Source organism: Schistocerca americana, chromosome 7, assembly GCF_021461395.2.
Source record: "Schistocerca americana isolate TAMUIC-IGC-003095 chromosome 7, iqSchAmer2.1, whole genome shotgun sequence".
Lineage (NCBI taxonomy): Eukaryota > Metazoa > Arthropoda > Insecta > Orthoptera > Acrididae > Schistocerca > Schistocerca americana.
The window spans coordinates 277,322,425-277,610,782 of record NC_060125.1 but is presented as its reverse complement, the minus strand read 5'-3'; the positions used below and the strand labels follow the sequence as shown (position 1 = coordinate 277,610,782).

Below are 288,358 nucleotides of genomic sequence, written 5' to 3'. Positions count from 1 at the left end.
TTTAATCTTCATCTACACCCTCTTCCCTTTCCATAATATTGTTCTCAAGTACATCGCCCTTGTATAGACACTCTATATACTCCTTCCACCTTTCTGCTTTCCCTTCTTTGCTTAGAACTGGGTTTCCATCTGAGCTCTTAATATTCATACAAGTGGTTCTCTTTTCTCCAAAGGTCTCTTTAATTTTCCTGTAGGCAGTATCTATCTTACCCCTAGTGAGATAAGCCTCTACATCTTTACATTTATCCTCTAGCCATCCCTGCTTAGCCTTTTGCACTTCCTGTCGATCTAATTTTTGAGACGTTTGTATTCCTTTTTGCCTGCTTCATTTTCTGCATTTTTATATTTCCGCCCTTCATCAACTAAATTCAATATTTCTTCCGTTTCCCAAAGATTTCTACTAGGCCTCATCTTTTTACCTACTTGATCCTCTGCTGCCTTCACTACTTCATCCCTCAAAGCTACCCATTCTTCTTCTACTGTATTTCTTCCCCCCATTCCTGCAATTTGTTCCCTTACGCTCTCCCTGAAACTCTGTACAACCTCTGGTTTAGTCAGTTTATCCAGGTTCCATCTCCTTAAATTCCCACCTTTTTGCAGTTTCTTCAATTTTAATCTACAGTTCATAACCAATAGATTGTGGTCAGAGTCCACATCTGCCCCTGGAAATGTCTTACAATTTAAAACTGGTTCCTAAATCTCTGTCTTACCATTACATAATCTATCTGAAATCTGTCAGTATCTCCAGGCTTCTTCCATGTATACAACTTTCTCTTATGATTCTTGAACCAAGTGTTAGCTATGATTAAGTTGTGCTCTGCGCAAAATTCTACCAGGCGGCTTCCTCTTTCATTTCTTAGCCTCAATCCGTATTCACCTACTACGTTTCCTTCTATCCCTTTTCCTACTACCGAATTCCAGTTTCACATGACTATTAAATTTTCGTCTCCCTTCACAGTCTGAATAATTTCTTTTATTTCGTCATACATTTCTTCAATTTCTTCGTCATCTGCAGAGCTAGTTGGCATATAAACTTGTACTACTGTAGTAGGCGTGGGCTTCGTGTCTATCTTGGCCACAATAATGCGTTCACTGTGCTGTTGGTAGTAGCTTACCCGCATTCCTATCTTTTTATTCATTATTAAACCTACTGCTGCATTACCCCTGTTTGACTCTGTATTTATGACCCTGTATTCACCTGACCAAAAGTCTTGTTCCTCCTGCCACCGAACTTCACTATATCTAACTTTAACCTATCCATTTCCCTTTTTAAATTTTCTAACCTACCTGCCCGATTAAGGGATCTGACATTCCACGCTCCGATCCGTAGAACGCCAGTTTTCTTCTTTAGAGGAATACAAAGAGATAATGACGATGAGCTTGGGTTAGGAAGAGGGTGGTAATGAGCAAGTGGAAGTGTATGGGTATGAGCGATTTACTGCGATGATGAGTGGAGCGAGTTACTGTTAGGGAAACTTGTGAGAGTGAGAGCTAACCTGCATGTTAAAGAGTGCAAGGACATGCTGGTGTAGAACTGCGCCAATGGATTGCTGGCTAGCAACCACAACAATGGCCTGTCGCGCCTGAGGAACCGGGTGTGCCAACATGATTGCCGACGTAGACACGCCTTGGTCTTATCGAATGCCATCGGCGTCTCTGGTGTCCACTGGAAAGGCCGTTTGCTAACTGAGTCCATGCTGGCTAGTGCTGACTTCAAAGGTGCTGGATGGCCACCGCATTAGGCAGATGGTGTCTGTGGAAATTAACTGCTCCGATGAACCGGCGTAGTTGATGATAAACGTCGGGGCGAGACATCTCATTGACAATGGCAAGTTTCTCTTGCAGTGGGCTGATGGCGGCTGCTGTCACTGAGTACCCCAAGAATGGCACCTGATGTCGTCGAAATAAACACTTTGATTCATTAACCGAAATTCAATATGCAACAGTGCATTGGTAAACAGTGTTTAGAAGCAGTTCGCGCAATTTCTCTGATGCCGAAAAGACCAGGATATCAATGAGATACGCGAAGCAGCACGGTAAACCTCTTAGTGCTTCATCAGCAAAGCGTTGCCACGATTGTGCCGCATTTTTCAAAGCAAACGGCATACAGAGGTATTCGAATAAGCCGAATGATATCGTCACTGCCTTCTTACGTACATCAGCAGGCGCTGCTGGTGTCTGGTGACATGCTTTCCGCTAATCAATGACACTAAAAATGGTCGCGCCTGCCAGCACATGCGTAAAATCCCTAATATTTGGTGTCCGATAGCGATCGGTGATAGTACGGGTATTGAATGCCCGGTAGTCTTCACATGGTCTCCAGGTCCCGTCTTTCTTCTTTAGTAGATGAAGTGGTGATGACCACGGGCTGTCGGATCTACGGACGACTCCGGAGCACAGTAGTCCTTCGAATGCTCCCTTCGCAGCGGCGAGACGATCAGGAGCTAACCAGCGCGGGAGCTGAGACTGGTTGACCGGGTGTAGTCCAGATGTGATGGACCGTGTTGTGCTCAACTGTCTGCGCACACTGCACGGATTCGCAGTTTGCTGTGTGTGGCGTCACTCCGTGTCTGTCATCAACCGTAGGCAGAGAACCTCGTCCTAGGGTGTCTTTAATGCACTGTTTACGCTGATGGATGCTTCACGAGCCAGTATCTACTTCACGTGCACAATGAAACAAGAAATCCGCACCCAATATTGCGTCTGACACATCAGCAATCACGCAAGTCCAAGGTAAACTATCTTTGAAACCAAGGTCAACGTCTACCTGGCATTTTCCATAAGTCATTATTGAAGTCTGGTTTGCTGCTGTGAGCTTTGATGGAGATGGAGCAAGCTTCACATCACAACTTCTAACAGGCAATGCATTGACGTCCTAGCCTGAGTCGAGCAGATAAGCGAGGCCGGATTTAACGTCTGTGACGAAAAGTCGGTGCGATGATGAAGGCAAAGTAGAGAGGCTACTCACCAGTCGTTGTCCATCATCGCTCACATCCAGCAGTGGTAGGCGCTGGTGCTCGAACTCGCGACCGGTAACGCCTATCGTCGGCCGCTGTGGCCATTTGGGTGAGTGCACGCTGATGTCCGTCGCCGCAAGTCATCAATGTGATCTCGTCTAGTTGTTGAGTAACATCCGTTTGTTGGCGCCACTGTATCGCTGCAGCTTCCTGAACGTCTGTACTGCTCCGTTCAAACGCCACAGACGACTTATGCCGTGCATCTAACGAGGCATAGACCTTGTCGGCTAGTGGGAGCAACTATGAAATATCGTGTTCGTCGAAAAGCGCCACAGCCGTTCTAACTGCCTCTGGCAACTGTACGCGTCATACATGTTGCAGTGTCGTATCTGGCAACTCGGTATAGTCGAGTAAGCTTCGCAGCTGCCATCATAATTCGGAAGTCGAGTTATCTCCTCCCTTTTCACCATGTAGTGCTTGTTGGATACGTTCTTCCAGTGGCCGACGTACGAATAGTCGCTCAAGCAGTAACTGTTTAAAACGCGTATACTTCTTCGTGGCTGGCGGGCGGAGTATTACATCTGCTGTGTTCGTTGCTGTTTTACTGTCGAGCGCACTAACAGCGATCATCAATTTGGCATCTTCGTTTACAATGCCGTGGTGCAAAGTCAGATCGAGCATTGCAAGCCATAATTCAGGTTCATCAGGAATTAACTTCGTTAGGCGTACCTTCGTCTTGTTAGTGTTATCCGCCGAATGGCCGTTCCTTGATGCAATAGAAAAGTTCAACGCAGCATTTTCCTTGTTCTCAACATCGCATCGTAAATCTTCGATGTGCTTCAACAAAGCGTCTCGCCGATCCGTAGCCGGACGCGCCGGCTCAGGGGTAGACGATACCGAAAGTTGCTGCGTCTGCTCGTCTAAAATGGAATTCAGTCACGTCGGGGTCACCACTTTAACCAACTACAGTTTATCTCCGTCTGCTAAAGACATACTACGAAGTAGTCAGACAATAACTTTTTATTTCATTAAGCTCGAACACCAACCAGCTGAAAAATCTAAGTCAATACAAAAACACAAATAAAGATCAAAGAGTAAAGCAGAATAATACTGCGTTTCACTGTGCATTCACAGATGTTCTTCTGGCGACTCCCACAGCTCTAAGGAGTATATCCTGTGCCTCAAGTATGAAAGCGATACAGAAAAGAAAGAGTAGTATCTCAGACATTAAATTCATTAGTGATTGGACTTCGATTACTTTTACCTTGCAAATTTTGTGTGTTGTTTTACTTATACTTTTTTCATTGTTCCAGTCCACTATTGTAAGTGATTATGATGTCATGATAGACAATAGTTCAGGTGAAAAATCCAGAAATTATTTATAGTTAAAACCTGACAACAGTCCTCAAAGTTCAAAATTTTATTTTCCCACAGTCCTCCAAATTGCATTTCGATCGCTATTACCGTGTACACAGATTTGCCCACACACCACGTCGAAGTGTCCCTGGTGCTATTGCAGCTTAATTAGATAGCTTCCTCTCTCCACCAGCCGTCATTAATGTTGTTCTTCGTCGACGTCTGAACTTATTCTCATTGCACTTCGTGCTCTTTTTGAGCAGTTCTCAGTGATCACCAAACGCAAATGCTTTGCTCTTAGTGTTTCCGGCAAACTTAAAGTAATAGAACAGTTGAATAAAGGTGCTACAGGATCAAGTTTAGCTCGGTAAATGAAACCTTATCGGACATTAAAAAGAACGGTGATACGATTATAATATCCGCGAGTGTAGATGCAAACTTGAGCACAAAAGCGATGAACCTTCAAAAAACTTGGCATTAGATGCTGCAGTTCACACATGGTTCATGCATATATGACCCTTTGATTTGTGAAAAGACCCTTGAAATCAACCAGAATCAATTATTCATGGATGGCGAAATGTTTGCCAGTGGTGCCGATTACTAAGACCCTTGCGACGATGAGAAAGAGGTTAACGACAACGACCGTGCTGAAGACGAATATCCAGTGAAATACCTTCTCGCTGTCTTCAGACGGTTGTGGAGTGGTTAGAACAAAATGAAGTCTGTGCTTAAAACAGTTACGATACTTCGCTGGAAAAAATCTCAGCTTTGAACCAAAAACAAATCTCTATTGCATAAAAGGCAATGTCCTGACTAACTGACTGACACATCATCACACAGCACAAACCGCTAAGAATGGAAAATTTTGGAAATTTGTGGTAAGTTCCTATGAGAACAAACTGATGAGGTCATCGGTCCCTAGGCTTACGCTCTACTTAATCTAACTAACTTACGCTAAGAACACCACTCACACCCATGTCCGGCGGGAGCGGCCGCGCAATCGGTGACATGGCGGCTCTAACAGCGCGGCCACTCCGTGCGGCTAAGAACGGAAACTTGAAGTTTGGAGAAGGTGTGGATCTCATACTGTAGGCATCATTTAAGAAAGAATTGTCCGAAATTCCACACCTAAATTGGTGAAATAGGGGATTAAAGTTATTTTTGTAAGTGTCGCTATTGAGGGAATTTCTAAGCTAGATCTACGAAAACTAGTATTTGGTTTCTCACTCAGAAAACAAAAATTACATGTTTCAGCATTTTTGGAAATTCAACAAGTAACGGGGTAAAACAGAGGGTGAGAGGATTTTTTTTCGAATAAATAATTACTAAAGAACTACCACAGGATTTATAAGGTTACATCTGTGACAACTGGTATTTGACTTCTCGTATAGGAATTTTAAAAAATGTGTTTCAGTGTTTCTAGAAATTCAGTCCCTAAGCGAGTGCAGGAGGGAATGAAAAATTTTAAGAAAATATTTCGTTACGTTAAAAAAATTAAAGCTAAATTTATAAACATTACTATTTCACTTCTCGGTTAAATATGAAGAAAATGGTTCAAATGGCTCTGAGCACTATGGCACTTAACATCTATGGTCATCAGTCCCCTAGAACTTAGAACTACTTAAACCTAACTAACCTAAGGACAGCACACAACATCCAGTCATCACGAGGCAGAAAAAATCCCTGACCCCGCCAGGAATCGAACCCGGGAACCCGGGCGCAAGAAGCGAGAACGCTACCGCACGACCACGAGCTGCTAACAAATTTGAAGAAATATTTGGTAGGTGACGAAAGTTGCTATGGTAATACAGTATGTGAGCAAAAGTATCCGGATACCTGGCTGAAAATAACTTACAAGTTCGTGGAGCCCTCCATCGGTAATGCTGGAATTCAATATGGTGTTGGCCCACCAATAGCCTTGATGACAGCTTCCACTCTAGCAGGCGCACGTTCAGTCAGGTGCTGGAAGGTGTCTTGGGGAATGGCACCTCATTCTTCACGGAGTGCTGCACTGAGGAGAGGTATCCAAGTCGGTCGGTGAGGCCTGACACGAAGTTGGCGTTCCAAAACATCAAAAAGGTATTCTATAGGATGCAGGTCAGTGCTCTGTGCAGGCCGGTCGATTACACGGATGTTGTTGTCATGTATCCAATCCACCACAGGCCGTGCATAATGAACCGGTGCTCGATCGTGTTAAAAGATATAATCGCGATCCCCGAATTGCTCTTCAACAATGGGAAGCAAGAAGGTGCTTAAAACATCAATGTAGGCCTATGCTGTGACAGTGCCACGCAAAACAACAAGAGGTGCAAGCCCTCTCCATGAAAAACACAATCACACCATAACACCACCGCCTCTAAATTTTACTGTTTACACTACACACGCTGGCAGATGACGTTCACCAGGCATTCGCCATTCCCACATCCTGCCATCGGATCGCCACTTTATGTACCGTGATTCGTCACTCCACACAACGTCTGCCCACTGTTCAATCGTCCAATGTTTACGCTCTTTACACCAAGCGAAGCGTCGTTTGGCATTTAATGGCGCGATGTGTGAGTCATTAACAGCCGCTCGACCATGAAAGTCAAGTTTTCTCGCCTGCCGCCTGTCATAGTACTTGCAGTGGACCCTGAGGCACTTTAGAATTCCTGTGTGATGGTCTGGATAGATGTCTGCTTATTACACATTACGACTCTTCTAACATTCTGCGTGGTGTCTGTTTGTTCTATATCGTGTCTCCCTACCACTTTCGCGCAACGACGCTCTGAGCGTGGTTTTTAGGGAATTGACTAGTTTGAACCTGGGACCTGTTGCTGATAAGATGACGCCAGACCACACATGACATGTAGAGTTCAGAAGAGTTCAGTGAGACTAGCGATGATATAACCAAATACTTAATGATTTCAGCGTCAGCTCCACTGCACTCTCTGTAAAAGAATCTTAACACTAACTAAATTTAGTGGAAAGGGTTCAAGGCTTTCCTATTTTTAGTTTGCTGGTAAAATAACGTCGAAAAAGCAGTTAAGTTTACCATTGGAAATTTTATTCTACTCACAAAACATTGTTTATAAATTGCACTATTGATAAAAGGAAATATTTTAATACAGGATGATAAAAACCAACTGCGTTCAGCAAAAATGTGAACGAATATTCCCTGAGTGGGCTTCCAAGTTCTACAATGGATCGAAGGAAGGAAGGAAGGTTTAAATTAAGTTTCACAAAAGAGAAAACTATCAAAATGGTCTACAGTGACCCTCAATTATCTTTAATTACTTATCTAACTTGTCGTAAATTACAGTGGCTGATGTGGCTTCTCAGTAATTATATAACAGAAAAATCATCGCATTTCAGATTTTAACTTATGTAGCAAACGTGAATACCATGAGCTTTAATTGACGATCGACACTAGTATTATGCAAAAAGGGAGTGTAACAGATGAGACTTCTGCAGTTCTGAGCGAAGCTTTATGTGCTGTCATGCGGCATCGCGTGCGTTCATTACCTTGTCGGTGTTCGTCAGGGGGCGGCGGGGAGCACAGTTCCACTCACCTCGCCGTCTCGGAAGCAACTCTCTCCTAACTTCTCCTTACTACAATTTACCGAAGTTGGTTTCAAAAAACTATCTGGCTGTGTTTTCATCTGACCAATCAGAGTCTCAATGTTAACCTTAAGCTCCGCCTACAAAAATTATGTCTATCCAATAAGAAACGTTATACTTTTCCTGGTGGGGCAATGTTTTTAAAGTTTGCAACGTAACAGAGACGCGAAAAAGTCTCACGCTAAAACTTGCAGCTAGTGTGGTCCTTTTAGTGTTATCGTAAGATCTATACTGTTCTTCTGGAGGGCTCTATCATTTAACAGGGGCTGGGGGGTGGTCCTGATGTAACAGAGACGCGAAAAAGTCTCACGCTAAAAACTTGCGGGTGGTGTGGCCCTTTTTGTGTTATCGTAAGATCTATAATGTTCTTCTGGAGGGCTCTAGCATTTAACATGGGCTGGGGGGGGGGGGGGGGGTCCTAGCGGTTAGCTGGCGACGTGGGTGTCCGTCCCTTATCGTAGGGCCTTCCTGCTTAACACAGTTCTGCTCTCAGCTTCTGTTCTCGTTTCTCCCCTCAGAACTGCGTCTGTCTCACAGTTGGAAGGTATGACATGCATTTAGGCATTCTTGTGTTAGTCTGTGGTATTCCATTTGCTCACTCGTTACTCGTATTACTTTGGGTAATTTAATGTCACGATTTATTCGGAGCTATGTGACATACTACTGGATTTGTTTATCATGTCAGGGTTTTCATGGAAGGTGATAGATTTGAATGACACCTTACATATCACCACCCTTCGAACTTAATTTTTGCACTGATGTTAGGCAATGATTGAATCGTTGTCTAAGTCAGTCAAAAATTATTCCGTTATCTAAATTTTGTTGCCTACTGTTCAGCCACATTATTCTGTTCTATGCTAGTTTGTATTACTAATTTATATTTTTATATTCTTCCACATTATTATCAAAAATATGTTTATATTGACAAGGGAAGAATATTTTTATTCTATTATAATTATTATTTTTAATTATTTTCTTTCTTTATTTAATTGTGAAGTTTGTTTTTTAAGAAGTTTGTTATCGAAAGTGAGGAGTCTTTCACATCGATTTTCTTAGAAATATTGTTTTTATAAATGTGGTAATTAAGTAAAATCTATTCCTAACACATTTTCTAAATATCATGTACAGGGAAAATGTTACACTAACAAATAAGAATTATTTCCAAGAATTGCTTTGACAAAGAAATATACATACACAAGTATTGAGATATTATCCTAACAAATGGTAAAAATGTAAAAAAAAAAGGGAAAACATCCAACAAGATAATTTTTATTCTTTGATTTTATATGGAGAAAATAAGTAAAATATGGTTATTCTTTTATTTTTATGAGGAGAAAATTAGTGGCATATAGTTTTAGTGTTTATTATGCCTTACTTTTGTTCTTTATATACTGTCCATTTCAGAACTAATGACTTATTTTTATCGATAGTCTATTTTTTACTTAAGTCCATAGCCAATGACTGTTATTTTGTAGTTTATTAGCTGTCTGGTGTGCTTAACTTATTTAGTTTTTCACACGTTTCTTTGGCACAATTCCTACATCACATAATTTGATTTCACACATTCACACAATCCTGTGAATGTTTAAGCATGAGGTTGGCGAATGTTTTTTGCACGAAGGTGATGGACTAGAGCGAGATGGATGTGGGCAAGTATTTGATGTACAGCTTCGTTCGTCGTTCCTTGTTGGCTTTGCAAGTGTGTGTTGCTGTTGTGGAGGTCCCATAATGGAATGGAGCTGTGAGTACAGAATCTCGTGGCTTACTGGCTTTGTATGTGTGAAAGTCATCGTTATGTGTCGCTGAAAGCGGTCGTTTTTCGTTGTAATACTTCGCAGACGACTAGTTTACAATAGGATAGGGATTTGGGAAGGTATGTCGTCTATTCTTCACCCATCTTTTTTCGGGTCTCAATCTTGCGAATCTTCAACTTCTGTTCTTCCTGCTTTTTCTCTGCTTCTTACTTGCTTCTTGGTTCTTCTCTGGGCAGGATATGGAAATATTTATTGATAACTAGTCGCTTTGAAGTTCTCCTCTTAGTAACAGTTTTATAAATGGTTTGGGCGTGTCATTTTTACTTTGTGGACGTTTTCATCAGTTTCGTGCATCAGCGTGCTGTTTAATAGCAGTAGTGTGACTTTTACACATATTTTTTTGCCAGTGGTGGCTTGCCCAAGCGGTCTTCTCGTCGGGCCGTTTTTTATTTCCTCCGCTGAGTCGGGGCGTTCGGAGACCCTTCTGGCGTTCGGTGTCCTGTCGTGTCTCTGGAGGGTTCCACCACTGTGTGGTTCCGTGTTCTGTCCCAGCAGGGTTCCGCCACCCTGTGGTTCAGCTTAGCAGCAGATTTATTTACTGCCCACTTTGGCTACAAGGGCCTTCTGTTGGTCTCGCAGTCCTTTCCCTTCTCTCGACACTCCTGCCTTGTAGGAATCGTGTCTTGCTAATTACGTCCTTTCCTTTCTTGATACTTCTCACGTTGAAACTTGTGGGTCATTGCATCTCGTCCTTGCTGGAGTTTTTACAATGGTTCTTACAAAAGTTTTACTTATAATCATCTAACATATGTCTAGTACCTACGTTGTTTTACGCCTTCTTAAAAGCTTTACAAATTTCGGCGCCCTTTCCATGTTACAATTCTAAGATATTTTGAGTCATAATGTCTACAAGAATTCTCAAATTCGTTTTTTATTTTTGTGTAGTGTCGTGGTGTATAGCATTTTAGTATTTCATGCTGTTAGACTATCTACGCTTTATCCCTTCACCTTAATCTATGGTACTATTGGTGTTATTTTTGTTTTTGTTTTTATTGAAACTACTTTCTTTTTCCCACCTTCCTCTCTCTTCATTCTTCTTTCTCCTCATGATCTTATCAGCAACATAATCTTGAAATATTGTGCTGATTATTTATCAGTAATAAAATTAACCCCCCCATGAACCATGGACCTTGCCGTTGGTGGGCAGGCTTGCGTGCCTCAGCGATACAGATGGCCGTACCGTAGGTGCAACCACAACGGAGGGGCATCTGTTGAGAGGCCAGACAAACATGTGGTTCCTGAAGAGGGGCAGCAGCCTTCTCAGTAGTTGCAGGGGCAACAGTCTGGATGATTGACTGATCTGGCCTTGTAACATTACCCAAAATGGTTTTGCTGTGCTGGTACTGCGAACGACAGAAAGCAAGGGGAAACTACAGCCGTAATTTTTCCCAAGGACATGCAGCTTTACTGTATGAATAAATGATGATGGTGTCCTCTTGGATAAAATATTCTGGAGGTAAAATAGTCCCCCATTCGGATCTCCGGGTGGGGACTACTCAAGAGAATGTCATTATCAGGAGAAAGAAAACTGGCATTCTACGGATCAGAGCATGGAATGTCAGATCCCTTAATCGGGCAGGTAGGTTAGAAAATTTAAAAAGGGTAATGGATAGGTTAAAGTTAGATATAGTGGGAATTAGTGAAGTTCGGTGGCAGGAGGAACAAGACTTTTGGTCAGGTGATTACAGGCTTATAAATACAAAATCAAATAAGGCTAATGCAGGAGTAGGTTTAATAATGAATAAAAAATAGGAGTGCAGGTTAGCTACTACAAACAGCATAGTGAACGCATTATTGTGGCCAAGATACACACAAAGCCCATGCCTACTACAGTAGTACAAGTTTATATGCCAACTAGCTCTGCAGATGATGAAGAAATAGATGAAATGTATGACGAGATAAAAGAAATTATTCAGGTAGTGAAGGGAGACGAAAATTTAATAGTCATGGGTGACTGGAATTCGTCAGTAGGAAAAGGGAGAGAAGAAAACATAGTAGGTGAATATGGATTGGGGGGAAGGAATGAGAGAGGAAGCCGCCTTGTAGAATTTTGCACAGAGCATAACTTAATCATAGCTAACACTTGGTTCAAGAATCATAAAAGAAGGTTGTATACCTGGAAGAATCCTGGAGATACTAAAAGGTATCAGATAGATTATATAATGGTAAGACAGAGATTTAGGAATCAGGTTTTAAACTGTAAGACATTTCCTGGGGCAGATGTGGATTCTGACCACAGTCTATTGGTTATGAACTGCCGATTGAAACTGAAGAAACTGCAAGAAGGTGGGAATTTAAGGAGATGGGACCTGGATAAACTGAAAGAACCAGAGGTTGTAGAGAGTTTCAGGGAGAGCATAAGGGAACAATTGACATGAATGGGGGAAAGAAATACAGTAGAAGAAGAATGGGTAGCTCTGAGGGATGAAGTAGTGAAGGCAGCAGACGATCAAGTAGGTAAAAAGACAAGGGCTAATAGAAATCCTTGGGTAACAGAAGAAATATTGAATTTAATTGATGAAAGGAGAAAATATAAAAATGCAGTAAATGAAGCAGTCAAAAAGGAATACAAACGTCTCAAAACTGATATCGACAGAGGGTGCAAAATGGCTAAGCAGGGATGGCTAGAGGACAAATGTAAGGATGTAGAGACTTGTCTCACTAGGGGTAAGATAGATACCGCCTACAGGAAAATTAAAGAGACCTTTGGAGAGAAGAGAACCACTTGTATGAATATCAAGAGCTCAGATGGCAACCCAGTTCTAAGCAAAGAAGGAAAGGCAGAAAGGTGGAAGGAGTATATAGTGGGTTTATACAAGAGCTATGTACTTGAGGACAATATTATGGAAATGGAAGAGGATGTAGATGAAGACGAAATGGGAGATAATATACTGCGTGAAGAGTTTGACAGAACACTGAAAGACCTGAGTCGAAACAAGGCCCCGGGAGTGGACAACATTCCATTAGAACTACTGATGGCCTCGGGAGAGCCAGTCATGACAAAACTCTACCATCTGGTGAGCAAGATGTATGAGACAGGCGAAATACCCTCAGACTTCAAGAAGAATATAATAATACCAATCCCAAAGAAAGCAGGTGTTGACAGATGTGAAAATTACCGAACTATCAGTTTAATAAGTCACGGCTGCAAAGTACTAACGCCAATTCTTTACAGACGAATGGAAAAACTGGTAGAAGCCGACCTCGGGGAAGATCAGTTTGGATTCCGTAGAAATGTTGGAACACATGAGGCAATGCTGACCTTACGACTTATCTTAGAAGGAAGATTAAGAAAAGGCAAACCTACGTTTCTAGCATTTGTAGACTTAGAGAAAGCTTTTGACAATGTTAACTGGAATACTCTCTTTCAAATTCTGAAGGTGGCAGGGGTAAAATACAGGGAGCGAAAGGCTATTTACAATTTGTACAGAAACCAGATGGCAGTTACAAGAGTCGAGGGACATGAAAGGGAAGCAGTGGTTGGGAACGGAGTGAGACAGGGTTGTAGCCTTTCCCCGATGTTATTCAATCTGTATATTGAGCAAAGTAAAGGAAACAAAAGAAAAATTCGGAGTAGGTAATGAAATTCATGGAGAAGAAGTAAAAACTTTGAGGTTCGCCGATGACATTGTAATTCTGTCTGAGACAGCAAAGGACTTGGAAGAGCAGTTGAACGGAATGGACAGTGTCTTGAAAGGAGGATATAAGATGAACATCAACAAAAGCAAAACGAGGATAATGGAATGTAGTCAAATTAAGTCGGGTGATGCTGAGGAAATTAGATTAGGAAATGAGACACTGAAAGTAGTAAAGGAGTTTTGCTATTTAGGGAGTACGATGATGGTCGAAGTAGAGAGGATATAAAATGTAGACTGGCAATGGCAAGGAAAGCGTTTCTGAAGAAGAGAAATTTGTTAACATCGAGTATAGATTTAAGTGTCAGGAAGTCGTTTCTGAAAGTATTTGTATGGGGTGTAGCCATGTATGGAAGTGAATCATGGACGATAACTAGTTTGGACAAGAAGAGAATAGAAGCTTTCGAAATGTGGTGCTACAGAAGAATTCTGAAGATAAGGTGGGTAGATCACGTAACTAATGAGGAGGTATTGAATTGGATTGGGGAGAAGAGAAGTTTGTGGCACAACTTGACTAGAAGAAGGGATCGGTTGGTAGGACATGTTTTGAGGCATCGAGGGATCATAAATTTAGCACTGGAGGGCACCGTGTAGGGTAAAAATCGTAGAGGGAGACCAAGAGATGAATACACTAAGCAGATTCAGAAGGATGTACGTTGCAGGAGGTACTGGGAGATGAAGAAGCTTGCACAGGATAGAGTAGCATGGAGAGCTGCATCAAACCAGTCTCAGGACTGAAGACCACAACAACAACAACAATAAAATTAATCTTCAAACTTTTTGATATGGCTCACATGGTGAAGTCCTAAGGTTTTGCCTGTTTTTGGGTTCATTAGTTCCACAACATTATCATGAGCAATTCGGCAGGTCCTTTGTATGAAGGGGTAAAACTTATGTATTTTGTGTTTCTGTTTGCTGGAGAGATGTTGTGTTTTTACAAATACTTTCTGGCCTACTGAGAATGTTCTTTTAATTGCTGTTCTATCTCCTCTTTCTTTTCTTTTAATGGCTGCCTTTCTGATGTTGGAGAGTGCTGTTGCTATGACTTGTTTGTGCTTTCTACATGGTACAATAGGAAATCTAACATTTTCTGTGGTTATGTTTCGGGGTTCAACATTTTTAAGTACAGTAACTGGAGGTAGTAGTGTAGTGCTATGTGGCATTTCATTTATTACTTCTTGAAAATCTTTAAGGTATATATCCCAAGTGTTGTGTCTTTTGCCTGCATATAATCGGCATAAAGTGCCTATGTCCTTCATAGATCGTTCTGCTGGACTTACGCTAGGTTTGTACTTAGATATGTAGATGGGTTTTATCTTGTGTTGTTTTAACGTGTTCTGCCATTGCACTGATTTGTATTGTGGGCCATTATCCGAAATTATTCGTTCCACTCGACCTACTTGTCTGAGAAAATCTTGTCTAAATGCTTTACTTATAGTAAGACCTGTTGCCCGTTTTAATGGTGTCAAGGTAACATATTTAGAAGTAAGTTCCAAAACGACAAATATGAAAATATATCCATTTTTTGTGCGTGGGAGGGGCCCCATCAAATCTGTTGCAGCTATTTGTTTTAATCTTTTAGGGATAATTGGAAACATAGGTGGCTTGGTTTGGAAAGTGACGTGTTTAGCCCTCATACATTTTTTGCATTTGACTGATACTGTTCTAATTCGTCTTTCCATATTAGGAAAATGGCTTGTTTGTTTTATTTTTAAAAAGCATTTCTTTGGTCCAAAGTGGCCATTACTTAAATGTGTATACCATATGTACTTATTAAATAGTTCATCTGGGATATAAATTAACCATTCATTCGTTGCAACATTTCGTCTAAAAAATAAAACATTGTTTTTTACGAGATAGTGCTGTCGAATGTCTGGAAAATCCTTACTTCTCCACTTGTGTTTGATTCCTAGTATTTCGGGATCCTTGTCCTGTTCTTTGCGTATGTTTTTCAATGCTGTCGTAATGTAGTTTTCGAAAGGTACTTGTTTCATATAGTACATTGTAATCCGGTCTTCTTCTGCTTCCAAAACTATGTTATTGGATGCACCCTGTGGACATCGTGATAAAGCATCTGCTAATACATTCGCTGGTCCTGGTATGTGTGTAATAGTGAAGTCAAATTCTTGTAGTATTAACATCCATCTGGCTAACCTCCCATTAGTTAGTTTGGAGGATAACAGAAATTCTAATGCTTTGTGGTCAGTGTATACTTTTGTTTTTCTTCCGAATAGGAAGTCTCGAAAACATTGGAAGCCCCATACAATGGCCAATGCTTCCAGCTCCGTGACTGAATAGTTTTTCTCGCTTTTTGTGAGTACCCGACTGGCAAATGCAATTGTTCTATATGATCTTAGCCCTGCCTGTTCGTATTCTTGGATAAAACCACTCCTTAACCTGTTTTCGCGCTATCAGTGGCCATACAAAATTTTTGTGTTAGATCAGGATGTGCTAAAATCGGTGCTGTTGTTAGTGCGTTTTTCACTTTTAAAAATTCTTCATTGGCTTGTTGATCCCATACCCATGGCGTGTTTTTTCCAGTCATTGCACATAGGCGTGGTGTTGCGAGAGAGTCCATCCAAATAAATTTTTTACAGAATACGGTGAGACCTAGAAATCCTCTGAGAGTTTTCTTATTACATGGAGTACTGCCCCCCCATGAACCATGGACCTTGCCGTTGGTGGGGAGGCTTGCGTGCCTCAGCGATACAGATAGCCGTATCGTAGGTGCAACCACAACGGAGGGGTATCTGTTGAGAGGCCAGACAAACGTGTGGTTCCTGAAGAGGGGCAGCAGCCTTCTCAGTAGTTGCAAGGGCAACAGTCTGGATGATTGACTGATCTGGCCTTGTAACAATAACCAAAACGGCCTTGCTGTGCTGGTACTGCGAACGGCTGAAAGCAAGGGGAAACTACAGCCGTAATTTTTCCCGAGGGCATGCAGCTTTACTGTATGATTACATGATGATGGCGTCCTCTTGGGTAAAATATTCCGGAGGTAAAGTAGTACCCCATTCGGATCTCCGGGCGGGGACTACTCAAGAGGATGTCGTTATCAGGAGAAAGAAAACTGGCGTTCTACGGATCGGAGCGTGGAATGTCAGATCCCTTAATCGGGCAGGTAGGTTAGAAAATTTAAAAAGGGAAATGGATAGGTTGAAGTTAGATATAGTGGGAATTAGTGAAGTTCGGTGGCAGGAGGAACAAGACTTCTGGTCAGGTGACTACAGGGTTATAAACACAAAATCAAATAGGGGTAATGCAGGAGTAGGTTTAATAATGAATAGGAACATAGGAATGCGGGTAAGCTACTACAAACAGCATAGTGAACGCATTATTGTGGCCAAGATAGATACGAAGCCCACACCTACTACAGTAGTACAAGTTTATATACCAACTAGCTCTGCAGATGACGAAGAAATTGAAGAAATGTATGATGAAATAAAAGAAATTATTCAGATTGTGAAGGGAGACGAAAATTTAATAGTCATGGGTGACTGGAATGCGAGTGTAGGAAAAGGGAGAGAAGGAAACATAGTAGGTGAATATGGATTGGGGGACAGAAATGAAAGAGGAAGCCGCCTTGTAGAATTTTGCACAGAGCACAACATAATCATAACTAACACTTGGTTCAAGAATCATGAAAGAAGGTTGTATAAATGGAAGAACCCTGGAGATACTAAAAGGTATCAGATAGATTATATAATGGTAAGACAGAGATTTAGGAATCAGGTTTTAAATTGTAAGACTTTTCCAGGGGCAGATGTGGACTCTGACCACAATCTATTGGTTATGACCTGTAGATTAAAACTGAAGAAACTGCAAAAAGGTGGGAATTTAAGGAGATGGGACCTGGATAAACTAAAAGAACCAGAGGTTGTACAGAGATTCAGGGAGAGCATAAGGGAGCAATTGACAGGAATGGGGGAAATAAATACAGTAGAAGAAGAAGGGGTAGCTTTGAGGGATGAAGTAGTAAAGGCAGCAGAGGATCAACTAGGTAAAAAGACGAGGGCTAGTAGAAATCCTTGGGAAACAGAAGAAATACTGAATTTAATTGATGAAAGGAGAAAATATAAAAATGCAGTAAGTGAAACAGGCAAAAAGGAATACAAACGTCTCAAAAATGAGATCGACAGTAAGTGTAAAATGGCTAAGCAGGGATGGCTAGAGTACAAATGTAAGGATGTAGAGGCCTGTCTCACTAGGGGTAAGATAGATACCGCCTACAGGAAAATTAAAGAGACCTTTGGAGATAAGAGAACGACTTGTATGAATATCAAGAGCTCAGATGGAAACCCAGTTTTAAGCAAAGAAGGGAAAGCAGAAAGGTGGAAGGAGTATATAGAGGGTCTATACAAGGGCGATGTACTTGAGGACAATATTATGGAAATGGAAGAGGATGTAGATGAAGATGAAATGGGAGATATGATACTGCGTGAAGAGTTTGACAGAGCACTGAAAGACCTGAGTCGAAACAAGGCCCCCGGAGTAGACAATATTCCATTGGAACTACTGACGGCCTTGGGAGAGCCAGTCCTGACAAAACTCTACCATCTGGTGAGCAAGATGTATGAAACAGGCGAAATAGCCTCAGACTTCAAGAAGAATATAATAATTCCAATCCCAAAGAAAGCAGGTGTTGACAGATGTGAAAATTACCGAACTATCAGCTTAATAAGTCACAGCTGCAAAATACTAACACGAATGCTTTACAGACGAATGGAAAAACTAGTAGAAGCCAACCTCGGGGAAGATCAGTTTGGATTCCGTAGAAACACTGGAACACGTGAGGCAATACTGACCTTACGACTTATCTTAGAAGGAAGATTAAGAAAAGGCAAACCTACGTTTCTAGCATTTGTAGACTTAGAGAAAGCTTTTGACAATGTTGACTGGAATACTCTCTTTCAAATTCTAAAGGTGGCAGGGGTAAAATACAGGGAGCGAAAGGCTATTTACAATTTGTACAGAAACCAGATGGCAGTTATAAGAGTCGAGGGACATGAAAGGGAAGCAGTGGTTGGGAAGGGAGTAAGACAGGGTTGTAGCCTCTTCCCGATGTTGTTCAATCTGTATATTGAGCAAGCAGTGAAGGAAACAAAAGAAAAATTCGGAGTAGGAATTAAAATTCATGGAGAAGAAATAAAAACTCTGAGGTTCGCCGATGACATTGTAATTCTGTCAGAGACAGCAAAGGACTTGGAAGAGCAGTTGAATGGAATGGATAGTGTCTTGAAAGGAGGATATAAGATGAACATCAACAAAAGCAAAACAAGGATAATGGAGTGTAATCTAATTAAGTCGGGTGATGCTGAAGGAATTAGATTAGGAAATGAGGCACTTAAAGTAGTAAAGGAGTTTAGCTATTTGGGGAGCAAAATAACTGATGATGGTCGAAGTAGAGAGGATATAAAATGTAGGCTGGCAATGGCAAGGAAAGCGTTTCTGAAGAAGAGAAATTTGTTAACATCCAGTATTGATTTAAGTGTCAGGAAGTCATTTCTGAAAGTATTCGTATGGAGTGTAGCCATGTATGGAAGTGAAACATGGACGATAAATAGTTTGGACAAGAAGAGAATAGAAGCTTTCGAAATGTGGTGCTACAGAAGAATGCTGAAGATTAGATGGGTAGATCACATAACTAATGAGGAAGTATTGAATAGGATTGGGGAGAAGAGAAGTTTGTGGCACAATTTGACCAGAAGAAGGGATCGGTTGGTAGGACATGTTCTGAGGCATCAAGGGATCACCAATTTAGTATTGGAGGGCAGCGTGGAGGGTAAAAATCGTAGAGGGAGACCAAGAGATGAATACACTAAGCAGATTCAGAAGGATGTAGGTTGCAGTAGGTACTGGGAGATGAAAAAGCTTGCACAGGATAGAGTAGCATGGAGAGCTGCATCAAACCAGTCTCAGGACTGAAGACCACAACAACAACAACAACAACAAATGGAGTACAGAATTATTTGATTGCCGTTAGTTTCTCTGGATCGGGCATTACCCCTTTCTCGGAAATTATGTGTCCTAGAAATTTGACCTCTCACCTTCGAATTTGGATTTTGTTATATTTACTGTGACCCCATGCTCTTTCATGATCTGTAAAAACTGATTTAATGTGTCGTTGTGATGTTCCCAAGAGGGTTCTGCTATAATCACATCATCAACATAACAAGTAATTTTTTGTTAAATTTCAGGACTGAGTATAGTATTAAATCCCCTAATAAACGCTGCTGATGATATGTTTAAACCAAATGGCAATCGTTTAAACTGGTAACATCTACCGAATACGATAAATGCTGTAAATTTTCAACATTCTGGGGCCAATTCAATTTGCCAGAAACTACTCCGTAAATCAATTGATGAAAATATCTTAGCACCGTGGAAGTTTTGTATCAATTCCTCTAATTTTTCTGGGCGATCTGTCCCAGTGATTATGATTGTGTTGAACTGTCTGGAATCAAGCACTAACCTGATGCTCCCATCTCGTTTTTGTACAATATGGAGCGGGCTCTTATATGTGGAGGTAGCTGGTACAATAATATCGTCATCTAACATTTTAGATATCTCCTGGAATACTTTATTCCTGTAGCTTAATGGGATTGTATAGGGTGGCACTCTAAATGGTTTGTGCTGTTTTACTTCAAACTTGTACTGAAAGTGTTTACTACTGCCAGCCTTAGGTAAAAATACCCCTGCTTTATCTCGTAAAATACCCTCTAATTCTATTTTACTGTGTTCCGAAATACCTTGAACTTCTTACAATATTTCGTCGATTTCTTTATGGACTTCTAACATGAGTTGAGGCGATTCCCCCTTTTGTGCATACCATTTTAATTCTTCATCCTCTTTATCTTGCATCATTCTTAATTGTTTGTTTTTAACTGGTATTTCTTCTAATTTTAGCTTTTGCTCAAAGAGAAGTGTGACTTTCCCGAATGTTACGCTACCTTTCCCCATATCTATTATCGCTCGTCTCTCATTTAAAAAATCTGCACCTATAATCAAATCTACAGTTAGTTTAGGTATAATCACGAAGTTGACTTCGATCTTTTGACCTGGACGCGAAAGAGTTAACCTTGTTTGTCTCGTAACTTCCGAAGCATTGTTTCTAATAGGACCTCTTACTTTAATCTTACGTGTTTTCAGAATTGGCAATTCCTCATTGGCATTACACTGCATGAATAAATTTTCTGAGATCGCAGTCAGTTCACTTCCGCTATCAATTACAATATTGACTGGGATATGCTTTACCATGGACTTCACAATTGGTTGAATTTGAAAGGGTTGGTTCTGTTCTTCTTCTTCTTGCATCAACGAATCCTCCACTGAATCATACATGAGTGTTTTCAGGAATTTCCCTTGTGAATTCGAACTTTCTGTAGGATAAGCTTCGACTGCTATTTTTCTCTCTTTTATTTCCTCTTCTCTATTTCTTCAACATGCACTACTTTTTCCTCATCCTCGTCTATCTTCTCCTTCTTCGTCGCTACTTCCACATAATCGTGTCTAAATGCTCTAATTATCGCTTCATAACTTCCTTCATTATATACGTTGGGTTGTGTGCCCACTAGTAACTTATTTTCAACTTCTGCCGACTGTGCATTATCCTCATTGAATTCACTTTCCCTGGTTTCCATCTCAAATAGCTCTGCAATACTCATTACTTCGTCCTTCCCTCCTACATTCGTTGTGCATGCCTCTGGTAATACATCTTCCTCGTCAGTATTCTCCCAATTAATTTCGTCCCAACACGATATTATTATTTTCCTGTCTTCGTTTTCATCTGGTCCCTGCGGATTTGTTTCTTCCTTCTTCTCTTCTCGTGATAAGGTATTTTCTTCTCTGTTTAAGGTTCTGCAATTGTCCTGGGTCGGTGCGTCATTCCCTTTGGCATGGTTGCTTAGCTGTCAATTCGAACGTTTATCGGGGTCTGGTGGTCTTACCCTCACCTCTTCTATCTGTATTCTCTTTTCTTGTTCAGCTTGTTGATAGTGGTTTCTTTGTTGATAATTTGTCGGTCTATTGGCGCTCCAATACCCGTTCCGGTTGTTGTTATTCCCTCTGTAATAGTTGTTTCCGTTCCTGGGTGAATTATAGTTATTGCCATATTCTCTTCTAAATCCATAACCGGTTCTTTGTTGAAATCTGTTGTCGTTTCTTGGTGCGAAGTTATCACGTGGTTCGTAATTATTGTTTCTTCGTACTGTGTCTTGTGGATTCCACTGCTTTTTGCTTTCGTTTTCACGTGCGCTTCGTCTTTTTCTTTCGTCATCTTCCGAAAATATGAACTCTAGTTCCCTTAGAATACCTTTAAATGCTTCGACGTCATTGCCTCGGCGAACTACTGATGATTGCTGGTATTTCAATGGTAGCTTCATCGCGCATAATTTAATCAACTCTCCGTCACTGTATGGTACATCTAAGCATTGATTTTTCTTTGCCATTAATTCGAAAAATTTCACGGGACTCTTCTCTCCTGAAATTTCAAAATATTAGTTCTGTAGTAATTCGTACTTCACTCTGTTCTGTGCTTCGCTGGACCAAGATCCTGAGAGAAACTTCTCTCTGAAATCTTCGTACGATCGGCATGTCGCTGCAACATTCTGCATGGTTTCTGCGACTGTTCCTGACATGTGTGCACATATAAAGTCTAATTTGTGGGCTAGCGTTCAGTGTTCTGGTAATCCTAACCGGAATTGATCAATAAAAGTTCGTGGATGTAATGAGTTTCCTTCTCGAAAGTGTTGAAATTTTCTGACTGTGAGGAAATGATCGTTGTCGTACTTCGTCATAGTTCCATATGAAATTCGCGATTCTTCGCCACTTTTGTTTCTGATCATTTCTCCCGTCGTCCTTTCCGGTTGTGGTAGATCCATTGGAAATTGTCCACTGTAACTTTCGCGTACCCGCGGTGCAGGCTGTCTGATTTCACGTATGTTATTTTCCGCCTGTGATTGGAATCGCAAATGCATATCTTCGTTAATTGCTTGTTTTTCCGGTGCTGTTACAGATACGGATGTAGTTGCAGACTCAGTGCTTGTTCGATCCTGTTCACTACGCTCTTCAATGGTTTGCAACAACTCTGTTCGCAATTTCTGAAATTGTCGCTTCGTTTGCGCTTCTATTTTGACTATGCGGTTATCATACCTTTTCGGCGCCGCTTCTGTGATACGTTTGTGTAGCACACTGTTTTCAACAATTTTACGCGCTGTACCTGCTGCTTGTCTAGTAATTACGTTTATCTGTTTCTCTAGTTTCTTGACTTCTCCCTGGGTGTTGTTACGTAATGTTTTGATCTCGTCCTGAATGTCATTACGCAATGTTTGTACGTCCACTTGTACCTTGTCAATGTCTGTTTTCAATTGATTGTGACCCGTTATTAAGTTTCCTATCACTTCTCGAGATTCTTTTGCCTCGTCTTCAATACGACTTTGTTTTGCCTTGTCATGGTTTCCGTAATTTGTTGTAAAAATTCTGCCAGATTGGTGGGTCCTATTGCGTTTTCTTCCGACGTCCTACGCTCTGTGTTTTCGCCCAAGTGTTGGTTCGCAACCGATTCCATTGAACTGTGCTGTGACACGTTTCTGCTCGTATTCCTTGTACTCTGTGGTGAGGGAGCTCTGATTACTTGTACTATGGGTTCTACGTATTCAAGACACAAGTTAGAATCCTGATCGACTGTCTCTCTACTTTCCTGCTCCTCTGTCGTATGCTGACTTACGTTTTCTATGGCTTGACGTACATTATCCTCGTTATGGTACGTTATATGTCCTATTTCTCGTGATACTGCATCGTCTGTTGTACTGTCCTCTATTCTCTGTCCATTTTCATGCTGGGTCTCTACCTCAATTCGGTCAAGGTCTCGATCTGCCATTGCTAATCTTTTCGAATCCCTTATTTTCTGTTTTAAAAGCAATTCACGCGCCCTACTTTGCGTCAACATGCGCTCATACGATCTCACGCGCTTCATAAACTTTTTACACACACGACTTGACAATCCATTCATTTACTTGTTGGGTCAGAACCAACTTGTCAACGATGTATCCGCCCCCTGTGCGCTTGCATTGAGGAGAAAATTTAATTCTAACAATTTTTAAAATTCATACCTTAATTATGCTATTGTCTCTGCTAGAATGTTCACTATGTATCGCTGCAGCTACTGTTTCCAACTATTTATGCCTTTCAAAAAAAATTTTTTTTTATTACGAAAATTTTTTAACAGGTTATTTTTCTGACCTGGTTAGGCATCTGGTCGACCTTCAATCATGATATATTACCATCCTGGCAGGGTCGCCATTTTCTAACATTCTGCATGGTGTCTGTTTGTTCTATATCGTGTCTCCCTACCACTTTCGCACAACGACGCTCTGAGTGTGGTTTTTAGGGAATTGACTAGTTTGAACCTGGGACCTGTTGCTGGTAAGAAGACGCCAGACCACACATGACATGTAGAGTTCAGAAGTGTTCAGTGAGACTAGCGATGATATAACCAAATACTTAATGATTTCAGTGTCAGCTCCACTGCATTCCCTGTAAATGAATCTTAATACTAACTAAACTTAGTGGAAGGGGTTCAAGGATTTCCTATTTTTAGTTAGCTGGTAAAATAACGTCGAAAAAGCAGTTAAGTTTACCATTGGAAATTTTATTTTACTCACAAAACATTGTTTATGAATTGCACTATTGATAAAAGGAAATGTTTGAATACAGGATGGTAAAAACCAACTGCGTTCAACAAAAATGTGAACGAATATTCCCTGAATGGGTTTCCAAGTTCTACAATGGATCGAAGGATGACCTATGCCATATCAAATCTATAATCTAGGTTTAAATTAAGTTTCACAAAAGCGAAAACTATCAAAATGGTCTACAGTGACCCTCAATATCTTTAATTACTTATCTAACTTGTCGTAAATTACAGTGGCTGATGTGGCTTCTCAATAACTATATAACAGAAAAATCATCGCTTTTCAGATTTTTACTTCAAGTGGCAAAAGTGAACACCATGAGCTTTAATTGACGATCGACACTAGTATTACGCAAAAAGGGGGTGTAACAGATGAGACTTCTGCAGTTCTGAGTGAAGATTAATGCGCTGTTATGCGACATTGCGTGCGTTCATTACCTTGTCGGTGTTCGTCAGAGGGCAGCGGGAAGCACAGCTCCACTCACCTCGCCCTCTCGGAAGCAACTATCTCCTAACTTCTCCTTACTACAATTTACCGAAGTTGGTTTCAAAAAACTATCTGGCTGTGTTTTCATCTGACCAATTAGAGTCTCAATGTTAAACTTAAGCTCCGCCTACAAAAATTCTGTCTATCCAATGAGAAACGTTATACTTTTCGTGGTGGGGCAATGTTTTTAAAGTTTGCAACGTAACAGAGACGCGAAAAAGTCTCACGCTAAAATTTGCAGCTGGTGTGGTCCTTTTAGTGTTATCGTAAGATCTATACTGTTCTTCTGGAGGGCTCTATCTTTTAACATGGGCTGGGGGGTGGTCCTGACGTAACAGAGACGCGAAAAAGTCTCACGCTAAAAACTTGCGGGTGGTGTGGCCCTTTTTGTGTTATCGTAAGATCTATACTGTTCTTCTGGAGGGCTCTAGCTTTTAACATGGTCTGTGGGTGGTCCTAGCGGTTAGCTGGCGACGTGGGTGTGCGTCCCTTATCGTAGGGCCTTCCAGCTTAACACGGTTCTGCTCTCGGCGTCTGTTCTCGTTTCTCCCCTCGGAACTGCGTCTGTCTCACGGTGGGAAGGTATGACATGCATTTAGGCATTCTTGTGCTAGTCTGTGGTATTCCATTTGCTCACTCGTTGCTCGTATTACTTTGGTTAATTTAATATCACTATTCATTCGGAGCTATGTGACATACTGCTGTATTTGCTTATCATATCAGGGTTTTCATGGAAGGTGTTGGATTTTCCTGACACCTTACACCCTCTTCAACTGTCGGCGGTCTCTTTCAGGCAACTGACGAGGTCGGTCTGTACCCTTTTGTGCTGTATGTGTCCCTTCACGTTTCCACTTCACTATCACATCGGAAACAGTGGACCTAGGGATATTTAGGAGTGTGGAAATCTCGCATACAGACGTATGGCACAAGTGACACCCAATCACCTGACCACGTTCGAAATCCCTGAGTTCCGCAGAGCACCCCATTCTGCCCTCTCGCGAGTCTAATGATTACTGAAGTATCTAATATGGAGTACCTGCCAGTAGGTGGCAGCATAAAGCACCTAATATGAATGTTTTTGGGGGTGTCCGGATACTTTTGACCATATAGTATATTTAGCGGTCGCCCGACGCGACGACGTCGGGATCAAAATATTACTACTCATATGAAACTTAAAGAGGCAACACATATTATTTATTTTTACTTTTACAAGTTCTTTGTATCTTTTTCTTAATTTTATTTTAAGTTTTATTTCATGCTTTTTAAACTTTATATTTTACTACTAGACAGTACGATCGACACTCTATCCTCATACTGACGCAAGTACTTTCCGAGACGAAACACGAAATTGCGGTGCGAGATCTTGCCTCGGCGCAGGCTACGGATTCTGACAATGTATGTATTTTCATAAGTATCATTACGGTTGCAAGATTTTGGCAATGGAATATCACACGTGCGATTTTGAGTTTCAACCTGAAATTATTATTTCCATTTTTTCTTTTTTTTTATATTTGTTCCCCTTTACAATTTACGTGTTTCTGATTTTGACTTATACATTTATTCATTGACTGTGTTGTAATGTGTATTTAGCTAATTTAGGTAACATAAGCAATGGCGATAATTCTAAATCAGGTCGGAAGAATGTGTGCTGCCGTTTCGCTCTCTTGCAATAGGCTGCCTAAACTATTAGGGCAAAATCATTTAATCTAGTACTGAATTTTAGACTTCAGAAAGAACTACAAAAGATTCTGCGGGAGCATATGTTTCTCTTTTACAGTTGAGTCACCGTCACCGTTTGTAGCTGCGAAACTGGCGACTTCAAAACAAGAAAAATCGTCATTGTTGGTCAACCGTAAGACGTAAACAGATTATCTTGAGGGCTTTTATCTGGATCTTTTTGAGCTGTACAATCTCATACTACGTATATTTAGTTTTAATGTTTTACGTAGCCTATATCATAAGAGCTAGTTGGCGGGAAGCATTTGTGATTAATTTGGCAGAGGAAATTTAAATGCCTGAACAGACTTTCGTGGGACATAGCTAAGAAGCGTCCCAATTAAACCAGCTTTCAAATTTTAAAAAAAGCATTAAAATCGGACCTTTTGTTTGTCATCTACGATGTCACAGACATATACTCAGATACACACGTTAAACTTAACACACACCCTCTGTTTGCGCGGGGGAGGGGGGTGAAACACCATTGTCATTCAAAGGTCATGTGTACACATGGATTGGTGATTTACACATCCACACGTAAATTAATCCGCATATGTAATTAATGAACTTCTCATACACAAATGAATAATAGATTCAACTTTCTAATATGTAATAAGTCTGCGTTGCTCATTGACTCACAGTACTAAATACACATTTACTGGTTGCCGTAACTCTTAACTCCGTCCGCCTAGCTCGCCAATACACAATCTGACTGGCTGCCGGCAACACTGGAAACCTCTTGACAGCCAGCGAGAAATTCACCCGTGGGGCATCATTCTTGATAACACGACAATACACAAGGCGATTCTAAGTATTTATTAATTTTCTTATGTTTCAAGTAGAACTGTCAGATTATTTTCGGTAGTCTCTCATCAGTGTAATCACTATGAAGTGATAATGACTACACTGATTAGAGACCATTTCCACGTATTCAGATTCCCATTTCGCGGCTTATTTACCAAATGAAAAGTAATGAAGTTATAAACTTGGCACTGTTGCAGCAGCCCAGTAGCCAATAAGTGTCTAGCATCACTGCGTCTCTGCCAAGTCAGTTAAATGAAGGCGACCACCAAACTTTGGGACCACGTGCAAAACGACACATATATCTTTCCTTGGTCGTATTCAGCAGTCTATTCTTACTAATGACGTCAGTTGCACCGTGCAGTACGTAGGATGCTCTGATTGGCAATTCAGTACGAGGGCGTGGCGAAAAGTAATCCCTTCCAATCTTTTATATGAAAACTCTTAAAGCTAAAAAAAAAAGTTGTTAGCATTCTATAGCTTTATTATTCAAGACTTCATATGTCCAGTCCTATGCCGCTGTGAGGACTCCGAATTGCAGCGTGTAATATGGCGGTGGGTAACGTAACTATGTGAATGCGCAAGACACGGGGTGCTGTAACCGGTTTCGAATTCGGTTTCATCCACACATGGAGCATCCTGTCCTTCAGCAGGACAATGCCAGAACACACACGAGTGCTGAAACATCTGCAGCAATATACTCCTTGGGTTTATTGACATCGATCATCCTCCATGTAGTCCCGACTGTTTCCAAAACTTAAGGAACACCTTCGACAACTTCACTTTGACAGTGACGAAGCAGTGCAAGGGGAGTTGAGATTGTGGCTCCATCAGCAAAGTCAAACATTCTGCAGTGACAGTATCAACAAACTGGCCTCTCGTCGGGAAAAAAAGTGTTCGTCGCCATGATGGCTATGTTGCGAAATAAATACGAAGACACCAAGAATAAAAGTGTAGAATATTTATAAAGTGTGTTTCACTTAAAAAGCTTCAAGAGTTTGCACATAAAAGATAAGCAGGCTATACTTTTCAGCACACAGTCGTATTCATGGCTCTAAATGTCACAAATGTTACGCCGGTCACTACCAATTGTTTCCGATATTCGATGCTCTTCTGTATTCGGTTTAGGATTATCTTCCATCAGTACTCGTATGACGGAGAAATATAGGTCGTCCAGGGAAAAGATGGAGCGACAACATCGAAGTAGATTGAAGGATAACGAGGGAAATAGGCCTTAGCTTAGGAATAGAGGAAGAAGAGGTATGATTAACGATGTTTCCGTAAACATTGTCAACAATCGGTGACCCCTTAAAGCTCACCATCCTATTTGTTTTACGCTGTTATGTCTGTGGCATGCCGCTCACATTCAGCATTCACGACGAGATTAAATTCTGTGACTCATGAAACGTGATCAAACAATTTTCATTTCGACGAGAGGAAAGGTATGGTTATGAAGTGCAGATGAAGAGCAGAAAAAAATTTGGAGTGGATTTGGGGAGGGGGTAGAACCAGGGAGGGGGGTGGGAGGGAGGGGGTGGAGAATTGCAGTAACTGCTGTACGGTCGGGACCCCGAACAGAAATGGAAACTGACGCACAGCACTCCGGTGGACGGCGCAAACGAATATTTGGAGTGCGGCAAAGCCGAGCTGGTGGAGCAGCGTGCAAAACTGGATTTAATAACGGGACGAGTGGTCAGCTCTCGGTTCCACAGGAGGGCTCGACTCAGCGCAACCTGCCACGGGGGGAACGCCATTGCAACTTTCCCTTTTTTTTTCATTTTTTGGCGGCACAGTTTTTATCTTTCTGAAGCACTCCTGTGTAGTGCGGGCGAGCGTGCCCGAAGAGTCACAAAGAGCGCGAGTGCGCGGAAAAGCGGGGACACACGCGATGCTGGAGGTGGGCGCTGGAGGTAGCGTCCGTAATGAGTGCCACTCTCCCAACTCTCCGCAGGCACGCGGGGCGGGGCTGCTGAGTAGACCGTCCTTGTAAGCGAACTAGCGTAGGCGGCAGCGACGGGAGACAAATCCCACTGCTTGTCAGAGCAGCAGACAGAACTCGTGCCATTGTTGTTCGAGTTAGTTGGGGGAGTGGGGGGGGGATGGTGGAAGGGGGGGGGCGTTCAGAAGCTTTCGGCACTGTAAGAAGGAAATAGTAGCTATGGTACTTTTATTGAAACTTATTGGCGAATTATAAGGGTCTTACCCAAAGTAATGCCTACTATTTTTGTTCATGGAAACTACAAGAGATATATAAATCACAACAGCTCAGATAAATAGAGTAATAATTCGGCTACAGACTGTCATTTTCACACATAGTCACCACCATTCGTTATGCACTTTTGTCAACGATGAACCAGAGCCTCCTTGCCGCGCTTGCAGAGATCGGAACCAGCTGAGGCTAACCACTTCCTTACAGCTTTGACAACAGGATCCGAGTCTTGAAAATGTTCGCCATGTAGTCCTTCTTTTAGAGGCCCAAAGAGATGGAAGTCTGAAGGCGCTAAATCGGGATGTACGGTGGATATGGTAAGACAATCCAGCCGAATTTTACAATGAGTTGTGTGGTTGCAAAACTGGTGTGAGGCCTGGTGTTCTCAGGATGCAAGTGAAAGTTGCTCTTCTTCTCTGGTCTTCTTCTCTGGTCTTCTTCTCGGGTCTTACGCTGGAAATTCGGGCGTTCAGCTTAGTCATTGCCGTCTTGTAGCGTGCTGTATTGACCGTTTCTCCAGGACATCCAACCGAACCCTACCCGGACTATTACGGAAGACTGGGCACATCACTTTACCTCCGGACGGTTGTGTCTTCTTTGGTGGAGAAAAAGAACGTTACCTTTCCATGGGCCGTCTTTGGATCCCGTAGTGGTGACGCAACGTTTTATCTCCGGTGACGATGCTATTCAGAAAATTGTCACCTTCAGCCAGTGTCGGATACATATGGGGCGGGGGGGGGGGGGGGTCGCAGAGACCCCCACCCCCCTTGCGGGGCCACCCGCATTGCCACCCGTTCTTTGTGGTTAAAAATAGACTAATGGGAGAGATTCTTCAATACAAGCTAACGAGCATAAATGCCCTTAATGATCGTGATTCTGTTACGCAAGTGTTGTCTGTTTGTCGTAGATCTGACTATCCTAATTTGCACACGCTGTACAAAATATATGCTTGCCTACCAGCATCTATTGCTACAGTAGAAAGAAGTTTTTCAACATTGCAGCGTACAAAGATATAGCTGAGGTCGACAATGAATGAGGATCGACATAATGACTTATCTCTGTTGAACATTCACCCTGACATTGACTGTCCTATTGACGATGTAATTAACCAAATTGACGGGAAGAATAGGCGCATAGAATTCATCATTTAAGGAAGTGAACCACAGTTGCAACTTTTTTTATATTATAAGATGGCATTGTCATATGTATGTGTATAATCAGTTCAAATAAAACTTTCTTAAACTTTGTATGTGACCTGATTATTTTTTATCACGATAAAAGTAAAGGTAGCTCAAGATATCTTCAGCGCCCCCTCCTTGAGGTTTTTCTGTATCCACCACTGCCTTCAACTCCATATTGGTCCAGCAGGTCCCGACAAATTCCCATTCGACGAGTTTTTGTTCTTCTCGAAGCATCTGTGGGGACCCTTCTCACACAGACTTTGCGATAACCAGTACGTTCCAACATTGTTTCCATGGCAGTACTGCCGACATTCAGGTTCGCACACAATTCTCTGGTCGTTATCCGACAATCAGCACGGATGAATTGATCAAGACGCTCTTAATTGTGAGGGATGACAGCTGTACAGGATCGACCGGTCCGTGGCTTGTTGTGCACACCCTTTTCACCACCTTGAAAATGCCATACCCATCAGCTCACGTTCCTCACGTCTATTCTATAGTCTCCATGCACCTTAGCAAACGTCGATGGATTTCAATCGCAGCAATTCCTTCAGCAGAGAGGAATTCAATCGCACATCGCTGCTTTATACGCGCCTCCATATAAGACTATTTTGGAACACTCCTCCGCTGGCTCGAAATGCCGCAGAGAAACGGAACCACCTGCAAATGAAAAAGGAAGGTTCAAGCATTAGCACTACTTCAACGGCATCTGGCGCGGATATACAATGTCATCACAGAAAGATAGGAGGCATTACTTTCGGAACAACCCTCGTAAAACTGTGTGCAAGACCGGGATTCCAACCCGAGACAGTTGCCTTTCGCGGGCAAGTGCCCTACCGAGCTACCCGATAATGACTTAACAGCGCACCCACACAGCTGCACTTCCGCCAGTACCACATTTCCTACGTTTGAAACTTCACAGAAGTTCTTCTGACTAACGTGCAGGACAAGCACTCCCGGAAGAAAGGATACTACAGGGTCCCGTTCTGACATACAGTTTTAATCTTCCTAGAAGTTTCATATCAGCGCATACTACGCTACAGACTGAATATTTCATTCTGGAAAAAATCCCGCAGTCTGTGGCTAAGCCATGTCTCTGCAACATTCCCTCTTCCAGGAGTGGTAGTACTGCAAGTTAGGCAGGAAAGCTTCTGTGAAATGTGGAAGGTAGGAGGGGTGGCGCTGGTGGAATTAAAGCTCTGCAGACGGTTTGTGAGTCGTGTTCGGTTAGGTCACTTGGTAGAGAACTTGCCCACGAAAGGCAAAGGTCCACTTTGGAGTCACGGTCTAGTACATAGTTTTAATCTGCTAAGAAGTTTCATTTCAGCGCACGCTCCCCTGCAGAGTGAAAATTTTACTTCGGAGTAGCTTTACTCTTCCGCTGATCGCTTTTACAAGGGTTTCCGACATGCCATGCTGTTACATATTAAAGACCAATAACATAACACATACGCTATTGTTCGTTAAAATTGTAACACCAAGAAGCAGAGCAAAGAACTAAATTTTACTTATTGGCTGTATTCATCATAGTGGGGCATAATTAAATCTGTAGATTATATGGCGGAATACGAGGTGCCAAATATATTGCACGTTGTCTCAAACTCAGCAGAGCATCGAACTAACTGACCTTGAATGACGGATCCATGCTGTTTCGACTCTACGCTACAGTTCATTACTCCTACGGGTACTCACACAGAAACTGGCTGCCAGAAGAAACTTAAGGCTTTGGTAGTTTTCATTGACCTGCCAGCAAGTTATGACACGGCGGGGCTCAAGGGCCTAATGTTGAAATTTCTGAAAACAGCGCATTGCAAAACTCGAGGTAACGTAGTCAGCAACGTGTTGAGCAATCGGCAGTTCAAGGTACACCAAAGCGAAAAGAGGAGCACTTACTGATGGGGTGCCTCGATGCTCTGTTGTTCCTCCTGCGTAATTCAGTTTTTGCACTGCACACTTGGCGAACTTGACCCCCGGAAATTCCAGCATCCATATGACATTGCAATTTCATACCATAGCGAAGATCTTTCTAAATCCGAAGAACCCCTAACAAACAGACTCATTAAACTCTGTGAATACTTTAAGACATGTCAATTTAAACTTTTTCTAAAATAGAAATACGTCTTTTCCACCGCTCTGATAGCATAGCGTCGGGACGATCATCCGCCAGTTCGGCCCTCTTCGCACAGTCAAATACAACTAAACCAGAATACCTTGGTATCACATTAGCCAGAATGCTGACATGCCGTAAACACCTTTCAATCACAGCTGAGGAGGTGCAAACAGGAGTGAACCTGGTGTGCTAGCTGACGGGTAGCACATGGGGTGGACATCATATACATCAGTTCTCCAGAAGCATCCCTTGGGTTTATAAACTGTGCTGCAGAATATTTCGGATTTGTTTGCCTTTGCAGCGCTCGTATGAGGAACGTTGTTGTTTATTTGAATGCAGCTGTGAGAACTGTTGTGACTGACAATTCGCAATTCTTCACAAACACAACTTTTATTGATGTAAGTTCACAAGGTAGATGACTGAATAACAAACAAAAGGTAACAATAACGATGCCATTAAAATTCTCCTAATTGAGGCAAACAAAAGTTCACTTCTAATTTTCCACAAAGATTCGTGGTAACACACACACTAGTAATAATCCAATTCAGAGACGAAGACGTAATCTTCACCGGTCGAAGTACACGGGGTCGGCATCCAGAGTGAACTAAACTTCAGGGCTGGTTCTAGCCTCTAAATAGCTGTCTTCAGCCAATCAGGTTTTGGCATAGTGATACTTCCTGCAGGTCGTGAATCGAGCTTCCCCTGCAGGAAGTAGTGCTCGGAATGTCTGTTTCCATTATCTTGTACGTAAATAGCTAGTGTTTACCATGGTTCTTTTGGTACGCCTTGGAAATAGACATCCTCGTCCTCTGTGGTGTAATATGGGTTGCCGGCCCTCAGGGACTACTTTGGTTCCTGCATAACAAGAACCAAGAGTGTCACAGTCGGATACATAAGTACATGCTGGCTATCCATACAATACAAAAATCTGTGCAGCCCATTTTCGTCGAGGTCAGCACCCTACACCAGCTAGTTTCTTCAAGTAAATTTGCTATCGCTGCCTTGGAAACTCATCAAATCCCAAAGACCAGCATGTGAAGAAGCAGTCCAATTGCTCTGCACTGGCTTCGGGCGGGACACTAAATGGAATCGCGAGTGCCAACCCATGAAAATCTGGAACCACGAAATCACTGACAAAACTTTTTGCACTAAGAATACGTTTCACTGCTGTGATACTCAGACAATGAGCGACATTGCTAATGAGTATTCTAAGATGTTTTTCTCTGGGAGGATCAACAGTCTACATGAATCATCCGTCGAGATGCTCCACTAGATTGAGCCTTCAGACATTCGTGTATAGTCTGGATCGTTTATACACTGTCCAGTCAGTTATTGTGACCACCTGTTAGAATCCTGAATAACGAAATTTTGGAGAGGGACAGCTGCGAGACGTACAGGCAGAGAGACAGTGAGGTTGTGGAACGTACCGAAAAAGTTTTGAAGCCATTCCGACACCAGCGCCATGGTCAGTTGCGCTAGATTTCTCGGTTGAGGATCAGTGGCGCAAACGGCCCGATAGAGGTGTTGCCACAGATTCTCCTCTACTTACTGAACAGTCACTGCCCATCCGATCTCTTCTCCTCCCTCTCATTCCGGTTGATCAATGTCATCCCCCGTTTAACTGATCTCACAGCTGGTCCTACTTAGTAGTTTTGTGAACAGTGCACCACTGTGTCCTCTTCGATGCCGAATTTCCCGTGTATCATCTGTGTCATTTACAGGTTCCGTCTGAAATCTCTACAAATGAATGATCAACAATGCGCAACCACACCACCCAGTCTTCGCTCACGGAGGCAAAATTTTCCTTTCTTGCGGTGGCTAGCATGTAACCTAGAAAATTCCGCATCACACTGGCTCCTTCTCGTAGCACCTCCCATCGTCGGCTGCTCGCTCCCTAGTGGACTGTACACCACTAGAAATTGCTTCAAGTGTTCGTATGCATTTTTGAGACTTCAAGGAGGTGGCAATTCAACAATAAACCTGCTTGTTTGTAACAGGAATGCCTGGGCTTCATTCAAGTGCCCTCAGACCTTTGGGACTCGGCATCACCCCTCTTGCCGTCAATGAGTCTTTAAATGATGCTCCATTTGCGAGTGAAGCAAACATTTCACTTGAACTGTACCTACCTGGTTTTTGGGTAAGTTTCAGATGCACCTGCAGCCTAAGTGGATCCCTCTTGAGCTGAATGCCTGGTGGCGAACTGCAGTGATAAATTGTGGTTTGAGTCCATATCTGATCCTGCGTACATCTTAGAATCCAAATTTCTGATTTCACAATCTCTATCAGACAATGGTGTGATCGAGCTGGAATCTTTCCACGTCTCCAGGTCTTCCCCTAGTACACTCCTTCCTTTTTAGATTTTTGAAATATTTATTCGTTATTATTATCTGAAATTTATTGCAGAATGCCATTAGTCTTCCTAGTACAAAGCCCATACAGCCCCATAATTCTGCGTTCTGTTTATTTCCCTGCCACTGCCTACCAATCTCCTATGGTTATCTTTTCTTCCCCTTTTACGTACTGAGTCACTCAGTGAATGTCCTTTGCTGCCTTTGACATCGGCAATTACAACTGAACTCTTGTTCTTTGGCATGGTTTGCTTTTGGTTATGACAAACTGGATCCTGTAACTCAGATGTTCACTGTAATACGCTTTCTGCTCTGCCTTCCTATTTGTATCAAATCCTACTCCCGTAATACCATTTCCGCTGATGCTGACATTACACTATATTCATTTGACCAAAAATCCGTATCTTCTTTTCATTTCTTTTCACTGACCACCAATATATTGCGCCTCTGCTTTTCCTTTTTAGATTCTCTAGGTTTCATAAGATATCCTGGAGCTAAATATAATGCGTGTGATGGAATCAAAGAGTATAATGAAAGTACAGGGGGAGTTCTCAGAAACATTTGAGGTAAAAATAGGGATGAGACAGGGAGATATTATATCATCAACGCCATTCAATTTGGCACTCAACAACATACTGAGGAGAGTAACACAATAATCTGCAGCAGTCACCATTGGGATTAAGATAAATATCCTGACTTTTGCGGATGATACTGCGGTGATAGGAATGAGCATGGAAGACCTCGAGAAAATGAGAACTGTACTCGTGGAAGAAGCTAAGAAAATAGATATAAGTATAAATGAAAATAAAACAAAGTTCATGGTAATTGGAAGAAAATCTCATTCAGGGCCAAATCATCTAACAATCAGGAAGCTAACAATACAGTAGACAGACAGAGTCACCAACAAAACCTTATAGAACGCGAGAATTCAAGCGGGGGGATGACGTCTAGGAGCTGTACATAACACAAAATCTAAGTTACTATCCAGGCAGACAAAAATAAGAATGTATCAGACCATTATCAAACGGACCCTGACCAAAAAAAACTCATGACTTCTGGAAATAAAGTACTGAGAAAAATTTATGGGCCAGCGAAAGAAAATGAACAGTGGAGAATAAGGAAAAACAGAGGACTCAGACAATTATATACACTACCGGAAAGTGTAACGTGTGTGAAAACTAAAAGACTCAGGTGGTACGGATATGTAAGGCGGAGAGGGAAGAACACTGTACTAAAGGCAGTGATGGATGGAGAAGCCGAAGGAACGAGACTACTAGGAGCGCCGAGAACGAGGTGGAAGCATAACACCGTGGGAGACATGCAGATACTGTATCTGGAAATTGATGAGTCAGCTGACAAGAAGGTGTGGAAGGCTAGAATGAGTGAGGCCAAGGACCGGCTGTGGTTTGTGTGGTCAGTGTAAGTAAGTAAGGTTTCATAACATATTTAGAATTCTGGCACTCCAAGCTCCGACTCGAAGAATTTTCCCATTCCGTTAATTACTCAATCTTTTTCTCAGGTTCACATCTTTATCTGCTATCCTATAGACTTAAATGTGCGGCTAAGTCTAAATATAGCCAACCGATAAATCATTATGACACTTTTTCAGTTACAATCCACATGTCATGTGAATAATTGCTGAATCTTCGGCCGTTAGGGGCAGTTTCCGTCCCCAGGGTCAAAGAGGTTGCCCCCAAACATCTGTCCACTAAAAAAAAAATGGTTGAAATGGCTCTGAGCACTATGCGTCTTAACATCTGAGGTCATCAGTCCCCTAGAACTTAGAACTACTTAAACCTAACTAACCTAAGGACATCACACACATCCATGCCCGAGACAGGATTCGAATCTGCGACCGTAGCGGTCGCGCGGTTCCAGACTGAAGGGCCTAGAACCGCTCGGCCACACCGGCCGGCAATCTGTCCACTCCTCCACCTTTTTTGACAAGGCCATTGACAGATCAAAGGTGAATTTTTATTAAAAATTTAAGCAGTGACTGCCATCGAACTCACGACATTTCGAGTTGTAGTCAAAGTCGCTATATAGTTACGGTTCGAGAAATTGTGTTTTTCAGCAGTTTTTACTCCAAAAATGGAAACCATTTGGCCTAGAAAGCTCATTGTTCAATCATTTCGTGGCAAATTTCGTTGCCTTGACATGTGCTAATCCAGTTTTTAGTAGAACTAATAGATTCAGTGTTTGTTAAAATTCTTATGTCAAGTCTTGAGGAGGATACCTCACAGGGTTTGACGAGCTGTGCGCAGTTGTATACAATCATTCGCTCACAGAAAGATCCGTACCTGAAGACTGTAAAATTGCTCAAGTCACACCATTACCCAAAATCCGCTTAATTACAGGCCTATATCACTAACGTCAATTTGCAGTAGGGCTTTGGAACATATACTGTATTCGAACATTATGAAGTACCTCGATGAAAACTATTTATTGGCGCAGAGTCAGCACGGATTCATAAAATATCGTTCTTGCGAAACACAACTAGCTCTTTATACTCATGAAATAATAAGGGCTATCGACAGGGGATGTCAAAGATTCATGATTTCCTGTTAGGAAGGACACAGTTCGTAGTAATAGACGGAAAGTCATCGAGTAAAACGGAAGTAATACCTGGTGCTCCCCAAGGAAGTGTTATAGTCCCTCTATTGTTTCTGATCTATATTAACGACATAGGGGACAATCTGAGTAGCCATCTTAGATTGTTTGCAGATGATGCTGTCATTTACCGTCTTGTAAAGTCATCAGATGATCAGAAAGACTTGCAAACTGATTTAGATAAGATATCTGTATGATGCGAAAAGTGGCAATTGTCCCTGAATAAAGAAAAGTGTGAAGTTATTCACATGCGTACTAAAAGAAATCAGCTACATTTCGATTACGCGATAAGTCACACAAATCTGAAGGCTGTAAATTCAGCTAAATACTTAGGGATTACAACTACAAATAACCTAAACTGGAACGATCACATAGATAATATTGTGGGTAAAAACTGCGATTCATTTGCAGAACACTTAGAAGGTGCAACACGTCTACTAAAGAGACTGCTTGCACCACGCTTGTCCGCCCTATTCTGGAGTATTGCTGTGCGGTGTGGGATCCGCATCAGGTGGTACTGACGGATGACATCGAAGAAGTACAAAGAAGGGCAGCTCGTTTTGTATTATTGTGTATTATTGCGTAATAGGGGAGATAGTGTCACGGACGTGATACGTGAATTGGAGTGGCAATCATTAGAACAAAGGCGTTTTTCGTTGCGACGGGATCTTCTCATGAATTTTCAATCACCAGTTTTCTCCTCCGATTGCGAAAACGTTCTGTTCTCACCCACCTACATTGGGAGAAATGATCATCACGATAAAATAAGAAGAATCAGGGCTCGTACAGAAAAATTTAAGTGCTCGTATTTCCCGGTTACTGTTCAAGAGTGCAACGGTAGAGAGACAGCCTCTGCCAGGCACTTTATTGTGATTGGCAGAGTAATCACGTAGATGTAGATAATACTACAGACTGAAGAGTGAGGAAAACAGTAGTTCAACACAACCATTTGATGACAATAAATAAAATACTTCACAAGTTGACTAGGGCAACCTTTCTACATTGTTGCCAACCGCAACAAGAAAAAATGTGATATGCAGTGATATCAAGTTCGTACGTAATTTGACATCATGTGTTCAGTAGTAAAACTTGTATAACAACACATCTTTAGATGGTCATAGCAGCACAATTGATTCATATTTTTGATATATGTCTATCTCTGTTTTGAACGGTACCTAATGTATCATTTTCATTTGAATGTTTTATTGTAGTATAACACTGTTTGCAGTAAAAAGTTTATATCCAAAGAAAACATCCAAAGTGGTAAATACCCAACTAACGTAGCAGTCCAAATGTATTGTTAGATGGCGCTAGCTTGCACTAAACAAAAGAACAATCCGGTCCACTATTTCTTTGTTGGGATCTTCAGTATAGAGACTCCTTTGGATTCATCTTTCCCCGTTAGTCTGTCTGGTGCACGCCTCTTATCTCTGTAAGACAGCTGCAAACTATATCCATTGTAAGATGTCAGGCAAATCCAACACCTTCCATGAAAACCCTGAAATGTTAAGCAAATCCAGTAGTATGTCACATAGCTCCGAATAAATCGTGACATTAAATTAACCAAAGTAAAACGAGTAACGAGTGAGCAAATGGAATACCACAGACTAACACAAGAATGCCTAAATGCATGTCATACCTTCCCACCGTCAGACAGACGCAGTTCCGAGGGGAGAAACGAGAACAGAAGCCAAGAGCAGAACCGTGTTAAGCTAGAAGGCCCTACGATAAGGGACGGACACCCACGTCGCCAGCTAACCACCAGTACCACCCCCCAGCCCATGTTAAAAGATAGAGCCCTCCAGAAGAACAGTATACATCTTACGGTAACAGTAAAAGGGCCACACCAGCTGCAAGTTTTAGCTTGAGAGTTTTTCGCGTCTCTGTTACGTTGCAAACTTTAAAAACATTGCCCCACCATGAAAAGTATAACGTTTCTCATTGGATAGACAGAATTTTTGTAGGCGGAGCTTAAGGTTAACATTGAGACCCTGATTGGTCAGATGAAAACACAGCCAGATAGTTTTTTTTAAACCAACTTCGGTAAATTGTAGTAAGGAGAAGTTAGGAGAGAGTTGCTTCCGAGACGGCGAGCTGAATGGAGCTGCCCCCTGACGAACACCGACAAGGTAAAGAACGCACGTGATGCCGCATTTTTGAGCGCATAAGGCTTCACTCAGAACTGCAGAAGTCTCATCTGTTACGTCCCCTTTTTACGTAATACTAGTGTTGATCGTCAATTGAAGCTCATGGTATTCACATTTGCTACATAAGTTAAAATCTGAAATGCGATGATTTTTCTGTTATATAATTACTGAGAAGCCACATCAGCCACTGTAATTTACGACAAGTTAGATAAGTAATTAAAGATAATTGAGGGTCACTGTAGACCATTTTGATAGTTTTCTCTTTTGTGAAACTTAATTTAAACCTAGATTATAGATGTGATATGGCATAGGTCATCCTTCAGCCCATTGTAGAACTTGGAAACCCACTCAGGGAATATTCGTTCACATTTTTGTTGAACGCAGTTGGGTTTTATCATCCTGTATTAAAATATTTCCTTTTATCAATAGTGCAATTTATAAACTATGGTGTCACCGCCAGACACCACACTTGCTAGGTGGTAGCTTTAAATCGGCCGCGGTCCATTAGTACATGTCGGACCCGCGTGTCTCCACTGTCAGTGATCGCAGACCGAGCGCCACCACACGGCAGGTCTCGAGAGACTTACTAGCACTCGCCCCAGTTGTACGGACGACTTAGCTAACGATGCAACACTGACGAAGCCTCTCTCATTTGCCGTAGTTCGCATAGCCTTCAGCTAAGTCAATGGCTACGACCTAGCAAGGCGCCATCACCAAGTTATATTGAGATGATAATACTGTATGAACAAGACCAATGTTCACCAATTGTGGATTAAAGTTAAGTATTCCAGCAGCTACGTACTTTTCTTTATAGCATTCATTATGTATCCTGTTTCAGACCTCACGCCAGCCTGCGTGAGCTTATAGCGTGCATTTCGGCTTCCTCAAACAACACGGTGTTCGCACTTTTGCCGACACTTCATAAACAATGTTTTGTGAGTAGAATAAAATTTCCAATGGTAAACTTAACTGCTTTTTTGACGTTATTTTACCAGCTAACTAAAAATAGGAAAGCCTTGAACCCCTTCCACCAAATTTAGTTAGTATTAAGATTCTTTTACAGGGAGTGCAGTGGAGCTGACGCTGAAATCATTAAGTATCTGGTTATATCATCGCTAGTCTCACTGAACTCTTCTGAACTCTACATGTCATGTGTGGTCTGGCGTCTCCTTACCAGCAACAGGTCCCAGGTTCAAACTAGTCAATTGCCTAAAAACCACGATCAGAGCGTCGTTGCGCGAAAGTGGTAGGGAGACACGACATAGAACAACAGACACCACGCAGAATGTTAGATCATTTTAACTGCTTATTGTAGTTAAGCCTTGGTCTCCCTCTACGATGTTTAACTCCCACACTGCCTTCCATTGCCAAACTGCTGATTTGTTGATGCCTCGGGTTATATCCTATCAACCAAACCCTTCCTTCAGTCAGTTTGTGTCTAATTCCTTTCCTACTCAGTTCGATTCAGTACATTTTCATGAGTTATACGATATACCCACCTTAGCTTCAGTAATATCCTGTAGTACCACATTTCCAACACTTTAGTTCTCGTGTTGACTGAACTGTTGCATTCCACGTTACACTTTAGTACAAAATACTCTCATTAAAGACTACCGAACATTTAGTTTCATATTCGACGTCAACAAATGTATATTTTTCAGAAACGCTTTTCATGCTATTTGCAGCATGCATTTTATATTCTCTTTATTTCTTCTGCCTTCTCAACTCCTACTTCTTCCCTTTCAAATCATTTAACTATTGTAACTGGAATTGAATTATACCAGCTGTCTTCAGAATTCAAGAGTATATTCTTGTCAAGATTTTTAAAAGATTTTAGAACTATCTTTCCACACAATCTGTTAACAGTGAAGAATACAAATAGAAATACATTAAATGATGAGCCGTTTTGGCTGCTCATACAACCATCTTCACACCTGAAATAATAAACATAATATAAAATTCCTTTAAAATAGCAATGACATAACGGACTTTAGGAAAATACACATAATCATGTAAATAAATCACTGACATATCAACTATAAAATCGAGCGCCGTCTCAGCTGGTAAAATGAGGCTACGACACAGTGCCTGTAAATCGGGGTACATTCTTATATAACAGTCGGTCTCAATAAACAGTAGTGAAACAAAGCGCTAAGTATTCAAGACCTAAGAAAATGAAACAAAGAGATGCGTTAATATATAAGAGAAATATAAGGAGAGACAATCCTTTCTTTAAACGTCCATCGTTAGTATACAACTTTTGCATAGAATATAGTTACACAAGTAACTTGTCAACCATAAAAATACAGGTTGGAAGTAGGTTATTTGGGAATTTTTTTAACTTTTTGAAAATAATTAGATCGCTTGCTCCATCTCCTGATTATGTCAGAAACTAATATCAGTCAAGACTGTCGAAAGTTTTCACTAAATCTACAAAAGCTATAATCATAGGTTCACCTCTCTTCAGTCTGTCTGCTAAAGTCGGAGGATCGCTTGTACAGTTCTCCTATATATTCAATTCACCTTCCAGCCATCTTTGCTGCCTTCTAGATTGCTATCTTATCTCTTGAAATTCTTACAGCTGCTTTTGCACCTCCACAGATTATTTCCTTTTTATTTTAGTTTCCCTATATGCAGTACCGTTCTTATGCATGTATGTTTCTACAGCCATTCATACTTTCCCATTTTGTACTTTCTGCCACCCTCAGTTTTAGACGGCAGTGTTCCGTCTTGGCATCTCCATCTGATGCATTTTTATATTTCCCCATTTGTCAATTAAATTTAGTTCCTCGTGTGTTATCCAAGTGTTTATACCGTCACACTTTGATACTTTGCTGCCTTTACTATTTCATCTCTCAGAGCTACCCATTGGTCTTGGAGTTTACACCTTTCCCCTGTTTCAGGCAGTCGTTGTCTATCGCTCCCTTTGATATTCTCCGTTATCTCTACTTCTTCTAACTTAACCATGTGTCACTGTATTAATTTTCTAAATTTTTGCAGTTTTATCAGTTTTAATCTGAATTTCACCACCAATAAAGTACGATCAGTCCACAGCTGACACTTGAAAAATTTTTGGTATTTAAAATCCGGGTTCAAAAACTCTATCGTACCATTACGTAATGCATCTGAAACCTTCCAGTGTGTCCATGTACTCAGTATTCTTTCATGATTCTTAAACCAGGAGTTAGAAGTGAATAAAAATCCGGTTTGTGCGAAATACAAAAGATGACTTCCTCCTTTATTCCTTTTCCCCAGTTCATGCTCATTATTATTTCCCTTATCCTCCTTTTCCTACTACTGAACTCCAATACCCATAACAAATCAGTTGTTGATTCCCTTAAGGATCAATATAAATTCTTTTATCCAATCAAACTTTCTTTCAATCTCTTCATCATCTTTGTGCTCTCAGCCTCGTGAGGCCAACTGAGGAGCTACTCGATTGATTAGTAGTGTTTCCAAGGTCAGGAAACCCGACAAACCACATGCCGCTCCCTATCGCATCCGATGACGCCATCGGCAGTCGGTCGGCTGCGATTGTACCATCCAGGGCAAGAACGGTGAGCTTTAGCTACTTTAGCTTAATTGCAGTATAAGAGTTATTCTTCTCCGAATGATCAATTTTCTAAATATTGTTGTCCGCGTAACGACATAGAGCACAATCATAAACGGGTAATTCATCGAGTCTGTTAGCGGTAAAACAAGAAAACACGGATAATGAGCCGGCCGGAGTGGCCGTGCGGTTCTAGGCGCTACAGTCTGGAGCCGAGCGACCGCTACGGTCGCAGGTTCGAATCCTGCCTCGGGCATGGATGTGTGTGATGTCCTCAGGTTAGTTAGGTTTAATCAGTTCTAAGTTCTAGGCGACTGATGACCTCAGAAGTTAAGTCGCATAGTGCTCCGAGCCATTTAAACGAATAATGAAATACGTGAAAGAATACATCAAAAAGAGATTAAAAGTTGGTATGTTTTCACCCAACTTCGTCTTTCTCTCGTACAGTTTGATGGTATAGTTAATAATATCCACTATCGTACTTACAGCAGTCTAATATTCCTCGGACGACATGGAGGAGTTTAGAGTTACCGGAACTGCATACTCTAAATTCACAATTCCGTGCCGTACTGGTGTGTTCACCACTGTTCGGGGTGCCAGTTCTTAAGTGCGTTTCATTGATTTCCCATTGATTACTCTCCCCCGTCTGTTATTGGTTACCGCTGGCTGCTGCCGCTTGGGATGGGGACACTTAATTTCGCGTCAGCCTTGACTCCACGTGAACAATTGCCGCTGTTTCTGCCAGGTACCACCATGGAGTGATAAAGTGTGTGCATCGCAGCCGCCGCTGCTGCTGAGACTTCGCACAACGCCATAGAAGTCTCGGCGACGAACGTAGGAGACTGTTCACAAACTAATCCTAATGGAAGCTGTTACTGTTACTGTTTTTCTCCATATCACAGGAATATAAACGAAAGTAGCAAGACTTATTCATATCTGTAACATCGGCCTATCCCCACGAGCAGCGCCAAGGATGGAAAGAACAGAACGGTTAAAACAGATACTCTCAATAATCGGTGTTTTCGGTATTTCTTGGGTCTCGATTATAACAGTTCTTTTTTTACTAATAATTAGTTGAAAACCGGTACATCAGTTGCTCATAGTAGTGGAGATAAACTTCTTGGTTGCTAAATGCAACTTTTTTAAAAACAAGTATTATTTATTTGAAAATTTTCCATTGCATTGAAATATTGGGTAATTGCAGAAAACAGAAAAAGCAGTCAACACTATTTCAATAACAACACATACAAATACAAGACATAAGAACCATTACAGTATTGATGAGACAATAACGTACCTGTTGTTCTTTTCAGAACAGAAGCAGTGATCCTTTCGTTTCTTGGGATCAGAGTGGAATGTGTATGCCAGGCTTCTCATTTGTTGCCAGAAAATATATATCTTTGCTAGGAAGTTCTGTGGCTTCTGAAGGACTGGTATCATCTTTGAACGATCTTACTTCTAATGAAAGGAGTGGAGTTGCAGATTCCCATATTATGAAAAGATTGGACAGTAAATATTTCCCAAAGGATTAATTCATCACTGAGATTTTAAGTGTTGTCAAGCAATTGTTCATGCTAAATATTCTATTTTACCTAATACCCAAATTATTCATTTGAATTTTTTGCAGGAGCATTTCCAGTTTTTTCATCAAAAAGACAGTTGCACTCAATTTCGTGCTAAAAGTAAATAAATGAATAAGTTCGACACAAAAATGTGTTTCCATTCAAAATAATTAAAGACAAAAACCGCTAAAAATTTTACACAAAAGCTTATAATTTGTCTGTCATTTCTATGAAATAATGAAAGAGAAAGGAAATTAAGGTACAGTAATAAATTGCTTATAAAGGAAATAGAAGGCAACGTATCTGCTGAATGTGTCTCCTTAGTACACAATTATCTGTCTGTAGCCCTTGGAAATAAAACGACATAACACGGAAAATATTGTTCTCCAATCGCAGTTTTCACCCATTACGTAGACTAATCGTAATGCCCAACAGTTGTACGATCCTCGTTTACAACACGTTTTTTAAGCAGAATTTCAAAACATTTGACATCAAAAGAAGAATACTCGCAATTTTGTGTAGTATTCAATACCTCATAACTTTTCGAGAAAAACAGCGAATAGTACACCGACTGTCTTTTATTTACTTATTTTGTCCGATATTTTGACTCTAGGCATCTATTTTTCAATCTTTGTTCCATGTCTGCAGAAATAATAGCAACAAAAAATCGAAAATCTTTTTTTTTTTTTTTTCAGAAACCGCTTTTAACAGCGAGACTGTTGTAACGATAACCACCATCTGTCTGCAGTGCCCCGACAAGTGATTGGGCTAGGCATGGCGGTTATCGTTGAAACGAAGACTTTTCGGTTATATCGGTTTTCTTTCCGCGCAAGTTCGAACTGGCTGCTTAAACCGTCCTACGTAACTGGTTACTCAATTAATCGATTTTCGATTTTCGTTCCTGTTATTTCCTGTTATAAACGTAGAAATCAAACAAAGAGTGAGAAATTTTGACTTCCTCAGTTTCAACATACATACGAGGGGCGTTCAGAAAGTAAGCTCCGATCGGTCGCGAAATGGAAACGACTATGAAAATCCGATAAAGCTTTGCACAGATGTGTTGGGTAGTGTCTCTAGTATAACCCCAGTTAGCATGACGTCGCTCTTCTCATTTCTGAGCTCGCAGTGAGTGCGTAAAGATGTCTAGAAAATAGTGTCTGCCGCCAAGTACGAGGGCCTGGTGAGAAATTTCGCCTGAAGCTATGCAGCTAACATTACATAACTGTCGTGCTGTTTCTTCTTCAAGACAATTCTCAGCCGCATTCTGCAGGGGCAATGAAGATGCTCTTGCATCGTTTTCAAATGGAAATGTGAGATTACCCACAATACAGTCCGCAATTGTCTCCCCCTGAGTTTCATCTCTGGTCACATGAACCGCTGTCTTTGAAGACAACATTTTGACACAGACAACGAGGTGTAGGCCAGCGTGGAGAATTGGCGGAAAGCACTGGCGGTTGCCTTCTATGATGAGGCTATTGAAAAGTTGGTACAACGCTATGACAAAAGTCTAAGTCAGAACGGCGACTACGTAGAGAAGTAGCTGAAAGGTGTAGCTAATTGTTACAAGTAAAACATTTCTGATGTTCACTGTGGTTTCAATTTGGCAAACAATCGGAGCTTACTTTCTGAATAGGCCTCGTAGAATCAGAATATTAAATTAAATAGGCAAATGAAAGAAAACTTAGTGCGTTCACTAGTCGCTGCTTTTTTCGCAAAGTTATAAGAAGACGAATACTACAAAAACCACCCGTATACTTCTACTGATCGTAATTTTTTAAACTTTGTTCAAAAATCATGTTGTAATCGGGGATCGTACCACTATTTAGGCATTATGAGTAGTCAGTACTACAGGGTGAAAAGTGAGGTTGAAGAACTCTGTTTTTCGTGTTAATTTGTCCATTTTCAAGGGCACAAGACGATAAATGCATATTGTGTAGGGACAGGCAACAGATCAGTTATTTTCTGTTTTCATTGTATACTACGAACTGTATACTATGAACTGTTGTTTCTTTTGTTATTTCAAAGAAATGGCAGACAAATCATTAATCTTTTAAAATAATTGTACTTCATTGCTATTGTACTTTGTTGCTACCTCACTTCGTGAAAATATTTTCAGACGAGTGTTGGTGGTAACCTGCAGTACAACAGGAGCCTGGCCACGACAGCAAGAAACTGCACTATAGACGTGCGTGTCTCGCACATTAGTCCTACAGGCATACCTTAAGCCGCGGCACACGGCAACAGGAACACCGTTGTCTCAGCAATGCTGTACAAGTTCTTTCGCCACGTGTCGTTTATTGCTCGTTTCTGTCGGTGTCGTCATTAAAATAGCACTGATTCCTTGTTCCAGTCTGTATAACAACGGAATATTTCAAACAAATGCAGATTTTAGGACTTCTCTTCTAAAATATTTTCATTTAAGAACGAAAAATTTTAGCACTGCTGCTGTGGCTAATCGATGTTTCGGGGTTTTACTCAGTTATTAGTAAAAAATAACAATACCTTTTATAACCGAGAGCAAACAAATACCGAAAAATAGCGCTTATTCAGAGCTAAAATTACAGTATCGGTTTTAACCGGTCGTGTTTTCCCATCCCTAGTTCGGCTGCCAGCGGAGATGGTCGGGTGGCTTCGGCAGCTGCCGTCGCTCTTCGGCCGGTGACGTGACTGCTGGCGCTGCACTCGGCGTTGTGCATCCGCCTCCGCCTGCAGGCGTATCACAAGACGGGTGGCTTCCGCGCCATTTGTCGCTGGCCTCGTGCGCCGCGCCTTGTTGGCTGGCCGGATCTGTTTATTTAGCAATTCCAAGGAGCCCCCGGAGATGTATGGAGTCGGTCCGCTCGGACGTCTTCCCTTCCACTCTTCGCCGCGCTTCCTCCGACTGTAATTTAATTTGGCTGTAAGATACGGCTGCGCGGCGCCCGGCCCGGATGGCCAACGTTCCGTGCAGCTCGTAAATAGGGAGTCCGTGGGCCGCCCGCCGGAGTGGATTGTTGGCGCTGCTGGCCAGCCAGCCAGCGCATTAAAATGAAGTGCTCAGTTTATCTCAGAATTACGCAAAACAACGCGACCGCCCCGTGAAAAACAGCCACAAAAAATTTTATTTTCGGCATCTGGGACTGAGCTCCCTGAAACACCTCCAAGACATTAGTTCAGCACGTGCTTTGTATTTTTCGTGCATCCATTGTTGTGGTGCAATATAACTTTGCATCTGCAGAGAAACAGGAAGTCGTGCTGTTACCCCCCCCCCCCCCCCCCTAGTACTGCAATGGTCCGTGCAATGTACCGTAAAATCTACTGTGGCGCTGTTGCGGTAAGCATTAAGGAAATGAAATGCTGCAAACAAACTGACTATTCTCATTGTCAACTTTTGTTTCTGTTCTTCTTCTCAGACGAACCACTCGTATGATCAACATACGTCGTGCTACAGTGCCGAGCAATGATCTATGCTTATACAACAGAGAAAGAAGCCAACAGTGTTCGGACCTATGGAAAGGCTGATCTCGAAGTCAAATAAAAGCCCCTGTCCCCCTGACACCAGAAACTGGCACTAATGTCCATAACAGTGAACAGAATAGGCACACAGAAGTAAACACAATATATCACGTACGATCTGTAATGAAAACATAAGGTTTCAGCAACTTATGACACTAATAGTAAGTTGCTTTTTTTATGCGGCCCATCACGAATTCCTCTCCATCACAGAGTAGCACTTGCAACTTACGTCCTCAATTATTTGCTGAATGTATTCCAATATCTGTTTTCCTCTACAGTTTTTGCCCTCTACGGCTCCCTCTAGTATCATGGAAGTCATTCCCTGATGTCTTAACAGACGCCCTATCATTCTGTCCCTTCTCATTATCAGTGTTTTCCACATATTCCTTTCCTCTCCGATTCTGCACAGAACCTTCTCATTCCTTACCTTATCAGCCCACCTAATTTTTCAACATTCGTCTAGCACCACATCTCAAATGGTTCGATCCTCTTCTGTTCCGGTTTTCCCGCAGTCTATGTTTCACTACCATACAACTCTGTGCTCCAGACATGCATTCTCAGAAATTTATTCCTCATATTAATTTCTCCAGGTCAAAAAATCCTCTGAATATGTCTTGATTTTTCTTTAGTCTTGCTTCAGTTATCAACCGCAACTTGAGAATTGCCTCTTTGGTGCCTTTACCTTTCCTAAAGCCAAGCTGATCGTCATCTAATACATCGTCCATTTTCTTTACCATTCTTCTGTATATTATTCTTGTAAGCAACTTGGATGCATGAGTTGTTAAGCTGACTGTACGATAATTCTCGCACTTATCAGCTCTTGCACGTCCGATAGAAATTATCCAGACAGGCAGATGTAGTCCGCAATTGACACTGGAGGCCGACCCACTAGTACAGAGGAAGGAGGGGACTGTTAGAAGAGCAAGAGCAAGAACAAAAGGGGTCTCTCAGGAGAGCTCAATGACTTCCAACACGGACTAGTTATCGATGTAAGGTGAATACGAAAGTCATCAGGGACAATTCAACCCCTCTAAAACTATTCAAATCTATTGTAGGTGCTGTCAGTGAGATGTGGAAACAGGAAGAAATAACCACAGTTAGACCAAGAGGAGGCACACCTCATGTACTGACATCGTCGGGCAATGCAGAGAGTGACTGTGAAAAACTGCTACCAGCAGACCAGTAAACACAATGACTGTGCGTAGGGAGTTACAAAAGAAGGAGGTACAATAGTCGAGTAACTCTTCATACGCCACAAATTTCTGAAGTCACTGCAAACCGAGACTCTCATGAATAACTCCACTGGACGGTGGATGACTGGTAATGAGAGATTTGGAGTGATGAAGCGCGTTGTACCCCATGGGAATCCTATGGAAGGTTTCGCGTTTGGCGGATACCTCGAGAACGTTACCTGCTATAACGTGTAGTGCCAGCACTGAAGTACGGAGGTGGTGGTGTGACGGTATGGGGTTTTCTCGAATATATAACTCTGCCTTCAGGATTTATTATAAAAGATGTAAAATTATTGAAAATATGGCTGTGAAGACATCAGACCAACCAAAACCGAGTAATAACGAAATTTCAATACTGTCAGTTTGTAATTAAGATTTTAGAGCTATTACAAATAGAAGGCCTAGAAATAGCAGGTGATGAATTTTGTTGTATCACTGAATCATATAACCATTTACTAACGTAAAAAAGAAAGGATATATCACTAAGGGTAAGACAGATACTGCCTACAGGAAATTTAAGGAGGCCTTTCTTGAAAAGAGAACCACTTGTAAGATGTAAAACCAGTTCTAAGCAAAGGAGGGAAACCAGAAAGGTGGAAGGAGATATGAAGAATTTTACAGAGCGCTGAAAGACCTAAGTCGAAACAAGGCCCCGGAGTAGACAACATTCCATTAGAATCACTTATAGCGTTGGAAAAGCCAGCCCTGACAAAACTCTACCATCTAGTGACCAAGATGAATGAGACAGGCGAAATACTCTCAGACTTCAAGAAGAATATAATAATTCATATCCCAGAGAAAGCAGGTGTGTGTGTGTGAATTCTTAAGGGACCAAACTTCTGAGGTCATCGGTCCCTAGACTTACACACTACTTAAACTAACTTATGCTAAGAACACCCCAAACACCCATGCCCGAGGGAGGACTCGAACCTCCGGCGGGAGGGGCCGCGCAGTCCGTGACATGGCGCTTCTAACCGTGCGGCGGAAATCAAGCGTTGACACGTGTGAAAATTAGCAAACCATCAGTTTATAAGTCACGGCTGCAACATACTAACACGAATTCTTTGCAGACGAATGGAAAAACTGATAGAATCCGACCTTGGCGAAGATCAGTTTGGATTGCTTAGAAATGTTGGAACATGTGAGGCAATAGTGACCCTACGACTAACATTGAAAGATAGATTAAGGAAAGACAAACCTACGTTTCTAGCATTTCTAGACTTTCAGAAAGCTTTTCGCAATGCTGACTGGAATACTTTCTTTGCCGGCCGGAGTGGCCGTGCGGTTCTAGGCGCTACAGTCTGGAACCGAGCGACCGCTACGGTCGCAGGTTCGAATCCTGCCTCGGGCATGGATGTGTGTGATGTCCTTAGGTTAGTTAGGTTTAATTAGTTCTAAGTTATAGGTGACTGATGACCTCAGCAGTTAAGTCGCATAGTGCTCAGAGCTATTTGAACCAATACTTTCTTTCAAATTCTGAATGTGGCAGGGGTCAAATACAGGGAGCGAAAGGCTATTTACGATTTGTACAGAAACCAGATCGCAATTGTAAGAGTCGAGGGCCATGAATGGGAAGCAGTGGTTTGGAAGAGAGTGAGACAGGGTTGTACCTTATCCCTGATGTTATTCAATCTATATATATTGATCAAGCAGTAAAGGAAACATAAGAAAAATTTGGAGTAGGAATTAGAATACGTGAGAAGAAATAAAAAATTTGAGATATGCTGAAGACATTGTGATTTTGTCAGAGACAGCACAGGACCTGTAAGAGCAGTTGAACGGAATGGAAGTGTCTTGAAAAGAGAATATAAGATGAACATTAACAAAAGCAAAACGAGGTTAATAGAATGTAGTGTAATTAAATCAGGTGATGCGGAGGGAATTAGATTAGGAAAAGAGGCACTTAAAGTAGTAGATGAGTTTTGCTATTTAGGGAGCAAAATAACTGATGATGGTTGAAGTAGAGAGGATATAAAAGGTAGACTGGCAATGGCAAGGAAAGCGTTTCTGAAGAAGAGAAATTTGTTAACATCTATTACAGATTTAAGTGTCAGGAAGTATTTGTATGGAGTGTAGCCATGTATGGATGTTAAACATGGACAATAAATAGTTTAGACAAGAAGAAAACAGAAGCTTGCGAAACGTGGTGATACAGAAGAATGCTGCAGATTAGATGGATAGATCACGTAACTAATGAGGAGGCACTGAATACAACTGTGGAGAAGAGGAATTTGTGGCGCAACTTGACTAGAAGAAAAGATCGGTTGGTACGACATGCTCTGAGGTATCAGGGGATTGGAGGGCAGCGTGGAGGGTAAAAATCGTAGAGGGAGACTAAAAGATTAATACACTAAGCACATTCAGAAGGATGTAGGGTGTACTAGTTACTTGGAGATGAAGACGCTTTCACAGGATAGAGTAGAATGGAAAGCTGCATCAAACCAGTCCCCGGACTGAAGACCACAATAACAATAAGTACAATAGTCATTCACTCCATCATACATCAACATTAAAATGCTATTCATGGAATAATCAATATAGACATATGTTCTTCCTTAGGTAGAATCGAAGACGCTTTAAAAGAATAACTTCATTGATAAAACGAAACCCAATTATAATGTCATCGGATGAATATCCACCCAACAGAAATGTCTTCCTCATGATGCTGTCTGTGATGTGTTTTCACAACGTGATAGAAGGCGGCGTGAAGACCTGGGACATTACCGGCCTGATGCTCCCGACGTGTGATGGCCAGGACGAAATCGTCTGGCAGCATGAAGCGTTTACATGAAACTGCTGGTACTGCTGGGACTGAACTGTTGATGAGGCCGGATGGCACTTCTGGAACTGACGACTTGAGGCGTAGGGTGTAACTGACTTCGCAAGGTCCGCCAGTGGATTGAAAACTGCGTGACACTGCGTGACCTGGCGTAGGACAGTAGTTTCCTGACAACAGCGCTCTCTTCTAAGACAGTACACTACCTGTCGGCGAGTTTTGCGTCCCCATACGTTATAGAGGCGATGCGTAACTCCGTGGTAAACGGTCGAGGCCATATCTCCGTGTTTATGAGCGCCATTTACACAGGCCCCCCTGGTGGGGCGGCTGCCCGCACCGCGAGCCTGTTATGCGGAGAAGTCAACTACCGGGCGGATATAAGAAATGTAATAGCAGATAATGGAGTGCAATGACTAAACTGAACATGAGGCTCGATCAGTAAGTAATGCCCCACATTTCTTTTTTCTCAGCACATATTTATTGTTAAGAGTCAGATCTGACTAACGTGCATACAAGTGTCGTTCAATATGTAATGCCCTACTTTTTTTCTCTGCACAATTTTACTGTTAAGTGGCAGAATTTGCTGACGATATACATCAACATGTATTGTCCATGTCCTATTTTTCTACTTAGTCTCCATCACTTTCTATGGGCGTAAGCCAACGTTGTGGAAAAGCATGTATTCCCTGCTGGTAAAACCTCTTGTCCTGTAGGAGTAGCCTTGTTTTCACTGCGTGACTGATGCTCTCGGCATCTTCAAAGTGTGTTCCCCGTAGAGAATCTTTAAGCGCCCCATAGATAATGGAAGTCCGAGTGTGCCAGGTCTGGACTGTGGGGTGGGTGAGGCAATGATGTCCAGCCCAATTAGTCGATGTGTTCCTGGGTTCTCAGTCTTGTATCGTGTTGCAGCAAGATATCTGCTGGATTCTTGTCCGATCGAACACGTCACAAACGGTTCTTAAGTTTATTCAGAGTCTTCACGTATGTGTCTGAATTGATGGTTGACCCTCTTGGCAACACATCCACGAGAATGCCACCGTCACAGTCCCAGGAGACTGTCACCATGCATTTTCCGGCAGCGGGGGTTGTCTGGAATTCCTTCTTTTGGGATGAATGGGGATGATACCACTCCATGGACTGATTTTTTGTTTCAGGCGCAATGTGGTGTATCCAACTTACATCCCCTATAATGATCCGTGACAGAAAAGCCCCTCTATCGGTCTCAGAACGCTCCAAAAATTCAGATGAAATGGCCTTTCTTTTAATCTTGTGATCCTCAGTGAGCATTCCAAGAACCCGTCGTGAGCACCTCTTTGAATATCCGAGAGTTTAGTGGCAAATAAGTAATTTACACATCCTTCCTCATTCCTTTATTGCCATGGTACATTAGTTATCCCACAGTGTCACACTTCTTCCTGTAGTATCTCCATATATAACCACACTATAAATATTCCTCCATGTCTATTCCATGGATCATCACAGAATGCTCACGGTTGTACACAGAACACATACCATTAACACATAGAACAGATAACCACGTACTACTTCTCTCAAAGTTGTTACGATAAAGAAAGTCTCTCACTAGCTGCTGCAGCCATCGTACAAGAACGATAAACACTTCCTTTCCTTTTTTTTCTTAGAGTCTTCGGTCTTCTGACTAGTTTGATAAGGCCCGCCGCGAATTTCTCTCCTGTGCAAATCTTATAGGTTTTACAGTCTACAGCTCCCATTAATACCATGGAAGTTATTCCCTGTCATCCTGTCTCTTCTTCTTGTCAGTATTTTCCACATACCTCCTCATTCTTTACCTTAACAGCACACTGAATTTTCAATATTTTTCTGTAGAAGCACATCTCGAACCCTTCGATTCTCTTTTGTTCCAGTTTTCCCACAATCCTTTTTTCATTACCACACAATGCTGCATTCAAAAAGAATATCCTCAGAAATTTATTCCTCAAATTAAGATCTATGTCTGATACTAGTAGATTTCTCTTTTCCAGGAAAGCTCTTTTTTACAGTGCTAGTTTGCTTTTTCTGTCCTCCTTGCAGCGTCCGCCATGGGTTACATTGCTTCCTAGGTAGCAGTATTCCTTAACTTCATCTACTTCATGATCCCCAATTCCAATGTGAAGTTCCTCTCTGTTCTCATTTCAGTTACTTCTCATTGCTTTCGGTTTTCTTCAATTTTCTCCCAGTCCATATTCTGTACTCATTAGACTAGACTGTTCATTACATTCAATACATCGTGTAATTCTTTTTCTCTTTCAATGAGGATAGCAATGTCATCAGAGAATCCATTGATATCCTTTCGCTCTGAATTTTAATCCCACTCTTGAACCTCTCCTTTATTTCCGTCTTTGCTTCTTCTACGTATAGACTGAACCCTAGGGGTGAAATACTACATCCCTGTCCTACACCCTTTTTAATACGAGCACTTCGTTCTTGCTCTCCCAGTATTCATTTTCTCTTTTGGTTCTCATAAATGTAGTGGATTATCCGTCTTTCCCTGTAGCTTACCCTAGTATTCTCAGAATTTCGAACATCTTGCACCATCTTACTTTGTAGAACGCTTTTATCATGTCGACAGATCCTTGATTTTTCTTATGCCTTGCTTCTATTAACGACTGCAACGTCAGAAGTGCCTCTCTGGTGCCTTTACCGTTCCTAAGGCCAAACTGATAGGTATGTAACAGATCTTCAACTTTCTTTCCCATTATTTTGTTTATTACTCTCGCCAAAAGCTTGGATGCATGAGCTGTTAAGCTGACTGTGCGATAATTTTCGCTCTGGCCGATTATTGCTGTCTTCGGAACTGTTTGGACGATGTTTTTCCAAACTATGATCATACATCGCCGGTCAGTGTACTGTTCCCATCTATCCACTGTCTCCTCTGCATTTAATAGTGGAATGTTCATTGCACTGTTGATGTCACCGTACTTGTTTTTAATTTCACCGAAGGCTGTTTCGACTTGTCTGTATGCAAAGTCGGTCTTTCCGACAATCATTTCTTTTTCGATATTTTCGCATTTTTCTTGTAGCCATTTGGACTTAGCTTCATGACACTTGCTATTTATTTCCTTCCTTATTGACTTGTATTCCTGAATTTCAGTGCAAATTTTTGTCTTCTTTCGTTTGTTAGCTGGTGCGTCTCTTTTGTTTCCCATGGTTCTTAGCAGTTACTTTCCTTCCATATTTTCCTTTCCAACTCCTTATTGTCCTTTTTTTAAGATGTCCATTCCTCTTCAACTGAAATGCCTAGTAAGCTGTTCATTGTCACACTATCTATAGCTCATGCCTTTGATCACTGATAATTCTTCCGCTTTTAAGGGGCAGTTTCCCATCCCAGCGGCAAGAGAGTACTCTGAGCTCTGTTCGCTCCTTGGCTCTTTTTTGACTAGGCTGTAGGTTGAATGAGGATCACTTATACTATAAATCTTCCCGGTCACTATCTCTGAGATTTTCTGAAAATGTAAATAATCACGAGGTTCGAAATCGGGACTCAGGGATATTTGATTACTAGTCAAAGACCGTACACCATGGGTGCATACTATTAGTAATTCATTACACAATTCATATTATTCTCAAATACTGAAGTTTTCAGACAGAAATGACAATATTTGTGCAAACAATTCCTTACACTAACATCAGACTGCGTTACTGGTTACATCTTCAGAATAGTGGCGCATACTTTGAAACGTTGCAGGGATTATTATGAACAGAAATTAATAAACTCACAAATAAAATTTATGTTTCAGAAGAGAGCGACTTTACGTTCATTTTACTCTCTTGATATAAATATGTTATTATAAACAATTCAGAGACGATATTTGTATTAGCATGACAATGCACACTTCCCTTAAGCAGCATCAGTGAGGCAATAGTTTGTTGACAGTTACATTCCTGAAAAGGACTGGTCTATCCAGAACCCTAACCTGAAACCAGTGGAACGTCTTTGGGATGAGTCAAAATGTTGAGTTTGCTCCAGACCCAAGACTCCAATATCATTGTGTTCCCCAGTTTCGGCTCTTGAAAAAGAGTGGGCTGCCATTCCTCCCCAGACTTCATTGAAAGTGTCCCCAGCAGAGTCATAAAGGCGAAGAATGGACACACCCCATATTACTGTCTAATAATTGGTATCCAGATGCTTGTGATAAGGAGTGGCTCAAGTAATGAAATATATATGAAATACATGTACCTAAAGGAAGAAGTTAATAACTTAATGGAACAATACTTTTCAAGGATCTTTTCCTGCTCGGAAGTACTAAATTACTTGGAACCTTGAAGCCCCTTTCTCCGTGCATTAGCTGTAGGGAGATTCCTTCCACACTAACGGTGACACGGCAGCTCGTCGCATGGGGAGTCCCAGCGCCTCAAAATTCATGTAAACTGAGTACATGGGATGCGGACTGGGTGGTGCACTTGTGAATTCGTCTTCTTTCACTAAATCTGATGAGTGTTTATTTCAGGAAGTTTTCCATGAGCTTCTTATTTCTCGTGGACTAAGAGATTGATGAACTTCAAGATAAGGCCTTGTGTTTAGTTATAATTTGTATCATCATACAATAGCACAGGGAATTTTCGTGAGTCATATTTACCTGTACATTATCCACCAGAATCGTAGCACTGTTCATGCAGACATAGAATGCATCCCATTATCGCTTTCTACACTCCTGGAAATGGAAAAAAGAACACATTGACACCGGTGTGTCAGACCCACCATACTTGCTCCGGACACTGCGAGAGGGCTGTACAAGCAATGATCACACGCACGGCACAGCGGACACACCAGGAACCGCGGTGTTGGCCGTCGAATGGCGCTAGCTGCGCAGCATTTGTGCACCGCCGCCGTCAGTGTCAGCCAGTTTGCCGTGGCATACGGAGCTCCATCGCAGTCTTTAACACTGGTAGCATGCCGCGGCAGCGTGTACGTGAACCGTATGTGCAGTTGACGGACTTTGAGCGAGGGCGTATAGTGGGCATGCGGGAGGCCGGGTGGACGTACCGCCGAATTGCTCAACACGTGGGGCGTGAGGTCTCCACAGTACATCGATGTTGTTGCCAGTGGTCGGCGGAAGGTGCACGTGCCCGTCGACCTGGGACCGGACCGCAGCGACGCACGGATGCCCGCCAAGACCGTAGGATCCTACGCAGTGCCGTAGGGGACCGCACCGCCACTTCCCAGCAAATTAGGGACACTGTTGCTCCTGGGGTATCGGCGAGGACCATTCGCAACCGTCTCCATGAAGCTGGGCTACGGTCCCGCACACCGTTAGGCCGTCTTCCGCTCACGCCCCAACATCGCGCAGCCCGCCTCCAGTGATGTCGCGACAGGCGTGAATGGAGGGACGAATGGAGACGTGTCGTCTTCAGCGATGAGAGTCGCTTCTGCCTTGGTGCCAATGATGGTCGTATGCGTGTTTGGCGCCGTGCAGGTGAGCGCCACAATCAGGACTGCATACGACCGAGGCACACAGGGCCAACACCCGGCATCATGGTGTGGGGAGCGATCTCCTACACTGGCCGTACACCACTGGTGATCGTCGAGGGGACACTGAATAGTGCACGGTACATCCAAACCGTCATCGAACCCATCGTTCTACCATTCCTAGACCGGCAAGGGAACTTGCTGTTCCAACAGGACAATGCACGTCCGCATGTATCCCGTGCCACCCAACGTGCTCTAGAAGGTGTAAGTCAATTACCCTGGCCAGCAAGATCTCCGGATCTGTCCCCCATTGAGCATGTTTGGGACTGGATGAAGCGTGGTCTCACGCGGTCTGCACGTCCAGCACGAACGCTTGTCCAACTGAGGCGCCAGGTGGAAATGGCATGGCAAGCCGTTCCACAGGACTACATCCAGCATCTCTACGATCGTCTCCATGGGAGAATAGCAGCCTGCATTGCTGCGAAAGGTGGATATACACTGTACTAGTGCCGACATTGTGCATGCTCTGTTGCCTGTGTCTATGTGCCTGTGGTTCTGTCAGTGTGATCATGTGATGTATCTGACCCCAGGAATGTGTCAATAAAGTTTCCCCTTCCTGGGACAATGAATTCACGGTGTTCTTATTTCAATTTCCAGGAGTGTATTTAAACAAGGCATTTTGTGCTGACGAAAAGTTTAAAAATATACAAAATATAATTAATCCTGTACGCATAGATAGTTTTGTTCCACTAATTTTAATACTTTGTCTTATATTAGAAAGAAGGCGTTCTGCGTTTTAAAAAGAAAAACTTATAAATTCATAAAAATAAGTCAACCTGATACGATACTGTTGGTATTGAAGCTTTTATTCCGATGTATCGAAATGGTTTTAGGTAATAGTATCCACATTAGACATTGTATCGAATTTGGTGCTGGAGTGTCCCAAGGTGAACCTAAAATGGAGGCTTCACTTAAATCTGAAACACTGTCTCCAGTGTAGTTTCTAGTTACTTTTGGACTGCTGATGTTGCCAAAGTTTTGCAAACGCAGAGCCCTAACTACCGTTAGGCCTGACGCTATAGGAATTATTGATCACGCATGGATGCCACTCACCAGGTAGCGCCTTAGCATGGAGCCAGTGACCGTTAATCTTGGAACACAGGAATTTCATGTTCTTTTAGTAGTTTTTTACTTGCTATTTTGTTAATTCAATATGGAGTCGTCAATTAAGCAAACTGTATGTCGTCTGGTTACCTACCAACATTAGAACCAGAGACATTGAAGCGAAACCTTCGTCACTGCTGACATTCGTAAAGCAAAACAGAGTACAGTAATGAGACCGGAAATGACACTTACAGATCTACTTGTTTCAGTTTCCAATAGACGCATTTTCTAGACATGAGCCGAAGTGAATTAAAGTAACAATGGATGAAGAGGCCGGCCGGAGTGGCCGAGCGCTTCTAGGCGCTACAATCTGGAGCCGCGCGACAACTACGGTCGTAGGTTCGAATCCTGCCTCGGGCATGGATATGTGTGATGTCCTTAGGTTAGTTAAGTTTAAGTAGTTCTAAGTTCTAGGGGACTGATGACCTCAGCAGTTAAGTCCCATAGTGCTCGGAGCCATTTGAACCATTTGGATGAAGAGATACACCAGTTCATACCCACCACAATGTCCATTTATATTCGTTCTTCACTCGGATCTTCGACCCTTTCTTCTTTTTTTCCAACGGTACAGTTACTTGTGGACTCTCAAAATAATGTACGGACCCTTGAAGACGAGACGATCGATTAGATAGTTGTTTGTGACTTTAATTTAGTCATATTATAAGTGTAACATACATTTAATAACAAATTTTATTGCCGTACTACACGTGCTACTATTTAAGAAAATAGTCGTCCATAGAATACGAATCAGAGAAAAGAGATGATTTACAAATATTAAAAGTTCGCTTTTCCAAGCGTCAGACACTTTATCTCATCAAAGATGTTTTCTATTGCAAATGGAACTCATTTTGAGTTTTAGTAATGACTCATGAAGATCCTTTTTTCCTGTAGTTGTTGTACTGTGGACATTACTAACTTCTCGAATTATAATGGATTATTAACGACAAATTTCACTTGCAAGTATGTACATTGTAAGTGTGATTTTAGGACGCGTATGTCTCTGACGAAGAGTCTTCAAGATGACTGTATATGAAAACAATATATTATTCTCACAGTTGTATTTTTCTGTATGATGTGTTATCCCAAATATTCAAGCAATAAGATAACAATGCACTGAAATATCTGCAATATGATGTTATTTTTCTCTTAACTATCAGCTACAAGAAGAGCAAATGTTGCTGAACATAGATATTTGAGGTTCTCCGCTCAAATATTCGTCAATATGTGCACCTAAAGTTTAGGATCATTTGACCCTAGGCACTGACTCCTGTTAATGTGCTACATTAAGGGTTTTGTCATTCTAAGTGTTGCACATAAGCGAGTGTACTGTGTGTCTCTCAAATTAAGTGAGAACACGTTTGCAAAGAAGCACTTCTAAATTGCATGAAAAACATTATTAGTAGTTACTAACGCTATCCTGTACGTCGTTAAACGTTTTCCTTTCCTGAACGTATGGAAGCAGACGATTACAAAACTACCACAATTTTTTCCGCCAATTGTTACGTGGACGCCAGGAATGAACACATTTGCAAAAGGTAACGAAAAGTATCGACAGAAGTGCTGGCAACAAGATCAATGAACTGAAGATATAGTTTGGACAGAACTTAAGGCAAGCGCATATTATACTCAAAAGAATCTTTTACAGCTAGTTCTAACACAAACTTTGTGATAAAATTACTTTAGTTTTTGTATGGCTATTGTATTAGTAATATGGTGTCCTCTTCCCCTTTGTTTGCCGTGTAAAAGGTGGCTACGTTATGTTTCGGAGGTAACGGACTTTTGTTAAGCGATGACCCTAGTAATTATTATCAAATCGTTAGTTGTGTCTTATTGTCAGTTTCCTTTTACAGTTCATACCTAAAATTGTAAAGCAGACGGTGTGACTTTCGCTGTGTTGCTAATTAACTATTACGTTCTTGTTTAATGTGAACACAAGCATTTAAAACAGGAGCATCCATGGAGCAGAGAAATGCTTAATGCGCTGAAAGAAAATTATTTGCAGTTAACAGTTTACGTCTGTTGCTGTAGTTTCCTCTAAAATTATAGTCACATTGTAGGATACAGTATAAAAGAAAGGTATGAAAAGATCATTGAGGTCCTGTTGTAAAAACTAAGTAGCCTCTTTTTTTATTTTTGTGTAAATTTAGCAAATAAATCTCCTCAGTTCTCCAAAAATAACTGGCAAATCATTTGTTTGTTCTTCTCTCCACCGTATAATATTCTATTCTAAATCACTTACATAATGAAAAAAAAAGAAAGAAAGAACGCTGAAAGACATTTACCTCTCACTCCTTTAGCAACACTTGCAAAAAACAGTCACACACTGCCATCAAACAATCCCTCTAGTACACAATGTTTAAGTATTATCAACACACAAAACAAACTTATTCACTTTCCTTGCAAGTTATCTTACAGGGTTCAGTAAGCTCCACCTCACTTAATTATCCTACTATTTCATTTTCTAGTTTATTCATTTAAAGAAAGTGTACTATATCTGTCTAATTATTTTCATTACTTCATTTTCAGTGGTATGGCATATACAGTTCACTCTATGCAAATGTTCATCACTATAAAACACACAAATGTTAGAAGCAGCCCGTTACTGAAACTAAATAATAATATTCTGCATCTAAGTTCCTTCTTCAGCTTTACAGTGGTATGCGTCTCTTTCTGTTTTATGGAAAGACATCTGCCCATTCTCTTTGCTATTCAGTTTTACCTTTCCTTATCAAATACACAAATTTATTCCATTTTTTGCTAACTAATCCATTCCCAATACAATTTCCACACTCATGTTAGAAACAACTAACGCTGATTGCACAATCCACACAACTTAATCGAAAATTCCATCAGTGCTTCCTTCTTTGTCTTAATTTTGTTTCGTCCTTCTCCCATTATTCAAAGGACTCCTTTGCTTGCAATTCGCAATCTGTTCTGGAAAAAATCTACTACCCCAGAAAAAGTTTTCAATTGTTTTCTCATATATCGAGGTGAGGGCTTTTCAATGGCTGTCACCTTCCTATGGTTCCTCCTATGGCTTAGTTCCTATTAATAATTCAGTTCCATATAAAATTATTCTTTCTAGAATCTTCATCCCAAGTACTTGGTCCAGAGCTCATGGAAACTCTGAGACTGGCACGTCTAAGCCAAAAGTCAGCACGCTAAACTTATAATTTTACTCTTCAAATAAAAAGGCAGCATATTTTCTGGATTCAGCAATTAATGACGTCTACCTGTAATCTGCAGTAATGTCCATAGTACTGAAGTACCTCACCCCAGAAAATGTTGCTAATAGCTCCTCAGTATTCCGTGGTCGATCTCCTTCTACTTCAAAATGTTGATTTAAGTTCCCCACATGTAACACCAATTGAATATCACTATTTGCTTTCCTGACTGGTGTAATAAAGCGGTTGTCTGACCTCAACAATCCCCACGTCAACGTTTTATCGATTCCTGCTAGTACTTGTTGTGTAATGCCCAAATGTATAGAACACGGAATTTTGTAAAACATTTTGTGCTGTTTTCATTACCTTTCATTTTTAAACTTTCATTTGTATTCTGCGACAAATCCAGGCCATTCCAAAAACCTGCTGCTTTTGTTTTAACGCTTTTATTAATTACTGTCACTGTACTGGTTTTAACTTTCCACTTTCCTCAAGCTTTGTTGACCATTTTTCACTGCAGTTACATCATTTACAGCCAGTTCCTCTGTCTTGTTAACTAAATCGCCAACGGCCTTGCCGCAGTGGTAACACAGGTTCCCGTCAGACAACCGAAAGTTAAGCGCTGTCGGGCTGGGCTAGCACTTGGATGGGTGACCATCCGGTCTGCCGAGTGCTGTTGCCAAGTGGGGTGCACTCAACCCTTGTGAGGCTAACCGAGGAGCTACTTGATTGAGAAGTAGCGGCTCTGGTCTTGTAAACTGATATACGGCTGGGAGAGCGGTGTGCTGATCATATGCCCCTCCATATCCGCATCCAGTGACGCCTGTGTTCTGAGGACGACACGGCGGCCGGTCGGTATCGTTGCACCTTCCAAGGCCTGTTCGGACGGAGTTTAGTTTAGTTTTATTTAGTAAATTATTATGCTGGCCAGGTGCTGCTACAGTCACCTGCCATACATCCTTCTCTGAAATCTTCTCCTCCAACGCTATTCATCATACAAAATTTTTACTTCCTCTCTATTTCTCTTATAAGATAAACTTATTTTCTAATCCCAATAAAGAAATTGACTTTTTCTCGAACCAAGTTCATTCCCAGAAAAATTTCCACTCCAAATCCCACTACTACATACACTGTTTGATGGAAGTCTATTCGCTCAATACAACATTTAATTACATGACGTTTTGAAGTTTTCCACGTCGGTTGTTTTTCATAACTGTTCAGTTTATTATACCTTGCACGATTAGCCAATTTCAGCTTTACGGGCCATTTTCAAGTAGAGTGGCTGTCGATATGTTGCATAATTAACCTGTCTGAAAGCGAGCACATAATGTGAAAGCGTCAGAGAGCTTACTGCGTGCAGTAATACTCGTATTTTCATCTTTACATCTAATGCCACGTTATAGTACACTATATGTACTCGTATTCGTTGTTGAACAGCAACTGTGACTTCTATCGACGTGTTCAACAACGAAAGCAAGCACATATAGTGCAACTGCACGCATCACCTATGCCGTACACACATTGCTTCATAATAGTACACACACTACACGTACTATCAGCTGATGTCAGGACCATTCTATACACCACAGCCCCATTTGCTAGCCTGAAAAACTGAATCAGCATTCCTCTATAATGAGTGAGATGTTGAGTTCATAAAAAAAAAAAAAAAAAATGTTGTGTGACTAGGGTCTCCAGTCGGGTAGACCGTTCGCAGGGCGCGAGTCTTTCGATTCGACGCCACTTCGGCGACTTGCGCGTCGATGGGGATGAAATGATGATGGTTAGGGCAACACAACACCCAGTCCCTGAGCGGAGAAAATCTCCGATCCAGTCGGGAATCTAACCCGAGTCCTTAGGGTTGACATTCTCCTTAGGGTTGACATTCTGTCGCGCTGAGCACTCAGCAAGTTGAGTTCATAAAGAGGATAAAGTGTTAGTATTAAGCACTGCATAGATTTGCAAGTAAGTTTTTCCAGAAAAGGATAGAAAACGGAAAAAGTATAGTGTGAAAGTGTGATGTGGAATATTAGAAGTCTTATTATCCTTATTATTACTTGTGTTACGTTTTGTGCCTTAAGTACATAGAATATCTGGGCTTTTAGCTGCCTTTTTAAATGAGTATGTTTTAACAATTTCTTTAATCTCCTTTGCTAATTTATTGTAGAGTTTTAGTCCTTGGTAGAAAATGCTGTTTTGAGTTTTATGTTCATACTTTCTTGGTGAATGTAAGTTCAGTATAGGCCTTGTTCCATGGTCATGGACAGAGCTGTTTGGGTATTAATTAGAAATGTAATTTTTGATGCGCACGACTGTTTGGTAAATGTCTTGTCGATGGACTATGACATAGCTGCTAAACATGACTTCAGTGACATAACAATGAGCTTGCTTTGCTTAAAACAAGGCGGGGGGGGGGGGGGGGGGGAGGGGAGCGTGAGTGCAACTTTGGCAGGTTCTGTCACGGATGTAAAAGCACCACAGTATAGCACATCATCTATACAAATCAAAGTCGAAAGGTCGAAGAAGTGTATAGAGGTTCTGCGACCTTTCAACTTTTCTTCGTACAGATTTTCCATCTGAGTTCTTGATATTCCTACAGCTGTTTCTCTTTCCTCCAAAGGTCACTTTAATTTTTCTATGTGTGGAATACACGACTCTAGAGCCATGCATTTCACCTTTGCCATTCCTGCGTATCCATTTTTCACTTACTATCAGTTTCATTCTTGTACTCCCTATTCACTTTCACCTTCGTTTACTGCATTTTTATATTTTCTTCTTTTATAAATACAAATCATATATAAATTAATTCCTGCTATGTGATCTTAAACTGGAAACCTTGATTTCACAGAAGAAATTATAAAGGAAAACACAGTTAATATTAAATTTATTGGGATTCATCTATTAAAATCCAACTAAATAGGAAACACATAATGTTTTCAAAATCCGCAAGTGAGCTCATATTTCCTCTTTGTTTTTTTTTTTTTAAACCAGACAATTAGAGTAAGTTATCCATTGTCTTATTTCAGCCAAAGTCAGTCAAGGTAGGAGGGGTGTGGTTGGCAGCAAAAGTTCTTCGGAAAAGGCTGTATTTGAATCAGTTTGTGACACAATATTTGTAGACCATCATTATGTCATTGAACAATAGCTGATAGACAAAAAACTGCAAGGTGTTGAAATATTTGTAGCGGCTTAATTTAACGCAATGTTTAGGTCAGAATTCTTTGCCTGTAGATCGCTGTCAATACATAAGTTAACTAATCTGTATATTTAAAAAATTGTGTAACTAACTCGTTTGAATCTTTGTTTTAATGACATAATCCGAAAAAAATTCGAGATTCTTCCCTCACCGGATATCTGAAATTGTTTCTCTGCTGCCTTCGCCATTCAATTGGACAATGACTGCGAAGGGAAGAGACTGTAGACTTGTTATATAAATCCCGACAGTAGCCTATGTAGTGACGGCCGAACAGGCGCTCGAACCCTGTGCCTCGAGACTAAGCGCCCAGTATCACGCACAAGGCTCCTCTTCGTTCGATGAGAAACAGAGGAACAAGTTTCTTTAGTGCTGCGCTGTTCTTCTGGCATAGAGGCACTGAGCGCCCTGAACATGGAACGGTGAATGACTAGTTGTACTCCGTCAGAACAGCTCTGTCTGGCGAGTCTTATCTTACGAAGTGGCGCCAGAAAGCGAAAAATGCAGCGCGCTTCGTAGTTGGTGAGAACGCCACCGAATGGCTCCTCCTGATAGCGCTTATCAGCGGTCCGGTATGACGAGGGCTCAGTTTTGTAAGGAGGCAGAGCACGCCGCACAGAGCGAGCGCACTTGGTCCGCTCCGTGCGATAACCTCACCGACACAGCGGGCGACCTGAATACACAATCGTCCGCCATCCTGAAGACGATACTCAGGTACGCGATCTAACAGCATCGCTGCCGTATCTACGAACGCTTCTTCGTTCATTGGTCCCTCTTTTATTTTTAATTAAATTTCCCTACAAACTTGTGAGCCTACTTTTAAGCACAACTGTGTATTGCATTTCTCAGACTAAGTGGATACAATGTGGTGTGGATTTCCTCGGTGACCCCAAATTCTCTAAAACAAAAATGAGCAAGATGTAATTCAATATATGAGACTGTTTTCTCCTCGCCACAAATATACTTTTGTTCTCAATCACATTTCAATCTGATACAATCAACAAGTTATACGTATGGTTCACTTCATGCTTAATTGACAGGAAGCGATCTGTTATCGTAAATAGTTGATCTGATTTTCATCACAAATGTTCTTCTGACAGGGGACAAATTGTTGGTGGTGTTTCCCAGAGTTCGATATTGCGACATCTCCTGTTCTTGCTATACGTGGTATGAAGGCTGTCCAGTTTATGGTTGGCCACCCCAAATATTTTTTTGTGCAAAAGCAAAATAAAAAATGTATCAAGCAAATGTTGTTTAGTTGTCAAGGGTAACATTAACAAGACTGACTGCCTTTTCTTAACTTTGATCGTTAAGAAGCATTGCAACAAGTGGGCGAGTTACGTTATCACTAGCACCTGCGCAGTGTGCAGTACAGGAAAGTCAAAGCCAGTATTGTGTTACGTTTTTAACAACATCATAAGTACTAGAATGTTACATTGTGATAAGTTTATGAACAATTCATGACGAGAAGAATTGTATTACGTAATAAATAATACACTTATCACCCAGAACATTATGGGAATCTACCTAATAACCGGCATGATCACCTTTGGCACGGATAACAGCGGCCACGTTTCGTGGCATGGAAGAAGTGAGGCCTTGGTAGTTCGCTGGAGGGAAAAAAATGCTCAAATGTGTGTGAAATCTTATGGAACTTGACTGTTAAGGTCATCAGTCCCTAAGCTTACACACTACTTAACCTAAATTATCCTAAGGACAAACACACACACCCATGCCCGAGGGAGGACTCGAAACCCCCGCCGGGGTCAGCCACACAGTCCATGACTGCAGCCCCTAAGACCGCTCGGCTAATCCCGCGCGGCCGCTGGAAGGAGTCGGCACTACATCTGCACACGAAAGTCTACTGATTCCCGTAAATTCTGGGAAGGGGAACGATGAGTTTGACGCCACGTTCAATCACATCCCGGGAGTGTTCGATCAGGTTCTGATATGGCGATTGTTCGATCAGGTTCTGATTTGGCGAGTTGGGGGGGGGGGAGGGGGGGGGTCAGCACATCAATTGGAAGCCGCCACTGTGTTCCTCTAACCAGTCCATCACACTTCTGTCCTTGTGGCATGGCGCATTATCTTGCTTAAAAATGCCAGTGCCGTCGGGAAACATGATCGTTATGAAGTGGTTCACGTGCTCTGGAATCAGCGTACGATACTCCTTGGCCGTCATGGTGCCTTGCTGGACCCGGGAATAGTTGTTCCCTAGTGATCAATTGAACCGCCGCCAGCCTGATTCCGTTCCGCAGTACAGGTATCAAAGAGCTGTTCCTATGGAAGATGGATTCGCGCTCTCCTATCGGCATGATATCGGTATTCATCAGACCACGCAACGCTCTGCCACTGCGCTAACATTCAGTGCCAATGGTCACGTCCTAATTTTTGTACTAGTTACCGATGCCATCGTGTTAACATTGGCACATGCATGCGGCGTCGGCTGCGGAAGCACATCATGAGGAGTGTTCGGAGCACTGTGTGTTCGGACACACTTGTACTCTGCCCAGCATTAAAGTCCGATGTTAGTTCCGCCACAGTTGGCCGCTTGTCCTGTTTTACCAGTCTGCTCAGCCTACGACGACCTACATCTGTAGTGAGAGGTGGCCGCTGAACATCACGACGTCTGAACGTGTGTTCACCTTGGTTTCGCTACGTCATGAAGACACTCACTACAGTAATCCTCGACCGTAGCGGTCGCGCGGTTCCAGACTGAAGCGCCTAGAATCACTCGGCCACATCGGCCGACTGTGGCAAGCCTCCAGCCCATTATAATCTGCCACCGGTCAAACCCAGATAGATGGCCCGCCTTCCCCATTCCACAAACAGCACTCTCGCTAATACGACATGCACCGTGCATGTGTCTGACTAGCTATCATTCCTCGCCAGGTGACTACACTATCGTTTGGACGGGTCTATATTGATGGTAGGTCGGTGTTCATAATGTTCTAGGGGATCAGTGTATTAACGAACAAAAAGGCTGATCAGTATATTAAAGAAAAAAAAGGCTATCAGGCTGGTTAATATGCCCCTGATAGCTAAAAACACTTGCTACATACATTTTTTTCTGTTTCTGAACAAAAAGTAATTTGGAATGGTCGAAGAGACACTCTAGACACCCTATATGCAGGGTATTTGAAGAAAAAAAGGCTCCAATATTTACAGGGGATGTAAAAAATGGCTCAAATGGCTCTGAGCACTATAGGACTTAACTTCTGAGGTCATCAGTCCCCTAGAACTTAGAACTACTTAAACCTAACTAACCTAAGGACATCACACACATCCATGCCCGAGGTAGGATTCGAACCTGCGACCGTATCGGTCGCGCGGTTCCAGACTGTAGCGCCTAGAACCGCTCGGCCACCCCGGCCGGCTACAGGGGATGTAGTAAGCAACAAAGGGAGAAAAAATGTTCCTACAAACATTGGTCATAGATCTCATATCTTCAGAGTTATGGTCTAGTAATACTACAGTGACTGATCCCATGTCTCTGCCCTACTTTCCACAACTGCCGCCTATTGCAATTCATCCTTGGATCCTACGTTTCATGGAATCACGCATTCGTTAGAAGACCCCTAGCTGTTGCCGGATCGCGTCACAAGTACGTACACGCGTTTTCGCAGTGTATCCACATCATTTATTGGAACATCATACACCAAGGACTTCACATGTCCCCAAAGGCAAGACTCCACGAGGTTAAGCTCAGGGGAACGGGCAGGCCGAGGTATTGACCCTCCCCGACTAATCAGTCGCTCTTGAATGAGTCGTGTCACGTGTCGCCTCACCCGAAGTTGAATTGGGCCGATGCCTCACCATGTATGACCAAGTTTTCAGTCGTTCATATACATTCTCCAGCAACACATGTCATTCGTTCCGAAGAAAGTAACGATGACTAGCACCTTCAATGTGTCGTGTAGTACGTAGGGACCCAGCAATCTTTCACCGTGGACGCTTGTCCAAACGTTGATACTAAATATGTGTTTGTGTCGTCTGTCTGTAAGTGCGTGCGAGTTGGCATCGGCCTATTAGTGCGTACTATGGTAATTTACGATACCGTCTCTCGCCAAGCCCGCTTCACCAGTGAACAACTTAAAAAAACCTTCCCAGTGAACTGCATATCATCAGCGCACATCTGGAGAAACATCTGGCAGGCCGGTCGTGTGGCAGCAGAGCTAGTACTCGCTCCAGACGTTGGAGACAGAGCAACTGTTCAAGGTGGACCGTCCAGTCGACAGATCTGCCAATACCTTCCGCTGTAGCTATTCTTCGGACACTGGTTCCAGGGTTGTCCTCCACATGTTCTGATATCCGTTGCTCCATATCAGGTCTCCCATGATTCCGTGTTAGTGGTGCAAAGGATCCTCTCTCTGAAAGTCGCTGGAACAATAAGCTTAACATCTTTACAGACGGTGTACCGCGTCGAGGATATTTGGCAACGTATGGGTTACATGTCCATAGGCTGCTTTCATTTGCTTACCCGTAGCAGAAGACTGTGTCTGCCATCTCCTGTGTTGAGTAGTAGGTCTCCACAGCGAGCTGTACGTCCGGTGACGGACCCGGAGGAAATTACGATAATGTACTGCTGTGCCACAACAAACAGTGCTCCATATGAACACCATGGGTGCTCCAGGTGCAAATGACGTTAACCGACCGATACACAACGCAATTTAGTATTCTGTGGAATAGGTACGTGTTCCTGTGTTTGGTGCTTGCTTGGCACCAACACAAACACGTTTTGTTGCACTAACGTCTAGCATGTATGCTGTTTCCTCATTTATCTCGTGCCAAACTGATCGTTGTGCAAGATATGCTCCTCGTAGACACGTAAGACATGACTCCGAAGATATGAGATTTACGACCAATGTTTATAGGCACATTCTTTCTTCCCTAGTTGCATACTAATTCCTCTGTAAATATTGGAACCTTTTTTCGGACACCCTGTATAGTGCTCTAAGGCGAAGACACGAGTACCATAATCAATAGAGGGACGACAACACAAGCAACAATAAATTAACTTTTCAGAAAAATTATTCACTGCTTCTCTGCAGATTTATTATCTTTAGAAAGAAAAGACCAAAATCCGTTCCTTAAAGTGCCTTTAGCACAGGAGATATCATCAACAACAACAGAGCAATGAGTTACGGAAATGTGTACAACTGAAAATTCAAAATTACTGGATGTCCGCATTGATTAGTACTTGAAATAGAAATCACATATCGAAGATGGTTTTAAACTCTTGTGTTCATCATTTTCTCCAAGCGTAACCGCTATTTTTTTGTGATGAAAGCATCAGAAAGTTACCTTACTTTACATAATCCCTTTACTGATTTACATATGGAGTACTTCTCTCGTACAGTTCGACATGTAGACGCGAAGACTTCATTGTATGAAAACATCCTGTAGTGACAATGACTGGTGCTAATTCTGGAGCCTCATGTAGAGAAATGTTGGAAAAACTAAGCATATGAGCAACAACCTCACAATATACTCTCTGATGAAGTTTGCTGTGAAAAATCAGGAGCAATCTGAGAATAACTGTAGCGTAACACTAGAAGGAAACAGCCTCTCTCTTTCACGGAATAGGAGCGCATTACAAAGTCTTAAAAATATTTAACCACTTCCCTTTACAGGTGCTGGCAGGTAAGGAAAACAATTTCAAAAAGAAAATGAAATCATTTCGGCATCACAGCACTTTCTACACCACAGACAAACTCTTGGGCAGATAATATCTTCTTTTTTTTTTTGTATTTTCCGTCGTTCCTGAGTTGCTTTTATGTTCTTGGAAATGTGGTTCGCCTAAAGCATTTAATTATATTAGACGAACCAAATCTCCAAAAAGAAGATGATATCCATATGCGGTTAAGATACCTTTATTATATTTTATTACAGACTGAAATTAAAGTAAAAATCCAATTACGGCGTGATCAAAACGTAAGACTCTGTAAACGTTGAGAATATATCTGTAATACCAAATCGTATTTATCGTACCATAACGAGTTATGACAGATATGACTCACGACTTATGCAAAACAAATTAACTAACTTCCATATTGTATGTTAGGTGCCAGAACTATTCGCTAACAGTGTTATTAAATAATTGCCTGACAAACCTGGCACTGCCTTCGAATCCGTTTTGCCTATTTTCTACTGTAAACGGAAACGAAAACGAGCTGTCTCTGCAGCTTAAAAGATGCAAAATTTCATTTCAATGTATTCGTGAAAACACCTTTGAAATTATGAAAACGACGTACAAAGAAATGTGCATAATGTACAGTCGTGGACAAAACGAGCGAGACCCCTCGCCTTTTCGTTATGCTGATCAGCACAGCTTTAAAGTCTGCTACACAGCATAACAGGCAAGGTGACCAAGTGCTACCAACGTACTATGCACAGGTGTGAAATTGAAAAACCATCCGAAATTTGTCAGATTGTTTTCAATCATGTGTAAGACTATATTAATGCTGATTAGTGCGTTAACCACAACACCTAAATATAAGATGTAAATGAAAGAAGAAACATTAATTAGTATGGACTGTACTAATAAAAGTGAATTTCAGCTTATCGAGATAACATAACTGTTTTAGTAAGGCAAAGTGCCCCAGATGGTTACGAACTAGCAAAATATTATGCGCATTCGGCCGCGAAACCTTCTCTGTCAAGGTTCAGACCTGTCATACTGGATTACCGCTGTTGACCTACCATGAAAGTGTGCAAATTCAGTAATGCGTGAAGATTCATAACGGAAGTCAGTTAAAAATCATTCATTACCACACTTAAGTCAACTCAATTATTGACTGAAGCGGAAAAAATAGGCAGTAACAAGTATGAAATTCTACAACAGTTTCATATCGACACCCACAGGGCGCCGGTACAGAATAAAGGTAGCAATAAAACCTATTGGGGGCGAGAGAATTTCTTAAAATTCCTTTTCTGATAGTCTATCTGCCTCCATCGAGATTAGAAGCGAAAACAAACCAGACCTCCCTTGCAGTAGCAAACACCTTTCACTATGCTACCAGACAACCCAGGCAAACAGCTCTCTATTACTACACCAGGCATGAATAAGCCGCCAATTTCGCAATGAAAATATCAAAATGATCTGCAATTTCTGTTGCATAGAGCTTTCTGGACTCAAAAACATGAATTGTCTACCTTTATGTCACCGCTTATGTGACAATCCTTCGGGATGTTTATCGAAATAAGAAAATACTGTTATCAGCGAGTAAATTTAGTAGGATAATTCTGCACCATCCCAGGAAATAAACGCGACGTAGCTGCCAAACGTATTCTACAATGTTTCGAATTCTCCATTAGACGTGCCCCAGCCAGAAAACGTTCATTAACCGAAGTGTTCCTTAAGGTAGCTAGCAATGGGAATGCTCGCACATCTAAAACGCGGTGGCATTAATAGTGGGATCTGAATTACCACGTGTACAGGCAAATGGATTTTATTTGCATTCCTGTAAACGTGATTTAGATCGAAAGCGTAGCTACGATTAATATACTGATGTATCGACTGCAACTCGGACATTTCGAATAAAGAGTGGGGGAAATTCTTACGGGGCCCTCATCTTCAGTAACTGTGGTAGCTATTTCCGTTGTTAGGATTTCGTCACGTAAATCCGTAAAAATGGAACCGTACTAGTCTCACTTTCTTGACCGTCTATCTGTCTACCCAACCCTTAAAAATTTTTTACCTCGGGTACGAGTGGACATAATAAGCGGAAATGTATCGCACTTCCTGAGGTATACGGTCCCTTGGTGGTGTAAAAAAGTGAGCTATGTCAACGAAATCTAAAGATACGGCCGTTTATGTAAAGAAAATTTATGCGAAAGGTCAAAAAATGGCTCTAAGAACTATGCCACCATACTGCTTACGTCATCAGTCTCCTAGACCTAGAACTACTGAAACCTACCTAACCTAACACACATCCATGCCCGGGGAAGGATTCGAACTGACGGCGCAAGGAGCCGCGCGGTCCAAGATATGACGACGTTGAGCGTCGGCTAACCCGCGCCGGCAAGCTGTTAATATCATCTGGTGTTACTAAAAAGTTATTCACTTCTGGTGAATGATTGTCTGCGCAGTTCATTTAAGATAGAATAACTAAAATATATTTGATGTTACGGAAGAGGAAGGACGCCTAATTCATTTCCCCTTGTCTTTATTCATGATAGATTCGCAATCTGAGCATTCGTACTATCCATAACCACATTTTAAATCCAAGTCATAGTCACAGATATGTGAATACAACGCATCGGCTTATACTTGAGGTATTTCGTTTCCCACGAAGTGGTGGCAGACGATGCTGTGGCGTCTTCGAAGCACGAGTTTCTCCGGTGCTAGCTATCTCAGCACATCAGCTGAGCGAACTTGCATAGTATGTTGGTAGCACTTCGACACCTTGCCTGTTACACTGTGTAGCGGACTTTAAAACTGTGCAGATCAGCATAATGAAAAGGCGAGGGGTCGCGCTCGTTTTGTCCACGACTGTACAAATATGTAACTACAGTATCCAAATTCTCTGTAATGTTTATATAGCTCAGAACTTGATTACAAACAATATTTGTAGTTACATGTCCAGAAGCTGCAACCCGATTTTCTAAACGTCTTTATTGTAAAGCCTCCTCATAGCTCTATAGGCGGCTAATTTTTCGCCTACAGCCGTTTACACTTCGCAGTTTAAAGGCGTTAAAAGAGCTGCCAGGTGTTAGGGATTTCCTTAGGTTGATTCGAGTATACGGGAGTCTCAGTAGTAAAGAATAAATGTATTAAAACTTTATACATGACGCGACATTTTTTTCAAGCTCGTCAGTGTTTATGACGTCATATGTCTTGAACTATTTGTCGTACAATGACATATTTGCGTAGGTACATTCATAGGCATATGTGGATACTGTCTGTTAAATGTGTTGGGAATAGAGTTAGTAGCAAAAAGCTAATCTGTCCTTAACTATGATAGGCAGGTGGTTTTCACCCCCAAAGCAATCGTTGCCCCACAGTAAAGGATATGTGTTCCTAGTTTGCTTGAAATCGTTCCAGGGGTTAGGAAGAGATATGGAACACACACACACACACACACACACACACACAGACACACACACACACACACACACACGCACACACACACACACACACATACACACATAAAAATATACATACACATATTTTGGAATATGGTACCATTAAAGTAACTCGAATCTGTTGATCCTTTCTCATGGTTCAAATGGCTCTGAGCACTATGGAACTAAACAGCTGAGGTCATCAGTCCCCTAGAACTTAGAACTACTTAAACCTAACCAACCTAAGGACATCACACATACCCATGCCCGAAGCAGGATTCGAACCTGCGACCGTAGCAGTCGCGCGGTTCCGGACTGAAGCGCCTAGAACCGCTCGGCCACCGCGGCCGGCGATCCTTTCTGAACTGTATTCTCTCATGCTGTTGCAGCATTCTGTGATCCACGTCTGTAGTGTTCTGTAATGTCTGAAATGAAAATAAAAAACTAACGCCGTCCAAACAGGCCTTAAAAGGCGCAACGGTACCGACCGCCCACCGTGTCATCCTTGAACCCACAGGCGTCACTGGATGCTGATATGGAGGGCATGTGGTCAGCACACCGCACTCGCGGTCGTATGTCAGTTTAAGAGACCGGATCTGCTACTTATTAATCAAGTAGCTCCTCAGTTTTCCTCCCAAGAGCTGATTGCACACCGCTTGCCAACAGCGCTCGGCAGATGGTCGCCCATCCAAGTGCTGGCCCAGCCCGATAGCGCTTAACTTGGGTGATCTGACGGGAACCGATGTTACCACTGCGGCAAGGCCGTTGGCCTGAAATGAAAATAGACTCATGTTAAAGGATGGTGAATTTGAAATTCCAGTTTGAATATTCTCGTTCAGGTTATCTAAAGTTTCACTCCAGGCGAATGCCACTCCAGTCCATCTCCAGTGAATTAGATATCGGCAACGCCTAAAATATTAGTGCCTCTCCCTCTTGAATTCTTGTTTCTCGAGTGTAATGCTGCGTTGTGGTTTTTCTGTTGTCCGTGTAATTGCAAGTGAAAGGAAAGAAGAATGGCCACCACATCCAACGATATTAGCAGCCTCATCCAGTGAACGTATCACTTTCAGCGGTGTCATGTACATTTATGCCATGACACAATGTGTAGAGAGGTTTAGGATTTTGAACTGTTTACGAAAACAGCAATTCATTCGAAGTTGTCGTATGTTTAATGATGCTACTCTTTCAATTTTCTACAGTTAAAAAGTGTGCAGCTGAACTTAATTGTGGATAACTTCTCTTGGAGATAACAGTAACGAAGAACCTCGCAAAGCTTGCAACCAAAGTCGAAAACACCCGGAAAGTATTCAACATGATGCTCCTAAATCAAAGCTTATAGGCCTACGGTGCAGCCGATGGCATAGGCATACCTGAATTAAGACTGCCGTACACTATACATGAAGAACCAACCACCAGACAACCTGCAAACTGGGAACGGTATATGTTGTATCCTTAACAGTCTCATATACAGAGAAAAGTGTTTCTGAGCTACTTTTTAACCTTATCAAGGATAATCCAGCTCATGGTTTGCGCTCGCCGGTTTGTTGGTGCGAACGAGATAAGGAGTGGATTTATAACTTGCTGAAAACACAACGTCAACAAAAGCAATCTGTAGAAACCAGTAGTCCTGTAGCAAAATGTGACAAAGTCGATTTCATTAACCATAAAGGTAGTGACCAGTGTTTTCTCTCCTTGATGCAATAATTTATCAATATCCGTATGATTTGTAGAAGTTTATTTTACTTTATGAACTTCTATGTGCTACCAGTTTCGGAATTACATTGGTGCCATCTTCAGGTCCCACTCGTAATAGTCGTAAAATCGCTATATACGGAAGGAGGCATATAACTGGATCCGTGAATCAATCGTCCTGCAACAGCTCTTGGTGGCCAGGCGACACAGACTGAGCAGTCTGTTAGTTTAAGTAGTGTGTAAGTCTAGAGACCGAAGACCTCTGCAGTTTGGTCCCTTAAGAACTCACACAGATTTGAACATTTGAACATAAATTTTAGGACCTTGATCAACGAATTAAAAGTTGCGAATGTATTCACTTTTTTCATCAGATTTGCCGTCTTCCGACTTCCGCTTATTCACACACCTAAAGAAGTTCGTGGGTGGTTCAAAATGTTTCAAATGGCTCTAAGCGCTATGGGACAATGCCTGAGGTCATCAGTCCCCTAGACTAAGAACTACTTAAACCTAAATAACCTAAGGACATCACACACATCCATGCCCGAGGCAGGATTCGAACCTGCGACCGTAGCAGCAGCGCGGTTCCGGACTGAAGTGCCTAGAATCGCTCGGAAACAGCGGCCGGCTTCCCGCGTGGAAACTGTTATGAGTCCACTGAAGACCCCATGGGAATCGTTAATGTGTTTTTGGTAAAAGATACAGAATAGCAGCTCACAGATGAAATGTATTTACTCAGAAACATTTTACAAAGAATACTGACATAAAATTGAACTATATCAATGTGTATATAGTATTAAAAAGTCGTCTTTCTATGCCAGGTTGATAATTATTCTCTTTCTTCATGCATACTATGTCCCACCACGTCTTCTCCCCATTGTGAACAAACGCTGGCTGCTATTATTTCTTAAACAACCGGAATTAGAATAGTGTGATCGCGATCTGTTATCACGCCTATGACATTACTAAATTTAACGAGCGCGTTCTTCGTTCCAATACAGATGATTGATACATAGGTACCGTCGAAGAGACAGAATACTGCAATACCCTTTCAACTGTTATTTAACGCCTACGTATGAAGAAACGTGGCCCATTGCGTTATGAAGTGGAAAGAGGAATGGCCACAGATAAGGAGCGTATCAGCCACAACTAGATACGTGGAATACGCCAAGAGGTTTGCAGATAAGATTCTGAACCACGTGTACCTGCTAAGATAAATGATGCTTCATTCACACGTAGTCTCAGCACCAGTACGGTAAACAGTTTCAGTGAAAGCTCTTTTCCGTTTATCACTTTCAAGAGGTGGATCAAGTTTACGACCGTTCCTAACTCCAGCTTCTGTAAAAGGTACGGTAGTAATATAAAATGGATACTGCGGCAGATCGTCACTCATTAGCTCACTTATTCTGATAAGTGCCCGGAAATCAACCAGTATGACGTCTAATAGATATATCAATACAGAAGTTAATAACGCAGACCCAATGAGAAGTCTGAGATATTGTTCCTACCTATTAGACTATTATCGCAAAACAGCTCTAAACACTTGGTCAAGTGGTTCAAATGGCTCTGAGCACTATGGGACGTATCATCTGTGGGCATCAGTCCCCTAGAATTTAGAACTGCTTAAACTTAACTAACCTAAGGACATCACCCACATCCACGCCCGAGGCAGGATTCGAACCTGCGACCGTAGCAGCTGCGCGGTTCCAGACTGAAGCGCCTAGAACCGCTCGGCCACAATAGCCGGCTTAAACACTTGTCCTTTGCCATAAAATATGCAGCATATGTTGACTAAATGGCTGCATAACCATATAATTTAGTTAGTAGTGATTAAGACAGTAACAGATATAAAAATTTCCGCTCTTCTTCTCTTTATATCACCATGTACACTACTGGCCATAAATTGCTACACCACCAAGATGACGTGCTACAAACGCGAAATTTAACCGACAGAAAGAAGATGCTGTGATTTGCTAATTATTAGCTTTTCAGAGCATTCACACCAGGTTGGCGCCGGTGGCGACACCTACAACGTGCTGACATGCGGAAAGTTTCCAACCGAATTCTCATACACAAACAGCAGTTGACCGGCATTTCCTGGTGAAACGTTGTTATGATGCCTCGTGTAAGGAGGAAAAATACGTACCATCACGTTTCCGACTTCGGATTGTAGCCTATCGCGATTGCGGTTTATCGAATCGCGACATTGCTGCTCGCTTTGGTCGGGATCCAGTAACTGTTAGCAGAATATGGAATCGGTGGGTTCAGCAGGGTAATACGGAACGCCGTGCTGGATCCCAACGGCCTCGTATCACTAGCAGTCGAGATTACAGGCATCTTATCCGCATGGCTGTAACGGATCGTGCAGCCACTTCTCGATCCCTGAGTCAACAGATGGGGACGTTTGCAAGACACCAACCATCTGCACGAACAGTTCGACGACGTTTGCAGCAGAATGGACTATAAGCTCGGAGACCATGGCTGCGGTTACCCTTGACGCTGCAACACTGACAGGAGCGCCTGCGATGGTGTACTCAACGACGACCCTGGGTGCACGAATGGCAAAACGTCATTTTTCGGATTAATCCAGGTTCTGTTTACAGCAGCATGATGGTCACATCCGTGGTTGGCGACATCGCGGTGAACTCACATTGGAAGCGTGTATTCGTCATCGCCATACTGGCGTATCACCCGGCGTGATGGTATGGGGTGCCATTGGTTGAAAGTCTCGGTCACCTCTTGTTCTCATTGACGGCACTTCGAACAGTGGACGTTACATTTCAGATGTGTTACGACCCGTCGCTCTACCCTTCATTCGATCCCTGCGAAACTCAACATTTCAGCAGGATAATGCACTACCGCATGTTGCAGGTCCTGTACGGGCCTTTCTGGACTCAATGCCCAGGCTGTCATGGCCGTTATTACGGCCAGAGGTGGTTGTTCTGGGTACTGATTTCTCAGGATCTATGCACCCAAATTGCGTGAAAATATAATCACATGTCAGTTCTAGTATAATATATTTGTCCAATTAATACCCTTTTATCATCTGCATTTCTTCTTGGTGAGCCCGGTAGTGTAATATCATTGGAAAATTAGAACAAGCAGTTTATACAGCTCGAAACACTAAGAAGATTACGGATAACACGGGCCTTATAATCAAGACCAAAGCCGCTTCTACAGCCTATAGCGCTCGAATCGAAAGTATCCGGTTCGAATACTGGTTGTTGTTGTTGTTGTTGTTGTGGTCTTCAGTCCTGAGACTGGTTAGATGCAGCTCTCCATGCTACTCTACCCTGTGCAAGCTTCTTTACCTCCCAGTACCTACTGCAACATACATCCTTCAGAATCTGTTTAGTGTATTCATCTCTTGGTCTCCCTCTACGATTTTTACCCTCCACGCTGCCCTCCAATACTAAATTGGTGATCCCTTGATGCCTGAGAACATGTCCTACCAACCGATCCCTTCTTCTAGTCAAGTTGTGCCACAAACTCCTCTTATCCCCAATTCTCTTCAATACTTCCTCATTTGTTATGTATTCTACCCATCTAATATTCAGCATTCTTCTGTGGCCCCACATTTCGAAAGCTTCTATTCTCTTCTTGTCTAAGCTATTTATCGTCCATGTTTCACTTCCATACATGGCTACACTTCATACAAATACTTTCAGAAACGACTTCCTGACACTTAAATCTATACTCGATGTTAACAAATTTCTCTTCTTCAGAAACGCTTTCCTTGCCATTGCCAGTCTACATTTTACATCCTCTCTACTTCGACCATCATCAGTTATTTTGCTCCCCAAATTTTGTCATTTGGAGATAATGAGTGGAGCCGTGGATGCTAGAAGCTGGAGTGCCAAGTGGAGAAATCGGGATATTTCCGACATAGTCTCCTTTACTACTTCAAGTGTCTTTTTCCTAATCTAATTCCCTCAGTATCACCCGACTTAATTCGACTACGTTCCATTATCCTCGTTTTCCTTTTGTTGGTGTTCAACTTATATCCTCCTTTCAAGACACTGTCCATCCCGTTCAGCTGCTCTTCCAAGTCCTTTGCTGTCTCTGACAGAGTTACAATGTCATCAGCGAACCTCAAATTTTTTATTTCTTCTCCATGGATTTTAATACCTATCCCGAATTTTTCTTTTGTTTCCTTTACTGCTTGCTCAACATACAGATTGAACAACTTCTTGGAGAGGCTAGAACCCTGTTTCGCTCCCTTCGCAACCACTGCGTCCCTTTCATGTCCCTCGACTCTTATAACTGCCATCTGGTTTCTGTACAAATTGCAAATACCCTTTCGCTCCCTGTATTTTACCCCTGCCACCTTCAGAATTTGAAAGAGAGTATTCCAGTCAACATTGTCAAAAGCTTTCTCCAAGTCCACAAATGCTAGAAACGTAGGTTTGCCTTTCCTTAATCTATCTTCTATGATAAGTCGTAGGATCAGTATTGCCTCACGTGTTCCAATATTTCTACGGAATCCAAACTGATCTTCCCCGTGGTCGGCTTCTGCCAGTTTTCCCATTCGTCTGTAAAGAATTCGTTTTACTATTTTCCAGCCGTGAATTATTAAACTGATAGTTCGGTAATTTTCACATGTGTCAACATCTGCTTTCTTTAGGATTGAAATTTTTATATTCTCCCGAATACTGGTAGTGGAGGAAATCTTCACCTCTAGTTTTCTGAAGGCAGGAAAGGTGATTGCGTTAACTCCCTGACCACTGGATATTGAGTTAATGTCCCGGACTGAATTCAGAACGTCACTGCAAACGTCTCATAATGTGAGGACATACGACACTGTTGATGGTGATCCGAGCGTCGGAGTGGTGTTATTGAGAGAAATGTGTGCCGGGAACGGTTTTCTCCTTCTCCCCCCAGTTTCATCGTCGTCAGTGATACAAACACACCACTACATTTCACACACACTTCAGAAATCACCAGTAATAAACGCAAACATATTGGACATACCTGTTCTCAAAGGAAAAGGTGCGCAAAATGGGCGAAGACTCCGATTTGAATAAATGTGCGAAGATATTCCGATTTTAGCGACTGAACCTCCAGGAGATATCACAGCCATCAATGACGAAAAATAGCGAAAATTTAGTTATAACAATCCTGTATATCACTAAATACGGAGTGTTTCAAAAAGAATTGCCTGATTCTGGACGGTAATAAGACCCGTCTGGACCTAAAAATATTCGTCGTTGGTATCCGCAATTTGAAGATACAAAGTGCTTGTGCAAAGGTGAGAGTCCAGGTCGGCCTCGCACGTCTGATGACGTGGTGGAAAGAATTGGGCACACGTTTGAGCGGAGTCCCCGAATATCTACTCACAGCACAGAGAACTGGGAATGCCTCATACGACTGTCTGCGTCGTTTGGTCGATAAACCATAGAAACTGCACTTAGCGCAAGCTCTTCGGGTTTTTGATAAAGGAAACTGGATTGCTTCAGCAACTCTCTGCTGGGGAACATGGAAGAAAATACTTATTTACAACGGTTAATTTTCAGTGACGAAGCAACATTTTATGTTAGCGGTAAAGTAAACTGATATAACGTGCGCATATAGTGACTCCACAACCCTCAAGATATTACTGAGAACGAGAGAGAATCAACTAAAGTGAACGCCTTTTGTTCCACTTCCCGCGAAAAAGAGAAAACACTGTGACTGGAATGAGCTATCTTCATATGTTGAAGAATTGACTTTTTCCACAACTTCAGGAGTCCAGTGACTTCATTTCCAAAACAATGGAACTCCACAACTTCAGGAGGAGTCCAATGACTTAATTTCCAAAACAATGGAACTCCATCTTACTGGTACTACAACGTACGTCAGTCCCTCAATGACCCTCTGCCTCAACGCTGGATAGGGCGCACGGAAGACACTGCCCTGCATTTTTGGCCTCCAAGATCGCCACACATGACTCTACGCAATTTTTTTCTTGTAGGGATATGTGAAGGAAAGGGCGTTCATCTTCCCTTTAGTTTGTGACGTAGAAGAAGTAATTTCCATAAAAGCAGATATACTGTGAAAAGTTTATGGCGAACTTAGCTATCGTCTAAATGCTCGTGCTGCTGTAATAGCATAGCACTTGTAAGAGCGTAGCTAATACTTTAACATTTTGTATTTTGCGGCTTATCTCGTGTTTGTAGTTGTTTTTATCAATAAATATGGAGTTTTGAAATCAGCTCACTCTTTTTGTAACATTCAGTATACTAACCAAAGTAACTGACGCGGAGAACTACGAGGAGAATCACACAAACAGCATCGATGTAAATGACCTCACGCCGCACTAAGCCGTTAGACAGGTAACGGGAAACTGATTTTTGTTGAACCTGTTCTGTAGTTGCACGGCTGTTCCGGGAAAATCCACTTCCTCCGCTAAGAGTTTACCGCCAAATAGGCCGCCTAGTCTAGAGAGCCAACTTGCTGCGCGTGTTGCTCGCTCCTCTCATTCTATTTGAAACATTCAGTATACTAACCAGAGTAACCCACGCTGGGAACTACTGGTAGAATCACACAAACAGCATCGATGTAAATGACCTCACGCCGCACTAAGCCGCTAGACAGGTAACGGGAAACTGATTTTTGTGGAACCTGTACTGTAGTTGCAGGGCCGTTCCGGGAAAATCCACTTCCTCCGCTAAGAGTTTACCGCCATACTATAACAAGCCGCCTAGTCTAGAGAGCCAACTTGCTGCACGTTGTTGCTGGCTCCTGGCAGAAGGTCTTTCTAGGGCAGCTCCGTCGGCTCGCCACGTGAGCCGCTGGCGGAAGGGTGGGGTCGACAGACGGGGTGGGGCTGGACTGCTAGATCTAGTTTAGGCGCCGAAACAAGAGAGAACCGCAGCCGCGAGGGATGCGCCTCGAAATGGAGAAAAAGTTGCCCGGCGCGCGGTGTTGGGTGTCGCTCCGGCGCGCCTCGCCATGCTGTGTTTCTCCTTGTCCTCCTTCCCGCTTCTTTCGGCGCGTTCTTTTTGCTGCGCTCCGGAAACTTAAGCCTAAACTTGTGCCCGGCAGCGGTATCATGTAACGACAGCCGGGAGAAGCACTGCTCTTGTTTGTTATTTTCTGATACCCTAATTATCTGTGAGAAGCGTACACTTCGCAATTTTCTGTCGATGCAGGTTTCGTGAGCTCCCTTTTACGCTCGTAGTTAATCAGCGCGTGGGTGATCGACTTTCCCGGGAAGAACGAAGACGTTCTGTGTGAGTTACCTATTGATACTTTGTACTCCGTCGTGCATAAATTTTCTACTTTATTTCACACGTCTTATTTTCTGTCTCTTGCGACATTTGGAGGTGTTCTAAGGTTTGTAAGAATTTTTAAGGTAGTGTATGTCTATACATCTTTGACAAGGGAATTTGTATGACGTTTTTGATAACCCGAAGAAAAACTAAAATCCGTGAATTGGTATCAATTCAACCAACATATCGCACTGTGTAAGGGTTTTACGTTACTATAGAGGATGATTCAGTTGCCTCTGCGGATTCGTTTAAGCAACCTGTACTACATCTGTATCAAGAACAGTATCCAGATAGGCGACAGCAACGTAAAAGGTATAAGAGATCAGAGGGTGCCAAATTGTCTTAGGCACCCGTGCCGAACCCTGAGACAATGAGGTTATAGCAGTTAGATTGTAGGTATTTAAAAGTATTTTCGGGTTCGTGGGTTTTATTTCTACGAGGGTTTTACTGTGGAGAAATACACTGTTTAAAGTGGGTTGTTTAGTTTTGTTTCTTGCGGTTAGGTGTTCGTGTTTATCACACAGTGGGGTAATAGAGAACATAGTATTTCAGGCCTGGTGTATTTGGTTATTTAAGGGTACGTAGTTAACAAGGGTTTTGAGACGAAGACCTTATCAGTTCTTGGAGATAGATTGTCACATAATTGTGTAGTTCATGTACAGTTGCAATGGGTCTGTGATTAGCCTCTACCAGATTGGCTTCACATTTACCTTTAGGTTCTTACATCACGTTTATGCCTTTGGCATACTTTAAACATCAATGAACATTTTTAGTTGGATCATGTCTGATATTTGGGACCAGTTGTCAAATTTATACCGTTGTACATTGTATTGATTTAATGGTTTGGTTTAAAAGAAGCGAAACTGTCTTTCTAAATGTCCATTGTGTTTACATATGATGACAGTCATCTGTTTTGTGACTGTGATTCGGGTTTATTCCGTGTTTATGTTTCATACTCTTATATATTTCTGGACTAGAGAAAAAAAAAGAGGTTTTGACATATGTGCTCTATTGGTACTGCGTGAAATATTACCTTAATGTTGCTTTAACTAATACATTAGAATAACACAATTTAATTTGTTCGTTGTTTTATAGTTGTCTAGTTTTCATATATTGGCATTTGTAATTGTTCTTTGGTAAACAGGGTCTGAGGATGGCGGTAATGTGTCGCCGACATTAGTCGTGTGCTAGAATAAAGACATTCTCAAAATACAGCTGTGTTGGTACATTTTGTTATTTATATTAGCTGGAGTTCCTTATCCCTGTAATAAGATGGGCATCCATAAATTGATACTAGTTCCATGTCATAGATGTAGGCGACTGCTAGAAAACGGAATCATATTGTAAAAACCTCAAGTGAGGACTGGGCATGAGTTACAACTTATTTTTGTACCTAGATGTACCTTACTTCTGCCACACTTATCCAAGTGTCTCCAATCGTTCTTTGTGTAATTAGTGGTCTAGTCAAACAGGTTTTGGATTTCCCTGTAAGTCTATTCCGTTTATAGTACTTAATTTTCCGTATATAGTACAGAGATTATATACCTGAAAGTTGTTACTACGACGCTCACCATTTTGATATCTCCTGTCAATTTAGTTGTTTCCAATGCTGAACACGCTTTATAAGGGAACGTTTCTGAATTATTTACGAAGGATTAATTACTATAAACGTAATAAACTTACAGAGACACTCAAAACCTGTAGTGACTGCGCCGCTAATTACACAAAGAACGATTGAAGGCACTTGGATATGAATGGCAGAAGTAAGATATGTCTCGGTCCAAAAATATCGTCTAACTCATGACCAATCCCCACTTGAATTTGTTAGTATGATTCCGTTTGTTAAGTCTTCCAAAGCTCTGAGAGGGAACTTATATCGACTACGTGACTGTCGCCTGTTGGATACCGTTTCTAATACGGACATAGTGCGGGCTGCATAAAACGAACAAGTATGGGCAGCTGAATTGTCACGTATATTTTCTATGCATCTTTGATATTGAATTTCCGCGAAGCATTTCATAATGTGAAGAGAAATAAAATTACCGTGCCTCGAAAGAACCATGAACTGTATCAATTCGACCAACATACCACACAATGTGAGGGGAAGCTTCACAGGGTGGTTATAATTATTAAACATTCGCTACTTGAGAGGGTACCCATGGTAAAAGAGTGATGATAAGGCAACGAAACTTTGTGGAAACATTTGCAAGAGCAGTCGGAAGTGAAATAACGAATAAACCATTGAAAGAATTAAGTTTTAATTTCCACATTAGAGAGTAACATTTGTTTGTTACATATCACGTTGAAGTTCCACCGGCCGCTGTGGCCGAGTGGTTCAAGGCGCTTCAGTCTGGAACCGCGCTGCTGCTACGGTCGCAGGTTCGAATCCAGCCTCGGTCATGGATGTGTATGATGTGCTTAGGTTAGTTAGGTTTAAGCAGTTCTAAGTTCTAGGGGACTGCTGACCTCAGATGTTAAGTCCCACAGTGCTTAGAGCCATTTGAACCTTTTTTTTTTTTAGTTCCTAATTTCGTAAGTGACGACCAACTGCATCCGCTACAGCCTGTAACCGCACTAGAGATTGCTCTACTGCTGCTCGAAACATGTCACGTGGTATGATCCCTGTCTCCATTGTTATGCTTATCTTCAAACTCGATCGTGTGTTAGTATTCCTATGATAAATCCTGTCCTTTAGATAAACTCACAGCCAGATACCAAACGGGTTTAGACATGGTGATCTTGCTGGCCACGCAATTTGCAACGATCGGCCAATGATTCTGTTTTCTCCTACAGTGTTACGGAGGAACAGAGTAACCTCATGAGCATTGTGTGATGGAGCTTAATAGTGCATCAAAATGTCAAAATAGTTGAGTTCTACGCACCTCCATGCTGTACAGCAGGAATCACGTGTTGGCGAAGCAGATCACAGTAACGTGTGCCATTCAGGATGTATTCCCTTGGTATCAGCGTTCCTCAAGGAAAAATGGACCAGTCATGAACTGTGCCGTGAAGCCATACCATACAGGGACTCGTTCACTATGCAGGGGATCCTCATGAACGTTCGCTTACGGTGACGATCGCCAAAAGCGACAACTGTTTGTCTTAACTGTCCCAGTGAGCGTAAAATGTACTTCACCAATCCACAAAATGTTCCAAGATAACATGTCGTCAACTTCAACCCCTTCAAGAAACTGAGAGCAAAGTCTACTCAAAAGTTTACGTCAAGTTTGTATGAATGCCATTTCACAATTGTTCGCAGCACTTGTCGAACGTTGAACTACCATGACACAGCTCGTGCACTGCTTGGAGATCGCGTCCAGCATTCACGGCCGTTGCAACTTCTTCAACAATTTGTAGAGTAACTAGTCGTCGGCTTCTTCCAAGAGCAATTCCCAAATCGCTAGTTCATTCGAACTTCCGAATCATGCACCTCAACCCGGTGCGGAAAGAGAACCTCTTCGTATTCCCTTGCCGGCCGTTGTGGCCGAGCGGTTCTAGTCGCTTCAGTCCGGAACCGCACTGCTGCTACGGTCGGAGGTTCGAATCCTGCCTCGGGCATGGACGTGTGTGATGTCCTTAGGTCAGTTAAGTTTAAGTAGTTCTAAGTCAAGGGGACTGCTGACCTCATATTTTAAGTTCCAGCCGGCCGAAGTGGCCGTGCGGTTAAAGGCGCTGCAGTCTGGAACCGCAAGGCCGCTACGGTCGCAGGTTCGAATCCTGCCTCGGGCATGGATGTTTGTGTTGTCCTTAGGTTAGTTAGGTTTAACTAGTTCTAAGTTCTAGGGGACTAATGACCTCAGCAGTTGAGTCCCATAGTGCTCAGAGCCATTTGAACCATTTTTTAAGTTCCATCGTGCTCAGAGCCATTTGAATCATATTCCATTAACGTGTTGATACTCACAAAGAGCAGCAGCGCTATTGCTGTTGTTTTGATAAAACAGCTTTACAAGTAAAGCCCTGCTCACCTTGTCCAGACCCGTGCTGACTGTCTGCAAATGTAATGCAGAATGATGCTCGTGTTGCGACCGTACGTCCCTATACCAGTACCGGTGCCTAATGGCAAATCATGACATTAACTCTACTAACAAAGAACGTCCTGCAGCGCACAGTCTGAGTATCACTCCTATGAAGCTGACAAATCATATGGTTATAAGTTTTCTGCCTACACTGGCTCAAGTAAAGAAAGTTTAATTACAAGCACCATGTATATTACTCACAAATTGATACTCATTTCTCAGAGTCCTTGATTATAGAAAATTTTAGCTTCCAAAGAAAAGACATCACGCATTCATATAACCTAATAGTGAGTTTGTTTAGCTGGTTTACGTATTCGTTTACTACTGGGAGAGAAAAAGCAACGATTATAACACTGAATTGAGATTCGATTAAGAAGCGGCCCTTTAATGTTTAAGTCTTTAAGGATATCCCTAATAAACTTAAAATGAATATCTGAATAGGTCTGAACGATATCACATTCTTATTTGCATCACTGTTATTTATAACGTTAAGTCTCTAATGACTCCAGTGATGGAAAAAGCGAACAACTATTTACCTTTGTCGCCTAACTGTTACTTAGCGACAGTAAAATGTAAATAAAATATTACCTAATGATGGAAGCAGACGAAATGAATTAAAACTTGTGTTGCGGCAGGGACTCAAACCAGAGTCTTTTTGCTTGCTAGGCAGATATGCTAACGGTTAAACTATCGCAGTACGATGGTCAACATTGCTGCACGAAGTACCTAAGATGAATGTCCTCCCAAACACAAACTAGCGAGCCAGTGGGTGTGTTGGACCTTCCATCGAGCTACAGACCCCCTTGAAGATGTCTCCCGCAGACAGGGACGAAACGTTGGGAAACAACACAGAATTCATCAACCGACCACGGCATAACAGCCCGGACAACTATATGGAAATAGGGTTCCAACTCGTTTCACATCCCCCCTATTCTCCAGACTTGGCTCCCTCCGACTACTATTTGTTCCCCAATTTGAAGAAATTGCTGGCGGTACAAAGATTTTATTCAAACAAGGGCCCGCATCTCGTGGTCGTGCGGTTGCGTTCTCGCTTCCCACGCCCGGGTTCCCGGGTTCGATTCCCGGCGGGGTCAGGGATTTTCTCTGCCTCGTGATGGCTGGGTGTTGTGTGATGTCCTTAGGTTAGTTAGGTTTAAGTAGTTCTAAGTTCTAGGGGACTGGTGACCATAGATGTTAAGTCCCATAGTGCTCAGAGCCATTTGAACCATTTCTTTTTTCAAACAAGGAGGTGATTGCAGCAACTAGTAGCTATTTTGCAGACTTGGACAATTCCTATTATTCGTAAGGGATCAACAAACTAGAACAGAGTTGGACGAAGTGTATAAGTGTAAAAGGAGATTGATGTCGAAAAATAAAAAAAGGTTTACCCCAAAAACGTAAGTAGTTTTTACAATGAAATGAACACCCTTAGCTGCTTACAGGCGTTGACATACGTCAACGGGGACAGATGAAAATCTGTGCCCCGACCGGGACTTGAACCCGGGATCTCCTGCTTACAGGGCAGACGCTTTATCCATCCTTTTTTTTTTTTTTTTTTTTTTTTTTTTTTTTTTTTTTTTTTTTTTTTTTTTTGCATTTTGTTCAGTGTTGATCGTTGTGTTCGGTCGTTGCGGACGTCGCAAGACATCCTGTTCAAGTTCGGTGGTTGATCCTTCCACTCAGTTTTTTATTACAGAGGCCAACCGGCTCTCTGGCCGAACACGCTGAGCTACCGTGCCGGCGTCCGAGCCACCGAGGACACAGAGGATAACGCGACTGCAGGTATTTATCTCTGTCACGCCTCCCGCGAAACCCACATTCTCAACGTATTGTCCCGCACTACATTCGTAGTGCCCCGCCCATTATACTTATTACTCGCGGCGCGTTGTCGATTCCCGTAAGAGTTCGGGCACTGTTTGTGCATTCGCACAGAAGAAGAAGAGGATGGTCAAGTGGCCGGTGAGCCTTAACTACATATATACTAAGATGGTATCTGTTCTTTCGGACATGACCGAAAGAAGAGATACCAGCTTAGTATATATATTAGTATATATAAGAAGTTTTTATTTTTGCTTAGACTTTTCAAACGCCCTTGTAGGTCGATATTTCTGCGATTGACATACCGACGTTGTTTCGATATACCGAAAACCGGTAACGACATTAATTAAATATCGATTTATCGGATCCCCAATATTTTTAAAAATACCAGCGGTCCTACTGCCTGGGTTATCGCTAGGTGCTGAGCGGCGCTCGTTCCCGACTGCGATGGAGGTGCTGAACGCGAGTGCGGCGGCGGCGGCGCCGTGCGCCACGTATGGCGTGCACGCGGTGGTGTACTCGGCTCTGCTGTCGGCGCTGGTGCAGATGACGGCGGCTCCGGACGAGGCGGCGCGCCGCAGCTACCCGGTGGACGCGTGGGCGGCGGGCCGGCTGCAGGAGGAGTACGACTGGCTGGTGGTGGGCGGCGGCGCCGCGGGCAGCGCCCTCGCCGCCAGGCTGGCCGACCACAGCCCCGCCTGGAGCGTGCTGCTGCTGGACGCGGGCGGCGACCCGCAGCCCGAGGCCGACGTGCCGAGGCTCTTCCCCAGGCTGCACGCCACGCAGGTAGTATTTTACTTGGAGGATTCTTTTCTTTTTTGTTTTTTGTTTTTTGAGACATCGGTCTTTTGACTGGTATGAAGCGGCACGCCACACATTTCTCTCCTATACCAACCTCTTCAGCTCAGAGCAGCACTTGCAACCTACGACCTCAATTACTTGCTGGACGTATTCCAATCTCTGTCTTCGATTTTGCCCCCTACAGTTCCCACTGGTACCATGCAAGTTATTCCCTGACGTCTTAAGGGGGGTAGGACGTCAAACGGGCCGACTTGGAGCAGGAGAGGCATCTTAGGACATTTTGATTTCCAGTGTCTATACTTTTACAAATAGATTCATAAAACTCTGTCAGCATCACCACGAAGGATTCAGGATTCACACCCATTGGAGTGGAAGTTCGAAAACATAACAAAATAAATTTTTTTACGTGCGAAATTTCATCATTTTTTTCACTTACTAATGGCTGCATTTGTTGCTGTAGGTGCACTTTTCCTCATAAGTTAGAGAGATTCTTCGATTAAATTTGCGCTGCATACATACCATACTCACAGATGTATGTGTTGTGTACATAGTTCCGCGTAGTCAGCGCTTACACATATTTCCCACTAGAGCACAACCCGCTAAGCACAACAGCGCAGGCGCAGTGCTCGTCCGTCTCCGCACTACGAGATGGTGCTGCCTTTGAGACGGATCAAATTGTGCTTCCGCCGATCCGCGTATTAATATGTAACGCAGCCAATGAGATTGCTGCTAACGTAGAACCTTTTCTCCTTGCGGATCATACTCGCGCAGTGATACCTGAACGCGCGAGGTATTATAACGAGTGTACAGACCTCCGATTATTCAGTCTGCATTAGTCTGTACCAGTCTGCATTTGTCTGTACCAGTCTATAGTCAAGTCTCAGTCTGCGCCTAATAATATTATCATATTCCTGTACATAGCCATGAAGAGAAATGTATAGACACTTTGTCAAGTATCAGAGATATGTGAGAATAAGATTAACGTACCAAGACCAAAGGAACTTCAGATTGTCAGTTGTAAACAGCACCCAGAATCAAGTTACGTAATGTCTGTGCTTTTTATTATTTTAATAAATGTGTGTAAAAATTAATCAAGTTCTGTTTAAAGTTGGTCACCGTCAATCTGCTACTCTAAGCGTGCAAGTGGCATTTCTATCGTCTGACCTAACGACAGAAGATAAACACGCCACGATAAGACCACGAGACATATTGCTGACACTCGCCTACTCGTTAGAGACAAGTCAAATAATCTGATGGTGTGTGTACTGAAGGTCTTACAGTACGCACACCACAGTATGTAACTCTAGAATTTATTTAATTTATGAAAAGACGAATGAACTGTTATATTTTAAACTTCACGTTTAGAAAAAACACGAATTTTATAGTTAATTACCTCAATTTTTACCACAGTTTTTAATAGATTTGGAAAATTCTAGAGTTTCGTACACCTTTAAGTATGGTTTGTATGCTGTGCAAAATTCATCGAAGAATCTCTCTTACTTATGAAGAAAAGTGTACCTATAGCAACAAATGCTGCCATTAGTAAGTGAAAAAAATGATGAAATTTCACACGTAAAACAACTACTTCGTTATGTTTTAGAACTTCCACTGCTATGAGTCTGAATTCTAAATCCTTCCTGGTCATGCTGACAAAGTTTTATGAATTTATTTGTAAAAGTACAGACTCTGGAAATTGAAATGTCCTGTAATGCCTCTCCTGCTCCAAGTCGGCCCGTTTGACGTCCTACCCCCCTTAAAAGATGTCATGTCATCCTGTCCTTCCTCTTTGTCTGTGTTTTCCATACATTCCTTTCCTGTCCGATTCTGCGCAGAAGCTTCTCATTCTTTACCTCATCAGTCCACCTAATTTTCAACATTCGTCTGTAGCACCCCATCTCAGATGCTTCGATTCTCTTCTCTTCCACTTTTCCCCCAGTCCATGTTTCACTGCCATACACAGAGGTTCTTGCAGACAGGATGTCGTCAGCATGTTATGCCCTTAGAGTCCTATCATCAGTGTGTAACATGCAGAGTCTTTTAGTTACATACTATTCACATGTACACTCAGTTCTTAGCCATCGCATTCTTTTTTGGGTACAAATGCACAAAATATGAACACAATTTCCAAACTCTATAAAAGAGCCATAACAATAATAACCAAAAATAGTAGTCGAACTCATTGTAAAGATCTGTTCAAAACACTGGGGATTTTAACTGCTCCGTGTGAATGCATTTACCAGTCAGTTGTACACATAAAAAAATTCGTAATTTCTACACAAACAGCTCTGTCCATGACCATGGAACAAGAGCTAGACTCAACTTACATTTACCAAGAAAACATAAACATAAAACTCAAAACAGCATTTTCTACCGAGGAATGAAACTGTACAATAAATTACAAAAACAGATTAAAGAAATTGCAAAAATACACTTATTCAAAATGGCAGCTAAAAGGTACCTGTTATGTAATACATTTTGTATATTGAAGAATTACTTAGACAAAACAGAGTAGGGGTTTGGTTAAAAAAAGTTATACAAATAAATAATAATAATGATTGTAAAACATCCAACATTTCACATAAAAACCTTCGCACTATGTTTCTTTCTTTCTTTTTTCCTTTTCTAGAAAAACTTACCCCCAAGCTATGCATAGCACAATACTAACATCTCTTCCTCTTTCTGAGCTCAACATCTCACTCATTATAGAGGGATGCTAACTCAGTTTTTCAAGGTAGCAAATCAGTACAAAAAATGGTCCAGAGATCGCCAGTGTGTGTGTGTGCGTGTGTGTGTGTGTGTGTGTGCGCGCGCGCAGTGAGTGAAGTGCTATGAAACAATGTGTGTATAGTGTGTCCAGTGATTGGCAGTGAGAAATGAGTGAGTAGTGTGGCATTACATTATGTAATAAGTTATTTGTAAAATAAGTATTGTATGACAGGAGTATTTCTAATGATTGTCTCTAACTAGGACTCCGTAAGTGTATGTGTATATAAATTAGTTTATTTTAAATTGTTTTAAACTTGTAAATACTTTGGCATGTCCTATATCTTTGTAAAAAGAGATCTATGGATGAATGAAGCTACTACTACTACTACGACTACAACTATAATGCTGTGGTCCAAACGCGCATTCTCAGAAATTTCGTCCTCAAATTAAGGCCTATGTTTGATACTAGTACACTTCTCTTGTCAGTGCTAGTCTGCTTTTGATGTCCTCCTTGCTCCGTCCGTCATTGGTTATTTTGCTGCCTAGTCAGCAGAATTCTTTAATTTCGTCTGCTTCGTGGCCATCAATCCTGATGTTAAATTTCTCGCTGTTCTAATTTCTACTATTTCTCATTATTCTCGTCTTTCTTCAATTTACTCTCACTCCATATTCTGTGTTCATTAGATTATTTATTCCTTTCAGGAAATCATGTAATTCTCCTTCAGCTGCTCTGAGGATACCTACGCCAACATCGAATCTGATCATTCACATCCTTTCACCATGAATTTTAATTCCACTCTTGGCCCTCCCTTTTATTTCCATCATTGCTTCTAGCAGTTCAGAGGCGGACTGCTATGTTACTGACGGGTTCAAACAACACGCATGTATTACGGAAATGCTTCGGGAACTCATATGGGAATCCCTGGAGGAACGTTAGAGAAAACCAGCGAATGATGGACGGATTTTGTTTAATTTTATTTGCCTATTTAATTTAATTTTTTGATTGTATGTATCTTGAAACTGATAGAGTCAATTTTTTCAAGCTTTGTTCGATTTCTACGATTATTATAGGATATAATAGAAATTTAAAAAACCAATATCGGTTATTTCATAAACAAAAAAAGTACAACCGGTAACCGGTTGTTTCGGTCATAATAGCCATCCCTACTTGGAGGTGTGGTGATACTGGTAAATTATCTGCGAAACATTAAAATTTGGCTCGACCTCATGAAACTCATGATAAGGTCACCAGACACACGATGCGTTTACGAGATCTGCTCTCATTACAAGTTGTTTCTTCTCTTTTTTTATGTTTCCTATTCAGGCCTAACATCCACGGTAGTAGAAAATTGAATTCCTACATGGGTGAATAAAGTGGGTGATAGTTTTCTCGCAAGTGTTTTCAAATTATACACCAGCTTGACAGGGTGGCACTAGAACAGTAATGTGGCAACACAATAAGAAATAACCAGTAACATTTATTAAGAGTGAGAGCTGGTTTATCAGGATGGGGAAGGATAAGGGTACGATTGTGGACGGGACCGTAATCAGTCACTCTCGGTTGCACGACAAATACGTAAACTTTATTTAATAAAATTAAAATTTTAAAACAATCTCTTAAAAAACACAATTGACTGAATGACGGCTGAAGGCCATATCACAATAAAAATTCCACAATTTTAGGGCCAAAGGTCACCAACAATAACTTCAAACAACAAAAGGCTGGGATCCTGAATTAGAAGTCAGAAGAACAATTCCAAATGGCACATATTAAGATAAATATTTCGTTTTAAAAGAAACTGTAACATGGCTGACTACGGGTGCAGGTTCGAATCCTGCCTCGGGCATGGATGTGTGTGATGTTCTTAGGTTAGTTAGGTTTAAGTAGTTCTATGTTCTAGGGGACTGATGACCTCAGAAGTTCAGTCCCATAGCGCTCAAAGCCATTGTAACACAGCTGAAGGCCTTATTATAAAAGAATTGAAACCATTACTCGGCTGAAGGCCACACCATCAGTAATTATAAAATTACAAATATCTTTAAAACAAACATGTGAACATGTGAAGTGAGACATGGGTAATGCACAAAAGCGACAAAAGTAGAATACAAGCTAGTGAAATGAAGTTCCAGAGGAGCAGGTTGAGTGTAACAAGACGAGACAGATTGCGAAATGTGTATGTGAGGGAAAGACTAAAGGAGGAACCAGTACAGGACCGGATAGAAAAATCAAGACTGCAGTGGTATGGACACATGAAGAGAATGGATGAGGGAAGAATTCCAAAGAGGATGTTTGATCTGCGACTGGAGGGGAAGAGGCCCAGGGGAATACCAAGAGATAGATGGGTGAAGGGAGTGAAGGAATGTGTGACGAGAAGAGGAGAGAACTGGACGAAGGTGGAAGAGGTGGAATGGTGGAAAGACAGAACACGATGGAGAGGCTTGTGTCCCCGACAGACCCAGCCAGTGGCTGTAAACTGTCCAAGATGATGATGATGATGATTTAAAACAAACATTGCAATCTAATGAATCAGGACAAGCGGTTCCCAGCATTCCAAGGGTCGGTCTGGGAAGGTAACTCAGACATAACGTAAGGTGAGACAGGCAGCCAAGAGTTGTACTCACGTAACAGGATGGCAACTCAAACTAGGGGCAGCTTAAGAGTCGACCGACCGACTAACCAATCTGCCTAACGTCCGATCACCAGTACAACGATGGAATATTTTCAGGCAAGGTGAAGAGACAGACAGCACTACACCCAAGGCCGAAGGAAACACTAGAACCAAGGCAAACCTCCCAAAAATACGCACAGTACAATACAAGAGGCTGTCGAACTACACGCTGTGTCAGACAGCATCAACACGACGAGGAAAGGTACACTGCTGGAAAAGTACACTAAGCCCCAGGGCAGTTAACTGGGGCGTTATTGGCCACAAGGCAGAAAATACCGCTGGTTGCACTTCACTGATAAGAATAATACTAAATTCAGTGATGAATAACAAATAGGGAAAGACAGCTGCAATATTTCACTGCCTCAAAACACCTTCACTCGTTGCGGCCAGGCTCAGGGGCCCTGGGAGCAAAATCCCGCTGACCAAAGGCGAAATCTCAGAATAGTCTAGGTTGCATTAGCAGTTAACTCTTCACTCAAACGTCCATGGTTCGGTGTGCAACGAAGTCGTCGCTCTCGCAGATACCCCTCCTCGACCCGGCAGTGGTAGCACGCCGCCAGCGGGCCCGGCTTGCCCTCACGCTGCACGGACCTGCTCGCTGCTGCGCCCCCAACCGACCATGTCTGTTTGCAACTCCTCACTCCATATCCAGTACGCAGACGGCATTAAAATAACTGCTGATTCGAAACCACAAGATACACACGGATTCGGGAAAACAATTCCACCAACAACTCACAATACTAAAACTAGTCACTGTGAAACAACACGGATGAATTATAAGTCAGCACAAACACAGAGAAGCCAGAAGCGATCGGAAGACCAAATGCACGTCGTCCGCTGCGACGACCGAACGAACGACCAACCAACGGTCGTCCCCACTCAATATCCCAGTACAAATCGTCGACCGACAACTTATTGCCATGAGGTCACTTCCACGGGCAGACACACACACACACACACACACACACACACACACACACACACACACAGACGGCTAAGTCAGAATGTGGTCTTCAAAGCGGAACTCGGATGAACTGTGCTCTGCAGGGTAACTGCATAGAGTGTACTGACGAGAGGAACGCGCCTATTCGTCATCACCGATTTCTCCCAAATTTAAGCTACATAGAGAAATTTATGCTATATGCAGGACTTGGCCAGAAATCAAAGCGACAGAACTAGGAGCTCCAGACGTCCGAGTGTTTCGAAAAAAATTGCATTTTTGGCGTGGGTCGGGCGACGCATGAGCCATTTATGTTTACGTAATTTCCTGCCAGCAGCTGGTGAGGTGGAAACAACACATAGCAGTGTAAACGAGGGGCGACGGGTGGAGTCTCCATACGACAACATTTTTATTTTCAATTTTTACGTTACTTACACTGCAAATAAACAGAAATAATGCTTAATAAACTGTTTGAATTAATATTTTCACAAAATGAAATGAAATGATCGTATGGCATTGTTGGCAGGGAGGCCCCATGCGGGGAAGTTCGGCCGCCGTATTGCAAGTCCTTTTTAGTTGACGCCACTTCTGCGACTTGCGAGTCAATGATGATGAAGAACACACGACACCCAGTCATCACGAGGCAGAGAAACTCCCTGACCCCGTACACGGGAAGCGAGAACGCTACCGCAAGACCACGAGCTGCGGAAATATTTTCACAAAAAGCATAGAAATGGAATGCAAAGGAAAACCTGAGATTGCAAATAAATTTTCATGAAGGGATTGTTGAGCCTATAAAAAACTTCAGATATAAAATTAGATACTTATATTATTTTTCAGTTAATGATTCACACGTCCTTGAGTGATATTCTTCATAAAAACAGGACAAGCAGTAATTTTTTCGGCATCTGGCACATGCTAGAACTGTCACTAAAATTTCTGTAGGAAAACAAATGTCGTTTACGTTCATAAAAGGTTCTTTCTAAATGGACAGTTTGGGAACAAACAACGCACAACGCAATCCCAACGTTTGAATAAAAATTCTCCTTGGAAACATAATTTCAATATCTAATTTTCCAGTGCCTTTCCCTTTCACGCCATATATACGTACATTGTTGGGTTTGTGTAGAGAAGGGAGAGGGCGAAACCTGGTCCCAACACATAGCCTACTCCTCTTGACAAGTGTAACTCAGGACGTTGGCGAGAGGTCTGTGACCAGGAACTTTACGCTATCACCACTCCTGCCCTTTGCAGCACAATACTGACACTGAAAATTTCATACATCACCAGAATTCGAATCAGCTTACCTCCACGCCGAACGCCCCTGCACAGTCATGTGTTAGCTACATCAGCAACGGAAACGTGTCAGATACAATATACTGAGCACTATTTCGGTTTATATGCAGCATAAGTAGCGTAAAATCTGAAAATAATGAAATGAAAAAAGTGTTGTCACATAGTAATTCGACGTCCACAACACTCCGATTACCGTTCTATAGCCCGCCCCGGTAGCTGAGTGGTCAGCGTGACAGACTGTCAATCCTAAGGGCCCGGGTTCGATTCCCGGCTGGGGCGGAGATTTTCTCCGCTCAGGGACTGGGTGTTGTGTTGTCCTAATCATCATCATTTCATCCCCATCGACGCGCAGGTCGCCGAAGTGGCGTCAAATCGAAAGACCTGCACCAGGCGAACGGTCTACCCGACGGGAGGCCCTAGCCACACGACATTTCCATTTTATACCGTTCTATACAGTTTCCACAGTATCAACTGCTGCCGGGAAGCTGCGCTAGTATGAATGGCTCACCTCTGGTTCGATTCGCGCCATCATGATATTTTTTCGAAACTCTTGGCCATCTGGCGCTCCCATTTCTGTCATTTTCGTTTCTGGTCAACCCGTGCACGTAACGTGAACTCCGAGGAAATTGATGATGACGAGTAGGCGTGGTGCCCTAGTGAGCTGCCCATAGGCGCTTAACTGAATTAAGTGTCCGCCCTGCCTCATCTTTTCCGCCTGTTGGTGGAAGGATCTCCATCTCCACCAATACTAGACGGAAACAAAATAGTCCCCAGTTGACAGCGCTCTCCTTGGCGGCTGGTGAAATGCTGATGGCGTAGAAGCAGGAAGAGGGACCTATTAGCGAGCGCCATCTGGAGGCTGCTGCTTGGAACTCTGAGGCACCAGGGGAGTCGTCGTGCGTGTGTGGTGGAGGCCTGTCACTATATAACTGTTTAGCTCTTGACCCATGTTCACAGTAGTTAATTGCACTACCGGCCATTAAAATTACCACGAAGATGGCGTGCTACACACGCGAAATTTAACCGACAGGAAGAAGATGCTGTGATAAGCAAATGATTAGCTTTTCAGAGCATTCACACAAGGTTGGCGCCGGTGGCGACACCTACAACGTACTGACATGAGGAAAGTTTCCAACCGATTTCTCATACACAAACAGCAGTTGACCGGCGTTGGCTGGTGAAACGTTGTTGTGATACCTCGTGTAAGGAGGAGAAATGCGTATCATCACGTTTCCGACTTTGACACAGGTCGGATTGTAGCCTATCGCGTTTACGGTATGGCGACATTGCTGCTGGCGATGGTCGAGATCCAATGTCTGTTAGCAGAATATGGAATCGGTGGGTTCAGGAGGGTAATACGGAACGCCGTGCTGGATCCCAACGACATCGTATCACTAGCAGTCGAGATGACAGGCACCTTATCCGCACGTCTATAACGGATCGTGCAGCCACGTCTCGATCCTTGAGTCAACAGATGGGGACGTTTGCAAGACAACCATCTGCACGAACAGTTCGACGACGTTTGCAGCAGCATGGACTATCAGCTCGGAGACCATGGCTGTGGTTACCCGTGACGCTGCATCACAGACAGGAGCGCTTGCGAAGATGTACTCAACGACGAACCTGGGTGCATGAATGGCAAAACGTCGTTTTTTTCGGATAAATCCAGGTTCTGTTTACAGCATCATGATGGTCGCATCCGTGTTTGGCGACATCGCGGTGAACGCACAATGGAAGCGTGTATTCGTCATCGTCATACTGGCGTATCACCCGGCGTGATGGTATGGGGTGCCATTGGTTACACGTCTCGGTCACCTCTTATTCGCATTGACGGTACTTTGAACAGTGGACGTTACGTTTCAGATGTGTTACGACCCGTGGTTCTACCCTTCATTCGATCCCTGCCAAACCCTACATTTCAGCAAGATAATGCACGACTGCATGTTGCAGGTCCTGTACGGGCCTTTCTGGATACAGAAAATGTTCAACTGCTGCCCTGGCCAGCACATACTCCAGATCTCTCACCAAATGAAAACGTCTGGTCAATGGTGGCCGAGCAACTGGCTCATCACAATACGCCAGTCACTACTGTTCATGAACTGCGGTATCGTGTTGAAGCTGCATGGGCAGCTGTACCTGTACACGCCATCGAAGCTGTGTTTGACTCAATGCCCAGGCGTATCAAGGCCGTTATTACGGCCAGAAGTGGTTGTTCTGGGTACTGATTTCTCAGGATCTGTGCACCCAAATTGCGTGAAAATGTAATCACATGTCAGTTCTAGTATAATATATTTGTCCAATGAATACCCGTTCATCATCTGCATTTCTTCTTGGTGTAGCAATTTCAATGGTCAGTAGTGTATTAAAACTGTTGTACACACCGCCTGGGGAGAGCCTACCCTCGAAATGCGTAGTGTGATTGTTTCAGTTCAACGTTGTCCAGTGCTCCATCTGATATTCTCAGCAACCTATTGCTGCTTCAGTTTATCAAGGTTCATCCTTCTTAATTTTCTACGTTTTGTAGCAATAGTCTGTAGTTCATAATCAATAAATTATAACCGGAGTCCACATATGCCTCTGGATATATATTGCAGTTTAACATCTGGTTTGGACGTCAGTGTCTCATCATTATATAAACAGTGTGAAACTTTTATATGTATACTACCTTCTTTCTTGCTTCCTAAAATTTCTCTGTGCCAAATTCTGTCACCCGACACCCTTTTTCATTCCTTGTCCCAAGTCTTTGTTCTCCCATTATTTCTCCTCATCTTCCCTTTTCTTTTAACGCATTCCAATCTCCCATAACAGTTAAATTTTTCTCTCCCTTAATTATACGAATACTGTCTTTCATCGTATATTCTTTCCATCTTTTCATCGTCTCTGAAGCCAGTTAGTACATAAATTTGTACTGCTGTGATGAATGTTGGCTTCATGGTTCTCTCTTTTCTATGACAATGTGTTCAATGCACTGTTCACTGTACCCTACCCACTTCAGTATTTTCTTATTTCTTATTAGATCTACTCCCGCATAACCCCCATCTGCTTTTGTATTTATATCACTGTATGCATCTTACCAAACGTCCTGTTCAATATCCCATTGAACTTCACTCATTCCCAGATAAGGGATGATCCCACACTCCAATCACCTAGAAAGAGTTTTGTATTTCATGATGAAAACATCCTTCCGAATAATTCCCATTCAGGAAGGTGAATGGGAGAAAATTTAACCTCAGGAACATTTTACCCGAGAGGATGCCATCATCATTTAACCACACAGCAGTGGTACATGCTATCGGGAAAATAACGGATTTGGTTTTCAGTGGTTCACAGTGCCAGCACAGCAAGGCCATTTTAGCTGATGTTACAAGGTCAGATCAGACCATCATCCAGTCTGTTGCCTCTACAGCTACTGAAAAGGCTGCTGCCGCTTTCAGGAGCCACATTTTTGTCTGGCCTGTCCACAGATACCCTGCTCGTTGTGATTGCGCATATTGTAACGTCGAGAAACGGAAGCCTCCTCCTCTTAACATGGTTCTGTGTAATAACGGCCTTTCATTTTCTGGATTCTAACTGAAATGAAATATGAATTAGAATTTCTTGACAATATTTACATTTCTAAACGAATCAAACTGATTTTATGGGACAATATATTCCTTCGGCTGCGAACTTGGCCTACAACTTGGTCCACAACTTCCAGACAGAGAGAAAACAGCAACCAGAGATGCGAGAATTTCATCTACCAAATTACATGGCGAGATTCCCCTGGCATACGAAATGGATCCTACATATCTGTTATGTTGCAAAATAAAAAAACACTACTGTTAAGCACTCCACAAGCTTTCACATATGCGGTCTTCGTGCCCCGCCATAGCACCTTAATACTGCGGCTTGCCCCTCAGGCAACAAATAGTATTTAAAAAGACTACAGTGCTCTGTTGACCACCACCGTCGTTCACGAAGGTTTTACAGTCCAAAAATTTTCATTGTGTTACTATACTTTCATGACCAGTGTTTCCACACGCATAAATATTGAAAGAAAATCTGAATGTATTTCAACAAGTTGCATAAACGGCCAAGAGATGGCATCACAGACCTGTCAATTAGCGTATGTTCACAGTCAATGCAGAAAATGTAGTTCGCAAAACATAAGAAAAAACTACTAATACGTACATGTATTTCCCTAGTGTTACGATAACATGATTCCCCAACACTCGGAGCAACCGCTTGTTTCACCAGCCAATGCATGTCCAATTTTAACTTTTTCCCACCTGCAACCAGTAGGATATTAAATATCACTTCATGCATGAAATCTAGTTGCTGGGAAAAAATGTATGTCATACTTCATTGACGTAAAATACCGGTATATTCTATAGAAAAAATTATAAAATTAGAACATCGCTGTCGCTGACACACCGAAATATTTCCACATTCTGTTTATACAGTTCAGAAAGCGCCACCCGTCCGACACACGGACTGCCACGCTTTGCCTTTTTTTTTTTTTTTTTTTTTATCCAGTTACTGACTCTGAACAATCTAAATTCCTATATTTTGAGATGTTGAGATAGAATGTAATCTGTAATGTTCAGGAGGTTGTTCAAAAACTGTATGCTGTCATATATTTTCCCTTAGAACAGTATCTGCAGTAAGTGATAGACCACTACGAAAATAGTTCTACTTTAATTATGACACATGGATTTACATTCTGCGATAAATCTTCCCGTACACAAAGGGAATTTTTGGCGCAGAACCGGGCAGTTTGGGGAATATACGGCGTAAGTTCGTGAACCTCTTGTCTACTCCTCTTCAGGAGTCTGGGAATTCTGACTCTGAACTATCTCAATATATATTTTCTATAATGACACTTGTTGTTATTATTCCCAAGAACTAGCAGATTTCACTATATTAATGTTAGGGAGAAATTCCGTCTGCATTTTGATCGCACCTCCTTGAATCTTGTATAGAAAGGCGTACAGTATCTACATCTACATGGATACTCTGCAAATCACTTTTAAGTGCCTGGCAGAGGCTGCATCTACTTTTAGCAAACTACCACAAGACTGAAGGATTTCCTCGTGGTCAACGCCTATACTGTAGGGGCGTTCCTGAAAAAAAATTGAAGCAAACTCCGGTGTTATACAGTTGATTATTCAAATATATACCCAGCAGTTAGTCGTCTGTATACACCAGGCGTGTCAGCAGTGCCAACAGGGACGTCCAGTCGAGCAGCGAGGTGTTTCATTGTGATCCGTCGATCACTACGAATGAAAGCGTCCGCATGTTCCAACACTGTAGGAGTCACAGCTGTGTGCGGCCGACCGGCACGAGGAAGATCGTCCAGGTTCCGATGATGACGAACGCCTCATCCAACGACTTACGCGCTTTTCTTCATTTCCTAGTCTCCGCAGACATTCTGCAAGCAATTATGAATGTCTTCCATATTTTGGTGCGCTGTCAAAAGAAACTCGATAACAGATCTGTTTGGAACGCACCTCCGTTACAGACGCCATTTTGAAAGCTACTTATAGGGCCGCCAATTACTGGGACTTCACGAAATCGGAATGCTCCAGGGTGTCCCACAACAAACTTCTGGCATTACTTGTTGAACGCTACTCATATACAAATTCCGCATCTCCTTTAATCCAGCGATTTTGTTTCAACCAAATTTGGTACACATATCGGTTACTGTCTGGAAAGAACCACTGTGGGGGTAAAAAGCTCCTATCTCTCTAAGGGGTGGGAGTGGCAGTGAAAATGGACAGTAGCTCACGACGCGCAAATAACCAGATTATATTCATCAAGTATTTGAGAATGAGAGCACTTAGCGAATAACAACCAACTTTAGGCCATAATTTAAAACCTTTACGATACAAGACCTTCCCTGTCTGACACCCCAACCCGCTCCGCTCCCCCCAAACGCAGCCCACAAAACGATGAAATGAGAAAATTTTATGGCTTAGTACATTTTCGCTGTTCATGTTACAGTGTCACATCAGGCATGTCCTTTCAATTTATTACTTCTTCACTACTAATTCGATTTGCAACAGATTTCACACGCAGTATCCAGATACACCACAGAATATTCTTGCAAAATATGTAATTGCACTACGTCTAGATTTGGAGATATAACGTGATAAACATTGAGCTGCCTAAAGATTAATCTGCAGTGCGAAATTCGCTGAAGATATAGATGAAACATGCGTACAAACATGTGTGACATGTGTTAAGTATGTGTGAAAGTAGTGACATATGCGTATTCGAGCAAACCCTTAGATAACAAAAACACTCCCCCTAAACCCCTGTATCGATATCAACTAACTTGGTACACATACCACTTACAATCTAGAAATAAATACAGGTATTGTGACAGTGCAGGCCACCTCTTTTGGGGTGGGTATGATAAGATGGAGAAAGAAGGGGAAGGAGTAACTGAAAATAGGGTGAAGAAGGAGATGGATACACAGAGGGGGGGGGGGAGAGGAGACAGAGGAGAGGAGCAAATAGATGAAGGGGAAGAGGAGGAGATAAACAGTGGTGATAACGTGGAGAAAGAGGAAGCAGGAGGTTGGCTCTGCGCACTATGGGACTCAACTGCTGAGGTCATTAGTCCCCTAGAACTTAGAACTAGTTAAACCTAACTAACCTAAGGACATCACAAACATCCATGCCCGAGGCAGGAGTCGAACCTGCGACCGTAGCGGTCTTGCGGTTCCAGACTGCAGCGCCTTTAACGGCACGGCCACTGCGGCCGGCGAAGCAGGAGGAGATGGCCACAGAGGGAGGAGGAGGAGAGAGAGAGAGGAGAAATAGAAAGGGAAAAGGAGGAGATCAACAGATAGTAGATGAAGAAATGAGCAAAGGAAGGAAAGAGGAGGGGATGGACAGAGAGAGAAGGGAGGAGGAGATTGACAGCGTGAGGAGGAAGAGAGGATGTACAAAGGGACAGGGGAGAAGGAGATGGTCTCAGACGGGGTGAGGGCGAGGTAGTAGGATGACGAGGAAATGGGTGAAGATGGACAGTGGGGAAAGGACTCAAATGGACAGAGAGGAGAGGAGCAGATGGAGAGAGGGGACCAGATGAGATGAACAGAGAGTTGATTGGAGGAGATGGGGAAACAGGAGATAGCTAATAGAAGATTGGAATAAATATGTAACTGGCCAATGCCGAGTACTCAGCTAGTAAATACAGAGTCCGCCAGAAAAATGCATACACACTTTAAGGAACGAAAAGTACTACTCATGTGTTTATTTTACATTGGTAACTGATCACACATGTAGTACAACCTTCAGTTTGGCACAAGATTACCTTAAATGTTCAAAATGTTCACCGTTGGCGGCTATACACATAACACAACGACGAGCGGTAGCCGCAACTACGTCAGTCAATGTTACAGTGGAGACCGCTGCACATGTCGCTGTAATCTCCTGGCGAAGTTCCTCCAGCATGCGTGGCTTACGTCAATAGACGTTATCTTTCACAGTTCCCCACAAGTAAAAGTCCTTAGGCGTTCTGGCGACCTCATCGTCCAATCCAGTGCACCGAAAAATTGTCACCCAGGAAAGCTCGTATGGCTAGGGGGTAGTGTGGTAGCGCCCCGTCCTGTTGGTGGAAGACCTCTTCATCAGCTCCATAAAGCGGCGTATGCCTGGCAAAATTGATGTGCGTAACTTTTCCAGGTACAGTTCACCAGAGACAGTAGCATCAAAGAAAAAGGGTTCTACTAAGCCCCTAGGAGAGGGTGGTAATGACAGCGGCACGTAAAGTGCCGTCCGCTACACACCGTTGGGTGGCTTACGGAGTATAAATGTAGATGTAGTTGATAGTCCACACTGCACATGAACTCCTGGTAGATTGACCGCTTTATCCACATAAACATGCAGATTTTCCGGTACCTAGTACATAATGTTATGCCGATTCACGGTTCCATTAAGTGTAAATTGCGCCTCGCCACTCCACATTACCTCCGTCACAAATTCTTCGTCATCAGTTATCATTTGCTGATACCATTTTCAAAATTGCATTCGGCGATCAGGATCGCCATCATTAATCGCGTGCAGTAATCTTGGAATGTAAACTTTCCACTTCGCAGCTTTCAGAATTCTTCGTACATTTGTACTGCGAAGCCGCACATCACGTGCACTTTGCGTAGCAGACTTCTGTTGAGAATTAACAAACGTTTCCAACACGAGAGCCTACGAAGCAGGACTTGTAGCTTTATGCTGTCTTTCTGATCTTCCTTTGTGATTATCACAAATCGTTCCATGCAATTCAAACTTGCCAATGATGCGTTCAGTTGGTTAAGCAGGTTCTGTTAAAACTTCCATCTCCACTGACGTTGCACTTCGACGGCATTATCAAACTTGAAAAACCACTTCACCATACATTTTCGTTGCTCGAATGTCAAGTGTGCTCCAGCCATCTTGTTTTCTCAATACCGAGATGAAAGTACTAACATCTGTTGAGCCAAAGACCGTACTAAAACACACTCGTAACTCAAATCGAACGCTAGATGTTTTCTTTGATTTAACGAAGGCTTTTGACTGTGTTGACCACAAAATATTACTGCAGAAGTTGGACCATTCTGGAGTAAGGGGAGTAGCTTACAATTGGTTCGCCTCTTACTTTAAGGACAGAAAGCAGAATATAATTCTCCGCAATATTGAGAGTGGTAGTGATGTTCAGTCCCAATGCGGCACTGTTAAGTGGGGCGTTCCCCAAGGGTCGGTGCTGGGGCCACTGCTGTTTCTTATTTATATAAATGATATGCTTTCTAGTATTACAGGTGGTTCAAAAATATTTCTGTTTGCTGATGACACCAGCTTGTAGTGAAGGATCTTGTGTGTAATATTGAAACAGTATCAAGTAATGTAGTTCATGAAATAAGTTCGTGGCTTGTGGAAAATAATTTGATGCTAAATCACAGTAAGACTCAGTTTTTACAGTTTCTAACTCACAATTAAACAAGAACCTATATTTTGATCAGACAGAATGGGCACATTATAAGCGAGACGGAACAGTTCAAGTTCCTAGGCGTTCGGATAGATAGTAAACTGTCGTGGAAAGCCCATGTTCAGGATCTTGTCCAGAAACTAAATGCTGCTTTATTTACCATTAGAACAGTATCTGAAATAAGTGACAGTTCACACGAAAAGTAGTCTATTTTGCATATTTTCATACACTTATGTCGTATGGTATTATCTTTTGGGGTAATTCTTCTGATTCAAAAAGGGTATTTTTGGCTCAAAAACGGGCTGTTTGAGCTATATGTGGTGTAAGTTCGAGGACCTCTTGTCGACCCCTGTTCAATAGTCTGGGAATTCTGACATTGCCCTCACAGTATATATTTTCTTTAATGTCGTTTGTTGTTAGCAATATTAGCCTATTCCCAAGAGATAGCAGCTTTCACTCAGTTAATAGTAAGCAGAAATCAAATCTGCATGTGGAATGCACTTCCTTGACTCTTGTTCAGAAAGGAGTGCAGTATTCTGCTGCATCCATTTTCAATAGGCTACCACAAGAACTCAAAAATCTTAGCAGTAGCCCAAACTCTTTTAAGTCTAAACTGGAAAGTTTCCTCATGGCTCACTCCTCCTATTCTGTCGAGGAGCTCCTGGAAGAGCTGAAAAATTAAGCAAATTCCAGTGTTACATTGTTGATTTTCTTTATTTAAACTTACGACTTGTCGCCTGAATATGTTTCTTATATTTCATGTTATCTGTTTCTACAATCGTGTTATAATTTTATGTATTGACTCGTTCCATGACCATGGAGACTTCTCCTTAAATTTAGTCCCACGGAACAATAAATAAATAAACGAGAAAATTGATACCTCGGTAGAGCCTGAAAAATAATGTATACATTTTTCTGGCGGACTCTGTATATGAATAAGACACACGGGGCGACTGTGTGCGCAGATGGACTGGCAGCTGCGCACCGACCCAGGGCGCGGGTCGTGCGAGGCGTACGGCGAGCGCGGCTGCCCGTGGTCTCGGGCCCGCGTGCTGGGTGGCAGCAGCACGGTCGGACCCGGCCTCTACCATCGCGCCAGCCGCAGGGATTTCGACCGGTGGGCGCAGCCGGAGGGCTGCCAGCACTGGGCCGCCGAGCACATGCTGCGCGCCTTCAAGGACGTCGAGGACTACCAGCCCGCAGACGTCGCCGGCGACCACCACGGCAAGTAACCAGCTGGCTCAGACACAGGAATCCCTGGCGCTCTTATACTGGAATAGTCGAAAATAACCCTTACTAGTTTATACACTACTGGCCATTAAAACTGCTACACCAAGAAGAAATGCAGGTGATAAACGGGTATTCATTGGACAAATATATTATACTAGAACTGACATGTGAGTACATTTTCACGCAATTTGGGTGCATAGATCCTGAGAAATCAGTACCCAGAACAACCACATCTGGCCGTAATAAAGGCCTTGACATGCCTGGGTATTGAGTCAAACGGAGCTTGGATGGCGTGTACAGGTACAGCTGCTCAAGCAGTTTCAACACGATACCACAGCTCATCAAGAAGAGTGACTGGCGTATTCTGACAAACCAGTTGCTCGGCCACCATTGACCCGACGCTTTCAATTGGTGAGCGATCTGGAGAATGTGTTGGCCAGGGCAGAAGTCGAACATTTTCTGTATCCAGAAAGGCCCGTACAGGACCTGCAACATGTGGTCGTGCATTATCCTGCAGAAATGTAGGGTTTTGCGGGGATCGAATGAAGGGTAGAGCCACGGGTCGTAACAGATCTGAAATGTAACGTCCACTGTTCAAAGTGCCGTCAATGCGAAAAAGAGGTGACCAAGAAGTGTAAGCCGGGTGATACGCCAGTATGGCGATGACGAATACACGCTCCCAATGTGCGTTCACCGCGATGTCGCCAAACACGGATGCGACCATCATGATGCTCTAAACAGAACCTGGATTCATCCGAAAAAACGACGTTTTGCCATTCCTTCACCCAGGTTCGTCGTTGAGTACACCATCGCAGGCGCTCCTGTCTGTGACGCAACGTCAAGGGTAACCGCAGCCATGGTCTCAGAGCTGATAGTCTATGCTGCTGCAAACGACGTCGAACTGTTCGTGCAGATGGTTGTTGTCTTGAAACGTCCCCATCTGTTGACTCGAGGATCGAGGCGCGGCTGCACGATCGGTTACAGCTATGCGGATAAGATGCCCGTCATCTCGACAGCTAGTGATACGAGGTCGTTGGCATCCAGCATGGCGTTCCGTATTACCCTCCTGGACCCACCGATTCCATATTCTGCTAACAGTCATTGAATCTCGACCAACTCAAGCAGCAATGTCGCGATACCACAAATCGCAATCGCGATAGGCTACAATCCGACCTTTATCAAAGTCGGAAACGTGATCGTACACATTTCTCCTCCTTATACGAGGCATCACAACAACATTTCACCAGGTAACGCCGGTCAACTGCTGTTTGTGTATAAGAAATCGGTTGGAAACTTTCCTCATGTCAGCTCGTTGTAGGTGTCGCCACCGGCGCCAACCTTGTGTGAATGCTCTGAAAAGCTAATTATTTGCTTATCACAACATCTTCTTCCTGTCGGTTAAATTTCGCGTCTGTAGCACGTCACCTTCATGGTGTAGCAATTTTAATGGCCAGTAGTGTATTTATCGTGAATTTATCGCTCAGCGTCAAGTCCCAAGCGACTGGAAAAGAAAAACGCTTTTAACTAGGAGACTGCTCTACATTGAAGGGTGAAGAAACCGGTCCACAAAATTACAGTTAAATATTATTAACATCGCTCTGCTGCAAAATTCTAGAGCATATTTTGAGTCGATTATCATCAATTTCTTTGAAAAACAAAAGCTTCTGTCCACAAATCAGCATGGATTAACGAGGGATCGCTGAATTTTTTATGTGAAAATCTGTAACATCTTTAAATAACACAGACGTTATTAACATACTACATATTTATTATTTATGTCTACATATTTATTTCTCATCATAGTCACAATGGTGATGAACACATATTTCCCACGAGAGAACAGTTTGTTGTAGAATGTTCGACTTTTTTTACAGATCCACAACATCACCTATGCCTGCACAACATCACTATTAAAGTGAAGTCCTCGAAGATGTTTTTCATGTTATGGAAATTGAACAAGATCCGATAGCTTAAGGTATTCTTCTTAGAGCCCATATTTTCTGGACATTTTTTTCTTGTTTTGGTCCATACTACCTCTTCCAAAAACATGGAAACCAAAGAGCTTGCGGTAGATGTGGTGTTCATAGCTCTTAAGGTATGGATACCACCCATGAAAGTTTCCTACTCTGCAGTCTTAGCAGCAGCAATACCGGTATACGTATTTCCGTGTCAAAACGATTTTCGCTTGTAACTTTCGACTGGGTCGTTTCTAGACAGGGGTACCTTGCCTGAAATTGATACATTTGTCCGTGTACACCATTCCTGAAAGTTTGTAACATCACCTGGAATCACCCTGCATAGCTGGCAGTTCTTCATTACCGTTATTTTTTATAGCAATACTGACTTCGAGTAAAAAATCTAGTCTGCCAATCTTTGTGTCACATATAACCTCAAGCACCGTATCCACGTGCAGCAATCGCTCCTGTATATCTGATGGTGGATAAATTCCGAAACGTGTCATATGAGCAGTGAAGTCATTCCTTGCCTGATGTTTGACTTTTACCACTGCGACCCAATCAGCGTGAATGCAGAAATACTGACTGTTTTGGTTTCAGCTTTGACCGTGGATAACAAATGATAAAGGAAATTTTTTCGTGTGATACAACTACAGATTTACAGTTTTCGGATTTTTTTCTTTGGTTTCGCGGTGAAACCCTTTCTGCCAGTTTCATGATTCTAGGCCAACAGGAAGTACCCTATAAGTTTTGACTAGTAAGTTTGCTAGTATTAAAATATATGACCTAAAAGTCCGTATGTTTTGATTGCCTTTGCAAAATTTTACGTCACCAAGGAATCATACGTATCTCAGTATGTGATATAAATTGCAACTTGATACATCCCAGAGAAAAAGGGCTTTTAACAGTCGGATAGACAGATGAAGAACAAAGCTATCCCCTAAGGACTGTACCGGCCTCTGTGACCGAGCTGTTCTAGGCGCTTCAGTTTGGAACAGCGCGACCGCTACGGGCGCAGGTCCGAATCCTGCCTCGGGCATGGATGTTTGTGATGTCCTTAGGTTAGTTAGGTTTAAGTAGTTCTCAGTTGTAGGGGACTGATGACCTCAGATGTTAAGTCCCATAATGCTCAGAGCCTAAGGACTCTGTTTCTACCGATTGAGGCACGAAACCCTAAAAAGGATGGCGATGACTGAGATGAGAACAGTTACAAAAATTAGGATTACGAAAGTGGAAAAGAAGGGAACTGGTGCTTGTGTGTTGATGAAAGGTGGAAGTAAGCGAGTAAATCAATACATGTATCGAGTTAATGAAGTGTTGTAAACCCTTGCAGCTATGAGCAGTCCGACCAAAAAATGATTCACGCCCAGATACATCTCACTAATACTGTTTAATACCACCTTTACCCATCATAATGGCCTGAATTCGACGAGGAAGAGAGCCCACAACTCTTTTTCGGGGAGGACGTATCGAAGTGAAGCCACTGATTAAACTGCAGGGAAGTTAATTAGTAGCTTTCAACTTATGTTCCAAATATTCCATGACAATTTTTTTGGGATTAAAATGTGACAATTTACTGGGCCAGTCGAGGTGCGATCGGCTCCCTGCATGTTCGTCAAACCAGGAATGTGTGCGTGGAGACCTGTGGAAACAGCTGTTATTGCCCTAGAATATGGTAGTACCCACAGCAGACCTATCCTCCAAAAACACTGTGGCAATACTACACGGTACAGTCACATTAATGCGAACACCACCACTGTCCGACGTCAACGCTCAGTAACCATTCACAGACGGCCGCTGTCATAATACAGAAACTGAGCGATTTATCTGATGTTCAAAAGTACTTGATGATTCGCTTTTGGGCCAAAGGTGGAAGCATTACTGAAACGGATGAGTGTGATAAACAATTCTCGTGCAGCCGTGATTAAAGAATGCCGTGCATGGCAAAACAGAACTATCCAGAACCGGGGCTGGGACAACAGCGGTGCACCTCGGGCCGTAGATAACAGGGGTGAACGACGGCTGCGGAGATCTGTACGAGAGAATAGACGTGCGACCGTTGAACAACTGACCTCTCAGATGAACCAAGGGTTCAGGACCCTTCAGCAAACGTTCCGACCACTGCAGGCGCCTGGTTCGTACAACCGTGATGACTGCTGTTCATCGGCGACGAAGGTAGGAATTTGGATGCCAACTGAACGTCCACTTGTTTGCGACAGGTAGCCTTTTCCAGATGAATCACTTCTTATGCTCCATAGGACACAGGGCTGCTGACGTGTACAACGCGAAACGTCTTAAAGCGAGCGGCCTGCAACAATCATCTGAAGTGCCCAGGCCGAAGAAGGGAGCCTTATAGTCTGGGAAATGATTTCGTGGCTTCCCTCAGGTGATGTGATCGTTCATGAATGCACAATGGAACAACACAAGTATGAAACTACCCTTGTAGATCACGTACATCTCTACACGCAGTTTGTTATTCCTTGGCACAATGGCATCTACCAGCAGGACTAAGTAATGTTCACACAGTTTTCAGTACACATGCATGGTTTGATGAGCACCAGGATGAGTTTCCCAATATCTCCTGGCCACCAAACTGCCTGGATTTAACCCAATCGAGAATTTATGAGCAGTAGGGGGGGGGGGGGGGCAACCTTCATATGGCTCCACTCTGCATTGTTGATAAATTTATTCAAGATGGTGCGGCTAGAAGTGGCAACGTCGCAATGACGTCATGGCGGGAAAATAGGTCAATTGGACTACCTTCACTAACCTAACCCTCTCCCCTCCAGCCTCCCCAACCCTCCCCCCACCTCCCCCAGATAATAACACGAGGTTCAAATGTTGGTGGAAAAAAGGACATCTGGGCTACCTCCACTAACCTAAGAAAGTGGTGAGGAGATAGGTCACTTGCGCTGCCTCCACCAACATAAGTCATCTGACCACCATCTCTTCCTTGGAATTGGCGGGAAAGGACTCAGCCTGTGCTGGGCTGCTGGGTAGGATGAACATAAGTCTTTTTATTTTGCATGCAGCGTTTCTTTAACCAATTTGAGTTGTCATTGGCTGTCTGGAGAAACATGGTAGGAAAAGGACTCAGTCTGTGTCCAGCTGCAGGGGAGAGGAAGGAGTGTACTTATTTTGAAACAATTTATTTAGTGTAGGTAGCCCAAGTGATCTAATTTCCCACCAGAATTTGAACTTCCCACCATGATGTCATTGTGACATTGCCACTTCTATCGCCGCCATCTTGGATCCGCCATCTTGAATAAATTTGGCAACATTGCAGAGTGGGTCCTTATAAAGGCTGACCCCCTACTCACCTTGGTCGGGATTTACGCTCCATAGACCCTGAACCGAGAAACCTAGTGCAGCTGGCCATGGTACTGGTGTCTGCGCAACTCTACATCACTGTCGGTAGCTTCAAGAAACTCACTGATTCTCTTCCTCCACGTCTTGAAGATTGTGGTTATCTTTTGGCAAATGGTCACATTCGTGTGACTGGATTGTAAACAAGGGAATACCCCCCCTCCCCCCCCCCCCCCCCAAAAAAAAAAAAAAAAAAACAGACAACATTGTCGTGGTTGGAGCTTGTATAGCACACATTTCTGCCACTATTCGTGTATAGAGCAACCCATTGCCAAATCAGTGCCGTCTCTGTTGCCGACCTGGTTTGTTCCGTTCGTCTGCAGTGATTGTTTTTGCTAGTGCTGTTTTGTTCTTGTTTCGTTTTTTATGTAGGCAACGTCCAGCTGTGAAATTTTTTTTCTACCCTGCCATGAAATGAAATGAAATGATGCTATGGCATTGTTGTCCAGGAGGTCCCAGTCGGGTTCGGCTGCCAAGTGCACGTCTTATTTCAGTCGGTGTCACATTGGGGGACTTGCGGCCGATGATGAGGATGTAATGATGATGAAGACAACACAGCACTCAGTCCCCAAGCGGAGAAAACCTCCAACCCAGCCGGGAAACGAACCAGGGCCCAGTGCATGGAAATGCTGCTGAAACTGTTTTAATGATGAAACCAGCTTACCAAAATGACGCTATGGAAAAAACTCAAGTGCATGAATGGTTTGCTCAATTTGAAAATGGCAACATATCGACTGATGTCAAACCTAGATGACAAACTTGACCGAATCGACGAAAATATTGAAAAAATTCGAGAGCTTGTGCTCCGGTTGCTGACAAGTTTGTTCCTCGGGTTCTAACTGACAATCGAAAGGAACTTTGAGTTGAAATATTTCGTGCTTTGAAACAACAGCTTGAAATTGATCGAGATTTTCTTTTAAAGGTCATTGCTGGCGATGAGTCACGGTGCTATGGTTACGACCCAGAAACTAAGCAACAGTCAAGCCAATGGAAGACGTCGTCATTACCCCGTCCAAAAAAATGTCATCAAGTCAAATAAAACATAAACAAATGTTGATTTGCTTTTTATATTGTAAGGACGTAGTTCATTCATAGTTTGTTCCCCCAGGCCAGACTGTCAATCAAACTTTTATTTGGAAGTTTTAAGAAGATTGCGCAACAGTGTTCGTCAAAAAAGCCCCGGGCACAATGGAAACTGGTTCTTCCAACACGACAATGTGCCTGCGCACACAATCATCTCTATTAGACAGATTTTGGCTAAAAATGGCACGGTTCCGCTGCCCTACGGACCCTACTCGCTCCGATCGAATTTTTCTTATTTCCACACATGACACAACAGAAGGTGCACGAAAGGACACCGACTTGACAATGTTGAAAAAGTTAAGAAAAAACGAGGGAAGAGCTGTCAGCCATTTCTAAACATGACTAAAAGTAATGTTTCAATAGAGGCACCAGTGGAACAAACGCATTACCTGTAAGGGAGAGAATTTTGAAGTGTATAAGGTTGTTTTGTAAACAATTTGAAAATATATAGATTTTAAAAATAATTCGGTTTCTTTAAGTTTAGTCGTTTGAAAAAGTCTGTATGAAATCTGAAAGTTTTATAGCCCCTTTAGGAACACTCTGTATTGTGCATATACGAGGATGAGTCAAATGAAAACCTTAAATTTGTAATAACAAATCGAAATTTTGCGCCGTTAAGCTGTAAGTTGGTAAGCGTGCTACAAACAGTGTGTAGAATGGCCTGTAGGTGACAGCGTAGTGCAGATGCACACATACCGTCGCAGTATCGGTATAAAGATGGCCGCTCCACTTGCGACTTGTTCCAGGGAAGAACAGCGTTCTGTTATTCGGTTTTTGCGTAGGGAAGGTGTGAAACCTATTGAAATTCATCGACGAATGAAGGTTCAGTAAGGTGATGCATGTTTGTCACGAACGGAGTAGGAAGTTCGCAAATAGTGTGATTTCAGTGGAAGGTGCTCCTCGTCCAGGTCAGGCACAACGAATTGTGACTCCACAGAACATTGCAGCAGTTGAAGCCGTAGTGAAGGAAAACCGCCGAGTGACATTGAATGACATTGCAGCATGTTTAAAGATTAGTCATGGGTCAGCACACCACATTGTGCATGGTGTGCTCCAGTTTCACAAAGTGTCTGCAAGATGGGTGCCACGGCAGCTGACTCCTGAAATGAGAGAACGACGTGTTGGTGCTTGTGAAGAACTTCTTCGGCGCTTTGAACGAGAAGGTGATGGCTTCCTTGCAAGAATCATTACTGGGGAGGAAAGCTGGGTTCACTTCCACCAACCGGAAACGAAGAGAGCGAGCAAGGAATGGCGCCATTTCTAATAACCAAAACCAAAGAAGTTTCGAAGAAAACTATCAGCAGGGAAGGTTATGCTGACTCTCTTTTGTTGCCAAAAAGGCGTCATTTTGGAGCGTTACGTGCCTAGAGGGACCACTGTCACCAGTGCATCGTACACTGATCTCCTAAAAAATCATCTGCAGCCTGAAATCAAATCAAATCGACGTGGATTGCTGTCACCAGGTGTCCTTTTGTAACATGACAATGCAAGGCCCCACACTGCCCGTAGAACAGTTGTAACAATCACAGACCTGCATTTTGAGTGCCTTCCTCATCCACCATACTCACCAGACCTCGCCCCAAGTGATTTCCATATGAAACTTCCTGGCAGATTAAAACTGTGTACCCGACCGAGACTCGAACTCGGGACCTTTGCCTTTCGCGGGCAAGTGCTCTACCAACTGAGCTACCCAAGCACGACTCACGCCCCGTCCTCACACCTTTACTTCTGCCAGTACCTCGTCTCTTACCTTCCAAACTGGCAGAAGTAAAGCTGTGAGGACGGGACGTGAGTCGTGCTTGGGTAGCTCAGTTGGTAGAGCACTTGCCCGCGAAAGGCAAAGGTCCCGAGTTCGAGTCTCGGTCCGGCACACAGTTTTAATCTTCCAGGAAGTTTCACACTAGCGCACACTCCGCTGCAGAGTGAAAATCTCATTCTGATTTCCATATGTTTGGACCACTCAAAGACGCAATGGGAGGAAAGAAGTTCCGTTCTGATGAAGACGTACGCCACGCGGTGCGTGAGTGGTTGCGCGGACTACCAGAAGAATTTTTTTCTAAAGGAATTTATGCACTTTGTAAGCGCTGGAGGACTTACGTTGAGCGTGGGGGAGATTATGTTAAAAAGTGATACAGCTTTGTACCACATCTGCACAGTAAATAACATTTTAAAAAATATTTAAGGTTTTCTTTTGACTCACTCTCGTACTACGTGTCATCTATCGTAAGCTATATGCGTTGTGGGACTAGGGGGTGACACCGATACGCACAGGTGTGGGCGGCGAGCTGGCAGTGGAGTCGTTCGCAGAGGAGGAGCCGCTGCTGGGCGCGCTGCTGGAGGCGGTGGCGGAGCTCAACCAGTCGCTGGTGGAGGACCTGAATGCGTGGCCGGCCGGCGACGGCGGCGGCGTCCTGGGCTTCGGGCTGCTGCCCGGCACCGTGCGCAACGGTACCAGGTGGAACGCCGCCAGGGCCTTCCTGCGCAAGCCGCGCCACAATCTGCACGTGCTCAAGAACGCCCAAGTCACCAAGGTAAACGCCCGCGGCGCTGAAATCGTACCAGGGCTTCCGCTAACACGAGCCCAGTTCGCTGCCGGGCCGCTTGGGGCTCTGCAAGTTTATCAGTCCATCATGTTTTCCTGTTCGGTGGTTTAAAGTCTTACATATCTGCATTACTTTCGTAGTAAAAAGCAGCCGGTTTCATCGCATTGTGTTGCTGGTTACGACTTCTTGTAAGAGTTGCACGCTCTAAAGTGTACTGCACATATAAGTAGCGATCAAAAAGTTTCCGCAGAGGGCGTTGCTGTAGTATACGAGGGTATTTCGGAAAGTAAAGATACACCGTACGCCAGAGGAACAGAAGAGTTTTGGCGAGCAAGTTGGCAACACTGGTGTTAACCTTGAACCGTTAGCTTTCTCCTCGCGGTCGTTCGGCAGTTGAACGTTGCTTCTGCGCCGATTCAGAATCCCGCCAAATGCGAAGTGCGCTCCTTCATACGTTTTCTTCATGCAAAAGGTCAGCGACCAGCGGATATTCACAAAGAAATTGTTTCTGTTTATAGGAACATCATGAATCGACAAAATGTAACGAAATGGTGTCGTCATTTCTCTGAAGGTAGGACCGATGTTCATGACGAACACATCTGTGATCTCTGATGCCCTTCTTCAGCGAACGGAGGAAGTAATTCGTGCGAACAGACATCTCACATTGAAAGAATTGCATCAGATCATACCGGACGTGTCAATGCCAACTCTTTATGACGTTGTGACTGTCAAGTTAGGGTACAGGAAATTGTGTGCGCGCTGGGTTCCAAAACTGTTAACGGAAGAACACAAAAAGAAAAGGATGGGCTGTGCACTCGACTTCCTCACACGCTATGCTGAAGCAGGTGATGAGTTCCCTGATCACATTGTGACAGGTGACGAGACGTGGTTTTACCACCATACACCTGAATCCAAGCAACAAACAATGCAATGGCGCCATTCAAATTCACCAAAAGCCAAGAAATGCAAAACGTCGATTTCAGCGAAGAATTCAAAACAAACGCAGGGGAATGCTGACAAGTGGAGTTCGCTTGATTCATGACAACGCTCGGCCTCACACAGCGTTCGTAACCAAAGCACTACTCAAACAATTCAAATGGGACATATTGGACCATCCGCCATACAGCCCGAACCTTGCGCCCACCGACTTCCATGTCTTCCTTTACCTGATCTTGGTGGTAAATCATTCCACGACGATGAAGAGATCAAAGATGAAGTTGAAATGTGGTTCCAACAACAGGCGCAACCTTCTATGACTGTGGGATGCAAAAGCTTGTGTACCGACTTAACAAATGTTTGGATAAGGAGGGTGATTATGTCGAAAAATAACAAATAATCCAGTTAATAAGATGTAACTAACGTTTTCTAAATAAATGTTCTATTTAAGGACTGCGAGCCATTGTATCTTTAGTTTTCGAAATGCCCTGGTATATGCAACGTAGCGCGAATACCATGCGGGTGTACAGGGTGTAACGCAGTGGTTCTCAACCTGCGGATAACTACTCCTGAGACGTAAAATGAAATTTTCTGAGGGGTGAATACTAAACGATTCTATTCTGTTTCAATCATGACACTAAATAATTTTCAAAAGCTCATTACTATTATCACAGTTTAAGACTCTAATACTGGTTATACAAGTTATCGTTTGGTAGCTTTAATGCGATGGAGGTTACAGGTTCCTCACATACTCCACCCACTGCACACACACACAGATATGTTGTACTTTGTCCCGAACATCGCTGATAATGAAAGTAAACCACATACGCAAAAAATGCTAAATATCTCAAGAAAATGTCTGCTCCAAGCTGTAGATAGTACCTTTGGCAGTCCAGAAATTGCATCATTACTTGCTTCGAAACAGATAAGTGAATTGATTGACAGTATGATATAGCAGTGACTACATAAGGCCTACTATAGTATTGTACACAGTATTATTATTATTATTATTATTATTACTAATAGTGGCTCTGATCAGACACAAAACATTAACAGTTGAAGTCTTCCAATTCCTGTACATCCAGAAGTAATGAGCGCAGCAATCAAGTGATTTGCGAACAGTAAGTATAGTGCACACATTTTAACTTTGAAGGTTTCAAATGGAGTTGCAGTATGCTGGTCAAGCAAGTGCCACAATGGAAAGGATTGAGGCAGTGGAAGTATGTAACGTAACAAGTGTGTATCCTCACTGTGGACAGTTAGCTTTCTTATCTGAGAAGGAGTTGTGTGTAGCACTTCCGATGCACCACGAATTCCTTTGTGTTTCATTCTAACCCACTCACCCAGCCGCGTCCCGCCTACACATAAAGTAAATATCGTTCATCTTCCATCATTTTAAAAATAAAAGTGTTTCAAGAAAAGTCTTTCTTACTACAGTTAGGTGCTAAAGTTGGGAGGAGTGGGAGGCAACAGACGCAGGAGGGAATTGGGGAGGGGGGCAGGGAGGTCGTACTAGATAATTTTTTATTGAAGTCATGCGTAATGGTCTAAGAAAGGTTGGGAACCACTGGTGTAACAGGCCCAAGTGCTGGTGTTTTTATGTGTGGTACCTTAATACATACAAACATGAGTGCGTTGACTGTTTTCTTCTGTGCTGAACAGTCTTCCTACAAGAATTAACAAAACCTGAAATTTTGTGGACCACGCCTGTCAGTATAGATCAACCGTTTTGAGTATACGCGTCCACACTTCGACACCTGACCTGCTGGCCAGAAAAATAAGCATTAATGGCTTGCTTTTGCCACATGTACTTGGAGGCACTAAACAACCTAAAAACATACGACTTGTAATAATTGGCGCTGATAACCACGCAGTTGAGCGCCCCGAAAACCAAACTTGTAATAGCTATAATTATTAGTCTGTGAATGAAGTAAATACTGATGAAATGGGTGTTCAGTACACCGTCCTCAGTCAGCAGTCTGTATAAGCAGCAACAGCTAGACAAGAGATTAGTGTGACGTTCGTGTCTCTCCGATGGGCATGCAGTAAATGCGGAAACGTGAACTATGGTGACGTCATTAACAATCGCATCCAAGCAGGACTAACATACTATTGTTCCTTTCATGGCTGCAGTAGAATAAACTCCGGCAGACATCCATCGGAGAATGAGTAATGTGTATGAGATAGCATATGTATCGAAAATCACAGTCGGGAAAACTACGACAAGGGGTGCTGCTGCTACACAATAACGTACGTCCCCATACCTCAAATTTCGTAATGCAGAAGCTACGCCAACTCACATGGAAGACACTCGGCAGTCGCCCTATAGTCTCTATCTCTCCCCATGCAATTATCACGCCTTCGGTCTCTTCAAGAACACTTTGCAGGGTCGACGATTCCTGCATGACGAAGATATGTAGCAGGAAGTTACGAACTTCTTCACACAGCAAGACATGATGTTTTATCAAACGGATATCTTCTAGTCGGTGTGTCGGTGGGGTGATTGCCTCAACGCTCACGGTGATTTTGCCTCACTAGCATAACGGTTCTGTATTGTACGGTCTTCGAACTGCAACTGTTTGATCGTCCCTTATACGTTACTCGTGTACTGCTTGATTCCTGCTCGCATCCATAATACTGAGTGGAGTATACGATTCTGTACATGTTTTAATTTCATGTAAAATAGTAGCTGGTCTCATCATATGATGTTCTGTGGACTTACGTATATTTGTTGCTGCTTACAGATCCGTGTGCGAAGTGCTCGATTTAAACACATTATAAGAGTATTGCTTTCGTTATACTGCATTTTTGTTTGCATCCACAAACCGTACTTTCACGCATTTTATAGAGAACTCCATGTTAGCAGCTTTTGACAGAACTACTTTTCAACATTATTAGATGTTCGGCACTGAGAACGTTACGCCACCAATTGCCAAATGGGTGACATTTTTAGCGCAGTATGTTTCGGCACTACGTTACTCCATCATCAAGCGCTAAAAACAAGGAACCCAATCAATAAATCGTCACACTACAAGTAATGGCCACCATACAAGAAATATGTATATCGTCCTATTGTACCATATTCCTTAAACCTTCTACGCCATTAGCCAACGACAAAAAAAAACCTCGCATCAAACACCCATAGTCAAACGTAAAACTCTTCTTGGAACACCTCATGTTGGTGTTTTAAAATCTCAAAGTGTAGTTGTAGACCAAAGGCAGCAGCTGTTACCTATCAAAGATACAACATTCCTCTAACACGAATGTAGCGCACAACGATGCAATTGTCTATCATAAAATCTACGAACATTTTATGTGTCAAGGACCAATAAATTGTACAAATCGATACTACATCTATAGTGTAACTTGTGCATCCACAGACACTGAGGAAAAAAAATTGCAACACCGATAGGGAGCTGTGATACAAAAACGAAAGTTGTTAGGCGTGTTTCTACATCTGAAAGATGATGTCTATTCAAATTTCGCGCTTGTCGCGTAACAGTGGCGCTAGTAGCGCCACTATGAGGATACAAAACACGTTTGCTTTAAATGCACTCTGTAACAATCGTGAGTGTTATTGAATGGACGTGGTGACATGGTGTTACTCAAGAATGCCTTGAAGATGACAAAGACACCATTATAAACAACTCATTCAATTTGAACTTCTGCAGTATTGCAGAAATACTTAGCAGGAATGTAGCCATTGAACATGATTTCCGGCAGCGGTGATGATGAGAACGAAAAGTCGCAAGAAGACAGGACTCCGGACGGCCACGTGGCACTGCCAAAAGGGAAGACCATCGTGTTCGGCGAATGGCTGTGGCGGGACCTACTGAATCTGCAGCGCTATCTGAGCAGCAGCTGGCACCACAGTGACAGAACGAACTGAGCCGTGCTGCGGCTCGCTTTGGTGCTGTTTGTAGGTTTCCGCCAGACGGTATCGTTTAGTTGGCATCGTTGCGGCTGTTTGTCTTCTTCTCGTGTTTCATGGCGCCACTTGGTTTCGCAGGCGTGTCCTGTCCGCTAGTGGCAGCAGAGGCGGTTGTCGGTATGTAGTAATTGTTGCCCTATCTTTGGGGCGACGTCGTCGTTTTTCCGGATTGTGTGAGTGGGCCAGTTCGGTTGGGGACTCAGGAGGAGCCAGGTCCGCACAGTGCCAGAACGAGCCGGCACCGCTGGTGGCACTCATGGACTGCCGGATGGAAGCGCTGTGGTCACGAGGGTGCCCGACCTCGTCGTAAACCGGACCCAGCAAGCTTTATGGTGAGTGCATTTCAATTCAAGTAGAGAAACCTCCACCATAGTGAAATCTCGCGATTCTCCAGTGACTTGGATTCGCGTTGCTGCTCGTGGTGTCGCAGAGGCAAAGAGCAGCGAGTGGAGTGCTTGGGGAAGGCGAATCTGATTAGCTTTCCTAGACTTCTTATTACTATTTACTGCGTTCAACTTGTTACAATTTGTTAAGTTCAACTAGCGGTAATTTTTCTCGCCTGGTGGCAGCTAACGCCCCAGTTACCTGCCCTGGGGGCCGGTTGGTGGCAGTAATTCCTTTCTCGTTCCGAGCGCTCTAAACATAGTATTCTGAGGAAGCAGTGCAGATCGCCGGTTCCAGCTTTGGCGTATTGTTCCATCGTTGCATTTGGTTTAACGGACGTCAGGTAGCTTCAGCAAGGTTATCATTAGTCATTCGTTAGACTGCCACTAGTCTGAGTTACCATCTTGTGAAGTGAATGCAACTCTTGGCTGCCTATCTCATCGCTCGTGAAAGTGTTTGTTGCCGGACCTTCTCAGAGGTCGATTCCTGGAGCGCCGTCTGTGGCCCCTTGGTTCTTGCAAGACGTGTGTTCTAAAAGGAGGTCTGATGGTCAGTAGTTCAGTGTAACGCTCCTGCAGTCCACACCTTCTGCGGGTATAATCTACCTCTGTACCCTTTAAGGAACTTACGTACTGGTCCTTGTGTTTTATTATTGTATTGCTTATTATTATACCTTGTAATGCCTACATTAAAGGTTATATATGACTAGTTAATAGTTCTGGTTGCCTTCTGGAATAAGTCTAGCAGTTTAGTGTTCAGTAGATGTTAAGGGTGGTGTTACAAAGTTTACCATCATCTTATTTGACCCGTTTGCTGATCAGTTGCTTGTTTTTTTAATTAACCTTTGCTATTGTATTTGCTGTTTTACAGCAGGTTTCTCAAGTTTTATATTATTGCCGTTCCAGGCGTGTAAGGCCTTCAGCCGTGATTGTGGTCATTGGCCTTAAAATTCTAATTTGGTATTTGTATTTTAGCAGTAAGCCTTAAACCCTTATTTACTGCCATTCCTGGCGTCTGATGCCTTCTGCTGTGTTTGTGGCGACTTGCCTTTAATATTTCAATACCTGTAATTTGTAAATTGCAGCGAGTTTTAAACAATTCTTAATTAATTGCCATTCCTGGCATGCAAGGCCTTCTGCCCAGATCACAGTGGATTGCTTTTAAAACATTATCTGCTGTATCTGTATTTAATGGTGATTTGCTAAATTGTATCTCACTGAAAACACTATTATTTGCACAGTTGTTTATTCCTTCATTAATAACGTGTGGTATTTTTATTTACTGTTGAGTCTGGAATTACTGGTTTAAAATTAATTGTGTGCAACTGTAAAAAGCAACCAATAGTAACTGATTACGGCCCCGTCCACAATCGTAACCGAATCCTGTCTTCCCTTGACTACCAGATTTCACGAACTGTTACGAATCAGTTACTTCAAGGACATCTCCGAGCCAGACGCCCTGTAGCGGACATTCCAATGACCCCAATTTAATGCCATTTGTGATTTCAGTGGTGTTAAGCGAAATTCACTCGAGGGCATGGAGGAGGGGGAGGTCTGTTGTGTTTTCTCATGAAAGTTCGATCTCCTTCGGTGCCAATTTTCGCCGTGTGTTGATTAGGAGACCAGTTGAGAACCTGCAACTAACCTGTCTGCTTGCTAGACACGTTGGACCTACAGCTAGGTTTATGGTCTGAGTTAAGATTTCATATAACAGAAGGAGCACTCTCGCGGCTATCCCACGCACTCTGACTGAAAATTTATACGTCAGTCTGGTGATTCAGTCTCTTGTTCTGTCGTTCATGAACAGCATTGCAGAGGGTGTTTTCCAACAGGATAACGCTCTCTCACATTCCGCTGTTGAAACTCAACATGCTCTACAGAGCATCGAGTTGTTCCTTAGGCTGCTCGATCACCATATTTGTCTCTAGGGGAGCACATTTGGGACATCACCGGACGACATCTCCAGTGTCATCCATAGACATGATTAACCGTTTCGGTATTGACCAACAAAAGGCAACTAGCATGGAACTCCATCCCATAAAATGACATCCGGCACCTGTACAGTACAACACATGCGCGTTTTCATGCTTGCATGCGACATTCTGGGGGTTACATAAGTTTTTAATTTACCAGCATTTCACATCTGCAATGGTTTATCTAGCATTCGTATTAACGTGTAATCTTGCTATGATAATCATTAAATACGATACCTCAACAAATGTATTCCTGAAATGTCATTTTTGGTGCTGCGATTTTTTTCGTCAGAATGGTCAAATACAAAACATAAAATCTAACGCTGCTAATTCGAATAAGTTGGTGGATGCTACCCAAGGAGGATGTCGGTAAAATCTGCCCCGAATGGCCCTTTGACACTTTTGTCTTTCCATTGAACTCGCTGATGCAGTCCCGTCTTGAAGCGCAAAAACTCCGCACTTCCCTTTATCCTGAAAGTGCAATATCCTCATGCTGTCTGTGACGTTACCCAACGAATGCTGTTCACTATTGAAGTTTCGCCACTGCCGATGACCCAATCTCCTTATTATTATGCTCTTTAAACCTTACTTTAAACTTCCTTCCCCTTTGCCCTACGCCTTTCATTTAACAATCTAGACACTTCATTTCATAAACTCCGGCTAACCAAACCTCACTTGTTCCAGGCTTAACGCTTCAGCATCTGTTCCAGGTGTCCGTCCAGAATGCAATTTTCACCCATTTGTTGTTACGTAACCTCACCAGTTTGGCATTACTCTAAACGTTTTTCGATTTTGTTGGTTTCTGTGCTCTAACGCTAATTCTATCCTATCTGTTATAGCTGTATCAAACCGCTATTTGTGTAATTGTTTTCATTTCTTCACCCTTGTTCTGAGGACTGAACGGTATGGAATTAGTTCTGTACACGGCATTTTTGAAGAACGCTAATTTGTGTTTATAGGTATTGTCTTATCAATTACTGCGCCTGTGAACGTATGTCTACCAAAAATCCCTACCTCAAGCTTGTGATTATACCTCATCCTCAAACCTAGATAATTTAAATCTCCCTGTTGCCCATGCTTTACTGTGCTCCAACCTGCCCCCAAGATACGACATATGTTGCTCTTCGAGTGTCCGACGTGAATGATGTACCCTGTGAATGTTGCAGCATGTATATCGGACAAACAATTCGCACGATTGCGGAGCGTTGTACTGAGCACAAGCACCATGTAAAACAAAGGGAGCTTGACAAGTCGGCCATAGCGGAGCATTGCCTAGAAAATGGACATAAAATACAGATCGAAAATACAAAAGTGTTGGCTGATGCATCTACATATTGGGACTCCGTTATAAAGTAAGCGGCCGAGATTCGTTTAAACAACAACCATTTCAACAGAGACCAGCGGTACACACTCAGCAGGGCATGGGGGTGGGCGTTGGACACCAAAAGAAAGCAAAGACAGATGCACGACAAGGGAGCGGCAGTTTCAAACGTGGCACCTGCCCTTTTCACCACCTGACGTCATCGGTGCTGCCACAGGCAATAGCTCCGCTAGCTGCTGATGATGTCATCATGCCTATATAAGCGAGCAACTGTAGCAGCCCCGGCAGTCAGTGAACTCCTGACGACGACGGCGGAGATGGTCATCGAAAGCTCGAAGATTATATTCGAATTGACGCGGCTTGAAAACCGAGAACGTTTTATTCTTATAAAAGGCTTTACGTTTTTAAATATTTTATCGATGACAAACCTTTTATAAGTTGCTGATTTTTATCCAGCTCACACCTTGTGCATGAGGTTCAGCGTAAAATGAACATTTTTTACAACATAAGCTGTTAAGACCTGAAGATGAAGCAAAGTCTGTTGAAACTGGTTCTCTTAAATAAAAAATATTTTTTGCGATCTTGGCTGCTGAATGATTTGTTTTTTCAATTAAAACAGATCGCCTTTCATTACTCTAAAAATGAGAAAATTCAGTTTCAGTGCCGGTTTGGTATTAACGTGTGGGCAGCTATTCTGGACGATCATATGATTGGGCCATACGCCGTTCCACTCAAGATAACTGGTTTCGCATACAAGTTTCTACAAAACGCATTGGACCCGTTTTTGGAAGCTGTTCCATTGAATGTCCGTCAGGAAATGTGCTTTCATCATGATGCTGCACCACCTCACTTCTCACGTGTGGTTCGAAGACATCTCAACGGACGCTATAGTGACAAGTGTACAGGCCGAGATGGTCAGACAGCGTGGAGCCGCGATCGCCCTATTTAACTCCTATGGACTGATTTTTGTGGCGTCTTATGCAATGGTTGATTTACGAGACTCCTGTAGCGACAGAGGAAAATCTACTGGCACGAGCTCTGGCAGCTGCACTACAAACTGAAGAGACACCAGGTGGTAGAGAGAGTGTGTACCGGAACATGTTTCGTAGGTACAATGTCTGTAACAAGGATCGTGGTCGCCCCATTGAGCTGTTGCTGTAATGCATCAATGCTGTTCCGTACTTACAGTATGCTGGGATCTGTTTTGTTTTGGAGTAATGTAAACACGTACTATTGAAGTGTTAATACAAACAAATCAGCTTAAGTGATAAGTGGATGTTTCGTTATGATTCCTTTCGAATTGTTCCCTAATAATTGTACTGCGTTACGCCTAATTCAGTTCCTTAAGCAGAAGCTGATGAGTTACACATTTGAACTGAAACTGTCGTAGAACTGAAACGGCACGTTTCCGAACATGGGTCCCTATTCAAAACATTATGTACTCACTCCACGCCACAAGTCCTAGAGGTTTGTTACGGGAATTTCCGAACACTCTGTATATACAGAGTGTAACAAGAAGAGCCCAACAAACTTCAAAGGCTGCAGAGAGAGTTTTTAGGAACAAATTCAGGATAGGAATGCGTGTCCAGAAAGGTCACCCAGTTACGTCACACGCCGTAGTCGTTATATGGCTCAACGTTATGTGTCCGCTTCGGGATCAAACGTGAGATAGTACGCCGACACAGAGTTCTGCGCTAATTTTGGAGTGTTAGACATCATCTGAGTGTTGTCAGCCCCATTTGTGACGACTTCCGTTTGCGTTTTATCAGCGAAAAAATTCAGTTTTTCTTTCGAGTGGATGACAAAACAGCTTGTGGCCTCATTGGATGATGTTCGAAGACAGGGTTGCCTATTGCCAATTTGTTCCTCAAAACATCATCCAGGACGCTCGAAGTCTAGCGGCATCGTTTTATCACACTCTCTATATAAAAATGGATGTATTTATTTGTGTATTTGGCGTATTTATATTCATAACACTAGGATGACGAGAAATTTCAAATGGTTCAAATGGCTCTGAGCACTATGCGACTTAACATCTGAGGTCATCAGTCCCCTAGAACTTAGAACTACTTAAACCTAGCTAACCTAAGGACATCACACACATCCATGCCCGAGACAGGATTCGAACCTGCGACTGTAGCGGTCGCGCGGTTCCAGACTGAAGCGCCAAGAAACGCTCGGCCACACCGCCGGCGGAGAAATTTCTACCCAACTTGGTAGACATATTAGCAGAAGCCAGTGGGCGAGGGAGTAATACGCCGCTGCCACTCCCACGTAGGAGGTATGATGGTAAGGAAGTGGTAATATTTACTTCTGGAATGTATGGAGTTATTTCACCCAAAATTGATAAATACCTGACTTGCTGCGTATGTTATGTGCTATGATGATACAACAACCGCTGGTAGCCTTAGGAACGGGGTGGCGGTGTGAAGAAGGTGATACGTAAAAATAATCGAAAAGTAATTACTCTATCTGACCAAAGATAATGATAATAATGCGTAGCATCACGTTTCCGACTTTGATAAAGGTCGGATTGTAGCCTATCGCGACTGCAGTTTATCGTATCGCGACATTGCTGCTCGCGTTGGTCGACATCCAATGATTGTTAGCAGAATATGGAATCGGTGGGTTCAGGAGGGTAATACGGAACGCCGTGCTGGATCCCAACGGCCTCGTATCACTAGCAGTCGAGATGACAGGCATCTTATCCGCATGGCTGTAACGGATTGTGCAGCCAAGTCTCGATCCCTGAGTCAACAGATGTGGAAGTTTGCGTGACAACGACCATCTGCACGAACAGTTCGATGACGTTTGCAGCAGCATGGACTATCAGCTCGGAGACCATGGCTGCGGTTACCCTTGACGCTGCATCACAGACAGGAGTGCCTGCGATGGTGTACTCAACGACGAACCTGGGTGCACGAATGGCAAAACGTCATTTGTTCAGATGAATCCAGGTTCTGTTTACAGTGTCGTGATGGTCGCATCCGTGTTTGGCGACATCACGGTGAACGCACATGGGAAGCGTGTATTCGTATTCGCCATACTGGCGTATCACCCGGCGTGATGGTATGGGGTGCCATTGGTTACACGTCTCGGTCACCTCTTGTTCGGAGTGACGGCACTTTGAACAGTGGACGTTACATTTCAGATGTGTGACGACCCGTGGCTCTACTCTTCATTCGATCCCTGCCAAACCCTACATTTCAGCATGATAATGCACGTCCGCATGTTGCGGGTTCTGTACGGGCCTTCCTGGATACAGAAAATGTTCGACTGCTGCCCTGGCCAGCACATTCTCCAGATCTCTCACCAATTGAAAACGTCTGGCCAATGGTGGTTCAACAACTGGTTCGTCACAATACGCCAGTCACTACTCTTAATGGACTGTGGTATCGTGTTGAAGCTGCATGGACAGCTGTACCTATACACGCCATCTAAGCTCTGTTTGACTCAATGCCCAGGCATATCAAGGCCGTTATTACGGCCAGAGGTGGTTGTTTTGGGTACTGATTTCTCAGGATTTATGCAGCCAAATTGCGTGAAAATGTAATCACATGTCAGTTCTATTATAATATATCTGTCCAACGAATACCGGTTTATCACCTGCATTTCTTCTTGGTGTAGCAATTTTAATGGCCAGTAGTGTATTTTCGGTCGGCTGAATGCAGTATAACAACTCCCATTCGTTCCTCGGACAAATACATTACCAGCTACATGTTTTCTGAGATTTCCATGTAGTCTTCTCGAAAGCCTTATGAGAGATTTTTGGGATTAACGACTTTCAGAAACGCCCTTAGGGACGAACAGAATGTTGAGCATCTCATTCCATGGAATATTCTGGAAACAGGAGCAGGCCTTTACAACTTCAGAATATCGAAGAGATACCGGTAGTCATTAAAACGTACTGCGTTAAATACAACGTTCAAAATTAAATTCTTTTATACAGATAAAAGTTTTTGGAATCACGCCGGTGAACTGGTAAGAAGTTAAAAATCTGGCGGAAAATGTAAAAATAAAAATAGTTTTGATTAGTTAGTTATTGGGGCGAATCGATGTTTGTATGATCTTATCATGTGTTTCTTGTGTGGTTGTGTGTGCAGTTTGACCCCTCACGAAATTTACTGTCTCAATCTATGCGTTCCTCTAGAAGCTCGCAGAAAACTTTATTGCCAAGCCGTGCAGTGCGTAACACAAGCCCTGAAGTGCGGAACACAGCCCTAAAAAAAAAAAATCTTTGCCCAATTGGCTCTTGTTTCTTAGATCAGGCTATCTCTAACATGCAGCGTTTAATCGTTAAATCATCAGTAAATCGGTTGTGAATTCCATAATTCTGTGTGCCTATCCATTTTACATTTCGTGATTGGGTATGTACAAATGTAACATCTTACATTTTACACGTTATAGAGGAAAAGGTGAGATTATGGGACGTGGTAGTAATTTGAGACGTCCTCTAGTGACTCACAGTTTCTAGGAATGTGTTCTGCTATAGTTTTTGGAGAATACCTTCCGCAAGAACAACGGAAGAACATTATTGACTTTGTGAAACAGGTCTATCTTGCGTATTTTGGGATTAAACTGGGAGACCAAGATAAACTTTGGACTCATAAAGTTTGCGAAAGCTGTATCGAGTCTTTACGACTGTGAACTAATGGTAAACGAAGGGATTTAAACTTTGGAGCACCAATGGTGTGGCGAGAGCAAAAAAACCACCATAATGTTTGTTATTTTTGCGCTGTCAATGTAAAAGTTTTCAATCGCTACAAGAAGCGTAAGTGGGAATGTCCCCATTTACAATCAGCAAGGAGACCTGTGCCACATAGCAATGACATTCCTGTACCAGCGTTCACCACTCAGCCAAAACTATTTTCTTCAGATGCTGATGATTTGCAGGACTTGAAAACTAGTAGTAGTGAATCTGAATTCTATGTGGTAGCGTTCTGGCTTCCCGCGCACGGGGTCCCGGGTTCGATTCCCGGCTGGGTCATGGATTTTCTCTGCCTCGAGATGACTGGGTGTTGTGTGTCCTTCATCATCACTGACTCGCAAGTCGTCGAAGTGGAGTCAATTAAAAAGGACTTGCAATACGGCGACCGAACTCCCCCGCATGGGGCCTCCCTGCCAACAATGCCATACGATCATTTCATTGTGAATAAGAAGAAAGTTCCACAAGACATCAGCTCTTCAGTCAGGAAGAGCTTAGCGATTTGATAAGAGACCTCGGTCTTTCTATAGAGTCTTCTGAATTGGCATCTAGACTAAATGAGAAGAATTGTCTACAATCAGGAACAAAAATCACCGTTTACCGGACAAGATAAGAAGATCTACTTCCATACTTCAGTCAAGATGGTGCACTTGTTTACTGCAGTGGGATTACCAAAATATCAACCTCGAGACTGGAGGCTTTTTATCGATTGCTCAACCAGAAGCCTAAAATGTGTCTTGCTGCATAATGGTAACTGCTGTGCATCCATTCCAATTGGACACTCGACGAAATTTTATGAGGAATACTTCGTTATAGTCAACAACAATCGCCTATCTGTGTTGATTTAAAAACGGCTAACTTTTTGCTGGGACAGCAAAGTGGATACACAAAATTCTCTTGCTTTATTTGCATGTGGGACAGCAGAGCAAAGCATGACCACTGGGAAAAAATTTCATGGCCATCAAGAGTTAGCTTTACTGCAGGAGCAGCTAATATCCTGAAAGGAACATTAGTTGACAAGGACAAAATCATTCTTCCACCACTTCATATCAAGCTTCGTCTAATAAAGCAATTCGTGAAAGCATTGGACAAAAATAGTGACTGTTTCAAAGATATATGCAAATCATTCCCTGGACTCAGAAATGAAAAATTAGAAGCTGGTATATTTGATGGTCCCCAAATTCGGAAGATTATACTTGATTTGGAATTCATTAAGGTTATGAATTGCATTGAAGCGTCTGCCAGGAGCATTTTTGTCTGTGTTGTCAAGAATTTCTTAGGTAACCATAAAGCACTTAATCATGTGGAACTGGTGCAAAACATGCTCAGAAACTTAAAACGCTTTTGGACTAATATGAGCACTAAGATTCACTACCTCCACAGAGGCTCAGCCATCTTGATAGATTTCCGGACAATCTTGATGACTACAGCTAGGAACAAGGTGAAATATTCCATCAAGATTTTCAGGTGATTGAAGAACGATATCAAGGTAGATGGGACAAGCACATGATGGCAAACTACTGGTGGAATCTTCAGCTGACTGTCCTGACGATCACACAGGCGGAGTTGTCCCATATGCTAATTGTAATGTTTTTAAGAGACTGTCTGTTTTGTCCTGTCTTCTTCTATTACATGCTGAATGAACAATGAAACTGCATTTTTGTGAACCTTTTCCTATGTTTTTCTCATTTTCATTTGACTGTGCACACAATGTATCTCAATATTTTAAATTTTTGTTTATCCCGTATTGTACGTTACAATAGTAAATGGCGCCGATCTAGCAAAACGAGTGACGTATTCGATACAAGGCCATAAAGTTGCCCTAAATTCAGTGTCAATTAATTGCCAACAAAATCACTGTTGACCAGTGTAATGCTTTCTCCTGGAGCTCGTTTGGTTTGCTTGTTCCGGAATGTTTCGCACCGCATTTTCGTCTTATTGTTTACTATTCTCGTATAGAATTTTGTTCTTGCTATAGAGCCTGCATTTACTATCATGACGACAGGTTCGTTATCGACTTATGATTCTGTCATTATTTTTAATAACAGAAGAAATGTTAGCCTGAGAGCGCTTCGCTAGTAAGGTTAAAGCGAATGATAGCACTGTAAAAAGAAATGTGTAAAACAATGCTGATATTTTGCCTTAAAATATGTCAAAAGAGACTGAAACATGAAAAATGTTTTACTGAACTATGGTATCAAAGGTGATTTTTTTCTGCCACATCTTTTACGTATATCTTCAATAGTAAGGCTGATGCCACGCTTTCTTGAGGAACACGGAACGCTACTTTCACTATCACGCTCTAACACTATCAAGATTTCTTAGACTAACGATGGAGTAAAGACGAAATGATGAGCAATCTGTGTTACTAAACGCTTATTCCGGTTCATGGATCATGATTCACGGTTCACATTTCCAGTTGCAAGTCGACTATCTAGCGGCTACCAGAGACAACGAAAATTTTATTTTCAAAATTAGCACAGTTATTGACCGAATCTAAAAATCTATAAAGTTGTCATAATCTACCCATTAAAAGGTAAAATCTTATGTTAAATATTTAGCACAACAAGACAGCGTTAGTGTCAGAAACTATGTGTATTTACTTTCGCAACACAGTTTTTAGATGGTATTTGCATATACTACTGAATGTTCCTGCAAAATAATATAACCGTACGCCACATAGTTCAGGAGATATGATGACATAGTCATTGAAATGTGTGAAAAATTAGCTTTTGTTTAAAACGGGGCCTAACTTACCCAGACGATACTCATCTGGCATTCGATAATTATAGCACTTCGCGACTTTCAACAGACTTAAAACATAATTTCAATCCTTTTCCATAGTTTTTCATGATGCTTGAGTTAACCCATTCGTAAAGTAATTAGTTGTTTGAAATTGTTTTATACGTGAACTTCCGATCCTTTAAAGAATTGGGGTTTTATTGGTTTAACTAACAGACACTCGAAGAAAAAAGAAGAAAATACTTAGTCTATGTCTTGTTGAAATCTACTTAGAAAATCGCTGGAACTGTTATTCACAGGGTTGGAAGAGGGGTCTATAAATACTCTCCCTCCAGTACTTATTATGATTGTGAAATTACGCTACCTCCTACACGCACAAAGACGTAATGGCTGTTACTCGTCCCTCGATCCGTTAATGCCAGAGGAAGCAACTGTAATACGAGGGTTGGAACTTAAATAGTGACAACTATTTATTCACAACCGATACAAAAGAGTTACATGTTTGCAGCTTCAAAGTAGTCACCAGCGCTGTGTAGAACACGTTGCCACCGACGTGGAAGGCGTAGTATACCGTTAGCAGAGCCTGTTCTGTTGGTGGTGCGAATAGAGCGGTCTAAAGTTATGGTGATGCTCGTGAACGACTGGTGTTATCCTAACCCATTACGTTCCTCCACGGCAGTCCATCAATGCACAGTATTACTGTTCGTTTTTGGAGCATCACCTGCGACCAGCTTTGCGAAAGAAGCGGCGACACTTTCTGCGCAACCCACCCATCATTTTGCACGACAATGCGCGGGCGCATACAGCGAAAGCTGAGGCTGCCCTGTTCGGTCGTTGGGACTTGGAGGTATTGTACCATCCACCATACTCCCCGGACTTAAGTCCTTGTGACCTTTATTTGATTCCGAAGATGAAGGAACCACTTCGTGGCATTCGCTTCAGAACTGTTCCGGAGATTCGACAGGCAGTAGACCACTCCATTCGCACCATCAACAGAACAGGCTCTGCTAACGGTATACTGCCGCCTTCCACATCGCTGGCAACGGGTTCTACACAACGGTGGTGACTACTTTGAACGACAGTAACAGGTGCAAACATGTAATTCTTTTGTATCGGTTGTGAATAAATAGTTGCCACTTTAAGTTCCAACTCTTCGTATGTAGTACGTTTGGAGGAACCGTCTACCACGCGCTTTAGGGATACCATAGATCACAGACGTAGAAGCGCCTGTTTGTACTGTGAAAATGAAAGCGTTGACGGATAACTGTATAAAGGAATGTGCAGCATTGAACAGTAGTAAATACAAATAAAACAAAAGTCAATATATACGAGCAACAAACAAACCAAAATGCTGGAGGTAAACAGAACGGAAGAACGTGGTATGTAGTGAATATGAAACACAAATTGCAGTCACTTAAATAAATAACTTTTGGATTTATATGAAACAAAAATGTTTGCAGTACTGATTAAATTCAGACTTTCATCATGTTTTATTTGGGTAAAATAAAACATGTGTAATAACGAGAAACGCTCACTGGCAGTTTCCTGAAACAGAGATGGAATTTAAGGCGTTATTTGTACAGAATAAATATAATTATATTATAGCCGAGGACGGGCGTTAGCTTTTAGCGGACCAAAGAACGATTTCGCACTGCTTAACCAAACAGTATGGCCGTATGTCAATTACACCAACTGCTTGTGAGGATCGGTGTTGTGACATTCTAATGTATAAGTATTCGACGTTTACGGAACACCGCGTCGTCACCTTTTGCTCTGAAGGCTTGGTTTAGTACCTATTAGTGTAATTACCTATTTTTCTGTGCGAACCAATTGCAGGTAACACAGCACAATCACTCAGTAATTCAGAACGAAAACACGTTTTCACTTAGCAAAACAACCACACAAAAATGACTAAAGGATAAAAGTAAAATAGTATAAATGGATTTAGATCCGAAACAAACTTGCTCGAGCTGCGGAAATAACTAACATACTTTAATTTGCAGTTGTTTCCATTTGATATTCTTGGAATACGGAAAAGAAACGTGAACCAGTAGCAAAGAACACTTTTCAAAAAATAGAATAACTGTTTTTTTCGTTCTGGAGACAACGCACAGATTAGGAGTAATTCATTTTCCGCCCCTTAAATTGCGATGTGTTAGTGTACAGTAGATCTAAATCGAAGTGTTTATTCGTACCATAAGTGTCCTAAAAAATGGTTCAAATGGCTCTGAGCACTATGGGACTTAACATCTATGGTCATCAGTCCCCTAGAACTTAGAACCACTTAAACCTAACTAACCTAAGGACAGCACACGACACCCAGTCATCACGAGGAAGTATCCTCAAATAGCTCTATTATAACCGAAGAGCGAATGGCAAGACCTGTAAGTTTAGTTACGCCACACTGCTTCACATTGCCAAAGCTTTTCAGATCCAAAATAATCGAGATTACACTGTGAAAGTACTTCCGTAAACAAATCTTGGAGTACTACATGAAGTAATCTAAAGTTGTCCTCGGTCAGTGTATATCTAAAACAGTGGGGAATGTAAGCAGTCTTCCAGTGTAGATTACGTTTGTTAATTGTAGTACACAAATATCTATAACATGTCACTTTTATTTTACAATTTCATTACACATTGTAAAATATTATATATTCGTCACCAGACATAGTTTCATGTTTCTGTTCTGTCTCTGAACTGGATAGCGACCACAAATTCAGAAGTAAAAATGAAAAATCACTGTAGTGGGTGGCTGACTACATAGTGAAGGGATAATACAAATATAATTCACTGCTCACATGCTGCTTTTCAAGATAAAATAGACGTTCGTACCATAGATTGCTTATTGCAGAGGCACTGAACTAGGAAATTTAATGAAGTAGAAAAAATATTTTCCAATATTTTACGGTATACTCTGTAGGAAAAAATATGAGTTAAACTACAGCACTTGCTCTCTCTCTCTCTCTCTCTCTCTCTCTCTCTCTCTCTATCGCTGTCGCTGTCGCTGGGAAAGATTTACTTAATTGTTGTCGTCTTCAGTCCGAGGACTGGTTTGAAGCAGCTTTCCATTTTACTCTATCCTGTGCAAGACTCTTCACCTCTGAATAACTATTGCTACTCATCCTTTTAAAACTGATTGTTATATTCATCTCTTGTTCTTCCTCTACAATTGTTATCCCCAAGACTTCCCTCTAGAATTAAACTGGTGATCGCTTCTATCTCAGAACATGTCCTGTCAGTCGATCCCTTCTTTTAGCCAAGTTACGCCACAAAAATATCCCCCCCCCCCCCCCGCCCTGTCCCCACTACCACCGCCACCACTATTTCACCATTTCTATTCAGTATCTTCTCATTGGTTACGTGATCTACCACTTTATCTTCACCGTTGTTTGTAGCATCACATTTCAAAAGTTTTTGTTCCCTTCTTGTCTGAACTGTTTATCGTCCACGTTTCACTTTCGTACGTGGCTACAAACCATACAAAAACCTTAAGAAAAGACTTCCTAACACTTAAACCTATATCGATGTTAACATATTTCTCTTCTTCGAAAACGCTTTTCATGCCACCGCCAGTATACATTTTATATCTTCCTTACTTTGGGCATCGTCAGTTATGCTACTGCCGAAATAGCAGAACTTATCTTCTGCTTTTAGCATTTCGTTTTCTATTTCAGTTCCCTAAGCGTCGCTTGATCTCATTCGACTACATTCAATTATCCTTGTTTTGATTTTGTTGATGTTTGTCTTATATCCTCTTTTTCAAGAAGCGTCCATTCCTCCCAAATGCTCTTCCACGTCCATTCTCTCTGAGATATTACAACATCATTGGCAAACCTCAATGTTTTTATTTCTTCTCTGATCATCGATTCCTTCACTAAATTTTGCTTTTGTTTCTTTCCCTTCTTCCCTGCTTGTTCAATGTAGAGATTTTATAACATCGGGGTAAGCTACAACTCTGTCTCACCGCCTTCTCAATCACAACTTCCCTCTCATGTCCCTCCACTCTTATAACTGCCGTCTGATTTCTGTACAAGTTGTAAATAGCCTTTCGCTCCATGTATTTTACCCCTGTTACCTTCCGAAATCAAAAGAGTATATTTTAGGCAACATTTTAAAAAGCTTTCTCTAAGTCTACAAATCCTATAAACGTAGGTTTTCCTTTCGTTAAGCTATCTAAGACGAGTATTAAGGTCAGTATTGCCTCGCATGTTCCATCATTTCCCCAGAACCCAAACTGATCTTCCGCGACGGCGCCTACTACCAGTTTCTCCATTCTTCTGTAAATAATTCGTGTGGATATTTTGCATCCATGATTTATCAAACTGAAAATCCGATAATTTATTTAGACAGATAATAAATTTGTTTAAAGTCAGTACCGCCATTAGACTGTTGCTTATTTACACTGTTACATTTTCACTTACACAATCATGATTTCGGCTTCAAAGTCCCATAATTGTTTAAGATGGCATACTGTCGTATTAAAATACAGTGTACTTCCTTTAACAGTGTATTTCCTTTAACATATTACTTAGTAAGTAATAGAAAAAAAACACCGTATTTGAAACCCCCTGTGCACTGAATAGTAGTGGTCCAGTAATACTGCCTTGAAGACAACCTTAGCTCATCTGAATATTTCTTGCTGCTAAGAATCACACGCTGTGTTCTATTTATTAGGAAATTTTCGATCCAATCGGAAAGCTGACTCGATATTCGGTATGTTATTCGCGAGCCTACAGTGCGGAACTGTATCGATCAAGTGAGGCAACACGGCAACAACTTGGGTGTCGGTATTTACTGTCTGTCTCGGAAGGGGACATCAATTAAACCACACTTGAAACTCCTCTCCACACAGTGAGTGGGTGGCGGAGGAAACTTTGAAATCTTCGATGGGAATCCCCGTTTTCTATAGCAGATTACGATTCTACGGAAATGGCCGGCCGAAGTGGCCGTGCGGTTAAAGGCGCTGCAGTCTGGAACCGCAAGACCGCTACGGTCGCAGGTTCGAATCCTGCCTCCGGCATGGATGTTTGTGATGTCCTTAGGTTAGTTAGGTTTAACTAGTTCTAAGTTCTAGGGGACTAATGACCTCAGCAGTTGAGTCCCATAGTGCTCAGAGCCATTTGAACCATTTTTTCTACGGAAAAATCTAAATACGTTTTGCCTGAGGCATTTTCTACGTTTCACCACAAATGACTCTAAAATCGGAGAAATATAAATGGGTATTCAATCGTAATTTTGGACATGTTACTCAATGGCCCTTGAATCTTCAATGGCGCGTGGGACCCAACATCCATGCTGAGAGGTAGGGACACGCCAGTATTTCATACGAGGGCCGTTCAGTAAGTAATGCCCCACATTTTTTTTTAAAGAAAAAAAGCTGTTAATATATATAGACAAACGTCCTTGTTGGTGTTTCACATTTGATGTGCGCCGGCGAAGTTTAGAACCGTTCTGGAGGATGGCAGAGCCATAGTACAGCGTCAAAATGGCGTCTACATATGACTCACGTTACAAACAGTGTGCTGTTATTGAATTCTTGTGTGCAGAAAAAAGAAACCGTGGTGAACATCCAAATACGTTTGTGTACAGTGCATGGCGATGCTGCAGTTGATAGGAGTACAGTTGGGCGATGGGTACAGAAAGCTACAGCCTCAGGAAATGCAGAAACGCAGCTCCATGATCAGCCACGCTCGGGGCGTCCTGTCACAGTCATTGCTCCAGACATGCTGAATCGTGCGGATGCTATTATTCGTGCCAACCTGAGCATCAAAACTCGACAATTGGCTCTACAGTTGTCAGGGTTGGAAGTGCGTATGAAATGATCGAGACTGTCAGTCAAGCAGTGAAAACATGCCTACGCCTACATGACAAGAGCTTGTATCAGCAGGGAATACAGGCTCTTCCACAGCGTTTGCGCACAACCATAGAACGTGATGGAGACTACGTAGAAAAATAGGACATGGACAAGACATATTGATGTATATTGTAACCAAATTCTGACTCTTAACAATAAATACGTTCTGGGGAAAAATGTGGGGCATTACCTGTTCGACGACCCTCGTAATTTCCAATTGGAAACCCCATTCCTAACGTTGTATTCTTCCGACATATTGAACAGGGGAATGTTCGAACCGCCACTGTGGCCGTGACTCTAGACGAACGCCACTCTACTTTTCCAGTTAGAGTAAGAGTTCAAATGCAGTATCGGCAAATTCAATACACTTAGTGATACGCTTTTCAAATGAGCGTACACAGGGCAGAAGCATATCTGTAGATATGTCAGCACAGCGTTTCTGATGCGGTCGGCCATGTCTTTACGGCCTGTTGGCACTTGCTGGTACATCTTATGTTTTAAATATCTCCACAGATAGAAATCCAGTTACGTCAAATCCGGCGACAAAGCGGTCCGACTCCCCGATCAGTGTAAACACGGCTTAATACCTCCCGTGCTTCAGTTTCGTAATGTGCTGGGCAACCGTCATGCAGAAAACACATACGTTATCGAACGTCCACCGCAACATCCTACGGTAGTACCTGTAGCTCTCACACGAAAAACCTTCGATATTTGCGTCCGTTCAACGTAACGTCGAGAAAATACGGACCAACGAGTTTGTTCATCACGACGACCATACGTTAACTGACAAAAGAGGTTGATAGCCAACTTGCCGTAACGAGAGGGGATTGTCTACACTTCAGTAAGGCATGTTATGCCGATTAACGCTACCATGTTCTGTGAATGTAGACTCATCGGGAGATAGTACATCTGCAAAGAACATGAGGATCGTTTCCATTTGCTGACGTGCTCATTCACTAAATACTACCTGGTTGTGGAAATTGGTGCCATTGAGTTCTTCATGCAGTGACACGTGGTATGGATGATACATATGACAATGCAGTATTGTGACAATACTAGCTACGGACATGTCGGAATCGCGGTGTAATTTCAGGGCGCTTATCCGTTGGTAGTGGCATACTGCCGCTAGTACAGCTATTGCACTAGCTTCTCCTGTATGACGTGTGCCTCGTTTCCTTTTGACGGTCTGTACGCTGCTATCAAACATAAAGGCGTTCACAACCTTGCAAAAGAACGAATGAGAGTGAGCTGTCTCTGGGAATAGGTCGGCTTACGAGGCAACGTCTGCCTCAACGTTTCTCCTACATTCTCCGAAAATCAGAATCGTTTCAATTTTTTCTCCTGAGGTTCACGATTCATCGTCCATGTGCACATCTGTTCTCCAAATAATAGATGTGCAGGCAATAAACACTGCGCAAGTATTGTAATGTTTAGAGCCGCTATCTGTTGTACGTCTGCACGATACGTGAACTCCGGTCGCAGTGTCCTGGCTGTTATGATACGTCGTAGTTTGCTACACGGCCACGGTGGCGCTTCGTATAGTACCCTGTTCGATATGTCGGAGGAATACAACCGTGCGAATGGGGCTTCCAATTAGAAGTTATGAAATACTGCTCTGTCCTACTCTCGCAGCATGAAGGTGGGGTCCCACGTATCACTGAATATTCAACGGCCACTGGGTAGCCTGTCGAAAATTACGATTGTGTGCCCGTTTCTATTCTTCCAATTACAGCGCCGTCTGTGGCGAGACGAAGAAAATGCTTCAGACTAAACGTATGTAGATTTTTCCGTACAGTAGTAATCTGCAATTAAAAAAATTGGGAGTTTCATTGAAGATTTCAAAGTTGTCCCCTCCCCCCATCCACCCACGCACGGGATTGCATGGCGGGGTATATTTTTCCGTAGAATAGTAATGTACAATAAAAAATGGGAGTTCCATTGAAGATTTCAAAGTTACTCCCCACTACCCAAGCACAGGGTTGCTTGGGAGGTCGAGTGTGATATCGCTGGGGGTATCCCTCCGAGAAAAACAAATTGGAGTTATAACTTTTTTATATCCGATGTGTAGTTTTCAGTTAAAATGAACACCTTGTATTTTAGCTCATAGTCCATTCATTTGATTTTGAATCATCATTTTATGTATTTATGATGTGCATATGCTTTTCTAAAAATGCTTCATTCATTTGCGGACGATTTATGTGACATAGTGATAAGCGATGTGCCTGAATGCGGAATTTGTGATTGAAAATAAGCTACAGGATAATTTTTTTTTCTAATAATGTGAATATAATAATTTGCAAAAGTCAGTAAAAAGTTTTTAAAAATAGTTTAATTATGTTTATACTCCAGTCTCTAGTTCTTATTATGTTCATAAGAGTACATAACACAATGTAATTGCACATTAAACTGAAATATCTTGGTATTACAAAAAAAAAGAACTTTCTTTACTCTTGAAACTATACGAATATTGAGAGCAGGAAGTGGGACTCCCATTGAAAACCGCAATGTATCACACTTCCTGCTCGCATTATGCATATAGTATTAAAACTAAAGAAAGTTTTTCTTGTAATAGCAAGAGATGTCAGCTTAATGTGCACTTACATTGTGTTCAGTACTCTTAAGAACATAGTACGAACTACACACCGGAATATTAACTATTTTTAAAAACTTTTGTTGACTTTTTATAAATTATTATATTCACATTTTTGCATGTAAAGCGGAAAAAAAGAAAAGGAAAATAGTTGCACTATGGATCAATATTATATGATATGAATGTACGTCCAAGCGGTGCTTAAAGTTGCTTTGCTCAGTCTGTGCTGCATAATAAACAGTTATTATAATTTTTTCATAACGGTGAGAAAGAGCAGTAGAGCACATACCTGTGAAAGGCAAAGGTCACAGCCTTGAGTCCCAGTTCGGCAAGCAGTTCTAATGTGCAAGAAAGTTTCCCTGCAGAGTGAAAATTCATTCATGAAAATCCATGGCTGTTCTTCTATTTCACGCTTAAAAGCTACAACATGTGCGTATGTTTCTTTGTTTTGATTGAAAATCTCAAATTACATTAATTGTGAAACTGAATTCGTACAGGTCGGCTTGCGTGTATGTCTTTTGATGACTTGACTGCAAGTCAGCTGCAAAATAGTATTTGCTTAAAGAGCCATTATTTTTAAACACCTTTTTTCGAAAGTAGAAGTTGTGTATGTCTTGTACACGGTGACCAATCATTAAAGAAAGAGCTTCTCCGGCGCTGGTGACGGGAGGTCCACAGCAAACGTAGCACTATTTGTCGCGTCAGATATTTCTAATATACATAACATAACCACTTAAAAAGAAATTACTCACAGCCCTCTGAGAAACTTCAGCAACTACTTGACGAATGTTGGTCTTAAGTTCATCTAAAGTGTGTGGAATTTATTCGCACACTTTCTCTTTTAAGGCATCCACCAGCAGACAAAACTCGCAGCGGCTAGAGTCAGGGGAACGAGGAGACCATATGTTGTTAATGAAAACTCTATCTTTAAACACGTCGTTAATTAGCTGTAATTGTACAAGTTGACTGTATGTGATGTCACAGAGTCCTGCTTAGAGACCGCGAAAGCACGTTCTCTCTCAGATAATTGGCCAAAAAAGTCGCAAAATGTTTTCCACATGCCGCTCACTGTTAATTGTTTCCTGAAAGAAAATTTTCGAATAGCGCATCACACTCCTATATTTTTATCAGGCAGGGGTGCCACGTATATTACATTAGGCTTTCCGTAACTCCAGTAATGGTTATTCTGTATATCCACGTAGGTTGAACCATGGTTCGTCGGAAAAGAAATTTAAGAGAGGATCAATTTCTCCGTCATGCGCCGTGTTCAAAATCGATTCATAAAACTGCAACATTTTAGCAGCGTCATCCAGTTTAAGTTTCTGAACTGCAGTTATTTTATAGGGCTCTAACTTCAGTAACTTTTTAGCCGTTTGAACAGAGCCATAGGAAATTCCTATTTACTGGAAAATACGTGGAATTGATTCTCTAGTTGACCTTTCCAGAGCATACACAGTTTTATCCAGAGTTGCTTCTGTGGTTACTGTATGTGGTTGTCTATGTTTACTTGTCAAGAACACTCCCCGTTCAACAGAATTTATTCGTCAATCGGCGAATTGTACTCCAATTAGGAACCTGAACTACAGGAAATTCCTCTTGAAATGCTCTCCTTACTGCACGCGCTGATTCTATAATACACACTTATGAACCATACAAGAACACTCTTTGGTGCATAGAGTACTTGTATTCCGCCATTTCACTTGAAATGCTTTAGCTCAATACACCGCACTGCGTCGCCTAACGGACACGTGCTACCTACGTGAGATTTGTGAAATGATTCAAATGGCTCTGAGCACTATGGGACTTAACTTCTGAGGTCATCAGTCCCCTAGAGCGTAGAACCACTTAAACCTAACTAACCTAACGACATCACACACATCCACGCCCGAGGCAAGATTCGAACCTGCGACCGTAGCGGTCACGCGGTTCCAGACTGAAGCGCCTAGAGCCGCTCGGCCACTCCAGCCCTCTGATTTATGAACAAACGCCTCACGGTGGAGTGGAAATACGATGGCTATTCGGAAAGTAAGGTCAGAGGGGGCGCGAAATGGAAACCACAGTGAAAATCCGATGAAGCTTTGCACAGTTGTGTTGTGCAGTGCTTGCAGTATCGCGTCACGTCCCAAGTGTGAGGGTCTGATCTGAGATTTCGCCTGATGTCATGCAGCCCACACAACATAAGTGTCATATGTTTCCTTCTGCATGGCAATTCTCAGTCGCACTCGTAAGGCGCTATGAAGAAGCTCCTGCAATGTTTTCTATGGGAAGTGATTGATCATCCATAATGGTTTCATCTCTGCTCATATGAACAGCTACCTATGAAGACAACATTCTGGCACAGACAACGAGCTATAGATCAGCATAGAGAATTTGCAGGAAGCACAGGCGGCTTGCTTCTATGACGAGGGTATTGGAAAGTCGGTACAACGCTACGACAAATGTGTAAACAGGAGCGGCGACTATGTAGAGAAATAGCTGGAAGTGGTAGCTAACTATTGCAAATAAAACATTGATTTTCACAGTGGTTTTCATTTTGCGACCGATGGGACCTTACATCCCGAATAGGTCTTGTATATTCCCCGCCAGCGCTACCACAGGCGGGTTGACAGGGTGAGGGGCGGGGTGACCAAAATATGCCTACCAGGTGGGGGTTGCGTTAAGAACGGACCCTCCTGTATTTACGTTTCGCATCCTCTTGTACATCTTTAGTGTGACCTTGTTTTTGGTTTACTTACATACACACCTTTTAAACCTTACTATCGTTATGAATCTATTGGTAGCATCTTTGATTAATAATCACAACGCCCTCGGTCCCGAGTTTGAGCCACAATACTGCTTAATTTTTGAATAAAAATCACCAGCTTTGGCGGGCAAAGACTTCTAGCAAAAGGAGCCACTCTCATTCTGCCAATGGCCTTGTCAAAGAGGGCGGGATGGGAAAATACCCATAAAGGCAGAAGAATCAGCAATGATCAACGGCATAAGGATGCATAGACAATGGAAACCACTGCGTTAAAGTCACGTAATGTGTATCCACAGGACATGTGTCATGTGACTGTAAAAGTGTCATAATGATCTCTCCACTGGCAAAACATTCCGGAGCAGCCCTCACTCGCACATGCGGGAAGAGAATGCCAAGGGAGGTGACCGTGAGAAAAAGACTGAATAACCAACGAAAGGATAACGTTCTACGAGTCGGGGCGTGGAATGTCAGAAGCTTGAACGTGGTAGGAAAGCAAGAAAATCTGAGGAGGGGAATGCAAAGGCACAATCTAGATATGGTGGGGGTCAGCTAAGTGAAACGGAAATAAGACAGAGATTTTTGGTCAGACGAGTACAGGGTAATGTCAACAGCAGTGTGTAATGTTGTAACAGAAGTACGAATGGTATGAATAGGAAAGTAGGACAGGGAGTGCGTTACTGTGAACAGTTCAGTGACAGGGTTGTTCTCATCAGAATCGACAGCGCACCAACACCGACAACAGTAGTTCAGGTATACATGCCGACGTCAGCAAGCCGAAGATGAAGAGATAAAGTATATAGGGATACTAAGCAAGTAATTCGATACGTAAAGGGAGATGAAAATGTAATAGTCATGGGGGATTCGAATGTGGGTGTAGGCGAAGGAGCAGAAGAAAGGGTCACGGGGGAATATGGGCTTGCTTACGACTCCCACACTCTTCGGAAATTACTATATTCCAAAGGGCTTACAATTTTTCTTAACAAATGAATTTCTACTAATTTCCGTTACATTATTAATTTCGATTATTATTTCATAATTGAATCCGGAAATAAATACGATAAACAGTACAGGATTGCGTAATTACTAATAGAAATTTTAAGTGTGCCAGTACTTCGTAATTTCTAAAAAATTAATTTTAACTGTACATTCAGAACTAGTACTTATCGGTTATAACATCGAAACTGAAATATTTTGAAAGTAATTCCTTTTCATAAATTTTAGCTTGAAATATAACATACTGTGTATCAAATTATATGAAAGTCTTCAGAAAAACAACCGAGATAATACTGACCTGTCCAAAACTCGGAAAATATAACTGGTATCGACCGTTGAAGAAAAGTAATGCTAGAGGAGGATGTCCCGTTACAACTTTCATGATATTAGAGAGAGCTGTAGAGGGTAAAACTGTAGAGGAAGACAGATAGTGAAATAAATCAATCAAATAAAAAAAACTGGTAACACAAGTTGTAAAACATAAAATGAATTTCGAGAAGAGGTTATATTGCCATACTCATCGAGCGATGCTATGGTATTGTCGCTGCTCAGTTGTTCGTCGTTGTGTTTCTTTCTGGTGGGGATCTGTATGCTTTTTTGGTTCATCGGCTGGAGCCGAACTTATCTCATTTGTGTGAGTGTGTGTGAGAGGGAGAGTAAGAGAGAGAGAGAGAGAGAGAGAGAGAGAAAGGGAGACAGAGAGAACAAGTGGGGTCGGAGGGTGGGAGATGGGGGAAGAGGTCTGAGAAGCAGAGAAGATTTCTGTTCCACAGATTGCAAATCTAAACAGTGTATATATCTAACGTTAGACAACGACTTTGTGAGTGTTTTGATTCCTGTAATGTGTGTCGGTGCAGGTGCTGATAGACCCGGAGACGATGACGGCGCTGGGCGTGCAGTACGAGAGGGACGGCGAGGTGGGCGTGGTGCGCGCCTCCCGGGAAGTCGTCCTGTCAGCGGGGGCGGTGGGCACGGCGCAGCTGCTCATGCTGTCCGGCCTTGGGCCTGCGGACCACCTCCACGACGTGGGCGTGCCCCTGCTCAAGGACCTGCCCGTCGGGTACGTGCACCACTCTGGCACCAGAAAAAAGGCTGGATAAGTACTGCAGTCTGGCGTCCCGCACTCCCCTTTGTCATTTCAAGTATGTCCTTCAGGGAGGTCAAACACTTCTCCCTAACATGTCATAAAACTGAATAGCGCATCAGTTTCCTTTTCTTGGAAGGAGAGACAGCATTGGTAGTATTTTTTTGATTTATTAACCGCAAAATCGATTTTCCGTCACTAAGTGACCATCCTCAGTGCTAGAAGTTAAAAATTTTCACATAACGATCAGAGAGTATAAAACAGAAAATCACAACTATACCTGCATATGAACATAACAGTTGGTAGGAACATACATGTAATATACAATTTAAATTGGTAGGCAGTGGTGTCAATAAGCTTAGAGCGATCACATAAACTGAGGCCGCTGTTTACATGCACTTGTTCAGCAGACCTCGGTGTGACAGGGCTTGGAACGCCTTCTATGTGACATGTGTCACGTGAAGACTTAATATTACTGGTTTTGCGAGATATTAACACTAATGTTATGTGAAAATTTTTAACTTAATAAAACAAAAAAATACGACCAATGCTGTCTCTCCTTTCAAGTCTATCCACTATTTTAAATACAAGAAGTTGAAAATCAAGCTGGCGATCACAAGCCAACATATCCAGTTCAACAATGAGTGTATCAAGAAAAATGTTACCCCACGGTATGTACAAAGTTACTTCAATAGACGAAGACAAATCGGCACAGCAACAATGAAAAAATGCGAACTGGTTTTGATGAGAAGTCTGCCGTTCGAAGCACACGCCAATTTGGCTGAACTTGTTTCTCCTTTGACCTTAGATTTGTTACTCTCAAGAGTGAATGAGATTGTGTATAATGCAGTTAGCAAAGTAAGAGCTAAACATGTCCAAAAAATAGCTAAGCTAATGGGACAAGGGAAAAGACAAATATTAAGGGGCGAATATAAATATAACTTCTATCCTAGAGTTAAAAATTTAACCGATATAGTATTTAATCAAGAAGAAAATGAACTTTTAAGTAAGGGTTTAAAATACAACGTACATAAACAATTGGATAGTAGGGCAATTACGAATACACTAGTGCAGGTAAAATTCGCGATGGACAGTTGTAAAATAAATAAGGTAGAACAGAATAAAATGGCTGTAGCGGTAGAAAAGCTATCAAAGAACGAAGTAGAAAAAGCAAATAACCAAAACAGGAGGCATCATTTGACAGTGAAAAGCTTGAATAATAAATTACAAGAAAGTAATGCAAGTGTCACAAAGGCAGACAAAAGGAATTCTGTTATTATTGTTACAAAAAAAAGTGTATGTAGAAAAAACTTTACAATTTTTTCAAGAAAACGGTATTACATCAATTGCGAGAGACCCAACGAATGAGATTCAAAGAAAGTTAAATGAGAAACTTAAATCACTTTCAAATGTAATAGCCCCTCGTGGGATACAGTATCTCAAGGTAATGAATCCAAAAATTCCTAAGCTACGATCACAATTCAAGGTTCATAAGGAGTCTAACCCCATTAGGCCTGTAGTTGATGGGAGAGGGGGCCCTTTGGTGAATATTGCGATAAAATGCCTAACTATTTTTAATAAGCATTATAACTTTGAACAACAGTTCTCGATTAAAAATAGTGCCCAATTAGTAGAGAAAATAAAATATATACCTATTACAGACACTATGACGTTTCTTTCGCTAGACATTGTCAATTTATATACCAATATCCCGATTGAGGAAACAGTACAAATTATTTACGCTAATCTCAGAAACCACAGTAATATGTCCAGCGTGGAAATCATTGAGTTCATAGAACTGTTACCATTCTGCTTAATGTACAACTACTGCACATTTAATGACAAAATTTATGTCCAAAAGGACGCACTCAGCATGGGAAATTGTGTCAGGGATTACGGCACACATCTTTATTAACTATCTTGAACTGAAATTACTAAAAGTTTTTCCCACATTAGCTGAAAAGATCGTATGCTACTATAGATATGTGGACGACACGCTATTGCTAATTAATGGCAGTCAATCTGATATTGACGAATTCGTCAGTACATTTAATAGTTTACACAACAAAATTACTTTCACAGTTGAAAAAGAACAGAATGGAGTCATTAATTATTTAGACCTAACCATTGGAAGGGAAAATGGAAAACATACATTTGACATTTACAGAAAATCAGTATTCACAGATATCATCTTAGATTATGGTTCACAACACCCTGACCAACACAAGAAAGTGTTTTTCCGTTTTGTATTTCATCGTACTGTATGTTCCGATTACCATTATCTAATGAAAACCATGAGAAAGAGTTAAACTTAGTCAAACAAATTGCAAGAAATAATAATTACCCGTTGAAATACGTCATGGACATTCATGAGATGGTATCCAAAAAATATAGTAAAGACAATTTAAGTCAGAATGAGACAAGCGAAACTAAAAATCAAAAATTTATCACTTTGCCTTTCTATGGTCCCATTAGCAATAAAATTGCCAGAGTATTCAAGAAGAGGAATATTAATGTAGGTTTCTCGACGACGAACAGACTAGGCGTGCTTTTAAGGAATAACATTCATGAACGCAATGTCTTACATGAACCAGGTGTTTGCAAACTTATGTGTGCCACGTGTAATGCAGGTTACATAGGGCAAACCGGAAGAAAATTAGAAACAAGGTTCCGTGAGCACGTGGCACTTGAGCGGAAGGATATTGCGGAAAAATCGAATTTCGCAGCCCATCTGGTAGCTACTGCTCATACAACTCCAGATTTGACGTAGCAATTGAAGTTGTTGCACAAGGGTAAAAAAAGACGCTTTCTCGACCTTGTGGAAGCGATGGAGATCTTTTGCCATCATAATCTCCAGAAATCCCGCTACTTAACGAGCAAACGATATCGAGAAGCACACATTTTTGGGAATGCTTCTCCGATTTCCTATGACAAAAGTCAACAACTTGTTGCCAATTATCACAATTAGCAATTTGTAGTCAGTTGCTTGTTATCCCCTATATACAACGCCTCAGTCATAGTTGCTACGAGAACACTTACAATGACCGCTATTCCAACTATCTCAACACATAGACACACATGTTTCGGTTTGTTCTAATAACATTACTAATTTCGGTTTTTGAAAAGTATGCTCCCTTTTGTTCCGTAATTTTCGGAACTTATGGACGCCTGAACATAATTTTACTACAGTCGACATCTCTTAGGCGTTGACACAAAGTAATATGAACCGGTTATCACTTTACGTAATTATTTTTAATGTATGTTAACAATTCCTTTTCTGTTTGAATAAGTGCTGGATATTGTGCATAGCCTATGTTTAATTTCTCTAAAGTACGATGTATATTTCTGGTATAATTGGCGCTATTACCTGTCCTTCCTCATGATGGTTTCTCGATGTTTGATGTATACTACTTGTTCGCACCTTATATTTTTAAATTTATTTCAATAACACAATTAGAATTATAGGTACTTCTTAAGTCTGCTTTTATTTCATATAAGTCCCACTGCTATTATAAGTTATGTAAAATCAAATTATTTTATTAATATTCAAAACCGGTTGCTTGGCAATTTTATTACTGTTTTATCAACGTGTGAATGTACGTATGGGTTCTGACCCAGTGCTTATGCGGAAGCGTACAACCAGTGATAGGACGAATGATATGTACATTATCACGTCGTTAAATATGATAACAAAATTGTTACTCTACACCCTCAATCCTTTTTTGTTGTTATAATGAATATTGTTTAATGGCATTTGAATTGCTACTTAGTGGCATTTTCGTACTATTACTATCTTTATACGAGGGTCAGTCAAAAAGTAATGCCTCCTATTTTTTTTTCTACGTTTAATTGTCAGGAAATTTAAATGCAATTACATAGGTTGAAAACCACAACATTGAGGATCATTTTGTCATTTTAGAATGTAATCTCCGCCCATCTCTACAGTTTTGGTCCATCTTTGAACAAGGGCATGTATCCCAGCACGGTAAAAATCACAGCTCTGCTTCCTAAGCCATTGACGCACGGATGTTTTGACGGCCTCCTCATCTTCAAAATGAATCCCACGATGAGCTTCTTTTAGTGGCCCGAACAGATGGAAGTCTGATGGTGCCAGGTCAGGGCTGTATGGGGGATGAGGCAAAACTTCCCATCCAATTTTGACAATCTCGTCAGAGGTGTGACGACTGGTGTGTGGTCTTGCATTGTCATGCAAAAGAAGAACATCTGCCATTGATTTTGTTGGGCGAACTCGCTGAAGACGTGCTTTAAGTTTGTTGAGGGTTGTGACGTATTGAACAGAATTTATTGTGCATCCCTGCTCCAAAAAATCAACCAGAATCACACCCTCTGTATCCCAGAAAACTGTTGCCATAACTTTCCCTGCCGATCGCACAGTTTTGAATTTTTTCTTCCTCGGCGAGCTTGTGTGACGCCACTCCATTGACTGCCTCTTTGATTCGGGTTCAAAAAAATGCACCCATGTTTCGTCCCCGGTCACAATTTTTTTCAGAAACTCATCTCCCTCCAAACGGAAGCGCTGCAAGTGTTGGGAGGCTATTGTTTTCCTTGCCTCTTTATTCTGATCGGTTAACATTCTTGGAACCCACCGTGCACAAACTTTTGAGTACCCCAATTGTTTAATAATCGTGATCACACTGCCTTTACTAAGAGAAATAATGCGACACACTTCATCTGCAGTCACCCGACGGTCACCACGAATGATGTCATCAACTTGCTGAATGTTGTGTGGAGTCACTGCACTCACCGGCCTGCCGCTCCGCTTTTCGTCAGTCAACGGTGTTTGCCCTTCAGCTTCCTTACAACGACGAACCCATCGTCTAACAGTGCTGACATCCACTGTCACAACACCATACACCTTCTTCAGTCTTTCATGAATGCGTATGGGCGTTTCACCTTCTGCATTCAAGAATTCAATCACACAACGCTGTCTCAAACGAACATCGATGTCGGCCATCTTACAAACTTCTGCTGTGTTGCCACCTGTTGACACAGAAAGTTACTACTGCAGTGGATTGCAGAAGAAGGTTTGAGGAATGGCGCCAAATTCTAATTTTTCACTTAACTTAATTTCTTTAAGTAGAAAAAAAATGGGAGGCATTACTTTTTGACCGACCCTCGTATATTTGACTTCTCAGTTTTAACGTAATATTTACGTAAATCAAGAACGATATACTTCTAACTTCCCACGCTAAATGGTGGGTGCTATGTTTTACAGTAAGCAACCGTGTATATTTGATGTCATGTATGCATGGGTTTTGACCCAGTGCTTATGCGGAAGCCTATAACCACTGTTATAACAATGCTAGCTTGTCCAAAGGGACAAACGAGACGTACATCAGCATGTCGGTTAAATATGATAACAAAATTGTTTATCCACACCTACAAACCTTTTTGTAATGAACATTGTGTTTCACGGCATTTTAATTATTACATAATGGCAGTTTCGTACTATTACTATTTTTTATATATTTGACTCCTTAGTCTTAACGTAACATTTTACGTAAATCACGAACGTTGTACTTCTAACTTCCCACGCCAGATGGTGGGTATTATGTTGTTTAAAACCTGTGTTATACCTCATTTCATGTTATTCATATATTATTCTTTTTCATTGTCTTTTTCTCTTTTACCTGTCCTGCACTCTGACGACTTATTACCGATCTGTTTTATGTTTTGTAAGTTTGTTTTTTAAAAACAATACGCCAATGTATTTTAGATGTTTCCTTCCCCCTTCGTCTGCTATGTGTTTTACGTACATTTTAAATTTCAATTACTTCATGATTCACAAATGCACAAGAGTTATTTAGTGTTAATATCTCGCAAAACCAGTAATATTAAGTCTTCACGTGACACAAGTCACATAGAGGGCGTTACAAGCCCTGTCACATCGAGGTCTGCCGAACAAGTGCATGTAAACAGCGGCCTCAGTTTATGTGATCGCTCTAAGTTTATTGACACCAGTGCCTACCAATTTAAATTGTATATTACAGGTATGTTCCTACCAACTGTTATGTTCATATGCAGGTGTAATTGTGATTTTCTGTTTTATACTCTCTGATCGTTATGTGAAAAATTTTTAACTTCTAGCACTGAGAATGGTCACTTAGTGACCGAAAATCGATTTTGCAGTTAATAAATCAAAAAAATTCGACCAATGGTGTCTCTCCTTCCAAGTATATCCACTATCTGGTCGTGGTGCACAGGACACTCCATAGAGTGGCCAATCAATAGTTTCCTTTTCGTCTCACTCTATTTTAGTGGAATGTTGATGTTATCCCATAACATAGTTCAGTGGCAAAACTGCATTCACGACACACAAATAAGGTTTATGATTGTATACAACATTGGACATCTGTAAGGTTTACAAAACATTATACGTCCTTCTTCTTATTCTTCTCATTCTTTAGCGTTCGTCCTGCCCGGTGGAGGATCCTTAAGGAGATTTTCTGTCTCTCTCACTCATTCTCTCTCTCTCTCTCTCTCTCTCTATCTCTCTCTCTCTCTCTCTCTCACACACACACACACACACACACTCTTTCCAAGCATTAATCCCGACGTTTCGGGGTCTGCTGTTACGGTTAAACGGACGTGGCACGTTAATGATAAGGTGTTGCCGGATACCCTGTCTGTCGCCAAGGAGATTTTCTGTCTCTATTTTGTCTAATCGTGGACCACGTCTGGATGAATATTTACAGCCTTCAGGTCGTATAGAACATCGGTCCATCGCCGTCTTGATAAGTCCTTAGTTCTCTCTCCTATGACTTTCACTGTGTGGACTCCAGCATAGTGCTGAAACTAGACGTGAGATTGACTCGTTAAATCGTTGGAAGTCTTCTACAAAAGTACCGATCCATTATGCCTCTACAACTGTCCATAATTGCCAAAGTGTTGCCAGAGCAGGATTTAGCGCACGAACTGACGTCTCGATTATGTCCCATAATGTTCGATGGGATTCATGTTAGGCGATCTGGGTAGCCAAATCATTCGCACAAATTGTCCAGAATGTTCTTCAAACCATTACCGGATAATTGTGGCCTGGTGACACAATGTTGTTGTTGTCGTGGTCTTCAGTCCTGAGACTGGTTTGATGCAGCTCTCCATGCTACTCTATCCTGTGCAAGCTTTTTCATCTCCCAGTACCTACTGCAACCTACATCCTTCTGAATCTGCTTAGTGTATTCATCTCTTGATCTCCCTCTACGATTTTTACCCTCCACGCTGCCCTCCAATACTAAATTGGTGATCCCTTGATGCCTCAGAACATGTCCTACCAACCGATCCCTTCTTCTGGTCAAGTTGTGCCACAAACTTCTCTTCTCCCCAATCCTATTCAATACTTCCTCATTAGTTATGTGATCTACCCATCTAATCGTCAGCATTCTTCTGTAGCACCACATTTCGAAAGCTTCTATTCTCTTCTTTTCCAAACTATTTATCGTCCATGTTTCACTTCCATACATGGCTACACTCCATACAAATACTTTCAGAAATGACTTCTTGACACTTAAATCTATACTCGATGTTAACAAATTTCTCTTCTTCAGAAACGCTTTCCTTGCCATAGCCAGTCTACATTTTATATCCTCTCTACTTCGACCATCATCAGTTATTTTGCTCCCCAAATAGCAAAACTCCTTTACTACTTTAAGTGTCTCATTTCCTAATCTAATTCCCTCAGCATCACACGACTTAATTAGATTACTTTCCATTATCCTTGTTTTGCTTTTGTTGATGTTCATCTTATATCCTCCTTTCAAGACACTGTCCATTCCATTCAACTGCTCTTCCAAGTCCTTTGCTGTCTCTGACAGAATTACAATGTCATCGGCGAACCTCAAAGTTTTTATTTCTTCTCCATGAATTTTAATACCTACTCCAAATTTTTCTTTTGTTTCCTTTACTGCTTGCTCAATATACAGATTGAACAACATCGGGAAGAGGCTACAACCCTGTCTTACTCCCTTCCCAACCACTGCTTCCCTTTCATGTCCCTCGACTCTTATAACTGCTATCTGGTTTCTGTACAAATTGTAAATAGCCTTTCGCTCCCTGTATTTTACCCCTGCCACCTTTAGAATTTGAAAGAGAGTATTCCAGTCAACATTGTCAAAAGCTTTCTCTAAGTCTACAAATGCTAGAAACGTAGGTTTGCCTTTCCTTAATCTTTCTTCTAAGATTAGTCGTAAGGTGAGTATTGCCTCACGTGTTCCAGTGTTTCTACGGAATCCAAACTGATCTTCCCCGAGGTCGGCTTCTACTAGTTTTTCCATTCGTCTGTAAAGAATTCGTGTTAGTATTTTGCAGCTGTGACTTATTAAACTGATAGTTCGGTAATTTTCACATCTGTCAACACCTGCTTTCTTTGGGATTGGAATTATTATATTCTTCTTGAAGTCTGAGGGTATTTCGCCTGTTTCATACATCTTGCTCACCAGATGGTAGAGTTTTGTCAGGAGTGGCTCTCCCAAGACCGTCAGTAGTTCCAGTGGAATGTTGTCTACTCCGGGGGCCTTGTTTCGACTCAGGTCTTTCAGTGCTCTGTCAAACTCTTCACGCAGTATCATATCTCCCATTTCATCTTCACCTACATCCTCCTCCATTTCCATAATATTGTTCTCGAGTACATCGCCCTTGTATAGACCCTCTATATACTCCTTCCATCTTTCTGCTTTCCCTTCTTTGCTTATAACTGGGTTTCCATCTGAGCTCTTGATATTCATACAAGTCGTTCTCTTATCTCCAAAGGTCTTTCTAATTTTCCTGTAGGCAGTATCTATCTTACCCCTAGTGAGATAGGCCTCTACATCCTTACATTTGTCCTCTAGCCATCCCTGCTTAGCCATTTTGCACTTGCTGTCGAGCTCATTTTTGAGACGTTTGTATTCCTTTTTGCCTGCTTCATTTACTGCATTTTTATATTTTCTCCTTTCATCAATTAAATTCAATATTTCTTCTGTTACCCAAGGATTTCTACTAGCCCTCGTCTTTTTACCTACTTGATCCTCTGCTGCCTTCGCTACTTCATCCCTCAAAACTACCCATTCTTCTTCTACTGTATTTCTTTCCCCCATTCCTGTCAGGTGTTCCCTTATGCTCTCCCTGAAACTCTGTACAACCTCTGGTTCTTTCAGTTTATCCAGGTCCCATCTCCTTAAATTCCCACCTTTTTGCAGTTTCTTCAGTTTTAATCTACAGGTCATAACCAATAGATTGTGGTCAGAGTCCACATCTGCCCCTGGAAATGTCTTACAATTTAAAACCTGGTTCCTAAGTCTCTGTCTTACCACTATATAATCTATCTGATACCTTTTAGTATCTCCAGGGTTCTTCCATGTATACAACCTTCTTTCATGATTCTTAAACCAAGTGTTAGCTATGATTATGTTGTGCTCTGTGCAAAATTCTACCAGGCGGCTTCCTCTTTCATTTCTTAGCCCCAATCCATATTCACCTACTATGTCCCCGCCCGGAGATCCGAATGGGGGACTATTTTACCTCCGGAATATTTTACGCAAGAGGACGCCATCATCATTTAATCATACAGTAAAGCTGCATGCCCTCGGGAAAAATTATGGCTGTAGTTTCCCCTTGCTTTCAGCCGTTCACAGTACCAGCACATCAAGGCCGTTTTGGTCATTGGTTATTGTTACAAGGCCAGATCAGTTGCCCTTGCAACTACTGAAAAGGCTGCTGCCCCTCTTCAGGAACCACACGTTTGTCTGGCCTCTCAACAGATACCCCTCCATTGTGGTTGCACCTACGGTACGGCTATCTGTATCGCTGAGGCACGCAAGCCTCCCCACCAACGGCAAGGTCCATGGTTCATGGGGGGGGGGGGGGGGCTGACACAATGTCACAATGTCAATGACACAATGTCATTCATAGAAATTCCATACTTGTTTGGGAACATGAAGACTATAAAAGGCTACAAATGGTCTCCAAATATCTGAACATAACCATTTCCAATCAATGATAGCTTCAGGTGGACCAGTGAACCCAGTCCATTCCATGTAAACACGGGTCATGCCATTATGGGGCCACCACCAGCTTGCATAGTGCCTTGTTGACAACCTGGGCCCATTGCTTCGTGGGTCTCTGCCGCACCCGGACCCTACCATCAGCTTTTCCCAACTGGAATCGGAATTCATCTGAACAGTCCACGGTTCTGCAGTCGTCTAGGGTCCAACAGATACGGTCACGAGCCCAGGAGGGACGCTGCAGACGGTGTAGCAAAGGAACTCGCATTGGTCGTCTGCTGTCATAGCCCATTAACGTCAAATTTCGCCCCACTGTTCGTCATGCGTCCTCCATCGATTTCCGCGGTTATTTCACACACTGTTGCTTGTCTGATAATACTGATAACTCTAAACAGATGGCGCTGCTCTCTGTCGTTAAGTGAAGGGCGTCGGCCTCTCTGTTGCCCGTGGTGAGGGGTAACGCCTGAATTCTCGGCACATTATTAACACTGTGGACGTCAAAGTATAAAGTTTCCTAATGGTTTCCGAAATGCCATTCCGCTTTCAGTCTATCAAGTGCCGTCATGCGGCCATAATCACGTCGGAAACCTTTTCGCTTGAATCACCTGAGTGCAAATGATGCACTGCCCTTTTATACTTTGTGCGAGCGATACTACCGACATCTGCACATTTGCATATCGCTGTCCCATGACTTTTGGCACTTCAGTGTCGTCCTCTGCCGTAACACATCTCCAAGCCATTGGAGAAGACTTTCTCGTATTTGGCGGTGTGGCCCTAAAACTGTTTCCTGATAGTATCGTTCGAAACTTGTTCCAGTGGAGTGATGCCATCTTCCTCTCAATGGCCCCCGTCCTCGTTCTGCCTCTTTGGGTAACGGTACTGCAGAGAGCGATTGGGTGGATGACAGCCTGGTAGATATCTGACTTCAGATGGTCATTCATCCGACGATCGCAGGAGACTCCTGTTGTCACTCGACACTTCATCCAGGCTGCCGCCATCCTTGCATTGTCATCGTCTGTAGGTTGACCATCTCTGGAGAATTTCCAAGCGAGATGCTTAAATTTTGTAACTCGTAGTACATCTTCTCAGCCAACGTTGATGGTTCGAACTTATCGTGGATTTGATATCATGTACTCACATTTCCTATTTTTTTTTTTTTTACCGCAGGCCGTATCGTGCAGCTTTTCCGTTTGGCTCTGGAGACAAAGCTTTTTCTCCGCAGACATAACACCATCAGCATAGAAAGTTTTCATTGATAATGGAATGAGCAGGTCTGATGTGACAGCATCCATCGCAAGGACGAACAGCAGTGGTGATGAAGCCGAGTCTTGGTGGATTCCTAGCGTGATGTGAAAAGTCATTCGACGCTCCTACAGCCGCTTTGTCCTAGCGCCTCTCTTCAACATACAGAAGCCGTACCCACTTAACTAGATACTTTGGAATGGCAAGTCCTCGAAGCGCTATCCAGATTAAGTCATGCGGCACCCAGTCGATAGCCATTTCGAGGTCTAGATACGCGAGGTGCTGTAGCTTCTTCTTTTAACTTTTATAATTGTAGCCGTGCATAGGTCCTCAATGGGAAATATTCAGCTATTTTTGAAAAACTTGGATTCTTTGTTATGCTATCTTTCAGAGAGAGGGAAGTAAATTATTGTTTGTGGTGATTTCAATGTACATTTTCTGAAAGACTCCGATAGAAAGCTTGACGTTGAAGTATTATTTGGTGCTTTCAATTTGACGCCAATTATTGATTTTCCTACTCGGGTAGTACAGGAAAGCATCACACTGATAGATAATGTTTGTATAGATTGAGAGAAATTTAATCAAATAAAAACTTTTCCTGTTAAGAACGGTCTGTCTGATCATGATGCACAGGTAGTTACAGTACATGACATAGCTCCACACAGTAACTCAGAACAGTCCTCCTAAATAGTGCGTTAAATTAACAATTTAACTATCGAAAATTTAAGGGGAAGCTTGCAACAGTTAGACTGGGATGAAGTCTACAGGGAACGTAATGCTAAATTTAAAATTCAACCTATTTCATGATACCTTTGTGAGTATATTTGAGAAGTTTCTATAAGAAAACAGCGAAATATAACTGTAAGAAACAATCTAAAAAGCCATGGCTTACTAAAGAGATAAAAAAATCTTGTAAACTGAAAAGGAAAAAGTATCTTATAGCTAGGGGGACTAATGATCCAGAAACAGTGAAACATTATAAAAACTACTGCACCGTATTAAGAAAAGTTATTAAAAAGTCCATAAGTATGTGCATTATGTTTGAGATTAATACATCTGATAATAAAATTAAAAAAATTGGAATATTGTTAAAAGGGAAACAGAGCAACTGGGAGTGCAGGAAGACTGTATTTCTATCAGACTCAATGAAAAGTTTCTTAACAAGAAGTCAGAAGTAGGAAACATTTTTAATAATCATTTTTTGTGTTGTAGAGACAATAGGATCCAGCTATTCATTAGAAAATGCAAGGCAGTATATGGAAGAGGCAATACCCATGCAATTTGATAAAACTTAAATTCAACCCACCTCTCCTACTGAAATTGGAATAATAATAAATTCACTCAAAATAAAAGCTCACATGGAATTGATGGCATTTCCAACAGAGTACTAAAAGCTTGTTCCCAAAAGGTAAATATGATGCTCAGCCACATATGTTGTAGCTCACTAAAACAGGACATTTTTCCAGATAGACTGAAATACACTATTGTTATACCACTGCATAAAAAAGGGAATAGGTATGATGCTAACAACTACTGCCCAATCTCACTTCTGACAGCTTTATCCAAAATTCTCGAAAAAGTAATGTATTCAAGACTAGCATCACATATTTGTAAAAATGAAGGACTAAGAAAATGTCAGTTTACTTTTCAGAAAGGCTTTCCATCAGAAAATGCTATATATGCTTTCACTGTTCAAATATTGAATGCATTGAATAACCAAACGTCACCAACTGGAATTTCTGTCGTCCCTCAAAGCCTTTTGATTGTGTGAATCATGAAATCTTATAGATAAGCTCAAGTACTGTGGTATGAGTGGGACAGTGCACAAATAGTTTAATTCACATTTACCTGGAAGAATGCAGAAGGTTTAAATTAAGAGTACAGATAGTCTGCAAAAGTCAGCAGAGTCCTCTAAGTGGGGAGGTATCAAGAATGATGTCCCACAGGGTTCAGTTTTGGGTCCCTTATTGTTCTTAAAATAAATTAATGACTTGCCACTCTATATTCATGAAGATGCAAAGTTAGTTCTTTTAGTTGATGATACACTTATAGTAATCACACCCAACAAACAACTATCAGCTGGGGAAGTTGTAAATAATGTCTTTCAGAAAATTATTAAGTGGTTCCCAGCAAATGGACTCTCATTACATTTTGAGAAAACACAGTATATACAATTCTGTACAGTAAATGGCATAACAACATTGATAAATATAGACTACGAACAGAAGTCTGTTGCTAATGCAGAATATTCGAAATTTCAGGTTGTGTGCACTGATTAGAAATGGAATTGGAAGTGAAACATTGATGATCTGCTAAAATGGTTAGGTTCAGGTCCTTATGCTTTTAGGGTTATTGCAAGTTTTGGTGATAAACTATTAGTAAATTAGCCTACTATGCTTATTTTCGTTCACTGCTTTTGTATGACATCATATTTTGGGGTAATTCATCATGAAGAGAAAAGTATTCATTAATAAAGGTGTGTAATCATTATAATACCTGGAGCCCACCCAGTATCACCTTGCAGTCATTTATTTAACGAAATCGGGATATTCACAGTATCTTCGCAATACATACATTCGCTTATGAGATTTGTTATCAATAACCCATCCCATTTCAAAAATAACAGCGAAGTGCGTAGCTACATCACTATAAGAAAGGATGATCTTCACTATTCTGGGTTAAATCTGACTTTGACACAGAAAGGGGTGAATTTTACTGACACAAAAATCTTTGATCATTTGTCAAATATGATTAAAAGTCAGACAGATAGCCATCCAATGTTTAGAAATAAATTAAAGGAATTTCTGAATAACAACTCCTTCTACTCAGTAGATAAATTTTTATATATGAAGTAGTAACTGTATAAAAAAATTAGTTATTTTGTGTAAAGAAAAGTTATTTTAAGATGACACGTTCAATATCATTACGATATGTCGTATTCATGATCTAGGGAACGAGTTTTAATGAATGTATGATGTATGTATATATTAACGCTATTTTTCAACCTGCAACCGTGCAACATAGATTGCGTCAGTCTTGCCACAATTTTTTACAAATTCGGCTTGGTCCATATTGATTTGGGTTATTTCGCAAATCGTTAGAAGATCTTGGCTCAGTAATCTGATCGGGCGGTAATTAGAACACCTTATTTCTGAAGACTGGTGCAGGGATAATCCGTTGCCAATCTGCTGGTATTTGACCTTCTCTGATGAGCTGGTTGAAATGAACTATAAGCTGTATAGGCTAACCAGTCGCATTCCAATGCTGACAGAACCATAACTCGATGATGTTTGGTTTGTGGGGCGCTCAACTACGCCTTCATCAGCCCCCGACCATAACTCGACTGGAACATCGGGGCAGTGGATTTTTTCTCTCTTTAGCTCCTTCAGAGCAATCGCGACTTCGGCACTGATACTTTCTGCTAATCAAAACTATATTATTGCGTGTCATTAATTCATTACTGGTCACAGATTTGTTCCTTTCTACGTGAAGGTTTTCGTGCAAGTTATGAATTGTGATTGTGGCCTTTCAAACACCGTACTACGACACAGCCAAATACAAATCGTCCAGTTTATTTCGCCCTCGTGTTTACTTTTGTTTCTTCGGTAGCCTTTGAACTATACGTTATCTTTTACTGTGGACAGGTTACACAAAGTATTTTATTCACTTTTTATGCAAATTGCCGAAGTTTTTTGATGACGGAAGATATATGCAAAGACGTTACTCCTACCCCGTGACGTACGAAAACGTTTTGTGATGCAGAAATCTCTGCCTTCGCTACTTTTGCTATGATAGCGTGGCGCGTTTCCTGATTTTAAGTGAACACACACTAAAATGATTAATTATATTCCTGACTGATGAACTATCTTGAATCAAACACCGTTTCTGAATAGTATGAATAAATTCTGAACACTACAGGAAAGGATGTCCAGGTGAGACTAATGTTTTCAGTTTACCCACAACATTGGTTCACAACGACCGACATATTACAATTGTATGGATGCGATCCTTTATTAAAAAGAAACGGCACATAAAGAAATTAGATGTTCACAGAAGTATTAATTGTCAATCAGTAATTCCTCTGGATAATTCAGCTCCTGTCATTTATATCTCACACATCAGCTCTTCTATGCCAGTAAACAGCTTTAATCACTTGGAATTACACGTTCTTTACTCCACCATTATACACTTTTTTCGATAATTCTTAGTCCTTGGGTCGTGCTAACCCTCATTCTTAAATATTCAGTGCCCAGAAAATTTCACTGCAACCGTCCTTTTCTCCCTCCAGTCACCTTCCATCAATTGACGGATCGTCTGATTTTATGCGGATACTCTCTCTGGGCATATCACCAGTACAACATAAAACATACATATATTACAGTTACATGCATGCAAATCAACATTAAATAGAGGTAATGAAGGTAATACTTATTGATGCTTCTTTCTGATCTAAGTCGACGCAGGATGCAGCGCAAGTACGTGTGAACCGAAAAACAAAAGGAACAGCAGGATTCATAGCTATACGCTCTTTATTTAAGTTCAGAACTCGATTAACAATCACTCAATTTAACTGGTTGTAATGACCACAATAAATAAATGGTTCAAATGGCTCTGAGCACTATGGGACTTAACATCTATGGTCATCAGTCCCCTAGAACGTAGAACTAGGTAAACCTAACTAACCTAAGGACAGCACACAACACCCAGTCATCACGAGGCAGAGAAAATCCCTGACCCCGCCGGGAATCGAACACAATAGATAACAAATTTCATATAGCAATCAGTGAGAATTGCAACAATTGATATCAGCCCTCAGGGAAAGTAAATATGGATACTCTGTCAGCCCCTTTATGTCAAAATTACTATAACATTGCATCTCACAGACAGTATCAAATTCAACTTGCAAATAAAATTTACAGCGAACCACAGTCATGCTGAGACTGCACTCACTTACGGGGCTCAAATAATGAATGTTCTCCCTGTACAAATAATTAAAGTTCATAAAAGTCCTCTAAAAATTTAAAAACGAACATATGACAGAACAATAAAATAGTTAAATACACCGAAACAGCGGGGTGACATAGCTGCTAATTTCCCCACGGGGTGATATAGTTGCTAATTTCCCCACGCCTATGACCAAGTTATACAGGATCAATTTAAAAATAGTTTTGCTCCTGCAAGGCAAATAAATGCAATTTCTCCCAAATTTACCTAAACTGTAAATACATGAATAGTAAAACGATTAATAAACATTAACACTTAGAAGTACCCATAGCAAAACGATTAATAAACATTAACACTAGAAGTAGCCAGTCTCAAAGGTAAACTACTATCATGTCTAAATGAGTCTTATCACTAGCATACCTAAAACATGAGACTTCAGTACAATTTTCCTGGCCACGGCAATGAGTAACCAAACTGTGATTCTTGAAGTTTTCGCGATGTACTGAATATTCTACGAGGTTTCGGGATTGCAGCCGGATAATGTTTACTTCTTGCCACAATATTTCCGCTAGTGGCGGACACTCACCTCAACATGGCTGTATGGTTGCCAGTCGAAATATTGTGACGAGAAGTCGAAATGAACTGGCTGCAACCCCAAACCCCATAGAACGACCAAAATACTCTGACATTCAGTGTGAGGGTGAATTAGCCACGCACAATAGGACTAAGACATACTAATTTGCCCTTTCAGGATTCAATCACTCCCATCGAATTTTAAAAAAAAATTACAGGAAAATGTCACAAGGTATAGAAATTTAAGCTGCGGTCCCACTATTAAGGTAGAATAATCACTCGCTTCATCAGGAATGATTCCGTGATGGCACCACACATAACAGCCTATTGGCGGTAGAAATCGAAGCAGCCACCTCTATAAGAGACTAAAATTGGCCATAAGCAAGCGGTAACAAACTGGATAAAATTCAGTCACGGACATACATAACAGGACAACACATTTATCACGCTTTGGTGAGTACCTGAGAAAATCCAGGGCGGGAGTGGGCACAAGCGTTAGCGGACACAGCCACGCGGCAGCCAGTCATGCAAACAACTAGCGGGCAGTAATGAAACGAGCACACAAACGCAGCGCAATGGCTCAACAGCGCGAATAAACAAACCGGGCAGACCGGTTTAGCTAACACAGGAAGGACCTAAGAGCCAACAGCAAGCCCAATCATGTACCCAAACCAACGTCCGAATTCGAAAATTTTTGGCAAACATTAAAACACTCAGATTCACTCTTGCCATTTAAAAACACTATAAGGTAAAATTGCCACAGCTCTGCTAAGAATTCATCATGCATGACGCAGATAACTGCATGAACAGTAACCACTCTTCAGCTTATCAAATAGTCTTTAATTCAAAACATACCCTCACTCGTGTTGCATACGTTGATCCTTTTGTAACTGCTGGAAACTTTGATTCATTCGTAGGATAGCCACGCAGCAACAAGGGCAATGAATATCTGCCATTAAATTTACAAAGTAACACAATGACAACAGGCAGCCCAGCACCGTAGTTTAGCACAACGAGTTCACTTTAAATTAGGAACGTATAAATTAGGAACACATAACACCTTCACTTCATGTTTTTTCCCCTTATTCTTTCCTTTATAGAAATTCTTACCCCCAAGCTATGCATAACACAACCTGAGCGCAACATCGCGCTCATTATGGAGGGATACTGACTCAGTTTTTCAGGATAGTAAATGTGAAGTTGCGGTACAGAAAACGGCCCAGAGATCACCAGTGTGGTGTGTGTGTGTGTGTGTGTGTGTGTGTGTGTGTGTGAGTTTGTAGTGAGTGAAGTGTTATGAAACAATGTGTGTATAGTGTGTGCAGTGATTGATGGTGAGATATGAGTAAACAGTGTGGCATTACATTATTTAATAAGTTATTTGTAAGACAAGTATTGTATACCAGGAGTAAATCTAATGATTTTCTTTAACTAGAATTCTGTAAATATATGTGTATACGAATTAGCTTATTTTAAATTGATCTAAAGTAGTAAATACTTTGATATGTCCTTTACCCTTGTAAAAGAGATCTACGGATGAATAAAGCTGCTGCTACTACTAATACAGCCTGCTGCGGCACGTGGTCACATTAGCAAAATGGTTCGAATGGCTCTGAGCACTATGGAACTAAACATCTGAGGTCATCAGTCCCCTAGACTTAGAACTACTTAAACCTGACTAACCTAAGGACATCACACACATCCATGCCCGAGGCAGGATTCGAACCTGCCACCGTAGCAGCAGCGCGGTTCCGGACTGCAGCGCCTGGAACCACTCGGCCACAGTCACTTGAGAAAAGAACCAGCCATTAGCAACTGTCGAGGTAAGAGAACACCGTCCGGTGCAACGCATTAGCCTCTTCTCAGGGAAGACGCGGTCAGGCCCCGCTGTATGTCCACAGCTTAGCCGTGGCGATACGACCCCGCAAGAACACTCCGGCTCTCGTTGCACGCGCTGCCAACTTGTGCTGAAGTCATCCCAGACGTTGCAGCAGGCAGGAGACGTCTGCTGTTAACCGGTGTCCGTTCCTAACTGCCAGTGGCTCGGATCCACACCTCCCGTCTGCGCGAAAACGGGCAGCAGGTGGCGATGACTGTAAAAATATTTGCGACTGAACGAATTATTTCTCGCATTCGACCTTTCTGGTCCTCACTGACTGGCCTTATTACGCCAATAGCTCGTGCAAGCGCTTGAAAATTGTAAAACTGACATTCTAGTAAATTCTACCTTACAATTTTGTGAGTTTTAACAGCAGAAAACAAACAGTTACACCATTGTGTTCTTCTGGCCTTCTGACGAAGAAACTACTGCGCTTCTAAGGCTTACATTTGGATCGAACTGCCAACGTAATTACTTTTAGCGCAGTGTTTACAAAAGTCGTTTTTCGTTATTTACCCTGGCAGGCACTTTTAAACCGATAATGTTAACACCGTAGCTGACTATGCTGGTGGCGTAATAGTCCATTCAATGGAGACCAAAAAAGCTCGAATATCGGGAATATTTGATCTGGTCGGAACAACATACTAGAAATTCTGACTAGTGAGGGGTCAGTATGAGGTGGAGGTGCGTTAGAAAGTCACTTTGCCGGCCGTGGTGGTCGAGCGGTTCTAGGCGCTACAGTCTGGAACCGCGCGACCGCTACGATCGCAGGTTCGAATCCTGCCTTGGGCATGGATGTGTGTGATGTCCTTAGGTTAGTTAGGTTTAAGTAGTTCCAAGTTCTAGGGGACTGATGACCTCAGCTGATAAGTCCCATAGTGCTCAGAGCCCTTTGAACCTTTTTTTTTGAAAGTCACTTTTGAACGTTTTTCTTTAGTAACTTGAAACCCGTGGCCTGCAGCGAAAACGTATACCAGATCAAAATTTAACTACATTTCCTACAAAAACGTCCTGCTCATTTTTTTTCTGTAGGACTAACAGTTCGCGCATAGCGTGGGAGAAAATATGAAGCTCGTGGTTTATGAAGGCCAGCTATAACATTGTGGGCTGCATAAAACGACAGCGGTAGGGGCTGCTGAATCGCCCTATATTAATGAAGACGCCACGAACATTCCATCACACCCTGCCCTACCTCCTGACCCCTTTCGCGCCCTCTCTTTCTCTTTCTCTCTCTCTCTCTCGCTCTCTCTCTCTCTCTCTCTCATATACACACACACACACACACACACACACACACACACACACACACACACACACAGACGCGCTCTTTCCCACTTTTTCATCAGTCTCCTGACGGGTTTGATGTTGCCGCATCGATTTCCTCTCCTGTGCAAATGTCTTCCTCACGGAGTGGCAATCGGTCAAAAAGTCAGCGATTATTGTTAAATATATTTCAATAACTGCCTTCCCCTACAGTTTTTGCCCTCTACGACTCTCTCTAATACCACTGAAATCATTCTCCAATATCTTAACATATCCATCATCCTACCGCGCAGGGTAGCCGAGTGGTCTTGGGCGCCTTGTCACGGTCCGCGCGGGTGCCCACGTCGGAGGTTCGAGTCCTCCCTCGGGCATGGGTGTGTGTGTTGTCCTTAGCGTAAGTTAGTTTAAGTTAGATTAAGTAGTGTGTAAGCTTAGGGATCGATTACCTTAGCAGTTTGGTCCCATAAGACTTATCACAAATTTTTTCCATCATCCTGACTTTTTTCTCACCTTTTCCACTAATCCTTTCTCGTCGATCATGCTGGGTCTCACTTTATTTTTCACCTTATTAGTCCCTCCAATTTTCCAGTATACTTTCGCAACAAAATATCCCAAACAATTCGCTTCTCTTCTTTTTCGGTATTCCGACATTCCATGAGTAACTTCTGTTCCACCTGTGAATACTTTGACAAATTCTGATACATGTTTGATATTAGTTGATTTCTTTTGCCTAGGAATATTCTCTTTGCATCTTATAATCTGCTTCTTAAGTCCTGCTTACTTCTTGGAGATGTGGTTCGCCTAACGCAACTAAATGACAGGCTGTTTGCATCGTGTCATGCAAGTTTCTCTTCTTTTTATTTGTGAAGCTTCCTCAGTGGCCTGTAATGCATGATTGTATTATGTATATAATAACTGCGCTATACACTAACCACAGATTTGTTATTACATTACAGTTTTGCGTTATTCTCTTCTTCTTGCGTAAGAAACAAATCTTTGCGGCACAAGTTTCCTGACGTTAAATTACTATTTGGTTTTACTTACGATCTGCTATCTTATCAGTACATATGTACTACACTGGGGACATTGAACTTAGTTAATCTTTGAACACCAAGACGTCCAATATCCTGTGTTTTTCGGACATATTTCAACTGAACACTTTACTTTCACTGTTCACTGGATTTTGATTTGATATGTCTACTGTAACTGACCGCTGTGGCCGAGCGGTTCTAGGCATTTCAGTCTGGAACCTCGCTGCTGCTACGGTCGCAGGTTCGAATACTCCCTCGGGCACTGATGTGTGTGATGTCCTTAGGTTAGTTAGGTTTAAGTAGTTCTAAGTTCTAGGGGACTGATGACCTCAGATGTTAAGCCCCATAGTGCTTAGAGCCATTTGAACCATTTTTTGTCTACTGTGCATAAGAGGAGCCTTCGTTAGGTAATGCATTTTTTTCTCGGCCAGTCTCGGTTGAAAATGGGGGGGTATTTCTTGTGGGACATCGTCGAACATTCCTGCCTTAGCCACTATAGTTTCATGAAGTTCCTCTGGGCGACAGTGCAATAAGTAGCCTTCAAAATGGCGTCTGTAACGGAGGTGCGTCCACGCAGAGAGCTGTCATTGAGTTTCTTTCGATGAAAATCACAGCAACTCAAAAAATAGTTCAAATAGCTCTGAGCACTATGGGACTCAACATCTTATGTCGTAAGTCCCCTAGAACTTAGAACTACTTAGACCTAACTAACCCAAGGACATCACACACACCCATGCCCGAGGCAGGATTCGAACCTGCGACCGTAGCAGCCTCGCGGTTCCGGACTGCAGCGCCAGAACCGCACGGCCACCGCGGCCGGCCACACCAACTCAGATCTGCGTAGGCGCTTACAGAATGTCTACGGAGAGCCGTCAGTGAACAAAGTCACTCTCAGTAGTCGGGTGAGGCGTCTGCCAGCATCGCAACAAGGTTGCGCAAATCTGTCGGGTCTCCCAAGTGCCGGCCAACAGCACACTGCTCTGACTCCTGCAGTAGGGGAACTGCGGACAGTCTCATTCGAGGTGATCGATGGATCACAATCAAAAACGTCGCTGCGCAACTGGACGTCTCTGTTCGTAGTACTGACAAATTTGTCTAACATTTGGCGGACTGAAAGATGTGTGTCCACTGGGTTCCTCTCCACCTAACAGAAGACCGTAATGAACAACGGAGCACCAGCTGTGCGGAGTTTGTAAGGTGGCTCTTACGTGAGGAAGACATTTTTACCAGTTTTAATAAATTATTGTCTATTATTGATGTATTCACGGTAGTTTGGAAGTGCTGTAATCCGTAGCCGGCCATGAGCCGGAGAGCATTTCCCATGCTGGCTGGCTAGGTGACGAAGCGACCGTATGTCGCGCGTAGTGGGGTGGGGCTCGGCACTGGACCATAGCAACAAGCGTCAGCCTGGGAAATATACATGACGTGAAGTACCGCCATCTTGGCGCCAAAGTCACCGATTTTGTTTATTTGTATTTAATAATTAAAGTCATTTATGACAACATGAATACTAGGAGGAGCCTCTAGATGTTTAAAACTATTTATCATAATTTTGCATCGTTAAAATTTACACCCGTTCATTAACAAATGCATATCTTTGTAAGTACGAACTTGATCGGAAATCCACGAACTGTAACGAAACTAGTAAGAGATACGCACTGCATGCCGAAGTCGGCAGTCGGCGTTGAGAACTCTTCCTGTGTTTTTCGATGGTAACCATGCTCTCAGTTACGAGTAGTTTGTGACATGAGTGTTTCATTATTGATATAATAGGAATAAAAGTGATATTACGGCATTCTGAATGTTAATTTCGAGTAAATAGATACCCCAAAATTAATCGACAGCAATTTCAGGTAATTAGCTTCCACCGACAGAGACATCCAATGCGCCAATGAAGAATCTGCACGGGACGACATTTACGAGAGCTGCACCGCTCACAGGTAGGAGGAAATCCGACGACACGACCCACCAAGGCGGATCAAGGAAGGTCCGACTTACACTCGCAAATTCCGGGTAGAAACGCTGACCAGTTATACTGTACGTCACATATACCACCCTCTACGGACTCGCGGCTAAGCTGAGTAATAACACTATCAGTTTAGAAGCGAGGGGATCTTGCAAGTTGTTTGCGCTTTACGAGGCTGATGATGACGATGTTTTATCAAACATAGTCGCGGGCGATGAAATATGGATTCATCACTTCGAACCGGAACAAAAAGGCAATCAATGGAGTTGAGCCACACCACCTACCCTCCGAAGAAAATGTTCAAAGCCGAACGCTCAATCGGTAAAGTCGTGACAACGGTCTTCTGGGGCTCTGAAAGGATAATTCTGTTTGATGCTCTTCCTCATGCCGCAACGATCGACTCTGAACTGCAGAGTGTTCGTTGCCACAAAAATGCAAACAAATTTCTTCTTCATGACAATGCAAAGCCTCACGCAAGTCTCCGCACCGGAGAGGAGCTCACGAACCGTCATTGGACTGTTCTTCCTTATCCACCCTACAGCCCGGATATCGCACATTCCGACTTCCTGCTGCTTGACCCAGTGAATGATGCACTCCGCGGGAAGCAGGTCGTGATGATGAGAAGGTTATTGGCACAGCAAGTCAGCTCTGACGTCGACTAGTAGAGTGTACCACGTGGGCATACAGGTCCTCACAGTAACGTGGCGCAAGGCCACCACATTGAACGCAGACTGTGTTGAAAAACAGGGTATCGTAGCCAGAAGAGTTGGGAACAGTATGGTGTGTTGGAATCCTGAATAAAGCCAACGTGTATTCAGAAAAACAGTTGAATGCTCCTAGTAATATTGCCAATTGTCGCAGTGTCTTTCGTTCATCTTTTGTTCGTGTCATGGTGTCAGTAAGCAGTTTAATACTCTTTTGTTTGTTACGTGTGTGTATGTGGTTTTGTATGTAGGAGGGCTTGGGAAATTAAGTTAATTATTTAGTCTGTTTGTTACTGTTTTCGAGGATAACATGATCAGTGAGTTGTTGCTGATATTGATTAGATCTTTCATTTGTTTCTTATTCATTGCAAGGGCACTTCGTGTGTAAATGCTTTTTTGTAATGTTAAGGGTTTTCTGCTGTCATTGTTCATTCTAACAATTTCCGTTCCTGTTTCATGTTGGATGACTCATTCCCATGCTTTATTCGGTGTTCAGTGAAAGTGGAATGGCTATTTTAATATTTCAAGTGTCTTACGTGTTCTTTACGTATAGTTTTTGAAATTTCTGACTGTCATTCACTTACTTCATCTGTCATGAATTGTTTTCCGTCATTGTCATTAAGTTACCAAAGAAGAAACCACATCATATATGGATAAAACTATCGAAAGATCAGTCTGAAATAAAAATGTCAACTTGTGATCAAAGTAATGTACAGAAGAGAAGAAACAACTAAATTGAACGAAGATCCATTTATGTTACTACTAATGTGTTCTACTTTATACTTTCATTGTCCTATTTTTCTATACGCACCATAAATTCTGTCTTAGTTTAATCCTCAGTCCAATTATTATGCCTCTAAGGAAAGAATAAATATTAGTGATCAACGTCGCGTCGACAGTGGGGTCATAGACACAGAACTGGGGTCGAGTAAGGAGGGGAAAGGAAACCGGTCGTGCCCTTTCAGAGAAACCGCCCTGGCATTCGCTGTAAGTGATTTCGGGAAATCATGGAAAAGCAAAATCTGGATGACTAGACATAGATGTGAGCCGTCGTCCTCTCGAATGCGAGTCCAGTGTGCTAACCACTGCGCCTTCTCGCTATGGTGTACCTCTAGACCAGTAGTTCACAACCTTTCTTAGACCATTATTCCTGAGTGCGGTCAGACATTAGTTTATACTCCCGCCCTCCCCCGTCACCTTCGCCATCTGTTGCCCTCCCCTCTCTCACATTATCACCAACTTTAGCATTTAACTAAACTGAATTCGTGGTGCATCGCAAGTGCCACCCGCAACTCCTTCTCAGATAAGAAAGCTAACTGCCCACACTAAGGACAGACACTTGTTACAAAACATACTTCCCCTGCATTGCTCCTCTTCATTGCGGCACTTGCTTGACAGCACACTGCTACCCCACTCACAATCAAGCAAGTTCAAATGTACACACCATAGTGAATTACTTCATTGCTGCACTTCTGGTAGAAATTGAAAGAGTTCTGGCTCTTAATATTTTGTGTTAACAACACTGTGTACAGCCCTATAGTAGCCCTTTTACAGTTAATGCTGTGTCATGGTGTCTATTAATTCATTTATCTGTTTCCAAACCAGTAATGAAGCAATTTCTGGACTACTGCAGGTACTATCTACAACTTGAGAAGACATCCTCTTGAGATATTTAGCATTTCTGACGTATAGTCTCACTTTTATCATCAGTGATATCCCGGACGAAGCACAACATATCTGTGCAAAGGGTGGATTGCGTGAGTAATCTGTAATCTCCATCGCATTAATGTTACTAATTGAGAAAAAGTAATTATTCATAGATTATATAATCAACATTAGAGTCTTACAAAATTGTGATAAAAACAATGATCTTTTGAAAATAATTTAGTCTCGTGACTGAAACAGAATCTAATTGCTTCTTTTTCTTACCACTCAGAAAATTTTATTTTACCCCTCAGGAGGTAATTCCCCCATATTGGGAACCACTGCTCGAGACTCTCTACTCAGTTAAATAAATGTATCAAGTATTCCTTTATTTCAACTGGAAAGCCACTATTACCTGCTGACTTCAATACAAGAATCTGCCCTCTTTACATTTCTGCTTCTTTTTACAAAACCCTCAGTCTCTTACTTTATTCGACAGACAAGTTGAGCATATCGCTTTCTCTTCTTTGGTTTTTTTAGACGTACCAATGAAAGATCTATGGTTGTCAGTATTCTGACTTACTCTGACTGTTTGACATTGCTCGCGAAGAATACCTCTCCTGTGCCAACCTCGAAGAGTAACACTTGCCCTCAACATCGTGAATAATTTGTTGGATATATTCCAAAATCTGTCATCCCCTATAGTTTATACCCTCTACGGCTCTCTCAATTACTATGGAAGTTATTCCGTCTTAACAATTCCTTTTATTTTGTCAATGTTTTCCACATATTACTGTCCTCGCCGATTCTGTAGGGAACCTCCTTATTCCTTACCTATCAGTCTGCTTAATTATCTTACAAAGCACTAAATCTCAAACGCTTCGATTCCCTTCTTTGCCGCTTTTTCACAAGTGCGTGATTCGCTTCCATACAGTACTATTCTCCAGACGCACATACTCAGAAATTTCGTCCTTAGTCATGGCCTACGTTTGATACACCAGGAATGCCCTCTTTGCCAGTGCTAACCTCTTATGTCCTGCTTGCTTTATCTGTCACGAGTTATTTTATTTCTAACATAAGAGAGTACCTTCATTTCATCTAGGTCTTGGTTCACAATTATAATGGTAAGTTTACAGCTAATCTCATTGTGCTACTCCTCATTACTTTCATCTTACTTCGGTTTACGCACAATCCGTAGTGTGAACTTAACAAGGACTTAATTCAACTGCTCTTGCAATTATTATTCACTATCAGCGAGGAAAGCAAAGTAATCGGTAAATCTTATCGCTGATAATGTTACACAGTAAATTTCATTTCCGTCTTTTCTTCTTCGATGTAAAGATCTAACAGCAGGCAGTAAGTCTGCATACCTATCTTACACTTTTTTAATCCACGCACTTACTTCTTGGTCTTTGCTCCTCATTTTTCCTTCTTGGCTCTTGTACATATTGAACATAACCCGTCTTTCCCTAAGTTTACTCGTAATTTCCTGTGAGTTTTGAACATCTCGTATCCTTTTACATCGTTGAGCTCTTTTTCTAGGTCAATAAATCTAATGGGTTGGGTTTTTTGGGGGAGGAGACCAGACAGCGAGGTCATCGGTCTCATCGGATTAGAGAAGGACGGGGAAGGAAGTCGGCCGTGCCCTTTCAAAGGACCCATCCCGGCATTTGCCTGGAGAGATTTAGGGAAATCACGAAAACCCTAAATCAGGATGGCCGGACACGGGATTGAACCGTCATCCTCCCTAATGCGAGTCCAGTGTGCTAGCAATAAATCTAATGAACATACCTTTATTTTTTTCCTTGCTTCCATTATGAGCGCAACCTCACAACTGTCTCTCGGGCGCCTTTACCTTTCCTGAAGCCAAACTGATAGTCATCTAACAGATCCTCAGTTTTTTTTGTTTTTTTTTTTAAATACTGTGTCCATGTCTCAGTAAATACACATTCCAAACAGAGCCCCAAAACTATCCTCATGCGTTTTTGTACATATATTTCTGTGAGATATTACTGCCCTCGTTACAGGTACAACTTACAGGACCATGTGACCTACCGCGGCCTACTCCTTGTGGAGGAGTTCGTCGGCCGTAAGGAGTCCTCGGACGCGTTCCTTCATATGGCAGAGGCGTACGAGTACCTGCTGTACCGAGCCGGCCCCCTGTCCTCTCCTGGGTACCACAGCCTGGCTGGCTTCATCAGGAGCGGCGAAGACGCAGACGACGACGCCCCTGGCTACCCCGACGTCGGCATCTTCCTCTTCGGGTAAGCAGTTCGTTTCAGTTTCTAAGTTTCAGCTTATAAAATAAAAAAATAGAGTGACTAAATCGTGCTCTTGAAGCAAACTGACGGAGGTCAGTGGCACAGTCAGTAACAGCAAATTAGTTATCTATGGTCGATCAGTAAAGTGTCACGAATGCCTCCATAATAGCTTGTAGTGAACGAATTGTTACACCACATTGAGAAATTGTTATGCGTATTATTACTTTTGCAAACCACACTTTGGGAAGTTACTTTATGTGGTGATGAATCTTTTGTGCTCTACAAATCAAGAAGCTATTACGTACAACAATTACACTCAATGAAAATGTAGAAATTAGGTGCACCAGCTGCAATAATTAAAGTATATCAGCGCAACTGCTTTTACTTGCACCAGAGCTAGCTTGACTCTACTTAATAATGGGTTGTGAAACATTCAATACCTTCCATCCATGTTTAAAAAGAAAACAATAACTTTCAAATTATGGTAGTATTAAACATCGCCGTTTACGCTTACGCTTGTGAAGTATATTTTTTTTATTGCAACTTTAAATATTACTCACTTCGCACGCGCAATTTCAAATGCAAATAAGTTCTCAGGCATAGTCGCAAGCAAGGGAACTGTGGGCCGAACGCGGTGACCGAGCGGTTCTAGACGCTTCAGTCCTGAACCGCGCGACTGCTACGGTCGCAGGTTCGAATCCTGCCTCGGGCATGGATGTGTGTGATGTCTTTAGGTTAGCTAGGTTTAAGTAGTTCTAAGTTCTAGGGGACTGATGACCACAGATGTTAAGTCCCACAGTGCTCAGAGCCATTTGAATCATTTTGAAGGGAACCGTGGTCATTCAGTACTAAGCGTGGGCTGATGGACATGTGTTTATTAATTACCTTTATTACATGATAGTCCATCTTATTTATTCCCTAATTGTAACATCAACATTTTTGATCTCTGGAAACTGAGATACTTTGTACATTCACTAGTTTAAAATCGTTGATCCAACAAATTTTCACTGCACCACATACCTATCTTTGTATCTGATGGTGGCGTAACAACCGAAAACCGGTCCGTGTAATAAATAATAAACACTGTAGAATATTACACCAGTGTTATGTCTTTCAATCATAACGAAAAATTGGATAACAATTCACAGCTTTAAAAGGAATCGACCGTGTTTGATAATTACATGAAGGCTGTGAATCCATCCCACTGTAACTCACTGTATTAACGAAAAATCGCAGTGTCAATTACCATGTGTTGGTTATTATTTTGAGAGAATGGGAACATTAGCAGGTGGACCATTAGAGTAATTGTGCTTGTTACCTAGCAATGCACAGCAGGTGCCCTAGAATGGAGGAATTGTGGTTTCAAGTGAGGTGGCAGGCAATAATAGTTGCATGTCTGTGGCCCACCTGAGCTGGTCTAGGAGCTTGCGACAGTGACTGTAACAAATGGTCATCGTTTACAATCATCAATCTCTCTACCATCATTTTCTTACATTTAATTGGCCAGTTAGTATTCTTCGAGCCACCAGTCGAATTACTAGTTAGCTATCCATTCCTCTTTCTTAATGTCCTCTTTTCCTATACTAAATTAAGCATAGATTTGTCAAAAACTTTCCTCCTGAAACCATTCCTGAATAATGTTTATTTCCTGATATCTTCTCTCAATCTGGAAATTCCGTGTCCTGTTGGGTAGTTAGTTTAATTTCACCTCGGTCGTAGCAGTGACCTATCCCATGAGTATTATCAGTGACAAACAAGCTGGCGCTCCTCCCACATCTATAATGCCTTGCTATGAAAGAAGTCTATGGTGTCATTGTTTGGTGAGACGCTCTGTTTCCAGTCTTCAAGAGTGCTTATGTATCCACACTCTACGAGTTGACATACTAATACAGCCACCAGTAGTTTACTAACAGTTTGCAACATTGCGCTATTAATTAGAGTATCTAAAATGATAATGAATGTTCACTCTGGTCTTACAGCTGATCCCTGTCAGAGAATAAGTGTGTAATGGCAAAGTTAATCACTGTTGCTTCGAACAAAAATAGCTTGACAGCCCTGATATACATCTGAACGAATAAAAAAATTGACTAAAAGCAAGAAAAAGTGCTATTCTTACGGCCTCCTAACACGTGGCAGGAATACAAATTATTGGCTACATCGCTACCCAGCGGCCAACGAACGCATTCATTGCATTAACCGCGAATAAAGTCAGTCACAAGTTTAATAAATGCACGCAGGAATTATAGATGAAATAATGTTCTCTTCACTCAATGTTCTAATTTTTTTTTAACTGAATTTATTGTAGAAAATTAAAATATTCCATGTTGCATATGTTATTCTTGGACCGTTCACTTTTGCTATTTTGTTTCTTTTTTCCACTTCCCACTACACCGTCTTCCTGTTTTCATGCTTGATCTGTTTTCAGTTTTGGACGAGCTACCCAATGGGCCATCTTACCACTAAACTGAGGGATGGGGAGTTTCCCTTGTAAGTTCACACGACTTAAAAATGTTTCAGATCCCTCATGATCGTAGCACGCGAAATTTTTACAAGTCGACGACCAAATATTTAGAAAATATTTGTGATACACACACGAAGCGTCGTCCAGCCACACATACGTCCGGTCTGCTCGCGTATCCCACTCCATCTGACCGCCGAATACAAAACGCCCCAGCACTAAAATGGGCGCCGTTACTTATAGCCTCGCACTGATGTGAGTCAAAATTGCACACTTCCCAAAACGTACATAAACTATAAACTTAATGTTATATATCATATTACACATCAATCTGGACGCATATTGCTTTTTTCCTGTATCTTTATGGTTTGGTCACAAAAACGGTTTTTGTTCATAAGGACGATATTTTGCGACATTATATCATCCATAAATATCAAACAGTTAAACTAATTACAGTCGTACATCTCTAATTACATCTATTTACTAATGCTGCCGCTAATTTCCCTGTTTCATTTTTTATTTAAGGGAAAATTCACTTTTTCATGCACTGAATTTACATTCTGGCCTGTAATTAAAAATACGTAACATTCACAAAAAATATGCAATAATAATTCGATGATACTAAGATCTAACCATTGACACTAGATTTATCTGAATCTCGCGAGGCGTTAGCAAGTTATTAATTTTTAAAAGTCATTTTATATCCAAAACATTTAATACTAAATAACTTGAAACATATACTAAATAACTTGAAAGTTTATGTCGTAGCTAGGGCGCTTCTTTATTCACGCACTTATCTAATTTTTGTCTTTAAAACCATGTAATCCGGCCTTTGTGACCGAGTGGTTCTAGGCGCTTCAGTCCGGAACCGCGCTGCTGCTACGGTCGCAGGTTCGAATCCTGCCTCAGGCGTGGATGTGTGTGATGTCCTTAGGTTAGTTAGGTTTAAGTAGTTCTAAGTCTAGGGGACTGATGACCTCAGGTGTTAAGTCTCATAGTGCTCAGAGCCATTTTTAGCCAAAACCATGTAACTTGTTTCTTTTTACAAATTCCCTTGTTTAATATTTTCCTTATTACGTCAGTTCGGCTATGACCGCTGCCCTCCCAAGTCGACTCAAACGGTCGGATTATTCCCACCACGCGGCCTGTGTCTTCTGCTAGTTGGCCTGCACTCAAGATTTCTCATATTTTGAGGCTTGCTAATAACGCACCTCAGAGATGTCGCCACCTATTGACGTCACCACAAAACTAGTCCGGCCTAGCATTCCCTCCTCCCATCCCATCTCCGCCACCAGCTGGCCAATCACGTTCTCTTGGCTGTCACAACATTTCCTGATTCGGCTGCTAGCGTTACAACATTTCGAACGCGAACTTCCGTGTCTGTTGTTAATATTTCTCATATTTCTGGCATGTACCGTTTCAAGTTGTATACAGTCAAAATGATTTCGAGGTGTTTCGACTGACTTTCAGTGGTTCCTACCACAATACTAACAAATGATTCGTCGCTGCCATCTCCACTTCAGTTCACCAAGATAACTGCCTAAGTATTGTGAAGTAATTCCAATTTTAGTGAGGATATGAATGATAGATTTGTCTAGTAAATTTGTTACATATCATGCCGTGTCCATTCTATAGAACAGTGTCTTCGTCTCGAAATTTCGTGTAAAATCTCAACCCAGCGTTAACTGGGAAACATAATAACACCGATATATCGACAAAGATTTGTAACAAGAGGTACGTCGTTCCGTGCAGTCTGCAGCCAGCCCCCTGATTCAGTGAAAGTGCGTAATGGAATTGTTTTTTATATGCGTTTCCTTTTCATAGACGAAATCTAGACCACGCTGAAATTAAGAGGGCCTTAGAAAACCCTTGTTTCGAGAGCTGTGAGTTTGGCGTCAATAAATCTTGTTATGATGTAAATGAATGTTCGGTCTGTACGAGAGACTGAAAATGCTGTTAATTCACACAACGATAACTGTGCCGTTATTCCTATTGTATGAAATAGTTTTGAAAATACTCTTTTATGTTTGTTAAAAGCCATGCCTAAATTTTCTCAGGGCGCTTTCGCCATAAATATCATACGTATCCCAACGTGAAGACATCCGTCTTACCCACGATGGATTAAAAATCTTTCTTTAATATTACGCGATACTCCATTAAACACAATGCTTAATTTTTTTTCTGTGAGGCTTGATGCTCCAGGATAGCTGCTTATGTGCAATGGCAGCGTAAGCATTTATTGAAATTCCTGTTAATAAAAAAACTGTACCTTTGCTCTAACATGAAATGGAAAATATTACAAGAATCCCTTTTCCATTTATTGAGATTATTCCTTTTAATACTTTTAGCATGAAGTGACTATTAAAAGAGCTTATATCATTTTTATCATTAATAGCGTCGCTACAACGATTAGCCTACACAAAAATGGCCAGGGCAACATTTAATTATTACGTAACTAAATCATATTCAGGAAAGGTACTCGCTACTGACAAAAACACATTTTATAACCAGTAGTTTCATATATATTCAAACAAATTCTAATATTGCAACAGATAATTGTATGGATTACAGACCGTGAACAATAAGCGTCCGTCAGCTAGAACAACAGAGTCGATAACACAATGAAACAAAAAACGCTCATTCTTTTTATACAAATGGTCAAAGATCATAATTATTTCTATTCGGAGAGCGCAGATCACGCTTCGTTATTGTTACCTATTTATATTCTTTTTTTTTACAGCAGGCTATGCTACAACACTAGTCACGGAATCGCTAGAGATAAGTTAGTTATTAATCGTCACAGATGACTGCTGAGGCTACTGTAGAAAGTGGAACGCAAAGATACAAGAGTCTGCCCAGCCGTTTGCAAGAACTGGTTTATTTTATTTCAAGATCCCAGTCTCAAAAATGGTTCAAATGGCTCTGAGCACTACGGGACTTAACTTCTGAGGTCATCAGTCCCCTAGAACTTAGAACTACTTAAACCTAACTAAGCTAAGGGCATCACACACATCCATGCCCGAGGCATGATTCGAACCTGCGATCGTAGCGGTCGCGCAGTTCCAGACTGAAGCGCCTAGAACCGCTCGGACACTCCCAGTCTCATTAGTTACATAAGACATACAACGTCAGTATTACAAAGCTGTGTTCTGCAGCTTCAAAAAACACCGTGTCGAGCCGAAGAATTACAGGATCCCATTGGGCAACAGGTGGGAGCTCCAGACTATCAAATTGCTGCAACAACTTGTGAGCGTATTCCAACACATACAGCTTAATTCTTAGAAACTTGAAACGTCCCCTTTGAACAATTATACGTGACTGTGCTTAAACTGACACACAATATTTTTAGCGCAACGCAATCTGACTTTCAAAAAATCCCTACGAAAGAATGGCCCTGACTAACATTAACCTATGCGTTTCACAAATCGCTTACCTCACAAAAATCTTGGTTACTCGAACTACTGCAATACAGCGAGCACCACTACTGCCAGCTAAATAAAAGATTCAAACTACGGAAGGCATTAACTACTAATATGCATAGTTAGCAAATGAAAGATTTTAATAGAGAACAAACAATGTATTTACCTTAATAGTCATAATATATATAGCAGTTCATGACAAATTTTCAAACTTCGCCATCTCTCTCCCCACATCCACCACTGCTGGCGGCTCACCTCCAACTGCGCAACGCTACGCGCTGTTCACATCCAGCTGCCGCTGCCCAACACTACAATGGCAGACAACAATGCAAACTAGCCACAGACTTCACACAGCACAGCCAGTGATTCCCACACAGAGCGCTACGTGGCGTTACCAATAAGAAAACCTAAACAGCCTACTTACATAGCCCCCATGCTCCCCACAAAAAATTTTACAAATTGTTTTGGGCACTGGGCAATACATATTTGTTAAAATTTTTCATAATCGTAAATACAATAACAAAGAAATCAAATGCACACACTTATTGATACAATGTTGGTCAAAAGCTAAAATTTTCTCACAGTCCATAAAGATAGTCCTGATCATTCATCATAATAGTAATTACAGTTTTTTTTCACAAAGTCTCATTAGTAAAATAAATTGCACACAGAAGTAGTGGATTTCCATGCAGTCTTGAAGAAGTAGTGTTGTCCTTCCAACGGAAAGACAGTGCTGACTCTCGACATGCAGACAGGTAATGGGCCACAACAGACCAAACCCACAGCAGAGTCAGTCGACGTTTTGAAGAATATTGGTAGGTAGGTCATCACAGAGTAGACCTACTGTAGTCCTGGTAGAGATTACGGTATTGGTGGGCCACCAGAGGTGCAGACCCACTGCAGTCCTTGTAGAAATGGCCAGCAGCCATCTGTTGCAAATGTGCAGGTGCACACTCACCATCGAAGAGTCTTGCGGACGATATAGCAAGTCCATAAACCACCACTTGTGCACTCACAAAGTGTTTGGAATTGTCCTTAGAACCAGCAATGCTGTTAATCAGTCCCTTGCTGAATTATTAACACACATGCAAACACTAACAGTCCCTACTTCTCACGTATTGTCCATATACTATGACCAACAGAAACATGTGCAGTGAAATGTAACTTAATTTGAAGAACTGATATCTATACAATTATAAATTTACAACATGAAAATAAAATTACAAAGGTACAAAATACATCATTAAAGAACATAACAATACAGATAACATTTGTAGTACAGGCTTTACAAAAGAATAGAAATAACATATCCATCAGAGTTACAGGAATTATGACATAAGTAAATATATAAAATAATGAGAATAGTTTTCGAAACATTAATTTCACACATGAACATTGAAATAGAATAGAATTGTAAACAACTTTACAAAGAAAACAACATATTATTAATGCAACTTATATTTGAGGATAACAGTATTCCTCCTCATAGTGAATATAGCTTAGTACTAGAAAAATTCTACAACATAAATCGTATTAGCTAAACACATAAAGACAGGAAAAACACAAATACACAAGAGTACACACACATATAGCGGAATAATACAAAAGGAAAGGACACGGTTTGTTTTACTGCAGTATTTTGCTGCAGTATTTTGCAAACAAAACTTTCTTTGAAACTTCCTGGCAGATTAAAACTGTGTGCCCGACCGAGACGCGAACTCTGAAAAACTTTCTTTACTTCTTGGAGATCTCCCTTCATTCATCATTATTCCCAAAAAGTCCTATCTATACCTGCTTTCTGTATTCTATTCATATTTCTTTCAAAATAATTATTTCTCGGTGCACAATACTTATTTTTGCCAAATCTGTTTCTTATATCTTCTCAATGCGTTTCTTCCAATTCATCGCAACTCATTCTCTTATATAGTCTACCCCCTCTTAAGCTAACTTAAATCTACTGAGCTCAGATGCTAAACTAAGGGACGAGGCAATGCAGCAGCATAAAACAATTAATACAAACAGCAATAAAAAATGGAAATTTGCAAAGCAAGCTACAGTAAATCTAAATTACCATGCAATTCAACATCACAACTAATATGAGGCAATGTGCAGCAAACAAGAAAAATAAATCTGGCTTAGCAGAGTAACACAAATTAAAATTCATTAGCACGAAAATGAAATAACTTATATCTAAACATGACATAGCTCAAGCAGAAAAATATTACACTCAAAATGGCCATGTCTAATACCTATGTCACAGCTTAACACTAGAGTGATGCATCACGAGAACTTACACTAGCAGATAAGTTACCAAATCGTAAAGAAATTATTTATGCAATTCCTGTGAAGGGAAATGTCTATTTATGTGCCCTCGTTTTCTTGGAAGTAGATCATAAATTTCTTATTGACTGGATCTTAATAGTCGTAATATATATAGCAGTTCATGACAAATTACAAAACTCCGCCGTCTCTCTCCCCACATCCACCACCGCTGGCGGCTCACCTCCAACTGCGCAACGCTACGCGCTGTTCACATCCAGCTGCCGCTGCCCAACACTACAATGGCAGACAACAATGCAAACTAGCCACAGACTTCACACAGCACAGCCAGTGATTCTCACACAGAGCGCTACGTGGCGTTACCAATAAGAAAACCTAAACAGCCTACTTACAAACTTATGCCTTTTAAAATCATTTAAGCTCTGGCTGCTACTTAGTCCATACATTTTGCCACATTTGTCCCCTAAGGAACACACAGTTATTGAAAATGTGAAGACACCTGTCTAAAACTGCTTTTACGTAATCCTAAAAAGTTAATTCGTACCTCAGGTATATATTGTTGCTTCGATAGCATTGGAAGAGATTGGGACGTCAGCTGACACAGTTCTTATTTTAGAGAATAAAATCTATAATTAATTGTCCAGTCAGCATTATTTATTGTTTCTCACTATTTTGTCTCGATTTCGGAGCATAAAAGGCTCCATTGTTAGTCGCATTTGCAAATGTGTGAGGTAACATAAGGCAACATTGATAAATTACCGATTATGGCAAATTGATAACAGTTCCTCTGTTTGCAATGCACACAAGTTAACGTTGCTCGCTATTATTTATTTAATACTAATGACTCTTTATTTGCCTTACGAAACACCATCGTCAATAAATGTGTGCTCTTAAGAACAGACTTCGCTATAGTATCATCGCAGTTGCTAGCATCTCCCTACGCTAATGGTTTTCCAAAGCTGTTATAGGAGCTATAAAATTCTTCCCTCTCGTTAGGATGCCACGACGAGATCAAAGAGGTTATAGGAAAACGCTTTCAGAATATCTCAAACTGCTTTATCGCGTAGGTATTACACAACTATTAGTCATGTAAATGTAGCTCTCCTAATAATTACCTCACAAACAATTGTTTGATACTTCGAATTCAAGGTACTTCTTTATTATTTTTCGCGTGCCCATTATAGAGGAACAAAAATTGAACAAATTCATCAAAGTGTCAAGATGGAGGCTTTACGCAGACGTCGCATAAAACGTGTTTAGGGTAGTAATTACATCTCATTACGAAACCAGTCTGATGATGAAAAACGTTCTGAGTTAACAGAACAACGTGTCTCGTCAAGCGAAATGAAGGCGTAGTCTATGGCAAATGTGCCAGTGTCATTCATTACCCTGAACAAAAAGGAAAGATCCCATAAAACATTCAAATTTAAGTCCCAGACATGCTTTTGGACGGGTTTACGCAATAGAGTGCTACTTTCAATGCCTAACAGTGATATTTGCGTCGAATGTAACACCAATGTTGTTAGTTGCCTCAGGAAACCGGATTACAGTCTCAGTGTTGCTATTTCAGAGCCGTGTATGTTAAATTATAATCCTCCCCTACCTGCCCCATTACAGTTTTCAACATCCTCGTGCGGAGTTTCGTCAAAGACGTCATGCGTTCGCGGTCTGGCAATTTTTTTTTTTTTTCCAGTTTCTCATACACTCCTGGAAATGGAAAAAAGAACACATTGACACCGGTGTGTCAGACCCACCATACTTGCTCCGGACACTGCGAGAGGGCTGTACAAGCAATGATCACACGCACGGCACAGCGGACACACCAGGAACCGCGGTGTTGGCCGTCGAATGGCGCTAGCTGCGCAGCATTTGTGCACCGCCGCCGTCAGTGTCAGCCAGTTTGCCGTGGCATACGGAGCTCCATCACAGTCTTTAACACTGGTAGCATGCCGCGACAGCGTGGACGTGAACCGTATGTGCAGTTGACGGACTTTGAGCGAGGGCGTATAGTGGGCATGCGGGAGGCCGGGTGGACGTACCGCCGAATTGCTCAACACGTGGGGCGTGAGGTCTCCACAGTACATCGATGTTGTCGCCAGTGGTCGGCGGAAGGTGCGCGTGCCCGTCCACCTGGGACCGGACCGCAGCGACGCACGGATGCACGCCAAGACCGTAGGATCCTACGCAGTGCTGTAGGGGACCGCACCGCCACTTCCCAGCAAATTAGGGATACTGTTGCTCCTGGGGTATCGGCGAGGACCATTCGCAACCGTCTCCATGAAGGTGGGCTACGGTCCCGCACAACGTTAGGCCGTCTTCCGCTCACGCCCCAACATCGTGCAGCCCGCCTCCAGTGGTGTCGCGACAGGCGTGAATGGAGGGACGAATGGAGACGTGTCGTCTTCAGCGATGAGAGTCGCTTCTGCCTTGGTGCCAATGATGGTCGTATGCGTGTTTGGCGCCGTGCAGGTGAGCGCCACAATCAGGACTGCATACGACCGAGGCACACAGGGCCAACACCCGGCATCATGGTGTAGGGAGCGATCTCCTACACTGGCCGTACACCACTGGTGATCGTCGAGGGGACACTGAATAGTGCACGGTACATCCAAACCGTCATCGAACCCATCGTTCTACCATTCCTAGACCGGCAAGGGAACTTGCTGTTCCAACAGGACAATGCACGTCCGCATGTATCCCGTGCCACCCAACGTGCTCTAGAAGGTGTAAGTCAACTACCCTGGCCAGCAAGATCTCCGGATCTGTCCCCCATTGAGCATGATTGGGACTGGATGAAGCGTCGGCTCACGCGGTCTGCACGTCCAGCACGAACGCTGGTCCAACTGAGGCGCCAGGTGGAAATGGCATGGCAAGCCGTTCCACAGGACTACATCCAGCATCTCTACGATCGTCTCCATGGGAGAATAGCAGCCTGCATTGCTGCGAAAGGTGGATATACACTGTAATAGTGCCGACATTGCGCATGCTCTGTTGCCTGTGTCTATGTGCCTGTGGTTCTGTCAGTGTGATCATGTGATGTATCTGACCCCAGGAATGTGTCAATAAAGTTTCCCCTTCCTGGGACAATGAATTCACGGTGTTCTTATTTCAATTTCCAGGAGTGTATTTAATACTTGTTTGTGATCTTTGCACGTGAAGCAGTAGGCTTCCCATGTGGGTCTGTGTTGCAATGGTTGTAATTTCCATACTTTTTTATTATTTCTTACAATCTTCACCCAATTTTTCTTATTCAACATTATCTTCTTCATACTTTCATAGTTTTCAGAATTTGCAAATATTGAATGAGTGCTCTAGTACTTCATTGCCCCTTCTGTGACTTTCCAACAATTTTCATTTCCCTCTCTCTGCTTCTCACACTTTTATTTGTATTTTTTTTAAAATTTGATCCTGTTTCCTTCTCGAACTTCCCACCATCAATTTATGTTTAGCTGCAATTCTCGAAATTACCTTTCCAATCTGTATGTTGTGACACTTTTTTTTCAGAACTGCGTTTGCTACCTCATCTGATCGCAGTGGTGGCAGTTTCAAAGTATTTTTGGCGTTTCTGTAGAGTATGCATGTAGAGTCGTTAGAAAGCTCAGACCCTGTCCTGACGATGGAAACTTCCACATCTTCTGCACCGATGTAGTTGAACTTACACGTATCGTGATACAGCTCTGCCACTACCGAGGGCAATCGCATTTTCTGCTCTACCGCTCACAACCTGTCTACCGAAAAGTCTTAGAATAGTGTCAACCAGTGCGGCACTGTAAAAGAAAGGTGACTAAGCAACAATCCGACGTGTCTATGCGGGAATGGCCAGTCTTCTGCGGAGCCATTAAGTGACGAATGCAGCAAGATAAGCCCTGTCCTCCACAAACAGACAGTGACAACTCAATGCCACGCTCTGAACTGCAAAAGTTCAGTAACTTTTCTTACGTTGTAAGTACCGCAAAAATACGTCCCATCAGTCTTTCTTAACGTTCGCGAGAAGGTACACACAACAACATTTCCACTCCAGGGGAAGTCTTGTGGCGAACCGAGATTTTAGTGCAAGTTTCTTCAGCATGGCTATACTTCCGCTTGCGGTTGTAGATGCGTCCTCTGTTACAGTATGTGGCAAACGAAATACCTCAACCACTCCAGTCTGTTCTTCTAATCTGAACAAGCTACTCAAGATCACCCCCTCCAAACGTTCAAGAATCCTCCGTTTTTTTCAATGTTTCCGACATGCATAATGAAGGAGTTGTTATATGTGTTTTTTAATTATTCTTTTATGGTATAACGAGATGAACTTGTGTTAGGCACTAGCGAATGATGTCAGATACGTACAGCGGAAATGTTCAGTGGTGTTGCTCAGTTTCCTGATGTGGTACTGAACAACAGTATGAATTCAGCGCGAATATCCATTATTGCGTGGTATATTTAACTAAATTTCCTGATTTTTGTGGATATTAAGATCCAGAAAGAGTCGAAGTGTTCGGTTAACGAAATTAAACTTTTCAACTTCTTTAACGGATTTATTGTTTTGAATAATCAAATTGCATTGAGCTGGCAATCGGTCAGAAAAGGAACTGGATTTTTTTTTTTCTTTTGACTCTGTTATATTAGGAAATTATAGATTTCTAAAACGTTCAGTAGTTGTAACTCATCTACAGAGTTCGAATATTTTTTTTTATCAACTACAAACATGAGGTTTCACATGAAAATATCAGTACCCATGTATGTGAGCGTGCTGAAATATGTTTCCGGTTTTTTATGTGATAAGTCTTAAAGCTTTTTAAATAAAACAAACGTTATTAACATTCTACATCTTTCTTCTTCATGTCGACATTTTTGCCGCACTCTGCCGTTAGAGGGGTCCGAAGTATGGCAGTGTGTAATGTAACTATGTCGTTCCGTGAGAAACAGTGCGCTGCAATCGAATTTCGAATTCGAACAGTTGGTCCATACATGGAGCACCCTCTCCTTCAGCATGATAATGCCAGACCACAAAGCAGCGCTACGACATCTGCAAAAATGCGATACGTTGGATTCTCTGTCATCGCTCATCCTCCGAACAGTCCCGACTTGCGCATTTCCGAATTCCATCTGTTTCCAAAACTTACAGATCACCTTTGAGGATTTCACTTAGATAGCGATGGTTCAAATGGCTCTGAGCACTATGGGACTCAACTGCTGTGGTCATAAGTCCCCTAGAACTTAGAACTACTTAAATCTAACTAACCTAAGGACAGCACACAACACCCAGCCATCACGAGGCAGAGAAAATCCCTGACCCCGCCGGGAATCGAACCCGGGAACCCGGTTAGATAGCGATAAAGTGGTGCAAGCAGAGGTGAGGTTGTGGCTCCCTCCGAAAAGTCATACATTCTACAGCGACGGTATCAACAAACTGAACTCTCGTTGGGAGAAACGTGTTTGTTCTCACTGTGACTATGTTGTGAAATAAATATGTAGACATGAAGAATAAAGATGTAGAATGTTAATAACGTTTATTTTATTTAAAAACCTTTAAGAGTTTCTACACAAAAAATCGGAGGTGTTACGTCCCCGTACCTAACAAATCCTTATTCTGAAAGTGTTCACTTCCATTACTGGACGGCTCAGTGTTCAAATAAAATAAAATTGGTGAAATAGGACAGACGTGTGGAACATTCATGTTACTGAGTTCTGAAATGATCAATCCCTGACATTTTCTGACATACTAATAAACCCGATGAATTTTGAATGCCTACATGTAATGTTTTGAAACCAGATAGTTAAATAGCGGTTCGGCAAAGAAAATAAACACGTGCCTTCAAAACGCAACATAGAGAAAAAAAAAAACATTGTCATAATAAGTAACACTGTCCGCCCCCGGTAGCTGAGTGGTTGGACATACCTCAATGACCGTCATTATGTCGTTGTCTGTCACCCAAAATACAGACAATTTTTCTCGAACTTCCTTGGGAGTGCTTTCCACGACCCGCCTCGCAGCTGGAATGTGTTAAGCCAAGAGAGAAGAAGGTTTCCTGTTTGAACCAATGAACATTTCTGATCAACTGAACGGAACACATCAATTTCGAGAAGACGTGACTCAACATATTACCAGCGGGGCGCAGAAGGCCTCTGATCAATTACACAACAAACCTAAACAATAAAAATAAAAATAAAATTCAGAAAAAGGAAGATTTTGTTTTGCTTGTAAGGATATCCCTAACCTTGATTTCCCATATTTCCCCTGGTATATAGGCAGCTCTCTGGGGTAGGTTTAGTCAGGAGCCAACGCCTGAAGTGGATCAGATTTTTTTTGTTATAGGACGAAAAGTGGCGGTGGCACTCAGTTTTTTTTAGTTCCATTTTATTAAGGGGCTTCTAAAAATTGAAAAAAAAAGTGGTTAGCGTAGTGGGTTCCTAATTTTGCTCCCCGAGTTCGAAACCAGGTTAAAAAAAAATAAAAAAACAAGGTAACTGCCTGGCAATCGGAGAACCCGGGTTAGAATCTCGAAGAAACCTTGTGGAAGTTATTCTTTTCCTTTGTAAAAAAAAGTAAAACAAAAAGCGGAAAGAAAAAAGTAAAAAAAAGTAAAAAAGAAAGAAAAAAGTGGTCAGCGCGACAGAATGTCAATCCTAAGGGTCCAGGTTCGATTTCCGGCTGGGTCTGAGATTTTCTCCGCTCAGGGACTGGGTATTGTGTTGTCCTAATCATCATCATTTCATTCTCATCGACGCGCAAGTCGCCGAAGTTGCGTCAAATCGAAAGATTTGCACCCGGCGAACGGCCTACCCGACGGGAGTCCCTAGTCACACGACATTATTATTATAAGTAAAACTTATATTGTTCATAGTGATATTTACGTTAAACTGATTAATTAAAATTCGAAAAGTCACTGTAACCTCCCAATTTCCGAAAAATTGTTAGCATGAGTAAAACATGTGTGTGATAGAAAAGAAGAAGCTCTAGAGAAGAAAATCTATGAAGTGCGGGAGCACAAAAGCGAAACCTCAAGTATTTGCTACAACGATGCGGAAGTGAACTGCACGAGAGCCAATTCTGGTTCTCGCCGTTCCTGGAATATACCACCAATACACATTGCATATTCTGCTACTCTGTCAGAGTTATTAAAGTGTAATCTGAGAGCTTCACGTATCGAACGGTGTTCCGTCGTGGCGTCCATTGATTCAAAGTTCTGTAATGTAGTTCATTTACGTCGTTGTGCCTCACGACCTCATACAGTTCATTACTTGAAGTTCAACAGTTTGTAGTACCCTTTTTCTACACTGAAACAGTCTATGGAAAGTTATTTCGAAGTATTTAAAGTGATAACGAAGTGTGTGTAACAAGGTAGATGAGTCTTCACGTCAGCCGCCTCTTTATGCACTGGACTCGTTATGCACTCACCTACAGCGGATTGATACGTGGAGCGCAGTAATATGGTGCACAGTAACACGCAACAGAAAACAGCATTCACGCTAGTTTTCGAACACTAGCTCTTTTCAGCAATGGTACAAACATTCACACACACAACCACACAGCGTGTGCCTATCCCTTATTTTAGGTGCCGGGGGTTGCGTGTGAAACTTTCGCACTTTTATAGTTGTAAGTAATGACAGTATTTGGAATAAGTTCAGTCGTTGGGATTGGGGTACTTGTGGGGATGAAAAGAAAACAGCTTTAGAAATGAACTGAAAGACGAGAAATAATAATCATGAATTTATAATACATCCTTGTATACACATTTCCGTGCAGATAATTTTGATAAAAATTCTTTACAGAGCATTACAAACATCGGAGTAATTGATATTTGACGTAAGAATGCAATCTTCTCATGACAATATTCGGCTGTCATCAGTCGCTTGTAATTTCTAACTTTCGACCGTCATATTTACATTATTTGTTGTTGTAGAGAAGTTTAATGAGAAATACGAATGTAAAATACAAAGAAGTAAATAAATGTGAAATGTATAGTTTGAAAATAGTGTTCATTTCTTACCTGGTATAGTACTAAGGCCACAATAACCTCTCACTGTATTTTTTTTTAATTTTAATTGCAGTTCATACATTACGTATGCACGTTAGGCCGTAGTAGCAATAGGCAAAGCGTAATTCAAGACGACAGTGACAAGTATGTTCGTTTAGAAATGTCAACTTATGCGACGGGCAGAACTCAAAGACAACCGCATTGTTCATGTTTATTATCTATGACAACGCTGTATACAAATTATCCAATTAGTAAGTGTTTTGAAACAAATAAAATCGTATTTTTAATAAGATAACATGAAATGAGAGCCTCTTGTTCGTAACTAATAAGTTAGCTTCGTAAAATAAAGGTATAAAGCTGAGTATCCATGATACCCTTCTCACTATGATAATTAAAAATTTCTTTTATGTTGAAATTATCCACAAATCGTAAGTTTTACTGTGAAAAGGGTATGCAGCATCAAAAGCCGTTTAAAAGACCTTCGTCCCAGAGTGATTACTATGTGCTGAAAAAAAGGGATGTTAACTTGAGAAATAATATATATGATTGCTCCATCCAGGAATTTCCATTATTTTTTACATTTGCTATACACATGTACACAGCAATAAAAACGTTGTTAATACAACATACATACAATCTATTGGTTATGAAATGTAGATTAAAACTGAAGAAGCTGCAAAAAAGTGGAAATTTAAGGAGATGGGACCTGGATAAACTGGCTAAATCAGAGGTCGTACAAAGTTTCAGGGAGAGCATAAGGAAACAATTGACAGGAATGGGGGAAAGAAATGCAGTAGAAGAAGAATGGGTAGCTTTGTGAGATGAAATAGTGAAGGCAGCAGAAGATCAAGTAGGTAAAAAGACGAGGGCTAGTAGAAATCCTTGGGTAACAGAAGAAATATTCAATTTAATTGATGGAAGGAGAAAATATAAAAATGCAGTAAATGAAACAGGCAAAAAGGAATACAAACGTCTCAAAAATGAGATCGACGGGATGTGCAAAATGGCTAAGCAGGGATGGCTAGAGGACAAAAGCAAGGATGTAGAGGCTTATCTCACTAGGAGTAAGATAGATACTGCCTACATGAAATTTAAATAGACCTTTGGAGAAAAGAGAACCACTTGTATGAATATCAAGAACTCAGATGGAAACCCAGTTCTAACCAAAGAAGGGAAAGCAGAAAGGTGGAAGGAGTATATAGAGGGTCTATACAAGGGCGATGTACTTGAGGACAATATTATGGAAATGGAGGAGGATGTAGATGAAGATGAAATGGGAGATACGATACTGCGTGAAGAGTTTGACAGAGCACTGAAAGACCTGAGTCGAAACAAGGCCCCAGGAGTAGACAACATTCCATTAGAACTACTGACAGCCTTGGGAGAGCCAGTCCTGACAAAACTCTACCATCTGGTGAGAAAGATGTATGAGACAGGCGAAATACCCTCAGACTTCAAGAAGAATATAATAATTCCAATCCCAAAGAAAACAGGCGTTGACAGATGTGAAAATTACCGAACTATCAGTTTAATAAGTCACGGCTGCAAAGTACTAACGCGAATTCTTTACAGACGAATGGAAGAAATTGTAGAATCCGACCTCGGGGAAGATCAGTTTGGATTACGTAGAAACATTGGAACACGTGAGACAATACTGTCCTTACGATTTATCTTAGAAGAAAGATTAAGGAAAGGCAAACCTACGTTCCTAGCATTTGTAGACTTAGAGAAAGCTTTTGACAATGTTGACTGGAATACTCTCTTTCAAATTCTAAAGGTGGCAAGGGTCAAGTACAGGGAGCGAAAGGCTATTTACAATTTGTACAGAAACCAGTTGGCAGTTATAAGAGTCGAGGGGCATGGGGAAGCAGTGGTTGGAAATGGAGTGAGACAGGGTTGTAGCCTCTCCCTGATGTTATTCAATCTGTATATTGAGCAAGCAGTAAAGGAAACAAAAGAAGAATTCGGAGTAGGTATTAAAATCCACGGAGAAGAAATAGAAACTTTGAGATTCGCCGATCACATTGTAATTCTGTCACAGACAGCAAAGGACTTGGAAGGGCAGTTGAACGGAATGGACAGTATCCTGAAGGGAGAATATAAGATGAACATCAACAAAAGCAAAGAGAGGATAATGGAATGTAGTCGCATTAAATCGGATGATGCTGAGGGAATTAGATTATGAAATGAGACACTTAAAGTAATAAAGGAGTTTTGCTATTTGGGAAGCAAAATAACTGATGGTGGTCGAAGTAGAGAGGATATAAAATGTAGACTGGCAATGGCAAGGAAATCGTTTCTGAAGAAGAGAAATTTGTTAACATCGAGTATAGATTTATGTGTCAGGAAGTGGTTTCTGAAAGTATTTGTATGGAGTGTAGGCATGTATGGAGGTGAAACATGGACGATAAATAGTTTGGACAAGAAGAGAATAGAAGCTTTCGAAATGTGGTGCTACAGAAGAATGCTGAAGATTAGATGGGTACATCACATAACTAATGAGGAGGTATTGAATAGAATTGGGGAGAAGAAGGGATCGGTTGGTAGGACATGTTCTGAGGCATCAAGGGATCACCAATTTAGTATTAGAGCGCAGCGTGGAGGGTAAAAATCGTAAGGGAGACCAAGAGATGAATACACTAAGCAGATTCAGAAGGATGTGGGTTGCAGTAGGTACTGGGACATGAAGAAGCTTGCACAGGATGGAGTAGCATGGTGAGCTGCATGAAACCAGTTTCAGGACTGAAGACCACAACAACAAACAACAGTACAACGTACCATTGCAGCCAAATGAGACAGATCTAAGGCAGCTAAATGGGGTAATAAATTTCAGGAGTGATTCGCTGCACCACTAAATTAGAGTGGTTTTCTTCCTCTGCACTTAGTATTCATGCTCTCTACATCTGAAAATCTTGCCCGTACAAATAGCCATTTCCCTTATTCTGATGAAGTGTGAAATCGTCACAATGGAGGTACCTTTGATGCAGATAACTCAAGTTACTGTACTGCACTCTAATTGATACGGTAACTATCTTCGATCAGTGGTGGGTACCTTCAGACCAGTCTGTTTTAACAGATATTCATCTCGAAGTTAACGCAAATTTTTTTGTCCTTGTATGTTTTCAGATTCAAATAGCTGTAAGCACTATGGGACTTAACATCTTAGGTCATCAGTCCCCTAGAATTAGAACTACTTACACCGAAGTAACCTAAGGGCATCACACACATCCATGCCCGAGGCAGGATTCGAACCTGCGACCATAGCAGCAGCTCGGTTCCGGACTGAAGAGCCTAGAACCACTCAGCCACAGCGACCGGCTTGTATGTTTTCAAATGAAGATGTTTTGAAAGAGAATTGTGCCTTGAGAGGCAATTCTCCTTTTACACTCAAACACGTTTCGGTAAAATTTCACCATCATCAGTGTGCTCATTTTATTTTACTATTGAACAATAAAAAAATTTCAAATTTGTGTGAATTACTAAGGGACCAAACTGCTGAGGTCATCGGTCCCTTGTCTTAAACACTACTTAAACTAACTTATGCTAAGAACAACACACACCCATGCCCGAAGGAGGACTCGAACCTCCGGCGGGGGGGCCACGCAAGCCGTGACATGGCGCCTCAAACCACGAGGCCACTCCACGCGGCATGTTGAACAATAGATAAGTATCTGCATGATAATACTTGTATACACAACTTGTGGTCATTATATTCACAACATTTCAATTAAATATTTGCCTTAATAGCACATACTTATGTTCGTGTAGTTGACAGTCATCTGCAGCACTGCTGATATTCTGGTACAATTTGTCATCTGCAACTAATTGAGGATTTCTTCACAGTACATTACTTATACTGAACAAAATGTTGGCCTAAAATAATTACCGTTTTTTATTTTGCGCTTTGTTAATGCTCGATTTATATTAGTGGAATTATTTATATGTTACATTCTGCTGTCAATACTACTTCTTTGTTATCTTTTAACGTTGTTTACCAGGTTGTTGTAATTGCTTTCGGAAATATTTCTACTTATTGGTTGTGAGAAAATGTTACTTCTGATGGGCTTTATAAATTGGTGAGTGAAGGCGGAACGGAAAGTTACTACTTTCTGTTTTCACTTACTAGTCGTCGTTTCCAAGTTTATGTCTCTATGAAACTGTGGCACCACTTTGTTTTGTTTGTTCTGGTAATTTCGATCCTTGTATTCACAGCCGGCTCTCAGGGTGTGTGTGTGTGTGTGTGTGTGTGTGTGTGTGTGTGTGTGTTCGGGAGCGCGAGCGCGCGCTTCTATCTCTCCCCCCCCTCCCTTCCTCCCACTCCCTCTCACTTTCTCATTCTCTCTCTGTCTCCTCTCTCCCCTCACTCTCTGTGTGTGTGTGTGTGTGTGTGTGTGTGTTGCTTCTATCTCTCTCCCCCCCCCCCCCTTCCTCCCACTCCCTCTCACTTTCTCCTTCTCTCTCTCTCTGCTCTCTCCCCTCACTCTGTGTGTGTGTGTGTGTGTGTGTGTGTGTGTAGGAAAAAGAGAGAGGGAGAGAGACTTAGTTCTTTTGTGTGTTTGAATCTGCTGATAGTTCCTTGAGAGCAGAGAAACGATTTCCATAGCAGAGAGCTGTGTATTCATTTTATTATTTGTTTTCCGTCTCCTACTGATACGTGTTGGATACTTGTACATGGTAATTTTCTTCAATAGCTAGCTGCTCTTGAAAGCTGCTGCTGCATGTTACAATTTGTAGGTCATTGTTATGTCTTGACGGCTATGGTCCACATTCTTATGATGGTCCACAAATGTGGGAGTGAGTTTTACATATTTCCTCCTCACTGTGTGCAACAACTTCAGCGATTTTACCCACATTGGTTTGCTTTAATGGACGTAAGAGCGCTGATAACCTCCGTTGACTGCCTATAAATTTCAAACACACACACACACACACATATCAAAAGATTCGACCTTCTGGGTACTAAGGAGTAGTCTCTTATTCGACTCACTTTCGGTTAATTTTAATATCAATGTGTTATTTCCTTGTTTCTTGAGATACATCCTATTATCGGACCCCTATCCCATTCCACACCGACTTTCCAGAAAAATCCTTGTTTCTTGTCTGATCAGTCCATATATTAATATCCTCCTGTTACACCCATCTTAAAAGTGTTTTAATGTGTTAATAGGGTGATGGGCTCACACATGTTTTTTGTAGGTGATCAGCCAGTCACATATCCGTGTGCCTTTATTTTAGCTCTTCTATGGTCTTACATATGTTGTAACTGCACGCGTAGGACCTACCACGCTTTCTCAGTTGTCTTCAGACGTGTGAGATCCAGTGACTGTGTGGCTCAACGTGAGTGAGGTGAGAGTGAGTGAATGAGTGTCATTTTACAGATTTCCTCCTCACTCGTATGAGAGCAAAAGCATTATGGGTCGCCGCCAAAGTCGAAATTGCGTCAGAGCCCCAGTATGGTGAAAGTTATGGTGATTCTCGTGTACGGCTGTGATGGTGTTTTCCTAACGCATTACGTTCCACCACGGCAGACCGTCAATGCACAGTATTGCTGATAGTTTTTGGAGCATCACCTGCGACCAGCTTTACGAAAGAAGCGGCGATACTTTCTGCGCAAGCCACCCATCATTTTGCACGACAATGCGCGGGCGCTTACAGCGCAAGCTGTGGCTGCTCTGTTCGGTCGATGGGACTGGGAAGTACTGCACCATCCAGCATACTCCCCGGACTTAAATCCGTGTGACTTTGATTTGATTCCGAAGATGAAGGAATCACTTCGTAGCATTCGCTTCAGAACTGTTCCAGAGATTCCACAGGACAGGCAGTAGACCGCTCCACTCGCACCACCAACAGAACAGGCTCTGCTATGTGCATACTACGCCTTCCACATAGCTGGCAACGGGTTCTACACGACGCTGGTGACTGCTTTGAAGGACGGTAACAGGTGCAAACATGTAACTCTTTTGTATCGGTTGTGAACAAATAGTTGCTACTATTTAAGTTCCAACCCTCGTATTAACAGCCGCTTACACAGTTTATTCAGTGTGAGCATCGGAGACGTCGACGAGATGCTGTACTGCTGCAGATTTGCACCTGTAACCAAAATCGTAATTAATTTTTTTCCAGTCGGTTCCGTATTGACGCATCAGAATATTTACCAAGCTTCGACCCCATACGATGATCCTCCTAACATCGTGTCTGGCATTCTTTTGCCCAGCGTAGTACAGCAGCTCAAGACTCAGTAAGTCGTTGGGAGTCCCCTGCAGAATATTGAGCCACTCTGCCTCTGTAGCCGTCCAAAATTGCCGGTGTAGGAGTCTGAGCACGAATGACCTCTCGATTATGTGCCATGAATGATCGCGAACAATTTTGGTCCAGTGACATAGATCATTGTCATCCATAAAAATTCCATCGTTGTTTGGGTATATGAAGTCCACGAACGGCTGAAAATGGTCTCCAAGTAGCCGAACATAACCATTTCCAGATAATGATCGGAACAGTTGGACCAGAGGGCCCAGACTATTCCATATAACCACAGCCTACATATTGTTGGAAAGCTGGGTCCATGGATAAGGTCACGAGCCCAAGAGAGGCGCTGCAGGCGATGTTGTGCTGTTAGGAAAGGCATTCCGGTCGATCGTCTGCAGCCATAGCCCACAATGCCAAATTTCGCCGCACTGTCCTAATGTGTACGTTCGTCGCATGTCTCATACTGACTTCTGCGTTTATTTCACGCAGTGTTGCTCGTCTGATAACACTGACAACTCAACGCGGGACTGCTCTCCATCGTTAAATGAAGACCGTCGGCCACTACTTTGGCCCTGGTGAGAGGTGGTGCCTAAATCTGATATTCGCGGCACATTCTAGACGCTGTGGGTCTTGAGTTATTGAATTCCCAAACGATGTCCCATGCGTCTAGCTCCAACTGCCATTCTCGTTCAAAGCCTGTGAATTCTCGTTGGAAACATTTGCACATGAAGCACTTAAGTACAAATAACAGCTCCGTCAATGCACTGCTCTTTATACCTTGTGTACGCGACACTAACGCCATCTGTATATGTGCATATCACTATCCCATGGCGTTTGTCATCTCACAAGGGGAGACCACGACGTTTGGGACGCGGATTTATTGCAAACTTCGTACACTCGTAGTACTCCATGAGGGCAACAAAATGTGTAAGCAGTAACGCGTACTTCTCAAGCGTTATTGAGAAAATCGTAAGATAATTTCGGTCGTCAAAAATATATCTGTGCGTGGACATTTTTACTATGAAGCGGCGGCAGCCGAGTGGTTAGCGTTCAAGCCCAGACCCGTTCGTCTGTCTTTTTTTTTTTTTTTTCAACACAGTCATTTTCTTTCCTCTTTATATTGCAATTGATATAATGGGGAAAATACGTGTAATCAGATGAACTTTTATTAAATTTACAATGTTATTTGGCAGTCTACTAATTTTTATTGTCACAAATGATGTAATATTCATAACTATCGACTAGTAAACGACCAAACGCATGAAGTGATACTGAAAATGTATGCTTGTCCGTGATTTGAGAAATCCCTTAGACCTAGAAGAAGCCCGAAACGACTTGTTAGCTCCAAGTTTCGATCGGCACAGACGGCTTTCGAAAGATGTACAATTAATCGTCGCTTTCGACATTAGTAGTACAAGTTGCAGGATGGTATTTTTCGCAAAAACGTGGAAAACGTAAAGTTAAACGGCACCAGCTGCATTGAATAAATGCCATGTTTCCGCATACACAAAGTCTTTTCACGTTTTCCGTGGAAAACCAAACCTCGTTAACATTTTCAAAAACGTCTCTTTCAAACGATAATTTGGAAGCAAACCATGCATAACGCAGTATTTCCTTAAAAATAGGCGCTGATAATTGGTTATGCAGTATCGAGTGTATTGTAATAGCGTCTTCCGAGAAGCAATTTCTCGTTCTCTTTCGATTAAATACGAACAGTTTTGAAGACACGGACAAACATACGTTTTCAGTATCACTTTATGCGTTTGGTCGTTTACTAGTCGGTAGTTATGAATATTATACTATTTGTGATAGCAAAAATTAGTAGTCTGCCAAATAACATTGTAAATTTAATAAAAGTTCATCCGACTACAAGTATTTTTTCCATTATATCAACTGTAATATAAATAGTAAAGAAAATGACTGTGTTGAAAATAAAAAAATAAAACTGACGAACGGAACTCGATCCAGCGATCCAGCGGCTTGAACGCCAACCACTTTTTTTTTTTAAAAAAAAAGAAAAACATTTTGTTTTATATTGTTCGTTGAATTTGTCCAGGGCGGATGTCCGATGACACCCGTTCAGTTCGTATGTTGATCCGTTCGCTTAGTTTTTTTTATTAGAAAGGGTAGCTAACGCTCTGACCGAACATGCTTTTCTTTTTTAATCTCATTATGTTCGCTTTTGTTCGTTGCATCTGCTCTGGGCGTACGTCGTAGGACATCCGTTTAAGTTCGTTGTTGATCGATTAGCTCAGTTTTTTTTTTTTTTTTTTTTTATTACAGAGGGCAGCTAACCCTCTGACCGAACACGCTAAGCTACTGTGCCGGCACCACTGGGCTGCAGCCGCTTCATGGTAAAAATGGCCACGCGCAGATATATATTTGACGACCGAAAGTATCTTGCGATTTTCTCAGTAACGCTTGAGAAGTACGCGCTACTGCTTACACATTTTGTTGTCTTCATGGAGTACTACGAGTGTACGAAGTTAACAGTAAACCCGCGTTCCAAACGTCATGGCCTCCCAGTGTCAGTGTATAACTACCCAGTAGAGCTACATAGGGACCAGTTTCAACTCTTAAGATTCAACAAAGCACTTGAATTTCGGAAATAATTCAGTGGCGCAGTACAAAGAAATAAGTTTTACAAACATAAACGCTATTAAGCTTCAGAAGGTCTCGCGTCCGTCGGCCGTCGTAATTATATATATATATATATATATATATATATATATATATATATATATATATATATATATATTGTTATTATTATTATTTGATTGTTGCCGACTTACGTGGTGGGCCTTAATAAAAATGATATTTCATTTTATTTTGATTTTACGATTAAATGCTTTCCTGAAGTTCTCCATTTTAGCAATATTAATCTTAAATTATTCGTTACGTTAATGAATGTTAGACTCGCTGAATCTTAAAACATGAGCATATAAGTTGTACAATGTAATAAACTTTTCATATTAATTTCCTCGGCTAGTCAGTTCACCTTAAAGCGTAAGATCTTTAGTTATTAATTACAATTGCGGCCCACACACGCACGAGAGTATTTTTCTCACCTCCGTTAACCATTGTATTGTAGTCAGAGTCCTAGCTCTGGGTCTCGGCTATGGTACTGAAAATAAGAATCTTAAAGCTAAGTATTTTCTGCAACGTCAGGCGGCTGTGGAGAAAAATTAATATTATGTTAATAGCGGGCGAGTTTTCCGCTTCCGCCGATTTTTCATAAGTTAATATCGCCACGTAATGGCGTCGTTGGCTGCATCGGCCGCTGCGATTGTTGAACTGTAAATTACTTGAATGCAGTTTAATTCAAGGAAGGTGGACATGAAATCGGGATCACCTCTTACAAATTAAAAGTGCACAATAATATTAAATCATTATATTATATGCTTAACATACAAATATTCTTACATTTGCCAGCACTCACAAGATGTCCCTCTATACACATTCAAGACAAAAGAAGAAGTGGAGACGACTAAAAAAATTAACAAAAGAGCGTATCTTGTCGTCTCTTTAGATCATTTTGTCATAAATTATTTCTTTGCATTTGAAACTTGGACAGAGATATTATTATTTTACGGCTACATGATAAAAATATATTATTCAATTTATAAATACCGTTTTTTTAGTCTTTTCGTAATATAGCACTGGGGACGCTATAAAGGTAAGGGTCATTACTGAGTGTCCGTCTGCAAGAGGGGCTGCTCTGTAAGAGATGAAAGAAAGTGTCGCAGTAAAGATCTGAGATGAAACGAGTGACAACATTTTCAAAGTAAGTGTGAAACTTGGTTTGGTGAGGGTTTATCTGACACTGTGGTCTTTGGTAGATTGTGCCGGGCACTGCGGATAGCTGCACTTACGAATTATCCTTGGAAATCAGCTTGGTAAAGGATCTTATACGACGAAATGCTCGCGCTTAAACATTGAAACATTAAACTATCAAAAAAATTGGTTCACTAAAACTGGCCTCAAGCTCTGGCTATTTTTAAAAATATGATTCCTCCCGAACAGGCCTCGAAGGCCCAATAATACCGACCGACCGCTGTGTCATCCTGAGTCGATATGCGTCACTGGATCCAGATACAGAGGGGCATATGGTCAACACCCCTCTTCCAGCCGTTGTCAGTTTTCGTGACCGGAGCCGCTACTTCTCAGTCGAGTAGTTCATTTGGCCAGAGAATGTATGAGTGCACCCCACTTGCCAACAGCGCTCGGCAGTCTCGGACGGTCACCCATCCAAGTGGTAAATAAGCCCGGCAGTGCTTAAATTCTGTGATCTGACGAAATGGTGTTACCCTTGTGCCAAGGCCGTCGGTTGCAGGCTGATTTTGGATGCGTCTAAATTTCAAGTAGGAGAGAAAATTATAACTGTGTGCTAGAAAACTATGTAGTATCGTTTCTAACAACTATTTCTAGTAGAGGGAATATTGCAGTATTGCAACATGGAATGTGTATTGGATACGGTTTAGAAATTTTCCAGAATGGGGCTAGGGAGGGGTTTAAACATTATTTATTCTCTATCTATAACAGCAAGAAATATTTATTTAAGCTTACTTTTCGTTTCTCGGTAAGCTGCCTCCTATTCCTGTATAACCGCAAAGTCCATTTTGATGTTTCGCAGGAATAAACGAGTAAACTGACCGCTACTGGCAAAAATGTGCCAGCACATTATAACGAAGAATAAAGTCGTTAGATATTTTGTAATTACTGCTTTCATAGCAGCGAGACATTAGTTACGGAACGAGACAAAAAGGTGGAAAGAGCGACGCGATCTTTCCCTGCAATTTTCATCATGGAGGCATTACGGTAAATCGCATAAATCTCGACGGCTAAAAAAACATACAACGTACAAAACAGCCTTAAAACTGCCACGCCGCCGGCGAATTGGAGACGGTGGCGCGGGCCCGTCGTAATGGAATCGCCTGCACAGATACATGTGAAAGCACGGCGAGAATAAATACGCGCAGTAATGCTTGTGCCGAGCGAGGCGGCGGCGCGCGCGTCCCAGATGATGTATTATGATTACGCCGGGCATTACTCTGAATAACGCTGCCATAACTTGCCGCCGCTCGCCGCGCCTCTCCGGAAAGCGGAGAGGGCTGGCCAGAGTTAATCGTTGCCCAACTCTCTCCCTGCCCCCCACACTCACACACACCAACCCTCAACCCTCCGAACCCTTCCAGACGGCAACACACTGGAGTCCTGGAGAGGGAGGTGGCAACCAGCAGGCGCTTCCTGCACTAGTTGTCCCTACTCTGGCCAAGGCACTTCCGTTGCTAACAAAACAGTTGAAGCAAGCTACCACCCACACTCCGCCTCGTGACGTTTCTCATGCATTTTTATTTGTGGACAAAGTACGAGTATTTAACAATATCAATAGAGACGAAATTTCTGTATCTGATAGAGAAGGAAACTATTCTATAACATCTATGGAAATACCAGCTGAGGAGATTACCGTAAGTGCAGAAGCATGTAGACTTTTTGTCTGTCATTACTACATTCCTTTGGCACCTGGCAACGGTTCGCAATTTTTTATTCCGATCTTGATGAAGTGGTGCGTCCGCAGCTCGTGGTCGTGCAGTAGCGTTCTCGCTTCCCGCGCCCGCGTTCCCGGGTTCGATTCCCGGCGGGGTCAGGGATTTTCTCTGCCTCGTGATGACTGGGTGTTGTGTGATGTCCTTAGGTTAGTTAGGTTTAAGTAGTTCTAAGTTCTAGGGGACTGATGACCATAGATGTTAAGTCCCATAGTGCTCAGAGCCATGAAGTGGTGCATCAAGAGGAAGATCAGTGTATGCATAAGATTTCGTAGTCTTACATATATGTATGTAATATACAAAAGGGAAAGGTTTATCAGAAGTCCCTCGAAGTTCTTGGGCAATTTACTTCAAATTTCTATACGATCCCCTAATGAACATTTGGGTGGACATAGGCTATGCATTTTTTAATATACACAATATATATATATATATATATATATATATATATATATATATATATATATATAAAGTAAATGTTGTTACCAGATATCTCGAAAAGTTCTTGACTGATTACTGCAAATTTCTTGATCGAATTACTTCAAATTTCTTCATTCACATAAAACAATGAAGAAAATAATGAAAAAATAAATGGCGTATACCCGTTGAAAAAGATAGGATAAACTTCAAATACTATCAGCCACTCCAACGTAAGCACCTCTCCCCCCCCCCCCCCCCCCCCCCACAAACTCCCCAATACCGTGACTACCCTGTTGCAAACCTACCCAAACATGCTTTCAAACGGCTGAAGCACAGAAACTGTATGTTTCCGGACATGAGTTGCTGTTCAGAATACTATATACTCACTCCCCTCTACAATTCCTAGACGTTTGTAACAGGAATTTCCGAACACTTTGTATTTGCAAAAGTCAGAACGGGAAGACGAGAACCTGACTTTAACTAATGTCGCAGGTGAAGACGTATTCATTCGTCGCATTCCGTTGACACCCAGAGGTTCAAATACGCCTTTTGATTTAAAGCGACTACCGTTTCCCATACAACAAGGCTCAAGGCCACTCACATTGTGTGGCAAATATTAAACCTCACGGATAACGCCGGGAATTACAGGTAGTAAATAATACAGGGTGATTCAAAAAGAATACCACAACTTTAGGAATTTAAAACTCTGCAACGACAAAAGGCAGAGCTAAGCACTATCTGTCGGCGAATTAAGGGAGCTATAAAGTTTCATTTAGTATGAACGTGACTCGCCTAAGGTGAACGTTTTCTGTGCCATTTCAGCCAATAAAGTTTTTGGTCCCTTTTTCTTCGAAGGTGCTACTGTAACTGGACTACAGTATCTGGAGATGTTAGAGAATTGGCTGTTCCCTCAGCTCGAACAAGAAGCACAACAATTCATATTTCAGCAGGATGGAGCGCCACCACATTGGCACTTGTCTGTCCGTAACTACCTGAACGTCAACTACCCGAGGCGATGGATCGGCCGCCAGGCAGCCCGTGACAGAGCACTTCATCACTGGCCTCCAAGAAGCCCTGATCTTACCCCCTGCGATTTTTTCTTATGGGGGTATGTTAAGGATATGGTGTTTCGGCCACCTCTCCCAGCCACCATTGACGATTTGAAACGAGAAATAACAGCAGCTATCCAAACTGTTACGCCTGATATGCTACAGAGAGTGTGGAACGAGTTGGAGTATCGGGTTGATATTGCTCGAGTGTCTGGAGGGGGCCATATTGAACATCTCTGAACTTGTTTTTGAGTGAAAAAAAACCTTTTTAAATACTCTTTGTAATGATGTGTAACAGAAGGTTATATTATGTTTCTTTCATTAAATACACATTTTTAAATTTGTGGTATTCTTTTTGAATCACCCTGTATTTCGAAGTTACACAATTTCAGAGACTTTACTGGTCTCACACAGATACGATAATATACATATAGGTTGCAGTAGTAAGTGAAAATCTGTACCAGAGCTGGGAAGCGAACCAGGGTCTCCTGCTTATTAAGCAGGTGCCTTAGCCACTAAGCCACCTTGGCTCAGCGCTTCACAGAACTGCACGGATTACTCTGGTATGCCTCCCTCTTCGATCTAAATTCGCCCTTATGCCTGGACTGAATTGCCGAGGCTCTCCACGTTCTGAAACAGCACCTCAGCATCCCACGTAAATGGGGGATACAGCCTGAAGCCAAGGCGCAGGTATTTACACAAATGAAATGACACTATTTTAGAGACTTCACTGGTCTCATACAGATATGATTTTATGTATATAGACTGTAGCAGCGGGTGAAAATTTGTACCAAGGGCGGGAATCGAACCCAGGTCTCTTGCTTATTAGGCTGGTGCGTTTACAGGGGGAAGCGTGCCAAGGTCATCCGTGCAGTTGTGTGAACCGCTGTGGCAAGGTGGTTTAGTGGCTAATGCACCTGCCCGAGTTCGGTTCCGGCTTTGGTACAAATTTTCCGTTACAGCTTCTGTCTGTATACATAAAATCGTATCTGTATGAGAGCAGTAAAGTGTCTGAAATTGTGTCATTCCGTTTGTATAAGTACCTGCGCCTGGGTTTCAGGTTGGATCCCCCATTTATGCTCGCTGCTGAGGCGGTGTTCCAGAACATGGAGAGCCTTGGCAATTCATGTGCAAGGGGGATTTAGATCTAGGAGGGAGGCATGCCAAGTTAATCCGCGCAGTTGTGGGAACTACTGTAACAAGGTGGCTTAGTGACCAACGCACCTGCCTCGTAAGCAGGAGACCAGCGTTCGGTTCCCAGCCTTCGTACAAATTTTTGCTCTCCCCTTCAGTCCATATACATAAAATGACATTGGTAGCACATGAGGAAAGTAATTTCGATTTACTTTTGTTGTTATGTTCACCCAAGCACCGAGAAAAAGTCAGTTAACGACGAAGCATTTGTGAACAAGCGAGGAGTGTTGCGAGTATTTTGGATAAGGATTTTATTGAGGTAAGGAACAGCAACAGGAACAGGCATTTGACCTTTGTGATAATATAAGGCACGGCCTCGTCTTATAACTAATGATCACTCTTGAAGACTGTCTTGTCTGTCAGTTTATCTGAACACCCTTCTCCAAAACTACTGGGTGAACTATCATGGGGTTTTTGGAGGTAACTTGAGGATATCTTGGGGCACCGTATCGATTTTATTTCATCAACATCGTTTCGCAGCAAAAACGTATGGTGATTTAAAGTTTTATCTAAAACCATCGTACCTGGTTGATTGGCCGAACACGCTTATCTCTTTTCACACGTACCTAGAGCATAGCTTGGGGCACTGTATAGGCTTTATTTCATGAAAATCGGGCCGCAGGAAAGAATCTATCGTTACTGAGTTCTAGAAATGCGAAAGTAACTGTACCCGATACATCTTGACTGAACCTTTTTCGATGAAATTTCGTATGGAGATAGTATGAACCCTTAGGAACAACATGGTCTACTTTAGAATGTGTGTATTGATTTGAAGAACATTACGTGAATCAGGGAAAAAGTTTACTCTCTTACTTTTGATCTTTATCACAGTTGTGAAATTACTTTTATTTATCGATATGTGCTACGTGATATGATTCAAAGCAATAAATGTCACGCTTATACTATCTTCAATGTGTTTAATCCATAATTGCACGTTATTTTTTGCACAGTGTACCCATTGTATATTTACAGCTACTTCAATAGCACGACGACTGCCCATGCAATCTGTACGCACTGCTCAGGTAGCGACGCATTGTGGCGTTGCGAGGGTGAAGGGAGAGACGCACATCATGAGCTATTCTTACCCGAAGGCATCCGATTTACTTATTCACCATCACTCAACATAGCAAAGCTACTGATAAGAAAGTACAATCCCAGATAACAGCTAGCTGTAAATGTAACTGATAGTTCATAGAATTACCACCTCCATGCTGACCAGTACGGATTTTGAAAGCATCGGTTATGTGAAACTCAGCTCAGTTGACATCATAAAAGCAATGGATCAAGACAGTCACAAATATATAGTATTTCTTGACTTCATAAAAGCATTTGACACTTATTAACAAAGTTGTGTCGTTAGCTGAACGTGGTGACACAGACCCTTCAACATTTATTAAATGGTTAAGGTATGAGTATATTTATATACACTACTTACAGGACAGATGTACTTCAACATTACTTTTCTATCCTTGACAGTAACTGTTTCATACTTTTTCAGCTCAGTGCTATGGAAAGCAGGTGTGCTGTTACAAAACACAATCCCTTGCTATCTGTTGTCAGATTAGTAGCGTTGCACAGTGAGGTACCTCGCTTTAAAACCTAGACACAATAGAAAAATTGGTTTACAGAGATCCGTTCTTTTTAGATTTTTAAGGTCAGTTATTACGAACCCTATGTCGGAATTACAAAATTCAAAATGTTGGATCTAATTTGACAGAGGAAAATTATAAATTTAGCACATTCGAGTAAAACTTTGGGTATAAAATATGTTGGGGTCGCTGATAACGAATTAGAAGAGGAAATTGCCTTTTTGTAATGTTTTATTTGTTATTTTACATTTTTCAATCTAAATCGTACACATTCGTCACTTCCGTCACGTCTCTATCGAAAGGGTCGCTGTCTGGTTGTTCAGATAGATGGTTCGAAAAGCAGACCTCAGGTGCAATCTGTTTATCTTCTGCACAAACACTGTCTCCACGTACGCGCAAACCATACTTACTCTACCACGCAAAAACATTTGGGGTTGCACTCGTCTGGGATGAGACGTTCTCGGGTGGTCTACTGGTGGCCGAAACGCACAATAACCCTGGATTCGGTGTGGGGCGGCGGTGGGTTGAGTGGACTGCTTAGTCTGTTGTGGGAATGTGTACCGCTGCGGGCTACAGCGGGGACGAAGCCTCTCCATCGTTTGCAGGTCCCCAGTACCAAACAATGCAATACAAGCAGGGTCTTGGGGAATCCCAGTCCAGCACACATTTCCTGTTGTCGCTGATTCCTCATCAAGTCTTGAGGTAGCTGACACCAATAATTCCTTTTTCCCCCTCCAAACTCAGATATATCACAGGTGCGGATTCCACGTAGTATCTGTTCTACTTACATTCTGTCCAGGTTTTTAAGTGCGCGTCGTTCTAGATCCTTTTAGTCTCACTGCGAGAGTCCCGAGATCTGTGTGAAGCTCGGTGTGGGACTTCTTAAAAAGGCGCGCTGGGGGTTACACGTGCATGCAATGAGCCGCAGTGAAAACCCCGTCTTCTGGTGGCGTCCGTGACGCTGAACGACGGCGAAATCTGGAGGAGCGAGGAGAGCAGTGGTTCTCTGGTAGGCTGCGCAGTGTCCCCCCTCCCCAACGCAATCTGACTCCGTTTGCATGAGTCCACTGTGAGACCCAATTCTATTCAAATGGAACCAACTACGACCCATTACACCACAGACTGTGGTTCACCAGAAAACAGGGAGCTGTCAGTATCATTTACCGTGCGCCGGTGCAGGAATAGTTTACCCTTCCGCCTTGATTCAGGAAGGGCAGCAGAAATCAGCGCGCTGTGGGCGAGGAGCGGCGCACTGCAGCAGCTTTAATGTTCTAGTGCGTCCACAAAAATTTGCAAACTATGCGGTCTGGCGTTCTAATTATCAGAATGCAGGAAACGTCCCTATCAGAGCCCTGAAATCCAGGCAGGTTTCAGTGTGAGGTGCACACCGTCGCTGGTGTGACCAAATGGTTCAAATGGCTCTGAGCACTATGGGACTTAACTTTTGAGGTCATCAGTCCCCTAGAACTTAGAACTATTTAAACCTAACTAACCCAAGGACATCACACACATCCATGCGACCGTAGCGGTCGTGCGGTCCCAGACCGTAGAGCCTAGAACCGCTCGCCCACTCCGGCCGGCTGGTCTGGCCAAACCAATTTGACTCACCGGTATGACAGTGTTTGCTGGAATTGTCAAACGCCCGATGGCTGACTCAGGATGAGTAAGTTCAACATTATGACACGTAATATGTCTCAGATGATATGCAATTCCACTGTTGGTAAAGCTGCAAACTGTCGCTGACTCTTAGTCCAGCACAAGGCGGTAAGTCTCACCCAGTAGGGAAAGACCTGAATGTGCAGCAGCATGTTAGGGTGATGTTTAGAGCCTCAATAGAAAAATAATGGGAGAAGCTGAGTTCCTAACTCGCTGCTTATTAACGTTTCATTTTTGTTAGCTAATGTTGTCGAATGAAGAAGGAACTGTTGCCGTGATGTGGTATTGCTCTGCCAATGTTCAGTGACGAGAAAGACAAACACAGTGCGGTGCGCCATGTTTAGTTTCGCTCCCCTGGGCTTGCTCGTGTATCGTAACACCCAGAAACCCGCTAGCTGCCGGTAGCTGTACGCACAATCGCTAATCATGTTGGCACACTGAATCGCTGTCTAAATCGCCCTTTGTAATGTCCTGCTAAAGGTAAATGAATGCCCCGAATATATGCAGGGGATCAACATAAATATGGAAACACCAAAAACACAACATATTACCGTGCCTAATTCGGTGTTGGAGGTCCGTTGGCGTTCAAAACAGCTTCCCGTTGTCTCGGGATGGATAGATACTGGTCCCGTATGGTTTTCAAGGGAAACCTATACTATTCTGAAGAGGTTGAAAAATCAGCCAACCAGTTGCAAACACATGTTTATCAGCCCTTGAACCAGATTTCGATATTTGTAAAAATAACGTCTTCAGAAGTTGTGGGCCTTGTTACATCTACACTGCTTCTGAAGAAGATATTTTTACAAATATCGAAATCTGGGTCAAGGGCTAATAAACTTTTGTTTGCTACTGGTTGGCTGATTTTTCAACCTCTTCAGATTTACTCAGTTGCTGTTTCGCAGCCGTGTTTAAGATTTCGTTATAGTGTTCTTCCTTCAAAGCAGTGGCAAGTTCCGGCAACGATGATGGAGGTGGATATCGATCGCGCCCTCCTCTCCGAGCCGGCCGCTGTGACCGAGCGGTTCTAAGGGCTTTAATACGGAACCGCGCTGCTACTACGGTCGCAGGTTCGAATCGGGCCTCGGGCTTGGACGTGCGTGAAGTCCTTAGGTTTAAGTAGTTCTGAGTCTAGGTGACTGATGACCTCAGATGTTCAGTGCCATAGTGCTTGGAGCTATTTTGAACCTCCTCTCCGACGTCGATCACAGAGATCTGGAAACTGGGGTGGCCAGGGTAGATGCGATAATTCGTTCTCCTGCTCACAAAACCAGTCTTGGACGACGCGAACTGTGTGAACGGGGCCTCTGTCCTCTTGGAAAACAGCATCATCATATGACAAAAAAAAATTGTACCATGGGATGGATCCGATCAGCTAAAACGGTTACACAGTCCCTGACAGTAATACGATCTAGCAGAGTAACCATGGAGCCTGTGGGAGCTTGGGTCGACGTACACCAGACGTAAAGTCGGTCAGAAGTTGGAAACAGTGTGAAACAAAACTCTTCGGACCTCATGACTTCCTTCCACTGCTCAGTAGTCCAGATTTTACGGCTTTGGCACCACGTTCTCCGATTACGGGCATTTGCATCACTGATGAACAGTTTTGGATCGGAGTTCCAGCTCGTCCCGTAATTCGCCGTTTATGGAGCTGTTTTGCGGTTGACAGGATTCGCTAGTGCGACATTGAGTTCTGCGGTGACTTTTGCAGCGGACTTTCTCTTATTTTTCGTCACAATCCTCTTCAGTGACCGTCTGTCACAATTACTCAGCACAGACTTCCATGGGCGTTGTGACTTGGTGCAAATGGTTTCCCGCTTTCCCTGCATGTTGTATAAATCTTCGATGAGATGCCTCTCTAACACCAAACACTGCGGCTACCTTGGTTACGGAAGCACCTACCATAACAGCACCAACAACTTCCCATGTTCGAATTCACTTATCTCCGACATATGTAATGCAACTACGACTACACAAAACGCAGTTCTGACCACGAGTGAAAATTGTAACGTACTGAGGGTATTGTGCCGGCCGGGGTGACCGAGCGGTTCTAGGCGCTACAGTCTGGAACACCCAGAATATATGCAGGGGATCGACAAAAATACGGAAACACAAAAAACACAACGTATTACCGTGCGTAATTCGGTGTTGGAGACCCACTGGCGTTCAAAACAGCTTCCAGTCGTCTCGGGATGGATAAATGCATGTCCTGTATGGTTTTCAAGGGAAACGTATACTATTCCTAAGAGGCTGAAAAATCATCCTACCAGTTGCAAACACAGAATATATGCTGGGGATCGATGTCCTTAGGTTAGTTAGGTTTACGTAGTTCTAAGTTCTAGGGAACTGATGACCTCAGAAGTTAAGTCCCATAGTGCTCACAGCCATTTGAGGGTATTGTACAGGTGCCTTCCGTGGTCAAATACAGGGTATATCAAACAGAATCATACTATTTGGTACGCCTATATTTCTGAAACTAATAAACACATACAATGAATTTTGTTCCTCGATTAACGGGAAACTCAAAAAGTTTTTTTTCATATCTTTTCATGTGTGTTCAATATACCACTCCTTGAGATGCATGGCATATGTCAATGCGGTATTCAAACTGTTGCCACACTGCAGCGAGCTTGTCTTGAGTTACAGCATCCACAGCTCCTGGTATGGATTCATTGTTGTTGGTGACGGAGGCATGTAAACAGATTCTTTTATAAGCCCCCACAAGAAATAATCACATACAGTCAGGTCCGATGACCTTGGAGGCCAGTAATGTAAGGCTGACTCATTTGATCCGGTGTGACCGATCCATCATTCGGCAGTTCTTTGATCCTGGAAGACTCTGCAGGAGAGACGCTCAATAGCTCGATACGGGCTTTTGTTGAAGTTTCGAGAACATGTATATCTCGCGAAGAGACCATGAGGATAAAATGAGAGAGATTATAGCCCACGCAGAGGCATACCGACAATCTTTCTTTCCACGAACAAGACGAGACTGGAATAGAAGGGAGAACCGATAGAGGTACTCAGAGTACCCTCAGCCACACACCGTCAGGTGGCTTGCGGAGTATGGATGTAGATGTAGATAATGATGTAGATTTAAAAATTCCCGCTCTTCCAGGTGCAAGTGCGGCGGTGCCCCATCCTGCTGGTAAATGAAGTCGTTCGAATTAGTCTCCAACTGTGGGAAAAGAAAGTTCACAAGTATATCTAGATGCGTGTTTCCTGTAACAGTGCTCTTGGCAAAGAAAAGTGGACCATAAACCTTTTCCCGTGAAACTGCACAAAACACATCAAATTTTGGAGAGTCCCTCTCATGTTGTACAACTTCATGTGGTTGTTCCGTATCCCATATTCTCACTTATGTCGGTTCACTTTTACATTTCAATGGAATGTTGTATTATCACTAAATATTAAGCGTGAAAGAAAATTTTCATCCTCCATCTTGCCAAGAACGGAATTACAGAACTCCATACGTTGTTGTTTGTCACCTTCACGAAGAGCTTGCAGTAGCTGAATTTTGCGTGGTTCCATGTGTAAACGTCGACGCAACATAACGCTAGACGGACATCGGGAGCATGTTGAGTTGTCGAGCTGCACGGCGAACGGATTTCTGCGGACTCCTTGTGAAGCTATAGCGGATGCGTTCGACGTGTGTGTCAGACACTCGGTGACGTCCCTGCGATTTGCCTTTACACAAAACAACATATAGCCGCGCGGGGTAGCCGCACCCTCTCAGGCGTCTTGTCACGGTTCGCGCGGTTCCCTCCGTCGGAGGTTCGAGTCCTCCCTCGGCTATGGGTGTGTGTGTTGTCCTTAGCGTAAGTCAGTTTAAGTTAGATTAAGTAATGTGTAAGTCTAGGGACCGATGATCGCAGCAGTTTGATCCAAATTTCCAAACAACTTTTTTTTTTTTAAATTGTTCATACCATCGTCTAATGCGCTGTGCTTTGGGAGGATCCACACCATACCTAGTACGAAGGTCACGCTGAACAGTTATTACTGACCTGCACTGCGCCAAACGTTGAACGCAAAACGTTTTCTCTTGTCCCGACGCCATTTTTACTAGAACAGAAGTGGGCGCACACTGCTGCTACCTAGCGGGAACCATGTAAAACTGGAGAGTTTGCTCTTTCCAATAGAGCATTGTTCACGCACATATTTCAAATAATATAATAGTTATGATTTTTTAATCACAGCGGCACCTGTAGACTTGGCTATAATCTACACTTACGTTCAAGCACGTATTTCTCGCGGAGTTTTGTCCACGCACTGTAGCTTCGGCAGATTCATTTCGATGTTCTGCCATCGTTTGCTTGCTATGTTGTCCGAGCTGCATTTACCTCTACAGCACAATTAGACGTGTTATAATAGATCATACCAACTCACTACCGTAAAAGTCATATTTGAAAAGTACCATCAGTCACAAAAAAGTATTCGCTAGGAGAATTATTGTTGCTTTCGGTTTCCTACAAAGACCAATTTCAGACTTATCTACATCTACATCTACATGACCAATCTGCAATTCACACTTAAGTGTACGGCAGTCGGTTTATACAACCACTTCCAGATTACTTCTCTACCATTCCTCCTCCAGTAACACGTGGGAAAAATGAACTCCCAAATTTTACGGGCAAGCAATGGTTTCTCTTACTTTATCAGGATTATCATTTTCCCTATGATGATGATGATCGTATGGCATTGTTGGCCGGGAGGCCCCATGTGGGGAAGTTCGGCCGCCGTATTTCAAGTCCTTTTTAGTTGACGCCACTTCGGCGACTTGCGAGTCAATGATGATGAAGAACACACAACACCCAGTCATCACGAGGCAAAGAAAATCCCTGACCCCGCCGGGAATCGAACCCGGGACCTCGTGCGCGGGAAGCGAGAACGCTACCGCAAGACCACGAGCTGCGGACATTTTCCGTCTGTAAGTGGGAGTTAACAAAATGAGTCAGCGTTTGGGGGAGGAAACTGGTAACTGAAACTTCGTGAAAAGATCTCACAGCATCGAAAAACGCCTTTGTTTTAACGATAGTCACACCAATTCGCTTATCATATCTGTGGCACTCTCCCCTATTTCGCTATAATACAAAATGAGTTTCCCTTCTTCGAACGTTTCCCACGTCCTCCTCCAATCTTTTCTGCTAAGGATTCCACGACGCACAGTAGAACCAGGGAAGCGGATGGACAAGTGTAATGACGGCAGCGTCATTAGGAAATTTTTTGCGTCTCCTAAGTTTACTGCCAATAAAACGAAGTCTTTGGTTAGCCTGCCTAGCAACATTTTCTTTGCGATGGTTACAGTTTAAGTACTTCGGAGTTGTAATTCCTAGGAATTTAGTTGAATAGACAAGTTTTAAATTTGTGTAAATTATCGTGAATCCGAAATGTAACGGAGTTCTATTTAGTTCTCATGCGGAAGACGGCACATCTTTTTTTAGGGTCAATGGCCACTTTTCACAACATCTTGTTAAAGTCATTTTCATTTCGATTTTCTCAAGGGTTTACTAGACTTTCAAAAAACTAAGAGAATTGCAAATTGAACAAATGATTGTACGTACACATTGGTAATGCATATTAACAAACAAAAAAAAACTCCGTGTAAGGGTCCAGGTAACTTACATGTACAATAACAGAATATGTAAGCTGAAGATGTTGCCTATGAAAACGAAAATTTATCTGGATTTCAGGTCACTGGTGGCTCCTTAAATAAATTGAGACGATACGCGTCTGTCAAAAGAAGTATTGAGTTGCATACAGATGGTCATAACTTAAAAATCGTTAATAGCAACTGAGGATTGACACATCAACAACATCCAAGGGTATTTTTGCTTTAAATTGTAATTTCCTCTAATTTACTAATTTATATTTTCTGATCTGGCATTGAAGTTCAGTTCCTTGCTGCTTCTTAGAAGGCTGACATTCATACTGGCAATGTAAAACGCACCTAATGGCGCAACTTTTCATCTTCCCTTTCTCTAAAACCATGTCGTCAGGCATAATCAACGACTTATCAACGAATAAGGCATGAAATGTTGCAGCAGTGGATACACCGGTTACCGTGAGATCACTGGAGCTAAGCGCTGTTAGGCGTGGCCGGCGCTTGGATGGGTGACCATCCACCCGCCATGCGCTGTTGCCATTTTTCGGGGTGCACTCAGCCTCGTGATGCCAGTTGAGGAGCTACTCGACCGAATAGTAGCGGCTTCGGTCAAGAATAACATCATAACGACCGGGAGAACGGTGTGTTGACCCCCACGCCCCTCCTATCCGCATCCTCCTTTGAGGATGACACAGCGGTCGGATGGTCCCGGTAGGCCACTCGTGGCCTGAAGACGGAGTGCTTTTTTTTTTTTAAGGCATGAAATGTAGTGCTTTCCGGACTGTACTAACCCCTTGTTTTCAAAAGTTCATAGGGAAATGCTCTGGCTTCAGTAGTGGAAACACTGATCACCAACGATAAAGCATCTTTCAAACCAACGACAGTTGTATCATATGGTTGGGATTCTCTTTTCAATTAATTAAGTTTGACGTCAACTTTGCAAGCAATGCTTGCATTTCATTTCCAGAGCAAAAAAATGGTTCAAATGGCTCTGAGCAGTATGGGACTCAACTGCTGAGGTCATTAGTCCCCTAGAATTTAGAACTAGTTAAACCTAACTAACCTAAGGACATCACAAACATCCATGCCCGAGGCAGGATTCGAACCTGCGACGGTAGCGGTCTTGCGGTTCCAGACTGCAGCGCCTTTAACCGCGCGGCCACTTTCCAGAGCAGTTACTGATGTCCACTATTAGTAAGTGATTTGGTACTGAAATAAACCACTGTACTTCTAAGCTCAATAACGCTCATTAGAAACGAAGTTTGTCTTATAAGGCAGCTACATGACGTAAATTACCCTACAGCGGGATTTCTCATGAAGTTTTGTTCGTCTGTATGGCAGACAGTTACGACGCAAATGCAGCAGTTTTACGGAACAAAAGTAACATTTGATTTGACTCTTATGAAATCGAGTCGGGACAGGCAGAGGACCGTCGAACAGTAACATTCTGTAAATTATTCAGGCGACATAGTCGCGCACTAGCGAAGGAAACGGGACGAATAAATGTCGTGGTAATGTTGAAATACGAGTACATGAAACCGTACACTGGAAAGGAATAGCACGACAATGCCTACACGTGAAAAGAGAGCTAACGTAGAGTGTAAGTTTAGAGCTCTATCGCAGCGTCTGAATAGCCAGTAAAAATGGGAGCGTAACATTAACGAAACTGCAGTAAGACGCCTTTTGCACAATTTGACAGTCGTAACACTTATGTTACTGCTAGCCTTATGAGCTCTATTGTATAATTTACTTCAGTCGTTCTTTTTTATCATCAGAAGCAGTTTTATGGATTACATCGTCTGGCTTGCTCCATCTGAAGTCTACCTCTTTCTGTGTTCTTCCATGACCTTAAATCCTGAGGTTGCATAATACATATCTAATGTAGGTATCCGATTTCCATTCACTCTTATTATATCGGAACGTACAGTTCTTTTTCTTTATATGCTGGCCGCTGTGACCGAGCGGTTCTAGGCGCTTCAGTCCCGAACTGCGCTGCTGCTACGATCGCAGGTTCGAATCCTGCTTCGGGCATGGATGTGTGTGATGTCCTTAGGTTAGTTAGGTTTAAGTACTTCTAAGTCTAGGGGACTGATGACCTCAGATGTTAAGTCCCATAGTGCTTAGAGCCATTCAAACCATTTGAACCTTCCAGAATGAGATTTTCACTCTGCAGCGGAGTGTGCGCTGATATGAAACTTCCTGGCAGATTAAAACTGTGTCCCCGACCGAGACTCGAACTCGGGACCTTTGCCTTTCGCGGGCAAGTGCTCTACCAACTGAGCTACCGAAGCACGACTCACTCCCGGTACCCACAGCTTTACTTCTGCCAGTATCTCGTCTCCTACCTTCCAGACTTTACAGAAGCTCTCCTGCGAACCTTGCAGAACTAGCACTCCTGAAAGAAAGGATATAGCGGAGACATGGCTTAGCCACAGCCTGGGGGATGTTTCTAGAATGAAATATTCCCGTATCACCGGCCTTTTCCAAGTTATACCTCCTCCTCTTGTGATTCTTGAACAGAGCATTATCTATCACGAGCTGAGATATATTACAGAACTCAATTAGTCTTTCTCCTCTCTCACTCCTTGTGCCAATCCCATATTCTTCTGTAACTTCTCCTTCTACTCCTTCCCCTACAACTGTATTCCAGTCCCCCATGATTATTAGACTTTCATCTTCCCTTACGTACTGTATCAACAGCTTGAGTCGTCGGCATGTATACCTGAACTATCGTTGTCGGTGTTGGTTTGCTGTCGATTCTGGTAAGAACAACCCTATCAGTGAACTGTTCTCAGTAACACACTCTCTGCCCTACCTTCTTATTCATAACTACTCCACTCCAATTATACCATTTGCTGCTGCTGTTGATTCTACACTATACTCATCTGACCATAAATCCTTGTCTTCTTTCTGATTCACTTCACTGACTCGTATTACATCTAGACTGTGCCTCTGCATTTCCGTTTTCAGATTTTCTAGCTTCCCTACCACATTAAAGGATATTTCACACCCCGGCTTGTAGAATGTTATCCTTTCGCTGGTTATTCCATGTTTTCCCCATGCTCCTCGGCTCCCACCCCCTCGGCAGTCCCCTCCCTGAGATCCTAATGGGGAACTATTCTGGAGTATTTTCCAATGAAGAGATAATCATGACACTTTTTTTCCTTACAGGCCACATGTGCTGTGAATGTGTCTTTAATGCCGTCGTTTCCATTGCTTTCTGCATTCTCATGCCATTGACCAGTGCTGATTCTTCCGCCTTTAGGGACACCCGAAGGAGAAGAGTGCCCAGAACCTCTGTTCGATCTTCCGCCCTCTTTGACAAGGCCGTCGGCAGAATGAGGGTGACTTCTTATGCCGAAAGTCTTCGGCCGCCAATGCTGGTTATTAATCAAAATTTAAGTCGTGGCGGGCTTCGAACATGGGTTTTATGACTTTTGATTATTAACCAAAGACTCTGCCCCCTTTTTTTCGTTGCATGTGTCCCATGACACCCGTTCAAGTTCAGTGTCGAGCCGTTGACTCAGTTTTTCTTACAGAGGGCAGATAACCCCTCACCGAACACGCTAAACTACCGTGTTGGCACCCCTACACCTCGGTATAGCTCACTAAGCGTACCTCCTCTTTCTTTGTTCCTTTGCTATTCTACAATAAGAAGCTATCATTAGGAATACGGACTTTCTCGATGGCAATACAAAGAAAAGAATTTTCATTTCTTCTATTAAAGTCGTTATAAAAAATTACTAAATGAAAATACTGTAGAATACCTCGCGCAACAGCGAAAATAGTCCTCCAGAACTCACGTATATATCTTCTGCTGGCCACTGCTGAAATCAACAAAAAGCAGAAAGCCCGTGCGAAACACTGTTGGCTCCTATTTCTCCCTGGTTTATAAACCGTCTGCTAAAATCGTCACGTCACCCATTCTACCAGAAGGTGGAAGACCATCTAAATCTGACTTGTACACGTTAGGTGTGGCACGTAATACTGGATTTACTCCAGCGACTCACATTCCTGCAAACCATTTCCGTATGCGCAAACACTTTCCAGAAGTCTAGAAACGTAGATCTACCAATTGTCCTTCATTCATGGTACCTGATATCGTGTAAGAAATGAACACATAAGCTGAGTTTCACATGAGCGATGCTTTCTAGGACCGTGCTTGTTTGTAGACAGAAACTTACCTGCCTCAAGGAAGTTAATTACACTGCTGGAAAAAATTGGTACCCCCTTTCAGAAGTTCCCAGTTCACTCAGGATTTATTGATCGTAAGGAGTATACGAAATGATTACATTTGCAGATCAATAGAACAAGTGGTTCTGAGGTACCAGGTATAGATCCACGCTGAAACACCCATATTAGTACGTGGTGTACCCTCCAAGGGCAGCAATGCAGGCGCTAATTGTGGGATCCAGTCAATCCTACAGATGGCGCTTAGTGTCCTGGGATACATTATACCACGCCCGCTCGGCCTGTTCACGTACACTACTGGCCAATAAAATTGGTACACCACGAAGATGGCGTGCTACAGACGCGAAATTTAACCGACAGGGAGAAGATGCTGTGATATGCAAATGATTAGCTTTTCAGAGCATTCACACAACGTTGGCGCCGGTGGCGACACCTACAACGCGCTGACATGAGGAAAGTTTCCAACCAATTTCTCATACACAAACAGCAGTTGACCGGCGTTGCCTGGTGAAACGTTGTTGTGATGCCTCGTGTAAGGAGGAGCAATGCGTACCATCACGTTTCCGACTTTGATAAAGGTCGGATTGTATCCTATCGCGATTGCGGTTTATCGTAACGCGACATTGCTGCTCGGTTGGTCGAGATCCAATGACTGTTAGCAGAATATGGAATCGGTGGCTTCAGGAGGATAATACGGAACGTCGTGCTGGATCCCAACGGCCTCGTATCACTAGCAGTCAAGATGACAGGCATCTTATCCGCATGGCTGTAACGGATAGTGCAGACACGTCTCGATCGCTGAGTCAACAGAGGGAGAGGTTAGCAAGACAACAACCATCTGCACGAACAGTTCGACGACGTTTGCAGCAGTATGGGCTATCAGCTCGGAACATTGGCTGCGGTTACCCTTTACGCTGCATCACAGACAGGAGCGCCTGCGATGGTGTACTCAACGACGAACCTGGATACACGAATGGCAAAACGTCGTTTTTTCGGATGAATCCAGATTCTGTTTACAGCATCATGATGGTCGCATCCGTGTTTGGCGACATCGCGGTGAACGCACATTGGAAGCGTGTATTCGTCATCGCCATACTGGCGTATCACCCGGCGTGATGGTATGGGGTGCCATTGGTTACTCGACTCGGTCACCTCTTGTTCGCATTGACGGCACTTTGAACAGGCACTGACGGCACTTTGAACAGGCCCCCAGGGGCTCAGCATTCATTTGCTGAGTACGGGCTTGGCGACCCCGGGGTCCTGAGCTGGGGACTGGTCAGCGCCGCCAGTCTCCTGTCACCGTAACTCCCGGACATGCTTCAGCGACCACCGTATGGCGCGGCGGTGGAATGTTGTGTGCTGCAGGGAATGGTAATCTTGGCTTGACCGCCTGGATTGCGAGGAAGGCCAACCTCTATAAAAACCCCTCAATCTTCCGGTGTGCTCCGCGCCTATGAGATGCATGGCTGTTGAGGTGGAACAGTCGCAAGCGGGCAACCTCTGGGGCACCTGCCGCACCCCAGTTGTATACGGCTTACTCAGGCACGCGTGGCTCTGTCTGAGCGGACCTTTAGTTCCCTAGCTGCTCGTGGGACCGCAATGGACCCTTCGACCTCTACATTTCCCCCCTACCGGTGCCTTGGGTGGGCCACTGGTAGGAAAACACACCCCATCGAAGAAGCGACTTCGTGCTACGAGTCCTCCAGCGCCTAGTGTTGATCGAGATTTATCAGACTGTCGTAACAGAGCACATGCTGATAATCAGAATGTGTTTTTGATTATTAAACGGAAGGAGGGTAGCTTTGAGAGGGTTTCTCCCTTTTACATCAACAAGGGTCTTGAGGGAATTGCAGGAACACTTAAATCTGTGAAGCGACTGCGCAATGGGACTCTGTTAGTTGAGACATCTAGTTCCCGTCAAGTCGCTTCTCTTCGGAAAGCAACCTGTCTCGGTGAGTACGCTATCGAGACCGAGCTCCACTCCACGCTGAACTACAGTAAAGGTGTTGTGACATGTAGGGACTTGGTGGATATCCCCACAGACGAGTTAAAATCTGAATGGGCTGATGAAAGTATTGTTGACGTGCAGCATATTATGTAACGAGTCGATGGGGACCTAGTCAAATCCGACTCGTTTATTCTCACGTTCAGTTGCCCACGACTCCCAGAGCATGTTAAAGCGGGGTTCTTACGTTTGCCAGTAAGGCCACATTTCCCCAACCCAATGCGCTGTTTTAAATGTCAGCGCTTTGGGCATACTACGTTGGGGTGCAATGGGATAGCCACTTGTGGTAAATGTGGTCAGCCTGCCCATGAAGGAGCTGATTGTTCATCGCCTGTGAAGTGCGTGAATTGCTCTGGAAGTCACCCTGTCTGGAGCCGGGTCTGCCCCATCTATCTCGACGAACGGAAGATACAGGAGATTAAAACATCTAAGCGCATCCCCTATGGTGAGGCCAAGAAGCTCTTTAAGGCCATGCAACCTCCTGTGTTTACCACATCTTTCGCTTCCGCTCTGAAAAAACCGGTACAACTGGCCACTGTTGCTACGCAAACGGAGGTTGCTAGTGTTAGCACTAATACCTGCGTTTGCCAGTGCACTTGTGCTGCTGCAGTTGTTTTGCAACCTGCGGCTCTCCCCGCAACGTCGGACAAGACTGTGGTTGCTGACATTGGGGTACTTCCTCCCTCTCCCCATATGGGGCCTTCTGCCCAGGCGAGTAAAGCTCCAGCTGTTGACAAGGCTCTGCATTCTAAGCCCCCCAAGACAAAGACGCCGAAGCTGAAGGTTTTGCCACCTGAGGAGACTAGTCAGGGTCGGCCCGATGACGAGGCCATCGTACTGTCTGACATCTCCCGTGGGTCGTCATCGGAGCTGATGGACATTGATGTCGACCGGGGGCGATCTTCTCGCCCCAGGAATAAATCTCCGGCCAGTACGGGCTCTCCTCCAAAGCACAGAGGCAGGGTGAAAGTTCAGCCCCCTTGATCACTGGCTCCCATATTACAGTGGAACCTGAATGGGTTCAGGACGCATGTGGCCGAATTACAACTCCTTGTACGAGAGTGCCCTTTGTGCTTATGTCTCCAAGAGATACATTTTCGGGCCACTGATGCTCCTTCTTTGCGGGGCTATACCGTATATCGAAAAGACGATCTGACGGGGGAAAGGGCAAAGGGTGGTGTTGCGGTTTTTGTCCGTGACATGCACCTCTCATCTGAGCTCCCTCTCGTTACAGACTTGCAAGCAGTTGCAGTTGACCTTCTTGTGGGTCGGAGGCTCACAGTCTGTTCAGTTTATTTACCACCTCAGGATGCGATAGACTCTGAGGCTCTCACAGATCTTATTAGCCAACTCCCCCGCCCATTTCTTCTGCTGGGGGACTTCAATGCTCATAATGTCTTATGGGGCTCTCCGACTACTTGCCCCAGGGGTCGCATTCTGGAAAGCCTCATGATGTCTGAAGAACTGTGCATCCTCAACTCTGGTGCTCCCACTCATTTCTGTACTGCTTCCGGGTCGTCATCGACTATTGACCTTTCCTTTTGCTCTCCAGCACTCGCGGATTCTGCTCTGTGGGAGGTTGTTGCTGATCTCCATTCTAGTGACCACTTCCCCCTTTGGATTCGCCTCCTGGATGAGGCTGTGGCATTATCAGTTCCGCCTCGGTGGCACCTCTGCAGAGCTGACTGGACACTTTTCAGCCAACTGGCTGTTTTGGAACACCGTGCCAGCGTCCACGAATGGGTAGACCATGTTACAGCCGTGATCTCCCATGCTGCTGACTTGTCAATCCCACGGTCATCCGGTCATCCCAAGAGGCGTCCTGTCCCTTGGTGGACCACTGAGTGCCGCTCAGCTATCCGAGCCCGCCGTGCGGCTCTGCGCCGCTTCAAGTGCCGTCCCTCAGCTGACAAACTTGCGGCCTTTCGGGTGGCAAGGGCCAAGGCGCGGCGAGTGATTAAAGAGAGCAAACTACGGTCATGGCAATCGTTCTTGAACTCCATCTCCCGCTCCACTAATTCTACGAAAGTATGGGAAGCCATCAGGAGGATTTCCAGGAAACTCAGCCAACTACCTGTCACGGCATTGCTGCATCAGGGATGTCTCCTCACGGCGCCGAGAGACATTGCCCAGACACTGGCCATGCATTTTGCGGAATCTACCGCCACTATTAACTGTGATCCAGATTTCTGCCGCTACCGCACTGCCATCGAGAGGGGTCACTTGGACTTCCGGTCTCCCAATTCTGAACCCTACAACTGCCCCTTCACAATGTGGGAACTGGATTCGGCGCTGTCTGTGGCTCATGATACTGCACCTGGTCATGATCAAATCCGGTACAGCATGCTGCAGCACTTGTTGCTGCCATCCAAGGAAGTTCTCCTGAATTGTATTAATATGGTATGGTTATCCGGCACATACCCTGACTCGTGGAGGGAGGCGATTTAAATTCCTCTCCTCAAACCGGGGAAGGACCGAACGCATCCCAGTAGTTATCGAAGTATTGCTTTGACGAGCTGTGTCGGGAAGACGTTGGAACGCATGGTCAACCGTCGCCTGGTTTGGCTGCTCGAGACCAGGCAGCTCCTTAGCCCCTCTCAGTGTGACTTTCGGAGATGTCGTTCAACTATAGACAACTTGACCCTGCTTGAGGCGGCCATCCAGCAGGCCTTCCTGCGAAACCAGCATTGTCTAGGTGTATTCTTTGACATTCATAAGGCGTATGACACTACTTGGCGCCGCCATATCCTCAATCAACTCCATGAGTGGGGCTTTCGTGGCCGTCTCCCCATCTTCATTCGGTCCTTTCTTTCCCACCGCCTCTTTCGATATAGGGCTGGTAATGTGCTATCTGATTTGTATTTGCAGGAGAATGGTGTTCCTCAGGGAAGCGTTTTAAGTGTCACCCTCTTTGCCGTCGCCATTAATAGTATCACGTCCACTATCCGGAGTCCTGCCCAATGCTCCTTGTTTGTGGACGATTTTGCTGTTTTCTGTTCTTCCTCAAGTCTTGTCACTGCTAGTCGGCATTTGCAGCTTACGATACAGCGATTAGAGGCATGGACTGCGAAGACGGGTTTTACCTTTTCTGCAGACAAATGTGTGTGTGTGTTCATTTTAATCGTTCTCGACGTCTTTTTACCTCCCCTGAATTGCGTCTGAGGGACACCATTCTTCCCTTTAGCGACACTGTGCGGTTCATGGGCCTCACTTTTGATTCCAAGTTGTCGTCGTTGCCTCACCTTAAAGACCTCAAGGTGCGGGCCCTGAAGGCACTGAATATTTTGAAGCGTCTGAGCCATCGGTCCTGGGGAGCAGATCGGGCGCGTCTCCTGCAGTTTTATAGGGCTTTCGTCCGATCGCGTCTTGACTATGGTTGCACCGTGTATGGGTCAGCAAGGCCTTCGTATCTGAAGATTCTTGACGCAGTACACCATGAGGGTATCAGGCTGGCCACTGGTGCCTTCCGTACCAGTCCCATCCCCAGCCGGTGTGCTGAGGCAGGGGAACCGCCGCTCGCCATCCGGCGGAAACTCCTCATGGTGCGACGGGTGTGTCAATTCCTTGCCTGTCCTACCTCCCCTGCGTACCCTACCGTTGCCCGACCGCCTATGCAACGTCTCTTTTCCAGTCGTCCCAGGGCAACGAGACCATTTGGGATTCGTGCCAAGCATTTGCTTGAGTCCCTTGGTGTGGAGCGTGTGGCCCCCAACGACAAGGTTTTACTCGCCTGCCTCCCTGGTTGCTCCAGAGGCCCAGCGTCCTTTTAGACTTGTCAGAGTACCGGAGGAGCTGCACTCCTGCGTTTGTTTTTACCTCCTTATTTTACGATATTTTAAACCAGCATGCCGACCATGTACCAGTATTTACGGATGGCTCTAAACAGGGGGACTCTGTTGGTTGTGCTGATGTTTTCCCTGATCGAGTCGTCAAATTAAGGCTTCCTGCGGCGTTTACCATCTTTGATGCCGAATTGTTTGCGATCTTGCGGGCATTGGAGCAGATGAGATGTGTTCCCTGTCTTAAGTTGCTCATGTGTTCTGACTCCCTGAGTGCCCTTCAGACCATGCAACACTTGTACCCAGCGGATACGGTCGTCCAGAACATCCATGATGCCCTACTCCACCTGCAACGGCAGGGGAAGGAGATTTCCTTCTGCTGGGTGCCGGGGCACGTGGGTATTAGGGGAAACGAACTGGCGGATGTGGCTGCCAATGATGCATGTTCCCTCCCTCACGTTGTTGCATGTGGCGTCCCCCTCCATGCTGTTACCTCCCTCCTGCGTTTTAGCGTTATGCGCCAGTGGGAAGAGGAGTGGCTGGCAGTCGGTGAAAATAAGCTGCGTCTGGTCAAGGCCAATACGCGGCCATGGCGTACGTCCTACCAGTCATGCAGGCGGGATGAGGTTCTCCTCACTCGCCTCCGCAACCGGCACAGTCCCTTAACGCATGGTTTTTTACTCCGGCGGGAGGACACCCCAATCTGCAGTGCTTGTGGCGTCCAGATTACTGTCCGCCACATTTTACTTGACTGTCTTTTATTCTCTGACCAGAGGGCGGTGGTTTCTTTGCCACCGGATTTGCCCTCTGTTTCACAAGATGACGCAACGACTGTAGTTAAGGTCTTACGGTTTTGTGTCCTGTCCAATTTGTTGCCTCGGATTTTAGGGAGAGGGTTTTAATGTGCTGCTGGGTGACTGGCTCACCCAGGTTTTAGGTAAGAGGTCAGCCAGTCACGATTACCTCCTTGTTTCCCTTCGGTTTCTGTTCTCTTTTCCTTGTTTCCCTTCCTTTTTAGTGTGTTCCTTCTCCTCTTGTTTTGCCTCTGTTTGTGAGGATTTGGAACTGCGTCAGGTCTGTGTCTTTTAGCCGTTCTCCTTGTTCGCTGTTCGTCTTAGTCCCTTCAATGCATGTGTTCCTGTTTTTATGCGTTTGGGCGCTGATGACCACGCTGTTTAGCGCCCGTAAACCTCAAACACACACACACACACACTTTGAACAGTGGACGTTACATTTCAGATATGTTACGACCCGTGGCTCTACCCTTCATTCGATCCCTGCGAAACACTACATTTCAGCAGGATAATCCACGAACGCATGTTGCAGGTCCTGTACGGGCCTTTCTGGACACAGAAAATGTTCGACTGCTGCCCTGACCAGCACATTCTCCAGATATCTCACCAACTGAAAACGTCTGGTCAATGGTGGCCTAGCAACTGGCTCGTCACAATACGCCAGTCACTACTCTTGATGAACTGTGGTACCGTGTTGAAGCTGCACCGGCAGCTGTACCTGTACACGCCATCCAAGCTGTGTTTGACTCAATCCCAGGCGTATCAAGGCCATTATTACGGCCAGAGGTGTTTGTTTGGGTACTGATTTCTCAGGATCTATGAATCTAAATTGCGTGGAAATGAAATCACATGTCAGTTCTAGTATAATATATTTGCCCAATGAATACCCGTTAATCATCTGCATTTCTTCTTGGTGTAGCAATTTTAATGGCCAGTAGTGTAGTTCTGTAAGACTTGTTGGTTGACGAGTTGCACGACTCGCTTCTCGTCCCAACTATCCCACATGTATTCGATTCCAGACAACTCCGGTATAGTACTGGCCAGTGAAGCTGCTGCATGTCTTGTAGAGCACGTTGAATTTCATGAACAGTGCGTGGACGAGCATTATCTTGTTGGAACACTACATTCTTCCTGTTGCAAGAACGGCAAAAGGACAAGTGCAACAACGTTTTGCATGTAGCGAGAGCTGCGTAGTGACCGCTCCAGAAACACCAAAGGTGAACGGAGGCTGTAGCCTAGTGCTCCCCAGACCATAAGGCCCATGGTGTGGACATTGCGTCTCGGACGAATGCATTCTGCGAGATAGCGCCCACCATTCCTACGTGAAAGAGCAAACGACCATCACTTGCGTGTTGGCAAAATCTGCTTTCATTGCTGAATACCACGGCGGGCCATTCCATCTTCCAAGTAATCCTTTGACGGAACCGGTGGAGCCCTGCACGTCGATTCTGTGAGTGGAAGACCGGCTAGAGGTGTGCGTGCCCGTAGTCCCACTGCTAATTACCAGTTCGCAAAAGCGCGTGTGGAAACGTCTGGGCTCACAAGGTCTCTTATGTATGCTGCGGTAGCTGTACGATCTGCGATTACTGCCCTTACAAGACGACGATCCTGGCGGGCGTCTGCGTTGCGCTGATGTCCAGAACCTCGTCTACGGGTGTGAGAATATTCACGTGGTCACTGGTACCAGTATCGTTGCACAACTGACGAAGCATCTACATCTACATCCATACTCCGCAAGCCACATGACGGTGTGTGGCAGAGGGTACCTTGAGTACCTCTATCGGTTCTCCCTTCTATTCCAGTCTCGTATTGTTTGTGGAAAGGAAAATTGTCGCTATGCCTCTGTGTGGGCTCTAATCTCTCTGATTTTACTCTCATGGTCTCTTCGCGAGATATATGTAGGAGGGAGCAATATACTGCTTCACTCCTCGGTGAAGGTATGTTCACGAAACTTTAACAAAAGCCCGTACCGAGCTACTGAGCGTCTCTTTTGCAGAGTCTTCCACTGGAGTTTATCTATAATCTCCGTAACGCTTTCGCGATTACTAAATGATCCTGTAACGAAGCGCGCTGCTCTCCGTTGGATCTTCTCTATCTCTTCTGTCAGCCCTATCTGGTACGGATCCCACACCGGTGAGCAGTATTGAAGCTGTAGCCGACAAGTGTACTGTAACCTACTTCCTTTGTTTTCGGTCTGCATTTCCTTAGGATTCTTGCAATGAATCTCAGTCTGGCATCTGCTTTACCGACGATTAATTTTATATGGTCATTCCATTTTAAATCACTCCTAATGCCTACTCCCAGATAATTTATGAAATTCACTGCTTCCAGTTGCTGACCTGCTATATTGTAGCTAAAAGATAAAGGCTCTTGCTTTCTGTGTATTCGCAGCATATTACATTTGTCTACATTCAGATTCAATTGCCATTCCCTGCACCATGCGTCAATTCGTTGCAGATCCTCCTCCATTTCAGTACAATTTCTCATTGTTACAAACTCTCGATATATAACAGCATTATCCGGAAAAATCCTCAGTGAATTTCCGGTGTTATTCACAAGGTCATTTATATATTTTGTGAAAAGCAACGGTCCTACGACACTCCCCTGCGGCACACCTTAAATCACTCTTACTTCGGAAGATTTCTCTCCATTGAGAATGACATGCTGCGTTCTGTTATCTAGGAACTCTTCAATCCAATCACACAATTGGTCTGATAGTCCATATGCTTTTACTTTGTTCAACTATTGTGGCAGTTCTCCGAAACGACCAGCCCGCCATTCGGAAGGCACAGTCTGACACTTTTCGAAGCGGCTCAGTAGGCTGTACAAATCACGAGTTCGCCTCCGTGGCATTGTCGCCTCATTGCCTCATACGTTTGCACCACTCTGAGCTTTCTGGCTGTGAGCATTCCCTATCGGAAATCTGTGGTAAGGTCTTATGGGACCAAACTGCTGTCATCCCTAAGCCTACACAGCACTTGATCTAACTTAAACTAACTTACGCTAAGGACAACACACACCCCCATGCCCGAGGGAGGACTCGAACCTCCGACGGGGGCAGCCTCGCGAACCGTGACAAGACGCCTTGAACCATATGCTACCCTACGCGCGGTGACATTCCCCACTGAAGGATAGCTGCAGAAGGCGCTCTGATAGCTGTATCACTACGCTATCTGTTGCGGAACGACGATAAAATCGTTATTCTGGTGTCAGTATGTCTGCCATCCCGCAGGTGGCATCTTACGTCATCGGATCAAAATCAACGTCGTTTCTCTGGCAGTGTAGATTCAAACTTAGAATATTCTGAAGAATTCTGCAGACACTGGTGTCTAGTTATTAGCAGTGACAGAAGCTATGAAACGATTATTCTGCTAACAACTAGACACCAGTGCCTACGAGCTTTAATTTGTGCGCTAAAGCACTGAAGACGATCATTATGCGATCGAAAATCGATTTTGCTGTTAATAAATCATCGATGACCTTCCTTCTAATTTCATTGTTATATTCCATTTCATTGTTTGATAAATACGTACACTATGTGATCAAAAGTATCCGGGCACCTGGCTGAAAATTACTTAAAGTTCGTGGCGCCCTCTATCGGTAAGGCTGCAATCCAATTTGGTGTTGGCCCACCTTTAGTCTTGATGACAGCTTCCACTCTCGCAGGCATACGTTCAATCAGGTGCTGGAAGGTTTCTTGTGGAAGGGCAGCCCATTCTTCACGGAGTGCTGCACTGAGGAGAGGTATCGATGTCGGTCGGTGAGGCCTGGCACGAAGTCGGCGTTCCAAAACATCCCAAAGGTGTTCTACAGGATTCAAGTCAGGACTCTGTGCAGGCCAGTCCATTACAGGGATGTTATTGTCGCGTAACCACTCCGCCACAGGCGTGCACTGTGAACAGGTGCTCGATCGTGTTGAAAGATCGCAATCCCCGAATTGCTTTTCAACAGTGGGAAGCAAGAAGGTGCTTAAACCATCAATGTAGGCCTGTGCTGTGATAGTGCCACGCCAAACAACAAGGGGTGCAAGCCCCCTCCATGAAAAGCACGACCACACCATAACACCACCGCCTCCGAATTTTACTATTCACACTACACACAATGGCAGATGATGTTCACCGGGCATTCGCCATACCCACACCCTGCCATCGGATCGCCACTTTGTGTACCGTGATTCGTCACTCCACACAACGTTTTTCCACTGTTCAAGCGTCCAATGTTCACACTCTTTACACCAAGCGAGACGTTGTTTGGCGTTTACCGGCGTGTGGCTTATGAGCAGCCGCTCGACCATGAAATCCAAGTTTTCTCACCTCCCGCCTGTCATAGTACTTGCAGTGGATCCTGACGCAGTTTGGAATTCCTGTGTGATGGTCTGGATAAGATGTCTGCCTATTACACATCACGACCCTCTTCATAGGTCGGCCTGTACGCTCTCGTCCTGTGCGTAACCCTTCACGTTTCCACTTCACTATCACATCGGAAACAGTGGATCTAGGGATGTTTAGGAGTGTGGATATCTCGCCCACAGACGTATGACACAAGTGGCGCCTCATTCTGCTCTCTCGACATGTCTATTGACTACTGAGGTCGCTGATATGGAGTACCAGGCAGTAGGTGGCAGCACAATGTACCTAATATGAAAAACGTATGTTTTTGGGGCTGCCCGGATACTTTCGATCACATAGTGTATGTAGCACATAAATGGAAAGCATTGTTAACAAAAGAAAAAGTTCTTCACCAACTTATTTCAAATTTTTACGTGCTGCTGCTGATGCTTTACTAACCAATAAACAGTTTTATGCAACAAATTGTCAGATTCTCTGTTAAAACCGACTGCGAGGAAAACATGCTTTGCTGTGAAAATTCAGATTTTGTTTTCCTTCCCACAGTAGTATTAACTTATATACAAGGGCATTTGAACCATTACACAGATTGTTTCTCCTACATATATTCTTTCTCCTTACAAATCATTTCAAACTAAAATTCTATATACAGCAGTGTGCTGTTTGGTTTTCTTCATTGCATTCAGTTTTGAGAGGAATGTTGTATTTATGGTTTATCAACTTGAATAGAAAAATGCTATGGAATCCGAATCATCCGAAACTTTGCAATCTTCTCCATTCACATATTAAAACTGTGAGAAATACTTTCATTGAAACTACTATCTTCATAGATCTAGCATCTGGAGGAGTACCCCTTATATTAATGATCCCAAACGATCTACCCGTTCATTTAAATTGACTTTATTTTCTAATCAAAGTTTCGTTTGCAATAACAATAAACAAGGGTGAAGGACAGAGAGAGAGACAGAGAGACAGAGAGAGGGTAAATGAGCAAATGGCGAGTGACTGGATGGGAGGAGGAGATGGACAAAGAGAGGGGGAGAAGGAGATAGACAAAGAGAGGGGAGGAGAAGGATATTGCGACATATATACAATTCCTATGCATATTAACAATGTCAAAGCATTTTCCGGGTTCGCTAGTTTAGAATAAACTTGCGTTTAAGCTCAGTTTATTCATCTAACGCAAACTCAGGCTTCTGGTTCAGACTGCGCAATATTACAGTTTACTGGAGGATGTCAACGATATGTCCTTTACTATAATGGTGGAGGATGGTTAGATTTTTATTAATATCAGTTACTGAATGTTTACGGGCCTTATGTTAGCTGTTTAAAGCAGATTTTGGATTGCTTACATCCCGATGTTATTTAAACCTGAAAGCACACCTCTATGCTGTGTGACCTAAGTATTGGCGGTCACAGTCGTCACACCTAATTTTACAGATGCCCGATTGTGCCTATGGCTTTTTGTTATGGGTTTCTAACCATCTGAATTGAAGGCCCACTTGGTTTGGCGTATAGAAAGTTGGTGGCATGCCAGTACACTAATCCTGCAGAGGATATCCTATTACAAAAGTCAAAAAAAAAAAAAAACTGTAGTGATTTTACGTTGTAGCACATCCTTCTGAAGTCATCGATCGATAGCTCATTTATAAAGCCCTCTCCTCAACTAAACGTCCACTGGGTGGCCAGAGGTGGCTTTTTTATACGAATCACGACTTATGTTCCATCGGATAAATGGCCTTTGACGTGTACGGCCCTGTAACAATCGTTGGAAGAGTCTAGGCCGGAAGAGGGAGCTTTGTGGTCTGGGTGATCTCGTCATTGTTGAAGGCACAGTGGGTCCACACAATTATCCCTAGGGACCATTTCCACCTCCACATATAATCTGTTTTTTCCTCGGTATCATGGCATCTATCTGCAGGACAATGCAGCGTGTCACACCGCTTGCTGTCTACGCACATAGCTCGGAGAGCACCAGTATGAATTGACCGAACTTCCCTGGCCACCAAACTCCCCAGATTTGAACGCAATGGAGAATCTGAAAGAGAATCTCGATCTATTCTCGCTATGGATCGTCAGCTGGCCACGGCACTGGAGTTGGCATGACTCCACATCCCTGACAGTATGTTCCGTAACTTCATTGACTCTCTTCCTGTATGTCCACAATGCAGAAGTTGGTTAATCAGGCGTTTGACTGGTGGTCACATTGATGTGACTGGGCCGTGTATCTCCCAATTTAGATACATTACTTTATGCCCTAGTTTTTTCCCACGGTTTCACTATTCATTCAAAATCTTCTTACCTCTCTCGTCTCTTTTGGAGGAGGGGCGGGGGGAGGGGAGGGTGGAGGAGGGAAGAAGTTTGAGAGAGTGGGAGAGGCCTGGCACTTCATCGTCTCTGGAACTTAACAGACAGGTTTCTCAGGCTGGGCAAAAGACACCTCCCCCCCCTCCCCACCCATGCCAGGTGGCACGACTGGTATAGACTGATACAAAAAGACTACAGTTCTCAGTTTTCTTGCAAGCTGTTGTCATCCTGTTGGTGTACCTTACAAAGGGACTGGTAGCAGGTTTCAGTTGGTTGTAAAGTGAGAGGGTGTGCACGTGTTTGTAGGCTGGAGTCGCGGCACCGGGAGTGGATCCTGCAGCGACAGCGCGAGCTGGGCTGGTCGGAGGAGGCGGTGTCGGGCCTGGAGGAGCTGCTGGACAGAGGGGATGCCCTGGTGGTGGCGCCGACGCCGCTGCGGCCCTTCAGCAGGGGGCGCGTGCTGCTGCGGGGCGCCGACCCCACGCTGCCGCCGCGCATCCAGCCCAACTACCTGCAAGACCCCAGGGACGTGGACACAATGCTCGCGGGTATCAGGTACCGAAGCACTGCATCACCAAAGATACCAAACGCATAGACATGTAACGCCGCTGTGGCACTGAAACGAGCTCAGCAATCCTCTGGCATGTCTTCTGTCGTCAAAACAAGAGTGGCTCCGCAAGTCCATCCATAAGGATGGACTTTTATACAGGATGGTTGCGGGACCCCGGCTGTTAACACAAAATGTCAAATCAAAAGACCTTCAGCCGTCTAAATGTCTAATTTTATTGTGTTTGTGCTGCGTTTCAGCAATACACACCTGACTCACCTGTATCAAGAATACCACCTCTTGTAGTTTCGAAATGGGGGCCAGTGTACAGTCACTGGTATCCGTAGACTTCTTTTTGACAACGCGATCCCTTCGACTGTCAGAGAAATGCTTATCCAACAGTCTAACAGTCTGTGAGGGAAGTTCGAAGGAATCGTGTTATCAAAAAGAAGTCTACGGATACCAGTGTCTGTCGCTGTCCTCTATTTGTTTTGTACAAAAGGTGAGATTCTTCCTACGTGTCGGTCAGGGGGTCTGAAGATGCCGTAGCGTAATGCTGAAACTTGTTGTTGTGGTCTTCAGTCCAGAGACTGGTTTGATGCAGCTCTCCATGCTACTCTATCCTTTGCAAGCTTCTTTATCTCCCAGTACCTACTGCACCCTACGTCCTTCTGAATCTGATTAGTGTATTCATCTCTTGGTCTCCCTCTATGATTTTTACCCTCCACGCTGCCCCCAATACTAAATTGGTGACCCCTTGATGCCGTAGAACATGTCCTGCCAACCAATCCCTTCTTCTACTCAAGTTGTGCCACAAATTTCTCTTCTCCCCAATTCTGTTCAGTACCTCCTCATTAGTTATGTAATCTACCTATCTAATCTTCAACATTCCTCTGTAGCACCACATTTCGAAAGCTTCTATTCTCTTCTTGTCCAAACTATTTATCGTCCATGTCTCACTTCCATACATGGCTACACTACATACAAATACTTTCAGAAACGACTTCCTGACACTTTAATCTTTTACTCGATGTTAACAAATTTCTCTTCTTCAGAAACGCTTTCCTTGCCATTGGCAGTGTACATTTTATATCCCCTATACTTCGATCATCATCAGCTATTTTGCTCCCCAAATAGCAAAACTCATTTACTACTTTAAGTGTCTCATTTCCTAATATAGTTCCCTCAGCATCACCCGACTTAATTCGAAACTCCTAGCAAAAATAAAATAAAATTGGAAATTGAGACGAATGAACATCTTTTGATTTGACATTTTATTAAGGGGTGACTGCACTCTTGTGACTAGTTTGATGCGGCCTGCTACGAATTCCTTCGTTGTACCAACCTCTTCATTTCAGAGTACACTTACACCGTGCGTCATCTATTATTTCTTGGATATATTCCAACGTCCGTCTTCCCCTACAGTTCTTACCCTCTACACCTCCCTCTGGTGCCATGAAAGTTACTCCCATATGTGTTATTACACGTCCTATCATGCTGTCCATGCTCCTTGGAAGAGTTGTGTGGAGAATTTCCTTATTCCTTACTTTATCAATCCACCTAATTTTCAACAGTCTGCTGTAGCACCAAGTCTTAAACGCTTCAGTTCTCTTCTGCTTCGGTTTTCCAACAGTGCGTAATGCACCACCGTACAATACTGTCGTCGAAATGTACATTCTCGGAAATTTCTTCCGCAAATTAAGGTGTATGTTTGGTTTTATCAGACGTCTTCTAGCCAGGCGTTTGAGACTTCCCCGGCGTAATAACTTAGAGAGCAAATCTCTTCAGTTAGCGGTGCTGAAACCTAAATGTTTCTGGAGGTATGTGGACGTCACCTTTGCAGTTTGGCCACATGGAGCAGCAACGCTTCCTGCGTTTCTAGAACACCTTAACTCCCTTCACCCGAGCACCTGCTTCACCATGGAAGTGGAGAAAAATGGAGACCTCCCGTTCTTAGATGTCTTGGTCCGCAGAAAAGAAGACGGTTCCTTGGCTCTCAGTGTGTGTTCTAAACCGACTCACACTGACCTATATCTACGAGGTACGAGCTGTCGTCACCCATCTCAACGCAGTCGCTATTACGGACTCTCGTTCATAGGGCTACAATTATCTCACATGCAGGGAGCTTATCAGCAGAGCTTAGCCGTTCTCAGCCTGAGCTTGTACAAAATCGATACTCTGATAAACAGATCCGTAATGCATTTCAACCTGCACGCATTAAAGCTCAAGAAGAATAGAAGAACACCACTATGATGGTTTTTCCGCCCTATGTTGGGGGGGCATCCTTTCAGATTGCCAGGCTGCTCAAGAAACATCAAATAAAATGTGTCTTCAGTCCTCCGGTGCAATAGCAAACTATGCTAGGTTCCGTTAAGGACTGACTGGTCTAAGGAGACCAGGGATGTATAAAATCCCGTGCCAGCATGGAAAATCGTACATTTGCCAGAGGTGTCGCACTGTCCAGGATAGTTCCGTTGGACATAGACGTCAGACCAGATTGGGTCAAACAGAAAGGTTTGCTGCGGCTGAACAGTATCTTGAACGTGACACACCAAGAGTTATGGAGAGACAAAGATCCTTTCGTCCGCTTCCACGTAGTGGCACTGGATCATTAAAGGAGCACTCGAAATACCCATAAGTAACGACCTGATCTATGGAGGCACGGGATTTCAACTCAGCAAGGCATGGGAACCGGCATCACTGGTAATAAGGCATCGTCTGCCATAGACGAACGAATCCGAATCAACAAAGACGGAGAATCAGAGTCCGCACACTTAAACTGGGCGCCAACATTCTGCCCGCGCGTGCACTGGACCGTGGTTTGTACCCGCGCTTTTACCGCGTCGCGCATGCGAAGACCGTAGCCCGTTTCTCCGGCAGTGAGCACTGGATGTCGCAGTGCTCTATGGTTTGTCTACGACGACGTTATAGCACCAACCCTTGGCGCCTGCGCTTTTCTAGCGAGTCAGGGTATGTATTAACGAGCCACTGCAGTAACACGTCAGTAAGTACCTGATGATGACGCGCAGCTGTCTCATTGAAGTATTGTGCAGCTTCTACAATACTATCCAACGCGACGCCCTTGAACCAATGAAGCATGGGTTATTTTGCTTGCATATCAGCTAAATTCCTTAACTTCGTCTACTTTGCAATCGCTAATTTTGACGATAAGTTTCTTGCTGTTCTCATTTCGGCTACTTCTCATTACTTTCGTCTGTCTTCGGTGTACTCTCAATACATATTCTGAACGCAAGAAGACTGTACATGCATTTCGATAAGTCTTGAAATTCTTCTTCAACTTCACTAAGGTTAGCAATGTTAACGGTGAATCTTGCCATTGATAAACTTTCATCCTCAATTTCTAACCTACTCTTAATCCTATCTCTCGTGTCCGTCATTCCTTCTTCGGTGTATATATTGGACCGTAAGACCGAATGAGTGCTCCCCTTTTTAATTCGAGCACTTCGTTGTTGGTCTTCCAGTCTTATCGATCCCTCTTGGTTCTTCTAATTTTATAAATTACTCGTCTTTCCCTACACCTTATCCCGTTATTTCTCAGTGTTTCGAACATTTTGAGCCATTTCAGATTGCCGAACGCTTTTCATGGGTCGACAAATGACCGAAGGAACATTGCATCAAAATTTACAGACAGTGTCAAACACAGGCACTGCACTAACATATTTCATGCCAAAGTCAAGGCAGTCTGACGAGAATACTAGAAAATGAGTCTCTCCCTGTGCAGGAATCACATTATTGTGTGACACGAGACTTATGAAAGTTTGGGTGTGTATGAATCGTGCTCGGCTAACCGAATCTCTTAAGGCTATCGTTGCCGTAAAGCGGGAAGCCGAGTTCGAGTACCGGTCCGCCATAATTGTTTCCTCAACTGTGTAGCTGTGACGGTACCGTATTTGCTATTGGCGAATACATTTCATGATACTTTAGTTTTATCCTAACAACCCTACTGAGACCAAGACATGTCATGAAAGATGATGATGATGATGATGATGTGATGGTGGTGGTGGTGATGGTGGTGGTAGTGAAACTACGACTATTATGTAGCATCCAGTTCTACGTGTCCTTCCATACGCCTTGCTCTTAAAATTGCTCATTCTGCGCTGCAACACCTCAAATGAGATATCATGAATTTTGGTCTTGAATTCTTTCAGCTGATGTGGCGTTCTTCTCCGATCTCATAGACTTGACTCTTAAGGCCGCACATGAAAGTCAGCAAATGAACAAATCCGGCAGTCTACAAGATTAAAGAAAAGCAGAGGAGCACACTGAATTTTGAGGAACTCATTACCGAAGAATTATCGCGCAAATAATATATTTTCTACAGTTTTATTGCATTCGCTAGGTGCGTGGGTAATACATGCAGAACCATATTTATGCTGTGTATACCTAATGTATTTTCGGCATCCTGCAATCTTACGCACAGAATTTCGTCTAGATCACAATTTCTTTTATTATTTTGTGTTAATTAAGATGTGTGTCAGCAATACGTACCGTAAGCTCAAAGGAACACATGTAAGGACATAAAGTAAAATAACACAATGTACAAGACTGGTTCCCAAGTGCCATCGTAATGAAAATCATAAAAATAATGAAACAATGAATATCATCATGACTAACCAGAGAGTCATTAGATAGGACATACTCTTCTCTATTTCTTTCAGAGGAAACTTTGTTGCGCATCCTTAGCTGACATTATTTCAGCAAATAACTCATCCAGAGTTACACTGTATTAGTCTTTCCATTTAATTACAACTAGTATCAAGGACGAAGTCTCATTTTAGATTTCTGACGCTCGTGGAAACGAGACACAAGTTGTTTTCGTATTAATTTTCATATATAGGAGTCATATGTAATGATTCCAACTCCAAAGATGGCAGGTGCTGACAGCTGAGAATATTAAAGAACCATCAGTCCATAAGTCATACTTGTAAAACACCGATACGAATAATTTACAGAAGAATGGAAAAATTGAAAGAAGCTGATCCTGAAGCATATTACTTTGGGTTCAAGAGAAATGTAGGAACGCCGAGGTAATACTGATACAAGTAGATAAATTGAAGAAAGATGCGCATGCATTTACAGCATTTAAAGATTTAGAGAAAGCTTTTGGCAATTTTAACGGGAATACAGTCTTTGGGATTCGGAAGGTAGCAGGGATAAAATACAGAAACCAAATTGCAGTTATTAGAGTCGTAGGACATGATAAGGAAGCAGAAGCAACAGGGTTGTTGCCTATGCCCCATGTCATTCAATCTCTACGAAAGCAAGCTTTAAAGGAAACAAAAAAAAATTTAGAATGACAATTGAATTTTAGGGAGAGGAAGTAAAACCTTTCGACTGTGCTAATAACACTGCAATACTGTCACAGACAGCAAAGGACTTGGTACAGCAGTTGAATGGAATGGATAGGATCTTGAAAAGATATTAAAAGATGAATGACAACAAGATTATAACAAGGGTAACGGAATGTAGTACAACGAAATCAAGTGATGATGAGTGAATTAGATTAGTAAATGAGACAGTAATTGCAGTAATGAGTTTTACTATTTGAGTTGCAAAACAGCTGATAATACCAGAAGTAGACAGGATGTAAAACGCAGTCTGGCACTAGCAACAAAAAGAATCCAAGAAAAAAATATCTCTGAATATAAATTTAAGTGCTACAGATTGTTTCCAGAAGGCATTTATTTGGATTGTAACACTGTAAGAAAGTGACACTTGCATGATAAACCTTTCAGACAAGAAGAGACTAATTTTTTTTTTGAAATGTGGTGCTACAGAAGAATGCTGAGGACTTTATGGCCAGAGAGAATAACTAATGATGTGGTACTGGTCTTTGGAGAAAAAAGAGATCTGCGGCACAATTTGGTTAAAATAACGGATCAGTTGATAGGGCACATTCCGTGGCTGCAAATCAGTCTTCGGATTGAAAATTACTGCACCAGGAGTCACACGTTTTACAGTCAATACCAACATGTGATCTCGCAAAGATTTGTGCTAAAGCATTCTACCAGAAGTCTGTCTACTGTCGTTCCACTTAAGTCAATTCTCTCAGAACTAATTCTCAAGAAGTGGTCCTAAGACTGTCATTATTATAATTAATACATTATTAACATCTTATTTCGTGGTGGATGGATAACCGTTGTTTCGGATTAAGCGCTTCAAACTAAGGTATTAAGTAGAATGAGATTTTCACTCTGCAGCGGAGTGTGCGCTGATATGAAACTTCCTGGTAGATTAAAACTGTGTGCCGCACCGAGACTCGAACTCGGGACCATTGCTTTTCGCGGGCAAGCCATGTCTTCTCAATGTCCTTTCTTCCAGGAGTGCTAGTTCTGCAAGTTTCGCAGAAGAGCTTCTGTGAAGTTTGGAAGGTAAGAGACGAGGTACTGGCAGAATTGAAGCTCTGTGGACGGGTCGTGAGTCGTGCTTGGGTAGCTCAGTTGGTAGAGCACTTGCCCGCGGAAGGCAATGGTCCCGAGTTCGAGTCTCGGTCCGGCAAACAGTTTTAATCTGCCAGGAAGTTGCAAGGTATTAAGTAACTTCACACACGCTTACAAGCGTAAGTCTAGCTTCTGTTCAAAATGGATTATTCATGTCACCACGTACATTAATTATATCCAGCAGGTGTGTGATGTCATGCCTACTTACTAAGGACTCAAACATTAGAACAATACTCTAGGACTAGTCGCACTACTGTCGTGGATGTGATTCTGTTTTGTAGCACATTGCATTTCATCAGAACGCTTCCAACAAATCTATGTCTTCCATTTGCTTTCTCTAATACTGATTTTTCTTAATTGTCCCATTTCATACCGTTTCTTAGTTTTACCAACAGATTCTTATACGAAATGACATGCTTGAAATGTTCACCACTGATCTTGTAATCAGATACTGTAGAGTACTTTCCATTTGTTATAGGCATTATCTTGCATTTATCCGCGCCTGACATTGCAAACCTTTCCTAGTACTTACATAATTATGGAAATATAACCCCTACATTGTTAGAATGATATCTTCATCAAAAATATTATTACCGTAAACAACACACAGGTATATCGCAAAGCTTTATTCGCTGTAATGATGCTGCATACTACGAAGTGTTGCGAACGCTTTTCTGACTTACATTCCAAGATTATTTTCTGATGATCATAGACCAGGACTTCATTATGTCCCCGTTCGTTGATTCCTGAATGGTTTAAAAACAGGGCAACATCGCTTGTTCGACCCTGAGGCAAACAGTGTTTTAATGGTTGCCGTTCAGTCGGCATTTCTGCACTTTACGTTTATTTTTCAGGTATTCTGAGGAGCCCCCTACCCTCAACTGTAGCTGTGTGTGGGCGTTCGCAGAACGTCGACTAATTATCGCACCGCTCGTTACTTCCGCTAATCCTGATGCCGCAGCTCGGATTTCAACCTTTAGAATCCCAAACTGCGTGAACTTCCAGTATAAAAAGTGCGTTAGCAGAAATCGTTTTCTCGTTTAGTCGTGAGGGACACAAAAACAAGCAGGAAGCGAAGCGTATTTTAAACTTTGCCCGAACAGCACTAGAATTTGTTCAAACAGCAGAATTGGTTGGGCGAATGCGAAGATGTAAGTATCAAATGGTACTGTGTGCACAAACGGCTGAAGGCAAAATATTAATATAAACTCTAGATTAAAAAATGGAAGGCATATGATACACACCTTCATAATCTACCAGAGTTTTTTAAATTCTGCGCTAAGCATTTTTGTAACGATTTTTAAATACCAGCTACATTTTTCACGTTGTAACCTCCCCACAAAATAAATTCCGTAACCTCCCAACAGTAAAAACAATAATTATTTATATCATTCACATTCAGTGTAAGCTTCCAACAGATTTATTCCGTAACCTCCCAACAGCAAAAAATAATATAAATAATATTCTCATTTAGCGTAACTACCCAACAGTGAAAATATGTATAGCATTGACATTTAGCGCAACCTACTAACAGATAAATTGCGTAACCTATCAACAATAAAATGCGACTAATCTCTCAATAAAATTGCAATTCACTTATAACCTTTCAATAATTGACTGTGAATTTAAACTGGTAAATTTTGGACGTCAGCACTGCTGCGTCATGGCCCTGAAAATTCATTCTGAATAAATTGAAAAATCTTACCTCAATTAGGTCGCTGGATAACGCGTACATATCTGCTCCTATAAGAAATTTTTCTGGCGCAGCTCTGTGCAATGCTGCCCGATAGATTTGTCATGTATAAAAAGAAACAACTGATTTTTCCTTTCAATAATCGGGATGACCAAGGATTGGAGAAATTAGTAAATTCTTTAAATTGAAATGAATGGTTGTCAAAAGTTACTTTTTATGAGAAAGATTATTATTAAGAGATTTTTAAAACATTTACGTGGGACTTGATATAACAATACTATATATGCGCGAGGCTGCTTTTACCTTATACCACAACGCTCAGGATCCGCCATCGCTGCACCACGACCGGCCCAGCCAACACGATACACCAGACTGCTAGCAACTACTTACTGCTACTAACACACAGTTCCTACTGCAGTCAACACCGCTCTTTGGTCTGAGATTCTCTTATAGCTTACATATCGCAGGCAGCGCGTGAGCAATCCATCGAAATTACATCTGCTCGAGTGCGCTAGCAACAAATTCTTTAATCATGGACCTCTTACAACGTGCACGGCGTTCTTAGAGAACGCCTGTTTTCTCGTTATTATCTACAATAGTCACTTTCCTCTTTCACAAGTGCACAACATCAGTATTGGAGTTCACTTAACATCCTCTGCACTATCCCATACCCCAGTGATGTTATGATAAATGTGCAAACAAAACGATTCTAGTTTCAGTTTTAATTTTTCTTGGTCACTATTTCCATGATATCACTTCCAAACTAGTCGAATACTGTCACGACTACGTTAAAAGACCCGTAAATCTCTTATCATTATAGTAGACATCCAACAACAACGAAGCAATTTTTGGCCATTTACTCAGACGTTACGTTTATTCGAGCTATCAGTTTGCATCTGTTCTTTAGATGCTGAAGAAAGGTCGCACACCCACCCACCCACCCACACCCACACACACACACACACACACACACACACACACACACATCTTCCGTAAAATAATCTAACAACGAACCACTGACCTCAGTGTAATGGTGCGTCTTGCGTGCTTCGATACAGACAACCGGACTATTAGATCGCGTAGTCTTGAGAAGAGAGATACGTAGGCGGTAGTTAATTGTAATGAGAATTAGTGAAGTGAGGTGGCAGGAAGAACAGCATTTCTAGTCAAGTGAATACAGGGTCATCAATTCAAACATTACAAAACTGACAATTCGTTGTTTAATTCCATTTCAAAGTTTCTCCTCCCTTTCCTCCACAGTGTGCTCATGTACAGATTGTATAACATCGAGGATGTGCCACAACGCTGTCTCACTCCTTTCTCAACAACTGCTTCACTTTCACGCCCTTCGACCCTTATAACTGCCGTCTGGTTTCTCCACAAGTCGTAAATAACTTTTCGCTCCCTATATTTTTACCCCTGCTGCCTTCAGAAGCATAAAGAGTGCATTCTGCCAACACTGTCAAAGCTTTTTTCCAAATCTAAAAATGCTATAAACGTAGTTTCGCTTTTCCTGTCCTGTTTTACAATAGCGGTGTTAAAAATTTGCGTTGTAAAATTCTAAAACATCTTTAGTAAAGAAACAATACTCATGACAACTACATAAATATAAACTTCTGAGAATGAGATGGTAGACATCTTGAAATGTCATCATGAGAAGAAAAGCTTATAAAAGCAAAGGGTTGCAGCTAGTTGCTTGTAAATAACCTCCAATTTCAATGGTTGCAGTGTTGTAATATATGAATAACGAGTAACAATTATTTGTTAGTGTTAATGCGAGAAGAACAGAAAAACAAAATACGGCAATGACATAGGCAACTCCAATCGTCAAGCAGTTAGAACTTCGCTATTTTTGGCCACATGCAGGACATTCAGTTGTCTGAAATTTAGTATGCCCACAAATACCATTAGCAAGCATTTTTTAAATATTTGCCCAAAAATAGCGTTCACGGCTGATCGTGGAAATATCCGAAAGTGCATCCCGGACGGGGTCCAATGCAAGCGCCTCGCTCCTCCCTCCCACTCCTTCGTGGACCACATTGAAACCAATCTCGGCTCGGATCCGACCCGCCGGAGCCAGCTGCCCGCGCGCTCTATAGGTCATGCGTGGGCAGAGTCTCACGTCTCTGCAGCTGCACCTTCGTTACCCTGAAGACGTTTCCCAGATACAAACGTCTTTAAATGTTGGAACAGATGAAATTCAGAGAATCACAAAATACGTGGCCAGAGTGTATGCTGCAACAGTTCTTATTCAAATACCCACCATGCCACTGTGAAAGTATCTTTGTTTGCAGATGTTCTCTGCCTGATGAACAATCCAGGCTTATCCTGTGACAGCTGCAGCCAATTACGATAACAGTCACATGAAGACGGTGTGCAGCAAACCTCAAAGCAGCATATTCAAATCATCCACAAGTAGATGGTAGTGACACTGTCTACATTCTAAATAGAAGGAAAGATTACGCAGCGTGATTCTCATTCAGAAATAGCATTAGAACGTTGGTTGTTGTGTGAAGACTGTGTTATGCCTCGCGTAAGAAGGAGAAACATCTGGTAGCGCGTGCAAGCGTTCGACTTCGACTGCATTGTAGTCTGTCAAGCCTGCGGTTTATCGTTGCACTACATTGCGTTAGTAGGTATCCTACGACTGTCATGCGAATACGGAATTTATGTGTTCAGGAGAGCCATACTCAACGTCATGCACATTCTCAGGGGCCCGAACGACTAGCGCCCGAGAGGACAGACATAATATTCGCTCTGCCGTACAGAATCTTACAGCCACGTCACGTACTTTACGTCAGGAAATGGGCGTGTTCTCAGCAACACAAGTACCCACACGTGCAGTACAACGACGCCTGGAGCACCACAGACTGCCAGCTCGGAGACCATTGTTGTGGCTTCCAACGATGCGGCAGCAGGGAGAGCCGCACCGACCACACTGGGCACGGGAGCCGCACCACAATATCTCGTCAGGCGTGTCATGGTTCTGTGTACAGTACGATGCTGGTAGTATCAGCGTGAGGCAGCTCCGAGGACACCGAATTTCGCCGTATTGTGTTCATCATCGTCATACAGGTAGGATGGCACTGGGTGTCATCGGACGTATGACACTGTCACCAATGGCTCGCTAATTTGACCAGCGGCTGATGAGTTAAATCCAGTGTACTTTCGGATTCTTTCAATTTTCCGTTCTGCAAGTAATAACTGAGGTTCACTTGTGGTCTAAGTGTAGCGTGTTTGACTAATAATCAAAACGTCCTGAGACCTGTGTTCTAAAAATGACACTGCTGAAGTGTTGAATAAAAATCATCAGTGATGCCAGCCGAAGCTTTGCGGCATAAGAAGCCACACTCGTTCTGCCAAAGGCCTCGACATAGAATGCGGAGAAATGGATAGAGGCCTGGGCACTCTCTTCCCCTTGGCGTGAGAAATTGCCCTTACAAGGCGAAACACTCATGATCAAAGACACGCAGGAGGTGATGGAAACCACTGCATTATAGACACATGTGTATCCACAAGACATACGACATGTAATTGAAGAAGTGTCATGAAGAACTCTGCATTGACAAAAAGATTCCCCACTAGTCTTCTATTCTGATCTCCCGGAGGGGACTGCCAATTGGGAGGAGACATGAGAAGAAGATGGAATAACCAACGACGGAATAACATTCTACGAATCGGAGCATGAATGTCAGAAGTTAGAACGTAGCAGAAAAGTTAGTAAACGTGAAAAGAAAAGTGCAAAGTCTCAGTTTAAATGTAGTGGGGTCTAAGATGTGAAATGAAAAGAATATAAGGGATTCTGGTCAGACGAATATGGGGTAATATCAGCAGCTGCAGAAAATTGTATAACACTAGTAGGATTCGTTATGAACAGGAAAGTAGGGTACAAATGGCTCTAAGCACTATGGGACTTAACATCTGAGGTCATCAGTCCCCTAGAACTTAGAACTACTTAAACCTAACTAACCTAAGGACATCACACACATCCATGCCCGAGGCAGCATTCCAACCTGCGACCGTATCAGTCGCGGGGTTCCGGACTGAAGCGCCTAGAACCGCACGGCCACCGCGGCCGGCGAAAGTAGGGTACAAAGTGAGTTACTGTGAACAGTTCGGTGATAGAGTTATTGTCATCAGAATCGACAGCAAACCAACACCGACAACAATAGTTAAGGTATCCATGCCGAGGTCGCATGCGGAGGATAAAGATATAGAGAAATTATATGACGATATTTAATGGGTATTTCAATACTCGAAGGGGAATTAAATCTAATAGTTATGGGCGATTGGAACGCGGTTGTAGAAGAAGGAATAGAACAAAGGGTTACGGGAGAATATGATCCTGGCATTAGGAATGAGAGAGGGGGAAGACTAAATGAGTTCTGCAATGGTAATAGCGAATTCACTGTTCAAAAATCACAATAGGAGGAGGTATACACGAAAAAGACCTGGAGAAACTGGAAGGTTCCACCTAGATTATATCATGGTCAGACAGAAATTCCTAAATCAGATACTGGATTGCAAGTCGTATTCAGGCACAGATAAAGGCTCAGATCATAGAAATGATGAAGAGAAGACTGAAGTTTAAGAGAATCGTCACAAGGACAAGGTGGAAGAAAGTGAGATACTGAAGTACTGAAGAATGACTAGTTTGCTAAGGATGCGATGAGGAACACCACAGTTGGCAGTTCAGCTAAAAAGGAATAGACATCTCTAAAAAGTGCAGTCACAGATACCGGATAGACAAACTTAGGAAGGTAACTGCGAAGAGACATTGAGTGACAAAAAGAGTATTTCAACTGGTCGACGGAAGAAGTAAGTACAAAAATTTCAGGGATTTTCAGGAATACATAACTGTAAATAACTTAGGAATTAAATAAATAGCAAGTACAGGGAAGCTAAGGTGAAATTGCGGCATAAAAAATGTGAAGACATCGAAAAATGTTACTGTCGGATGGGCTGACCGCCTATAGAAAAGTCAAAATAACCCTCGGGGAAATTAAAAGCAAGGGCGATAACATTAAGAGTTCAATGGGATTCCACAGTCAAATGTAGAGGTGAGAGCGGATAGATGGGAAGAGTACACTGGGGGACGACTTGTCTGAATATGTGATAGAAAAATTGAGGTCGATATGGAAAAGATAGGAGATTCAGTATGAGAGTGAGAATTTAAAAGACCTCTGGAAGACTTGAGATAAACTAACGCAGAAGGGATAGATAATATTCCGTCAGAACGTCTCAAGCCATTGGGGGAAACCAAACAACTACTTAAGTTGATGTGTAGAGTCTATGAGACCAATGACGTACCATCAGTCTTTCGTAAAAATATCATCCTCACAATTCCCGAGATAGATAGGGCAGATAAGTGCGAAAAGTACCGTATAGTCAGCATAATAGCCCATGAAAACAAGCTGCTGAAAAGAATAATACAGAAGAAAGGAAAAGAAAATTGGGGATCTGTTAGATGGCGATCACGTTGGCTTTAGGAAAGGGAAAGGCACCAGAGAGGTAATTCTGACTTTGTGGTCAACAATGAAAGTAAGGCCAAAGAAAAATCAAGACAAGCTCACAGGATTTTTCGACCTGGAAAAAGCGTCCGACAATGTAAATACGGTGTAAGACATTCGAAACTCTGAGAGAAATGGAGATAAGTTACAGAGGAAGACGGTTATATGCAATGCGAACAAGAACCAAGAGAGAAAAATAACACTGGAAGACCAAGGTCGAAGTTCTCGGTCTAAAAAGGATGTAAGACATGGATGCAGTCTTTCGCCACTAATGTTCAATCTACAAATCGAAGAAGCAATGACGGAAGCCGAAGAAACGTTCAAGAGTTGGATTACAGCTCGCAGCTCAGGGTGAAAGGATGTCAAAGGTAAGATTTGCTGCTGACATTGCTGTCCTCAGTGCAAATGAAGAAGAATTACAGAATCTTTTGAGTGGCATGAACAGACTAATGAGTACAGAAAATGAATTGAGTAAACCTGAAGCTCCTGTAATACGCAACTTCGCCAAGAAATGTTGCAGCTAACACTAAGAACGGAACTACAGAAAATTAAACGCCGAAATTCAAAATTATTAGTGCTGAATGAATACTGATTTTTCTTTACTTTTATTTAAGGCACTATTTATGCCTGTGAACCATCCATACATCAGTGTATTAAAAAGTATATCTACGTGTGTACGTATGTTCCACAGCTCCTCCTAAACAACTTGACCGATATCAACCGAACTTGGCACACGTATCATTCACTGTCTGAAAAAAATCTGATGTGGGTAAGAATCATTTATTATGAAAGGGGTACGGACGAAAATCGATGTAGGCCATTACGCGCGAATAACCACACTTCATTCATCCAATATTTGAGAATGAGAGCACTTAATGACGTGCATCAAATTTCATACATATTTTCAAACCTCTACGAAACTTTTTCTTGCTGACAATCCCCACAAAGTGATGAAAAGAAAAAATTTTAACGCTTACTACATTTTGGCTCTTCATGCAATAAAGCTGGCCATATGAAGCACGACCTTTTAATTTATTACACCTTTACTATTAATTGTGTTCTTGACACCTTTTGCATATACCATTGCATATACCAGCAAAATTATATCATCGCACGATACACAGTTCAGGAGATACGACTTTATAAACACTGAGATGAGTGAAAAATTGCCGCAACATGCCACACGTTTCAATTTATTACTTCTTTACTACTACTTCTACTCACACGTTTCGTAGGCAGTATCTCCAGATGTCGCTGAATGTACTTACAAATATCTATCATTGTACGGTGCATAGTTCAGGATGGTTCAAATGGCTCTGAGCACTATGGGACTTAACATCTGTGGTCATCAGTCCCCTAGAACTTAGAACTACTTAAACCTAACTAACCTAAGGACATCACACACATCCATACCCGAGGCAGGATTCGAACCTGCGACCGTAGCAGTCACGCGGTTCCGGACTGCGCGCCTAGAACCGCTAGACCACCGCGGCCGGCCATAGTTCAGGAGATATGACGCTAAATACTGGGATGCGAGAGAATTTGCTGCATCAAGTGTGGCGTTTTAATTTATTACTTCTTTACTATTGTTTCTATTCGCAACACATTTCGCAGTCAGTATCCATAAACCTGGGATACATACCGCTCACGATTAGAAAAGAAATAATTGGGGGGTGGGAGAGGGGGGTAAAAACCACCAGCCTCTTACTGGGGTGAGCATGGTAATGTGTAGAGGGAATGAGAGAGAGGGAGGAGGAGCAGATTGACAGAGAAAGGGGTGGAGGAGGTAGACAGAGAGAGAGTGTGAAGGAGATGGGCAAGAAGGGATGAAGGAAGAGATGGACAGGTTAAAGACTGGAATAAGTGTATATTATCCAGGCAAGGCCATAGTGCTAAACACGTCTCAGACGCCTTTAACCTGCCGCTAGAATTAAGCTACCTCCAAAGAGTCTTCCGAGAAAATGCCTACCATCACCGCCAGGAATCACAAGCCATTTCTGGTGAGACTTAGTGGAAAATACCATCAAAGGAGAAAGCAAGATACAGTATTTGTGGTTTTGCCCTTCCGTGGCGCGGTGTCGGGAGAGATCAGTCACCTCTTAAAGAGAGAAAACATTTGATTAGTGTTCAGGCCCCCAGAAAAAACACAACACCTCATGAGGCCTGTGAAGGACGGTCTAGGGCTTAGAACGCCTAGAGTGTACAAGATACCACGTCGATGTAGCTGATACTACGTTAGGTATAAAGCACGCAATCTAGAGCAAAGCAAGATGCAACACGAAAGGTGCTTGCGCCTGCGCTATGCAGAAAAATCCGCCGTGGTAAAACACGCTTTAGGAAATCGACAATGGATTATGTTCTTACGATACAGCTGTCAATACGAGGACAAACGGATTTTGGGATACCGTTATAAAACAAGCGATAGAAATAAAAATACCTGAAAACGCCAACAATGCGACGTCGGTTCGAAGCTCAATAAGGCTGGAATCCAACCGCCGCGAGTTTGAAGGTGAGAGGGATGCGGGACGAAAACATCAACATAGTTAGTGAGAAAGCGAGCACGTCACAGCTAGCAGCGCGGCTATGTAACTACGAGGCCAAGGCGACGCGGGAGTCTTCTAGCGTCTGACAGTGGCCGAGGAGATTTCGGTCGGAAGAACGTGGGATTCTGACCACCTGATGAATCTGCGAATCCAAAAAGATTTTATTAATTCACATCGGCACGAGATCGCGTGTTCATACATGATATTTATGGTGGTGGTAAGTTCCTATGGGACCAAACTGCTGAGGTCATCGGTCCCTAGGCTTACACACTCCTTAATCTAACTTAAATTAACTTACGCTCGGGGTAACACACACACCCATGCTCGAGGGAGGACTCGAACCTCCGGCGGGGGAGCCGGCCGCAGTGGGCGTGTGGTTCTAGGCTCTACAGTCTGGAACCGAGCGACCGCTACGTCGCAGGTTCGAATCCTGCCTCGAGCATGGACCTGTGTGATGTCCTTAGGTTATTTAGGTTTAATTAGTTCTAAGTTCTAGGCGACTGATGACCTCAGAAGTTAAGTCGCATAGTGCTCAGAGCCATTGATCCTCCGGCGGGGAAAGCCGCGTGAGCTGTGGCAAGACACCTCAGACCCCCCGCTTACCTCGCGCTGCTAATATTTATGTCGTAAATTCATAAACAAATGTCTTACTGGACTCTTGACTTTTATATTCGGCTTCTGTCTTCTCAAGTAGCTGGTAATCGATTCCACAAATGAACTCCGACAGGCCCTTCAACTTTTAGTTGATCGGAAATTCGTTATCCTTTACAATAGCTACTATAGTTCAAGCAATAGCATGTGCTGTGTAGAAATTGTTGTCACTTTTTTAATGAACTCTGTTTATTGTTGCTTATCAACGCCGAAGGATCTTCGTGATTGCCTTTAATGTTGACATAAAGGTTCTAATTCAGGTACACAGCGTCCCAGCTTGAAACATCCCCTTAGAAACATTTATAAATGACAGGAACACGTGAAGATTTAACTGCAGAGTTACTTAAAATTGAATCTAAATGTAAAAAAGTATGTAATGACGTAAAAACACAAATTTATGAGCATTTTCAAACTATTTTTTTGCGACATGAAAATGCATTACAGAATCACGAAGCTGCCATAAAAGAACTGCAAACTATTGTTCATGAAAATCACGAGACCTTGCGGGCTAAAATTGACTCAGTTGCATCTACCGATTCGGTTACGCAACTTGCAAAAACTCAGGAAAACTTAAAGGACACAGTAGATACGATTCCAACACAAATGGACACTGAAACTTCGTTCAGAAAAACACACTGAGGAAATCAGTTCACTATCGGAGAAAGTAGCCGAACTTTCGGATAAGTTCACTAACTTATCTACAAAGGTAGATGATGATCTGAATGACACAGGACCGGTAGCCTTCACTGGCACAGAAGGTATGAACAAATTAAGAATTTTAAACAAAATCAGAATCAAATCAATACACAGTACAAAAGAGAAATCCGGGAAGTACAAGATCAGTTGACACAGGTAATACAAAAATTACATATTTCAGAGGACACTCGCGCTCCAACCCAGGAAGAGGGACATAGAAATACGGAACAGTCACAAAATAATAACACAGGGCACTTCGGAAATTATGAAAGAAATAGGCAAGGTGCACCGAATTTTGAGATGGAACCGCCGACACGACGTAACAGTGACCGATATGCGACTCCCTGACACGATGACTTTGACTATAAGCTGTTCATTACTACATGTAAATTCAAAACATTTAAGAATTCTGGCAACGACATTCATCCACAAATGTGGCTTCATCCATTCTCTCATTGTTTCCCTCCCCTACAATAGCGAATATTGCAACAATGCCAACCAGCCACAGGCTGTACACAGCACAGCCAGTGATTTTCATATAGAGCGCTACGTGGCGTTACCAACATAAAAACCTAAACAGCGTGCTTACAAGCTCCTACGGAAGAAATCATGTTTTTTCCCAATAAATCATTTCCACACAGCTAGTATGGCAGTTTGGCACAATTGTAATTGAAAGCCTGCAGCCAATCGAGACTAACCGATCTCTGTGTCGTCCTCTGCCAGTGGCATCACTCGAGACAATATGGAGGGTCGTGGTGTCGGCACACTCCTCTTCTGGACATTGTCAGCTTTCTTCATCTAGTAGTCGCTACTTTTCACTCAATTAACTCCTCAATTGACGTCTTGAGGTTGAGTGCAACCCGTTCAGGTCCTCTCACGATGAAAAAATCGCAGGCAATCGAAGGCGGGTCCTCCAAGCATAGCTACCAGACACGCTAACCACTGAGTTACGGGGGTGGCCCCAGTTAACTGATATTCCTGAAATTGCAGTAGAGGACCTTTAATGTCTGTTTCACCAGATGGCAATTTGCTTCCATTTGTTTCGTGGGAATAATACACAAGTGAATAAATTTCTACATCTACATCTACATTTATACTCCGCAAGCCACCCAACGGTGTGTGGCGGAGGGCACTTTACGTGCCACTGTCATTACCTCCCTTTCCTGTTCCAGTTGCGTATGGTTCGCGGGAAGAACGACTGTCTGAAAGCCTCCGTGCGCGCTGTAATCTCTCTAATTTTACATTCGTGATCTCCTCGGGAGGTATAAGTAGGGGGAAGCAATATATTCGATACCTCATCCAGAAACGCACCCTCTCGAAACCTGGCGAGCAATCTACACCGCGATGCAGAGCGCCTCTCTTGCAGAGTCTGCCACTTCAGTTTATTAAACATCTCCGTAACGCTATCACGGTTACCAAATAACCCTGTGACGAAACGCGCCGCTCTTCTTTGGATCTTCTCTATCTCCTTCTCTATCTCCTTTCTTCTGTAAGTGAACTTATGGCGAAGACATTTCCAGTGCTACGGCTGCTATCTTCTCTGGGCGGAAGGTAACAATGTCACAGCTCGGCACGCTCTGTCCTCTCTCTCTTTGACTTGGACTCACTGACACGTCGTTTCACCCAACAAGTGTTAACTGTAACACGAGGGCGCATTCCGTTAAGGAGACTGACATAAGGAAACTGCCTACTTTCAAATGGTTCAAAAATGGCTCTTAGCACTATGGGACTTAACATCTGAGGTCACCAGTCCCCTAGAACTTAGAACTACTTAAACCTGACTAACCTAAGGACATCACACACATCCATGCCCGACGCAGGATTCGAACCTGCGACCGTAGCGGTCGCGCGGTTCCAGACTGAAGCACCTAGAACCGCTCGGCCACAGCGACCGGCTGCCTACTTTGGATAATGAATGATTCTGTCGTGCAGAAGCGATTTTTACAAAGTTGATGGTTTCGTTTCTATAAATTTTCCAGTTTTGAAGACCTAGAACCTTTACTCCTTAGAAACCAACACTCCTTAGAAAACTTACCAAAACACCACAGGACTGTCAGATTTTACAAGGAGACCACACTGCAGTCGGATTTTTGTAACTTTTCATGTTTGTGGTATCTGAAGCTAGAACTCAGTCACCAATCACCAAATGCAGTGTGACAGGCCTCTCAAATTTTTTTTAGAAAATCTACCTTGAAGTTTTCCGGGCATCTTTAAAACTTGGACGATTTTTTGATGGTCTGTGAGGCCCTGTAGTAGAATGTTAGCATGCTTTATGGGTATTACCGGTTCGATGCTAATTAACATAAGCTAATATGCTAATTAACATACTTCTATTAGTAATTTATAATTACATTTTGCACATAAAATTCCAATTTTCATTGCAAACATAAATTCTCAATCAATGATTACTTAATAACAAGGATAGTAAATTATTTTTTTCCACCCTTAAGTACTTTAATTTCGCGGTAATGCTCGTAGAATATTCATCTTCGTCTAAAAATTCGCAACAACTGGGAATAGAACCCGAGCCGCCAACATGCCACATAGGCATTCCAACCGAAAGTTCTCCTCGTTTTAGTGAATTAAAACGATTCTTAAAACTTCAAAGTCGATTTTCTTGAGAATTTTTAAGAGTTGCATGTAACTCCTTTGGCTGATTGATATTTTGAGTTCAGAGCTTCAAGTTCCATAAATACGAGACTTGTTTTTCAAGTAATTATCGTTTCGAAATAAGCATAAAACAAGAATATTTTTCTCAGCAATTGTATTTTCACATGAAAGCCTGTACTTTAATCTACTTTTCTATAAATTCCCATCAGTATTAAGGCACCTATAGTATCGCTGCACGACCAGCTTTTGAATACCAATTTCGTACAAATCTGCCACAATATTAGACAATCATTGCAACACGGTCGTTTTGACATCTTCATCACCATCGTGTTACTGACGCAGGTGCATCTTCAAATGCAGGAACGCACGCTAGCCACTGGGTGCTAGATTGAGGCTGTACAGAAGGTGATCAGGTTGTTCCCAGCCAAATGATCCGATCAGCTCTTGCGTCCGACTGGCCGTGTATGGACGTACATTGTTACGGAGCAAAACGATCCCCTTACTCAGTATGTCACGCCTTTTGTTTTGGATTACATGGAACCCTTGTTTTAAGGTCTCACAATAAGTTGTAGAATTTATGGTGTCACCACGATGCAAAAAATCCACAAAAAGCAGCACATATGATTTCTCACAGTTTCTGTTGGACGGCTCACCATCTTGTGGAGGACGCGTCTCCGTGGCAACAGAAAAAAATGTATCATGAATGCCGTCAGATTTTTGTGCTACCTCTGCGTCCTGCGAAGGTGGCTTAGTGGTCAATTCTGTGGCGTTCAGGCGACTTTTTCTTCCGGCAACATGTATCTGTGTCTGAGGAAGGAAGAGATTCGCATCGTCTCTGTACGAAAGCTTGTGAGGGTTTGACGTACAGTGTCGCCGCATAGGTGATTGGAAGGGCGGTTGTGATTCGGTTGGTGTTCGTGTCACCGTTTCATAGTTGTGTGATGCGTCACTGTAGGCATTCATTACGGACGTGGCATTCTTTTCACAACCAGAACATGTTCGAGGTTGTCCGTCGTAAATTACCACTGCTCGGCAGCCGCCTATAGTGATGTATGGTGAGACCTGCCGCTTGAGATCTATTCGGACTTGACTCTGTAATTGTACTTGAATTACGTAACCATTACGGCACTTCACCTCAACCTCTCGATACCAGCAATATTCTACTTTGTTTCTGTAAAGTAGTTAACATATTTCTGAGACAACATTCAGATTTGATTTCATTAATGTAGAGGTACTTTGATACATCGATATGTTCATATTGCAATGATATTATTCTTATGTGTATTCTTTCTTTTGTCACTATGATCTTTGTCGTAGATGTAACTCTGATTTTTGGGCGCGGAGGCGGTTATTAAGGAGTCAAGTCTTGGTCGTCATGTTGAAAAGACGCAAATTGTAGTCAGTTTATGAAATCTGAACTTAAACAGTGAGGAAGATATTTTCAAATATGTTTTATATTGTGAAGTGATATTGGAACAAAAGTAATAAAAAGAAGTGTAACTTAAATTCGGAGTTCTGATTACTTTTTTACATCACCATTGTGCTAACTTGCGAAAGTTTAATCTTCAAGAATGGTTTATGTAACACATCTATAAAACTTTTGAATATCGCAGAATAACACCTAGGCCTCTTTGCATCCGAGCTTGGAATCATCACTACCTAGATTTTCGACGATTGAGCCATGAGTTCACTACGAGACCAGCGTGGTAAACACGAAAAGATGAGTGCCTAGTTTATCCATTATTTCATGAAATGACTTTATTAACTGTGCTCTAATGACACCTGCCACATAATATAACTTTGTTGTTGCCCGAAAATGCAATATTTAGCAGCGAGAGCAACACTACAATCATAATTAATTTTTGACCGTTGTTTTGGTAGGGTTGTTAGAACTCACACCATTAAGTATCGGATACGTCGTAAATTGTGCCCATTTTTCGGCTGTATGACTGTGGATTTTTCCATAAGGGCTTAGTTCCGCGATGACTTCGTCTTCATACACCTCGAAAGGCCGTTCGAAGGCGCGGATCGTTCGAAGGCCACTTCCACAGGCCCGACATTGCTATTTCGTATTCGTGCTACATAGGGGATTCTACTACACCGCTCTTGAGCCACTGGGTCTCTGCCCCTCAGGTTCGCACTGCAGCTGGGCCGGTCCAGAGCAGCGCGCGCGGCGCAACTGCGCGTGCGCGACCTGCCGCTGGCGGCGTGCAGCGAGCACACGCCGCTGTCCGAGTCGTACTGGCGGTGTGCGCTGCCGCTGCTCAGCGAGTCGCTGCACCAGCCGGCGGGCACGGCGCGCATGGGCGCCCCCGAGGACCCGGAAGCCGTCGTGGACTGCCGCCTCCGCGTCAGGGGCGTCAGCAGGCTCCGGGTCGCCGACGCCTCCGTCATGCCCACCATCGTCAGCGGGCCGCTCGACGCCACCAGCATCGCCATTGGGACCAAGGCCGCCGACATCCTCGCCGAGGACTGGGAGTAGACGTCCGCCTCCATCCAAGTCACACTGCTTGCTTAGCTCTCTGTACTGAGCTTGGATAATATGAATGAAAAATTTATATTCGTGGTTAAAGCATTGTTCTGAGACAAAATAAGATAAATGTACGAGGAGCGTTCAGTAAGTAATGCAACATATTTCTTTCTGAAAGCATATTGCTTTTATTCAGGATTCTAATACACTATATTATTCCTCACTCTTTAACACTATCTTTCTACATAATCTCCGTTCAATGCGACGGCCTTACTCCACCTTACTTGCACAGCCCTTACTCTCTCATAGTACCAGTCTACTGATCGACATCTGAGCCAACGTCTTGCTGCATCATTATTCAACAGACATCCAGTTGTGCAGCGAGGTGTTTAGTTGTGATCCTTTGATCACCTCGAATGAGAGTGTCCGCACGTTCCAACGTTGTGGAGTAACAGCTCTTCATTGTCATCTGTTAGGCGGCGAGGAATCCAGCGTACACACGTCTTTGAGTACCGCAACTGGTGGATGAGTGTGTCTGCACAAGCAACAGAGACTTCCACTTGTGCAGTGAAGTGTTTGATTGTGCTCCATCCATGAGTGTCCACAGGCTCCAATACTGCAAGAGTCGCAGGTGTGTATCTGGCCAGCACGTGGGATACTGGACAGGTTTGCACGACCCCGTTGCGATGACGACAGACGCTTCACCCAACGACTCACCGTCCTTTTGTTCACTTTCAGGTCTCCATAGAAATTCTGCAACCGCCTATGAACATCTGCGCTGCTCTGGGTTTCTGCTAGTGACAGCTCTCTGCTTGAAACGCACCTCCGTAATAGACACTATGTTCAAGGCTACGTACAGCGCCGCCGCGTTTCAAAATGGCTCTGAGCACTATGGGACTTAACATGTGTGGTCATCAGTCCCCTAGAACTTAGAACTACTTAAACCTAACTAACCTAAGGACATCACACACATCCATGCCCTAGGCAGGATTCGAACCTGCGACCGTAGCAGCCGCGCGGTTCCGGACTGCGCGCCTAGAACCGCTAGAGCCGCGTTTCAGAACTTCGTGAAACCACAGTGCCTGAAGCAGGAATATTCCAAGACGTCTCACAACAAATTCGACATTTTTTCAAGCTAAGTGCGCCGCGAAAAACAATGTGTTGCATTACTAACTCAATGCCCATCATATTAAATTTAAAAAATTGGTTGATTCTCGAAATTTGTAAATCTTGATCAAAGTGAATACTGTTTGCGTTAGAAACTACGAGTAACTGAAATACTTGCAATACACAGTATTAAACACCAAAAATTACAAAAGCAATGCCACTAGAAAACGAAAGCATTGATCATTTCCGGATGTTGCCCCAGAACTACATTTAAAAATATATTCCAAGCTGTTGTTGTGCTGAATTGTTAGAAAATAACTTAAACGCATACAGTACTCAGGAAACTCAACAATAAAACCTACAAATTGTAAAAACATTGTCACTGGAATGTGAAATTATTGGTCATTGCTGAATATAAGCCCAGCGCTGCAGTGAAAATTATGTATCACTAGATGCATTTTTGGAAAATAGCTAAAATATCTCCAATACTCAGATAACTCATTATTGAACACCTAAACACAGTGCCAGTGGAGTGCGAAAGTGTATTTCGTGGCCCAATATAGTCCCAGTCCCACATTGAGAGAAATATATCGTTTTATTGTTCTACTGAAATAATCACATACTATACAGTGGATGCTACAAAGCATAATACAGCGTGTTCTAAACACATTACAGTTCAAAATCACTAAAAAGAAACAGAAATTTATTCCTCGAAGACATGCTTACACTGCGATAAACAGCTTTCCTTAAGCAGATCCTGCCACCTGCTGGGAACACGCAGAACTGGTAACAAGTGCTGCAGTGAAAGCACCTTTTGTGAAGTACGATCAGACGCAGCGAGTTTAGTCTGTTCCCTGAGCTAGAAAAAAAATAAAATTTCGATGTATTATGTACGCTGCATAAGGATCAATAAGGTAACAGACTCAGAGTACACGTAGACAATAAAGCTCTCTTACTGGAGTCATTACAGCTCAATGGACAAAAAATTAGTTACCCCAGTGCGGTCACACAGATTAATTGTTAAGCGTTACAGATGACGCAGTGATCGCGTCACGTGCTCAACTGCGCGCGCATTGCCCCTACGGGAGCATAAGGCAGTAGCGATAAGTGAGACTCAAATGTGGGTTAATGTAAGAACGAAACAGAGTGGCAAAAAGGGGCAATTGTGTTTGGCCGTGCTCGTGGCCAAAGGGCGTGTGAAGTTGCTGGATTTGTTGGTGTTTCGCGACGGACTGTTCATCGAATTTACAAGCAGTAGTGTGACACACGTGGCCACAAAACACGACATCAAAACTGTGGCCGGAAAGTGATGTTATAGGGGGACGGGATACGCGCTTCACGGCTGGTCGCTTCCAAAACATGTCAGTAAGAGAACATTGCCATAGGAACTGCATACTATGAACATTTGGAGTCAGTCACCTTGCAAGAGGTCATTTCCCACACAGGTACATTAAGAAGACAACAGCAAAGTTCATCGGACTAGAAGGATATGTGGCTGGTGTTCTGAACATTCCCACACTCTATTATGTCGCGAATTTATAAAAAGTTCTCCGTTTACTTGCCGCGTCAAATTTGGATAAAATCCCGAGCTTTCGATCACTACCTCCATCATCTTTGTCAGGGGTAAAACGGTCTGTCGTGGACCAGTGAGGCTTTCGCTTTTATAAGCAGTGGACGGCTTCTCATTGGCTGGATGACGTCACGGTGAAAACGGCGCGTACGGAGTTGGCGGTCTCTATGTCCATAGATTTTGTTTGCGCGTGTTATCCAGCGTTGCTTGCAGTGCCATCCATCGCATCAGGCGGAGAACTGCGAGAAATGTAAGAAGTCTCCCTCTGCGTTCTTTTTTTTTTTTTTGTTGATCATTTGAATGGTATACACCAGAACATAAGATTTACAGTGTAAGTGGAGAAGGATGGGAAGTTACCCTTCTTAGATGTGCTGGTGGAGCGAAAATCAGATGGACATCTCGGACATTCTGTGTACAGAAAACCGACGCATACAGATTTATATCGAAACACACGTAATTTTCATCACCCAGCTCAGAAGAGAGCTATGCTGAATACCTTGGTACACAGAGCAAGGACTATTTCGGACAAGTATCATCTCGGCTCCGAGATCAACCATCTGACGACAGTAATCAGATAAAATGAATATTCTGATCGTGATATCAGATCTACTCTGGCGAAGAAACCTAGGAAGGACTCTGTCCGAACAGATCAAGAGGACCGACACATCATGCGGCTACCGTTCTGCGGTGCAACGACCAGAAAGGTCGGTAGAGTCCTGAGCCGGCAGGGAAGCAGACCAGTCTTCCGGCCACCCAGGAAGATTAAGGAAATGTTGTGACCGTTGAAAGACAATCTCGGGCTGAGAGTACCGGGAATTTACAGCATTCCTTGCGAGTGTGGCAAAAATTATGTGGGCCAGTCTATAAGAACTGTTGCCGATCGCTGTGTGGAACATCAGCGTCACCTGAAATACAGGTATCTAGAAAAATCAGCGATGGCTGAGCACAGTTTGTTAAATAAACATTTGATTTTATTCGATGAAACAAGACTACTTGCTCACGCTTCAAACTATTGGGACTCTGTCATCAGGGAAGCAGTTGAAATTAGACTATGTCAAAATAATTTCAACAGAGAATCCGGATATACACTAAGCAATGCATGGAAGCGCGCAGCAGATAAAGAAAGTGCGCAGAGGAAGACTTCTTACATTCCTCACATTTCTCCGCCTGTTGCGATGGATGGCGCTGCAAGCAACGCTGGATAATACGCGCAAACAAAATCTATGGACATAGAGGCCGCCAACTCCGTCATCCACTGCAGTAGTAGCTCTTGGGCGCCCTGAGCGAACAACATCGCTTTGGTTCACTCCGAGACACCTGGACACTTTCCTTGTTGAGCGCCATTCCTGGCACAAAGTAAAAATGCGGACGCGATCGAACCGCGGTATTGACCGCCTAGGCATGGTTGAACTACAGACAAGAGCTGAGTACCTCCTTCTTGGTGGAACGACTGGCACTGATAGGTTGTCGGACCCTCTCCGTCTAACAGGCGCTGCTCATGCATGGTTGTTTACATCTTTGGGCGGATTTAATGACATCTCTGAACACTTAAAGGGACTGTGTCTGTGATACAATATCCACAATCAACGTCTATGTTCAGGAGTTTGAAACTTCCCCTTTGAACAATTCTACAAGACTGTGCTTAACCTGACACACAATATTTTGTTAGCGCAACGCAATCTGACTTTCAAAATTCCCTACAAAAGAATGGCCCTGACTAACATTAAACTATACCTTTCACAAATCACTTACCTCACAAAAATCTTCGCTGCTCAAGCTACTGCAATACAGCAAGCTCCACTACTGCCAGCTAAATAAAAGATTCAAACTACTAAAGGCACTAACTACTGATAGGGATAGTTAGCAAATGAAAGATATTAATAGAGAACAATCAATGTATTTACCTTAATATCATCACAAGTCATAATATATATATCAGTTCATGACAAATTGCAAACCTCCGCCATCTCTCTCCCCACATCCACCACTGCTGGCGGCTCACCTCCAACTGGGCAACGCTACGCGCTGTTCACAGCCAGCTGCCTAACACTACAATGGCGAGTATTACAACAATGCAAAGCAGCCACAGACTGCACACAGCACAGCCAGTGATTTTCATATTGAGCGCTACGTAACGTTGCCAATAAGAAAACATAAACAGCCTACTTACATAGAGAAAACATAAACAGCCTGAGAAAACATAAACAGCCTACTTACATAGAGAAAACATAAACAGCCTACTTACATAGCCCCCATGCTCCCCACAAAAATTTTTACAAATGGTGTTGGGCACTGGCCAATACAGATTTGACAAAAAATTTTCACAATTACAGTAACAAAGATATAAAATGCACACACTTATTGATACATTGTTGGTCAAAAGCTAAAAATTTCTCACAGTCCATAAAGACAGTCCACATTGTTCATCACAGTGAAACTGCCGTTTCTTTTCTCAAAGTCTGAGCAGTAAAAGAAAATGCACATAGAAGTAGTGGATTTCCATGCAGTCTTGAAGAAGTAGTGTCCTTCCATCAGAAAGACAGTGCTGACTCTTGACATGCTGACAGGTAATGGGCCACAACATAGCAAACCCACAGCAGAGTCATTCGACGTTTTGAAGAACATTGGTAGGTCATCACAGAGCAGACCCACTGTAGTCCTGGTAGAGATTACGGTATTGGTGGGCCACCAGAGGTGCAGACCCACTGCAGTCCTTGTAGAAATAATGGTATTGATGGATCATCAAAGATGTAGACCCACTGTAGTCCTTGTAGAGATAATGGTATTGGTGGGCCACCAGAGGTGCAGACCCACTGTAGTCCTTGTAGAGATGGCCAGCAGCCATCTGTTGCGATTGTGCAGGTGCACATTCACCATTGAAGAGTCTTGCGGAGAATATAGCAAGTCCATAAACCACCACTTGTGCACTCACAAAGTTTTTGGAATTGTCCTTAGATCCAGCAATGCTGTTATCCAGTCCCTTGCTGAATCATTAACACACGTGCAAACACTATCAGTCCCTGCTTCTCACATATTGCCCATGTACTATGACCAACAGAAACGTGTGCAGTGAAATGTTACTTAATTTGAAGAACTGGTAACAATTACAATTTTACAACATGCGAATACAATAACAAAGGTACACAATACATCATTAAAAACATAACAATATAGATAACATTTGTAGTAATAGGGGCTTTACAAAAGAATAGAAATAGACATATATGTCAGTGTTACAGGAATTATGACATGAGTACATACATAGAAGATCAGAATAATTATTGAAACATCAACTTCACACATGAGAATTTAAACAGAATGAATAATGTCTAACATCTTTACAAAGTAAATAACATATTATTAATGCCAATTATATTTGATGATAACAGTATTCCTCATCATAGTGAATGTAGCTTAATATTAAAAGAGGGAAAAATTCTATGAAACTACACAGAGACAGGAAGAAAACAACTACACAAGGGTACACAAACACATAGTGGGATAACACCAATAGGAAAGGACAGGGTTCGTTTTCAGTGTAACATTTGGTACTGCAGTCCAACCCAAAACTTCATTCTATAGATCTTTCGTCTTATTTCAACCTTTGCTTCCCCCAAAAAAATCTTATCCAAGCATGCTTTCTGTATTCTGTTCATATTTCTTTCAAAATAATTATTTCTGATTGTACAATACTCATTTGGGCCCAAATCCTTTTTATATAACTTCAGTTTCTCCTATAGTCTACCCCCTCTTAAGCTAACTTAAATCTATTGAGCTCAGAGATATATATACCAAGGGACGAGGCAATGCAGCATCACATAACAAATTAACACAAACAGCAATGACAAAAAATGCAAATTGGCAAAGCTAGCAGCATAAATTAGCAAAAGTCAAATTCAATAACACTATGCCTGGCAAACAGCAGCAACTTATACCTAAACATTACATAGCGCAAGCAGAAAAAATATTACACTAAAATGGCCATGTCTAATACCTATGTCACATCTTAACATTAGAGTGATGCATCACAAAAACTTACGCTAGTAGATAAGTTACCAAATCGTAAAAAAATTATTTATGCAATTCCTGTGAAGGGAAATGTTTTTTTTTGTGCTCCCTCATTTGTTTTGGATAGATCATAAAATTATTTACTGGATCTGTAGGCATAAAATATTTATATTAGTACATATATTAAATTTTATTTTAACCAATGCTGCAGTGCAGCTAGAAACTTGATATCAAATGAAATAAGCAACTACGAAAAGCAAAGTATAAAAACATCATTCAATAGCTATGTGGCATTTCGTAAGTCAGTAGCTCTTAATTCTCGTAGAAAGACACTTGTCATTATCAGGTTTGCAGATGTAAAAATATTTCCAAGGATAATGGCCTCCCCTTTTTTTTGTTCTACCTGTGCCGCTGAAAAGGGCTCGCAATAATGGCTTTTTCTCCAGGCGTCTGACACAGCTGGGTGCCCGCGACGCATTACGTGCAGGTGGTCACTTAACTTTCGTACGGAAATATTTACCGCTACAGTGACAGTCTGATATAAAAATATTTCACAGGTCAAGAATTTGCGTTACAAATCTGTAGAAACAAAATGCTATTGATATAACAGTGTCCAAAAAAATTTTCGTCTGCATTGTAATACATTCACGAATATACACACACATTTCATAACTCTTAAAGTACGTTTCTTGGTTTCCAACAACCTTTTCATAAATCAGAGTCCCTAACCCCTACTCCTTACCTTATTCGTCGACACTTCTTCAATATTGCATCATAACAGATAAGTATCATAATCAAATAACTCATATAGCATCAGCCTATTAATCGTAAACATACCTCAGCAGCATAATACACATCGTCGTCGTAAAAATAACATCATAACATCTCAGTCAAATCTCAAAATCGTCGTAGCTTCCTCCAATAATTAAAAAAATTCTCTGCTCATGTCAAAAGTGTCATCTGCCTCAAACGTACTTTAAAAATCATGATCTCATACCAAATACATCATTCAAAGCTCTCATAGTATCACAATGATTCCGAAAAAATATGAACAGTTTACAATGCACAGACAAAATACAGTTTCATAAGTGTGAAGTTATCCAGCTGTGTAATTACGTAAACATCTGTCACTGACGTAGTAAAAAAAATGTTTGTCTCTCTCAGTTAAATGATCAGATAGCTGTGTAATTTGTGTGTTAGAGAAATATGGTACCGATGTGTAAAGTTGTATAAGCAAATACCATATTAGCTAGGGTTCCTTGTGCTTGCCAAACACATGGTACACAAAGTAGGCGTGTACCCCCCTGAGGATTAATGTAATTATACCCTCAGGTGTTACAGATTACACCAATGGAATGAAATATATCACGGAAAACTTTCTTTGTAATTCAAAAATCTTTAAAAATAAATGTTTTAAGTATAAAATTGATCACTGAAATGCGTGTCCTGTAGCGCTAAATGTGCATCTTGTTGTAAGATAATCTCTGTGGAAGTGTCGTAGTTATTTTCCTCCGAAAGCTAAGTTCTGCAGAAGCCAATGTACTTACCTCATGATAAACAAAAGTGAAATGCTTTGCGTAGAGATATCTTAGTTATTACGCTTATTGTTGTGATGATGAAAGTACTGTGCTGTAACGTATTGTTGTGCTATGGAAAAGGCTGTCTCCTTGTAGCTATACCACAAAAGTTACTAATAAAACATGTTTTGATTTCCAGAAGAATTCAGAAAACTGTGCAGATATAAAACAGATACACCGCAAAAGCAACATTGTAAATTGTCACTCATTAGTAGCGTCGTGATAAAAATCGTGTAGCTGTCACATAAACTAACCTCTGTGTCATCTGGTATCTCTCAGAAAGCACTTTAAATTCAGAATGTATTTTCAAATAAACCAAAATGTTGCATTAAAATCTTATTAGCAGTACTGGTAAATGTTCTAAGTATGTGAGCCTTATAGTCGTTACGTAATCGTGCAACAAACAAGCAAGAATGTACACACACAATAACACTGTGACGTCTGTTTACTATAACAATGCATTCGTCATTTCTGTTTAAATAAGTTCTCTTGGTTCTTGATTGGATATTTAACTTCAAACATTGTTGCATGGTAACAGTTTCTAAAGCATACTAGTAACGTGAAGTGAAACGTTTTATGGCAAAGACAAAGTTAAAAAGCAGATTATCTTTCAATAAACGGTTTTACATGTGAAATGTGGTGTAAACCTTTACTCTTCCTAGTACGCAGAGTTTCAACTTCAACGCAATTATCATGTGGTATACGTCGGATTCTGTAAGGTCCATTGTGAACTAGAAAGAATTTGTGACTCAAGTGTTTCTTCTTATGTGACAATGAATGAGCTTTAATGAGAACTTTCTGACCAATATACAGTTTCTTTGCATTTGCTTTACCGTGTAGTTTTCTCCTTTTGTCTGCTGCAGATTTTATATTTTTAAGAGCCAAATCAATTATGTCTTTGTGTCGAAGTTTACGTGTATTTGGGAAAGGTACAAGCTCTCTAATTCTGTTCGGTGGTTCTTCATTCTTTAGTACAAGAGTAGGTGGTAAAGCAGTGGAATCATGAGGCATTTCATTCAGCACATTTTGAAATAAGTGTAAATATCTGTCCCAATGCTGATGCTTTCTGTGACAATAAAGTCTGCAAAGCTTATTGATTTCTTTCATAATCCGTTCAGACGGGTTACAATGTGGTGAGTACAATGAAATAAAAACAGGTTTGATTTTATGGTTGCGAAGCATGCGTGACCAAACAGCAGATCTGAATTGCGGTCCGTTATCTGAAATGACTTTACTAACGTGTCCAACTTCACGTAAGAAATTTTTAACAAAGGCGTTGGATACAGACCGTCCAGTGGCTTTACGTAACGGTGTGAAAGAAACAAATTTTGAAGTAAGTTCAACAGCGACTAGAACGTACGAAAATCCATTAGATGTTCTGACAAGCGGTCCCAAGAGATCAACAGCAGCAAATTCTTTTAATTTAGAAGGAATAATAGGAAACAGCGGAGCACTATGGGAGATAGTAGATGGTTTCGCCTTTTGACAAAGTTTACAAATAGACAAGACTCTTCGAATTCTTTTTTCCATATTGTTAAAATAACAAGTCGTTCGAAGAATATGATAACATTTTCGTGGGCCAAAATGTGCGTAGCTGAAGTGAATGTACCAAATGAGCTTATTAACAAAATCGTCAGGAATGCAAAGTACCCATAGCTTGTCATCAACAGTGCAGCGTTTGAAGAGTATGTTGTTTCTAACCAGGTAATAATGCCGAATCTGTGTGTGTGTCTTTTCATGCCATTTGCTCTTGATGTCTTTCCAAATCGGATCTTTATCTTGTTCATGAGCAATGTCCTTTAAAGATGTGGTGATGAAGTTTTCAAAGGCGACTTTCTGAATGTAAAGAATACTGAAATTTTTCTCGAGGTTGCCTTCTGTGGTACTTTTCTCAAGCCCAGCCGGTGCGCGTGACAATGCGTCCGCAACAATGTTCTCCTTGCCGGGAATGTAGACTACTGTGAAGCGGAATTCTTGCAGAAACAATGCCCAACGTTTTAACCTGTCATGATTTAATTTTGAAGACATAAGAAATTGTAATGCACGATGATCACTGTACACTTTTACGTGCTTACCAGAAAGAAAGAAACGGAATTTGTTAAATGCCCAAACGATAGCTAAAGCTTCTAATTCAGTAACGGAATAATTTTTTTCAGATTTTGTTAGCACTCGGCTAGCAAAAGCAATGGTTTTCTGAACGGTAGTGTCATTTTCTATGGCTTCTTGAAATAAATGGGCACCAAGACCGACTTTAGAAGAATCCGTACTAAGGCAGAAATCTTGTGACAGATCAGGATGAGCTAGTATTGGCGCGTGAAGTAACGCTTCTTTCATAGAATTGAATTCCAACTGTGCTTGTTCGTCCCAGTTCCAAATAGTATTTTTTCCAGTGAGAGAACAAAGTTTTGGTGTAACTAGAATTTGCATATTCAGAAAACGACGGTAAAAATTTACGAGACCTAGAAAACTGCGGACTTGTCTTTTTGTAGATGGTACTGGAATGGCTCTGATTGCTTCTAACTTTTCAGGATCCGGCTGAATGCCTTCAGAAGAAATAATATGTCCCAAAAACTTCACTTTTGTCCTACCGAATTCAGACTTTTCCAAGTTAACTGTAATTCCAGATTCTGCAAAAATATGTAACAAACTGTTGAGAGTGCGATTATGTTGTTCCCATGAAGCTTCTGCTATCAGAATATCGTCCACATATAAGGTGATGTGACGTCTTAAGAACTCAGGTAATATGGAATTTAGCCCGCGAATGAATGCTGCTGAAGAAATGTTCAAACCAAAGGGAAGTTTCCGAAACTGATAACAAACGCCGAAACAAAGGAAAGCTGTGTATTTTCTACATTCTGGATGAAGTTCGATCTGATAAAAGCTGGATCTGAGATCAATGGAAGACAACACTTTTACACCATTAAAATTTTGAAGAAGTTCTTCCATCGTCTGCGGCCTGTCTGTTTCAGGAATAATAATAGTATTGATTTGTCTCGAATCTAAGACAAGTCTGATCGATCCATTTTTCTTCTCAACAACATGTAACGGATTGTTGTATGAGCTTACTGCAGGCTCAATAATGCCCTCGTCAAGCATAGATTGTATTTCTGTTCTAACACGGTCCCTATAATGTGCTGGAATTACGTATGGTCTAACACAAAATTTAGTACGCTCACGAACAAGAAATTGGTATTGAAATCCCTTGATTGTTCCTGTTTTGTGAGTAAAAACTGTGGAATGTGCTTGTAAAATCTCATAAAGGTCCTGCCTATCAGTGTCATTACAATTCTCAATTATTTGAATTTTATTCTGAATTAACTTATTAGTGTCAAATGCGCCGTCGATATCATCCCTGTCAGTACTTGCAGAGTGATTGTTAGTGTCTAGTTCCGTAGAAAATTCCGAACTGTTGTCTAACAGAACGTAAAGCCGATTAATTTCCTCATCATGGTTTGAGAGCCAATCTTCAAATTTCAAAGCTATTGACTTACCTTCTTTTTCTAAAGTTATTTCAGCATCGTGAAAGTTTAAGATTGCTTTGTATTCATTCAAAAAGTCTACTCCCAGTATAATTTCCGTCGACAATAATGGAACAATAAGGAAGTTCGTAGAGAAGCTGTGGCTTTGACAAAAGAATTCTAGGTTGGTTTGTTGGCGTACATCTACACTTTTTCCAAAGATTGCACCCTGTAATTTAATCTTACGTAACGGAAGTGTGGGGCAATCGTTCGATTTGTTGCATTTGCTAAAGGCTGTTTCACTAATTACTGAGATGGGACTGCCAGAGTCAAGTACTGCCGTAAGATTTACGTCATTTACAGTAATGTGAATCACAGGATATGCAATGTTGTTAAGTTTTACGTCGTGTTCCTGGAGTAAGATGTCCCTAATGTCTTCCATTTTTACGTAATTACTAGCTACGGCAGCTGCGTCATCAGTTTCATAAGTACGTTTTGTTGCTGCCAGCGGTGTGAGTCATTGCCTATTGTCTCTTTGTTGGCGCGCGTCGTTATTGGGATTTGGAGACCTAACTTCTACAAATTCACCGTGACGAGAGGGCCCTGCTCTGTTTGAATCCCGCCAGTTCTGATGCAATTCAGGTCTGTCGTTACGATCATATCGTCTGTCGTCATGTCGGTAGATTCCATAGTTTCTTTCTTGTCGGTCACATGGTGGAGAATTTCTCCCTGAATCGTAACTGCGCGCTGGTCCGTTGCGTCTAAAGTTATTCTGTCTCCCTTGATAGTATTTATTTTGGTTCCCATATTGTCTGTTTCTCTTATTATCTCTGTGATAGTCATTACTACGGAGAGGTGATCTTTCCCTGTAGTTATTACTACTCTGCCAACGGTTGTCATACGGGTGGTGTCTGTTTTGGTCACGATTTGTGTTGTGAGAATAGCCTTGTCGTGTAAAGTTATTACTTCTTTCATCGCGGAATTGCGACGGATGTGAACTGTAATTGCTGTGGTTTCGCGTTCCGCGATTGTCAGTGTCAATTTCTAATTCTTGTAAGAGTCCCTGAAATGCTTCAATGTCGTCTTTGCAACGTCCTGCCAAAATAATATGTCGTAAATGTTCAGGCAGTTTGATTAAGCAAATGCGGATGAGTTCTGAGGGGCTGTATGGGTTTGAAAGATACTGATTCTTATGCAACATGTCTTCAAAATATTTCATAAGACTGGAAAATTCAGATTGTTCGAAACGTTTCATCATTATGATGCTATGTTTTACACGGTCTTGTGTGGCTTGAGACCAATATGCTGAGAGGAAGGCATGGTAAAACTCTCCTTCACTGTGGCAATCGTGAATTACCGATCGCATTCTTACAGCTGGTTCATTCTCCAAGTAGCCACACATAAATTCTAATCTGTGTTCTAACGACCAGTTGGGAGGAAAACAATGAGAGAATTGATGGAGCCATGCTTGTGGATGAATGTCGTTGCCAGAATTCTTAAATGTTTTGAATTTACGTGTAGTAATGAACAGCTTATAGTCAAAATCATCATGTCGGCGAGTCGCATATCGGTCATTGTTAGGTCGTGTCGGCCGTTCCATCTCAAAATTCGGTGCACATTGCCAATTTCTTTCATAACTTCCGAAATGCCCTGTGTTATTATTTTGTGGTTGTTCCGTATTTCTAAGTCCCTCTTCCCGTATTGGGGCGCGAGTATCCTCTGAAATACGTAATTCTTGTATTAACTGTGTCAGCTGATCTTGTACTTCCCGGATTTCTCTTTGGTGTTGCGTATTAATCTGATTCTGATTTTGTTTGAATTTCCTAATTTGTTCGCACTCTTCAGTGTCAGTGAAGGCTACAGGTCTTGTGTCATTCAGATCATCATCTACCTTTGTAGATAAGTTAGTGACCTGATCCGAAAGTTCGGCTACTTTCTCCGATAGTGTACTTATTTCCTCCATGTGTCTTTCTGAACCAATTTTCAGGGTATCTACTGTGTTCTTTAAGTTTTCCTGAGTTCTTGCAAGTTGCGTAACCGAATCGGTAGATGCAACTGAGTCAATTTTAGCTTGCAAGGTCTCATGATTTTCATGAACAATAGTTTGCAGTTCTTTTATGGCTGCTTCGTGCTTCTGTAATACATTTTCATGACGCGAAAAAATAGGTTGGAAATGCTCACAAATTTGTGTTTTTACGTCATTACAGACTTTTTGACATTTCGTTTCAATGTGATGTAACTCAGTAGTTAAATCTTCACGCGTTTGTTCAAGAGTTTGTTCCAATGAGTCTAACTTTTGAAGCTGTTGCTGTGTTTGTCTCTGATTTTGTTCCATTGTGTCTAACTGTTGCTGTGTTTGTCTCTGGTGTTGTTCCATTGTGTCTAACTTTTCAAGCTTTTGCTGTGTTTGTCTCTGATTTTGTTCCATTTGTTGCATTAATTGCAATAATAATGTATTAGTGTCTGGAATCTGTTTCTCTACGCTTTTCGGCAGTGCATTTGCACCGGCAACATTCACATTTTGACAAGCAGAAAATGTGTCTTGACTTATTTGAGAAAACGGTGATGACCCAAAACCTGAATCTACAGTATTTGCGAAATTGTGTCCTGTCATTTCGGATTCCTGAGGCGAGCTGTTGCCGACCGATCGATCGATAATGCTTCCCTGTTCACTACCTGTTTCACTGTCTACACCATTGTTTGCAGCCCGCTCCATTTCCCTATTCACAATTACCAAATTACTACTTTGAACATCAGTTAATTCACTACTCTGCGGCGCTAACACACTGCTTTCATTTTCACTGTCATTTCTCAGTTTACTTTGGAGCCTAGTATTACGTTTTTCACACGCCATTATTGTCACAATATTTCACACGACAACACAGAAAAGCACAATTTGAAGAGCAAAAATAAAATAACATAGCAATGGAAATAATGTCTACTTAATTGCCAGCGCAGCTGCGAAATACTTGGTGCAAATCTACATGCATGCCACAACTGTTTTACTGTACAACAATGAAAAACTACAACTACAAAGGAAATTCTCTCTATAATTACGCGCTAGCAATAAACAAAAGCTACACCAATTACACAAACTACAAGAAAAATCAGAAGATTCCAGTGAGGTATCCTAGGCTAAGGGTCGACATATGAAACGTCCCCTTTGAACAATTATACACGACTGTGCTTAACCTGACACACAATATTTTGTTAGCGCAACGCAATCTGACTTTCAAAATTCCCTACAAAAGAATGGCCCTGACTAACATTAAACTATACCTTTCACAAATCACTTACCTCACAAAAATCTTCGCTGCTCAAGCTACTGCAATACAGCAAGCTCCACTACTGCCAGCTAAATAAAAGATTCAAACTACTAAAGGCACTAACTACTGATAGGGATAGTTAGCAAATGAAAGATATTAATAGAGAACAATCAATGTATTTACCTTAATATCATCACAAGTCATAATATATATATCAGTTCATGACAAATTGCAAACCTCCGCCATCTCTCTCCCCACATCCACCACTGCTGGCGGCTCACCTCCAACTGGGCAACGCTACGCGCTGTTCACAGCCAGCTGCCTAACACTACAATGGCGAGTATTACAACAATGCAAAGCAGCCACAGACTGCACACAGCACAGCCAGTGATTTTCATATTGAGCGCTACGTAACGTTGCCAATAAGAAAACATAAACAGCCTACTTACATAGAGAAAACATAAACAGCCTGAGAAAACATAAACAGCCTACTTACATAGAGAAAACATAAACAGCCTACTTACAAGTTCTGGTAACCTGGGTGATGCAAAACTATTTTTGATGTGTGTATTTTCAAGAACGTTTCATAATACCAAAAACTTCTAGTGTGTAACTAGTGTTTCCTTTCCGACATATACTGGCAGCTACGTAAAGATTTCTGGCCACTGTGGAAACGTTCCAGTCGGTGGAATTTGCAACGCTGGATAAATCGCGCAAATAAAATCTATGGACATAGAGGCCGCCAACTCCGTATGCGCCGTTTTCACCGTGACGTCATCCAGCCAATGAGAAACCGTCCACTGCTTATAAAAGCGGAAGCCTTACTGTTCCACAAGTCAGTTTTACCACTGACGAAGATGACGGAGGTAGTCATCGAAAGCTCGGAATTTTATCCAAATTTGACGCGGCAAGTAAACCGAGAACTTTTTATGCAAGGACTCCGTCGCCTAAGACTTCATAGTCATGTCTCGATTGGCCTGCAAAACTGCCTCACTCCAAACCCACAGAAAATCTGTAGGACATGTTGGAACAACGGGTGAAACATCGACATCAGGATTCCCACAATGTGGTTGAATTGCGCGAAGAGATCCTCAGCGAGTGGCTTACCCTGGATGCGACGTACTTGAACAACCTTGTGGACTTACTCCCTAGCCGAATCCAAGCTTTTATCAAGTTCAGAGCCGGGATTAACGACATTAAATGATGCTTGAAATGATTTTCCTAGGGGTGACTAATTGTTTGTCCAGTGAACTTATTTACTCTGTGCATAATGAAGTGTTATACTTTCAGTTAGGCCCCACTTTGGAGACATTGAACTCTTGTTCAGAAAAAAACACAACAGCTCGAATAACTAGATGTAGGACGTTCATATTCACAAGACATGTACATTAGTATGTTCCGCAGTATTTCAGTCACCTTGGTTCAGTATGTTTCCTTTTGCCTAGTAGGCACAGGTCTACCATGGGCCCTGATTACTTGTTCCATAAGTGATGACATCGATGCGAATCTCGTCCTGTGGTATAGCCATCCATGTTGCACTCTCCTGGTTCCAAAGTTCATCTGTGGTGGTTGGCGTCGGGTCACGGAGCTGCACCCGTCATTTCACCATATCCCACACATTTTCGCCAGGCGACGTGGTGATCTGGCGGGCCAGGGCAAAAGGCTGATATCCTGTAATATGGCCAAGAAGGCACATGTTCGTGCAGCAACATGTGGTCGTGCATTGTCTTAGTGAAAAATGGCATCTGGGGTGATGTGCAGAAAGGTATGGCTGCGGTTCGCAGGAGGTCATTCACGTAGGTCACACTGGTCGCAGTGCCCTGGACACGCACCAACTCTGTTAGTGGCTGTACCCAACAGCAACCCACATCATAAGGCCTTGAGCTGATACTGATACGTCTTGTGCGAACGCAATCACTGTGATGGCGCTACCCCCGTGTGCGGCGAACCGAAATGCGGCCATCATTTGCATACGAACAGAATCTGGAGTCGTATAAAAACAATACCTAATGTCGTTCCTATTCCCAGTGATGTCGTTCTATACACAATTGCCGCCTAGCTTTTTTCTACACATACGTCAAAGGTAGGCGGAGAAATGGACGACAAGCACGTAACCAATGTCGTAATAAACGACGACGGACTGTCACCCCCTGTGTTCCACTGTTCCACTGCTGCGCCAGAGCCGAGGGGGACGCAGATCTGTCCTGCAATGCCATTCGGATGAGTATCGATCTTCTCTGGGGGTGGTCTGGATGGTGTGACCAGACTCATCTCGTCGTGTTCCACGGCCTCCGTGAACCACTCGGCACACACCTGTTGCGCTGTCAAAACACTTCGTCCCACACTATCCGACGCCATTCCTGTCCCCAGTGATGTCGTTCTATACACAATTGCCGTCTAGCACGTTTCTGCACATTCGTCAAAGGTAGGTGGAGGAGTGGACGGCGCGCACGTAACCACATGAGCAGCAATTTCCCGGATGGATGCATCACATTCTCTCACGCCAAAAATACGCCCTCTTTCAGACTTATTGATTTGACGGTATGGTTCGCGTATACTGCTGTAAGGCATTATGCACGTCTGCACAAGTCACACTGATCCATTACTTTCGGTTGATAGCGATAACGAGAGCCACAGCCTCGTTTTACCGGTAGGTGGTGTTGCTCCGCGATGTCGATGCAGAACGTACTAATGTACATGTCCTGTGAATATGAACGAACTATCTTTAGTCACTCATTGTGTTCTGTTTTTTATGAACATGAGTGTAGATCAGTAAAACTACACGTTCTTTCAAGCAATTGTTAATTAAGTGCGGATGAAGTGCTGGATGCCAGATGTATTGCGCTAGCATCGATAACTTAATATTTATGTCTGATCGATTTGAGCAGGAGAATGATGTCCCCCAGGGCAGTGTTTTAAGCGTTACCCTCTTTGCCATAGCCATCAACAGTATAACGTCTACAGTGAGGAGTCCAGTACAGTGCTCCTTATTTGTGGACGACTTTGCTGTTTCCTGTTCCTCCTCCAGTGTTGCAACGGTGAGATGTCACTTTTGCAACTCACAGTGCGGCGGTTAGAGGAATGGGCTACAAAGACGGGTTTTCAGTTTTCTGCCGGTGAGTGAGTGTGTGTGTGTGTGTGTGTGTGTGCGTGTGTGTGTGTGTGTTCATTTCTCGTCGTCCTTTTGATTTGTCTGCCTTGATATAGGGGACACTATCCTACGTTTTAGAGACGCAGTGCGGTTTCTGGGCCTCATTTTTGACTCCAGACTGTCATGGTTGCCACACCTGCGAGACTTGAAAGCCAGAACCCTGTAGGCACTGAACATCCTCAAGTGCCTCAGCCACAGGTCTTGGGGAGCGGACAGGGCGTTTCTCCTCCAGTTTATCGAGCTTCTGTGTATTCGCGGCTAGACTATGGGTGCACGGTGTATGGGCCAGCCAGACCCTCTTATTTGCGGATACTTGACGCTGTCCACCAATCCACCAAGCGGGGATTCGACTGGCCACGGGTGCTTATCGGACTAGTCCCATAACCAGCCTCTGTGCTGAGGCGGCAGAACCGCCACTTACCACCCGGTTGCAGCTCCTCCTGGTGCGCCAGATGTGTAAGTTTCTTGCAGCTCCAACCTCACCCGCGCACCATATTGTTGCTCATCCGCCTCTGGACCGTCTTTTTTCCACCATCCCTGAGACACAGTGCCGTTTGGGATACGTGTGCAACGTGTGCTGGAGTCCCTCGGTGTGGAGCCCCTACGGCCCCAAATCCAGAGTTTTAACCGCCTTCCACCCTGGTTACTGGAGAGGCCTAGAGTGATTTTAGATTTGGTGCGGTACAAGAGAGATTGCACTCCTACTTCCGATTTTAATGCAACATTTTAATGCATACCACTTTATCTGAGCACCACGACTATGTAGCTGTTTTTACGGATGGGTATAAACAGGGGGATTCCGTTGGTTTCTCTGTTATTTTTCCGGATAGTGTCCTCAAGATCCGACTGCCTCACGCGTTTACTGTCTTTATGCAGAATTGTCTGCGATCTTGTGGGCGCTGCAGCAGATGAGACGTTCTGCCCGTCCTAAATTTCTTGTCTGTTCCGATTCACTAAGTACCTTTCACTCATTGTAATGTTTGTATCCAGCGGATAAAATGGTCAAGACCATCGAGGATGCCCTCCTCCAATTACAACGACTGGGGAAGCAGTTGGCTTTCTGCTGGGTTCCAGGGCACGTCGGCACTGCTGGGAATGAAAGGGAAGATCTCGCAGTCAAGGAGGCTTGTCTCGATACACAAGTATTTAAGTGTGCCATCCCCCTGCACGCACTCACCTTGCTGTTGAGTTCACGAGTCATGTGTCGGTGGGAGGGTGAGTGACTGGAAATGACTGACAATAAGCTCCGTTTAGTCAAGCCGACCAACGCGTGTGTGGTGTATTTCCTTCCAGGCACGTAGAGTACAACGAGGTTCTCCTCATTCGTCTTCACATAGGCCAGAGTCCTGTGACACATGCCTACCTGCTCCGGCAAGAGAACCCTCCAGTGTGTGGTACTTGTGGCGTCCAGGTCACAGTGCGCCACGTTTGATTGGATGGCATTTTATTTTCCGGCCAGCGTGCCGCTGCTGACTTGCCGGCGGATCTGCCATTTCTTTTAGGAAACACTCAAACGAATGTGGTTAAAGTTTTAAAGTTCTGTAACTTATCTAGTGTTTTTAACAAGATTTTGGGGAGAGGGTCTTAATTTGTTCACAGGGTGACTGGCTCGCCCATATTTTACGTAAGTGGTATTGACTAAGGAAACTTAACTGGATATTTTAGATTTGGCCTGGTTTGTGCAGCATGATACAATGGTAAATTCGCTGCATGGAACCTGACAACGTGGAGCTTTTGGGCTGCATTCTAAGTTGCTATCACGCACTGGATCCGGTAACGTGAAAGGACACCCAGTAACAAGTTTCAGGACTCGCATTTGTCGCTTTAAGTATTCTGTTACATGGAAATGAGGCAAATTCTACCTTCTGATTGGCTCGTGCTAGAGATCAGTGAACTGCTGTGCTAGTTGATAACCCAGTCAGAAAAACACGGAGTGGAATGACAGAGGCGCTTGGGTTCAGACGTAGTTTCGTGGCCATGGTGCAGATGTTTATAATCAGGAGTAATTTTACTTATGTAGTGTCAATAGTGCAGACAGGGTGTTTGACTATTACAGTTAGCTGTTTCAAAATTACAACAAAATAGTACACTCAATTCAGTAGTGTTAAAGGTATTAAACGTGCGTACCGCGAAATAAACACGCTCATTTTTTACATAATTTTATTTTATCAAAAAACTCTAATAAAAACATAAAGTTTAAAAATTTGAAAAATAACAATAGAGACCGCCAACTGGAATAACAATACGTTTTAAAGTTTTAAAGACATGGGCAGTTTAAAAATTAAATTAGATGCAGTCCCTTTGTGGAGTACAACAATTCACATCTTCAAAATAACCGCCAGGTCCTGCCTTCCAAACTGTTCCATTCCAAACAAGTAAATTATGATACAGAGGGGATCATATTCTTCAGTGATATAAAACACACATGAGAAGCAATTATAGCACACATGCGTTAAAATGAAATAAGCAACTACGCCCTTTACACTCTAAAATGAGGAGGAAAACTTTCTTGGATAATCTGATATGAAGACCAAGTCAAGTTGCTAAAATAGATCTTAAATCAGCGGCCCCATCAAAATTAATTGTGCTTTCAGCTAGGACTTAAATGACAAAGTTTTACCACTACTTGGACAAAATATCAGCCAATAAAAGATTAAAACGACTTTCTCACAAAATAATTTCAAAAGCACCTTACGTGAAATAAACCACAGGCTAGGCAAAAATCTCTCCCTCTTTAAGTAAATCAGGTGACTAATCAACTAAGAGCAGAGCTTTCAAAATACATCTGCTTTTAAAATAATTTTGAGAAAACATTTAGCAAGAGTTAAGGTGCCAGTAAGCATCAACATGAATACATAAAACCTAATGGCACTTAGCCAAAAAGAAGTATCGTCTGACGACACTTTATGCCACTCACAATATAGACGTGAACAGAATGCTCTCAAACGCCGTCAGACTACTAAACAAGATATATCGGTGGCGTACATTAATACCAAAGATGACAAGTGATGGCGTATCAAGCTGTAAAGCTCCCCGTTTATTCGACTGCATTCTCCTTTCTTTTGGTGTAATTGAAAATCCACAAGGCAATATGGTGAAACCCAGCCAAATTATCAAATGAAACCAGCCGTACTTGTCCCGCCCGTTAAGATTTAGGTTAAATGGACAGCACTTTCAACAGCGCATAAAAAACTCGTAATCTCGAAGTGGGAGTAGCTTGGACGGCAATCATGACTTTTTCATGCCAATGCTCAGTCTACACTCGAAACGTAAGTCGAGCCCCACTTCACAGTGCATGACCCTGCAACCATCCATTATAAATACTTCCACTGAGCGTCTGTCCAAAGTTACATTGTGCCAATCCCACCGCATCAACTCCACAAGCGAAGAGCTCCACCATTGTTCCACAAGATACACTAGCTATTACATTCGCTGGAGGTGATAAGATCATAGCTCGATCGGCTTACAGCGCTTTGAAACCTCATCCCATGACTCTGCTGCCGCCTAGCGGGACTCAGGAGAAGGCGCTGCCTAGGCACGCGGCCTCGTATCTTCTAATATCGACAGCGGACCAGCTCGATAGGTACAAACGAAAGAAGCGAATAGAGGACAATGAAACAAGCAACTACCCACAACAGAAATAGGTCCAAGAAACCAATGGTTTCTCCGATATGACATATTAAGATTGAGTAGATGAACAGCTTAGAATCCCCGAGGATCCTGTAACCTGCCAACAGTTTATTATTATTATAACATTCACATTTAGTGTAACCTCCCAACAGTTAAATTCCTTAACCTCGGAATAATAATGTGACCAACCTCTCAATAAAATCGTGGTTCACATATAACTTTTCAATAATTAACTTACTGTGAATTTAAACTGGTAAATTTTGGACGTCAGCAGTGCAGCGTCATGGCCCTGAAAGATCATTCTGAATAAATTGAAAATTCTTACCTCAATGAAGTCGCCGGATAACGCGTATATATCTGCTCCTATAAGAATTTTTTCTAGCACAGCCCAGTGCAATGCTGGTCACTAGATTTGTTATGTATAAAAAGAAACAACTGATTTTTCTTTATGATAATGAGGATGACCACGGATAGGAAAAATTAGTAAAATTTTTAAATTCAGATGAATGATTGTCAAAAGTTATTTTTACAAGAAAGATCATTATTAAAAGATTTTTTAAAAACATTTACATGGGACTTGATATAACAATAGTACAAAATCAGTTGTTACAAATTACATATGCACGCGGGTATAATTAGTAATTTTTGGTTTTACCTTATACTATATCACTCTGGCACCACCATCGCTCTCCACGACCAGCCCCCGCAGTTCCATACGAGACACAAGTGCTCTCTGTGAGCTGTACAACTAGACAACTGCTCTCTACGAGCGACCTGACCCAACCGCCCGACTGCAAGCTACTACTACTACTGCTGCCAACACTGCTCTCTGGTCTGCAATTCTATTGTAGCTTACATATCACAGGCAGAGCGTGAGCAATCCATCGAAAGTACATCTGCTCGAGTGCGCTAGCAATAAATTCCTTAGTCATGGACCTCTTACACAACCCTTCACTGGGGGGTAAAAATTTGGCAGCAGTGGTAAGTCAACTGAACTTGCCATATGCAACAAATTTTTCTGTAACCTATTTAGTTTACTAAGTCTACAGCCACAGATAAATACTATAAGCACAGAACATATTAAGAAATTGACATGAAGTGTACACACACAAGTACAGAACATACTAAGAAATGAAATAGAGTGCACACGCCCTGTATATATCTTTAGCATTTTTACAAGAACTGAACACATTAAGAAATGAAATAAAGTGCACATGCACTGTAAAAGTCTTTAGCATTTTTACAAGAATTAAACATATTAAGAGGTGAAATATAATGCATATACACTGTATAAGTCTTTAGCATTTTACAAGAATTAAACACATTCAGAAATGAAATAAAGTGCACACACACTGTAAAACTCTTTAGCATTTTTACAAGAACTGATCATATTAACAAATGAAATGGGTGCACAAGCACTATATAAGTCTTTAGCATTTCACAAGAATTTAAACACATTGAGAAATGAAATAAAGTGCACACGCACTGTATAGGTCGTTAGTATTTTTACAAGAACTAGGAAAAGAATGGGAAGGATAGCATCATGATTGTAGCACAGTGGGTTGCACATAGCTGCACTAAAGATCCATATCTTTCTACAGAAGAACAACACCAAGTGAGACTATCTGAAGTTCTCTTCCCTGAAGTATTTATCAGTGTAGCCAAGACACTGAAATATTGTATGCTATCATTTTGGTAGTACATTATGTACACCAAACAGTAGGCCCACAATAACATCTCAGTCGTTCAAGGTGGTTACAGCTTGATATGTCAACACCACATCTTGTATAATCCATAATCTTACATCAACGTAGAATTAGTGCAAAAACCAAATAGACTGCTACATGATCATGAGGATGGACAGGACATACGGATATCGCAGTAATTGGTGGTAATTAGGTCATAAGGTGATGAATACATTAAGTCTTATGCTAGTCATCATTCAGAACTACACTACTGAGTCATCTGATTTGAACTCATCTCATTACAGTAATTATAGGCACTCATTGGCCAGTTGTAAGTAGGCTGTTTAGGTTTTTTCATTGGTAACGCCACCTCTGTATGAAAATCACTGGCTGTGCTGTGGGCAGTCTGTGTCTGCTTTGCATTGTTGTAATACTCGCCATTGTAGTGTTGGGCAGCGGCAGCTGGCTGTGAACAGCGCGTAGCGTTGCGCAGTTGGAGGTGAGCCGCCAGCAGTGGTGGATGTGGAGAGAGAGATGGCGGAGTTTTGAAATTTGTCATGAACTGCTATATTTATATATGATGATATCAAGGTAAATACATTGTTTGTTCTCTATTAATATCTTTCATTTGCTAACTATCCCTATCAGTAGTTAGTGCCTTCCATAGTTTGAATCTTTTATTTAGCTGGCAGTAGTGGCGCTCGCTGTATTGCAGTAGCTTGAGCAGCGAAGATTTTTGTGAGGTAAGTGATTTGTGAGAGGTATAGTTTAATGTTAGTCAGGGCCATTCTTTTGCAGGGATCTTTGATAGTCAGATTGCGTTGCGCTAAAAATATTGTGTGTCAGTTTAAGCACAGTCATGCATAAATAGTACAAAAGGGTACGTTTCATATGTCGACCCTTAGCCTAGGATACCTCACTGGAATCTTCTGATTTTTTTCTTGTAGTTTGTGTAATTAGTGTAGATTTTGTTTATTGCTAGCGCGTAATTATAGAGAGAATTTCCTTTGTAGTTGCAGTCTTTCATTGTGGTACAGTAAAACAGTTGTAGCATGCATGCAGTTTTACACCAAGTATTTCTCAGCAGCGCGTGCAATTAACTAGATATTTTTTCAGTGTTATGTTAATGTGTTCTCTTATTTTTGCTCTTCAAATTGTGCTTTTCTGTGTTGTCGTGTGAAATATTGTGACAATAGTGGCGTGTGAAAAAGTAATACTAGGCTCCAAAGTAAACTGAGAAATGACAGTGAAGATGAAAGCAGTGTGTTAGCGCCGCAGAGTAATGAATTAACAGACATTCAAAGTAGTAATTTGGTAACTGTGCATAGGGAAATGGAGCGGGCGGCAAACAATGGCGTGGACAGTGAAACAATTAGTGAAGAGGGACGCATTATCGAACGATCGGTCGGCAACAGCTCGCCTCAGGAATCCGAAATGACAGGAAACAATCTCGCAAATACTGTAGATTCAGGTTTTGGTTCCTCACCGTTTTCTCAAATAAGTCAAGACACATTTTCTGCTTGTCAAAATGTGAATGTTGCCGGTGCAAATTCACTGCCGAAAAGCACTGAGGAACATGTTCCAGACACCAGTGCATTGTTATTACAATTAATACAGCAAATGGGACAAACACAGCAAAAGCTTCAAAAGTTAGACACAATGGAACAAAATCTTCGAAAGTTAGACACAGTGGAACAAAATCTTAAAACGTTAGACTCATTGGAACAAACTCTTGAACAAACACGTGAAGACTTAACTACTGAGTTACATAACATTGAATCGAAATGTCAAAAAGTCTGTAATGACGTAAAAACACAAATTTGTGAGCATTTTCAACCTATTTTTTCGCGGCATGAAAATGCATTACAGAATCACGAAGCAGCCATAAAAGAACTGCAAATTATTGTTCATGAAAATCATGAGACCTTGCAAGCTAAATTTGACTCAGTTGCATCTACCGATTCGGTTACGCAACTTGCAAAAACTCAGGATAACTTAAAGGACACAGTAGATTCGATTTCAACACAAATGGACACTCTGAAACTTGGTTCAGAAAAACACACTGAGGAAATGTGTTCATTATCAGAGAAAGTAGTTCAACTTTCGGATCAGCTAAATAATTTATCTACGAAGGTAGATGATAATCTGAATGACGCAAAACCGGTAGTCTTTAATGACACAGAACAGAGCGAACAAATTAGGAAACTGAAACAAAATCTGAATCAAATTGATACGCAACACCAAAGAGAAATCCGGGAAGTACAAGATCAGCTGACACAGGTAATACAAGAATTACGTATTTCAGAAGACACTCGCGCTCCAACACGGGAAGAGGAACTTAGAAATACGCAAAAGCCACAAAATAATAACACAGGGCATTTCGGTAATTATGAAAGAAATTGGCAAGGTACACCGAATTTTGAGATGGAACCGCCGACACGACGTAACTATGACCGAGATGCTACTCGCAGACACGATGATTTTGACTATAAGCTGTTCATTACTACACGTAAATTCAAAACGTTTAAGAATTCTGCCAACGACATTCATCCACAAGCGTGGCTCCATCAATTCTCTCATTGTTTCCCTCCCAACTGGTCATTGGAGCACAGGTTAGAATTTATGTGTGGCTACTTAGAGAATGAACCAGGTGTAAGAATGCGATCGGTCATTCACGATTGTCACAGTGAAGGAGATTTTTATCATGCCTTCCTCTCAGCGTATTGGTCTCAAGCTACACAAGACCGTGTAAAACATAGCATCATGATGATGAAACACTTTGAACAATCTGAATTTTCCAGTCTTGTCAAATATTTTGAAGACATGTTGCATAAGAATCAATATCAAACCCATACAGCCCCTCAGAACTCATCCGCATTTGCTTACTCAAATTGCCTGAACATTTACGACATATTATTTTAGCAGGACGCTGCAAAGATGACATTGAAGCATTTCAGGGTCTGTTACAAGAACTGGAAATTGACACTGACAATCGGGGAACGCGGAAACAGGAGCACAACAATTACAGGTCACATCTGTCACAATTCCACGATGAAAGAAATAATAACTGGACACGACAAGGCTATTCTCACAACACATATCGTGACCAAAACAGACACCACCCGTATGACAACCGTTGGCAGAGTAGTAATAATTACAGGGAAAGATCACCTCTCCGTAGTAATGACTATCACAGAGACAATCAGAGAAACAGACAATATGGGAACCAAAATAATTATTATCAAGGGAGACAGAATAACTTCAGACGCAACGGTCCAGCGCGCAGTTACGATTCAGGGAGAAATTCTCCACCACGTGACCGACAAGAAAGATACTATCAAATCTACCGACATGACGACAGACGATATGATCGTAACGACAGACCTGAATTGCATCAGAACTGGCGAGATTTAAACAGAGCAGGGCCCTCTCGAGGAGGTGAATTTGTAGAAGTTAGGTCTCCAAATCCCAATAACGACGCGCGCCAACAAAGAGACAATAGGCAATGACTCACACCGCTGGCAGCCACAAAACATACTTATGAACCTGACGACGCAGCTGCCGTAGCTAGTAATTACGTAAAAATGGAAGACATTAGGGACATCTTACTCCAGGAACACGACATAAAACATAACAACATTGCATATCCTGTGATTCACATTACAGTAAATGACATAAAATTTACGGCAGTACTTGACTCTGGCAGTCCCATTTCAGTAATCAGTGAAACAGCCTTTAGCAAATGCAACAAATCGAACGATTGCCCCACACTTCCGTTACGTAAGATTAAATTACAAGGTGCAATCTTTGGAAAAAGTGTAGATGTACGCCAACAAACCAACTTAGAATTCTTTTGTCAAAGCCACAGCTTCTCTATGAACTTTCTTATTGTTCCATTATTGTCGACGGAAATTATACTGGGAGTAGACTTTTTAAATGAATACAAAGCAATCTTAAGCTTTCACGATGCTGAAATAAGTTTAGAAAAAGAAGGTAAGTCAGTAGCTTTGAAATTTGAAGATTGGCTCTCAAACCATGACGAGGAAATTAATCGGCTTTACCTTCTGTTAGACAACAGTTCGGAATTTTCGACGGAACTTGACACTAACAATAACTCTGCAAGTACTGACAGGGATGACATCGACGGCATATTTGAAATTAATGAGTTAATTCAGAATAAAATTCAAGCAATTGAGAATTGTAATGACACTGATAGGCAGGACCTTTTTGAAATTTTACAAGCACATTCCACAGTTTTTACTCACAAAACAGGAACAATCAAGGGATTTCAATACCAATTTCGTGTTCGTGAGCATACTAAATTTTGTGTTAGACCATACGTAATTCCAGCACATTATAGGGACCGTGTTAGAACAGAAATACAATCTATGCTTGACGAGGGCATTATTGAGCCTGCAGTAAGCTCATACAACAATCCGTTACATGTTGTTGAGAAGAAAAATGGATCGATCAGACTTGTCTTAGATTCGAGACAAATCAATACTATCATTATTCCTGAAACAGACAGGCCGCAGACGATGGAAGAACTTCTTCAAAATTTTAATGGTGTAAAAGTGTTGTCTTCCATTGATCTCAGATCCAGCTTTTATCAGATCGAACTTCATCCAGAATGCAGAAAATACACAGCTTTCCTTTGTTTCGGCGTTTGTTATCAGTTTCGGAAACTTCCCTTTGGTTTGAACATTTCTTCGGCAGCATTCATTCGTGGGTTAAATTCCATATTACCTGAGTTCTTAAAACGTCACATCACCTTATATGTGGACGATATTCTGATAGCAGAAGGTTCATGGGAACAACATAATCGCATTCTCAACAGTTTGTTACATATTTTTGCAGAATCTGGAATTACAGTTAACTTGGAAAAGTCTGAATTCGGTAGGACAAAAGTGAAGTTTTTGGGACATATTATTTCTTCTGAAGGCATTCAGCCGGATCCTGAAAAGTTAGAAGCAATCAGAGCCATTCCAGTTCCATCTACAAAAAGACAAGTCCGCAGTTTTCTAGGTCTCGTAAATTTTTACCGTCGTTTTCTGAATATGCAAATTCTTGTTACACCAAAACTTTGTTCTCTCACTGGAAAAAATACTATTGGGAACTGGGACGAACAAGCACAATTGGAATTCAATTCTTTGAAAGAAGCGTTACTTCACGCGCCAATCTTAGCTCATCCAGATCTGTCACAAGATTTCTGCCTTAGCACGGATTCTTCTAAAGTCGGTCTTGGTGCCCATTTATTTCAAGAAGCCATAGAAAATGACACTACCGTTCAGAAAACCATTGCTTTTGCTAGCCGAGTGCTAACAAAATCTGAAAAAAATTATTCCGTTACTGAATTAGAAGCTTTAGCTATCGTTTGGGCATTTAACAAATTCCGTTTCTTTCTTTCTGGTAAGCACGTAAAAGTATACAGTGATCATCGTGCATTACAATTTCTTATGTCCTCAAAATTAAATCATGACAGGTTAAAACGTTGGGCATTGTTTCTGCAAGAATTCCGCTTCACAATAGTCTACATTCCCGGCAAGGAGAACATTGTTGCGGACGCACTGTCACGCGCACCGGCTGGGCTTGAGAAAAGTAACACAGAAGGCAACCTCGAGAAAAATTTCAGTATTCTTTACATTCAGAAAGTCGCCTTTGAAAACTTCATCACCACATCTTTAAAGGACATTGCTCATGAACAAGATAAAGATCCGATTTGGAAAGACATCAAGAGCAAATGGCATGAAAAGACACACACACAGATTCGGCATTATTATCTGGTTAGAAACAACATACTGTTCAAACGCTGCACTGTTGATGACAAGCTATGGGTACTTTGCATTCCTGACGATTTTGTTAATAAGCTCATTTGGTACATTCATTTCAGCTACGCACATTTTGGTCCACGAAAATGTTATCATATTCTTCGAACGACTTGTTATTTTAACAATATGGAAAAAAGAATTCGAAGAGTCTTGTCTATTTGTAAACTTTGTCAAAAGGCGAAACCATCTACTGTCTCACATCGTGCTCCGTTGTTTCCTATCATTCCTTCTAAATTAAAAGAATTTGCTGCTGTTGATCTCTTGGGACCGCTTGTCAGAACATCTAATGGATTTTCGTACGTTCTAGTTGCTGTTGAACTTACTTCAAAATTTGTTTCTTTCACACCGTTACGTAAAGCCACTGGACGGTCTGTATCCAACGCCTTTGTTAAAAATTTCTTACGTGAAGTTGGACACGTTAGTAAAGTCATTTCAGATAACGGACCGCAATTCAGATCTGCTGTTTGGTCACGCATGCTTCGCAACCATAAAATCAAACCTGTTTTTATTTCATTGTACTCACCACATTGTAACCCGTCTGAACGGATTATGAAAGAAATCAATAAGCTTTGCAGACTTTATTGTCACAGAAAGCATCAGCATTGGGACAGATATTTACACTTATTTCAAAATGTGCTGAATGAAATGCCTCATGATTCCACTGCTTTACCACCTACTCTTGTACTAAAGAATGAAGAACCACCGAACAGAATCAGAGAGCTTGTACCTTTCCCAAATACACGTAAACTTCGACACAAAGACATAATTGATTTGGCTCTTAAAAATATAAAATCTGCAGCAGACAAAAGGAGAAAACTACACGGTAAAGCAAATGCAGAGAAATTGTATATTGGTCAGAAAGTTCTCATTAAAGCTCATTCATTGTCACATAAGAAGAAACACTTGAGTCACAAATTCTTTCTAGTTTACAATGGACCTTACAGAATCCGACGTATACCACATGATAATTGTGTTGAAGTTGAAACTCTGCGTACTAGGAAGAGTAAAGGTTTACACCACATTTCACATGTAAAACCATTTATTGACAGATAATCTGTCTTTTAACTTTGTCTTTGCCATAAAACGTTTCACTTCACGTTACTAGTATGCTTTAGAAACTGTTACCATGCAACAATGTTTGAAGTTAAATATCCAGCCAAGAACCAAGAGAAATTATTTAAACAGAAATTACGAATGCATTGTTATTGTGGACAGACGACACAGTGTTATTGTGTGTGTGCATTCTTGCTTGTTTGTTGAACGATTACGTAACGACTATAAAGCTCACATACTTAGAACATTTACCAGTACTGCTAATGAGATTTTAATGCAACATTTTGGTTTACTTGAAAATACATTCCGGATTTAAAGTACTTTCTGTGAGATACCAGATGAGACAATAGTTAGTTTATGTGACAGCTACACGATTTTATCACGACGCTACTAATGAGTGACAATTTACAATGTTGATTTTGCAGTGTTTCTGTTTTATATCTGCACAGTTTTTCTGTATTATTCTGGAAAGTAAAACATGTTTTAGTAGTAACTTTTATGGTATAGCTACAAGGAGACAGCCTTTTCTGTAGCACAACAATACGTTACAGCACAGTACTTTCTTCATCACGGCAATAAGCGTAATAAGTATGATATCTATACGCAAAGCATTTCACTTTGTTTATCATGAGGTCAGTACATTGACTTCTGCAGAACTTAGCTTTCGGAGGACGATAACTACGACACTTCCACAGAGATTATGTTGCAACAAGACGCACATTTAGCGCTACAGGACACGTATTTGAGTGATCAATTTTGTACTAAAAACATTTATTTTCAAAGATATTTGAAACACAATGATACAAAGTTTTTCCGTGATACATTTCATTCCATTGCAATAATCTGTAGCACCTGAGGGTATAATTACATTAATCCTCAGGGGGGTACATGCTTACTTTGTGTACCATGTGTGTGGCAACCACAAGGAACCCTAGCTAATATGGTATTTGCTTATACAACTTTACACATTGGTACCATATTTCTCTAACACACAATTTACACAGCTATCTGATCATTTAACTGAGAGAGACAAACATTTATTTTTACTACATCAGTGACACATGTTTACGTAATTACACCGTTGGATAATTTCACACTTACGAAATTGTATTTTGTCTGTACTGTGTGAACTCTTCATATTTTTTGGAACCATTGTGATACTATGAGAGCTTTGAATGATGTATTTGGTAAAGGGATTATGATTTTTAAAGTACGTTTGAGGCAGATGACACTTTTGACATGAGCAGAGAATTTTTTTAATTATTGGAGGAAGCTACGACGATTTTGAGATTTGACCGAGGTGTTACGATGTTATTTTTACGACGACGATGTGTATTATGCTGCTGAGGTATGTTTACGATTAATAGGCTGAGGCTATATGAGTTATTTGATTATGCTTCATATTTATAATGACGAAATATTGACGAGTGTCGATGGATACGTATATGTGTAATAAGGTAAGGAGTAATGAATAGTGGGTAGGGACTCTTGACTTGTGAAAAAGGATGTTGGAAACCAAGAATCGTACTTTAAGAGTTATGACATGTGTGAATCATGTGTGAATGTATCACAATGCCACTGAACATTTTTTGGACACTGTTATATTCATAGGATTTTGTTTCTACAGATTTGCAACGCTAATTCTTGACCTGTGAAATATTTTTATGTGAGGCTGTCACTGTAGCGGTAAATATTTCCGTAAGAAAGTTAAGTGACCACCTGCACGTAATGCGTCGCGGGCACCCAGCTGTGTCAGACGCCTGGAGAAAAAGCCATTATTGCGAGCCCTTTTCAGCGGCACCGGTAGAAAAAAAAGGGGACGTGGGACGTGTCAAACACCTGGAGAACAAGCCATTAGGGTGTGCCTTTCATCGCTAATGCGACACCCTCGTTACTTGAAAACATATGATTACTCGCACTTTGTGCTAATTACTGAAATGCTTATGAGTTGATGGGAAATATTCGTACATCTGCACACCTGATTACGACAAGCGTCTTTCTACGAGAGTTGAGAGAATTTCTACTAACTTATGAAATGTCACATGACTATTGAATGATATTTTTATGCTTTGGTTTGCGTAACTGCTTATTTCATTTGATACCTGTTTTTCAGCTGTGTTGCAGCATTGCTTTTATAAAATGAAATGCATTTGCTAATGTGAACACTTTCTGTCAACAGATCTATTAAATAATTATTTTATGATCCACATTCTTTAAAAAAAAGGAGCACTTGGAAAGGAAAGAACAATAAGAAGGAACTAATAACAGTAACACATAATTTTCTTTTCAAGTACTTGGTAATTTCTTTTGTAGAATAAATTGTGATGCATCACTCTAATGTTAAGATGTGACATAGGTATTAGACATGGCCATTTTAGTGTAATATTTTTTCTGCTTGCGCTATGTCATGTTTAGGTATAAGTTGCTGCTGTTTGCCAGGCATAGTGTTATTGAATTTGACTTTTGCTCATTTATGCTGCTAGCTTTGCCAATTTGCATTTTTTGCATTGCTGTTTATAATAATTGTTTTACGTGCTGCTGCATTGCCTCGTCCCTTAGTTTAGCATCTGAGCTCAGTAGATTTAAGTTAGCTTAAGAGGGGGTAGACTATATGAGAAACTGACTATGGAGAATAGGTAAAGAATGCATTGCGAAGTTATATAAAAAGGATTTGGGCCCAAATGAGTATTGTACAATCAGAAATAATTATTTTGAAAGAAATATGAACAGAATACAGAAAGCATGCTTGGATAAGATTTTTTTGGTGGAAGCAAAGGTTTAAATAAGACGAAAGATCTATGGAATGAAGTTTTGGGATGGACTGCAGTACCAAATGTTACACTGAAAACGAACCCTGTCCTTTCCTTTTGTGTTATCCCAGTATGTGTTTGTGTACCCTTGTGTATTTGTTTTCTTCCTGTCTCTGTGTAGTTTCATAGAATTTTTCCCTCTTTTAATATTAAGCTACATTCACTATGATGAGGAATACTGTTATCATCAAATATAATTGGCATTAATAATATGTTATTTACTTTGTAAAGATATCAGACATTATTCATTCTGTTTAAATGCTTATGTGTGAAGTTGATGTTTCGAAAGTTATTCTGATCTTTTATGTACGTACTCATGCCATAATTCCTGTAACACTGATGTCTATGTTAGTTCGATTCTTTTGTAAAGCCTGTACTACAAATGTTATCTGTATTGTTATGTTCTTTAATGATGTATTTTGTACCTTTGTTATTGTATTCTTCTGTTATAAAATTGTAATTGTCACCAGTTCATGATATTATTAACTTGTAAGTTACATTTCACTGCACACGTTTCTGTTGGTCGTAGTATATGGACAATATGTGAGAAGTTGGGACTGTTAGTGTTTGCACATGTGTTAATAATTCCGCAAGGGACTGGATAACAGCATTGCTGGTTCTAAGGACATGTCAAACAAATTTTTTGTGAGTGGACAAGGGGTGGTTTATGGACTTGCTATATTCTCCGCAAGACTCTTCGATGGTGATTGTGCACCTGCACAGTCGCAACAGATGGCTGCTGGCCGTGTCTACAAGGACTACAGTAGGTCTACATCTTTGATGATTCATCAATACCATTATTTCTACAAGGACTGCAGTGGGGTCTGCACCTCTGGTGGCCCACCAATACCGTAATCTCTACCAGGACTACACTGGGTCTGCTCTGTGATGACCTACCTACCAATATTCATCAAAACTTCGACTGACTCTGCAGTGGGTTTGCTCTGTTGTGGCCCATTACCTGTCAGCATGTCGAGAGTCAGCACTGACTTTCCGTTGGAAGGACAACACTACTTCTTCAAGACTGCATGGAAATCCACTACTTCCGTGTGCATTTTCTTCTACTGCTCAGACTTTGAGAAAAACACTATTTTACTGTGATGAACAATGTGGACTGTCTTTATGGACTGTGAGAAATTTTTAGCTTTTGACCAACGTTGTATCAATAAGTGTGTGCATTTGATTTCTTTGTTATTGTAATTATGAAAAATTTTTTTCAATTCTGTATTGGCCACTACCCAATCCTATTTGTAAAAATTTTTGTGGGGAGCATGGGGGCTATGTAAGTAGGCTGTTTAGGTTTTTTCATTGGTAACGCCACCTCTGTATGAAAATCACTGGCTGTGCTGTGGGCAGTCTGTGTCTGCTTTGCATTGTTGTAATACTCGCCATTGTAGTGTTGGGCAGCGGCAGCTGGCTGTGAACAGCGCGTAGCGTTGCGCAGTTGGAGGTGAGCCGCCAGCAGTGGTGGATGTGGAGAGAGAGATGGCGGAGTTTTGAAATTTGTCATGAACTGCTATATTTATATATGATGATATCAAGGTAAATACATTGTTTGTTCTCTATTAATATCTTTCATTTGCTAACTATCCCTATCAGTAGTTAGTGCCTTCCATAGTTTGAATCTTTTATTTAGCTGGCAGTAGTGGCGCTCGCTGTATTGCAGTAGCTTGAGCAGCGAAGATTTTTGTGAGGTAAGTGATTTGTGAGAGGTATAGTTTAATGTTAGTCAGGGCCATTCTTTTGCAGGGATCTTTGATAGTCAGATTGCGTTGCGCTAAAAATATTGTGTGTCAGTTTAAGCACAGTCATGCATAAATAGGTCAAAAGGGTACGTT

General features: G+C 42.3%; 1 protein-coding gene and 3 non-coding genes across 4 annotated transcripts; 3 read left to right on the top strand and 1 right to left on the bottom strand.

Moving 5' to 3' along the window:
* The first annotated feature begins 65,793 nt into the window (after nt 1–65,793).
* Nucleotides 65,794–253,389, top strand: LOC124622872 (glucose dehydrogenase [FAD, quinone]-like). The gene is made up of 9 exons (XM_047148666.1): nt 65,794–65,933; nt 88,937–89,022; nt 89,477–89,844; nt 107,383–107,641; nt 116,323–116,582; nt 145,623–145,825; nt 173,121–173,357; nt 230,503–230,751; nt 253,041–253,389. Exons 1-9 carry the CDS (start codon nt 65,794–65,796, stop codon nt 253,387–253,389), a joined length of 2,151 nt encoding a protein of 716 aa, XP_047004622.1.
* Trnad-guc lies at nt 97,677–97,749 on the top strand. Its single transcript has one exon. It is a non-coding gene; the product is annotated as a tRNA-Asp (tRNA).
* Trnas-cga lies at nt 214,991–215,065 on the bottom strand. The gene has a single exon. It is a non-coding gene; the product is annotated as a tRNA-Ser (tRNA).
* Trnap-cgg lies at nt 237,189–237,263 on the top strand. The gene has a single exon. It is a non-coding gene; the product is annotated as a tRNA-Pro (tRNA).
* Nucleotides 253,390–288,358: the final 34,969 nt, after the last annotated feature.

Coding starts and splice junctions, on each gene's coding strand:
- LOC124622872 (XM_047148666.1), top strand. CDS start 65,794: ATGACGAGGGCTCAGTTTTGTAAGGAGGCAGAGCACGCCGCACAGAGC. Junction 65,934..88,936: donor ATCCTGAAGACGATACTCAG/GTACGCGATCTA, acceptor TTTTTATTACAG/AGGCCAACCGGCTCTCTGGC. Junction 89,845..107,382: donor CCAGGCTGCACGCCACGCAG/GTAGTATTTTAC, acceptor CTGTGTGCGCAG/ATGGACTGGCAGCTGCGCAC.